The sequence below is a fragment of the Symphalangus syndactylus genome, chromosome 16, assembly GCF_028878055.3.
Source record: "Symphalangus syndactylus isolate Jambi chromosome 16, NHGRI_mSymSyn1-v2.1_pri, whole genome shotgun sequence".
NCBI classification, from domain to species: domain Eukaryota; kingdom Metazoa; phylum Chordata; class Mammalia; order Primates; family Hylobatidae; genus Symphalangus; species Symphalangus syndactylus.
This window is the reverse complement of record NC_072438.2, coordinates 39,318,238-39,606,595: the sequence shown is the minus strand read 5'-3', so window position 1 is coordinate 39,606,595 and position 288,358 is coordinate 39,318,238. Positions and strand designations below refer to the sequence as shown.

Genomic DNA, 288,358 nt, shown 5'->3' with positions numbered 1-288,358 from the left:
TATGTCATGATTGTACAATCCACTCTCTTCTATGTAATCTTCTTTACTGTTTTAAGTATCTATTCTTCTTTCACCTCTTGAATTTCTGCTTTATTTTCCTGCATCATTTATTACACATATTGAACAATTTACTCTATTTTAATATCCTTTTAAGAGATAGTGAACTACCCTTTATTGATTGTGCACTATATGGAACCATGTGCAGGGGTCATGGATGGAAGATACCAGGACAAATTATTTGTTTTGATGACCATGGGAAGTAGTTGGCCATAAAGACTGCGGGCTCTCCAGCTTTCGCCACATGCTCACAAAGCAGAATACAAACAAATGCAAATATACAAGGTGAAAACCACACTCATGGTTGCCTGAAGCACCCAGAAGGAGTGTGTGAAGAGTTAGAAACATTTGATTTAAAAAAAAAATTTGGGAGAAATTCGAAGAGAAACTGGATTTTAAAACAGACAGAAGAATATCAAGTGGGCAAAATTCACATGCACAATGGTGTCTAGCGCTGTCTCACAAATGCCATCTGTTTGTTGAATTAGTTGCAGGTGGGAATGAGCAAGTGATACATAGTCAAAATCAGTCAAGTGAGTCTGCTGGGAGCAGGGAGTCTATAAGGGGAAGGACAAAAATTGAGAGATGAGGTTAAAATAATTTTGGAAAAATTCCAAAATGTTAGAAAGAGCTGCCTGCATTCTGTCTTATAAAGAGTCGAATTTAGAATATGATTAAAAGAGTGTGTGAAGTAGATGATTCAAAAGCAATAAACATTCCTGTGGTATATTGAAAATGTTGTCATTATGATGGAAAAATGCTATGAAACTAGACAGTTGAAACTTGATTTTATAGTTGCATTAAAATATTTGCATAAGAAGTAGGTTGGCTTGAAGGAAAAAAGGGTTGTATTAAAAATAATTCCAATTATAAGCTATTATTATTAAGAATAAGCACGAAGTTATTTTAAAACAAAGCATGACTACCAATAGTAATACGAATCCAACAATAGTAATATGTGTGCAATCACAATGTATATGTTAATACTAAAAAGATTCTAATATTACAGGAGGATAAGATTTATGTAGCTTTACTAACGCTTCTGTATTGTATTTAAGTGCTAAAATAATTATACCAGGACTTCATGAACTGTAGTGATTAAACTCAGGCCCATACACAGGTTGTCCATTCACAGCTTGCTACACCTGTGAAAGATGAAGGTTTGGAATAAAATGGTAGTTGTGGAAACAAATAGACAAAGTTCAGAGAACATAAATAGTTTTATTGGACAAAAACTAACAAATGATAGGGTGATGGTGTAGGGTGGAGTATGTAATGAAACAATGAAGGGTGGGCGGCCAGTTTATGATTGGGATTCTGGACGGATTCTGGTGCAGTCGCTGAGGTAGAATGTATGTGCAGTCATGTTCGTAGAGGAAGTGTTGAAATGAATATTGAGTTTTGACTTTCCTTTGGGCTACTTTCTTTTTTTTTTTTTTTTTATTATACTTTAGGGTTTTAGGGTACATGTGCACAATGTGCAGGTTTGTTACATATGTATCCATGTGCCATGTTGATTTCCTGCACCCATTAACTCGTCATTTAGCATTAGGTGTATCTCCTAATGCTGTCCCTCCCCCCTCCCCCCACCCCACAACAGTCCCCGGAGCATGATGTTCCCCTTCCTGTGTCCATGAGTTCTCATTGTTCAATTCCCACCTATGAGTGAGAACATGCGGTGTTTGGTTTTTTGTCCTTGCGATAGTTTACTGAGAATGATGTTTTCCAGTTTCATCCATGTCCCTACAAAGGACACGAACTCATCATTTTTTATGGCTGCATAGTATTCCATGGTGTATATGTGCCACATTTTCTTAATCCAGTCTATCGTTGTTGGACATTTGGGTTGGTTCCAACTCTTTGCTATTGTGAATAGTGCCGCAATAAACACTGGATCCCTTCCTTACACCTTATACAAAAATTAATTCAAGATGGATTAAAGACTTATATGTTAGACCTAAAACCATTAAAATCCTACAAGAAAACCTAGGCAATACCATTCAGGACATAGGCGTGGGCAAGGACTTCATGTCTAAAACACCAAAAGCAATGGCAACAAAAGCCAAAATCGACAAATGGGATCTCATTAAACTAAAGAGCTTCTGCACAGCAAAAGAAACTATCATCAGAGTGAACAGGCAACCTACACAATGGGAGAAAATTTTTGCAACCTACTCATCTGACAAAGGGCTAATATCCAGAATCTACAATGAACTCAAACAAATTTACAAGAAAAAAACAAACAACCCCTTTGGGCTACTTTCTATCCTAAAGTAAGAAGCAATGTTGTTTTTATGGTACAGTTAACAATGATGAGATGTTGTGTACAAAGATCTAAATCAGGAAAAGAAATGTGGTTTTGGGAAGCCACTACAAATGGGTTATACATGAGATCATTCAAAGAGAGAACACAGTGAGAGTAGATAAAATGACTCAAAGACAAAAAATATAAATCTGGAGGCTTACAGATAAATCGAAGATTTAACAAGAGATATCTGACAGAAGACATATCTAATGGTTCTGCTGTTGCTTTCCAGCTTGCAGGATAATATCATACTATCTAGTCAATATTTCACCATATTGACTCTTTGGAATTTAAGGTGAATGTGATACAGAATGCTTCATCCAGATCATAGTTTCATAAGCCAGCCTTGATTTATTACATATTTATTGAACACCACTATATTTTAGGACTTTTTCTGGGATTTGTGGATAGAATTTCTGCTCTTATGGAGTTCAGTAAGTAAATAATAAACAAATACACATATAAAATAATGTTAGGGAGTGATAAGCACTCTAAAGGAAAATAAAGCAGGATGAGTAGCAGTAGAATAATGGGGAAAAGGTGTTATTTCCTGGCAATGATGTGAAAGGCACCTTTGAATGTGTGCTGTTTGAACAGAATCCTGGATATTTGGAGAGAGAAAATATGCCAGTGTTGAGACAGAACTGTGTAGAAAAGAGGAAAAGCATGTGAAAATTTCTTGAGATGGAAATGTGCTCAGCATGCTTGAGAAGCAGGAAAACTGGTATTGTGTTTGGATTACCTTGTTCATGGGTGGAAAATGTAAGGCTTTATAGATGAAGAGAATTTTGGATTCATGTAAGAACTATCATGAAAAGCCAGTGGAGAGGCTGGGACAGGAGAATGACAGCATTGGATTCATATTTTTAAGGAAATATCCAGCCTACCAGATGGAAAAGTGCTTTCACTCCATGGCAGTACAAGAGCAGGGTGAACAGTGACTATTACACAGGGAATGATGGGGTCAAACTTTAGTCTCAGAATATATTATGAAGTTTAATGTATTAGTTTTCTGTTAATGTCCTACAAATAGCCACAAGTTTAGGGACTTAACACAAATCTATAATCTCACAGTTTTTTTGTTTTTTTAATTTAAGTCAGAAGTTTGATATGAGTCTCACTGGACTACAATCATAATGTCAGAAGAAGTGAGTTCTTGATTGGAATCTCTAGGAAAGAATTCCCTTCCAGGCTCAAGCAGGTTGTTGGCAGAATTCAGTTCCATATGGTTGCAGAACTGAGGTCCTGGTTTTCTTGCTATCTGTCTGCCAGGGGTTGTTCTCAGCTTCTCAAGCCCACCTGCATTCCTTGGCTCATAGCCCTTTTGTTTTCAAAGCCAGCGAAGATGAATCAAATCCTTCCCGTGCTTTCTGGCTTATACCTCTCTTTTGCCACCTCTTTCTCTGATGGTTTTGTCTTCTTCCTCTGAATTTAAGGGCCCACGTGATTACATTGCACCCACATGGATAATCTGGGATAATCTCCCTATTTTAAGGTCAGCTGACTACCAACTTTAATCCTGTCTACCACACCTATTTTGCTATATAAACATTACATTTACAGTGGTAAAAAGAAAGGGCAAAGTTCATAGGAATCAAAATATCCTGTCTGCTACATTTGATCAACTTGACAAGTGATTGCTGATATTTCAATATTTTTACATATGTAAAACATTTGTTTATATTAATAAGAAATAAATAGAAAAGAATCATAGCCCATATATGTAGAATTCCTTCATAAACATTTAAGAGCCATATGAAATTTGTTTTCCCTTGCAAAAATACTTTTTGTCTGTATGGAAGAAATACAAAGTTTTCTCATTCAAAGTGTATCTATTTTTTCCAAATATCCTATGTAATATTCTCTCAATTCTTCCCTGACCAACATAAAATAAACTTCCCTCACACTTGCTGCACCACTTATCTCCTAAGAAGAATTACATATTTACTAACATTTTGCTTCTCTATCCACAGGTAAGCATCTTACTGCAAAGTAATTGACGAGTAACTTTCTGTATTACTCAGCCCCTTGCATATGGATGGGTCATGTGATGAGTCATTACCAATGAGATGTGAGATGTGTGAAATGGGACACACTAATGTTAAGGCATTTAAGATGTGAGTGTGCTTTCATCTTATTCTCTTTTCTCCTTCTCTGACATTGGCAAAAGTGCTGGCAAATGTAAGCATTCTGATTCCCCAAATCATCTTATGGAGGAAAAGTAACCACTGGCTAGCAATATTAGAAATAAATAAAATTCCACCAATATTTTCTTTATTGTAGTTGCTAGTGCTACACTAACCAATATATAAATTTTTAATTTGAAAAAAATTTCTATGAATAAAGTAATATCTAAATCAATTGGCAGTGGCAAGGTAGTTAGCTGGGAGGTAGGCAACAGGGAAATAACTGGCACAGTCTGGGAAGATGTAAACCTTTTGACTCCATTACTTTGGAAGGCAAAACCCATCCTTACTGAGCCTATATCTCGGAGGGAAGTGATTGGAAAGAGCCAGAATGTTACTGTGCATTGTTTGCTCTTCACTACTTCTAGCAAGTTATTACATGGAATAGATTGACTCAGACAACAATGATCCACTTTGCTAGATAAAACTAAAAGGAAATAGAGTGCAGAATTTGAGGTCTCAGGTGGGCCTCTTTGTATAAAATTGCAGGAAATAATACTGGAATTGTTTTAAGTCATAAGATCCAATAAAATGTACCACTTAAGGAAAGAAATCCAGTAGTGAGGCAAAGATCACATTAAGGTGTAATCTTTCTATGTGAAGCCCTGCTGTTTAATACACCTGACATTTGAAAAAGAGAGGAGCGGGAAGAAAAGAAGGTAAATAAGTAAGTACATAAATGAATAAGATGTGAATATTTTGCCTGGGAAAGAATTACAGGTGGTTGCTGACACATGAAATAGACTTTCTCATTTGCCACTCTTTTGTTACCATTTTTGAATATAGTATTTTGTAAGATTTATGCAAATTGTAAAAGCATCTTTTATATTAAATTCCTCTATAATTAAAGTATAGTTTCATACTTAAAAATCACATGCTGTTTGGCGTGGTGGCTCACGCCTATAATCCCAGCACTTTGAGAGGCCACAGTGGGCCGACCACCTGAAGTCAGGAGTTCGAGACCAGCCTGACCAACATGGAGAAACTCCGTCTCTACTAAAAATACAAAATTAGCCAGGCGTGGTGGCACATGCCTGTAATCCCAGCCTGGACAACATGGCAAAACCCCGTCTCTACTTAAAAAAATACAAAAATTAGCCAGATGTGGTGGTGGGTGCCTGTAATCCCAGCTACTCAGGAGGTTGAGGCAGGAGAATTGCTTGAACCTGGGAGGCGGAGGTTGCAGTGAGCCAAGATGGCACCATTGCACTCCAGCCTGGGCAACAAGAGTGAAACTCCATTTCAAAAAAAAAAAAAAGAAAAAATCACATGCTATGACAAAAACATAAAATTATTTCCATTTTATTCACAGTCACTTCCCAATCAACTAAAACTTATTTGCCTTTTAGGAGCTCTTAACTGAAAGGCCCTGACATCTTCCCACTAAGTTTTGATGAAGTTCTAAGAACTACAGTATTTTGAGTGTTTAATATTATTATCAGTAGGACGGAATGCCAAATTCAGTAATCTGTCCTCTTATAGCCAACCCAATTTTATTTTACTCTATAACAATACTTAAAACAAATCGACCACAAGGTAACTTGCATAATACAAAAATGAATTGAAGAAACATGTTTATAAAACCTAACAATAACTTACTGAAAATAGCATGCATAAATTTGTAACACCTCAAATACACACATTATACAACTTTGTGTCATTTTGAACTATGTGATAGAACTTCTAATCATAAGAAAATTGTGTACCAAAAAGGGCAGTATTCTTTTCTATTTTTTTTACCTGCCCCCAAACTCAGATTCATGGTTAAAATTAATGTCAAACTGTCGCTGGGAAAATCACTCTCAGTAATATAATCAGCAGAAAATGATGAAAACACAATCACAAAATATATAGTCAGAGGAAAAAGATGTGACAACGCTGACAAGCAAATGGAATCCAACATAACTCTTCTCTGTGAGCTGCTTATTTCCAGACAGATAAAAACCAAGGAGCAACAATGTTACCACCTCCCTTGAGCAATATCATTGTCTTGTGAGTAACAAGAATGACAGACATTAACTGTGTTTCTAGATATGTGAGGCTGTAAGGTCCTTTATGTATTTTGAAAGACACAGAGGTATAACTGACAGTATAAGAGACCTATAAATTTCAAGTGTAGGCCAAAGGTAGACAAGCTTGAGAATATATTTGCCCAGACACTTTCAAGGATAAAAGGGAGTAAAATCAAATCAGACAAATAACATGATAAATTACTGGAGAATAAATTATTTAAAAATCTCTTTTTCCTTGGCTTTGTGCTCAAGCTTCCAGGATCATAAACATGATCTAAAACATAGACAACGCTAGATGATTAAAGAATAATCATCTAGCATTAAAGAAAAATAAAGAATAATTTGCCTGTGGTGACATGAGGATATATAATTAATTGTACTTATGAAGAATTAGTAGACAAGATTCCATACATTCACTATTTTCTCCAGTAAAATTGCTGTTTTAATGTGCTGATACAGGGCAACTACAAAAATAGAGGTACCAAGAATCAGAATATAAATTTTAAAAACTAGAAAACCATAAATATTTCTTGAATTGTATACTTATGCTTCACTAGAAATAAAGTTTGAAAACATATTTGAATGTTTTGTAAAAGCTTTTAAAATTAGATTTAATTGCAACTACTTATTGATGAATTTATATCACTGTTTTAAAAACAATAAAATTTATTTTATAAAATAAAAGCTTACAGTAACAATATCAGGTGGTTTTGTGTGTGTGTGTGTGTGTGTGTGTGTGTTATTTTAATCTGGATGGACCTACATATGACATTATGAAGTCTACTGACATACTCAAACATTAATTAAACTATTGATTTTATAGTTGAATTAATTAAAGGTGTTTTCATTATATATAAAAGTGATTAAGATGCATCTGCCAAGGAAGGTAGGATTTTATCTCCTTGGCCTTCGCCTCATATTACATGTGTGAATATGTTACGTGCCATGCAAAAGAGACTTTGAAGATGGAATTAAGGAGGCTACTGTACTTCCTGCCTATAAAACTGTAAAATTATAAAGGTACATTTTTGGAAACCTTTAAATTTGTGGTGGTTTTTTATAGCAGCAATATAAAACTAAAACGTTCATACTATGTGCATGCATATGTGTATACATATATATGATCCTATAAGTATGTTTTTAAGTCAGGAATAGAATAAATGGTGTCTTGGAGGACTAAAAGAGCTAATTCCTCTTCAGTTATTTCTCTCAGGGAGTACATTGCATATTAGTACGTGATTTAATTTAAATATTTTAGCCTACCTGCAGTTTCACTGTTCCTTAGGGGTAACTGACTTCACATCTTTTGATGCTCATTTTGCTCTGGAGATGGTATCTTTGAATTATTCATGTTTGACTGCATCTATCTGCCCTATGAGAATTTCAAGAGCGCTAATTTTATGTGTGTGTTTGTGTGTCTGTATTTTATTTCTTTTTTGTTTAACTCTGGAGATTATTTTCATAACAAAATGAATGAAACCATTTTATAGGCCTTTCCACGTACAGTGACTACCTACTAAATTTATGAAGTATGAATTCAAGTTGAATTGTAAGTATGTTCTTAGTAACATTGAGAATCTTCACTGATATATTACACACATAAAAGTAGTGCAGCAATGGTCAGAATAAGAAAATGACAATTTTAAAATAAGGGATCATGGCTGAACTACCAAAGTACTTGGCAGCTATAGCAAATGGGGACTGCTTAGCAGAGGATTCACATAGGTAGAGTTTCAGAAAGTTTGCCAAAATATAATTATTAATAAAATTTTAAAAATATTTTATTCTAAAATATTAGGTTGGTGCAAAAGTAATTATGATTTAGCCATTACTTTTAATGGCAAAAGTTAATAAGTGGCTTTATTAACCACATAATACATTTCATAGCATTATTATAGTTTTTCTTTCTTTGTTTTTGAGTGCATATATGAAGAGAATAATGTAAGCATATTGATGAATTTTATTGAGAAGTTATACGATTTAATGATTTGAATGAATTATATTATTTAATTTTACAATATTTTATGAGGTGTTTCCCCCATCCCCTATTTTCCACATAAGACTTGAGCAACAGGGATGTTAAGAATTCACTCGATCCTAGCTAAAAGGCTGAGAAGTAATGATGTTAAAAATTCAAAATGAAATAGTTAATAATTGACAGATTCAAGTTCTGAATTCAGAGCTTATAATTGTCAAACAAGTTGTTAAAAACAGCATACAATGTAAGACCTTTTGAAAAAAGAGGGTCAAGTTTGCGGAGTATGATTTTTTAACGTAATTATGCAACATTTACTTAAGTGAAAAATATACCACATCTCAAGATGAATATGACAGAAATATGAAACTACAAGTAGTCTCCAAACAACCTTCCATAAACTATAAATATGATAAAATCACAATTTAGAAAAAGTATGAAGACAATGAAAAATTATAAAATTATATGAGCAATGATAATACAAAAATGTATATTCAATATATTTAAATATGTTTTGTGAATGATTACTATGTGCCAGATATTTTACTAAGAATTTACACAAACTCATTGAGTTTTCATGTGTTTATTCCAGGGGCATCAAACAGCTTCTTTTCTTTCTCCAGAGAACTAAGGAATGGTGAAAATGAAACAGACAGGTGGATATAGAGAGAATATTCAATAAAGGTAATGCTGCCATGACAATGGAAGTCACATAATAATCAATAAATTCATATGAAGCCAGTTATAATCACTATATATATATAAAAATAGTGTAATTCTTACTTAAAATAATTTTCTTACTCATACAGTTTTGGTTTCTTTTGGTAGCTGTGATTTCCAGCATCATTAAAAAATGTTTGGTTTCCCAGAGAAGTTCTCTGATTTTAAATTTGTGCTAACGTATGATCCAAAGCTTGAGTCTTTACCCTCTCTTAATTTAATACTTTACATTCTCCTATGTAGACAGTCAGGTGTAGTGGTAGTTCACTCTCCCTTTTTTTCCTTTTTATTCGTATATGTGTGCTGGGGATGGGTTGAGATAAGAGCAATACAGTGAAATATTTGGATACAATATGAAATACTTATAAAATTGGTTACATCTTGAAGAAAATTTAAGTTACGCTCCTGTAGGTTGCTGAGCCCAGCTCAGTCAGGGAGACACTAACCCAGTGGTGCTAGAGGAATTAAAGACACACGCACAGAAATATAGAGGTGTGGGGTGGGAAATCAGGGGACTCACAGCCTTCAGAGCTGAGAGCCCCAAATGGAGATTTACCTACATATTTATTGACAGCAAGCCAGTGATAAGCATGGTTTCCATATATTATAGATTAACTAAAAGTATTCTTTACGGGGAAACAAAGGGATGGGCTCTGGCTAGTTATCTGCAGCAGGGACACGTCCTTAAGGCACAGATCTCTCATGCTATTGTTTGTGGTTCAGAAACGCCTTTAAGCGGTTTTCTGCCCTGGGTGGGCCAGGTGTTCCTTGTCCTCATTCCAGTAAACCCACAACCTTCCAGTGTGGGCGTCACGGCCATTACAAACATATCACACTGCTGCAGTGATTTTGTTTATGGCCAGTTTGGGGGCCAGTTTATGGCAAGATTTGGGGGCCTGTTCCCAACAGTGGGTGGTGCCTTATAAATACTTCATTGGTATATGGACGTTCTGTTTTTAGATCACATATGTATGTGGGGTTGAGCACCATGTCAGCATTTTTTTTTTTTATGCTCAAGAACTATTGTCTCATGGACCTAGGGGGATATCACCTACCCTTAACCCTCCCAACTGCCTCTGATTTTCAATTATCTGAATGTACAGCAATCATCTGGATGATGAATGCTGGTTCCGTGAAACTACCACAGTGTCTACCTCTTGATGTGGAAAAGTTGCATTTTTGCTTACTGTGATGAGAGACTACCCTGACAGAGTCTAAACAGCATCCTAGAAGACAAAGGTCAGATTCGATATTTATATTTGGTTTTCTGGCTAAATTGTGTCTTTCAATCCAAGCACTTGATTGATATTAGAAAAGGATTACAATAGTTTATGATAGGTGGAAATAGTTAATGTGGGGGCAAGACGTTTGAAAAATTTTGGAATGTAAACAATCATTTGAAGCTATCTCTTGGAAAATTGAACAGTTTTAAATGGGTTTTCAAGAGTTCTTTAACAGTAATGTTATTTTCAAACATTATCTTTCTGGTCAAGAGTTCTCTAAAATAGTAAAGTTACATAAAAAAAGATCATGGAATAGAAAACTCATGATAGTGGAGATTGCTAATGATCAAATGATCAATAATGTAAATAGTAAGGGGTGTGTGTGTGTGTGTGTGTGTGTATGTGTAGTTTTGGTGCCCAATGTGAATAGCTAATTCCAAATTTTAAATTAACTTGTCACTGCAATTCAGTTTAAGCCAAATAAAATTAAAATAAAATAATTTAGGATAATATTTTTAAAAGTTGATTTGGGAGCTAAAAATCTTGTGAATCATTCATGCTAATGTATATCTATAAGCTCAGAAAAGTCAGCATTTATTGTACTTTAAACTGATATCTTACACTTTTGTGACTAATTCTGGGAAATTTATTTACAGTGTTTCCCACTAAAGTTAGGAAAGATAAGAACTGCTTAAAACGCTGAAAGGATTATTTTTCCAAGAATATACTGATCTTTTAATAGTAGACTAGTGAATGTTGAAAAGATATCCTTCACAGATTCCAGGACACACATGTATATGGTGGAATACACACACAAACACACACACACACACGTATACATAAAAATATCACAGACACATATTTCTTCCAAAAAGAGTAGGAAACAAGAAGAAATACGCTTACAATTAACTGTTGCCTAGAAAATTATAACTCTGAATACAAAATGTCATGTCTCTTATCTTGTCTCTGTTATTTTGTTTTTTCTTAACTCGTCTCCTTTGCTGCTACTCTGATAGAGTATGTTCATACTCAGAACTAGAGCTTTTCACATTTTGCTGTTCAGAGGCTATTTAATTTTAATTGCTCCCTGAGCATAGGCCAATTCAGGATGGCAAGAGCTGAGCAAGAATCCTTCACAGATTCTTTGAAGTTTGGAGAGCTGCTATTCACATTGCCTCAGGCTTCCATTCCCACATTTGTGTGAAAATGTAAGCAGCTGAGCACCTCTGTCTACATGCCCATGTTACTATAGCTGAAAATATCTTGTGCAGATTGAAGATTTTTGTGGCTCTCTGCATAAAGTTTCAAATAAGGATATTAAACAGATGCTGTTTTGCTATATGCATTTAAAATTGCCTTGAAATACGTGATCGTGAATGAATGTCAGTGCTTGAATTAAGCTAAAACGAAGACACACATCGAAACTTTTATACTAGTGTTTGAGGTTGAGAGGTGGGACTTTGAAGAACAATAAGTCATTACCATACTGGAGAATAAAATCATTAATTGTACTTTGTAACTTAACACATTTAGTATATGCAAAATATACTGAATAGCACTGATCTTTATAAAAGGCCTAATATTTTTGTAAAGCATTTAATTTCCTGTTTTCTTGTCTAAATCAACAAGAAAATCATGAGTACATTTTCCAGTTGCTTAAATGTGTATATGTATACTGTTCTTATCATGTGCTTGTGGAAGATGGAAGCTGAAAATAATTAAATCCCACCTAGCTTAAATTAGCATTATAAATAATAACAAAAAATTATTATTTTCAAAATTAATTTTTAAATAATTCAAAAGGCCAGGAGACATGTAAAAGGCAAATTATTTGAGAGACACTGTTCATTGAGTATTTAATTTTAAGTGATCATTATTAGATGAGAGAATCACATTTGAAATTTGAAAACAAATATTTTTAGAGGATGACAAGAAGCTTACCAGAGTTTCACTGGAGACTTGCTTTTCTAACATAAAAATGGATTCTGTTCATTCATTTCCATCTAAAAGAAAAACTAGTAAAAAATAAACCACTAATATGTATACAAATTAATCAATAAGTATGGTCCATTGAAGTTGGAAGTTCATTTTATTTCTAAATTTATAAATTTGGAAAATTTTGTTTGAACCTTGTGTTAGCATCTTCCAAGAGCCCTATTTATTACATTTCAGCAGAAGCGCATCAGTGCATTATTTTTTGTTTATCATTTTTCCTAAGTAGCATTTTTCCAGGTTATTGTTGAAATATTTTATTTAGGTCCATCTAGGACATGTTATTCCTCTTCCAGATTGTATTTTAATTGGGTATTCCATTCAGCTGCTATTTTTAATAAGAAATCAACAGAGAATCTACTTGTACTATGTACCTTGTACTGTGTATCTTGTGTTTATCTTCCTGGTTCCTCACCTGTGTTCCTAGGGACATCATTGAAATCAACCACCTCAGTTCACACATCCTTGCATCATGGTGTTTTTGGGCACATGTGAACTAAGAAAGAAGAATCTTCCTCTCCAAAGTCAGCAATTCAATTTTAAAAATGCTATGTTTTGATTTTGTTTTGATTTTGAAGATGTTTGGGGTTTTGATTTTTGTAATGTTTTGTTGTACGTTGCAGCATAACTACAAATGAAATCACCATTTGTCTGATTCTACCAGGTAGTTTTCTGATAATATGGGAAAGATTTATTCTTTCCATATTCTGTTCTTATCTGCTGATGGTCTTCGTATTCAATTCTTGATTATGTGACCAATCTCTTACAAAACTAAATTGAAGAAAGAGTATTGTCACTCTTCCCTTATTATTCATTCTCTACTTTGGTTGTTTATTAAAAGCAGCAATGGATTCAACATGGATATAAGAGAAACAATAAAATTACTAGGTAACATACAGAAGAATAAAAAGACCCTACAGAAACTACCAGGCTCTATCTCTGCATACAAAAATGGGAGAATCTTGTCTTATTTCTGAGAGGTGGACAGGCATGTAAGATAAGGTAAAATAAAGAATTGTATATTCAAACAACATTATGGTATAACAGAATGAATTTGGCTTAGATGCATGATTGTGCTCCCTTTTCTTTCCTTCCAATCAATCTTCTGTCTTTGACTCCTGGTAGTCGTGTGTGAGAAGAAGAGGTAGGCCATGATTGCATTAATAAGAGGGAGTCTTTTTTTTTTAAGAAAGCAAAGGAGGTGGAAGACAATGATGATCAGAGAATAAAAAGATAATAGACACACCAAAAAGACAATAGAAGCACACCTTTTCTATATAAGAGGTAACTATCAGAATGGACATAGCCTGGTATCCAAGCCAAGAAGTTACAAATGAAATTATGGAAAGGAAGTAGAATAATATCCATGATGTAGTTTTAGCAAGACCTTATTTGACAGTGATACTCAGCTGATATCTAGGTTAAAATGGGTAACTTTGTCCAAGATTATTTATATTCTAGTACTGTCCCAAATTGCATTTCAGATTAAATCCATACCTTGTACCAAGACAGATTTGGATGTTCACCTGGGTCCAGACAAATATCTTATTTACCAATCAAATAAGGTACAATTCAAGGGACTAGACTGTTTCTACCATGAGCAGGTCTGTCTTCGGGATGTTACCACAAAGGTGCATTGATGTGAAAAGTACTCAGAGATCAAGCTTTAGCTTTTTTTTTTTCATTGCCAGAATGTATGTATTTTATTTTTTCATTTAAAAAATTCAAGACTTTTTGACTTCTGTTAACCGACATTGAATTCAGCACCTGGGTTAAAGTCATTCTTTTCATTTTATTTTATTTTGTTTTATTATTTCATTTTATTTTATTCTTATTTTAAGTTCTGGGATACGTGTGCAGAACGTGCAGGTTTGTTACATAGGTATACATGTACCATGGTGGTTTGCTGCACCTATTAACCCATCATTTAGGTTTTAAGCCTTGCATGCATTAGGTACTTGTCCTAATGCTCTCCCTCCCCTTTCCCCCCACCCACCGACAGGCCCTGGGGTGTGATGTTCCCCTCCCTGTGTCTATATGTTCTCATTGTTAAACTCCCACTTATGAGTGAGAACATGCATTGTTTGTTTTTTTGTTCCTGTGTTAGTTTGCTGAAATTATGGCTTTCAGCTTTATTCATATTCCTGCAAAGCACATGAACTCATTCTTTTTTATGGCTGCATAGTATTCCATGGTATATATGTGCCACATTTTCTGTATCCAGTCTATCATTGATGGTCATAAAGGACTATTTGGATACATTATGAGACATCACATATAATATATGGAAATATTAATTTCAAAGTTTAATGGAATTCTATTCAAAATCACAATAAATTGTCAAGGAATATTAAAATTCAAATGGAAGAATGAATGCAAAAACTAGTTATGACATTTTTGAAAAATAAATGAAAAAGAGTAATTTTTTTACTGGTATCAAAATGTACAGGATTATGGAGTTACAATAATTCAAGCACTGGATGTGAGCTAGTGTAACACTTTTGGAAAATATTAGCATTATCTTGTGAAACTGAAGATACATAGATTCTGGAAATTTCACTCCTGGGTATATTATCTACAAAACTGTTGTGAATTTACATGAAGAGACATGCATGTCATTGATTGAATAATTTTTTAATAAATAGTTTTAAAAACAGTTTTAAAATAGTTTTGAATAGTTTTAAAATAGTTTTGAATAGTTTTTAAAAAAGAGACACAACTTGTTAAGTGGAGAGGGAGTAAATAAATCGTGAACTGTTTACACAGTGAAGTTTTACTGAGTCTCATAAAAAGGTGAATACAAAGACATACATGAATCTGGGAAACAAAAAGCTGAATGAAAAATAATTTTAGCAGACTACATATGTTTGACACTATTTTTTAAAAGTCTTAGACAATATGTTTAAAATCATACACATAGAAGGAAATCCAGTTAAAAAAATTCAAAGGGATAAATAACTTAAAACTCAAGTATATAGAGAGGGATATAAAGTTTTGGAAAAGGATCCAGGTAAATTTCACAGTTTTGATTATGTTTTTGTTCATTTTATTATTGTGATTCATGGCTTATTTCCGTGTAAAATATATTATTTTGTATGTATCAAATGTTATGATGAAAAAATGCAAATGTAAATAAGGCTGCATTGCAAAAGAAGCAAACCTGAGTATGTGCAAATTAAAAATATCAAAGTCTCCTCACAGGAGGAAACGATGATGAACGAAGCCGATGAGCACATTGTGTGCTAAAAGTCTGCTCTATACTAAAAGAGGGGTACAAAAGTCCAAATAGATGCGGAGGGTCAGAAAAAGGTTATGACAAAGAGAATAGATGAGATTTCTTGTAATCATCTAAAGAAAAATTCAGAAGAAGAGGAAGAGAAAATGGTGAAAAGAAATCCATTGCAATAAAAGTAACAACAATGATTATTTGAGTATTATGATATTTTAAACATTATTGTATTTTATAATAATATCTCTCAGACTCATAAAATTTTAGAAACAAAATTCTAAAACACAAGTCAAAAATCTGTGAATATCTTAAAAAGAAAAATAAGGTTGTCTAAAGTGTATGGATAATTAGATTAGCACCGGATTTGTGTGTGTGCCTTAATCACTAGTGGTAAGAGATAAGTCAAATTCTTGGAAACACTCTTTTTTAAAGTGAATTATCACTAAAGTGTCAAATAAGTCATGCATTCAATTCAAAAGGCAACATACATTTTCTTCCAGGCAAAAATTCAGAAGTTTACAGTGCCCTCTGAAAGAATTCATAGCTCTTTGTAACAAATTAAAAAAATTAATTCAAGAAAAGGAAAGGTGTGGAATATTTTGTAATAATGTTTTTACACCAGAACATGCTTTTGTTTATATATAATACTGAATTTTGATTATTATACAACGTGCATTATAACTATGTTTTCAAGCTGACCTCAAAATATTATATTAGATATAAAATTCATTTGTTACATTAATTCTTTTTTTTTTTTTTTGAGACGGAGTTTCACTCTTGTTGCCCTGGCTGGAGTGCAATGGCACAATCTCGGCTCACTGCAACCTCCACCTCCTGAGTTCAAGCAGTTCTCTTGTCTCAGCCTCCCAAGTAGCTGAGATAACAGGCACATGGCACCACATCCGGCTAATTTTTGTGTTTTTAGTAGAGACAGGGTTTCATCATATTGGTCAGGCTTATTAAGTAAAGTATCAAAATAAATTTCTCTTTTCTGATGAATGGTATCTACTAGAAACCTGGATAAAATATTTAGTTAAGGAAAAAGAGTAGAAATATCTCCGCTAAATTCAATAAAAAGTCAAAGTCTTAACCAAGAAGAAAGGAAAAAAAATCATACAATTTTTTTCAGTGTTTTCATCATTTGCATGATGTCATTTTTGAAGACGATATAATTATTTACCTTAAATATCTTAGCAATAATATGTCAAAGATGAATTTTAGGAGAAAATAGAAGAGGATTGATACAGCTTGGATATGTTTCCTCCCCAATCTCATGTTGGAATATAATCTCCAGTGAGGGAAACGAGGCCTGGTTAAAGGAGATTAATTTATTTGGGTGAATTTCTCATGGATGGCTTAGTCCTATCCCCTTGGTGCTATCCTCACAATAGTGAGTGAGTTGTCAAGAGCGCTGATTGTTTAAAAGTGTGCGACTCCCGTTTTCCCTCTCTCTCTTGCTCCCACTCCCACCACGTGAGACGCCTGCTCCCCCTTCACCTTCTGCCGTGGTTGTAAGCTTCCTTAGGCCCTCACAAGAAGCACTGTTTTCTGTACAGCCTGCAGAACGGTGAGCCATTTAAATTGCCTCTTTTTCTATAAATTACCCAGCCTTACAGATTTATAGCAACACAACAATGGCCCAACACAAAGATATTTCTATAATGTTAAGATGATAACCTTTACCTAGATCAGTGCGGCATAAGAAAACTCTCTATGATCATGGAAACATATTCCATAAAAATCCTTTGGCAAATTTCTCACCATCCTCATATCAAATCTATGCACTAATTTCTATCTAAATACATAGCCTCTGTTTTCAGCCCTGTTAATACAGATTCATGCCTTGCTCCTATAAGAGGGATTTATTTTGCCTGATCTCTGGGTCTCTTCTATTTTCGTCATTGCAATTTATGCCATCCAATTATTCTCTCATGCATGTGTGATTTCTCCCCATCCCTTCCAAATTTCCTTCAGCATATAAATACACCAGCACTTCAAATTAAGATAAAAATATATCCTTTGGTTTCATGTTCCTCTTTGGCTGTGACCCTGTTTTTTTCACTCCTTTTTTCCAACAAAAATTGTTTGAATAGCTGTTCATATTCAGCACCTTCACTTTCCCACATTGTATTTTGTTTTTGCTTTATTCTAAATGTTTCACCCACAGCCCTCCATTCAAACTGCGAAGAGAGTAGACTCCACCTTCACCTTTAAATGTTTTCTTCTTTTGTCTTCTTAATTCCATACTCTTCCATTTTTCTTCCTCTTTCACCAGACACCACTACTATCTACTCATCTTCATCTACTCACCTTCTAAATCTTACCACCAATACTCGTGCATCTCTTATAAACTCCCATCTATACAAATAGGCTGCTTAATGTCCATTTCTCCCTTTCTACCAGTGATTGATCTATTATTCAACATTCAACCCCTTGAAAAACAGTTTAATCTGACAGTTTTTGTGAGTCAGAAATTAAGTGTAGCTTAACTGGGTGTCTCTTGCTCAAAGTTTCTAGAGATATTGAAACCCAATTGCAAGAGGGGCTTAGTTATCCCAAAACTGGACTTAGTAAGGGTCAACTTCCTATTTCACTCTGCCTTCTGGGCTCTTGGTTCTGCTCACAAAGCCATTTACTCTTTATTGTAAAAGTCAGCATGCATTAGCAGCTAAGTAGTTTTCACAGCCTGTTTACTAACCATAGAAGTTTTGAGATCCAAATGCCTCTTTTTCAGTTCAATCTGGTGATGTTTTTGTGTATGTAAGTGTTTAAAAGGCTTTGTGGGTCTTTTATAAATCCTTTTGGGGTTCATTCCACTAGAAAAAAGACATGCCACAAATCTCCTATCTATACCTTTGTCTCCTATTGAGAAGGATGAGAGGAACCCCTCACAATTCTCAGAGATCCTTTGGTTGGATTGAAAGGATTTGTGTAAAACACTCTTAATCTCCTTCAAGGGTCTTTTATTGGACTGAAGAGCACTCTATGACATCACCTGTATTAGTTGGGATTCTCCAAAGAAACAGAACCAGCAGGATATGTTTAAATACAGAAAGAGATTTCTTATAAGGAATTTGCTTGTGTGATTATGGAAGATGGGAAGTCTAAAAACTACATGTGGGCTGGCAGGCCGGAGATCCAAGAGAACTGATGGTACAGATGAAGTCTGAAGGCAGCCTCCTGGAGAATTGCCTCTTGCTTTGGGAGGATATTTTTTGTTCTACTTAGACTTTCAACTGATTGGATGAAGTCCACTCATATTATGAGGGCAATCTACGTACTCAAAGTTCACTGACTTAAATGTTAATTTTATCCAAAAACACCCTCCAAGTTGACCCATAAAATGAACCATCACACCAATTTTGATCTTTCTGAAGTATTAAGAAGAGCTTTTACAATCACACCTTCAGTTTTAGCCTCATACCATATTTTTCTGGTAGTTCCCTGGATTCAATATTTTCAAGCTGTTTCTTAATTTAGCACCTAATTTTAGCATTTTTTTTAAAAAAAAAAAACAGCATCAAGTTCTAGCTTCTTTTTTTTTTTTACTAGTAAGTAGATCACACAGATCATTAAGTACACTTTCCACTTTCCTCTTTCCACATAAATGCAGATGACAATGTTTATTAAAGTTCTTCAACTACATAACAACAATGGCCTTTCTTTCAGTTTTAATGTTTTCTCCACTCATCTACAAGCTCCTCAAACCCATAAAGTCTATGAATAGTGCGTTCGATGCACTTTAAGCTTTCATAATCACTCTTCTCAATGGCTACTATCTGGTTCCAACACCACTTCTGCAATTAAGTTAGGGAAACACTCCAACTCTAGGCACCAAAATCTTTCTTCGTTATCTATTACTAAATAAAAGATACCCTAATCTTACTGGTTTAAAACACACACACACACACACACACACACACACACACACACACACACACACACACACAGTAACTCACAATTTCTACATTTGATCTTAGCCAAAAGGCTAAGAAGTGATGCCTCCTCAGTTTCTATGGGCAGGAATCTAGGTGCATCTTAGCTGGATGGTTCTGTCGCGGGTCTCTCAATCATCACAATTTAGCGAATCATCTCAAATTTCCACTGGGGTAGATTCTACTTCCAAGCTCCACCAATGAACTGTTGGCAGACCTCAGGTCATTGCTGGATGTTTTTTGTCTTTTTGGCTTCTGAGTGGGGCAGCTTATAAAATGGCAGGTGGATTGCTGGAAAGTGAATGAGCAAGAGAATGCTAAAAATCAAAACCACAGTTTCTTTGTGATCTATCCTCAAAATTGACATCCCATCTTTGCTGCCAAATTGTCTTCAGGAAAAGCCAGTCAATAAGGCCAGCCTACACACACAGGGAGGGTGCAATACAAGGGTGGGGACCTTTGGGAAGCATTTTACAGCCTGCCTGGTACACATAACCACACGCTTACTGCTCACTTTTAAGCCATAAACAGGGTTTTCAAAAAGTCAATCTGTATTTTCTATCTCCTCTTCCACGCCTGCCAGTCATTGAACCTGGTTTGTCTTCTGATTTTGTTATTTCACTGAAAATGCTTGCAGTGTGATCGCAATAGCCCTCTCATTGCCAAATACAGTGGGCCTTTCTTCAGACTGCCTTTTAGTGAAAAGATTAATCTTATCCATATTCTTCCAACCACATGAATTGCATGATATGACTCTAATTTCAGTTGCCTTTTAGATGCTGTTTCTTCTAGCTTCCTTTATTGTCCCTTCTTCTAACTTCTGTTTGCATGTTGATGTCCCCAGGATCCATTGCCTTTCTCTATGTGTTTTCTTCAAGAAAAAATTATTTTCTTCCATGGCTATCTCTTCTGAAATTTCTTAAATTTGTATTTCCCTTCTGTGATCTTCATTGACATTCATATTTATATTTCTAATTTCTACACCAATTGTGTGATGTGTCTACTCAATTGTGATATAAACATCAAATTTAATTTGTTCAAAATCATACACATGCACTCAGGCTTCTTAGTGATTGTGTTAAAATACAGATTTTAATCTAATAGAACATAGGGGAGTCTGAAACTACACAATTCTAAAAATCCACGAGGTGATGCCAAGGCTTCTGGTCATCAGAATGCTCTCTGAGAAGCAAGATTCTAAATTACACTTCTCAATACGTGGTTCACCTTTTGTACTGGATCATTTAGAGAGATGACCATTTGCCCATATAAGCAGGTTAATATATGGGATATCACACCAGAGTTGTTTTTTTTTTTTCTCTTATTCCTTCTCTAACTTGTTGCAAAATTATGCACATCTAACTTCTACATAGTAGTCTAAAGTGGTCTCTGATTTTCATCCATAGCTATCAAAACTTTATCTGGATTATTACTGAAGAGTTGTAATCAATCTACTTGCCTTCCTCAAATACATTCTCCATATCACTGCAAGAGTAATTTCCCTATATTAATATAAAGCTTGCTATGTGACTCTTTTTTGCTTTCAAGATACATTTTAAAGTCAGGCTTTGTGTATAAGATATTTCATGACCTAACTTTGCCTACCTCTGAAGTCCCTGTTTTCAGAAATTTATTTCCTATAATTATTCTTAATTTTTAGGCTTTTTTTTCCCTCAAGGGTTCACTTACTAGAGATAAATCTCCTGAAAAGTAACTGTCAGTTCTACAAGGTCAAGTGTTTTAATAGTATTAGTCTTTTAATCATATGTTCATCTTTCCCATGCACACACAAAAATATTTATTTAATGAATACCTGTGAAATTAAACAGGATAAGGCATAATGCTTTTACTATTTATAATCAAATATTGTCTTCAGCATGTATTGATTATGGAAATATATATTTTTATTCTCTTTCTAATGCTTTTGCTTTAGTTGTATCATGAGTGTCATTTTTTTTTTTTTACTTTAGGGATATATTATGTTATGGTGTCTAATTGTTTGCCACCTGCTGCAATGGTGGCTTATATTATAAAGATATTTGGTCATTAGTCCATACAGTTAATTCAAGCATGAGAATTATCATTTTTAATTTGGCACCAGTGAACTAACGCCCAGCATGTGTTCAAAACTACCACCTCCAAAGAGCAATAAAGAGAGTTGAGTAAGTTGATTAAGACAATAAAACTATTAAAATGGCTTCAGGACTAACGAAAATGCTTACATCAACTCATACTGTTTCTAATTGCTAGTATCTTTTTTCTAATTTTTGTTAATGACAATAATACAAGCTACTAATTCAGGATGTAAATTTAAATGTACATAAAATAATAATGTAGTTCATAAATTAAAAAAATCACCCATTGAAACTTTAATTATCAAAATATTTCAATGTAAAATGCACCATGATAAGATATTGAGCTAAATATATTCAAGTAACAGGCATTCAGTCTTCATATAAGAATACCAAGAATATTAGGAAGGAAAATGTAAATGAAATGAAAATGTAATTGGAGAAAAAAAAAAAAAGATGTGTTATAAAGGGACAATTTTGTCTCTTTGCTTCAATTCCAGTTATCTAAAACTACTCTGTCTTTTGATAGCACTCAAGTATAAAGCAGAATAGGAGTTTTGAGGTAAATGAAATACTTCAAGCTATATAAAAGTTAAACTATTCATTGCAAGAAGAAAATGACATTTCTTATTAACATTGTGCATAAAAGTTAATAAAGTTTTCATTGACTATTGTTTATTAGTTACATTTGCAAATTTCACTTCTTAGCTGTTATTTTTATATTTGATAAAGGAAATGTTAATATAGCATAGTTTTTAAACTTAAAAAATTAACTATAAAAATTACATGAAATGTTTGCTCCATATTTAATGCAAATATATTAGGAGTTCATCAATATTTATTTTTCACCAGGTAAACTGGAATAATTTTATAATCTATAAAACAGTAACAAGACAGAAATTAAAAGAAGCAACTAATATATGTTTTATGGAAATTTTTCAGTCAAAAAACAAAGCATGGTAATTTTATTAAATAAATAAATGACAGTTTGGAAAGGAATGAGCACTAGAATAATTTGCTTTGCTTTATTTGGTGTTCATTCTAGAGCATGGTTCACAGCAGTGACTATAGATTAGAATTACCTTGGAAGTACTTTATTTCGATGAATACCAATCAAATAAGAATTGGTGATGGTGAGAACCAGACATCCATAGTCTTAAAGAATACTCAGATGTTTATCTGAGCAGCCACCAAGGATAATTTCCTACATTAGCCCTTTACCTTGCCATGATCCTACAATGCTTATATAAACAAATTATATACAAGCTTATATTCATGCAAAAATAAGGTGAAATAAATAATTTTAAATGACTCTTTAATTTTTTTTAATTTTTTGTTTTCTAATTTGTCAAAATTTATTTTGGCATTTATTTTTTTAAAAGAATGGTAAATCATATATATTCCATGTTTCAGCCCCACTTTATATAATTTGAACATTTTGTTGTTTTCAGCAGTAGAATAGTCCCAGGATGATTACATAAATCATATGACCTATTCTTAATAAAACCAGACATCCTGACTTTCACATTAAAAATTTTCAGACGTTCCTCAAGTTCTAAGAAGTCTTTCAAGTGTCTGAGGGCTCTGAGTGATAGGCCTGTCAACTCACAGAAATGTCAGCTTAACGGGAGAAAAATGGCTTCCGTGCACACAGGCGAGTTGGAGTGAAGATTTTGTTTCTTTTAGTTATTTAAAGTTCTAGTTTCTCCTGGGTTACTGAGAGTGAATCTAGCTGAGCCTTGGTGAATTCAAAGGCCACACTCAGAAGAGGCCACAGTTTCTGCTGGAATTACAACTGAAAAGATAAAATATAGCAATGTAAAGCTTTCCTTTTGAGAACAGGATGGTGGGAAATATTTCTACTTTATAAATGTAGCATAGTTTGGAAGCAAGTGCACAATATTTAGGATATTTCTCATTCAGATTTTTTTATTGTTTTTAGTTATGTACAATGCTCAATTTCTGCAAATAGGGATTACTTCAAATAGGGATTTAGATTTATTGTGAATATTTCATTTCCACAAATATAATAGTTTCTGTTTGACTAAGCATGTTTCATAATTGAGATGAAAAACTTTTTTAAATCTCATAACTAGAATGAACAAGCAAACATAACTGAAATATAAAACATATGATTTAAAAAGAGAATAAGAAAATGAATTCATCTTTTAAAAGATGGAAAGCGTGCCCTATGTTGTAGTAAGTTATGGTTCCCTAATGGAATAAATAAAAAGCAGTCATTGTCCTAAACATTTTTATAGTTTACTTGGAAAAGAAAGATGAATAAGTAGATGTAGGACATAACATACTAACAGATGGTAGAGAATTAGAATATGTATTGCTGTTCAGAGTATTTTTTGATAAGTTTTAAATATATGTGTAGTCATTTTATGTGATTAGTTTCAATAAGTTTTTGTGTACATATTTGCAATTATTTGTCTATCAAATGACTGGCAACAAAGAAAAGAATGACACAGCCATGCTGATATGTTTTTAAAATTTGTGGTAGTTAATAATATGTATGTTCTCATCACTGAAAATAGAGCAGATTTTATTAGGCTCTACTCTTTAACAGAGCACATTGTAGTAGGCTACAAAAATAAGTGCAAGTACTATACAGCAATCTTAGAAAATGACTAAAATAAGTCAAGTAGTTCATAGCATGATTGTTGATGCTATGATAGAAATATAAATTTTATTCAGGTAAAGTATCTCACATTTCATTAGTAATCTAAAATATTTGAACAGATTTGTTTTTAGAGTTTTAACTTACCAACCCGACATTGTTACCTATCCCATCTCCTAGACAAAAACAAAAAGCCAAAAATATGAAGTTGGCTTATTTTTGAATAAATAAATACCAAATGTGTTAATTTGGCTCCATAATTCTCTTTTCTAACAAGTTAGTATGATCCACGAAATTACTGTAATGAAGTCGAAAGGTCAGGTTTTCTTGTTCTGTTTTGTTTTGTTTTTTACCATATGATGAAAGTCCTTTGGGTTGAAGATGGTATGTTTAGATTTGCATGAAGGCCACAATAATTTCTTCATTTAGTGGGTCTTCATATTTGACAATTCAAACAGGGTCATTCTCAAGTTTTGGTTGCACACATGTGGCTGAAGAAATCCAATTATATCCAGCCACTGGAGTGAGAAAAGCATTAGATGCATGAACCTGAAGAGCAGAGCAAGTTTTTCCCCAACACTCGTATTTATGTTTCTTGCTATAAAAATTAAATCTCTCAAAGACAAAAAATATTATTCCTAATTATGGACACATTGCTAAAAGCTTCCAGGCAGATGGTGGGGAAAAATGAAGGTGAGGAATCACACATTCGGAGGATAACAAATATTACAATTTGTAGTCTAGATTGTCTCATTAAACATTCAAATGTCTATTTGACCTTTGAAAATCTCTGGCTGCAAACATATTGACATAAATATGCTCAATTTATGTAAATACTGGCTTACTAATTTTGCACAGCTTTATTACTGGTCTTGCCTTTATTCTTGAGATTGGTACAGCACAATCTTTCTTAACTACCACCACCCCTCAATCATTTGAAGCCTTTGTATGTGTTATCAAGCTCTGTGAAGTTATAAGCAAACCCAAGTTTAATGTTATAAAAAAATCACAAAACTTTTATTTTTAAGAGTACATTATTTGCAATTTTGAGACCAACCAAAAGGTTTTTATGAAACTGTTAGTGTTTACATCTTTTAATTTGGAAATAAACAATATATTTTAAATAATTGTATGTAGATTTGTTTACTCAATCAAAAATATTTATTGAGAAAGTATTATATGACACTGTCTTTACGATTAAAGATAGAAATCACTAGTGTAATAGATGTCTCAAGAAACATATTATTATTCTAGAGAAATACATCATCAAACACTCTCCATGGACCATCTGCTTTAGAATCTTCTGATAGGATAATTTTAAAATAATGTTTTCTGACTCCTAGCTGAGATCAAACAAATGCGATTATCTGTCTATGAATCCTGATAATATGCATTTTAGCAAATTCCTGAGGTACTTTATTGAAAAAAGAAGAAAAGTTTTGTTTTGCTTCTAAATCTGTGTGGTTTTGGACATTAGAATCTTATTAGCCTAGTTCTATAGTAAAATTTGAGGTGCTGAACCAATAGAAGAAATAGAGTAATGGTCTAATGGTCAGTCCCCGGCTGTGTTTAAAGGTTCATTTATATACTTCTATCTCAGTCTCCACAGACAAAACACCAACCCTAACACCCTAGCATTTGATCATATTTTCTTCCTTGAGAATTATTTCCAATAGAAGAAATCTAGACTTTACTCAGATTTCTTTTGCGATTATTAATGGATATACATTTTGCAGATGAGTGAATTTACTCCTAACAATCAAGCCCAGATTGATCCATTTATAGTTAATTACAAAACCTTAGGTAGAATAATGGTTAATTATTTCATTGTGTTTTGTTTGTATAACTCTAACAATTAAAAAATTGGCAGCTATTAGATAGTTGCTAAAAGTTAATATTAATCCAAACAAGTTAATTGATTAAAATTAATATTAATCCAAACAAGTTATTTTTCTATAGTTGTAAGAGAAATTGAAAGTTATATGGGTTTTTATGTTCCTCAGTGAGGTCAAATGACATTTTAAAGGACAGGGACAAAAGTATCCCAACATAATGTTCTTAACATAGAGTTAGATAAAATGAACGATGTGTGCTCTAAATATTCACCAGACAATTAACATTTTCTAAGCAATTTTCCAGCTTGAAGAAAACTATTTTTAATTAAAATTGTGGCTCATGAGACAAGTGCAGTCAGGGAATAAAGTGTGTGTGCATGTGTGTAGATGTGCATGTGTGTGTGTGTGCATGTGTGTGTGTGTGTGTGTGTGCGTGTGTGTGTGTGTGTAGAGAGAGAGAGAAAGAATATGCTTTTTGAAAACTGTAAACAATTTAACACAGCAATGTATTGTGTTAGACATTAAAGGCCAATAATTGCTATTAGAATATGGTGTTTAGAGGCATATTTGTTTAGAGGTAAGGGGTTCAAAATCAAGACAAATACACATTTATTTTTACTGAAAATTAAGTTTGTTTTCAAGTTGTTGAGTAATGTAATTAAAGTCATCCAATTCAATGACTTAGAGTTTTCACTGATACACCATGAAAGATGAGAAGAGGAAAGCAACTCATAAAGATCATCTAAATACCATTTACAGATTGATTGTAATCAATTACCAATGTCTTCAGGGACTTCAGGCTCATATACTTGTGGACTCTGCTGGAGTATGGCTGCTAAATGGTACACTAACACAAATAGAGCATTTATGTGCTTTGTAACATAACCCATCAACTGCCAATATCCATAACTAACCTGACAAATATCTAGGTATTTATTAATTTCAGGTTCTTCTTTATTTTTCTGTTTTATTATTCTATCTCTACACCTATGGATATATTCAGACAAGTGATTGTATAGCAAGCGAAACTGTTAAAGCAATTTCTTTCCTAATTAATTGTCTTTTGCAACAATGAATTCAGTCCAAAAAAGAATTTCTTGACAAAGCATTTTCTTCTTCATCTGGAGAAGAGTTAAAGAAAATAAAGAACAGTATCAAAAGAAAATTATATTAATACCATTTGAATATTTATTGACCTTTATTATTGGTTTGATAGTTGTATATAATTATTTCCTACTTTACAATTTCTATACTTCGAAGCCACACCAATTAAACATTTTGCATGTCCGTGCCTTAAAAACATTATTGTGTAGAAAAGTTAATTTCCCAATGAATGCAAAGAAAAGCAAACTTTCTCAGACAGTTTTGCAAAGCTAAGAGCCTTATTAGCCCAACATATACAAATAATTATAATAATAATTGCAATGGTAATAAAGGTAGCTAAGACTTATTCAGCTGTTTTAGATATATAAATTTTATATTTAAAAACTAAATTCCAAGATGGATACTATTATCATACCTTTTACATAACATAAACTAAGGCACAGAGAAGTGAAGGTACTTACACAAAGTCACACAACTAGTAATTTAAACATTTAACACACAGCCAGTAATCTGTTAGATTATAATTCAAAACCAAGCTGTCTGGCTCCTGCATAAGGTTTCAAATGTTGGATCAATTGCAAGTTGTCAGAAAGGAGCTCTGGGAAAAAATGAAATAAAATACAGTAAAATTAAACTTGAAAGTTCTAAGGCTTATTTAGTTCTTCGTAAATAGCAAAAACTTGGAATTTCTTTGAGGTTTAGGGCAAAAATGACACAGTGATTTATCATGAACAATCATAGGATTTATCAGCTGGCAAATTGATTAGGTTCTCTTTTAATTAAAAAAAAATGTAAACATCTGAGTTACTAAAGGGTTTATTACCTGGTAGTTAGGCTCTTTGACTTCCTGAGATCAATACCAATATTTAGAACCCTCCATTTGATCGGTACCATGAAGTGCTTTTCTGCTTAGAAACAATGACGCTAGGAATGGTGGCAGAAAAGCAGTCACAAAAGAAGAAGTGGGAAAGAAGCAGCCAGTGTCATGAGTTTGTTTGGGAAGATAAAATGAAAGAGAGTATTTGAGGAAGTTAAGGATCTGGAAATTTACTTTATTAAAGCTATTCTTGCTTCCATATTTACCCTTTGGAAAGTCTTCATAAAACCCTTTCAGGTAGAGAGAGTATAAACAAGTAGTCCAATATGAAAAGTATTCAGTGAAAGTTCCATTTTCATGTGACTTCTCTGTGTATGCTAAAAGAAGTCTGTAATCCTGGTAGCCAGAAAAGATCCATGTGTAATTGCATCTTTGTTGTGATTTTCCTCACATTGACCATGCAAATGTATTTTTGGTTTACAGCTTTCCTAATGTTATGATATAAAAATATTCTACAGCCTCTGCTACCCTTTCTTGCTAACCAGGCCAAAGTCATCACAGCAGTTAATTTTTTGCAAGTATTTATGTTCATAAGATCACCTTTTCCCATTTTATAAGGCTTTGTAACAAGTTCAATATACAGTAAAAGGAAGTATGTACTCTTACATGGGCTTATCAGCTCTGGAGTTAGTCGGCCTCAATTTTTGCCCAGTCTTCACCACTTACTAAGATGTGATACCTTGTCATCCCTCTGTGCCAAGGTTTACTCATTTGAATAATGGAAGCCAAGATTTACTCATTTGAATAATGGAAACAACCAGAAGTATTCGTCTTTTAGGGTTGCTGTGATTATAAAGTAAATTACCATGTGTAGAGCAATTGGCTTGGTGCCAGGCACATAGTAAGTGGTCAGTAAAAAGTTAAGAAGCATTGTTATAATTTAGCTACATGTTACAGCTGTGCAGTTAATTTTCTTCTTCAAGTTATAATATCTTATTAAGGATACCACTTACAGAGTACAAATTAACTTCTAGCCACTTGGCCGACTTTTACATACACCATGTTATTTTAACATCTTAGAAATATTCTAAGGGATATATTATAATGATTTATTTTTACAAAAGAGGCTAAGAAAAATTAAATCATTTGGCTAAATGTACATGTCTAGAAATATGATTAAAATTCAACCCTGTCTGATTGTCCCCATTTTAAATACTTAAATAGTTCTTATTTCTTTTAACAGATCCTCTACAGAAGAATGGCATTAAAAGCAAAACCAATAAAAAGCCATCTATCTCTGCATGGAGCAACTCTAGTGCTTTCACCTAGCAGATTTACGGGCCAGATTCCTCCGCAGGACTGAGGCTCTCATTTCTCCGCTGACTACAAAATGTGACTGCTGATAACTCACAGCTGAATCCCACTTCGATAATTTACCTCAGCACAGAGGAAAATGCTTTAGTCCTGGTTAAGTTCTTCAGTCCTCATTCAAATACCTGGTCAATGGAGAGATACAAAATCTGGCTCTCCTTATTCCAATTTGGGATATCACTGAAGGACCAGCCCAGGTCCAGTATTATCATGTGATCTGCTGGGTGCTTGTTGTAACCAAGTTGCAGCTTAATTTCTTGTTCTTTCCATTTCTGCTTCCCTGAATCTTTACAGTTTTGATATCTCCAGCTCTCCCTCACAAATTACCTGCCCTCGAATATTTGTCTCAGAATCTGTTTTTTGAAGAGCCCAAGTTCTGATAGATCTCCTGCTGTTTCTTAGCATTATATGTTAAAACCTATGAAAGAAAATATATGTTGCAGAAATTTCCAATACACTAATTCTGTGATGATTTATTGGAAATAAGCTAGTTGTTTTAAAGATATTTCTACTTCAAGTAAGTTTTAATAATTCTGAATTCAATAATAATTAGACATTATATGATAGAATTTAAAAAAAATTTCCCTCTGTAAAATCAGTTAATTAATATCTGTTAACAGCTTTGGAAAAATGAAAAAAAAAGTGCATCTCTTCCTAAAGTTTTTACTATATTTCCATGCTCATTTTACAAGTATGAAAAAATTAGAGCCAAAATACCCTGTTTACAAAATGTACTCTGGCATAACTTTAGTAGACATAGCATTGGTTGCTGTTGAAATGAAAAAGACCATATAAAAATTGCAATTTCTCTAATATTTTAGAAAACAGTATTTTATCATCACGATTTAGCCTTTTGAAATAATTTGATACAAACTCTGCGTTTTATAGATTTAGAAAGTGAAGCTTAGTTCAAACAACAATTTCATGACAGAAAATGTATAAACACATTTCTATGAATTTTTAAAAATCAGTGATAAATTCTGCTCTCTTATAAATACTATTTATCACCTGTAGAGAGAAAAATCTAATAGTTTAGGTGATGTAAAAGGGAAACTCTGCCCAAAATATATAAGAAATTTTTATAAATCAAGAAAAGGTCTCCAAAAATAGAATATGAACAGAAGAAAGAATCTAAATGTCCATTAAATAAATTAAAATACTTTAATTCCAGGCCATTTGCGGTGGTTCACACCTGTAGTCCCAGCACTTTGGGAGGCCAAGGTAGGCGGATCACTTGAGGTCAAGAGTTCGCTACCAGCCTGGCCAAAATGGTGAAACCTCGTCTCTACTAAAAATACAAAAATTAGTTGGGCATCATGTCACTTACCTGTGACCCCAGCTACTCAGGAGGCTGAGATGAGAGGGTCGCTTGAACCCAGGAGGTGGAAGTTGCAGTATGCCAAGATCATACCACTACCCTCCAGCCTGGATGACAGAGTGAAAAAAAAAATTAATTCCTTTTGATAATCAGAGAAAATATATTAAAATAATTATATGGTGCTATCACATTAGCATTTATTAAAATTAAATTCAATTGAAGTAAAAAATATCAGAACATGCTACCTTAAAATATGTCACCTTAATATATAAATTATTTTGAGCTGAAGGTAACTGAGAATCAAAAGATACAGAAAAAAACCTCTGGGACCTTCCTTGTCTTACTAAAAGCAGAAACTTCTGGGAAATGAGGACTGCCATAAATCCTGTCTCCAAGGAGGTGCATGACTATGAGAAGACAGGAAGCTAGTACCGGAATTAGTCTGCACAAAGAAAGTTTATTAAAATAATCCTTATCTTTAATTGGTTTCCACATATATTGACCTTCCCACAATTTACTAACCCCAGAAGTTCAAACTTCCCTTTCTTTTGTCTAGTCAGTTCTCCACAGTTTATCACTTTTTGTTATATGTTTCTGAGTCAAATACTTTGTAGATTTTTTCTTCTTTTGGTGATACTCTCATATACATAAAAATATTAATAAAATACATAAGACTTTTTTTTTTTTTGAGATGGAGTCTTGCTCTGTCACCTGGCTGGAGTGTAGTGGCATGATCTCGGCTCACTGCGACATCCACCCGCTGGGTTCAAGCGATTCTTCTGCCTCAGTCTCCAAAGTAGCTGGGACTACAGGCAAGCGCCACCACAGCCAGCTGATTTTTGTATTTTTAGTTGAGACCAGGTTTCACCATGTTGGCCAGAATGGCCTTGATCTCTTGATCTCATGATCCACCCACCTCAGCCTCCCAAAGTGCTGGGATGACAGGCGTGGGCCACATAAGACTTTTATGCTATTAATTTACCTTTTATTAATTTACCTTACAAGCCCAGCAGCTGAACTTCAGAGTGTAGTAAAAAAGACATTTTTTTTCTCCTCTACACTCCTGTTGTGTCTGACAAGTTTCTAAGAGCTTTATCCTCATTGTTTCTTTTTCTGAAAATGTACAGCAAACTAAGGAATGAGTATCTTCTTCATAAACGTGAGCAATCTAAAACTCAGGGCAGTTAAGAAATGTAAAAGAAAAACAAAGGTAAAATTTAAAACAAGATTCAATATTACTGAACTTCAAAGTCTATAAATCTTCATGAGGACATATACACAGCTGACCTTTGAAAATAACAAATTTGGATTGTGTAGGTCCATTTATATGTTTTTTTAAAATAAATATTTTGAAAATTGTTTCAGAGTTTTGCAACAATTAAAAAAACTCACAAACCATGTAGTCTAAAATACTGAAAAAAATCAGAAAAAAGGTATGACAGGAATGTATAAAATATACGTAGATACTACTGTTTTTGTATCATTACCATAAAATATACACACACATTTTAAAAAGTTAAAATTTATCAAAACTTACACACACAAATACTTACAAACTGTCTATCAGGCCATTCACATTTGACAGAAATGTAAGCAAATATAAAGATGCAGTATTACATCATAACTGCATCAAATTAACTGTAGTACATACTGTACTGCTCTAATAACTTTGTAGCCACCTCCTGTTACTATTACAATGAGTTCAAATGTTGAGAGTATCTGATTAAAACATCCTGTGATACTCATCATCTCTGCATGACCATTTTGTCTCTCCCGTAATTTGCCTGCCATAGTAAAAAGCGATTTCTCACGGTTATTGTGTATTTTTAGCCATGTTTAGAGTAATATTATCAACCTTGAATAACATCATGAGACCCATACAAAGTGTTGCTAATAATGTGGAAGCAAAGTCATGACACAACAAGCAAAAGTTGGATTGCTTGAGATGTATTGCAGATTGATATCTGCAGCTGAGATAGCACACCATTTCAAGATAAATGAATCCAGCCTAAGGAGTATTGTAAAAAAAAAAAAGAAAAGAAAAGAAAATTTCTGAAGCCATCACTGCAGTTATATACCCCAGGCATAAAAACCTTGCACTTTTAATAAAATACCTTGTTATCTCATACTGGAAATGCAGCTTTTACATGGGGGCAATATTGCTACAAGAAAGACTTTAGACTATAGACTTTAATATGAGTTTTTAAAAATTTGAAGTCATTATATTATAACATAAAACAAAAGGAAAATAAGAATCTAAAGGTTAAGAATTTAAAGTCAGCAAAGGATAGTTTAATGCTTTTACAAAGGTGTTTAGTTTTTAAAAAATGTCAAGATAACAGAAGAAGCAGCTTCTGCTGACCAAAAAGCAACAGATGGATTTCCAGATGCCATTAAGAAAATCATTGAAGAGAAAATATCTGCTTGAACAGGTTTTTAATGAAGTAAGTGCTTTATTCTAGAAAAAAAAATGCCACAAAGATAATTTATTTGTAAGGAAGAGAAGTGAGCACCAGGATTTAAAGCAGAAAGGAATAGGCTAAGTCTACTGCTTTGTGCAAATGTTGGTGAGTTTATGATTAGGGCAGTTCTTATTTGTGGAGCTGCTAACCCCCAGGCCTTGAAGGGAAATGATGAATGCCAATTGCCGATCTTTTGTTTGTACATGTTTCTTGGACAATGAGAATACATTTTACAGATTGGCTCCACTGATGCTTTCTTACTGAATTCAGAACGTACCTTGTCAGCAAAGAACTGCCTTTTAAAATTGCTTCTAATATTGGACAATGACCCTGGTCACGCACAACTTCATGAGTTCAAAACTGAAGGCATCAAAGTGATCTTGCCATGAAACACAATGTCTATAATTCAGTCTCTAAGTCGGGGTGTCATAAAGACCTTTAAGAATTACTCGATGAAAAGGATTGTCAATGATACAAAAGAGAACTCCAATAGAGAGAACATGGTGAAAGTCTGGAGGGTTACACCATTGAAGATGTCATTGTTGTTACAGAAAAAGCCAAGTTTTTCAAGGGCCTACTGTGTTTGTATGTGTTGGCTGAATTAAAAGATACGACTTTGGGAAAAAGAAAACTTTGAGCCTATTTCTTGTTAATTCACAAAGACAGAGACTATGCTATAATTATCTTTGTATCCCTAGTACCTACCATAGCAAAAACAACAAAGCTAAAAATTTGATTACATCCAGCACTAAAAGGCTTGTGTCATATTTTTATATCTACAATTTGTAATATTTTGAGAACATGTTCTAAATTGTGGAATATTTTTATGTCTAAATTTTGTAATATTTTGAGAAGATATTCTAAATTACTACCTGGTTCACTGTGAATGGATGGTTTAACCTGTTAAAATGTTTGGCTTGCAGAACACATACATGGAAAACTGGAATCATGCTCTCCATGATAGTAATTACGAAAATGTATATGACAACTATTAATATATCAATGTATAATGTACATTTCTTCACAGTATATTTTGACATATCACTATTTTTACCCCAAATAGTTATAAAGCAGAACAAATCAATGTTCTATGGTAGTTCTGATGCAAGACGGACACAGATCTGTCTTTCAATGAAGCCTCCATCTTAGCCTTGGTGAAAACTGCTACATAAAAACCAGAGGCATAGAAAGGAGCATTCAGATGAGAAGAAACCAAATCAGCAAAATACCAGGAAGCTCCCGGTAAACATTCTTTGTGCCAGAAACTAATTATATATGGTGAAGGAAACAAATTTCTGTAATATCTATCCCCAAATTTGAAAAAAAAAATTAAATAAATTGAATCTTGGCAGTCAAAAAAAATACTGAATAAGAGGTAAATATTCGAAGCAACACCTAGGTCAAAAGATATAATCAATTTTCAACAATCCCAAAGATTTCTATATATATTAATAATTATAATAAAAATGAGGAGGCCGGGTGCATTGGCTCACACCTGTAATCCCAGCACTCTGGGAGGCCAAGGCAGGTGGATCATGAGGTCAGGCATTAGAGACTAGCCTGGCCTACATGGCGAAACCTCGTCTCTACTAAAAATACAAAAATTAGTCAAGTGTGGGGTGGTGGGCACCTATAGTTAGTCCCAGCTGCTCGGAAGGCTGAGGCAGGAGAATCGCTTGAACCCAGGAGGTGGAGGTTGCAGTGAGCTGATATCATGCCACTGCGCTCCAGCCTGGGCAACTGAGCGAGACTCCATCTCAAAAAAAATAATAAGGGTTAACCCAATTTACTGTCACATTCTTGTTCAGTAAGAATGCCTTCTCACTTATTTGTGTGCCTAACACTTGCTGATAATTATAGGTTTATTATGATAAGTTCATTTAGTCAAGATTCCTTAAGGAAGCTGATTTCATAATCAGAGTAATTAGTTTAAGGAGATTTTAGTAAAATAATTTTTTTAATGTGGGGAAGATTTAAGAAAACCAACAGGGAATAGTTCAGTATAGCAGGGTTAGCAAAAGAGAAGCTGTTACCAAACATGGGAAAGGCAAAAGCAAAGGAGCTATTGGAGAGAGACATAGCCCACAGCAACCCAGGAGAGGTGAAGTACACATTTCTGAAAATTACTTTGGGCAAAGAACCAAAATAATACAAACCACTGCTGGTATGGATACTACTTTCATCCTGGTAAACAGCAGCAGGCCACTTTTGGGAAAGCTTGAGGGAAGATTCACAATGTACATCAGCTGCCAGGTTGTAAGATCTTTTCTCAAAAAGACCCGGTTTGCCCAAGGTCAGGTCAATCCAAAGCTGTGAATTGGTTAATGCTCAGAAACTTAGTATGAGGCCATTTATCTTCATAATAGTGAGTTGAGTTAGGTGTCTACCTACTTAATGTGGATATAGTTTTGCTGTTATATGTCAAGCAGCATATTAGTAGCTGATGGTCTATTTTGTTTCTAGCAATATTGTGATAAATTACCCAACACCACAGATACTTGTGTGCACAAAATCTGACCACCATTTTCTGTGTATGGCTTATTGTAATAATTCCTTCTACCTTATCTCTGGTAGTTAAGTTCTGTCACTCACCTCCACTACTTTATTATCCTCATGCCCAGTGAGATCAGAAAATTCAACTTTATTAAAGCATCCCACAGTAATCTCTGGCTCACAGAAGTCAGGTACCAATGAGCATTTCAAGGATGTTTACAAACCCTCTCATCAAAGCATTTCTTAGTATAATATCTTCCAGTTGTTATCATCTGACTCCTTCAGTTGGTATGAAAAGGCAATGCCTTAACAGATTTTACATGACAAATTTCTGGCATTTTTGACTCATAGACTATAGGCTATTACATTTTCCAGGCTTTAGTTAGTCAACTGAACAGATCACTGATGCCACACCCAGGTTCACAAGATAGTACATTCAATCTTGAATTTGAGGATTATGAAGCTATGTCAATAGACTTTACCCAATACAGAATTACAGTTTATCCTCCTTGACTTTATACCCTGGAACACACTCACATAGATGCTTCTGCAGCCTGAGTGATAGAAATTGGGAATCTTTTATAATTTGTTGGCCTATGTCCTCCAAGAGTAGGCCACATAATTGTAAAATGCATGCCATGAATTATCAGTATTTTCTGGCAAGGAAGCTATATACACATTCCTCAAACATATGAGCAATCCAATCCCAGAATTCTATTTTGAAGGTCTGTTTCCTAGGGTCACTCCTGGGTACCAATTGTTGTATCACTTGTTATCTTAGCAGGAAGCAGTTAGACTGGGTAATTCTAGACAAGTTTAATAAAAGAAATATTGTGAAGTAATAATCAGAGTTTATGAAAATCAAAAGGAAAAGTACAGTATTCCAGTACTAATATGGTGGTTTTCAGATTAAAAAGATAGTCATCCTTAATCCCTGCAGTTCTAGGTGTACCTGTTGCTCCTTTCATTGAGAGGACATACATTTTTCCTCCTCTTCATTTCCAGCTGCCTTATGACTTGTTTTGACCAGGAAGAAAATGTCGTTAAAGTGAAGCTGAGTCATTTTTGAGACCAGCTCTAAAGAGGCCTGACTGCTTCTGCTTTCACTCTCTTGGATCCCCGGGCCAATATGTAAGAAACCTGGCTACCCTACTAGAGGCAGAGAGCCATTCGGGTCTCAGTATTTTCTGACACCCAGGCTAAAACTTCCAGCTGGATCCTGCTGCATGTGCTATCCTAGCCAACACAACGTGAAACAAAGATAAATGGCCCCCAAGTCCCTGATACAATTAAAGAATCACAAAAAAAGTGAATATTTGTTGTTAAGTTATACAATTTGGGAGCTATTTGCTATGTAGATAACTGAAATAGCTAGTAACAGTGAGTCATTGTATCACTCTCAGATCTGAAGGATATGTGTTGTATATACCTTTCCAGAATGAGCACAAATTCCAGCTTCTCTCTGAAATTTCATGCAGAAGTAGCCTATGAAACCTCTGGATTTCAGCCAGGCACAGTGATTCATGCCTACAATGCCAGCACTTTGGGAGGCTGAGGGGGGTGGATGACTTGAGGTCGGGAGTTTGAGACCAACCTGGCCAATATGGCAAAACACCGTCTCTACTAAAAATACAAACATTAGCTGGGAGTGGTGGCACACGCCTGTAATCCCAGCTACTTGGGTGGCTGAGGCAGAAAAATCACTTGAACCCAGGAGGTAGAGGTTGCAGTGAATTGAGATTAAAAAAAAAAAAAAAAGAAACCTCTGGTTTTCTAAATCACTTATTGACATAATAAGGACTGTACCCTTTATAGCCAACATCTTAATTATAATTATTTCCATTATTTTTTCTCCCCAATTATGTTGTTGATCTGTGGTATGGGAAATCATTTTTATTTGACTCTTGATATAACCTTGAAAACATTTCCATGAATTAGAGTAGGAATTAACATAGAAAAGACTTTGTGTAAAAATACATGACAAAGATGTTCATCAACAGCGGTCAAAATATTGAATTAGACATCAGATTAAATTTTCTTAACAGAATAGTAATTTTAAAAATTCAGTACATGTATATGTTCACTGGCCATTAACAAAGAGTAACTACTACATTCATAAAAATAAATAATTTTTATTTCTACTATTTAATAATTGCTGTCTTTTATCCCTAAAGACTAATATGTTTGTGATATATATATATGCATATATATATATATTCAGTATCAGAATTTGCATCAAAACACACAGAATTTATAGGTTTTTCCAAATCATTATTGGCCATTCAGTATATGTGTCAAATTGTAATGAATACAGTTTTCAGACATAGTGATTTTCATCATTAGTATTATAGTACCTTTAATCTATGATGAATGAATATCCTGTTAGGAAGCATAAAAGTAGTAATTGCTAAAATTTGAAAAGTACTTCCTATATACCCTGTGCTTTCCTAAGAGATTTTCACATTAACTCATTTAACCCTCACAGCAGTCCTATGAGTAATATTATTATGATCCCCATTTTACTAGTGAGGACACTAAGGCACAGAGAGATTATGTGAAACTTCTCCATATGTTAATTGGCTGCAAAACCAATAGGGTGGAGTATTATTTTTCATAAGGTCCCAGCAGCTATGTGGACACACCTTGATATGTGAGGTTTATCATTCCATTTTCTTTTAACTATTATCTTTTGGAGTTACTGTAAAGGTAAGCTATCAAAGAAGCTCAGTGGTTTTTCTCCCTTCTTTTATTTTTGGGTTTTCTGTATCATTTCTTCTGTTCCATCTGAGAACATGCTATCTACTTACATGGTGTGTAGAAACACATAGCTCAGGCCTCTTAAAATTTTTCACAGATAGCTTAGTCAACTTGCATTTGATATGCACTATTTGTAACACTGCCAAGAATTTTTTATTATTATTATTATTATTATTATTATTATTATTATTATTACTATTATTTAAGACGGAGTCTCGCTCTATCGCCCAGGCTGGAGTGCAGTGGCACCGTCTCGGCTCACTGCAAGCTCTGCCTCCCAGGTTCACGCCATTCTCCTGCCTCAGCCTCCCGAATAGGTGGGACTACAGGCGTCCGCCACCACGCCCGGCTAATTTCTTTTTGTATTTTTAGTAGAGACGGGGTTTCACCGTGTTAGCCAGGATGGCTACGATTTCCTGACCTCGTGATCTGCCTGCCTCATCCTCCCAAAGTGCTGGGATTACAGGCGTGAGCCACCGGGCCCGGCCTGGCAAGAATATTAAACCAGTTCAGACCTCTTTGTTATGATTGAGATAGTAATGATGGGAGTGATGGCCCATCTGGAGTGGCCACTGCCACCACACCAGCTGCAGTGGGGGAGGCATGGCAAGGGCCACACACTACACAGAGCTCGTGGGAACTGGGAACTGGCAGAAGCCCCACCCCCTTCCAAGTTGGAGGAGGGGGAGTCCCATCCTCCTAGGCACAGCTGTAGCTGCCCAGCAGTGGCAGTGGACCAGGGCATCTCTGTACTCTTGGGGGCCCAGGAAGCACCTCTGCCCCCTCAGGCTCAAAAGTGCCTGCTCCCGTTGCCTGGCCTCTCTCTGCTTCTGACGACCCCACTGATTTTGGAGCAAAGTTGTGGCTGAGCCCATGCGCTGTCACAATCTGGCTTGGTGTGCACACATTCGAGGCAGTGCTGACAAGCCAGCTCCTGCCACCTCAGCCCCCTCTGGACATTGAACCCTGACAAGCACAGGAGGGAGGCTGAAGGGGGCTATGAATGGCTTGGTGTGAGCCTGCAGACACCCCTCGGCACAAACAGCCTGGATGCCGTGGGCACCATGGATGGCAGGTTAATGTTGGCAGGAAGCAGACAGGCTCCTGGGAAGAAAGGAGTATGTCCTCAGTGAAACCCCACCTTCAGGCCAGGGACGGCCTGAGGCCTGGAGGCTGGGCTACCTGTTCCGTGGACCGGAGTTAGAAATTATGGTGCTCTTTCTAGGCCCACCCTTGGCCGCCCATGGACCAATCAGCATGTACTTCCTCCCCTCTGAAGCCCTTGAAAACATCACAGTCAGCCAGACTCAGGCAAATGAAGGGATGAACTGCTTACAGAGAGGAAATATGTACTGTGGGTCTCTGCTCCACTGAGAGCTGGACACTTGGGGATGACCTACCTGTGGAGAGGAGTGATCCACTTTGGGTCTCCTCTGAGCTGTTCTTTTGCTCGATATGAAGCACCTCTTTGCCTTGCTCACTCTCCTCTTGTTCAGGTACCTCATTTCTATTGGATGCAGGACAATAACTCTAGGCCCGCTGAATGGTAGGACTGAAAGGGCAGTAACACAAACACGGCTGAGACATACCCCTTTCTTGCCACATTATGCCCATGAGAAGGAGAGAAGAGCTGCAGCTCTTCTGAGAGCCCAGGTCTAGGAGCTCCCCAGGCCAAGGCTGTGACACACTCTTCGGGGCTCTGTGGTTCCTGGCATCTCCAAGCTTTCGGGTGCCACTGCATTTCCCAATGCCAGCTGTGGAAGCTGCTTGCAGTATGCCTGGTCCAGCCACAGCCTCTCAGAGAGCCAGCACCTGTGCCGGCACCTGGAGCCGCCAGCCCCACCACAACTGGCGTGCTTTGCCGTATGACCTGGCTGTACCGCACGCTCACTCGCTCACACACCCCTTGCCGCTCCGCACCTGGTTGCCGCTCCGCACCTGGTTGCCGCTCCGCACCTGGCTTATCCTTGGCAGGCATGGGATCTAGGCTGGTAGGGCAAGCCAAGTGCAGCCTGTCCCGCCACGTGAGCAGAACGAGCCCAGCAAGCCTGAGCAAAACTCAGGCAAAGGTGCCACTGGCCACAGAGGTTTCCAGCCAGAAAAGCAACACCCCGAGATCCTGTGAGAGTAAGTTAGGCTAAAGAGAATTATGATTCGTAAATATCATAGTCTTCAAGCAGAGTTACAAACTAAAGAGCTATGTATTTACCTGGGGAAGAAATTGTGGAGGTCAGCCATGCTTCTACTTAAAATCTGTAGACCATATATGGCTGTCCCAACTCTCATTAAAGAGCAATACATTGAGCTATTTATAAATTAATTTTTCTATGCATTGTGAATTAAAATAATATTCCACGTAAAATATTCCAGTAATGTTAAATAAATTTAAAATGTTCTATTTATCTTTCGGAAATAAATGTTACTTTTCTGCTGTGAATGCGTTCATGGAATCACGGAGCAGGTATTGCTTTGTATTATCTGTAATTCTGGTAGGTGGCATTTGTTACTTCCTCACAAAGATACAAAGAGAAAACTGATTTTAGTGCATTAAAAATACTGTGCTCCGTGTAAATCAACTTTGTACACATTAAATAAATATAATGATGTTTTTGCCAGGTGGGTAATGGTCACCCAGTAGAGTTAACACACTTCGTTCAAATGAATGAAGACAAATCAGTCTAACTGTGATAGACTGAAATATTTCCATTTAGAGGCAAGGTTGTCAATGAATAGTAACACATATTTTTTGTCCTTGAAAATATTGAAAAACCTTTTAAAACTGTGTCCAAATTTGTTATATATTTTATATATACATGGAATGCTTTTCATGAACTCTTGATTGGCTCTTGTTCCCAAATCACTCTGACACTCCCAGTGTGGGCTCACGGAATGGTGCCTATTGGATTCATTTGAAGGAGCAATTTCAGGCATATTTTGTCCTTAGGGAGGTAGGCAATCCAATCCCACATCAAATTAATTGTTCTTCAAATTCAGTTCCATTGAACAAACCACACATCTGCCTGGCCTCCCAATTTCCTTATGACTAAAATCCTCACTGTGTATTTGAATAAAGCAACAGACTTTATTCAAATATCCATTAAATGAATTCCCACCCATGGCTGGGTGATATGCTAGAGAAAACATACTACTGTTACGACTGCAAAAATCAGCATAAAAAGCCTACATTAATTCTTATGTAATGGGTCTTATTTTTCACACAAATAAATGTATAAAAAATTCTCTATACTCGTAACAGCACTTTGGCCAGAAAAGACTTAAACAATGAAATTAGGCAACAGAACCAACTGCTGAGAAACTGATTAGGACTTAAATACAGCAAATATAAAATATATAAAGAAAATGAATCTGCATGCATTAGTGTTACAAGTGAAAATAGCGTAGAAATGTAACAAGGTGGAATAAAGTATAAACCATAGATAACCTTCTTATTGGTTGTGTGTCCTTGTACTAGTCAACTATTGCTCTCTAAAAATTGTTTTTTCTTTTTCCAAAATGTGAGAAATAATGCTTACGGGATTTTATATAATTGTAGACATAATAGCTATCTTTAAGCAAATGTATATCAAATCCTATATAGGGTAAGCATTCAATAAATTATTAATAGTCATTACTATTTTAAAAGTAAATATTAATAATACTGTTTGCTATGTCAGATAACTTTAGCAATATTTAGTTTAAAAAACCCTATCTTCTAGTTAATTCATTTTATAGATATTTATTAAATACCTAAAATATGATAGGCACCATTTTAAGTCTTGAGTTATCCAGTAGACTTGGTCTCAATATCATGAAGCTTTATGTATTTGTAAAGATAACCATAATTAATTAGTAATAAAATAAATAAATAAATAGAAAATATTAAAAACCAATAAGAGGGACAGCAGGTACTTAACTTGTGTGGTTAGGAAAAGCCTTCACCGGAAGTGGAAATGTGAGTTAAGGTTTGCATGATGAAAAATATCAGCTTAAGTAAATCTCCTGACACTTGCTATATAATTCACCCAAAACATTATCTAACATTTCTCATCTTGTATAGATTTAAATATTTTAAATACATAATGGACTTAGAGTTATTGATTATTAGCAGTGATATGTAGTGCATGGACCCTCATTAATGATATGGCTTACTTATAATATGCAATTCATTACTTCATTCCTACTTCATGCTTCAATATATATGAAGCAGTTATTGAACATGTAATTTACATGTTGAATGTGTTGCCTGTCGTCAAGGCAAGCAGCATAGTGGCTAGGAATTTCAGGGCTATATCTGACTTCCTAGGTTCTCTTTCACAAACAGCCGTATAACTTGTACAAATTATTTTATATGTTTAAACATTTATACTGTCATTAAAATTCTAATAATAGGATACATGTTGTAGAATTTTTAATACTATATGAAATGATGTTCATAACCTAACCTCAGCATCTGGCATATGCCAACGATTTGGTTTTAAGTAATATGATTTAACAAGATAAGAGAAAGGAGCTAGACCACTCTTTTTTTTGTTTTTATTTTTTTCAGTGTGAGAGACACTACGATAAAGGCACATGCCCAAGGTGGATTGAAAACACATAGAAAAACCCTTACCTCTTGTTGAAAGGGGGTCAAAGGACACTTACCAGAGAAGATTTTACATGTCAATGAATGAGTGTTCTCTAAATGACTTACATTCATGGTTTTCAGAAGTCTATTGCAGATCTGACGCCACTTGTGAGAGTAAACTGTGAGGCTTGTCCAAGGACCTTTTCTGCTCAGATTAGTCATGTATGTGCTGTTTGAATCTATTTGACATTACAAGTTGGGAATGAATAGTAAAATATAAACATTATGTGTGGTTATCTCTAATGTTTCCTTCTGGGTTTTTTTTTTTTTTTTTTTTTTTTTTTTTGAGATAGTGTTTCACTCTTGAGGGCAGTGGTGTGATCTTGGCTTACTGTAACCTCTGCCTCCCAGGTTCAAGTGATTCTCCTGCCTCAGCCTTCCGAGTAGCTGGGATTACAGGTGAGTGCCACCACGCCCAGCTAATTTTTGTATTTTTTTTTTCATAGTAGAGACAGGGTTTAACCATGTTGGCCAGGCTGGTCTCGAACTCCTGACCTCAGGTGATCTGCCTGCCTCGGCCTCCCAAATGCTGGGATTACAGGCATCAGCCACTGTGCCTGGCCTCCTGGTTTTAGAAAAATAAAAATAAAAAAATCTTAATTCCTATCATTTCTAAATAAAAGTTCAGGCCACACATTGAAAGACTAAATCTTTAAGAAGAGGGAATTTAAAAATACATCTGTATTTAGTACTTTGAACAAAACTGTTAAGATGTGCCTTGGAATGAATAATCAAAATCCAGATGAAAGCCTACTGAGTATCTTCTTGAATCAAATGAGGCATCTAGCGAATGGACACAGTGTGCCCATCTTGTAGAGACAAAATTAGAGGAATGAGATCTTATTTAGATAAGACATGATATGCCATTTTTAGATTTAGTTAAAATAGTCTATGTCAAGTAAATCATCATTCTGCTTCTAGAACTAATCCTCAATGGGAATATCTCTAATTATTAAATGTGTGCATCCTTACAGCTTTAAATTTTGAAACCAGTTCTCAGCCTAAGCAATGGCATTCCAGTGTACGTGTTAAGATAGCCTCCAAGTTCAACCTCCTCCCCGATTCTTCTAATTTTGTACCCCAGATGCTGTATGTCTGCCTTATAGGATAGTCCAAACGCATTGGGCTCTTATTAGGTAACCTACCTCTTTTGTTGCATGAATAACTTATCTGAGAGCCTCAATGTGAACAAATCCGTGCTGTCAAACTAAATACCAGTAATGGCTGCTTCACAAATCACTTCCTGAATGAAACTCTGGATCTTACACTTAACTTGGACCATTGTCTAATGGTTCTATGCACTGGAACACCATGTCTTTCCTATCTTTTTTTCAGACTGGGCTGACAGTTCATTCTTCAAACTACATTGAATCTCAAAGTATTGATCTCATCATTAGAATAACTGTCCCAGAGTTTATTTTTAGAGAACTCAATAATCTCTTTGGGTTGGGGATACATACACAAACCACCCACAATGAAGTCTTATAATTACAAAGCATATTATTTGATTTATACCACAATAATCGTATTTCAACTCACATTTTCATATGAAGGGAAAGTTTAAATCTATGTTTCACATTCTCCAAGTGCCGTTCTGGTTCATTTTAATTTCAGCCACTGAGTTGATAGGGCTCAAAGGAAAACAAAATGGATTTATCCATCACTGAACACAAGTAATTGTATATTGGCCTCTTTAGGAATGAAGTTAGATAAAATGACTTAATCACAATTTTTCAGAGGGAAATTGTAAATAATTAAGCACTCTGACTATGACTCCTATAAAAGAAAGTGAAATTCAGCACATCTAAGCAAATGACAATCAGATAAGGAAATTACTTATGAAGAATATTCCATTATTGTAACTGCTTCTGCCCCATATAGGAATACCTACTGGCTAAGGCTACTACTTTTTAAAAATAAAACTAGCTATATTAAGAGTGGAAGTCAAATGTATCCATATAGCTGCACAAATAACTAAATAGTTTACAAATATCTCCATGTTTTACCAATAATTCTGCTTTTCATTAATTCATATCTAAGAAAAATTTAAAATGAATGTGAAGCTGTGCATTTTATCAAATACCTAAAACTGAATCCACTACAGAATATGTTTTGGGCATAACCATGTAGAATTAATCCATGGGGAATTAAGGATTTGTCAAATATAGCTATTTATTTTATACAGTTTTCTCAATCTGCAGGTTTAGAGACATGCCCTGAAAAGAAGCATATTTGTTGATGATACATAAGAAAGATATAAATAATTTATTGTCATACGAATAGCTTCTTGTCAGATGAAGCAAATATCAAGTCCTTTTGTTTTTGGCATGTGCAAAACTTTGATGGTGTCATATGCAGTAAAACATCCAACCAGAACAAACCAGCAAACCATATTAGTTTGCTAGGCCTTCCATAGTAAAATACCACAGGCTGAGTGTCTTAAGAAGCACATGTCTATTTCTTCTAGTTATGGGGGCTGGGAGTCCAGGAGGCTTGGCTTGCTCTGAGGCTTGATTTCTCTCCTTGGCTTACAGATGGCTACCCTCCTGAAGTCTTTTTCTCTTCTTATAAGGACATAAATAAAAGTGAATTAGGGCCCCACCCTAGTGGCCTCATTTTAATTTAATCACCTCTTTAAAGACCTTACCTCCGAATATGTCTATATTCTGAGGTACTGAAGATCAAGATGTCAACATATTAATTTGGGGAAATAAAATTCAGCCCATAACACCAACAAAATACAGCAAAAGCTTGCTCCTTAAATCCTTCAATTTGCTCTGCAATTTCTTTAATCTCATCTATAAAATACTTTCCAAAATCCTTTGTAGCTGGGTTTCAAAATATTAAAAACATGCTGCAGCTGAGATGCAGCAGGTTTTGCCTCAATGTTGATGGTTGATGAATGATCAGGATAATGGTTGCTGAGAGTTAGGATGGCTGTGACAATTTCTTGAAATAAGAAAATGATGAAGTTTGCCACATCAATGGACTCTTCTTTTCATAAAAGATTCAAAAGAACTTTTGCACAACAAAGGAAACTATGAGCAGAGTAAACAGACAGCCTACAGAAGTAGAGAACATTTTTGCAAGCTATGCATCTGACAAAAGTATAATATCCAGCATCTATAAGAAACTTAAACAAATTTACAAGAAAAACACCAACAACCCCACTAAAAAGTGGGCAAAAGACATGAAAAGACATTTTCAAAGAAAACATACGTGCGGCCAACAATCATATAAAATAAAGCTCAATGTCACTGATCATTAGAGGAATGCAAATCAAAACCACAATAAGATACTATCTCATACCATTCAGAATGGCTATTATTAAAATGTCAAAAAGTAACAGATGCTGTTGAGATTGTGGAGCAAAGGGCACACTTATACACTGTTAGTGGGAGTGTAAAGTAGTTCAACCATTGTGGAAGACGGTGTGGCAATTCCTCAAAGAACTAAAAACAGAAATTCCATTTTACTAAGCAATCCCATTACTGGGTATATACCCAAAGGAATATAAATCATTCTGTCACAAAGATACATGCATGTGTATGTTCATTGCAGCATTATTCACAATGGCAAAAACAGGGAATCTACCTAAATGCTCATCAGTGATAGACTGGATGAAGAAAATGTGGTACATATACACGATGGAATACCATACGGCCATAAAAAAGGACATAATATCCTTTGTGGGGACAGGGATAAAATTTGAGGCCATTATTCTTAGCAAACTAATGCAGGAATAGAAAACCAAATACCGCATGTTCTCACTTATAAATGGGAGCTAAATGATGAGACATACACACAGACACACAGAGGGGAACAATACACACTGGCATCTGTTGGCAGGCAGAGGGTTGGAAGAAGGAGAGGATTGGGAAAAATAACTAATATGTACTAGGCTTAATACCTGGGTGATGAAATAATCTGTACAACAAACCCCCATGACACACGTTTACCTATATAAAAAACCTGCATATACCTCTAAACTTAAAAGTTAAAAAATTAATAAACTTTCAATAAATAAATAAAATTAAAATAATTTTAAAAAGAAAAGTATAAACCACTGCAAGTTCTTCAATGGAGCATATATTTATATGATTTATTAGAAACATTGGAAGGAGAGGAGTGAAAGAAAGAAGGGGGTCTCTAGGGGAGCAAAATGAAAAAGAGTTGTTACCCAAAGATTCGGAAGCTGCCTAACAACCCTAGGATGAAGCCTACAGTCCACAATCAATGGAGCCACTGAAGTCTTTTGCTACAGTTGATACTGGAGTTGAGCAAGATAACAAGAGCCCACCTCTTGCTGATGGATGTGTCACAACTGGCAATTGCTTTCAGTTCCCTGCCATTGCATAGATGTCACTGTTATAGAACATGTGAAAGAGAAAAGAAGATTCTGTCTGCTTTCTTCTTTCTAATCTCCATCTAGTGATTCTCACTGGCAGAGCTTCATAAAAAGCTAATGGACAAAGGAGTCGTTTTTGCTTAATAATTGTGACTTTATAATAAACCTTGATATTTGCTTAACCAATAAAAAATATTTGTAGCATGTGGTGCTGTTTGATAACATTTTACCCACAGAATTTTTTCATAATTACAATCAGTTCTCTCAAACCCTGCCACTACTTTGTCAACTAAGTTTATTTGCTGCTCTAAATCCTTTGTTGTCATTTCAACAATGTTACCAGTATCTTCACCAGGAATAGTTTCCACCTTAAGGAACTATGTTTTTTGTTCACCCATAAAAAAAGACCCCTCATCCATTAAAGTTTTATCACGAGGTTATAGCAATTCAGCCTCATCTTCTGGCTCAATTTCTAATTCTAGTTCTCCTGCTGTTCTCACCACATCTGCAGTTACTTACTGTATTGAAGTCTTGAATCCTTTAAAGTCATTCATAAGAGTTGGAATCAACTTCTTCCAAACTCGTGCTGATGTTGACATTTTGACCTCCGCTCATGAATCATGCATGCTCTTAGTGGCATTTAGAGTAGTGAATCATTCCCAGAAGTTTTCAATTTAATTTACTCATATCCATCAGGGAAATCACTATCAATAGCCTTACAAAATGTATTCCTTAAATGATAAGACTTGAAAGTCAAAATTATTCATTGATCCTTGAGATGCAGAATGGATGTTTTATTCACAGTCATGAAAACAACATTAATCTCCCTGTGCATCCACATCAGAGCTCTTGGGTAATTACATGCACTTTTAATGAATAGTAATATTTAGAAATAAATCTTTTTTTTTTCCAAGCAGTAGGTCTCAACATTGGGCTTAAAATGTTCAATAAACCATGCTGTAAATAGATGTACTCTCATCCAAAATTTGTTGTTATATTTATGAAGCATAAGCAGCAGAGTAGATATGACATGATTATTAAGGGCCCTAGGATTTTTAGAATGCCAAATGATCATCAGCTTCAGCTTATGGAACTAATTGAATTATTTCCTAATAAGAGAGTAATATAGTGTGGTGCATGTCCCCACCCAAATCTCATCTTTGTATTATAGCTCACATAATCCCCACATGTCATGGGAGGGACCCAGTGGGAGGTAACTGAATCATGGGTACGGGTTTATCCCATGCTGTTCTCATGATAGTGAATAAGTCTCATAAGATCTGATGGTTTTACAAAGGGCAGTTTCCCCGCACACACTCTCTTGCCTGTTGCCATGTGAGATGTGCCTTTGCCCCTCCTTCAACTTACATCATGATTGTGGCCTCCCAAACTATGTGGAATTGTGAATCCATTCAACCACTTTTTCTTTATAAATTACCCAGTCTCAGGTATGTCTTTATTAGCAGTATGCAAATGGACTAATACAGAGTCAGCTTTTCCTTTGAAGCTTTGAAGCCAGGCATTGAGTTCTTTTCTCTAGCTATGAAAGTCTTACATGGCATCTCCTTTCAACATAAGGTTGTCTCATCTACATTGGACATCTGTTGTTTGGTGTAGTTATCTTCATCAATTATCTTAGCTAGATCTTCCGGGTAACTTGCTACAGCCTTTACATCAGTTCTTGCTGCTTCACTTTGTATTTTTATGGTATAATGATGACTTCTTTCCTTAAACCTCTTGAAACAATTTCTATTGCTTCAAGTTTTCCTTCTGCAATTTTTTCACCACTCTCAGACATTATAGAATTTAAAAGAGTTAAGACCTTACTCTGGATTAGGCTTTGGTTTAAGGAAATGTGCCTGGCTTGGTTTCATCTTCTATCCAGATCACTAAAATTTCCTCTATATCTAAAATAATGTTACTTTACTTTATTGTTTGTGTGTTCCCTCGAGTAATACTTTTAATTTTCTTCAAGAACTGTTTAGCTGAACGTGGTGGTTGTCACCTATAATCCTAGCACTTTGGGAAGCTGAGGTGAGAGGATCTCTTGAGACCAGGATTTTGAGACCAGCCTAGGCAACATAGCAAGACCCCATCTCTACAAAATAAAGAAAATTAGCTGGGCATGGTGACATGTACATGTAGACCCAGTTACTAAAGAGGCTGAGGCAGGAGGATTACTTGAGCCCAGGAGCCCTAGGTTTATAGTGAGCTAAGATGCTGCTACTGCATTCAAGCCTGAGTGACACAGCATGATCTTGTTTCTAAAAAAAATTAAATAAATGAATAACTTTTTATTTGCATTCATAAGTTGGCTAGATGTTTGATACAAGAGAGGACCAGCTAATGGACTATTTTAGCTTTCGACATGCCTTTTTACTAAACTTAATCATTCCTCACTTTAGATTTAAAGTGAGAGTTGTTACTCTTTGTTTCATTTGAATACTTAGAGGCCATTGCAGGATTATTAATTAGTCTAATGTCAATATTGTTGTGTCTCAAGGAATACGGAGGAGCAAGGAGAGGAAGAAAGATGGAGAAAAGCCAGTGAGTAGAGTGAGTACTTACAACACACACACTTATCAATTAAGCTTGTTGTATTAATTGGGTGTGGTTTGTGGCACTTCAAAACAATTACAATAGTATCATCAAAAATCACTTATCACAGATCACCATAACAGGAATAATTATAATGGAAAAGTCTGAAACATTGCAAGAATTACCAAAATGTGACTCAGTGACATGAAGTCAGCACATACTGCTGAAAAAGTGATGCCAACAGGCTTGGTCAACATTGGATTGCCACAAACTTTCAATTATGAAAAGTGGCAGTATCTGTGAAACATGAATGAGATGAGGTATACTTATGTTATGGACATACTTCTTTACATAGTCAGCTCATTCATTCAACAACTATTGACAGAAATCCATTCTTCTCCACTAAATACTTTTTAGTTATCTTCATGTCAGAGGCCACTCCTTAACCATCTCCTTTATTCAAACATTAAAAGTTGTCCTTTCCATAGAGAAACGTCTAAGGCTCTAGTCATGTTTCTTTTCCCGTTGTTTGTTTCTTTGTTTTTGCTTTTTCTAGAACGTATCTCTGTGTTGGTATGTACTACACATTTATTAATAAATTCCATCTTTCCTTTAAGCTCCACAGCCACCTATTTATCTCCATAAAATGTTTATGTCCATAAGAGTTTTATCTGACAAGCACCTCTGTGTAGTATATTCTAGAAAGAATTCTTGCTTTAAATTACTGAAAACTATTTGTCTGCTTTTTCATGCTATTAAATCACATAACCATCTATTAAAGCCATAATCATGCACACCTACCTAAATTCAACCCATCTAGGGACACTAGATGTAGAAATTTAATCCTACAGCAAATTCTATCAAATTTGCCCTTAATGTATGTATGGATTTTACCCAGTTTTCTTCAACTCAACTTTTAACACAAATATCTCTCACTGGGACAGTGGCACTCTTTTCCTAGCAGGAATCCCTTCTTTTCACTTTTGTTTCCTTTAATTTATTCTCCAGGAGTCATGCCTAGAACTTTTGAAAATATGTCAGAACTATTATTCCCCAATTAAAATTTGGGGGCAGGACTTCCAGAATGCTGGTATAAGATGCTTGGAGAAACATTCATTATGCTGGTGAAATTTAAGCAAAACCAATCATTCAGATTACCTGGAGATTGATGAAAGGACTTACAGCAGATTGAGAAACACTTATTTAAGAAAATCTATGAAATCTTGGTAAGAACATTGAGAAGCTACGGCTTTCTAATAGGTATTCCTCCCATCTCCCCATGGATTTGCTTTGTAGAAGATATGTTTTAGCAGGCTCAGGGCCATGTGGAAGTCTGCTTTGCTATCACTTCACTAGGATGAAAGAGCTATTCTGGATGATTTCAGAAGACAGAAGCTATCAGAACATCCTATTTTCCACAGTTTCATTCTGTAGAAGGACTACATCAAATCAGTAGCAGCAGACAGACAACATCCTACCCCTACCACAACTCCCACGATGTAGGCAGGAGCCAGGCAAGACAGCTGGTAAACAGCACAGTACCTTTATTCTGCACAGCACTGTGTAGCAGAAAAGCTGAAAGAGTGGGCTTGGCAGCTGCATGGTAGTTCGTATCTTCCCTTACTTCCTTGAACAGAAAATCTATTTCAGGTAGATGCAGCAGCCAGTGAACACCAGCAGATCCCACCATCTGGCTGGAAAATATTCATACTGGTATTTTACCCCATGGTCTGCTGCTACGACAGAATGCCCAGAATGGGTAATTTATAATGAAGATAAATTTATTTCTCACAGTTCTGGAGGCTGGGAAGTGCAAGGGTATGGTGCCGACATCTGGTGAGAGTTATCTCATGATGGAAGTAAGAGACAAAAGCCAGCATGCAAAAGGAAGAGAAATGGAGCCAAGCTTATCCTTTTATCAGAAATCCAGTCAAGCAATAACTAACCCACTACCACAATAATGCATTCATGAGCAAGAGCCCTCATGATGTCATCACCTCTGAAAGGTCCAAACTCTTAATGTCATTACAATGGCAGTTAAATTTCAACATGAGTTTTGATGGGGACATTCAAACCACAGCACAAACCATGTTTATAGCATCCAGGTGTGGAGCTAGTTTTAAGCTCGCCTTCGCCCCTTCCCTCACATGCGCATATGCACAGCTCCTGCTCACAGTGAGGTAGCACATAGAGAATGAGCTGCTCATCTCCTTTCCTCCCTCCCAATTGCCACTGTTCCATGAACAGAAGTTCTCCCCATGGAGGGCCTGGCCAAATTTCAAATACTGGTCTTTGCCAAAGGGCCTAACTACAATCAATTAGAACCAGGAGCAACACATTTCTCAAGGATTGTAAAAAAATAATATACAGTGGAGGCATCATTTAGAAATTAGTAAAGACTAGGCCATCAAGAAGCTTAATGGGGAACTCAAGGAAAATGATATTCAAAGACAGCATGGCTTAACCCAGTCAAACCTTGAAGGGCAGAAGACTGTGTACATACTCATGTCCTTGGGCTCTGAAGAATATCAGAAGCTTTACACTGTTTACTGAAATAGTCTAGCTAAGTAACTAAACAAATAAACAAGAAAACAACAACAAACTCTAAAGAAGGGGATATCAGTCTCCAGAGTTGCTACATAGTGTTTTGTAAAGTGCATAGTTTTCAGTGAAAAAATAAGAGACAAGCAAAGAAATTGGAAAGTGTGACCCATCAAACATAAGAAAAATGCAGACGACTGAAATTGCCTTTGAGGTGGGTCAGATAAGACGTCAAAGCAGCTGTTATAACATCCTTTGGACATTAAAGACCTAAACTAGTTTAGTTTTAAACAATTAGTATTACAGTAATTAGCATATTTAGTAGACATAAACTATGTTTAGAATTTAAAAATAATATAATGACAATGTTTTATTGAATAAAGGATGTCAATAAAGGGAAAATTATAAAATATAAGGTATAAATGAAAATTCTAGAGTTGAAAAGTAGAATGCACAAATAGGAAAAACTTCATTAAAGGAGCTATAGTTTTGAGCTGGAAGAAGAAAGTATCAGCAATATTGAAGACATATCAATGACTATTATGCAATATGAAGAACACAGAGACAACAGAATGAGGAAAAATGGATACTCCCTATCGAAATTCCAGCTGCTTTTTGGAAAATAATTGACAAGCTGTTTCTAAAATTCATCTGGAAATCAAGAGACCCAGAATAAACATTATAACCTTGCAAAGGAAGAAAGAAGAAGAAAAACATACATTTCATCATGTCAAGACTTTCAAAAGCTACAGTAATCAAAACAAACAGTCATTGACATTTGGAGGGTTGTGTATGTGTGTGTGTGTGTGTGTGTGTATAAAATTGAATTTACTGCTCAAAAATAAATCCTTAAGTATATGATCAGTTAATTTTCATCAAGGGTGCCAAGAGAATTAAGTGGGAAAAAAACAGTCTTTAAATAAATGATGCTGAGACAACTGAATACACACATGCTTTTTAATAAAGTTGAAGCTCATAGCACACACAAAATCAACTCAAGATGACTCATAGACCTCAATGTAAAAGCTAAAACTATAAAATCTTAGAAGAAAACATAGAATAAGTCTTTATGACCTTATGCTAGGCAGTGATTTCTTAGATAGGATACCAAAAGCACAAGTGACAGAAGAAAGAATTGATAAGTAGCTTCAAAGAACACCATCAAGAAAGTAAAAAGAATCTACAAATGAGAGAAAACATGTGAAATTATCTATTTATAAAAAATGTGACTGGGCACCATGGCTCACGCCTGTAATCCCAGCACTTTGGAAGGCCAAGGCGGGCAGATCACCTGAGGTCAGGAGTTTGAGCCCAGCCTGGCCAACATGGTGAAACCCCGTCTCTACTAAAAATACAAAAATTAGCTGGACATGGTGGCAGGCACCTGTAATCTCAGCTACTCGGGAGGCTGAGGCAGGAGAATAGTTTGAACATGGGAGGCGGAGGTTGCAGTGAGCCAAGATAGTGCCACTCCAGCCTGGTGACAAAGACTCCGTCTCAAAAAAAAAAAAGTGTATCAGGAATATATACAGAAAGAATTCTTGAAACAAAATAATACAAGATAAATAAAAAAATTTAAAAATAGACAAAGGATTTTAATAGATATTTCTCCACTGAAGTTATGTGAATGACCAATAAACATAAGAAAAGATGCTCAATGTTATTAGTCATTAGGAAAATAAAAACCAAACCACAGCGAGACAATATAATATGATATATATTTATTAAGATGGCTATACTCAAAAGCACAGAAAAGTGCTTACAATGAGGCAACTTAACTCACAACAGTGCAGAAGTAGAAAACTACAAAGTCCATCAACTGATGAATAAAAAAAGTGGCATAGTCATGCAATGACATGTTATTCAACAATAAAAAGGAATAAAGTACATGATACAAGCTACACCAAAGAAACCTTGGAAAGCATTATGCTAAGTGAAAGGAGCCAGTCACAACAGACCACATATTATATGATTCAATTTAAACAAATGTCTAAGAAAAATCTATAGGCACAAAAAGTAGATTAGTATATTCGTGATGGTCTAGACCTGGTGAGGAGAGAAGCGATTGAGGGGAATGAAGAGTGCTTGCTAGTAGGTACAGGGTTTTTTGGGGAGTAATGAAAATATTTTTAAATTAGATCATTTTGATACTCTATAAACATGATATAAAACCATTGAGTTGTACCCTTCAAATGAGTGTATTGCATGTTATGTCAATTCTCTCTCAATAAAGCTGTTTTTAGAAATAAGAATAAATATGTAAAGAAGAAAAATTTTAATTTATTATCGATACATTAAAATAAATAAAAATTATTTCCTCCTACATCCATATAAAATCCTTTAGCATCCATCTCTGCTTACTTCTTCTTTCTCATTGCTAGCTACCTATCTATCACTCATTTTCTCTAGCCACACTGGGCTCTGTTCATTTCTGAAAATCTGCCAACATTTGTGTGTTTTTCCATATTAATACAATTGCAAAGTTTGTGTAATCTGCTCTCAACTACCCCAACTCTATACTAATGTTTCTTCAGCATTGTTAAAGTCCCAGAAGTAATTTCGCAACTCAAACAGGTTTTCTCTGACCATGCTTTTATAATCAGTATATTCTGACCTTCTCTACCATAACACTGTCTTCATGATAATTCAGAGGACTGTTTACATTTTTAACCTTTTTACTGGCAGTTTCCTTTCACTAGGATTTAATCTTAATGAAACTAATCATACATATCCAGTGGCTAGTATAACACTTGACACGAAATAGGCTTAATTGTCTTAATTGGTTGTTAATTGTTATTAGTTGTTAAATTAATTAAAAAAACAAAAAGCAACATCTGCATTAGCTGTGCCTACCTAGCACCTACTATCTAATCGTGAACAAAATATTAGACTAAATATCAGAATGAACAGTAATTCCTCTGTCAGCAGTGAGTGGATGAATAACTTTGGAAAAGTTTGTTAAAATGCAAAATTCTCATTTTTCTCCACTCCAAAATGATGTCTCTGATACCTGTTCTTACAAGTCTTACAAAGACCAGGCGTGGTGGCACATGCCTATAATCCCAGCTACTTGGGAGACTGAGGCAGGAGAATTGCTTGAGCCCAGGAGGCGACAGAGTGAGACTCTGTCTCAAACAAACAGTTCTCAAAAATAAAACTGTTCTGACAGTTGTCAAAATAAAATCATACCAAAGATCTCAAAAAAGACACGTGAAAAACAATCTTGCAATTGTACCAACCACAAGTTTTGCAGAAGTTAAAGAAAATAGTAACCTGAGAAAACCCCAAATCACATAGCCTTCTTTTCTCTAACCCCGTATGTCGCTTAGTCCTAAGAGTTACCTAGATTTCTAATGTTCTCTGCTGGGAATCAGCTGATTTAAGCCTTCAGTGTCTATTAGAGTCATTTTTTACTATTTGTTTTTCTACTTCGACACTTCTTAAGGGCAGAAAAAAACATTTTTTGTATATTGCTCACACTCCCTCAGACCTAATCAAACTCCCTTGCTCATAGTGGGCTTGCAATAAGGTCAGATGGTTTCACAATAATTTCACAATGCAACAAAGCCAAGTTTTAGGTTTCTAGACCTCGTGAATTTTCCACGTGTATTTCCAATCTAGATAAAATGAGTTTTTACTCTACATGCTCAATATACTGCCCATATTTTTTCTAGCTAATTAATATGTTTTTAGTATCTGTGTGGTCTTCTCTGCCCTTATTTATTTTTATGTTTTTTTTTTATTTTTTGAGACAGTCTTCCTCTGTCGCCAGGCTGGAGTGCAGTAGCACAGTCTCGGCTCACTGCAACCTCCATCTCCCAGGTTCAAACGATTCTCCTGCCTCAGCCTCCCAAGTAGCTGGGACTACAGGCGTGCACCACCATGCCTGGCTGATTTTTGTATTATTTAGTAGATATGGGGTTTCACCATGTTGGCCAGGATGGTCTCCATTTCTTGACCTCGTGATCTGCCTGCCTCGGCTTCCCAAAGTGCTGGGATTACAGGTGTGAGCCACTACCCCCAGTCTGTGCCCTTCTTTTACAATTACCTCTCTCCGCTCAAGAATTTAAGACGTTGACCTAATTCACATCTCATAATCATTTACTAATGTAAGAGTTTCCTTGAATACTTCTGAGGTTAGTATATTAAAGACTCAGCTTCTTCATATAAAACATTACTATTACGGTCAAATTACACAATTTATGTAAAAATCCCTAGTTACCTTTTTAAAACTGCAGGTTGTATAGATCACACAGAATGCAATTTGGAATTATTTTAAAAACTTTATAAAATAAGTATGGGAACTTGAGGTCAATAGATTATGAAAATTAAATATGCAAAGAGAGAAAAGGACCTGAACCAAATTAATATTCATGCTGTTAATCCTGGTTTTATGTAGTAAAATTTAGGAATATTTGCCAAGAATGAAAACTGAAGCCTGCAAATACTCTAGTATTTATGATTCATAGACCAGCACAAAATACAGTCATTTGAAGAATACAGTTGATACAATAGCGTCCATAACCATATCGGAAGTATTTTTATATTTAAATGTAAGTATTTCTCAAGAATATAGAAAGGATCTATATCAGAAGGCTAACCATGTTTGCAAGAGAAAATAATCCTCCAAAGACACCAGATTCCTGATTGTAAAATATACTAGAAAATTAAATATATATAGTTTTATAATAATGACTGATGTTTGAAACTCACTCTGCACTCATTAAAATTGAGCAAGCTATCTGATATCTATAGATAAATCTTTCTATTCAATTGAATCTAAGTAACATTCTTCTGTACTATGAATATATAGAAAATACTTATTTGGTGGAAAAGATTATCTTCAATACAAAAATGTTTTCTAAAGGAAAATCTTTACAAAAACATTATAAAAGTGTATACACACACTTGTAAGACTGACATGTTTAGATATATTTTTGAAATTCAGCTCAATAACAAAAAAGTTTAAACATACAACTTACTATATTTATAAGCATAGTTGATAAAGTAAACATTATTTGAAACACACCAGCAGTTTTAATGCCCACATAAAACCAACATCAGTATGAACAAGCTATGATGTTGATGTTGATGTGATGGAAACACATGTTATATATTATGTTGCATCCGGTAGCTATGTGAGCTTGGGCAACTCACTTTGGCTGTGGAAGTTTCAGCTTCTTCATTGCTGAAAATAATACTTCTATTAATGATAATAAAAGGATTTGTTTTTTAATATACAATGTCTGGGGTTCCCTGTGTAGGGCTGTGCTCTGTGTACTTTACAAATACTATTTCACACAATGCTCCATAACTTAGTGACATGAGAATATTAATACCTCCATGTTTTCAGATAAGAAAATAACTTAGAATGGCTAAATACGCTATCCAGATCAAACAGATAGAAAGGTTTGAACGTAATTACAATATTATTATCTAACTTACAAAAATGCTGTGAAAATTAAATGAGACAAGAGTCATGGATTTATTTTGTAAAATAAAATCAACACATACAAAAAGTGTAATAATGGTAATAGACTCAATTTTTAAAGTAATGTTTTTATTTAGAGTAAAGCCAAATGAGACATATATATTCAAGTGTATACATTGAAATATATATTGCAGGCTCTCAAACATTTGAAGATACATGAGTCAGTGCTCAAAGAATTTCCCAAGATAAACAGCACAGAAAAAAAATACTGTGCATAGAATTTTATTTCTTCAATTAAAAAACCAAAACTTTATTTATCCTAGCTTTTTTATACATATTCACCTGGTTCTTTTATCCACCTATTTTATGGATACAAATCAGTGATTTTTGGTAAATTCACAATGTGCAACCATCACCACAGTTCAGTTTTTAAAATATTTGCGTTACCCCCAAATATTCGTTTTTGCCCTTTTGCAGTCATCTCTGTTTCCATCCAACATTCCAGGAAACCTAATCTACATTGTGGTTTTTGTTTTATGTTTTTTAAGCGACAGTCTGGCCCTGTCACCCAGGCTGCAGTGAACCGGCACGATCATGGTTCATTGCAAACCTTGATCTTCTGGGCACAAATGATCCTCCCCTACCTCTGCTTCCTAAGTAGCTGAGGCTACAGGTGACACTGCTATCTATGCCTGGCTAGTTTTCATGGGAGTTTTTTTGTTTGTTTGTTTGTTTTGGGGATTTTGTTGTTGTTGTTAGAAATTGGTCTCGCTATGTTGCCCAGACTGGCCTTAAACTCCTGGACTCAAGTGATCCCTGTGTCTCTGCATCCCAAGGTGCTGGGATTAAAGACATGAGCCACTGGCACCTGGCCTTCTAATATTCTTGTCTCTATATTTGCTTTTCTTGACATTTCATATAAATAGAATTAAACAGGTATGCTCTTTTGGAAGGCACAGCCATATTGTAGCATGTGTTGATAATTTAAAAATAAAAAAATTGCTGAACAGGCTGGGCGCGGTGGCTCAGGCCTGTAATCCCAGCACTTTGGGAGGCCAAGGCGGGCAGATCATGAGGTCAGGAGATGGAGACAATCCTGGCTAACACGGTGAAACCCCGTCTCTACTAAAAATACAAAAAAAATTAGCCTGGCGTGGTAGCTGGTGCCTGTAGTCCCAGCTACTCGGGAGGCTTAGGCAGGAGAATGGCATGAACCCGGGAGGCGGAGCTTGCAGTGAGCCGAGATGGCGCCATTGCACTCCAGCCTGGGCGAAAGTGCGAGACTCTGTCTCAAAAAAAAAAAAAAATTGCTGAACAGTATTGCACTGCATGGATATACCACATCTCATTTATTCATTCATCAGGTAAGAAACATTTGGATTATTTATAATTTTTAGCATTTTTAATAATGCTGCTATGGAAATTTGCTTATAAATTTTGGTGTGGATATATAGTTTCATGACTCTGGTGGGTAGATATCGAGGAGTAGAGTTACTGGGTCCCATGGTAGATTTAAATTTAACTTTTAAAGAAACTATCAAACTCATTTCCAACGTGATGTTGGACATCTTTCCATATTTTTCTATGGGGAAATATCTATTCAAAGATTTTGCTGATTTTTCATCGAGTTGTATGTTTTCTGATTATTGAATGGTAAAGGTTCTTTAGACATTGTAGATATAGTAGTCTTTTTATAGACATAATTTTCAAGTATTTTCTCTGAGTTTATTGCTTGTCTTTTAAATTTTCTTAGATGTGTCTTTTAAATAGCAAACACTTAATTTTGATAAAATAAAATTCATGTTTTTTAAAAAAATTATGCTTTTATGCCATATTTAATACATTTTTCTTTTCTTTTCTTTTTTTTTTTGAAATGGAGTCTCGCTCTGTCACCCAGGCTGGAGTGCAGTGGCGCGATCTCAGCTCACTGCAAACTCTGCCTCCCGGGTTCACGGCATTCTCTTACCTCAGCCTCTCGAGTAGCTGGGACTACAAGCGCCTGCCACCGCACCTGGCTAATTTTTGTATTTTAAGTAGAAATGGGGTTTCAGCTTGTTAGCCAGGATGGTCTCAACCTCCTGACCTCGTGATCCACCCGCCTCGGCCTCTCAAAGTGCTGGGATTACAGGCGTGAGCCACTGCACCAGGCTAAACACATTTTTCTTAACCCATATTCACATAGCTTTCTTCTATGCATATGACTTTGATTTGGAACTAAGTTAAATCACAAGAGAGAGTTTGAGTATCCATTTGCTAGTGTGATTTGTGGCAGACATGGCATGATCTGCAACAGAGATAGTTACTTACTGATCTATCAGACAGTTTCTTAACACAGTGGCTTAATGAAAGTGCCAGCATTAGTGTGGTTCTGGAGTGTCAAATAGTAAATCATTTTCAGATTCCTCACATTACTTGAGACAACAACTTTCTTAATGGCCCAGTTCTGTCACATAGTTCTGTTTGTTATGTCTTCCAGTGACTACCAAATCACTTTTGGGTTAAACTAGTTAGAGTAGACTCTGCTGACTGCTACTAAGAACCCTAGTAATATATATGCCTGCAGAAATTAACCACAAAACTTTAGTAGTCTACCTTGGGGAAAAAGGAACCAATAAAGTGTATTTTATAAACAACAGAAAGTACCTACTGTAGTAATATCACTTAATAATGCCACATTTATGAACTTCAGTATTTTTTATAGTTCTGAATATGTACACTTAAATCTATAGAGCACATAACTATAAAATATCTAAAATTTGAGACATTTAATTTTTTCTCTTTTCTATGTTTTTACATAAATTTGAGATCAAATATCTGCTTATATATTTCAGATTATTTTGATGTGTAATGATCATTAAAATTAATGCTGTGAAATTATTGTGAATGATTCTGCAATGAAGATGAAGAAATTAGTCACTATGAAGGCAGTTCAAAGGTTCACTTTTAGCCTATGATTTGATTGATAAGAAAGTCAATTAAATCATAAAAATAGAGGGTGGAGCCAAGATGGCCCAATAGGAACAGCTCCGGTCTCCAGCTCCCAGCCCCAGCGACACAGAAGACTGGTGATTTCTGCATTTCTGCTTGAGGTACCGGTTTCATCTCACTAGGGAGTGCCTAACAGTGGGTGCAGGACAGTCGGTGAAGCGCACTGTGCGCGAGCCGAAGCAGGGCGAGGCATTGCCTCACTCGGGAAGCGCAAGGGGTCAGGGAGTTCCCTTTCCTAGTCAAAGAAAGGGGAAACAGACGGCACCTGGAATATCGGGTCAGTCCCGTCCTAATACTGCGCTTTTCCAACGGGCCTGGAAAACGGCACACTAGGAGATTGTGTCCCGCACCTGGCTCGGAGGGTCCTATGCCCACAGAGTCTTGCTGATTGCTAGCACAGCAGTCTGAGATCAAGCCGCAAGGCGGCAGCGAGGCTGGGGGAGGGGCGCCCGCCATTGCCCAGGCTTGCTTAGGTAAACAAAGCAGCCAGGAAGCTCGAACTGGGTGGAGCCCACCACAGCTCAAGGAGGCCTGCCTGCCTCTGTAGGCTCCACCTCTGGGGGCAGGGCACAGACAAACAAAAACTCAGCAAGAACCTCCACAGACTTAAATGTCCCTGTCTGACTGACAGCTTTGAAGAGAGTAGTGGTCCTCCCAGCACGCAGCTGGAGATCTGAGAACGGACAGACTGCCTCCTAAAGTGGGTCCCTCACCCCTGAGCAGCCTAACTGGGAGGCACCCCCCCAGTAGGGACAGACTGACACCTCATTCAACCGGGTACGCCTCTGAGACAAAACTTTCAGAGGAACTATCAGACAGCTGAATTTGTGGTCTCACGAAAATCCGCTGTTCTGCAGCCACCGCTGCTGACACCCAGCCAAACAGGGTCTGGAGTGGACCTCTAGTAAACTCCAACAGACCTGCAGCTGAGGGTCCTGTCTGGTAGAAGGAAAACTAACAAACAGAAAGGACATCCACACCAAAAACCCATCTGTACATCACCATCATCAAAGACAAAAAGTAGATAAAACCACAAAGATGGGGAAAAAACAGAGCACAAAAACTGGAAACTCTAAAAAACAGAGCACCTCTCCTCCTCCAAAGGAACGCAGTTCCTCACCAGCAACGGAACAAAGCTGGATGGAGGATGACTTTGATGAGTTGAGAGAAGAAGCCTTCAGACGATCAAACTACTCTGAGCTACGAGAGGAAATTCAAAACAATAGCAAAGAAGTTAAAAACTTTGAAAAAAAATTAGAAGAATGGATAACTAGAATAACCAATGGAGAGAAGGGCTTAAAGGAGCTGATGGAGCTGAAAGCCAAGTTTCGAGAACTACGCGAAGATTGCAGAAGCCTCAGTAGCAGATGCGATCAACTGGAAGAAAGGGTATCGCTGATGGAAGATGAAATGAATGAAATGAAGAGAGAAGGGAAGTTTAGAGAAAAAAGAATAAAAAGAAATGAACAAAGCCTCCAAGAAATTTGGGACTATGTGAAAAGACCAAACCTACGTCTGATTGGTGTACCTGAAAATGATGGGGAGAATGGAACCAAGTTGGAAAACACTCTGCAAGACGTTATCCAGGAGAACTTCCCCAATCTAGCAAGGCAGGCCAGCATTCAGATTCAGGAAATACAGAGAACGCCACAAAGATACTCCTCGAGAAGGGCAACTCCAAGACACATAATTGTCAGATTCACCAAGGTTGAAATGAAGGAAAAAATGTTAAGGGCAGCCAGAGAGAAAGGTCGGGTTACCCACAAAGGGAAGCCCATCAGACTAACAGCTGATCTCTCAGCAGAAACTCTACAAGCCAGAAGACAGTGCGGGCCGATATTCACCATTCTTAAAGAAAAGAATTTTCAACCCAGAATTTCCTATCCCGCCAAACTAAGCTTCATAAGTGAAGGAGAAATAAAATACTTCACAGATAAGCAAACGCTGAGTGATTTTGTCACCACCAGGCCTGCCCTACAAGAGCTCCTGAAGGAAGCACTAAACATGGAAAGGAACAACCGGTATCAGCCACTGCAAAAACATGCCAAACGGTAAAGACCATCGAGGCTAGGAAGAAACTATAGCAACTAACGAGCAAAATAACCAACTAACATCATAATGACAGGATCAGATTCACACATAACAATATTAACGTTAAATGTAAATGGGCTAAATGCTCCAACCAAAAGACACAGACTGGCAAACTGGATAAGGAGTCAGGACCCATCAGTGTGCTGTATTCAGGAAACCCATCTCACGTGCAGAGACACACATAGACTCAAAATAAAGGGATGGAGGAAGATCTATCAAGCAACTGGAAATCAAAAAAAGGCAGGGGTTGCAATCCTAGTCTCTCATAAAATAGACTTTAAACCAACAAAGATCAAAAGAGACAAAGAAGGCCATTACATAATGGTAAAGGGATCAATTCAACAAGAAGAGCTAACTATCCTAAATATATATGCACCCAACACAGGAGCACCCAGATTCATAAAGCAAGTCCTCAGTGACCTACAAAGGGACGTAAACTCCCACACAAAAATAATGGGAGATTTTAACACCCCACTGTCAGCATTAGACAGATCAATGAGACAGAAAGTTAACAAGGATATTCAGGAATTGAACTCAGCTCTACATAAAGTGGACCTAATAGACATCTACAGAACTCTCCACCCCAAGTCAACAGAATATACATTTTTTTCAGCACCACACCACACCTATTCCAAAATTGACCACATAGTTGGAAGTAAAGCTCTCCTCAGCAAATGTAAAAGAACAGAAATTATAACAAACTGTCTCTCAGACCACAGTGCAATCAAACTAGAACTCAGGATTAAGAAACTGACTCAAAACCGCTTAACTACATGGAAACTGAACAACCTGCTCCTGAATGACTATTGGGTTCATAATGAAATGAAGGCAGAAATAAAGATGTTCTTTGAAACCAACGAGAACAAAGACACAACATACCCGAATCTCTGGGACACGTTCAAAGCAGTGTGTAGAGGGAAATTTATAGCACTAAATGCCCACAAGAGAAAGCAGGAAAGATCCAAAATAGACACCTTAACATCACAATTAAAAGAACTAGAAAAGCAAGAGCAAACACATTCAAAAGCTAGCAGAAGGCTAGAAATAACTAAAATCAGAGCAGAACTGAAGGAAATAGAGACACAAAAAACCCTTCAAAAAATTAATGAATCCAGGAGCTGGTTTTTTGAAAAGATCAACAAAATTGATGGACCGCTAGCAAGACTAATAAAGAAGAAAAGAGAGAAGAATCAAATAGATGCAATAAAAAACGAAAAAGGGGATATCACCACCGATCCCACAGAAATACAATCTACCATCAGAGAATACTACAAACACCTCTATGCAAATAAACTAGAAAATCTAGAAGAAATGGATAAATTCCTTGAAAAATACACCCTCCCAAGACTAAACCAGGAAGAAGTTGAATCTCTGAATAGACCAATAACAGGTTCTGAAATTGTGGCAACAATCAATAGCTTACCAACCAAAAAGAGTCCAGGACCTGATGGATTCACAGCTGAATTCTACCAGAGGTACAAGGAGGAACTGGTACCATTCCTTCTGAAACTATTCCAATCGATAGAAAAAGAGGGAATCCTCCCTAACACATTTTACGAAGCCAGCATCGTCCTGATACCAAAACCTGGCAGAGACTTAACCAAAAAAGAGAATTTCAGACCAATATCCTTGATGAACATTGATGCAAAAATCCTCAATAAAATACTGGCAAACCGAATCCAGCAGCACATCAAAAAGCTTATCCACCATGATCAAGTGGGCTTCATCCCTGGGATGCAAGGCTGGTTCAACATACGCAAATCAATAAATGTAATCCAGCATATAAACAGAACCAAAGACAAAAACCACATGATTATCTCAATAGATGCAGAAAAGGCCTTTGACAAAATTCAACAACCCTTCATGCTAAAAACTCTCAATAAATTAGGTATTGATGGGACATATCTCAAAATAATAAGAGCTATCTATGACAAACCCACAGCCAATATCATACTGAATGGGCAAAAACTGGAAGCATTCCCTCTGAAAACTGGCACAAGACAGGGATGCCCTCTCTCACCGCTCCTATTCAACATAGTGCTGGAAGTTCTGGCCAGAGCAATCAGGCAGGAGAAGGAAATAAAGGGTATTCAATTAGGAAAAGAGGAAGTCAAATTGTCCCTGTTTGCAGATGACATGATTGTATATCTAGAAAACCCCACTGTCTCAGCCCAAAATCTCCTTAAGCTGATTAGCAACTTCAGCAAAGTCTCAGGATGCAAAATTAATGTACAAAAATCACAAGCATTCTTGTACACCAATCACAGACAGACAGAGAGCCAAATCATGAGTGAACTCTCATTCACAATTGCTTCAAAGAGAATAAAATACCTAGGAATCCAACTTACCAGGGATGTGAAAGACCTCTTCAAGGAGAACTACAAACCACTGCTCAATGAAATAAAAGAGGATACAAACAAATGGAAGAACATTCCATGCTCATGGGTTGGAAGAATCAATATCGTGAAAATGGCCATACTGCCCGAGGTAATTTATAGATTCAATGCCATCCCTATCAAGCTTCCACTGACTTTCTTCACAGAATTGGAAAAAACTACTTTAAAGTTCATATGGAACCAAAAAAGAGCCCGCATCGCCAAGTCAATCCTAAGCCAAAAGAACAAAGCTGGAGGCATCACGCTACCTGACTTTAAACTATACTACAAGGCTACAGTAACCAAAACAGCATGGTACTGGTACCACAACAGAGACATAGATCAATGGAACAGAACAGAGCCCTCAGAAATGATGCCGCATAGCTACAACTATCTGATCTTTGACAAACCTGACAAAAACAAGAAATGGGGAAAGGATTCCCTATTTAATAAATGGTGCTGGGAAAACTGGCTAGCCATATGTAGAAAGCTGAAACTGGATCCCTTCCTTACACCTTATACAAAAATTAATTCAAGATGGATTAAAGACTTATATGTTAGACCTAAAACCATTAAAATCCTACAAGAAAACCTAGGCAATACCATTCAGGACATAGGCGTGGGCAAGGACTTCATGTCTAAAACACCAAAAGCAATGGCAACAAAAGCCAAAATCAACAAATGGGATCTCATTAAAATAAAGAGCTTCTGCACAGCAAAAGAAACTATCATCAGAGTGAACAGGCAACCTACAGAATGGGAGAAAATTTTTGCAACCTACTCATCTGACAAAGGGCTAATATCCAGAATCTACAATGAACTCAAACAAATTTACAAGAAAAAAACAAACAACCCCATCAGAAAGTGGGCAAAGGACATGAACAGACACTTCTCAAAAGAAGACATTTATGCAGCCAAAAAACACATGAGAAAATGCTCATCATCACTGGCCATCAGAGAAATGCAAATCAAAACCACAGTGAGATACCATCTCACACCAGTTAGAATGGCCATCATTAAAAAATCAGGAAACAACAGGTGCTGGAGAGGATGTGGAGAAATAGGAACACTTTTACACTGTTGGTGGGACTGTAAACTAGTTCAACCATTGTGGAAGTCAGTGTGGCGATTCCTCAGGGATCTCGAACTAGAAATACCATTTGACCCAGCCATCCCATTACTGGCTATATACCCAAAGGACTATAAATCATGCTGCTATAAAGACACATGCACACGTATGTTTATTGCGGCACTATTCACAATAGCAAAGACTTGGAACCAACCCAAATGTCCAACAACGATAGACTGGATTAAGAAAATGTGGCACATATACACCATGGAATACTATGCAGCCATAAAAAATGATGAGTTCGTGTCCTTTGTAGGGACATGGATGAAACTGGAAAACATCATTCTCAGTAAACTATCGCAAGGACAAAAAACCAAACACCGCATGTTCTCACTCATAGGTGGGAATTGAACAATGAGAACTCATAGACACAGGAAGGGGACCATCACACTCCGGGGACTGTTGTGGGGTGGGGGGAGGGGGGAGGGGGGAGGGACAGCACTAGGAGATACACCTAATGCTAAATGACGAGTTAATGGGTGCAGGAAATCAACATGGCACATGGATACATATGTAACAAACCTGCACATTGTGCACATGTACCCTAAAACCCTAAAGTATAATAAAACATAAAAAAAAATCATAAAAATACAAATTCTGATTGAAGAGAAGGGAAATTCATCCAACAAAAAGAAGAATGAAATCACCCAAAGATTAAATTTCTAGTTAAGGGAAGAATAAGAAACAAATATAGTTTTTAAAAATATAAACATAAAGATTGTGTTTCTCTTAGTACAGACAGAAAATAATATACATAAATTAAAATATGTGTGTATATATAAACACATATGTATGTGTAAAACTTTGTATATATATTACTTAACATATGTTACTTAAGTTTGCTGTGTCTCGACAGGGGTTTGAAAAGGAAGAACAAGTTATTATGACTGTTTAGAACAGAAGTATTTATGCTTCTGTCTAGATGAGTTGAAAAATACCTTTTAATGACAGGTACCAATCCCTGGCAATTCTCCTTGAGGATTCACCGAAAGACAGATCTATATCAGCTTCATCTATATTAAGTATGTAGGTTAGAGTGAGAATGCTGGGCTTCTATCACAAAATTGAAAAGAATGCAGAAATTAAAATTTTCCAAAATGAATTACAAAGCTGATGCAATTATTTTCTTCCTCTTCTAATCATCTATTATTTCTATACAATTGATAAATTATTGTAACATACATTTGCCATTCCTTCATTTATTCAAAAAACACGTATTGTAAACATGTAAACTGTCTGGAGCATTTCTCTTTATCTGGTTAAATAGCAGATAAAAGAAACCATATGGAACGTTATTCATCCTGTTTCTTTGTTTTGATTTTTAGAGACAGGTTCTTGCTAGGTTGCCCATGTGGGCCTCAAACTCCTGGGCTCTAGTGATCCTCCCATGTCAGCCTTTTGAGTCGGTGGGAATACAGGCACACATCATCATGCCTGTCCTCGCATCCTATATTATGAATTAAATAATATGTTATTTAAAATGTAAAATTTTCACAAACTACCTGTCAAGATAGTCTTTTTTGAGGGGGATGGGATTCATATTTCTATTTTCCACATAAGGAGACATATAGTATACAGGCTTATTATTTAAAACTAAGAAACAGAAAATATGGTCCACACTGTCTTACAAAAGTAATTCATTTTTTCTAGTTGTCAGTTGCCTCATATAGAAAATGAAGAGAATAAGATCTCTAAGATGAGTTTATTATAATTTTCTATAACATTATGAATTCTAGCATTGGAATTTTTAAGCTTCAGAACCAACTAATTTGACTTTTAAGTTTAATATCTGTAGATAATGAGTTTGATTTTTAAAAATAATGTAAGGAATATGGGGTCAAACATGGCCCATAATCAATTTTAAAGTGATTACTATGCCTGTCTCTTTACATTCTTCCCCATAATTTTTCAGTTCGGATATTAAATTAAAACTCTTAATGTTGCACACTAATTTTCTAATATTCTTGCTCATATAATTTGGCTTACACACTTTCCAGTGTTGATTTTGCACCTTCAGCATTATTTTACATGTGAGAAAATGTTAACTTGCAAAACTGAAATGAGATTTTTATACTTTTGGAATTTTTCCATTCACTACCACATAAGGTTGCCACATTAAATTTTTAAATGCATATGACAATCAAAAATTATGAACAAGAGTTATAAAGATTATATAGACAATCCAAAGTTTTTCTTTTCTCAATTGGTGTTAATAATAACACCTCTTATGAATTCAGATAAATTAACTAAATTGTTTAAACCACAAAACTAGTAAATATAATATCAGAGTGAGGAACCCAGCACCAATTTTTAGCTTCCAGGGTCTCAGTGCTGGTATAAAGAAGGATTTAGGTTTCCATTTGAAAAGGAGAAAATAATTAAACATGAGGTTTTGTAAAAAATATTATATTTGGTCTCATTTGTTTCAATGATTTGAAAATAAGCTCCAATATACTCAGGCTACAACAACAAAACACCATAAACAGTGTGGCTTAAACAACAGAAATTTATTTCTCACAGTTAGGAAGGCTGGAAGTGAAAGATAAAGGTGCTGATGGAGTCATGTTCTGGTGAAGTTTCTCTTCCTGATTTTCAGACAGCCACCTTCTTGCTGTGTGCTCATATGGTCCTTCCTTGGTGTCTGAGCACACAGAGAGGGAGAGAGGCAGATAGGGAGAGATAAGAGAGAGAAAAAGACAGAAAGAGAGAGAGAGGGAGAGAGAGGGCTTCCTCCTCTTATAAGGCCACCAATCCTAGTGGATTAGGACCCCCACACCATGACCTCATTTAACCTTAATCACCTTCTAAAATGTTTCCACATATTGTCACATGAGGGGTTACAGCTTCAATATAGGAATGGGCGTGGGGAGTGGTGCAATTCAGTTCACAGCAAAGCACATAGTGACTTTCATGACTGCCATATAATCTCCAAAATGATTCTGTCTGGGAGCCAGAGAAATTCCTGGAAGACATATGTATTATCTCATATGTCTTCATGTGATAATTTTAGATCTTCATTCTTCTTACCAGAAAATGAAACAAGACAAAGTTTGTTATTTTTAGACAAAATTGACCTTTCTGTGCAAAATGAATTGGTACTCAATGGTCTCTTATGTAAAGCAACAGCTAATAAGAGGAAAAATGAAATGATTAAGGAACACTTAAGAATTAGGACGCAGACCAAAATTATCCACAAGTCAAGACCAAAACTATGAATAACAAATATCAGATAAGAGAGGGTAGAGCTAATGCTAGAGGAAAATGTTGTCTGAGTTAATTAAGAGTACCAAGATAAGGAGTTTTCAATAAAAGAAATATGTAAATTTTTTATTAGCCATCTAAATTTCCTAAATTTATTAAATACCAGCTTCTCGGCCAGTATGTAAATTTAGCAGTTTCATAAACTGATTCTTACAAGTTAGATATGGCTTTTGATTCAAGATAATATGTCCCATTGAACTTTCACCATTAATTAACAGCACTATGGAAATTTTAGCTTTGTCATTTTAAAATAAACCTGTGAAGCTTTACACTTTAATTTACAATGTATGTGGCATTTATGTTCTCTCAAATTTCCTTTTGTTTTTTAAAAGTGCAGTTTTCCTTTTGCTTGCATTCTTTTTTGGGGTGATGGCACATTTATTTATTTATTTACTTATTTACTTATTTATTTATTTATCATACTTTAAGTTTTAGGGTACATGTGCACAACGTGTAGGTTTGTTACATATGTATACATGTGCCATGTTGGTGTGTTGCACCCATTAACTCGTCATTTAACATTAGGTATATCTCCTAATGCTATCCCTCCCCACTCCCCTCACCTCACAATAGGCCCCGATGTGTGATGTTCCCCTTCGTGTGTCCATGTGTTCTCATTGTTCAATTCCCACCTATGAGTGAGAACATGCGGTGTTTTGATTTTTGTCCTTGCAATAGTTTGCTGAGAATGATGGTTTCCAGCTTCATCCATGCCCTACAAAGGATTTTGCTTGCATTCTAAGGGTATTTGAGTGAGTTAGCAAATTTTTTTTTTCCCCTCTGGCTTTTTTTTTTTTTTTCAGATGGAGTCTCGCCGTGTCACCCAGGCTGTAGTGCAATGGCATGATCTCGGCTCACTGCAACCTCTGCCTCCCAGGTTCAAATGATTTTCTTGCCTCAGCTTCCTGAGTAGCTGGGATTACGGGCACCCGCCACCATGCCCAGCCAATTTTTGTATTTTTAGTAGAGACAGGGTTTCTCCATGTTGGCTCGCCTGGTCTCAAATTCCTGACCTCATGATCCACCCTCCTCAGCCTCCCAAAGTGCTAGGATAACAGGCGTGAGCCACCGCGCCCTGCCTTCTCCCATATTTTCACGCCATTCTCAGTTTCTCTATGTGATAAAATAGTGATCAGTTCATCGATTTCTAAAATGGTTTACAAAATAGAAATTCTCTCTAAAAGCTGAAGGTAGCATGAGCCACAAAAGATGTTTTCCTCTCCATTTTCTGTTCATGAATCAAATAAGACTCTAGAGAAAGAATTTCTGAATGGTAACATCTGAAATTATATTGTTGCTCTCTCTCCTATCAGGTTCAGTTCTCCATTTTGAGATATAATTGTAGATATTCTCACCTAAATTCCATCAGGACCACTAACCCAGTTAGTAAACTTTCAGCTAAATATTTTTCTTTTTTTTTTTTCTTTTTTTGAGATGGAGTCTCGCTCTATTGCCCAGGCTGGAGTGCAGTGGTGCAGTCTCAGCTCACTGCAAGCTCTGCCTCCTGGGTTCATGCCATTCTCCTGCCTCAGCCTCCTGAGTAGCTGGGACTACAGGCACCCACTACCACGCCCAGCTAATTTTATTTTATTTTTTTTGTATTTTTAGTAGAGACTGGGTTTCACCGTGTTAGCCAAGATGGTCTCGATCTCCTGACCTCACGATCTGCCTGCCTCGGCCTCCCAAAGTGCTGGGATTACAGGCATGAGCCACCACACCTGGCCTTAGCTAAATATTTTTTGGTGAAAAAATTTACAAAGAGAAACGTGTGCCTGTCATTTTATTTATGGAATTTCAATCTCATTTGGGACATTGATGACAAATTGATGAAACTACTCAAACAAAAATTAGCACTGAGGAAATGGATAATCACATTTCTGAAATAGTTTCAGTATGTTTTAAATAAAATGCTCACAACAGGTTTTTATCTAACAATAATTCAACCTCAAATAAATATGTTTTTATATTAATGTCATGGGATTTTAGGTTGTTGCTTTTCGACCCAGAAACCTCTGTGGCTGGTGGCACATTTGCCCGAGTTTTGCTTGGGCTTCTGGGTTGTTCTGCCCACTCAGCCTGGCAGGCTGTGCTCAGCTTGTGCTACTAGGTTGGATCCATGCCTGCCAAGGGCAAGCCAGGCATTGGCTGGTGAGGGGTGGGTGAGTGAGTTAAGGGTCTAGCCACTATGCACAGCTAGGCATGTCAGCAGCTGCAGGGTGGGTAGCTCCAGGTGCCAGCACAGGCACCAGCTCTGTGCCAGGCTGCGGATAGACCAGGCATACCATAAGCGGCTTCCACAGTGGCACTGGGAAACGTAGTGGCACCCAGAAGCTTGGAGATACCAGGAACTGCAGAGCCAAAGGGGTGTCATAGCACTGGCTTTGGGAGCCCCTAGGTCTGGGCTCCCTAAAGGGGTGCAGCTCTTCTCTCCTTCTTGTCATGTGCAAAGTGGCAAGCAAGGAGCATATTTTAGCCCTGTTTGTGTTACAGCACTCTGTCTCGCCATTCAGCAGGTCCCGAGTTCTTGTCTGACATCCAGGAAGAGTGAGGTACACGGACAACTGGAGGGTTAGCAAGATGGAGAGGAGCTTCATTGAGCAACAGAACAGCTCGCAGGAGAGCCAAAATGGGTCACTCCTTTCTGCAGGCAGGTCATCCCAAGAATGTCCAGTTCTCAGCAGAAAGTAGACCTGTGATGGATAGCTTCTTTCCACAGGCAGGTCATCCTGATGATTCAAGGAGACCTGAGATGGCTAGCTCCTTCCTGCAGCTGGTAGTCCCGATGTCTGTGTGAGTCTGGCTGAGTCCAGGGTTTTTATGGGCTCAGAAGAGAGGACGTGTGTGCTGATTGGTCCAATGGTGGGCAATGAGCAGGCCCGGAAAAATCACCATAGGTTTTCCAGGCCACAGACTCCACTCTGAACTGGCATGGCAGCCTGGCTCCCAGGCTTCAGGCTGGCCCTGGTTGGAAGGTGGGGTTTCACCAGGGACTTGCCCCTTTCCACCCAGGAGCCTGTCTGCCTCCCACCATCAACATGCCCTCCATGGCACCCAGGCTGTTCCTGCGGAGGGGTGCCTGCAGGCCCACTCTGAGCTGCTGGCAGCATCCCCTGCCTCCCTCTCATGCTCATGAGCACCTGATGTAGTTTGGCTGTATCCTTAACACAAATCTCATCTTGAATTGTAGTTCCCATAATCCACACTTGTCATGGGAGATACCTGTGGGAAGTAATTGAATCATGGGGATGATGGTTTCATAATGGCTTTTCTCCCTTTGCTCGGCTCTCATTCTCTCTCCTGCTGCCCTGTATAGAGGTGTCTTCTGCCATGACTGCAAGTTTCCTGAGGCTCCCACAGCCATGTGGAACTGGGAATCAATTAAACCTTTTTTCTTTATAAATTACTCAGTTTTGGGTATTTCTATCTAGGAGCATGAAAATGGACTAATACAGCACCCAAAATCTGGAGGGAGCTGAAGTGGCAAGGGGTTGGTGTGTTAGCATCGCCCTGGGTGCACACACACCCGGCCAGGTCGTGACAGTGTCCAGTCTCGGCCTCAACTTTGCTCCACACTACAGTAGGCACTGGGAGTGGGCAGGGGCCAGGGATAAGGAGCAGGAACTTCTTAACTTGAGGGAGCAGTGGCTTCTCGGGCCCCCTAGGGTGGAGGGATGCCTAGGTCCAGAGCCATGGCTGAACAGCTACAGCTGTGCCCAGGAGCACCGGACTCTCACCCAGCCAACTCTGTAGGGGGCAGGGCTCCCGCCTGTTCCTGGCTCCCGCTGGCCCTGTGGAGCCAGCAACCCTGGCCACACCTCTTCTGCTGCAGCCGGCATCTTCACAGGGGCTGCTTTAGATGGGCTGTGACTGCCATTATTTATAGACCCTCAATTTTGTTATATTGAATTTTCCAAAGCACTCATCTCTACTAAAACAAATAGGAAACCACTTACTAATGAGGCAAGTTTCTGTTTATTCCAAGTGGGAAAACAAACATTTTTAAAGCCAATTATTTGGCTTTAAAACAGGTAAAAGTGTGATTGAGTCTGTTTGCTAAGATACTGCTATCCTAGTTTCTTTTTTTTAAACAATCAACATAGGCCTTTTGGTCATGAGAGTATAAAAATAATATAATTTTTGGAAAAGTAATTTATTTTTCTACTAAAACTTTATTAACAACTATACCACACTAAAGTGTAGCTACAGACAAAGTTTAGAATTTTGAAATTCACCCACATTAGAATTTTTGTGAACCCTCGAAAAAAATGAAAACATGTACTTCCTCCCATTTCCTAATTGGAAAGTTATGAGTGGCACTAATTTATGGCTTTGGAAATTAATCACTTCTGGCCTAGAGCAAGGAATAGAAAATACAAACTGTAATTTACATTCTAAGGAAAAATTCAAGAAAATTAAAATAAGGCTGAGAAAATTTTTTTCTCTTAAAAATTCCCACACTATTATTTATAACCAATTTAATACAAATAATTCATTCAAAAGTTAGTTGTAGTTACTAACTCCAACTGCAGAAATATGCAAATAATATCCAACTTTCAGTAATAACTTGATTATTTTTAGTAATAATTCATTCTTTTTGAAAGATAATCAGTACAGAGCTAATAAGTAAAATACAGTAATTTGTCTATTATTATGTATCATAAGCCTTAAAGTTATTGCTCTAAATGAGTATTTCCTGGGAAAGCTATAACTATTTAATTCAAATATCTTTAAAAACGCAGAAATATACTGTGAAACACAGTATTTAGATACATAAGAAAATCTAGAAAGAAAGACTAAAATAGTTTTCTGATTACTCCATTTGCTTTGTACTTGAATTTCTAATTACAGTGGTTTTTAATCACAAATGTGTCCTGAGTGAGCTAAAGTTTAGATAAGGCCCTATTTTCTGCGGTAAAATAATCAGTTAAAAACATCCAACCTTTATACTAAATTCCATTTGCTTAGATAGTAATAACATTATGCACTTTAAATAAAAGTAGGGGGTATTTGGTAGGTTGAGCATTTTAGCACAGAGAAAAATCTAGCATGCACAAATAAAGCAGAAAATTGTCAATTAACAAAATCAGAGGCTAACAGTGCTCCCCCTCTTTGCAAAAAGGCCATTTAAGATCACGTAGTCAAGTTAGAGATTTTTCTGTTTCATATTATTGGGTTTTCTAAAGTAATGGAATTGATTATAGAATGCTCAAATTTCTGTATTACTGAAGAAACAAATTGAATTACTATAAATATGTAGTCAACAAGAATACATTGTTTACCAGTGCTTTTTTTTTTTAAGCATTATCTTTGGCTTTGTAATTGACACATAGTTTTAGTACATGGTGGCTTATATGATCATTAAATTAAAATTTAGTAAGTCTTTAAAAATGAAGACAGATAATTGGAATTACCAATAATACAAAAAATAGAGTAATTTGACCCTATTAAGTTAGAATGTGTGAAGTTGGAAGGATGTCTAAAGTTTGTCACAGTGGTCATTGCAATCTCTTCATTTATTTCTGTTGGGGTATAAAAACATCGCTTTAACTTCCTATATGAGTTTCAACTATCTGATGAATACTTCTATGTAATAAAATCCAATATAAATACACTATATATGAAAGGCTTATTTTATTTTATTCCACTGGAAAAATAATGATTAAGAAATATTTTCAAAAACTTGAAACAACAGCTGATGTATAGTATTATCTATTAATTGTACAAATAAAAATAAAATAGAAAATATTAGCAGTATCAGAAAAATATTTAACATAAATTTTCACCGACCATCTAGTCTAGGATGCAGATTCTAGACTAGATCTGTAGAGTCTACAGATGTAGCATACATCAGTCTGGAAATTCCATATTTAATTTCCATTCAAAATGATTTGAAATACTATTTCATAGTAACATGTGATAACACATTTGCCAAAATGCCTCTCAATCTGTTTCAACAGATGTTGAAAGATAGCTACTTCCAATTTTATAACCGCTAAAATAAGTGGGAAAAAAACTTAGTGGAAATAATCTTATTACCGGGGGTGGAAAAAAAAGAAAGAAAAACAGATACTATACAGATTTGGCACTATATTACTCTCAAATATTCACTGAACGTACAAAAGGTGCCGGTGCTGTGATTAATACAAAGCAATAGATATTCTGACAAATCATCACCATCTGGCTGTGAATTATATTTCTGTTGAGCATCTCTATATTTTGTTACACTTTCAACCAAACTATATGATGATATTTGGGAAACTCCTCTTTCCTATGTTTTAAAATGTTTTTAAATTATGTCTGCTTATCACTGGAGCAGAGGACATTTCTAAGAAGAGCATCAAAGCTTTTGCATGCCAAACAGAATCTTTCAAGAAAGCCTCTTAAACGGCACTGTAATAAATAAAATAATAATAATAACAATAACAATAATAAAATCTTAGAATACAAAATCAATGTTGAAAAATGCTCATGCATAACCAGCAACATGGTTCTAAAAGTCACATTGCTCAGCCTGTACTAATAAGAAAAATCCTTCTGATGAACTATTTAATTGAGTTTAACAAGGCGGTTTATAGCTAATCTTAAATGTACTAATAGGAAATTAAAGGCCGATACTCAATGTTAGTTTTTCTCCCTTTAGATCTTGGTCATAATTACAGTTTGCTCTTTAATTATTCTGCCTCTCATTTTCAATTTATGATTAAGACCAACAGCATGCCCCAGAGATCAAAAGTGCTGAGGTGGACAGAAACACAACAGAGGACAGCAATTCCTTTAGCCTCTGGCATATGTGGCCCAAACAGATTCTTTTTTACTTTTTTTTAACTAATTGTTCCAAAATAAATATGAAGATTGTTCTAGAAAATCAGTGTCTAGCTCCTCAAATGCAGGCCAAAGCAATATTTTATAGCATTTTAAATATATTTTATTGTGTGACTGGCAGTGAATAAACCCATGGATCTTGGGCTATAACTCAGTTTATCTAATGCCAATTCTGCAATTTACTGGCGTCATGCCATTGTAAAAGTTTCTTGAGCTATGTTTCCGTCACCACAAGTTTAGGAATGACAACATAGCACCAATTACAAGAGTTGTTTTGTTGACTACCTCAATTAATATGTACAAATTATTTTGAACAATGTATAGTACATTGTAAGCCCTCAAATTTATGTAAGATATTACCATTATTTTTTATCAAAATACTTTTTGTGATCATTGGAAGATCCTGCTAATTCCAAATTGGAGGTATTTTCAGTTAACTTGAACACCTTCCTTCAAATGGGATTGCATAGAATTATGTAATCAAATATTTTCAGCATAAAACCAAGAAGTTAATGGATACAACAAAATAACAACATTTTAAATAATTTTATGCATATAACACATATTGTGTCCACTGAAAGAATCCATAGGCTGCATTGTGAGCTGCTTTCACATTATAAACTACAAATATCTTTCTAAACTGCCTCAAACATCAGTTCATTGTAACAAAAGGGGAATGGAAAAATCCCAAAAAAGAATTAAAATGTAATTAGACTCTAGGAGTAGCACATATGCTTGACCCTTTAGTGATATGAATAATGAAATAGGTTTAAGAGATTAACAGGACCAGTATAAAGCAGTCAGGATAAAGACAGAATCCGTTGAGCAGATGATATTTTAATGTCAATCAGGGCAAACAGAACTATGCAGGATATGACATGAAGACATTTATTGATTCATTTGTCTTTTCATGTGGTCTAAAGGAATAAAATGTTAAAAATTAGTTACTCCATGTGAAATAGTTTATTCCTGTAGGACTGTTTGGTGTCCTAAATTGTATTCCTCGTGAGATTTTCAAGCTTTCTCTTGTCTCCTTTAAATGTTCAGGTCAGTTTGATGTGTGAATTATGTATCCTTCTAAACCCTGATTATATAATCTGGTCATTCTATCTTTCCGATATCCTAATGCCCAGATGAAAGTAATCTTTCCCTTATCTAAATTCTTATAGTATTATGTCCATGAATCTCTTAGTTCCTTTCACTATCATGCTCTAAAAATTATGTAAAAATGTTTGCAACCAGAATTCCACAGATCCTCACAACCTTTGTTAGGAATGAGGCCATATGAAATCCATTGACTCAGGCTTAATTGGCATGTTGCCCCAATCTGAATGTTGTTGGGCCTCAACTTTCTCCCTGAAAGCCCCCAAAATACTTTTGGAATCCTCATTCCTGAGTCCTTGTGGTGCCAAAGAGGCACAGCTATCCATAGTAAACAAGGCATGGTGACTTTTTTCTTTTTATCACAAATTATAGGAAGGGCAGTCATAATATAACAATATATTTCCCTGACGTATTACAAAATTTAGTAAAACTGTTGCTTCAATTTTTTTTTCTGATAGCCACCTAACTCTCACAGCCTCATATGATAATACTAATTGCTAATACTTATGGAGAACTTACTATCTCACCATGTGCCAAACACTGTTTTAAATTATTTCCTTGAATTGTCCTGTTTACTCCAAATCCAAATTCTTTGAGGCAGGCACTATTATTTTCACTCCCTGACCCTTTTTATAAATGGAGAAAATGAATCTCAGGAAGGGGAAACAGCTTACTTCAGGTCACATTCTTTTCCAGTGGCAATGCCAAGATTGGAACCCAGGTGGTCTGATTCCTGAGCCTGCAGGAATAGAAACGGGGATGTACAGGGAGCAGATTAGAGTTCTAGTCATTGCACTCTACTCAGAATTGCTCTACTAAGCTTGTGTACTGGTTTCATCTTCATGCCTATTTTCTTCCATTGGGTATCACCCTACATTCTGAGAAACTCCAAATAAAGGTATCACTAATGATAGTCCCTCTTTTGTTCAGAGGTTTCAAATTTATGACTCTTTTAGACTGTAAATCAGGGTGAGCAAAAGGTTTACATAAATGATCATAGAGTAAATATTTTAGGATTTGCAGGCCATACAGTCTCTGTGACAATTACTAAACTCTAAGGTTGTAGAATGAAAGTAGCCACAGAGAATATGCAAGCAAAGGGCCTGGGCTAGATTGTGATGTGAGTGCCTGGGAAGCAAAACTTAAAAGAGGCACTCATTTTCAGGATCATTTCAATGCAGGCTATTGAAGGTGAACGTCTCCTTAAATTTTGTGCCTTGGGGCTTTATGTATTTCATCCTATTCCCTCGCCTGAGTATACAAATGGGTGTGGCTGTGTTCCAATAAAATGTTATTTAAAATGTTATTTACAAAAAGAAATGGCTGAGCCCTAAAGTGGCCCTTGGGTTGTGGTTGGCAGATTTTGTACTATGTGCACACGATTTCTCCTAGTCTCTGAGTGTCTAATTATTACAAAATATATAATTCATACCTGAGTCATTGTAATAGTTCATTCTCACATTGCTATAAGGAACTACCTGAGACTGGGCAATTTATAAAAAAAAAAAAAGAGGTTTAATTGACACAGTTCCACAGGCTGTCCAGGAAACATTGCTGTGCAGGCCTCAGGAAACTTACAATCATGGTGGGAGGTGAAGGGGAAGCAGACGCATCTTCACTGGTGAGGCAGGAGAGAGAGAGCAAAGGGACAGATGCTACACACTTTTAAACAACCAGTTCTCATGAAAACTCACTATCACCAGAACAGCAAGGGAGAAGTCTGCCCTGATGATCCAATCACCTCACACCAGGACCCTCCTCCAACATTAAGGATTCCAATTAGGCATGAGATCTGGATGGGGACACAGATCCAAACCATATCAGTCATCTTTATATCCCTTAAGCTACTTAGAAGGAGAGGATCCTGAGCATGACAGAAAGTGAATCAGTAAAAATAAAAGAATTTATCTGTACAAAGACGTAATTCTTTATAGCCTTTGAAATTTATCAGCTCTTAATAACTGTACCAAAATATAAGTGACTCTGAGTTGAAAAATCTCAGATGGAGAAATAAATTTTGAGTGAGAAACAGGCTATGTTGCTTCCTTATGTCTTATAGAGTTGTGGGTTGATTTTTGGCTTGGAGGATATTGAAGGAAAGGAGATAATTTAGTGCTTTGACTTCAGAAGAATATGGAAAGAAGAAGAGGGAATATGGGTTTCAAAGAGAAGTGGAATGAAAGAGAACATGGCAACAGTTTGGGGAAAAATAAGTAAATACAAAGTCAGGAATTATAATAAGAACTTCAGCCAGTCATAGTTGGTTTGTTCTTTCCAATATCACTACTTCACACTTAGACAAGTTGTTCAAACTTGAACCTGCATTTGGTCTACCGCAGGACTGAGATATTGCCCCATGCATTTCGCAGGATTAGGAGCAGTCTTACCAAGAATTCATAAAACATTTTCTCCCACAAGAGTGAGTTCACAAAATAAAATAAAATGAGGTATTTGGCATCTAAAAGGTGATCACACCTATTGTTGGTGCCATCACTGGTAGTTATAGGAGAGTGGTAATGAGGAAATTTCAACAAAGTTTCTCAAAGTGATACCACATGCAAAGTGATACCACATGAAGGTGCTGGTAAGTGCTGTAAACTATCTGACATGTTAATGTTATCAGATACGTGAAACACACTAAGAGAGTCACAGAAATAAGTAGGCAGAAAGATCAGCAGGAGATTTACATCTTACATGAGGATTTGAGAGCAAGGAGTTATGAGTTTCATATTTAATATCAATATAGTCAGTCAACATTTGAATATATATCTACTATAAGTATCAAATGATAAAAAAAGCAAAAGACATCTCCTTCTCTGAAACTTCATGCAACAAAATATGTAAAATGGCAGAGAAGTATATTAAACATGATTTTCAATACACTTTATTTTTTTCTATTTTCCGCTGAGAAGTGACATCAATGTATACTCAAATGTTTTTCTTTCTTTTAGTGACTTGATTTTTAATCTCATCAGAGAAATATTCAGAAATAAGATGGTTATAAAAAAAAGTTGGTATCCTATACAGGAGGTCCTGCATACCCTGTGATACCTCAAGACAAAGGGTAAAACTAGGAAAGTTGCCAGAAAAAGGTCTTCAAAAGTCTTCATGGTTTGAATAAGCATACAAATGAAATCTCATTTCCTATTGTTAATAAATCAGTTTTAAAAATTATGACATTAGGCATTGTCCATTTTATATTCTGAACGTACAGCACATTTTGAGGAGAAATAATCAGAAGAAAACATTTATAGTATAACTGGGATGAATCTTATTTTACTAATCAGCTTTAAAAATAAAACACATTAATTCTTCCTTTCACTACAGCTATTCAATGATGCTCAAAGCCATGATAAACTTGGACGTTGGAATCACTAGATTCCCTCCATCTTGGATTCTTAAAAGAGAGTAAGATAGACTTTGCCAATGTCACTGGACAATTTTTAATATTTTAATATATTTGAAATTAAATGTGTAAGACATGAAAATAGTCTTATTTATTGTGTGTATGTTTTAATTTTTCCTAATAACTCCAAGTTAGAGTCCAGATTTCTTTAGGTTATTTCGTCTAGAACTTTAACTACACCCAGTAGGTAATTTCAACTGAAGCAAGTGAGAAATTCACTTAATTCCCAAAGCTAAGACCAATTGATAAATGCTGACTTTGAAGAACATCTTCCACTGTACTCTGTCAGAAATAGAAAAAAAAAAAAAAGGAATCAAGAAGTTACAAAAATGCAAAAGCAGGCACAACTTAAGAGGAAGAAAGGTAAGGTGGATATTGGTGTCTCCTAAACTTTTGTTTTCATTTTCATTCTCCTTTAGGGCTGATTTCTGCTCCCTCAGAAAGCACATTCCTTTTCATTTAAATTACATTTATCCTTGTCTATCATTTCAGCAGTTGATTATGTTTCATGTCACTACTGGACTAAGAAAGGGCCAAAAAGTTTTTCATCCCCTGCCCAGCATACATTGTACTTTTTCTTTTTTATTTAGAATTGTTTGTACATTACAGGGAGACTCAAGTGGCCCTGTGCAGCACAAGATGACCATTTCTCTTACTAAATCAAAGAGAACATCTCAGTTGCATAGCTAAGAGATTTTGGAAAGTTTATTGCAAGTTATATCTCTGTGCTTTCTAACAGGCTTAAAATAACTGGTCCTTTTTACAGTTCTCCTTTTTGCCCTTACTTCTCTACTCACTTAACTGTTATAAATGTATACTGCCGGCAAACTCAAATTGAGTCAAATCCCATAGGAACTCAAATTCAGAATCTTTTTTTATTCTTTTATATCACTTATGTTGTGTGATGAGCATAAGAGAACTGATAAATTCTCTTTCATGGGATGGGAGTTTAGCACAATACAATACATTTTTTTTCTTTTATCACCTTACATATCAGAAATTGCAGCATAAAGTAGGATACGTACCATATTAACCTGAAAGATCTGACCAGTTTTAAAATCTAGTAATACAGTTGAAACACAGCTGTGAGAATTTTACAAGTGCATAATAAAACAAATTCTAGATAATTCTGAAAAGATGGTAGTGTAGGAATCCATCTCCCCATTTAGACATCAATGGCACTGACAGAATCTGCCTGATGTAACTATTTTGAAATGTTGGAGCCCGTTGAAGGCTTTTAAATTTCAGGAGAAATCTTAGAGGTTAAATTACAGTTAATTTCAGTCAATTTTAGCTCTTAGCACAGTAGCAGCTACCCATCCTTTACCCCAGCCATGTAACAGATGGCTGAGCATGCATTCCAGGAACAGCTGGCACATAGTTTGAGAGATCCAGAATGGGTAAAAATCACCCTGTCCTCCAAATATCAGAGATCTGTGCTCTTATATCTGGTTGCTGCTTGGTGATCACAGAGGAGTAGAGAGACAAGTGACCATTGTTGTTGCACCTTCTCCCAATGTTGCAAGCCCTGCCTCCCTCTGTTTGGATTGACTTTTAAGGATTTAGAGAGCTAGTGCCCTTACTCTTCCCCCTTTATTTTTCTCTTTTTCTTCTTTGGGCAGACAGACATTAAAGACTAGGACTTTCAAAAGTAACTGCATATATGGGGAGAATTAGGAAGTGGTTGTGCATGCCCAGGGAAAGATATAGGCCCAGAAAAGATTTCAAAAGGCTTAAGTTTATACCTCAGGGTGATTATTGATAATCAACTACCCTATAATAATGAAAAAGACAACAAAGAAAATCAATAACCATAAGCTGTAGCAATAGGAAAGAGAAATAATTTAATTTCTAGAGTTACCACATTATTAGATTCAATGCCCAGTTTTCAACAGAAAATCACAAGACATACAAAGAAAGATAAAGGTATGGCCTATTCAAAGAAAAATAAATAAATAACCATAAACGGTCTCTGAAAACATATCATGGCAAGTCGACTAGACAAAGAGTTTAAAACAACTATCTTAAAGATACTCAAAGAACTGAAGATGTGGAGAAGTTAAAAAAAAAAAGAAAAGAAAAAGAAATTCTGGAAAGTTCTATTGATAAAAGATACAATAACTGAAAGAAAAACTTACTAGATGGATTTAAAGACAGATTTCAGCTGACAGAAAAAAAAATCAGAGAAATTAAAGATATGACAAATAAAATTATTGAGCCTGAGGAACAGAAAGAAAAAAGATTAAAGACTGGAGTGAATAGAACCTAGAGGACCTCTGAGACACCATCATTCAGAACAATGTACACATGTAGAAGTTCTAGAAAAATAGAGAAAGTAAATAGTAGAGAAAATATTTGAAGAATTAATAGCTGAAGAAAATTCCAAAAGTTGATGACAGACATGAATATAAACATCCAAAAAGCTCACTGAACTCCAAGTAAGATGAACTCAAGAGACTCATACTGAGATATATAATCAGACTTCCAACAGACCAAAAAGAGGAATTCTGAAAAGCAGTAAGAGAGAAGCCACCAATCACAAAGAAGAGATCCTCAATAAGATTATTAGAAGATTTCTTATCAGAAATATTGAAGACCAGATGTCAGTGGGCCCATATAGTCAAAGTACTAAACAAACAAACAAACAGTTAACTAAGAATTCCATATGTATAACCAATTATTCTTTAAAACTGATAAATAAATTAAGACATTCTCAGATAGATAAAAGCTAAGAGAGTTTGTTAACACTAGATCTGCTCCACAAAAAATGCTCAGGTCCTCTTGGGGAAATTAAAGAGTACTAGACAGTAACTCAAAGTTGTATATATAAAAAAGAACATCTCAGTAAAGCTCCAGTTAAAACTGGTAGAGGAAGACTGGTTCCAGTTTATTTGAGCTTTGTCATTCTGAGCTCTCAGTCAAATTATGCACAGAAAGATGGCACGCTAGTCTCAAATTAATGAAAGGTAGGCCAAACACTTTATACCCTCATCTTTACATATCTTTCACAGACTATTTCAACCAGATGTGAACTGATAAGAGACAAATGGAGATAAAAATGCTCTGTATCTGTCTTTTGAAGAGTAAAGCAGCAGATCTCTCTGACAGCACAATATTCCATTGTTTCTTAAACCCAGGGACTAAGCTGACAAATCTCCAGAAACTGTGACTTTTCCATCCTTCCAAATTCCCAGAAAGTTCCCCTGGAAAGAATGAGGCCACCTGTAATTAATGTAACATAAGAAATTACGATAGACAGTCCTAATGAAGAGCAGATAGATGAAGCTTGGTTCTCCCTAAGCCAGATGCTGGGACAAGGGTTTGAATGCAGATAGTTTTCATAGGATGTGATTTCACTTAAAAGAGCAGGGAGTAACATAAGAAAAGGAAGGGATAAAATGGAGATTTTCAATATGGGCAACTGGGACTCACAGTGAACCTCTAGGAGATTGTGTAGAACATGCCTCCAACTTGTCACACCTGAGGGCAAAGAAGCTTGGTATTTATCTATTACTCTTTTCCAGTAGTCACTGAAGACTGTTCCTGGGGGTGTTATCTCCCTGTCATGAATGCCTTCTTGCCAAGCATGCTCCAAGCAAAGAATGACTTTAAGTATAGAGACCAGGTATTTGCAGTAGAAGACTGTTAAAAGGTAAGGGAATGGTAAATGCAGAGAGGATAAACTTGACACATCAACTGTGTCTGCCACTACCAGGTGGTTCCATTTCAGCATCATTAGTCACAAGTCTGGAGAAGTGAGGAGAATAGAAAAATACAGAGAGACAGACTCTAAGGAACATGATGGAACCATCTATCCATCTGTAGTCACTTTGGGCAGGAAATTATTTTCTTTGCCATCTCATTATTTTCTTTACTCATCTGTTAAATTAGGATATTAATATTTTGTACCCCATAAGGTATATGTGATGTTAAATGAGTTAATATGTGTGAAGCACTTAGAACACTCTTTGGCTCATAATAACTGCTCAATAAATTGCTCAGCTCTGCCTAGTCTGTAGGATTGAGAATACATTGGAAGTCTCATTCCCATCCATGATACAGAGATTGGACTCTCTCTTAATTATATTAATGTCTTAATACTAGTTGTACAAGTGTTTAGGAGACTCTTGCCTCACTAAGTTGGATAGAGAAAGCCCTTGGATGGACCTAACCTCCTGGACACTTCCTTTCTTATTACAGTTTCTCCTGCTGAGCAATCTATAGGGCTAGCTTCTGCCTTAGTGTCCTGCCCAATGTTCACACCCTCACCAAGGCTGGATCCTTGCCCCTTCCTTGCCCGTGGACCTTATTGGCAGTACCCTGAGCTCTACCAGCCTCTCCACTGGGGGATAGACATTGAATCCCCAACCCCAAGATATTCTGGAGTTTCAATCCAAGGAGATAGACCCCACCTGCCTTCTAGTATCATGTACTACTAGATATCGCATCTGTTTGTGTCACCCTACCATAAGCCCTTTACATGAAACCCTGAAAGTACAGAACAACAGACTAACTGGATTTAGTAATAGGATCCACAAAAGCCCCTACTCTTAAGCCCCAAACCAAATACACACAAGCAGGATGGGAGAGGGATGAGCAATGACCTAAGGCTTGGCAAAGGCAGGGTTAGATGGCATGGCAAGCCCATAAGAAAATTGGCCAACATAGTCCAGTCTCTATTCCACGTAACCATACTCTACCAACTCACACAGAGCTAGGAGAAGCAGCCTAGCAAGCTGAGGCTGTCCAGACCTATCTGGAAACCAAAACTGGGCTTTGAAAAGCTACAGTCAACTATCCTTTGCAGGGGAGACCTCGAGGCATCAGAGATCCTGAGGCCCTGGTGACAAACCAGGCTACATCTTCCTGAGCCACTCCAAAGAGGCTGAAAGAGGGAGGCCCAGCATAAGCATCTGAGCATCTTCTGCCTTGTCCTGTGATGTCACTGCTAAAGCACCCATCTAAATGAAGGCCACCAAATTTTGTCTACATCTGATGCCCCTGGTTCTGCAAGCTCTTTTGTAGCACTGGACTCTGCCTCTAGCCTCTCTTGAGTCACCCCTGACAAGGCTTAGCTTTCTGTCTATATTCTGGTCACCTCTGCTTTTCCTTCCATGCAGTTCCCAGCCCTGAGCCTGTCTGGAGTTGAACTTCTCTGGGATTGGTCCTCTCCTTAGGGATTGGTGGCCACTGATAACGGCTCTGCCAGAACAGCGTTTGCAAAAAGGTAGGGAAGCAAGCCTGAGGACGAAGGGAAAACACTGCTTTCACCTTAGTGGCCCTTTTTCTACTCAGATTTAGAATAAATGTGTGCTAATTGTAGTCTTTTTCTGAAAATGCATTTGCATGTGCTGGGACATACTAGTGGACTGAAACTAGCTGCAAAGTTGACTGGTAAATGTAAAGAGTGATGGATTCTCTTAGGTGCACATGACTAACAAGAGGTAGTGTCCGTCTTAATTAAAGATCTGGTTGAATGAAGAGAGTACTTTATTATCTTTTTTTGAACTTTAAAAAATTTCACAAGTAATAAATGTTTATTATAGAAAAAGGAGATAGGTCAAAGCAAAATTAAGACAAAGATCTCTCTTCTTCCCACTTCTCTGAAATAATCAGTTCTGTAAACATTTTTGTGCAAATTTTCCATATCTAAATGCACATATCTAAATAAATGTCTAGCTGAAAAACAGCCAAACAAACAAAGCAAAAAAATTCTAGCAATGTCCTCATTAAATATCATTGCTTCAAGGCATCAGTTTTCTTTAACTCAACTCAACTGCCATTTTGTTAGGAAGTGAGTTGACAGATACACAACATGAGCAATGGAACCTCTTGCTTAGCCCTGGGGTCTGTAAGCCAGTTCAGACAAGCATCATGAATCTGAAAGGGACTTTGCAGTCCAGTGAAAAGTAGGAGGTAGAGTGATTGCAGATCTGTAATTGGCTCTGTATCCATCAGGATCTGAGGTCTCAATAGGCTTGTGCTATTCCAGTTTGTTTCAAGGTAAACTTGAAACAAAAAGTAACCCGAGGATTCAGGGACTGAAAATCTTTTGTGGGAATTCAGTGTATGAGGGAATGTATATAGGAATACACAGGACCAGAACTATGAAGAAAATAATCTTACTGCTTTTTCAGAGGTTGGCTTTTATCTGATAATGGAAGTCAATGACTTAGCTTTTTTGCAATGGAAAATTTCATGCCAGTTTTACCTGGGGATGATTTATTCATTAAGTGTGTATTTATTGAGTGCCTATTTTCAAAGAGCTAGATATTCAACCATGAACAAAAACAATAATTACTGCTGGTCTGTCAGGACCTTATACCTTTAGGCAAATAAAATAGTAACCAAACAAGCAAAAGAAAAGAAATGTGGTAAGTGCTGTGAGCAATATAATAGATATACTGTGTTGTGAGAGGACCTAACAAAGATTTTCACCTTAACTGAGGAATTCTTGATAGAGAAAGTGACCTTTAAGTTAATACATAAAGGACAAATGTATTGGGTATGGAGGAAAAGAGAATACTAGGTAGAGGGACCAGCATGGAGCAAGAGATAACAATGCACATTCAAGAAAGTGAAAACAGGCTTGTGTAGATGTCAAACAAGTAGTGGGCATGGGGCGCAAGACGAGGACTGAGAAGTCAGTGGGGAGCACACCTCCAAGTTCCTTTGGGCCATGTTTACGTCTCCCTCCTTATAACAAAAGGGACAAAAGACTTGAGTGTTATAAATATGGATGAGTGTATAACAGGAGGTGCTATAGATGAGGATTGTGTTTAGAAATTATCATTGTGGCCACATAAATAATGGTTTAATTTTGTGGAGGTGGGTGTTAGATTATTACTATAATCCACAGAAAAGATCATTTTATAGTAAAGATGGGCAAAATCTAGGCAATTAGATAGTTCTGAAAACTCATTAAGATATAAAATAGAGCTTGACAGACTACAAATGGTTGGCACATGAAAATACTATTTCTAAGCTTCTGGTTTGTGAAAATGGTTTTACATCAGTACTATTCAATCAACATGGAAGACTCTGGGATAGGACAATATTGGGATGCTTGGCTGTGGCAAGAGATAAAAGCAACAAGAAGACAAAAGGATACCTAGGAAAAACATGATGCTAACAAATTAATATCATATAGCACTTCCCAAAGTTCATTAACATATATCCCATATGAAATGCTTTATTACAGGTATCTTTTATTAAAACACAAAGCTAAGAAAAGTTACCAAGTCAGTTTAAAAACTAGAAGGTTTTTAGAATTTCGTTTTAATTGACAAATAATAATCATGTTTATTTATGGGGTAAAATAGGATGTTTTGATATACAGTTGTGATGTTGAATGATTAAATCAGCCTAATGAAATATATCAGCTCCCATGCTTTTTTATGATAAAAACATTTAAAATCTACTACTTTAGCAATTTTGAAATCTATACTGCTTTATTGTTTATTATAGTCACCATTCTGTGCAGTGGCTCGCTAAAGCTTATTTTTTCTGTCTGACTGAAACTTTGTATCCTTTGATCAACATCTTTTCTTTCCCCATGACACAGAAAGACAAATACAGCATTATCTCACTTATATGTGGAATCTGGATTTTAGTTTCAATAATCTGTAGCTGCCTCCAGATTTCAAAGGTAATCTGCTAAAAATGTGTAAGTAAAATAGGTCACACTGATGTTCTTATATATTAGTATAGAATTATCTGATTCTTGGTTTCACTTATCATATATGTTTACCAAGTGTGGAAACCTGAAAATAATTTTCCATATATTCTGAGAATAAACCAATGTAACACCTTAGAACATTTAAATTCTTAAATACTCTATTTAACATTCCATTTCTTTCTTTTCATTTATCATCTGATAAGATTTGGCTGTGTCCCCACCCAAATCTCATCTTGAATTGTCACTCCCATAATTCCCAAGTGTTTTGGGAAGGACCCAGTGGGAGACAATTGAATCGTGGGGATGGTTTCCTCCATACTCTTCTCATTGTGGAGAATAAGTCTCATGAGATCTGATGGTTTTATAAGGGGTTTCCTCTTTCGCTTGGCTTTCGGCCACCATGCAAGACATGCCTTTGCTCCTTCTTCACCTTCCCCCAAGATTGTGAGGCCTCTCCAGCCACATGGAACTGTGTCAATTAAGCCTTTTTCCTTTATAAGCTACCCAGTCTTGGCTATGTCTTTATTAGCAGCGTGAGAACAGTCTAATACAGCATTCCAAGTCAAGGCATCATAATCTCTCATTTAGAATGCTGAAATTGTTTTCTAGCCAGTTCTCTCCCATTCACTCATACCTCTCCCAAACTCTTTCTCTTCTATACTACAAGTTTTATCCTTTGAAAATCCAAATCTCTCACCTAATTAAAATGCTTCAAGGACTCCACCATTCTTTAGATGATGGCCAAAATCCATTACTGGACAGCTTCTCCTGTGGCCCTGAAATAATTATTTATTGTTTTTTCTTTAATTTAAAAATGCAATTATAAATATATATTTCCAACCTATTTTTAAGTACTTGCAAGTTTTAATCTCTGCAGACATCAGCATTCTTACCTCTTTTCACCTCTTACTCTTACTGCATCAACACATTGAATTTCTCATGTGTTCCTTCTCACATGATCCTTCTTTCTTCAGAATGCTTGGACATGCTTTATTTTCTGAGTCCTCTGTTCCCTTGTACCTGCCTCTGATGTCTCATACTTGTGGAATTAACAGCATTTGAATAGTAAGTCAATAAAAAATGTTTAAAGAAATCAAAACAAAATGCACTTTCTTGACCAGTCATGTCCTCTCCATATACGGTAAAAATCTGTCCCTAGACTAAATCAGATACACCTGACATGAATTCCCATCGTTCTCAGTCTGAAACTTCTATTTAAATAATAAATTAAATAATCATATTTAAATAAAAAATTACATAAATCATCATATTTAAATAATAAATTACCCAAATCATCATATCTAAATAATAAATTACACAAATCACCTTCTAATGAGTTTTTTTCTGGCAAATACAAACTCTTTGAGATCAGAGCTAGATTTATCTTTTTAAATATTCATCTTGTTTATTGTAATATAAACTTCTTGAGAAAAGAGATTATCAAAGCTTTCTTCTTCACTACAGTCTCTTAAAGAGCCTTATACTGTTCTTCACATATGGAAGTCTCTCAGTGATTATTTGCTGAGTGAAAAAATAAAACTAGATTCTTAGATTCTCTATATTTTGGTGTCTCAAATTAGGAAATGTGAGTTTCATTTTGAGTCGGGAAAAGTTGGTGATCTTATTTTCCACTTAGGAGAAAATGATGGGATCATTTAAGAGCCAGCTTCCAGAGGATGACACATTGTGATCATGCTCTAGCTTCTCTGATGTGACTTGCAAGAGAAAGCTCAATAGAGCCTATGTTGTGGTCCAATAAAATGGTGCTGAGTTGCTCTTCAGGTCAACAGCACTTGAAAAATGCAATAATCATCACATAAGGGAAACCAATGCTCCCAGTAGACATCATTATAATGCATTATTAAATGAATAATACAGAAGGCATCATTAAATGAAGATCTAGAAGGCTCCTCTAAAGGGCACTACCTTGAAGAGCAATAAGAATTAGCAACAAGTTACTATCTATGTCCACCACCATCTTCCTGTTCTTGGACAGAGTTTGTATTTAATTCATTTTCGGTTTGCATAAATTGATAACTTACTTTCTGTAAACGTGTTTGTATGTGTTTGAGTCCATAAAGTAAATTTTCAACTAGTGTTGGGTTCAACTGAGAAAGTAACATCTCTTGATGGGGGCTCCAGGCAGGTTATAACACATGAAAATAGGACTTATATCTCTTTAGGATAAATTATTAAATACTTAACAAGGTTTACATTTAGGAACTAGAAAACCTAATTTTAAAACAATTTTAACTGTATTTAACCAACCATTCTGATCAGCTATTTCAACATTATAGTATCTAATACTTCCCATACCGAATTCTAGTTACTTTTTTTTCTAACTACAACTACATTTTCAAAATCCTCTACAATTCAGACTTGTATTTACCTAAGTAGCCTAGGAGAATAAGTTCAGACATAAGGTAGCCAAACTAAATATTGGTGGTTAAAAGAAAAGAGTTTATAAAGTTACATGCACACACACATACACATACACTGTGACAAAGATGAAATCGTTCTTTTTTAGTTTCTCCAAATTATATTCTTTTAAAAAATACGTACTTCTAAAAGATAAAAAATATTTTATTTGAAATGTAAGAATTTCCTCCAGCTTTGACAAAAGTTGTATTTTATAAAAGATGTGATCATTGAAAGATGTGAATATGTTTTAACCTTCCAGGGATGAAATGAACAGTAAAAAATAAAATATGTGCAATAAAACAGCATTGTAATTCTTACCTTTGATAAAACTAAAAGCTTTCAGAATTTTTTTTTAAAGCATGAATGTTTATATTCACTTCAGCCAGTTTTTCCTTCTGTAAGTAATTTAGAAAACATTCATTTTGATGGCTTCAAATTTACTTCTGTATGTACATGGCATTAGAATATATATTTCTGCTCTGAAGTATTTTCTGGTCATTATCTCCAAATGCCAGGTAATGATTATCACTTGGATGTCCTTTCTGCCATCTCAAATGCAGCATATCTTAATCATCATTATCTTCCTAATTTGAGTTTATTATTTCTGTTGAACACAATAGTTGCTTAAGTCACAATCCTACTTTTTCTAAGTTCTCTCTTTCACTAACTTTACCCCCATGCCTAAAATGCCTGAAGCCTTAGATGTTCTCTATGTTAAACACACTTTGAAGCAAAGCAAGTTACAAATAATTAAACAAGCAAACAGATTTATTAAGTAAAAATAAAACCCGCCAGGCGTAGTGGCTCACACTTGTTATCACAGCACTTTAGGAGGCCAATGCGGGTGGATCACCTGAGGTCAGGGGTTCGAGACCAGCCTGGTCAACATGGTGAAACCCCGTCTTTACTAAAAACACAAAATTAGCCGGGCTTGGTGGCGCATGTCTGTAATCCCAGCTACTCAGGAGTCTGAGGCAGGAGAATCACTTGAACCTGGGAGGCAGAGGTTGCAGTGAGCCAAGATCACACCATTGCACTCCAGCCAGGGCAAAATGAGGGAAATTCCATCTCAAAAATAAATAAATAAATAAATAAATAAATAAATAAATAAAATTCATAATTATATTTTAGTTAACAAGAAGATGAACTTTAAAATACATATTCTCCTGATCAATCCTTCATAGTGACCTAGATTTATGTTTTATTCTTACCACACTTGATTCATTCTAACTGAGAGCATCACACCCGAACCACTCAAATACAATTTTCATCTTCTTTCCCAAATACCACTGATATGTTTATCTTAGCACAACACAAAGCGATTAGAAAAACAAACAAAACAAAGCAAACATACAAACAAACAAACAAGAAAATAAAGCAACTAAAACTAAAAAGGGAACAGCGGCAACCCTTTATTCACAGTTTTACTTTTGGTGGTTTCAGTTACCCACAATCAAGTTATAAATTGTGCTCTGTTCTGAGAAGGCTGATGAAATCTCATGCCATCTTGCTCTATCCTGCCCGAGACATGAACCCTCCCTTTCTCCAGCATCTCCATGCTGCCTACACTATCTGTAGGATGGTCACATAGTACCTATCTTGGTTATCAGATCAGTTGTTGCGGTATCACAGTGCTAGAGTTCAAGCAACCCTTAGTTTACTTAATATGGCCCCAAAGCACAAGAGTACTGATGCTGGATATTGTTATAATTGTTCTATGTTATTATCAGTTACTGTTGTTAATCTCTTACTGTGCCTAATTTGTACATTAAACTTTATCATAGAAATGCATATATTGGAAAAAAGCATAGTATATATAGGGCTTAGTACTATCTGGAGTTTTAGGCATCTACTGGGGGTGTCTTGGAGCATAACCTCCAGGAACGAGAAGGGACTACTGTGTGCTAAATTCATGCCACAAAACATATTCAATGACAGAGAATATCCAGCTTGGTGTCCTACGATCTCATTTTCTGCTGAAGCTTTTCACTGATTCAAACTTTTCTATCTGTCCTTCATGCTTGCGTTCTCCATATTTACTATAAAATATTTCTCATTTAAGCCCTCATTTAAATGATAGTTCAGAAATTGTATCTAGCCTTGGACTCAGAACCATGTTATCTCCTGCCTGAATTTTTCCATTAATCATGATAATAGGGTCATCTACACTGTTATTGAGTTAGGATATTTCAGATATTAAAGTATATGTTATATTTTCTGGTGAGTGTATATTATGTATTTATATAAACTGTAACCCCTTTGAGGTAAAAAACTGGGACATAAAAGTTAAAGTATATTTATGTTGTATTTTCAGGTGAATGTATATTATGTATTTATATAAATTGTAACCACTTTGAGGTCAAAAACTGGGACATAAAAAGGTGTATGTTTTTGGTGTCTTTTTGGTATCACAAACAAGTCTTGTGTAAATGCATTTCATTTAGTATACTATCAAAAGAGATTACTTAATTTTCAAAAATTTAAATTTAATTTTTTTAAAAAATAATATAAACTACATACTTGCATTTGTAATAAATTAATCATATCTAATGAAGCCTATCACTATTAACAACTAGATACCCGGAACAAATACACAAAACTATATGAATTAGGTGAGTGTTAGGATTACCGTGACTTATATAAACAAATTTTCAGGACTGTCATGTAGGCAGAGAAAAACAAAGCAAAGAAAACAATCTTGCTGAATCACGAAGAAAGAAATAAAGATTCAGGGAGGCTGAAGTAGTTCGAATTTTCAGGGTAAATTACAACAGAGAAAAGGATTATACAAGGACAGAGGTTTAGAAATATGGATAGTCACTAACTTATAATGGTTTGACTTAGGGTTTTTTATCTTTATAATGGTGAAAAAGCAACATTCATTCCGTAGAAACTGTACTTTGAGTACTCATACAACTACTCTGTCATTTAGTTTCAATATTCAATAAATTGCACGAACTGTTTAACATTTTATTACAAAAGAGTCTTTGTGTTTGATGATTTTACCCAACTTGTAGGCTAATGTCAATATTCTGGGCACATTTAAGGTAGGATAGGCTAAGTCATGAGGTTCAGCAGGTTAGGGATATTAAACGCATTTTTGATTTACCATATTTTCTATTTATGATGGGTTTATAAGGACAAAACAACATTGTAAGTCGAGGAATGTTTCATTCATAAGTCAATATTTCATACTGGATAGAGGAAACCCTCAACCTGATAAGGGAGTATACTGTTCACTGGATAAGTGATTCCTACTTTGCTAGGGAGACAATGACACAAGCTGGACCACAAAATGAAAGTCTTACATATCCATCTAGGCTAATTTTAATGTGACTATATTAACATTTTCATAAAAAACAAAAATTCCAGAACAAAGTCTGGATTTGGACCACAAGTATTAGCCAGGACTGTCTATGCAAGACAGGTACATGCTTGCCTAGAGGAGTGTAAGCCTCAAAGGAATCAACAATGAGAACAGGCTTAATGAAGAAGAAAGAGGAGGAGAAAGAAGAAGGGAAAGAAAAAGAGGAAGAGGAGGAAGAGAAAGAGGGTGAGGAGGAGGAAAATTAGTGAAGAAAAGAAAAATAGAAGAGGAGAGAAAAGAAACCTAATATTAGGATGCCATAATGAAGACAGACCTCTAGAATAAGTGAGATATCACTGCTTTTTCCAAGTCAATCTGCTATTTCATGGGAATCTTCTATTCACAATTAGATTGAAAAATAGCTAATGATCATTAAATAGTTTTTTGATTATGTTGAATCAAATCAAATTTTAATAAAGAAGAATGGCAAAGATCATACAATAAATGTATTGCATATGAATAGCTACAAAAGGAAATGGGGAGATTTGCTCTGTAATAAGAGTTGCTTTTAAACATGAGAAGGGAAAGGAATTAAACGTATATTAAGGCCACCAAGGAATTTAACTAGGAGGAAAGTGGAACGTTAGGAGGAGCTTAATTTTAATTTCACATAAGTATCAGGTTTTCAATAGAAAAGCTGTTTAAAATAATAAGTACTGCCATGGAATACAGTAAAATTTTAGTCATGAATGTTTCCATTCATTTCTTTATCAGTTAATATTTATGGAATGTCAGCTGATAACAAGAAATTACGAGAATAAAATACAGTAGTTTTGCTTCTCCAGAGTCTTATAGCTTGGTAGTGGTGATAATCACATACAACAGATATCCAGAAATTGAAATAATGTATTAAATATATATATAGAAGAATATGCACAGTCACTTTGTAGCCAGATAGCATGGTGTCAATTCCCAGCTTAACCATCTGTTAACCTTTAGAGAAGTTAAAGATTCTTTTGAGCTTCTATGTCTCATTTGTATAACTGGGATGACAAAATTCATTATAAAGTAAAATGCTGAAAGTTAATGTGCTTTGCACAGAGACTCGGATATAGAAAGCAAAAATCAGTACCTATTTTATGGAAGAGAGAATCACTGATATGAATCTTGAAAGATGAGGAAAACTTTAACAAAGAAAAAAGAGCATTGTAGGCAGAGGAAGTACCATGGGCAAAGGCAAGCAGGAGTGAGAGCTCAGGATGCATTGAGAAATAGAACATATAAAATTATCAGAAAACTGTGAAGACAGCAGTCGTCTAAAATAGATGTACCATTTTGTGACAGCATGTATATAAAATAAAGTTCTCACAATCATAGTCTGCAACTCAGGCAAGTAATCGGAGAACATAAAAGTCTTCTTTTACGTTAGCCTAATATGTTGTTTAACTTAAAATATTGATGGTATGTTCAATTTGAAAAGCAAAATTTGTAAAGAAATATTAGCCAAGTCATGCATTAGATGCTTTGATATATTTCAAGAAATCTTAAACATATTCATGACATCATGCTTGGCAGAAATACTGTTTGTATTATTATATGTTCATCAAATAATTACATATTAGGATTAGAACAATCTGTATAACTTCAATGATGCACATTTAAAAGAACTCGATGCAACAGTTTACCCATGAAATGAGTATTTATGGCATTTACTACTCTAAGGTAACCAGTATTATAACAATAACCACCATTTCATGAGATTACTATATAACTATTTAATGATATATAATTATATATATGTATATACATATACATGTATTTATGTGTGTGTGTGTAAGACTGATAGTTATAAGTCACTATGAAAATATATATGAAAATAACCTCATATATATTTTAATTTCAGTATCTTTACTGAGTTTATGGTGGATAATTCAGGCATTCTCAATTTCATTCACTGCTATTTCTTCATTGCTCAAAACAGATCCTGGACTTTTGCAAGTGCCAAGAAATAGATGCTGAATGAACAACTCAATTATATAAAGAGGACTCATCCCTTAATTTACCATAAGTCTGATCCAGCATGACAATCCACAGGTTCCAACCAATGCAGAATTAATGTATAAATGATGACCGATGTTCAGTTTAACTTCCTGCTGCATTTGGGAAATCAGCAGAATATAGGCATTTCTATAATAATTTCATATGCATTCCATAAAATGCTATCACTTTTACGTACTAATGTGGAAATTATTTCTGGACCCACAGGATCCCCTCAATATATTTTTAAAAATATTTGAATAGGATGATATCCATCTCTGGTTTGACATGTTCTCATGTGAGTTAAAATAAATTGGGGAAAGAAGGTCAAAGGAGGGAATGTGACAGAATTACAAAATAATAAATATATGTGAGTTCTGTGTTGTACAATACCCTAGTCCCGTTTAAGAAATGAACTGTTGATTCAGTGATGATTTTCTAAATATTAATAAATGGTTATCCTTTGGTGAGTATCTAAGCTATGTGGATTTTATTTTGCATTGTTATCTACTTTTGATTACAATCATTATACCACAAAATTGCAGATTCAGTGAACATGAATTTCCAGCATATGGCCTGAATGTTTTTTTTTTTTTTTTACTCCTTGTGTTTATTAACATACAAAATTGCTGATAAAAAAGAATATAGTCAGGAAATTCCCATGAGTTGGTTAGCAAGAAGTATTTAGAAACAGATGGAAAAATGGAAGAAAAATATGGACATTTGGCAATATTTTCATATTCCATTTTAGACATGCATACACACAAAAACTGATGGAAACATATGTTCACAGATATTAAATAATTTCTCTGACTTATACACTTCTACTTCCATATATAAGGAATAAAATAGGGAAGTATCACCCATAATAGAAATCAGTTTGACTAGTATCATATCATAAAGTATTCTTTCAGAGAGAGAACCCAGGCTTTTCGTAGAAGCTGAGACTGTAGAGTTTATGGGTGGTTCCTGAAAGGTGCCTGGGTGGGCTCTTGATGCATGATGGTGAACAGCATCCAGAGCAAAGGTATAATTAAGAATACAGACACTATATTTCAAAAAGTCAAAAGTGATGGCTTGTGAGTGGGGACAGTCAAAAATATGGACATATTCTGAATTAAAATCTCTAAGGACACTAAAAAAATAGCAGATTCAGAAGGGCCAACAAGAGAGGAAACTAAGAAAGAATTGTTTCGCTGGGCTTCATGGCTCACGCCTGTAATCCCAGCACTTTGGGAGGTCGAAGTGGGTGGATCCCTTGACGTCAGGAGTTTGAGACCAGCCTGACCAACATGGTGAAACCCTGTCTTTACTAAAAATACAAAAAATAGCCGGGGTCATGGCAGACACCTGTAACCCAGCTGCTTGGGAGGCTGAGGCCTGAGAATCACTTGAACCCAGGAAGCAGAGGTTGCAGTGAGCCAAGATTGCACCACTGCACTCCAACCTGGGTGACAGAGTGAGACACTGTCTCAAAAATAAAATAAAATAAAGAGTTGTTTGAAATAATGTATGCAGTGGGAGAACACGTTATCCACAGAGTACTCATGTTCTTTCAAATGATATTCCAATTTCATGACATTCTTCAGAAAAAAATAAAATGTTGTCAATAAACGAAAGAAAATTTTGTCTTCTCCAAACAAAGTGAGGCAAAAAGGAAGAGGAATTTTTTCATCTGTAAGAAAAAGTAGAAACAGAAAGTACTTAATATGCAAGAACGCATAGTCAGTGGCACACCAAATTAAGTCATTGTTTGACTTTCATTCAGACAACACAATCATTAGCTTTTGTGGTCTCTGTTAGGTTGACTGTCTTGCATATTAACTCAGAAGGATGCATTGGTTTGAGATGTGAAATTGAGATTATCTCCCTTTTGCTAATGATTAAGACATTAAGTAATATGAATACAGAAATAGCTAAGGAGGACTTTTTTATTGTTCAGATAGGAATATGGATATTTTAAGATCTCATATCTATAGTAATAATTTTTTTCAACTGAAATGTTGATTTGCCATGTTGTAGGATATACAGCTGTCCCTCAGTATTTGCCAGGGATTAGTTTCAGGACGTCCTGCTTATACCAAATTCTGGATATTCAAATCCTGCAGTTGACTGGGTAAAATCCCCCTATATGAAAATCCACCTATATGAAAAATATATTCGGCCTTTGTATATATGGCATTTACATCCCACAAATACTATAGTTTTGATCTGCATTTGCAGATGTGAAATCCTTAGATACAGAGGACTGGCTGTATTTATTGAAAGAAGTTCTGCGTGTAAGTGGACTCATGCAGTGTAACCCCATGTTGTTGAAGGGTCAACTGTATTTTTATTCATAGCAGCCAGCCCACATTGTGAGAATATACTGGTACAGAATAAATAAAAATTAATCAATGGAAAATGACCAAAATAATCAATCTCTTTTAATTTTGTGGGAGAAGTAAAACCAATCAGCCAGCCAAACAAACAAAAATACCTTTGTCTTTTTGGGAGAGCAATAGCTGCCAAACAAACCTGATTATCACTCTAACCTCCAATAGAATAAACTCGAATAGATTAGTAGATTCTGAGCTTTCCTGGGTTTAACAGCCACTGTTTTGACTCCTTATAAAGGACTAGTAAGGACTTTTTGCTTTCAAATTTATTTATAAAATGCCTACACCATTGAGTTCAGGAACAGATCACTTGGTAAAGACCCTGGGCCTCACAAAGCAATGATGTCCCAGCGACATTATCTCTCTGTCTTGTCTTGTAATTAGTTACTCTAATGGGCGATGAAAGCTTGATTTTGTGGCCTAGGATAATAAGAATAAACAAAAAGTAAAGGATATCTAAAATATACAATCTTTTGCCAGACAATACAAATTAGATATAAACTAGAAAGTGAAATGATCATACGCTGTATACGGGAACAACGTAAATGTAGATCATGAAGTCATTTGATGATAGTTCAAGCCAGGGCATACCTTGTTTAATATCTTTGTAGTTTACTCCTGTTGTATTTAATTTTTAGTGTCGGCTTTATATAATCATTAAGACTCTGAGTAAGTTACTTATTCAGTTATACTCTGTCACAACTCTCTAGATGTTGCCTAATTTCCCTACTTCTCTTTATTGAAAAATTATTGAAACACTTCTTGAAAAAGATGTCTATCCTCACTGCTTGCATATTCTTGCGTTCCATTCTTTCTTGAATCCATACTAGTGAGTTGTTTGTGCCTATTCCTCCACAGGAACTATTCTGATTGATATCAGTTCTGAGTCTTCCTGCATTTTAGCAGTTATCATTGTCAATGGCTTTTCAGATTCCCCTCTTGAAAAACTCTGCTCTTGGTTTCTAAGAATCCACACTTGCAGAGTCTTCCAGAGTATTTTTCAGTATTCTTTTATTATTCCTCTTTCTTACCTCTGAATATTAAGATGCCAAATGGCTCAGACTATGGACTAAACTTCTCTTGCTTATTTACACTCAGTTCTCAAATTTCATTTGACTGCTGATGATTTTCCAAAATGCATTAATAGCCCAGACCTCTCCACTTAAATCAAGATACATATATTTAATTCCATTGAATGAAAAATAATCTCAAAACGGAAATATTAATTTTACTAACCAAATCAGTTTTTTCCAAGTGTTTGCCATCTCAATTTATTTATTTTTGCTCAGTTAAGTTTTTCCATTAATTTTTTCAATACATGCTATGTTATCCAGTCAAAAGTATTTCTTTTGTCACTCTCTTCACCATCTTTATCCTGATATTTATACTTCAAGGCATTTATTGCTACTGTCACAATTTTATATTTATTAGTTTGTTTACTCTCCTATCCTTCATAGCACATAAACTCTGAAGTCAAAAGTGTTTGCTTTCTATTTGACTATTTCGCCATGCCTTAAACATTGGTAGTTGAGTGTTTTTCTAATAGAATGAATATACTCTACAGTTATATGCAGTTTTTACTCCTGCATATATAAGAATATCTCATATTCTGAGAGAATCTGCCATTATATGATGTTGGTAGAATCAGGATCTGTAATGCAACTAGGGAAACTTTACTTTGTACACTCTCCTTAGATGACCAGTTTTTTATTCAAGGATACTGAAATAAAAGGAAATAATGAACAATTACAGGCTATTCAAGAAATCATTAACTCTGCAGAGAAAGTGTTAATTATGCCCAATTGTGTTAGTGGCCCTGTGAGTCTGGCTGCCTTATTAGTGGTAAAGAGCATCAGCTGTGTCTGCCTACAAAGCCAAACCTACTACCTACCTCATCAAAAGAGACTGCCCTATTTTTCTACCCCTGATTCTTAGTACACCTAAATCCTGCTGCTTATTTAAGTTCATCTGTCACTTAGAACATAGAACCCTGGTTATTATACATGTTCTTCAGGAATGTTGATATTGCAATTATTAGAAAGACCCCAACTCATACCTATGAAGTCAGAATTTCCATTTGAGTTCATATAACTCTCTCTAAGATTGGATTAAATAAATCTCAAAATAAGTATCTGGTCTACAATTCTGCTTTCAAACAAATATACTATTATTGTTCCTGTTTATTAAAGTTTAAGTGATTTCCTTAGAATTGCACAGATAATGGAAGGCACAGATGTTTATCTAGGACATAAATGTGCAAAGTGCTTTTTTACCCACAAATTTGTGAAGAATTTATCATTAATTCAATTTTAGTTAAAATTGTAGAGTCTGAGCCTCAAAGAACTATGGGGAAGTTGCCTTGAGCTTACAGAATGTGTAAGTTGTCTTAATTTGATCTCAGGTCTTTTGCAAGCCCACTCACTCTTAATTCACCTGGAGTGAGTCAAGGCTGCTTATCTCCATCTCTTCCCAGCAATCACCAGCACAACTTAGGAAGAAAAATCTGAATTAAATCTTCAAATCTTGACACATACAATATTTTTTAATATCATTGGCAGTTTTTCCCCTAATTTAGAAAACTGAAACAGGCTCAGACTTGTTGAGTGAGAATTCAACAGCTTATTATTTCTTTGAGGCTATTTTCTTCCTAAAATTTCTGTCACTGTGGGAACTGAGCAGCCTCACAAAATGCTGACATTAAACAAAGAGAGCCAATTTTCAAAGAGAGCTGTTGAAGTATTCTGAGGTAGGAGTTTCCTATCAGTTAAAGTCTAGAAGTTATTTCCAATTCACAGAGTTTAGTTCAAAGGAAAGAAATGTGCACTACTTAATACTAAGGGTAAGGGCAAATAAAAACATAATCTCATCAAAATTCTGAATAAGATAAACCTTCCACTATATTTTCTTTTATTAACTTCAAAATTATTTTTTCTGCTTTCATTTTTTTCTCTTCCTTTTAAACTCCTCGGTTTCAGTGGTTAAAGTGATATAACATTTAACATGCTTGATACAGTGTCTAGCATAAATTATCAATAAATATTACCTATTATTATTTTATTAGCCCTCATTGAAGAATATATTATCTCTGCTAAAAGCCAACTCTCTCAGAATTTTGATTAATAGTATATTAGTTCAATCATAGTGGTGTCATAATAAATAAAAAGAAGAGAACATAACAGGAGAGAATAAAACTTGATTTAAGCCAAAACTATTCTGAAGTTATTTATGTAACCAATATTTTATACCATTATAAAATATTGGTATAATATTGGTTTATACCATTATAAAATATTGGTTATATAAAGAGTCACTTTCACTTATGGGTCAGGCTGATTGGATATTAATAAGCAATTAATTTCCTGTAATTTGGTTCATTAATCCACAAACTGACAGTGATATTTTTAGAATGACATTGTCTTAAAAATAGATCCATCACGTTCATTTGAAAGGGAGAAAGGAAGGAAGGAAGACAGGGAAGGAAGGAAGGAGAGAAGGAGGAAGGGAGGGATGTAGGGAAGGAAAAAGCAAGGGAAGGAGAGAAAGAAGGAGGGAGAAATAGAAGTTCATACTCCAGAATGTATCTTAGGGGACTCCTCTTGCTTTCCTAGGCTAATTCTGTTTGCTATAGTTTTGTCTTAAATTTGTATGTTTATAGTCTTCTGAAGAAGATTTGGATGATTAGCTATAGATTTAAATTCTACATGTCCTTTTCTCTAACCTCAATTAACCCAGAGCTCCACCACAGAAAATCAACAATTTGAATATTTATAATTGTTATAATATAAAATAGTATGTGTCATAATCTTGTATCCATCAGGTAAAGTCAACATATTAAAGTGGTAATCTATATATTTCAAAAGTGACTGGAAGCAGTTAAGATAACTATTTGAAACCCAGCTAGCACCAGACTTTTTAAAAAGGAAAGGGTTAGTCAAGTTTTACTCCCATAGAGCCTTAGTCTCATTTCATGATTTAATTTTGTAGAGGGAAACTTAGCTATTGTTTACCTATGTCAACCTCAAAAGTTTGGGGAAATTTGAATGCAGACAAAGATCATTGATTAGACAATAGAAACAATTGAAATTGCAACTAAGCTGGCATGGTGGCTTATGCCTGTAATCCCAGCACTTTGGGAGGCCAAGTTTGAATGGATCACCTGAGGTCAGGAGTTTGAGACCAGCCTGGACAACATGGTGAAACCCTGTCTCTACTAAAAATATGGTGGCAGGCACCTGTAATCCCAGCTACTTGGGAGGCTGAGGTAGGAGAATCGCTTGAACCCAGGAAGCAGAGGTTGCAGTGAGCTAAGATCGCACCACTGCACTTCAGCCTGAGCGACAGAGCAAGACTCCAACACACACACACACAATTAAATTGTAACTAAAAGTAAATATATGTAGTTCTGCAGATACACAATGGCTACAAACATGAAATAATTACTCTCTTAAATATCTTCCAAGATATATAACAAAAGATAAAAACAAGACTGTATTGCTTAAACATTTTCCAAAAACTGAATACAGGAAAAAATACATTATTTGAAAATATGCGCTAATGTTTACAAAACTGAGAAACTGGGACTGCTTAGGATTTTTGTACCTTTCATCACTGGCAGCATGATTCTTTATCCCATAAATCGTCCTACCTCCAAATGATATGTGCCTCATGGTCTTTCTTTTGCTATCACTTCCCTCCTACCTAGGTAGTTAGCACAACTTCAAATACCAATTCACTCTGACCTTGAAGAATTTCTCCTACTTGTCTTGCTTATAAAAAGTCATTATGGAACACTTTGGAGTAATCCCAAGTTTTAGACATAATGAGAGAGAACAGGTGCACAGAGAATGAGAAGAATTTATTATGCACATTATTGGATTTTTTTTTGATAGAGTGAGTCTAATTGGTTAGATCCATCAAAATAAAGCCCAGTATCATATTAGAGGAATTATCTCCACATATTTTAAAAGGTGAAAAAAAGAGTATGGATGAGTGAGTTGTGCAAAAGTCTAGCAGTATAATGTCTGTGAAGTGTTACTTCTGTATTTACTAATTGGTCTTGTGACTTTGGAATGTGACAATATTTCTGCTTCTATTTTTCTTAATGTGCTTGGTAAAAAGAAGGGATATGTGGTGAATTAAAATGGGTAACAACACAAATTCAAAATATGAGTTTTAATAAAGTAATATGATTAAATAAACAATGATTAAGCACAGTTTTTCCTATGTAGAAATATGCTTCTCTAAATTATGCATATATGGGAAACCTGAGGAATTTCTATGTTTCTTTTATAATCTCAAATATTATGTTGTTACATAAATATGTATACCATAGAAATACATAATTTCAAATGCAATATACGAGAAATAATATAAAGGTATTTTTTGGCCATCTGCAACTCAGTTATGTATTTATCTTATGAAATAACCTAAAAGTATAAAACTATTTCATGAATAAAAACTTAGATATGCACAGCTATTAAAATTACTAAAATATTCAGAATTCATTTTGATCTCCCTTGAAGGTACACATACAATTTTATAATAAAATTGCTTTTGACTACCTAAAGATGATGTTTTCATGTAGAAAATTTCTTGTTAGAAAAATTAATGTTAATGAGTTTACTTTGAAAATGCTTAAATATTTAGTTATTAAGTAGACTTTTGGATATAATTTTCAGAAAAAAGAATAGTGCATAGTGACCTCCTTGAATACATAAACTTTTTTGCATTAGTTGTTTTGATTATTTATTGTAATAATTTTGTTCTCTCATCCATAAAGCCTAAGCAAAAATACAAAAGTTTTAACTTTTAAATAGTATTTTATATATACATACACAATAACAACAAAACCACAGAAACAAACATTGAATGTAAAAGTTAGATATACCTGAAGGAGCCCAGTGGCAAAAGCCAGGCATTGGTAGCTATCAACTGGTTCAGGTCCTGGCTCTGCACATATTTGTTGTATGATCTTGGGCCTCTTGCAAAAACTATCTACGCTTCGATGTTTTTTCTAATGTAAAAACGTTGGAGGAAAAGTGTAATATTGATAATGCTTTCCTCATAGGGTTATTGTAAGTCTTAAATAATATAATCCATTAAGTGTGAAACACAGTGCCTGGGACATAGTAATCATTTAAAAAGTATTATTATTATTAGTCATTACATTTTACATACTCTCTTCATATTATTTGTCCAATAACTTTTTTACAAACAAGCAGCATTTCTTATTTTTATATATACAATCGTTGGACACCATGAAAATTAAAATACTTGCTCAATTAAAATAATATAAAGTTCCATAGCTGAAGCCAGAATTTCAGATTGAAATATTTAAGAAATTTTCTAATTATCATTACTTTATTTATTCATCCATCCATTTATCTGGTCATTCATTTAAATGAATATTTTTGAGCAAATAATACTTCATTCTGTGTACTCTGATATGCTCTAGGAATAAAATGGATATAATGTCTGCTTAGAAGCAACGGAGGGTAAGAAGGAAGGAAAGAAGGCAATAAACCCATAATGTAAATGGGAAGTAAATGACAGGGGAAAAATGAAAAAGGGTCTTAGTAGGGTTAGCAAAACAAATCTAAGGAATTAGAAAAAGCAATCCCAGGAATAAAATTTAAGCTGAGATTTGATGAAGTTTACCATTAGAAGTAGCAGTATTAGGCCGGGGCAGTGGTTCACGCCTGTAATCCAAGCATTTTGGGAGGCTGAGATGGGTGCATTACCCGAGGCCAAGCATTCGAGACCAGCCTGGCCAACATGGCAAAATCCCATCTCTACTAAAAAAAATACAAAAAAATTACCCGGGCATGGTGGCATGTGCCTGTAGTCCCAGCTACTCGGGAGGCTGAGACAGGAGAATTGCTTGAATCCAGGAAGTGGAGGTTGCAGTGAGCTGAGATCGTGCCATTGCAGTCCAGCCTGGGCAACAAGAGCAAAACTCTGTCTCTCTCACACACACACACACACAAAACAAAAACATAAACAAAAACAAAAACAAAAAACAAAGTGGTAGTATTAGTAATAATACTACTATAAAATGAAGTTTGTGAAGACTTCCCACACTCCAGTATCTACGCTAGTAAGAAGCTGAATGGAGATTTAAACCAACACATTTTCAATAATATTCCTCCATCAATCGGAGACAGAAGTAGAACAAAGAATCCCATGAGTTCCAGGCAGAGGAAAAGATATGTAAGAGATAAGGAAGGGGCTAGTTTGCTTAGTACACACTGAACCAGGTTAAGAAGTTTGAGTCTAATCTGTGAGTGAGAACATGTGGTGTTTGGTTTTTTGTCCTTGCAATAGTTTGCTGAGAATGATGGTTTCCAGCTTCATCGATGTCCCTACAGAGGACATGAACTCATCATATTTTATGGCTGCAGAGTATTCCATGGTATATATGTGCCACATTTTCTTAATCCAGTCTATCATTGTTGGACATTTGGGTTGGTTCCAAGTCTTTGCTATTGTGAGTAGTGCCACAATAAACATACGTGTGTATGTCTTTATAGCAGCATGATTTATATTCCTTTGGGTATATACCCACTAATGAACAATGAGAACACCTGGACACAGGAAAGGGAACATCACACACTGGGGCCTGTTGTGCAGTGGGGGGAGGGGGGAGGGGGGAGGGATAGCATTAGGAGATATACCTAATGTAAATGATGAGTTAATGGGTGCAGCACACCAACATGGCACATGTATACAGATGTAACAAACCTGCACGTTGTGCACATGTACCCTTGAACTTAAAGTATAATTAAAAAAAAAAAATATATATATATATATATATATAAAGAAGTTTGAGTCTAACCTAAGGAGTATGGAAAGACAAAGTAGAATTTAAAGTGTAGGAATAATGATCTGGTTTGGAGTTTTGGAATGTTACACAGATTCCAAGGAAAAGAGACAAGTGGTGGACTATACAGAATTTGAGGTGAGGTATGATTGGATAGCACTTACTGATACTGAGATGAGATAGATTCTGGCAATGGTGGTAGAATGGGTAAATATTAATATTCAACAAAGAAACATAGAATCAATGTGATTCTGGAGTCAGGGATGGCTCCTGGTTTAGATTTGAATAAGAACAGCATGATGCTTGAGCAAAATGCAGAGATAAAGGATTTAATTTTAAATACATTGAATTAAACATATATTTAAGCTCAGTAGGGTATTTGCTATTATTATGTTTACATTTATGATGATGGTGCTGGTGATGATGACAACATTTATTTGGAGGAAACTCTGTGCCAGGAACTGTTCTTCACATGCAAGTCATCTAGATTTCCCATTGAGTGAAATAAACATGTTAAAAACATTATAATGGATATAACTCATAATACAGTGATTAGTCAGCCAATCAGCAAATGTTAAAGATAGATTTCTTAACACCAAGATAGTTCTGTGTTGAAGATGAAAGACGGTAGGAGCTTAAACTAGGCGATTAAACTTTTATGGTGAGGAGAAAACACAAAACAAAACAAAAAACAGCTGGGTGCAGTAGCTTGTACCTGTAATCCCAGCTACTCAGGAGGCTGAGATGGATGAATTGCTTGAAGCCAGGAGTTCAATACCAGCCAGGGTGACAGAGCAAGACCTTGTCTCTAAAAAGAATAAATAAATAAATAAATAAATAAATAAATAAATAAATAAATAATAACATGGACTATAGCAGCAGTTAGCAACACCAATATTTATGGGAAGAATCCAGAAAGAAGCTTATGAGCATGAGAATGAGAAGCTGTGTATCCAAAGAGCATTTTAAAGTTAGTGAGTAAGGAACACTGTCAAATGTGTTTAAACACAAAGTTTTCAATGCTTTCCATTGGGGAGAACAACGGGTTACTTTCTAAACACTTATTGTAGTTGAGAGAGAAACATAATAAAAGTAAGTTTAAACACTGATTCAAAAATTTAACGTCGAAGAGAAAATAATAAATCAGTATCTAGAAACCAAAATAGGGGTTCAAAAAGTTTATTTTTAGATGAGAAAAATATTGAGCATATTTATTAGGTTGGTGCAAAAGCAATTGCAATATTTGCCATTAAAAGTAATGGCATGCTGGCCGGGCGCGGTGGCTCACGCTTGTAATCCCAGCACTTTGGGAGGCTGAGGCGGGCAGATCACGAGGTCAGGAGATCGAGACCATCCTGGCTAACACAGTGAAACCCCATGTCTACTAAAAATACAAAAAAAAATTACAAAAAATTAGCCGGGCGTGGTGGCAGGCACCTGTAGTCCCAGCTACTGGGGTGGCATGAACTCAGAAGGCGGAGCTTGCAGTGAGCCGAGATCACGCCACTGCACTCTAGCCTGGGTGACAGAGCTAGACTCCATCTCAAAAAAAAAGTAACGGCATGCTACTGAGAAAAAGCAGATACCAAACAGTTGCTGTTTTACTGTGTATTGCATTGTTATAGAGGAATGCCTCAGGCTGAGGCATCATCGTTCTGCAGACTGTAAAAGAAAGATAGCATCAGCATCTACTTCTGGTGAGAACCTCAGGAAGCTTAAAATCATGGCGGACAGTAGAATGCGGAACAGCCATGTCACGTGGCAGGAGAAGGAGCAAGAGAGAGAAGAAGGAGGTCCCAAACTTTTTTTAACAACCAGCTCTCATATGAACTTATCACTGGAGAGCACCAAACCATTCATAAGGGATCTGTCCCCATGACACAAACATCTCCCACTAGGCCCCACCTTCAACATTGGGAATCACATATCAACATGCAATTTGGAGTGGGCAAACATCCAAACTATATAACTTGTTACTTTCTAAGACCAGTTCTCTGAATTGCATGTGTAGGGAGTGGTGTTCACTAAGGCAATGGTTCTCAATTGAAGATGATTTGGCCTCATGTCTGAAAACGTATGTCACAACTAGGGGTGGATGTTTGCCACTGGCATTTCATGGCCAAAGGGTTGCTGCTAAACAATGTAAAGTGAACCCGTTAAAAAAATGCCAATAGCATCAAGGTAGAGAACCTGTACAGTAAAGGCACAGGTAGAGCCTTATAAAAGAGGAGGAGCTATTGTCCCAGGACAGAGAAGATGAGATGCTGCATCATTTGAAGAGGAAAGAATTGTTGAGGCCATCTAATGACATTAATTGTAAAAATAGAGACAACAGCAAATAGCTTTTAAAGAGAGTGTAGAAGTAGAAGGTTAAGGAAGCATGTGAAAATTAGCAGGTGGTCCTGAATGGCACTTAGGGTTGTTAATCTGATGTTTACTGGCAGTAGTCTTAAAGTTATATATATATATATATATACACATATATATACACACACACACACATATATATATACACATAAATTCAAAACTATTTAGCAATCCTGATACGTGATTTGGAAGGCTGGTAGGTGGGGTTAAAATTGAATATTTTATGAAGAAATGAAACAGAAGCCTAAAGGAATGAGAGTAGGATAATCATATTGTAAAAGTTAAGCCATGAAAAATTAAGAAGAGGGAATAGCTGAAAGTTGGGAAGTCAATACTCTGGACATTATTGAACTGGTATATTGGGATTAATTGGTATTGCTATTATTTAAATGTTATTAGCTTATTGATAACCATTCATCAGATTATTACATAAATCCACATGAAGTTTTTAAATTAAATGATTTATCAATTATTTGACTCATTTTGTACATTCAAATATCATTTTCTCACCCATGAAAAGTGCAGAATTATGTAATTTAATAATACTGAAATAAATGAAGTTTGGAAAACATATTATAGTTTTTAGCATACATATCACAAAAATCATCTAAATACATTTTGAGTACTCATATTACATAATTTAGGCTTATCAAAAAAAGTTAAACAATGGAAAGAGAAGAACAAGATGAAATTCAGAGAACAGGGGAGTTTTGTCTTCTTTTGGGTTGCTTTAATTACAATTTAATATCTTTACAAAGGTAATTTGAAAAAACTGGGATTGTCAGATAGAGGGAGAGTATTGAAGTATGATAAACACTTACCATGTTCAAGTGTTCTGTTAGAATGTCCTTCAAAGTCTTTTTTTTTTCTTTTGAAGCTTGAGTATCACATATTTTCATTCCAGAAATACATATTTACTTGCTAGGTCTTTGATGTACATCATTGAGGTGGGGAAAATAATCCCCCTTACCCCAAAGGATGTTACATTCTTGCCAAGGCAACATATAATAAACAGATATGCAATTGTGTACATAATATGATATCAAATATGATTCAATAATATTAAGGAATATAAAGCACACTAAGGAGACAGATAATAGAGTGGGACCTGCTGTTTTACAACAGATGGTCAGAGAAGGACTTTGATGAGGAACTTGATTCCTCTGTTTTGATGATGGGAAATAAGAAACTGCCTATAGGTTCATGATAGTCCCTTTTAACTTTCTTCTATAAAGCTACAAAGTTTTTCTGTTTATCTAGGGCCACAACTTGATAGTGTCTTTTTTTTTTTTAGATATTAAAATACTTGTCCGGGTGTGGTGACTCATGCCTGTAATCCCAGCATTTTGGGAGACTGAGATGGGTGGATCACTTGAGCTCAGGAGTTTGAAACTAGCCTGGTCAACATGGCAAAACCCCATCTTTACCAAAAATACAAAAATTAGCTGGGCATGGTGGTGTGCACCTGTGGTCCCAGCTACTTGGGAGGCTGAAGTGGGAGGCTGGCTTGAGCCTGGGAGGTTGAGGTTGCAGTGAGCTGAGATGGCACCACTGTACTCCAACCTGGCTGACCGAGTGAGATCCCATCTCAGAAAAAATGCCTCTAACTTCATTAATATTAAATAAGACACATGCAATTATTTAATTGCCACCATTTGATTTTAAAATTTAGATTACTCTAAGCCAGTAGAAGATATTGAAAAATAAATGTATTTAAATGAATATTGTAAAATATGAGATTTGGCAGATAATCTGATGGTGGTCCTAGCAGGTGGTGACATAAATGAATTCTCCTTGCAGAAAAGTGCATTCTTAACTATCATTTGTCCTTAGAATTCTATTATACTATGAAAAGTGAGAATAACCCTCTTTGGACAAAGAAAATGGTTCTTAAATAATTCTTCATCTTCGGAAATGGCATCTGTATTTGGAGTTATTATGTAACCACTATGAATACATAAATAAACTTTAAAAATTATGATATACATTTTCAAAAATAATGTACAACATATAATAAAAACATTTTTCCCTTCTCAGTTAACTAAGTTTGTCAGCCAAAGTGAATACACATTTTTTCCTATAACAGAATAAAGTGAAAAGACTAAGAGAATGACAGAATACAATACAATGGACCAGTATAAGAGTTCTCTCTGGCTAAGTACGGTTAACTGTGTATGGGAGGTATAACAGCAAAACCATTGTGTTGCTCATTTATGAATTAAAAATATATAGAATGCCTTCTATGTGCAAAGCATGGTAAGAGTTACTACTTATACATTGGCATATGTATAGTCCTTATTTTCAATAATTTTATATATTTCTTTTTTTTTTTTTTGAGACAAAGTTTCGCTCTTGTTCCCCAGGCTGGAGTGCAATGTCATGATCTAAGCTCACCACAACCTCCACCTCCTGGGTTGAAGCGATTCTCCTGCCTCAGCCTCATGAGTAGCTGGGATTACAGGCATGCGCCACCACGCCCAGCTAATTTTGTATTTTTACTAGAGGCGGGGCTTCTCCATGTTGTTCAGGCTGGTCTTGAACTCAGGATGTCAGGTGATCTGCCCACCATGGCCTCCCAAAGTGCTGGGATTACAGGCATGAGCCACCGCACCCGGCCGATTTTATGTATTTCTAAGTGCAAAAGAAAAATAAGAAGATAATTTAAACTGGTATGTGAACAGCTTTAGTATATACTTTAAAATATATGTTACCTCTAATATGGTTAAATTGATGTGTGTGTGTGTGTGTGTGTGTGTTTCTAGAAGTTAGATATAAGATGGTTTATACAAGCTAGAAATGATACTGTCCTGGATGTTCGTAGTAGTAGTAGAAATGAAGGAAGTACAAGGATTGCAAAGATATTTTTGAAGACTTGTTCACAGAAGTAATGAGACTCAGAGATAATGAGGAATCACGGATGAGTTCTAGGTTTCAGGTTTGAGCACATGATATATGGTTATGCATTTAATTAAATAGGGAATAAAAAGGAAATGGAAAAATTTCGGAGATGAGGACAAGCGTCGTTTTAGTTTTGAAATACTGTATGTTCATTCATAATGACAGCAAGGAATGGGCTGAAGGACTTGGAGTAGTGGAATCTTATGGGCAAGGAACTCCAGAGTTGCAAAGGCTGGACACACAGAAGCTCACTGGTACATGACTGAATTTTAGCCATTTTGCTTCCAGGGTCGTCTGTGTAATCCTTCAAGGGCAAAATGCTCATTTCTAAGGACCAACCAACCAAATTAATCAAGCCTCCCAAGGTTATCCAATAAAATTTTGTTAGTTAGGGATAGGAACAGCTAGCTGCCCTTAAGCACTTAATCGCCTTGGAACTAACTGTGAGTTGTGCTGTGAAAAAAGTTTTTCAAGAGTCCGTTGCTAAAAAACGTTTTTTTCCCAAAACATTGAAATCTGAATTTACGGTAATGTAAATATTAAAACTTTGATGTCAGACTTGCCATTTTCGCTACTCTCCAACAAGTTCAGGCTTCCGTAGTTAGCTCAGTATGCACTTTTACAAGAATTACCTTCCAAAGTCAAAAGAATACAAATAGTTTAAAGGGGTTTATTCCTCGAGAATATTTTTGCTCTTATCCGCATTTGTTTCAAGTTTTAACTTGTATGAACCTCTCATAAAACAACTGGTTTTTATGAATACACTGATAAGTATAGCTCATTCCTGTTCTTGCCACAGCAAAAATTCAGCTGCTCAAGGCTCCTGCTGGCTGCATCAGAGATTGAACATCCACTTTAAATGCCCTTACATTTTTATCCATTAATTTATATTTTCTTATCTCAAAGATTTTTCCGAGGGAGCTTTTCTTGTCTGTGTGGGCAAAAGTGAACAATCATATAGCTTTCAAAGACCACCATTCTTCATCTTTCTGAATTGTCTATTTTACCAGAATAAAAATTTATTTGATAATAGAATCTGCTTCCGCAAAGCATGATTTCACAACGCTGTTAAGTGTACCTTTAAAAGTAAGGAAACTCCTCAAATTACAACTAAATGATCAAACAGAAAGACAATAGGATAATAACAAAATAGGATAATAATCTTTTTTCTTCAATACAATTTTACACAGCCAAACAATTGGTAGAACATGGTTTGAATCTCTATGAGGATTCATGGCCAGGTTCCACTATTAATATGAAGTAGAAAAAAACAAAATGAAATTATTCCTATTATCTTCTTTCATAAAACAGTAATTCATTTAAAAAGCCTCGTGTATATGATGTGTTCTCCAAATATGTTCTTCATTTTAGCTATGAGATTGTCCATTTCCCAGCTGAAAAATACAGATTCTGATGTTAAACCTTGCCATGTCCCTAAAAACTCTATTGGCTTTGTAGTTTAGAGTAACTCCAGGCGAACTAGATTGCTGGACGTGTTACAAATAATATTGCTTTTATACGTTTGATTTAATATTGAGTATGCCTACTAAGTGGGGAGACATAAAGGAAATCCTAAGAAAAATTTATGTGAATGAGTGTATTTTTATTTCTACTTTGCAAAATTGCCTTAGATTATAAGCTTCTTACACATTTTATTTCTATGATTTATTTGTGGCAGTCAGCATACATAGGGATTTGACCCAGTATTAGGGAGAATAAAGATGAAGACTTACTTTCAGTTAAATACTTGAGTAGTTAAATGCGTGAGGTGGAGTAACACCAATTTGATAAATGTGATATTTTAGTAAAGGCAGAAAAGAAAATCTACTATAAATTATATATTACGTATCTATTTTTGTTTTGAAATTAAATCTCATTTTAAACAAAGTATAATCACTTTAATTTGGCAAGGTTATATTGAATTATTAAAAAATCTGTACTTATGAGTATATATTAAATTATTTTACTATATATAAATATATATTCTATTATACATTAACATTATATATAAATATGTATTAATATATTATATATATTAAAAAATATATACTTATGAGTGAGATAGCTTTTCAGATGTCTATGTGATTTTTTGTAGATAACAAATTATTCGGAGAAGATGACTTAAATTATTCAGGCAACACATCTTGGTTATGTACATTATTTGATTTATCAAATAATTGTCAATAGTTAATTTGTGCTATATAGAACTGACGTTAGACCTGCAGGTTAAAGTAATATTCATGCCCAATAAAATACTCCTGAGCTAAGTATGCTATAATGATATGAAAGACGACTTGGCAGATTTTGAGACACAGTAGGTTTCATTTGGCAAAGGAATATTCTAAGAATGTTTTTTCCCACTCCCAACAGCTCTACCAAGTCCGCTCATTTCCATTCTGAGAGTTTCAAAGTTGAGTTTAAAAAAAAAGACCTACTTGGCAGCTGTTGCTGTTACTCTGTCAAATAACTCACCCATTGTCTAGCTCTCAGTGGGGGTTATGTGGGAGGTCCCATAGTTTCTTTCCAGCTGTTACTTAGTCTTGGATAATGTTTTTGGTTCTGTACAACTCCCAGCATGCAGTCTGCTCCTGACAGCCTCAATAAAATTCCATTTAAGCAAAATGAATTAAAAGTTGGTATAAACAAAGTTTAGAAAAAAATAATTAAGAACTCTCTCTGAACTGGCTCATGACTTGGAAGTTTCATCTTAAATAAACCTGTCACCTTGCAGGATAAAATACTACAGGCAGATTTGCAGTAGCCTGATCCCACCTTTTGCTTTTCTGAGCAAACTCTTAAAAGAGTTAGAAGAGCTTCTACAGAAATATCTGGAGCTTAAGAGTTGGCAGCATCTGTTCAGTATGATAACAGTAGCAGCCTTCTTGGCGGCAGCCTAAACCCTAAAATCCCCAAATATACCCAAGACTGAGAATCAGAGAAAAAAGATTGCATTAAACCCTCGTTTTCAAACCTTCCGAAAGTAATCACATCTGAAAAAGAGCTGTACCCAACTCTCCCTCCTCTGTCTCTTTCTCTCTCTCTCTCCGACCCCCCCCCACACACCATAAAACTTACACACACACAGTAGAGGGAAGATGAGCTGGTATAGGACAGTCAAATGTAAAGTGAAAATAAAAAGAATAGAGTGTGGTTTTGGAAACTGACTAAAGGGGACCCAATGGTTATTTACTGAATTAATCAATGAAATGACTTTTGTATATTCAAACCAACATTGGATGACTTATATGCTTATAAATATATATTGCCTTGAAACCTTAACTTTCAGCGACTTTCCCTATTCCTATATTAACATAGCTAATTTTTGTTTTCCCTTACCTGTGCTGCTAATTATAGCGCCAGATAGCCTGGGCTTTAATCTCAGCTGTGTTCCTTATTTGCTGCCTCATTCTCTCACATGTAAAATGAAGATAAGCTAAATAGCCATCTCCTTGGTTAAAATAGTGCTAAGCACATCATAAGGACATGTAAGTGCTTTTTATTATTATTCTGCAATCATTTTTACTAGAAATTTCTGTTGTTCACTGATATCCTATGCTTAAACGAAAACATCAGCAAATGAGCTACAACTGGTCAAGTACAGACACATCCTATTGTTTCCCTCTAAAATGATGGCTTTTGTTCAAATAAATTGATTGACCTATTAAAATGGAAACATTTAAATCTTTCCCAAAAGACTAACGTTTTCTGGATGTTACATCTACATAAGCACTGACAAAAAGCAAGGTTTTATTTCCTCTTTTTTTCTTACAGCATTCATGAGTGACATACTAATGATTGTAGATTTTTTAAAATGTAAAATAGGGGAACATCTTAAAATTTATCAAGCTCTAAGTACCAAGGTCATTGATTTCAAAGAGAAAAAAAAATGTCTTCTGAGAATAAGAGATTAAAAATTACTCTAGGGCCAACATATATAGAATTTAAAAAATAATTTACGATTCATGGCTTTGGGCTATTTTTAAAGTGTTTTTTTTTATTTTTTTCACTGTTCTGTCTATTAGACTATTTAGAAACTGTTGGATGGCTCAGAAAAGGCCAGTTTCCTAAAAATGAGGCTGATTGTATTTAATCAATATTTTAGTTATTCTCAGTCAACTATATTTTTCAATTGCCTTGGTTATACCAAAAATTGACATAGAAAGACTATACAATATCTAGGAATAAGGAAATAGACATAGCAAAATTATATTTCAAGAAGTATTTTCTAAAACAGAGGATATAAAGAACATAAATACATTGAAAAAAAATCCCCACATTAAAGTGGACTCTATTGGTTATCTTTGTCTAATTTGTTTCATAGGATGTGATTTAGGGTTTGAAATATGAGGAGAGGATAATGACCATAATTGATATCATTGTTGCTAGTATTAAAATAGTAATATTTATTATTGATATGACTGGGACTAAAGCCAGCCGTCTGATCCTAAGAACCCAGGGAGAAGTGTTCCTTCTCTGTGCTTTCTGGCCGGCATGGGGGAACATATACCTGCAGGAGCAGTTAGTTTCTGGTCTCCAGGGTCCACACAAAATTCTGCAGAGGGTTAGGTGGGTAGCCTGCCCTCTCCTGGCCTTCTAGGCTGCTGTTTCCTTGTCCGCAAGGTGACCATTTCCTGACACTTCCATTTAGGCTTCATATTCTTTGTTTCTTCCCTCAAGTTCACAAAAGCTTGATTTGATATGTTCCATTTGTAAGCAAAATATCTGCATGTTGGGAAAGAACACAGAGTAGCTTCAGCACTTTGAACCAGTGAGGCTTGTGATAAAGCCTTCTTGATAGCGTGACTAAATATCTGTTTGCCTGCTTGAAAATGTTGTAGAACAAAAAATGCCTATTGGTTATATTTTGAGGCACCTTCATTCCTCAAGTGTGAATGAAAAATTGCATGGTTATGCTACCTTCTGGTTCTCATACCTTAACCATTGTAATATGTTAGCTTTCTCATAAAAATATCCTTTCTTCCAAGCAATATTACATCAAGGAGTGTATATCCTCCCTGAGTTTCAAGGTATCTTTGTTTCTCTGTGTTGGAAACTGGATAGTGCTAAACTTAACCTTTTTTTCCTATTCTATAATCTTCATTGACCTTATAGACCAAATTCTCTATTCATAAAGATGCCCTGTCATCAACTACATTTTACGGCTAGGAAACTTGGTTTTGTGCCTTCTATCTATATAGCTGTCTCAAATTCTCCACGGAAATAGAATTCTCAGGTAATTTCCTAGCCTAGAAACTGAGCATTCATGCTAAAGTTTACTGAAGTCTTTCGGTGTGGCAAAAACAGTGGTGAGTTAACAGAAAGTACAAGATAATGTTTACATATACAAACATTTAGTAGTTCCGCCTTATCAGTCATTTTGCTTGTTATACTTTCAGTTACCCCAGGTCAACCTTGATTCAAAAGTAGGTGAGTAAGGTATTATACAATAGGGTATTTTTAAAGGGAGAGAGAGAAGGAAAGACAATATCCATGTAAATTTTATTATAGTATTTTGTTATAATTGTTCTATTATTAACTACTGTTGTTAATCTCTTACTGTGCCTAATTTATAAATTAAACTTTACCATAGGTATGTATGTATAGGAAAAACGTAGTATATGTAAGGTCTAGCCATCTACCAGGAGTCCTTTTTTAAAAATTTTATTTTATTTTAAGTCCGGGATACATGTGAAGGATGTACAGGTTTGTTACATAGGTAAACAAACCTGTTTTGTTTGCTGCACCTATCAACACATCACCTATGTATTAAGTACCAAATGCATTATCTATTTATCCCCCTGCCCCTGAGAGGCCCTGGTGTGTGTTGTTCCCCACCCTGTGTCTATGTGTTCTCACTGTTCAACTCTCACTTATGAGTGAGAACATGTGGTGTTTGGTTTTCTGTTCCTGTGTTAGTTTGCTGAGGATAATGGTTTCCAACCTCATCCATGCCCCTGGGAAGGACACGATCTTGGTCCTTTCTATGGCTACATAGTGTTCATCTTGTATATGTACCACATTGTCTTTATCCAGTCTATCATTGATGGGCATTTGGATTGATTCCATGTCTTTGCTATCATGAATAGTGCTGCAATAAACATACAGGTGCATGTATCTTTATAATAGAATGATTTATATTCCTTTAGGTATATACCCAGTAATGGGATATCTGGGTCTAATGGTATTTCTGGTTCTAGATCCTTGAGGAATTGCCACACTGTCTTCCACAGTGGTTCAATTAATTTAGATTCCCACCAACAGTGTAAAAGCATTCCTATTTCTACACAGTGTTGCCAGCATCTATTGTTTCCTGACTTCTTAATAATCGCCATTCTGACTGCTATGAGATGATATCTCATTGTGGTTTTAATTTGCACTTCTCTAATGATCAGTGATGTTGAGCTTTTCTTCATAGGTTTGTTGGCCTCATGAATGTCTTCTTTTGAGAAGTGTCTGTTCGTGTTCTTTGCCCACTTTTTGATGGGGATTTTTTATGTAAATTTGTATGAGTTCCTTGTAGATTGTGAATATTAGACCTTTGTCAGATGGATAGCTTGCAAAAATTTTCTCCCATTCTGTAGGTTGTCTGTTTGTCCTGATGATAGTTTCTTTTGCTGCGTGGAAGCTCTTAGTTAGATCTCATTTGTCAATTTTTGCTTTTGTTACAATTGCTTTTGGTGATTTAGTCATAAAACCTCTGCCCATGCCTATGTCTGGAATGGTATTGCCTAGATTTCTTTCTAGGGTTTTTACAGTTTTGTGTTTACATTTAAGCCTTTAATACATTTGAGCTAATTTTTATACAAGCTGTAAGGAAGGGGTCCAGTTTCAAATTAGAACTCAGGATTAAGAAACTCACAAAAAACTGCACAACTACACGGAAACTGAATAACCTGGTCCTTAATGACTACTAGGTAAATAACAGTAACCAAATCAGCATGGTACAGGTACCAAAACAGATATATAGACCAATGGAACAGAACAGACGCCTCAGAAATAACACCACGCATCTATAACCATCTGATCTTTGACAAACCTGAAAAAACAAGCAATGAGGAAAGGATTCCCTATTTAATAAATGGTGTTGGGAAAATTGGCTAGCCCTATGCAGAAAGCTGTAACTGGATCTCTTCCTTACACCTTATACAAAAATTACCTCAAGATGGATTAAAGACTTAAACATAAGACCTAAAACCAGAAAAACCCTAGAAGAAAACCTAGGCAGTACAATTCAGGACACAAGCATGGAAAAAGACTTCATAACTAAAACACCAAAAGCAATGGTAACAAAAGCCAAAATTGACAAATGGGATCTCATTAAACTAAAGAGCTTCTGCACAGCAAAGAAACTATCATCAGCGTGAACAGGCAACCTACAGAATGGGAGAAAATTTTTGCAATCTATTCATCTGAAAAAGGGCTAATATCCAGAATCTACAAAGAACTTAAATTTACAAGAAAAAAAAGAAACAACGCCTTCAAAATGTGGGTGATGGATATGAACAGATACTTCTCAAAAGAAGACGTTTATGCATCCAACAAACATATGAGAAAAAGCTCAACATCAGTGGGCATTAGAGAAATGCAAATCAAATCCACAATGACATACCATCTCATGCCAGTTAGAATAGTGATGATTATAATGTCAGGAAACAACAGATGCTGGAGAGGATGTGGAGAAATAGGAACGCTTTTACACTGTTGGTGGGAGTGTAAATTAGTTTAACCATTGTGGAAGAAAGTGTGGGGATTCCTCAGTGACCTAGAATGAGAAATACCATTTGACTCAATAATCCCATTACTGGGTATATACCCAAAGGATTATAAATCCCATGCACTTATGTTTATTATGGCACTGTTCACAACAACAAAGATTTGGAACCAACCCATATACACCATGGAATACTATTCAGCCATAAAAACGGATGAGTTGTCCGGGCGCGGTGGCTCACGCTTGTAATCCCAGCACTTTGGGAGGCCGAGGTGGGTGGATCACAAGGTCAGGAGATCGAGACCACAGTGAAACCCGTCTCTACTAAAAATACAAAAAAAATTAGCCGGGCGTAGTGGTGGGCACCTGTAGTCCCAGCTACTCGGAGAGGCTGAGGCAGGAGAATGGCATGAACCCGGGAGAGATTGCGCCACTGCACTCCAGCCTGGGTGACAGAGCGAGACTCCATCTCAAAAAAAAAAAAAAAAAAAAAAAAAAAAAAAGGATGAGTTCGTGTCCTTTGCAGGGATATGGATGACGCTGGAAACCACCATTCTCAGCAAACTAACACAAGAACAGAAAACCAAACACCACATGTTCTTACTTACAGTGGAAGTCGAACAATGAGAATACATGGACACAGGGCGGGGAACATCACACACCGGGGCCTGTCAGGGAGTGTTGGGCTGAGGGAGGGATAGCATTAGGAGAAATACCTAATGTGGATGACAGGTTGATGGGTTCACAAATCCACCATGGCACATATACCTATGTAACGAACCTGCACATTCTGCACATGTATCCCACAACTTAAAGTACAATAATAAAAAAAAATCCTATAATGCTTACATTAAAAAAAAGTTGAATTGTGTAGTTTTCAGAATGAGTTTTTAAATGTATTTCAGATAATGCATCATAAATGTCTTTAAAACATTATTGGTTCAGGAAAGTTATGTAGCACCAAATTTATCCTGGCACCTATAATAAATTTTTAATGTACCAAATGTTGTTTTGAAGACTTATCTCTTGCATAAAGCATTTCCATTTTTCTCTGAGAGTTTGAAGAAGAGGAAGTGAAGTCACTAAACAGTTCTCCTGAGGTGGAATTTACTTCCTTACAAAAATAAGCCTAATTACTCCTTGAATACAAAATTTACTGAAGTAACAAGAAGATTCATATGAGTACTCTAATATGTGAAATAGAAAATATTCAAAGTCTTATTGTCAAGATTCCATAATTAGGATTCTCTAAAATGAATAGTCATCCTTACTAGACATAAGGATAATTTACTCATACAAGAATTCATCCATCATTTAAATATTTCGATAGCCATAGAGCACAAAATTATGTTCAGGCTAGCAACTGAAGTTTTGCATTATCTCTTGTGAGGGATTGGTCAGTGTGATGGAAGAAGCTATAGGGAAAGAAGCAGACCTTTTGAAATGTCAGAAGGCTCTGCAAAGCTTGGGGGGAGAATAAGCTGAAGGCAGCTCTTCTCTTACCCTGAGGCAGAGGGCGAGGAGTAGGTACAAGGAAATATGAGAGAGTTTATCTAAATAGGCTTGTTTACTTACGTTGTCCAGAAACCAACCTTTGATCATCCCATTTGAGACTGCTGCCACAAGGGGGAACAACAATGTTAATTACCCACAGGTTGTGTTGGTTCCAGGCTTTTGGCATTACCTCTGTACTGAATAAAAGCAAAGAGCTCCAGCTTATTGAGACTGCTGACTCTTCAGCCACCTACTGCCGGGCAGTCCCTTAACTGCTCTTTCACTGGATACCTGTGTTTGAGTACTCCTTTCATCCGTCGCTCGGCCAGGGTGCGGACAGACCCAGCAATCTCTGGCAAAGGCTGAAAAAAAAAAAGACTGAAGATGGCAATCTTAAGGTTGATTTTTAAAAAGCATCCACCTACTCGTTTTAGGAAAATTTTCGGATAAATGTGGGTAACAAAAATTAATATCATACATATTATCTGTACATATATGTAAGCATGTATCATGGAGACAATATTATGAAGTATTAAGGTGATATTTTTCCATTCTTACAGCAAACCAGATCCATCTAAAGCCATTCAATAGCATAGCTACAATAAGTCAAGGGCAAAAACTACTTCATGAAGTCGATAGAAATAATATAAGGAATACTCCCACCCAATTAGAAGGAAAATTAAAAAAAAAAATTTCTGTCTAAGAGACTGGAACACAGAAAGGAAAAGTGAAAGAATAAAGTAGTCAAACATGAGCGCTCTGGTTGCCTATCAAAACACACACACACATACACACACAGGACTGGGAGATTATACAAGAGATTGAAGGTAAAATTAGTAAAAGGCATTTACTAATTGCCCTTTTAGAAGAGTCCATTGTCATGCATAGCTTCTCCAAAATAAACAGGAAGTGATTAGTTACAGAAGGAGCCTCAGATATTGCTCACAAGCCTCCTGCAGTGACTATGTGGTGTAGTTAAAGTCTAGAAATTACAAACGTTTTGTGGCCAACACAAAACTCATCTGTGAGTCATTGCCTGGGGGACTTACTTGACAAGGGCTGAGAGAATTACCAGTAGCTTGAACAGCTTAAGGGTGGGACCAAGTACAGAATGAAGCTCTGACTCTGAAGAATTTGCACTACTAAGGTAGGACTGAGGCAACACATCTGTGCTCTAACTCAGCAGTCTCAAACCTTTTTGGCACCAGGGACAAGCTTTGTGGAAGACAATTTTTCCATGGATGGGGTGAAGGGGATGGTTTCGGGATGATTGAGCTGCATTATATTTTGTGCACTTTATTTCTATTATTATTACATTGTAATATATAATGAAATAATTATTCAACTCAGCATGATGTAGAACCAGTGGGAGCCCTGAGCTTGTTTTCCTGCAAATAGACAGTCCAATCTGGGGGTGATGGGAGAAAATTATACCCAAAATGTGTTGCTTATGTTCAGTCTACTCTGTATCTCACTTCGATTGTGGTCACTGCAGAAAATCCTGCTTCACAAAGACAGAGTGCTGGAAATGGAAGCAGGTTCCTCAGTGCTTTTGTGGCAATCTCAGGATATTCTACCTTGATTTTAATCCAGAATATATGGAGATCTGAAGTTGTATCAAATATATTTTTAAGGCCACTGTCATTTGCGATATCAAGCAGTTGGTCCTCTTCTAGCATGGCCAAAGTTGATTCACCTGGCTTATTCACATGTGAGTCACAGATCCATTCTTTCCCAGTTTGGGGGTCTTTTGGCAAAGTTGATAGGTGACTATGAACCAGCTGGGAGAAAGAAGGCCCTGGCTCAGTCTCTTTGAAAATCTCTGCTAATGTTTGATACATGTCAAAAATCCCAATATTCACTCATCACCCTGATAATTCCAGCTTGGCTTTGAATGGAGCCACATTATCTGCCAACTTGAACACAGTTGTCATTCTCTCCTGAAGTGACAGATTGAGTTCCTTGAATAGGGTGAATATGTCAAACAGGTAAGCAAGTTTTGCAGCCCACTCTGTGTCACTGAAATGTGCTGCAGTGGTGAGTGTTTTTCTAAAAGAAATCTTTGGAGTGGCTCTCATAACTCAAAAATTCTGGCCAGTGGTCTACCTTTAGAAGGCCCGCCTGTAATCTCAGCACTTTGGGAGGCCAAAGCCAGTGGATCACCTGAGGTCAGTAGTTCGAGACCAGCCTGGCCAATATGGTGAAACCCATCTCTACTAAAAATAAAAAATTAGCTGGGTGTGGTGGCACATGCCTGTAATCCCAGCTACTGGGAGGTTGAGGCGGGAGAATCACTTGAAACCGGGAGGCAGAGGTTGCAATGAGCAGAGATTGTGCTACTGCACTCCAGCCTGGGTGATGGAGCAAAACTCCATCTCAACAAAAAAAAAAAAAAGAAAGAAAAGAAAGTCATCTCAATTCTGTTTATAAGAGAAGACGTGTGCTCTGCATCTATCTCCTCACAGAGCTGTGTGAACAGATGTGAGTAAGGGCATGTACTTTAATGTGGTTGATCATTTGAATCACATCCCGCAACACGTTATTAAGTTCAGGTGAAATTTTTTGGCTAGCCAGCATTTCTCTATGTATGACACACTGTGTAGACTCACATTCAGAAGCAACCTCTTTGATGCAAGTAATGAAACCAGAAAGCCATCCATAGCAGCCGCTTCATCCACGCATATGCCAACACAAAATGGCCAATTCAGATTTCCTGATAATGTAATCATTCAAATAATTGAATAGTTCCGCAGCTGTGGTGTGATTGGCAGCAAAAGTGTGCATAACATATCCTCATCCTCCTGAGAAATATATCACACAAAAACAAGCATTGTTGCCTTGTTGTCAACATCAGTAAACTCATCAACCTGGATTGCGTACCACAGTGACTCATTAATCCTAACAATTGTGCCTCATTCTCCTCTGCTATTTCATCAATTTGTCTAGTTATGGTGCTAGCTGAAAGAGGAACATGTGCCACCTTTTGAACTTCAGCCACTCCTAAAAGTTCACGGCAAACGTCCTTAGGAGCAGGCGGGGTCAACTCTTCACTAATAGTAAAGGGCTTCTTAGCTTCAGCAATGTGGTTAGCCACTAAGAGTGATGCTCTTTCTGCAGATGCATTTGATGAAGTGGTGGTCTTCAATAACTGCAGTTTTTCTTTGTGTTCACATTTTTTTTTTCTTTTGAAAAACTCCAAGGGCCTGTCTTTTAATACAGGCTGCTTAGACTCCATGTGGCAAAGCAATTTTGAAGGTTTCATGGCTTCCTTGGATAGCCAGTTACAACACAGAATACGAAGCAGAGAATGTGAATCACCTTTTGCAAATAACCCATATTTTAAGTAGGACTCTTGGAATTTTCTTTTAAATGTGAGTATCTTTTTGCTGGCACTCTTAAAGTCCTCTGCTGTCTCATCATTGGATTTTTCTCTCTTTTCAAAGAAGCTCTCCGGTAACATTTGTTTTTTACTTATTCTGGCTAGGGTTAGCTTGAGGGCTTACCAATTCTGTGACTGAGACAAGTGCACAGTGCAGGAATGAGGCACAGGTGAAAGTGGTAAATAAAATAATGGGTGGACCATGTGCAGACTAAAATAAGTGTCGAATTCTGACTTAAAGCCTGCCACCAGAGGCAGCTTGTCACTTGCAACTCAATGATAGAATTTTGATATGAGTCCGCAAGCAATTGATTTATTATGGTCTCTGTACAGTCAAACCTCTCTGCCAATGTTAATCTGTATTTGCAGCCACCACCCAACATGAGCATCACCGCCTCAGCTCCACCTCAGATCATCAAGCAGCAGATTCTCATAAGGAGTGGACAACCTAGATCCCTCACATGAGCAGTATACAGTAGGGCTCGTACTCTTATGAGAATCTAATGCCACTGCTGATCTGAAAGGAGACAGAACTCAGGTGGTAATGCAGCCAATGGGAATTGGCCGTAAATACAGATGAAGCTTCCCTTAATGGCCCATTGCTTACCTCCTGGTGTGTGGCCTGGTTTCTAACATGCCGTGGATTGGTACAACTTTATGGCCCAAGGGTTGGAGACCCCTGCTATAACTAAGAATTATTCATCCATACTTCAGCTTTCATTTTCCCCAGGACATGAAGTCCCATTTACCCCTACATGAAATATAGGCCTATATTTTGTTCATTAACCTGTGTTCTTGTAACACTGCAGAAGTGAGTTATCTCGACTAGTGGGGAAGATGTGTTCTATAGGGTCATTCAGGCCCCTGGTTCTTCCATCTTTAGGCTCCTCAATTCCCTAAACTGTCAGGATATCATCTTTATCTACATATTTGAAACAAGGTTTCAAAGCATTATGCTTTTTAGCTCAAAAGAAGGGGAAAGACGGATTTGAAGTCCAACAATTTCCCTTAAAAAAAAAGTGATATGTAAGTTGCACGCATCATTTTATGCATGCCACATGAGGAAATATGAGATGCAAGCAGGCTGTGGAATCTAGCTTCTAAGGTACGTTGCCATATTACCACATAATTCTATTACAATGGAAGAAAAAGAAAAAAGCAACCAATCTGAGTAAAAGTTGCTAGTCTACCATACTTAATTCTTGTCAAGAAGACTGAGTTTGTAAAGGATGAAGTTTCTACCACTACCACAGCAATTCTATAACCCTGACTTTCTTCACTATCTAGCAAGATGATGGATTTACAGAACATTGCACTGGCTATATCAACTAAGAAAAAGCTACATTTCAGTTTCTGATTTTATTGAAATAATGAAAATTTGTGTCTATTACATATATATTCTATTAGACTACATGTTTAGATTAATTGTGTTTCTTGGTGTATTATATTTCTTGAGACTCTAATACCATTTCCATATCATGGTCTGAGATTCCTGCATGATTATTGGTGTGAACTGAATCTTTGTGCCCCCTTCCAAATTCATATGTTGATGTCCTAATTTTCAGTGAGTTGGTATTTGGAGGTTGTGTTTTGGGGAGGTAATTAGGTTTAGATGGAATCATGAAGGAGGAGCCCTCATTATGAGATTAGTGCCTTTATAATAAAAGAAAGAGAACATGCTCCCTTCTGTTTCCACCAGGTGTGTACACAACATGAAGGTGGCCATCTGCAAGCCAAAAAGAGAGCCTTTACCAGAACCTGACCATTGCTGGCACCCCGATCCTGCATGATCCAGCCTCTAGAACTATGAGAAATAAATTTCTGCTGTTTAAGCAACCCAGTCGAAGCTATTTTTGTTGTAGCAGCCTGAACTGCCTAAAGAAACTGTGGTCTTGTAAATTTCTCCAACATCATCTCAAATCACTCTCCGAATTGCTCACTCTTGTCCAGGCACGTAGGTCTCCCTGTGTTCCCAGAGCATGAGAATTCACTTCCTTCACCAGAGGCTCTGAACTCTCTATCTCCTCTGTTTTAATCATACTCTAGTTCTTCACCTACCTGGCTCCTTCTCATCCTTCAGGTATCTTACATAGCACCTCTAAAATGCGCAACACATTTCATGACCATTCTATCTAAAACCATACTTTCCCTGTTTACTCAGTTACCATAATTAATTATTTTACTTCCTTCACTGAACTTTTCACAATCTGTAACTGTTTTTTTTTATTTATTTAATAGGGCATTGCTTGTCTCCAACGTATAAATGTAAGTTTCATAAGTGTGTAAGAATCTTCGGTGCCTTTGTCACCCTGCCATTCTTTCTGCCAATTACAGTGCATGATACAAAGTGTTATTCAAAAATATTTGTTGAATGAATGAATTGTATGGATAAGCTCTTCGAAAAACAAATATACAGGTATATGCATGTGTGTACTGTGAGCTAAGTCATACTATTTCTCAATAAGTAGACCAAAAGGATCTTACTTACAGAACTCTAAGGCATTTTTTCATAAGTATTGATAATTTATGACTATAAAGCACCATGTTGTTGCCCTTGAGTCATTATGTAATCCAGCTAAAAGTGGATTGCTGGTGACTAAACCAACATTGTTTTACATTCTGTTCCACGATGAATTTGTCTAAGTTCTCAAAGAGAACATATGCCATAGTAACCCTGTCTTTAAGCAAATTTGTATTGTTTTATATTAGTTCTTGGATTTTATTTTTATGTTTCTTTGAAGGATTTCGAAGGAGCAAATTTCCATAAAGATGGGGCTTAAATTACTATAGCATCAGTAACTACTCTTCAGACTACATGATAAGCAGCATGATTGGGAAGAAATGTTATTATGCTGTCCTATAGAACAGTGTAATATAGTTTTTCTAATGAGTAGTCAGATTTCCTGCATGTTAAATGACCTCAGGCAAGTGATGAAAACTCTCAAAGACTTCAGTTTCTTCATCTACAATAGTGAGAATAATGCAGCCCCAATATCTTAGAATTGGTGTGAAGAACTTCAACTGACACCGTAAATGTTGCCTTGCTTAAACCTACTAAAAACTACGTGAGCTAGAAATGATAATATCCGTTCTACAGATGAGAGAATTGCAGCTCATAAAGGTGAAATGCCCTACTGTCACATAGGTTGTGGAAAGCAAAACCATTTTATTTTCAACATACTCACATTTTTGTGTCCCTAATTAGAATCTTCATTTAATAATTCTTTCATTTTAGATAATCTGGCAATGAGCACCATAGAAGAAGTCTCTGAATTATTTTTTTCTCTTATTTGAAATTATTGGTGTGTTGGTAGTTAAGCCAGTGAGGATGAGGATAGGAGAAAATGAGAAAAGAAAGAGAGAAACGTGGGAGAAAGTCAGATAAGAAAGTCTGAAGTGCTAATGATGCTGTATCTTTTAGCAAAATTAGACAAGTAAGTCATCTCTGTTTCTTTTATTTCACTAAAATGCCCAAGTAATAGAACCTTAGTACTTTTTCATGTATTTTTAAGATACATGAAGAAGTCAGTGGAGTGTGTGAGAGAATATCTGCTGTATTTATATTTACTTTTTGTTACAAATGAAAGATAGTATTTCAACTCCAATTATGCGGGGTGGGAAAAAGCTTTGTCTATTTCACTCTCTTGCTTTCAAAAAAAAATATTCTGGAGCAAAATTTGAGACTCCCATTCCTCTATAGTTTTCTATATCCACTTTTCTTTCATTCTTGCTGTCTCACTAGAAGCCAAAAGTTACTAATTGAAAAGAATATAAAGTTTTGAGAGCGTTAGAGGTGAAAGCTATTTCAATTACTATTTTTGCTGCTTTAACATACTTCCAGTTATGAATGAGTCTGTACATTAATGTTGTTAAATAAAGTGTCTATTTCAGAAACATAATCAGCATATTTTACAAATAACAGACCCAGAGTACAATAGACATTTAAAGTAAATGTTACGTTGATCTATAAAAAAAATAAATTTTAGATTTTTCTCTTTATTAATATTCTCTCCCTTTGGCACTACTAGGGTGTTCTGTTCAATTTGAACATCATCATTTGTGACTTAATAATATCCACGCTTTATTGGTTTCTCCTCTCACACATGCGTATAAAAATAACTTACTCCTCTCTTGTCCTGCAACCTCTCTGGCTTAACTCCCGAACATCACTGTGCACAAGGATGCAAGATAGGTTCTTACAAGGTAACTGCTTCACCTTTTTCTGCCTCTCACCTCCTAAAAGGGCACCAGAGGCAAATTGAACATTGAATTATCAAAGATAAGTAATTTATTTTCCGAATAGTTCTCTATGGGAAGAGAGGAGCCTATCTCTTACATTCATTTGAAGGGCTTATGGTTGTGTGATTCTCTTTCAGCACTCCCCACAGAGAAGCCCTGGGTAGCAGCTTATCTTCCCTGTCCTTGAGAGCAGCATCCAGTCAAGTTGGTTACATGCCTATTGTGCTGTTGAATTGCATAGAATTGGATCTTTAAACAATGTTAGTTGATTGCCTTTTGATGAATTTGGCTAAGTTCCTCACATTTTTTTGTCTCCTCATATAACTGGAAATATACATATATTTTATTGCATATATATATATTATACATATATGTAAAACCAAGGATCTTAAGGAATTTTTTTTTTTTAAATCTTAAAAATTAGTAAGGTAGCAAAAAGAAAACCGAAGATTCTGAAACACACAAACAAACAAACAACAATGCAGCTCATCCATTGTTCTATTCCCCATGTCTGAAAGTGATCTATCTACGGGAAAATAACTCTGGGCATCATTTCAGTAAATGAGAAAGGAGCCATGGGAAAGAGGATTTACTCCACTGTGTTGCCATAGAATACAGCATAACCACCTGCAATGAAACCTCAGCGGCTAAGACTGCTCGCACAACAATAACTTACAATGTGATTGCACAACTCACCAAAAATGTCCAAAACAACAGCACTAATAGCTGCTCCGGGCAATAAGCTCTAGAGAGGAATAACCAGTTGTGTTTTTGTTTTTGCAGAGATGGCTTTGTTGCTTCCTTGAGGCTACATTTGTAAAAAATATTCTGACCACACTCCACCTATCTGAAATATGCCAGAACACCTGTCAATAAGAGGCAGAGTTTAAACTATGGTGATGTATGTTGATTGAATATACAGCTTTGTTTCCTATTAGCTTGCTTCATTGGTGTAATTACTTTATCTTTCTAAGTCTGAATGTTATGTTCGTCACTTAAAAATAGATTTACCTTATAAAATTGGCATATTCTGGGGATTTCAAAAATGTCTTTACATAGAAAATGCTGAATAATTTATAACCATTACTATGAGCTTCAATTTTTGAATCTTTTCTTCTTGTTTTATTGATTCTTATTTGTTGGAAATTTAATAACCATTCTTAAATTTACATTAGCCAAATTAAGCAATTAACTTTACTTTGAGAATGACCAACAATGAAAACATAACAAAACCAAACAAAAAACTAAACTAATAGTAGCTAGTAATAATAGGTTACACAAAATAGAAGTGTTTGTTTTTTCTTCTCATTCATAGAAATTTAATATAGAAAAAGAAAATTTAGGGCTAAAATTGCAGCTCCTAGAAGGCCAGGCCCTTTCTATACTGTTTGCTCTATTACCTTTCAAAAACATAATTTTAATAATAGTAATAGCAAATATGTTTTTACTATTTCCTATGGGCCATGAACATAGTAAACAGCTTTACTTATAGCTCGCTTAACACTCAAAATAATCAGAATACTATTCCAATGTTACATATGGAGTTACTGAGACACAGATAACACATATACAGTTGACCCTTGAACATCATGGGTTTGAAATGTGTCAGTCTACCCACAAATACATTATTAAAAATAAGTATATTGGAAAATGTGGGGGAGCATTTGTGACAATTTGAAAAGAAAACTTACCAAAAGTTATGTATGTCATGAATGCATAAAGTATGTCCAGATAATAATTGATTTTATCATTTGCTACCATGAAATTTACACAAATTTGCTACCATGAAATATACACAAATCTATTATAAAAAGTTACAATTATCAAAATTATGCACACACTTACAGACCATACATGGCGTCATTTGCAGTAAAGAGAAATGTAAACTAACGTAAAGATGCGTAAAACATACATACATAAAATTAACTTTAGTGTGTACTGTTGTACTATAATAAATTCGTAGCCACCTCCTATTGCTACTGTGGTAAGTTCAAGTGTTAAATGTGCTTAAAACGCCTGCCATGTGATGTTCATCATCTCTGTGTGAGCCGTTCATCTCTTCAGTAAATTGTTCGTAGCAATGAAAAGTGATATCCCATGGTTCTTGTGTATTTTTCATTGTATTTAGTACAATACTTTAAACCTTGAGTAATACCATGGGGCCCATATGAAGTGCCACTAGTAATGCTGAAAGTGCTCCCAAGAATTAAAGTCATGACAGAACAAGAAAAATTTGAACTGCTTTATATGTACCACAGATTGAGATCCTCAGCTGAGGTTGCCCACAATTTCAAGATCAATGAATCCAGCATGAAGACCATTGTAAAATGGAAAAGTAAATTTATGAAGACTGTTCTACAGCTACACTAGCATGTGTGAAAACCTTGCACATTTTGTGAAATACCTTTACATTTTGTATTGAAAATGCAGCTTTCATGTGGGTGAAGGATTGCTATAAGAAAGATGTAACTATTTTACTCTAATATGATTTGAGAAAAAGTAAAGTCATTATATGACAACTTAAAGCAAAAAGGAAGGTGGAGAATTTAATGTCAGCAAAGGATGGTTTGATAAGTTTAGAAAAAGATTAGGCTAAATAATGTCAAGATAAGTGCAGCAGCTTCTGCTGACCAAGAGTCAGCAAATAAGAAAATCACCGAAGAGAAGGATATCTGCCTGAACAGGTTTTTAATGCAGAAGAAAGTGACCTGTTCTGGGTGTGGAGTGGGGGGAAGGCACAAAAAACATTCATTAGTAAGGAAGATAAGTGAGCACCAGAATTTAAGGCAGAAAGGGATAGGCTAACTCTGCTGTTTTGTGCACGTATAGTCAGGTTTATAATTAGGACTGCCCTCATCTATAAAGCTACTAAATCCCAAGCCCTAAAGGAAAAAAATATACACACCAGCTTCCAGTCATTTGTTTGTACTACAAGCAGACCTGGACAACAATAACACTTTTTCTGGATAGGCTCCCATTGATGTTTTGTCCCTGAAATCAGGAAGTACCCTGCCAGTAAGGAAATGCCTTTTAAAGTTTTTTTGACATTATACCATGATTTTGGCCACTGAGAACCCCATTGAGTTCAATATCAAAAGTGTTAAAGTAGTCTATTTGCCATGAAACACAATGGCTTTAATTCAGCCTCTAATTAAAAGTCATAAGGACCTTTACGGTTCATTATACATGGTACTCTATGGAAACAGTTGTCATCACTATGGAAGAGAACCTTGAAAGAGAGAACATCATAAAAGTCTGGAAGGATTACACTATTGAAGATGTTGTCCTTCTTATAGAAAAAGCTGTGAAAGCCATAAAGCCTAAAACAATAAATTCTTGCTGGAGAAAACTGTCCAGGTGTTGTGCATGACTCACAGGATTGTCAACAGAGACAATTAAGAAAATCATGAAAGAGATGCTGGATATGGGAAAACAAAGTAGGGGATAAAACGTTTCAAGATATGAATCTTGGGGAAATTCAAGAGCTAGAAGACAGCATACAAAATAAATACATAAATTAATTTAATTTAATTTAATTCTGGTGCTCACTTCTCTTCCTTACTGATAGAGATGAGTGCTTTCAGACTAGTGTCAGATGGTGAGGAAAAAGATATAGAATTAGCAGTACCAAAACACAAACTGACAATTACATAATCTATCAGAGGGTTCTGATTATTCAAGACTGCTTTTGCCTTTTTTTAGGATATGGACTTTTGTATTATATGGGCACTGAAACTGAAGGAAATTGTGGAGGAAGGACTGGTATCATATAGAAATATTGTTAGAGAAATAAAAAAGAAAAAAATGTCAGGCAGAAATTGCAATGTATTTCCATAAATCTACACTGAGTATGCACACGTGTCCTGCTTTCTCTTTCACTTCCTTCACCTCCTTCTCCTCTGCCACTGCTGTGACAAGACCAAGCCCTCTTCCTCCTCTTTCTCAGCCATCTGACGGCCATCCCAGCCACCTCCATCAACATGAAGATGATGAGGAGGAAGACCTTTATGATAATCAACTTCCACTTAATGAATAGTAAGTATATTTTCTTTTCCTTATGATTGTCTTAATAATATTTTGTTTTCTCTAGCTCACTTTATTATAAGAATACAGTATTTAATAAATACAACACACAAAACGTGTTAATTGACTTTTTCTTATCGAAAAGCCTTCTAGTCAACAGTAGGCTATGAGTAGTTAAGATTTTCAGGGTCAAATATGATATGTAGATTTTCAAATGCATAGGAGGTAGGCACCCCTTACCCCTATGTTGTTCAAGGGCCAACTTTATTGTCCAAGATCACACAATCCAAATATTTGTTTTGGCTAAAACTGCAACATCGGCATTCAAGCAAACAAGAAGAAGGAAGGACACAAGGAAAGGCATGACTTTAGGACACTAATTAGAATCCAATGCAATATTATCACACTGACCTCAACTTAGTAACAAGTAATACTTTGTTGCAAGGTGTACTGGGTAATGTAGTCTTTATTCTGAGAGACTATGTGCCTAGTTAAATGCTGGAAGTTGCCTATTAAGGAAGAATGGATGTTGGAGAACCACAGGCTGTTTCTGTTACATGGATGCCTGCACTTCTATTAGATTTTGTCTACATGGATACAAGATATTCTTTATTCAAGCCTACTTTTAAAAATTCTCCTCCTGGAATAGTCCTCCTGCTTATAGCAGATCTTAGTCAACCATTTCCAGAAGGTGAAGGCATTCTGTATTCCACACAAAATATTTTCTTCAAATAATCAAATCAGGTCTCCCTCAAAATCCTTTCTACCAGTAATTTTACTTTTTAATTTGTTAGGCTAGAAAAGCTAGTCTTTTTTCAGGCAAGTTCAGAAAGTTGGAATGTCTGATCTGTCATTTATTATATACGTTGAAAGTATATAGCATTTCCCAGACACTTTTTACAGGTACTAGTCTTGAACAGCTAAATAAGACAAGTCCCTGTTTTCACAGATATTACACTCTAGTGGGGGCAGGGGGTGGAAGAACCAAACAAAACTATAAGAAAGAAATAATTTGAATTCCTATATTGTTTGCTGAGTGGTTAATATATGCTATATCTCCTACTTTTAAGAAAGTTAAAATTTATGCGAGAAATAAATATATAGAATTACAAAATAAGTGTAGGTTTCAATTAATAACATATGTGACCATCATTGTAGGTAGTGCCAAGAACTGTGAAGGGCCTGAGATTTTACTCCCCTTGCAAACCGAGAAGTTTCCTGCCACAGTTTCACAGATCGTGGTACAAGACACGAGACTCTTGTGTCAGAGACAAATGTCATTGCTATTTATAGAATAAGAGGCAGCATGAGATGGACCTTCACATCAATTAACCCTTGCTTTCAAATCCTATATGGGTGATCTGGAGTGACCCAGGTCATTACAGTATACACAGTGGATTTGTGTCACAAATGAGTAATCCCAAGTTTAGGAAGGTCCAGTTCTTTAAAAGGCCTGCTACCAGACTGCTCACCATTTGCCTTGAAATGGAACAGGTTAGGGAACAAATATCTCTGCTCTGGAAAGAGACACTTTTTCTATCTTATAAGACAGTTTGCTGTACAAACATCTTTGAAGAGAGAGCCTAGAATAGCAGCTGATTCAAAATATGCATAAACCTTGTCTCCCATAGAGAATTGTCTCCCCAAAGATATATGAGACCACAGAATGAGACATTGAGCTGTGTTTGCGTAATCAAAGTGGTGCAGGCATTGAAACAACCAAAACACAAGATCAGTATTTTATTCCAGATACATAAAATGAGCATGTTTATGGTATATTATAAGAGATGATGGGAATGAATAGTAAAGAGAGCTTTAAGTGCGTTACAGAAACCATATTTCATTCTGAAGAATTCATGAAGCCAATTAAATAGGAAACATGTATAGTGAAAGCAAAATTTGGGGAAATTTTATAATGAACTTGCTAGAGTGAAATCATCACCATGGATCATGGTCAGAGATGTGTTGCACAGGGAGAATCCATTGATTACATAAGAGCAAAGAAGATAAATACATCCAGTGTATTTCCAGTGTCCTGAGCTTAAATAACCATGGAGATTATGGCCCTGTAAGGAGAAACAACTAACTCAGAAGGACTTGTTATACAGCTGGAAGAATTAGGCTGATTTGAATTGTGTTTAATTTAATCTAGTCTGAAAATATCCAAGTAGAAAATACCCAATAGGAAGTAAAAAATGTGTGATTAGAAAAATGTGTTGAAATTGAACTTTTGGGGGATATGAAACCGTGGTAGGCTTAGTGGTGAGTTTGGCACCAAAGGAAAATCTCAGACCCTTCACTGGTCTTGAAAAAGTTGTCAATGTTGAATTGGAAGGGGTACTGAGAGCCTAAGTAATTTCAAGAATGAGAGTATTCTGTACAAATTGAAAACACTTTCTGCCAAAGAAAGCATTTATTTTCTTGTAATTGTTAATAAGTTGCTATATTTCACAGACCTGAGCTCTAGTTTCAATCTGAAAAAAAATAAAATAAAATTACACTTTATCTAGTCTGGCAAATAACAGCCTTCAGTTTTTTATTGCCCAAGAGCATGTAAATACACTGGATTCAGTTAATTAGTAAACTAAATCTTCCCTGTCTAAAAAGCCCCTGAATATTTCTTCATTGCTTTATATACTGTGTGGAGTTATATGAAAATTTAAGGAAGATTTAACTATAATTTGAGTTAGTTAAGTGGCACAGAATACACTTTTGCTTTTCTCTCTGGCAGTTCATATGTTCATTCCTTCACCCAAACACTTACTTATACAAAAAATGTCTTTCTATCAACAAATGTGCTGGGATGCATTTTGCTAGGTATATATGATACACTAATGAATCAACAAAGTTCGTATCTTGTTTCTTGTGAAGAGTCCTTACATTGCACCTCAGGTCTAGTAAATGAAACAGTTTGGTTCTGCCTAAACACTTGTCATCATAACTACCTCAGGCAAGGTTCTTAGCTTCAAGCAGCATATACCAAATCTAGCTGACTTAAATAGAGAACGCATTTATTTAAGGGATTGACAGGAACTGCCATCATTCTAGGAAGGCTGAAAACCAGGGCGAGAACACAGGCAGAAACAAGGAGCCCAAGTGGCTGGAGCCACAGCCAAATGTGAACATGTAATCTGAGGAGAGTGTATTTTTCAGATCTGTTTCCTGAGTCTGGAGTAGCCCCTGTTGAGAGCCAAGTACATAATGATGTCAATCGCCAGGCCCTATGGATACGTTTGCACATCTTGCTACAAGGCATCTCGTGTGCTCTCGTGCTTGACCCAGGCCCATGGCACCCTCATCCTTCTGTTACAATTTCCTGATATGTTCCCATTTTACTCTTTGCCTGATCCTGCTCCGACACTGTACAATTGGGACCACTCACAAAATTAGTAAAAGTAGAAAATAGCCACTCATTGACAAATCCAATGTTTAGATGTTTTGTCTTACACTCCTAAATTAAAATTAAAGCAGCAGTTAACCTTTTTAAAGATATTTTGGAGTGTCTAATAAATTCTTGAGGAATTAGATATGTTTGGGGAATAAAATAATGAAGACAAATCCTTGCAGTTTGTCACTGTCTTGGGGAAGAAGCTACATAAAAGCTATCAATATTATAATGTACATTCTCATGGGGTTTTGTGTAAAGTATTATAAGAACACGGATGAGAGAATAATTCTGCTTGCAGTAGGCAAGAGAAACTCCAGAAAAAGAGATGCTTCTAGTTATCAAAATATAATTTATACACAAACATAATTCCTCTTCTTGTTCAGAGTATGGGTGCTTCACTGGGTTTCCAGTAAAACATGTATATTTAATTTTTGGTACTTCACAGGGTTAAAGTAATAAACTATATCCCAATGAACATAATTTGGCAGCTGCAAACAGCATCCCCGAATCTGTAGTCATATGGCATATTGGTCCTATGTTTCTGAGGCCCTAGGCTACACAATAAATTTTCGTAATATTACAGTTGTTGGATGATAAGGGAAAATAACATGTAACCAGAAAATAGAATCTTAAAAGCTGTTTTTAATGTACCAAGGAAACATATTCTGGAAATGAATTCTTTATCTTTGAGATTTAATCTGCCTGGGGTACATTCTTGGGGAGAGTGGAAGACAAGACAAAGGTAGACATAAATGAAACAGCATTCAAAAGTTTATATTTTAAGCTTTCCATTTGATATTTAAAGGTGTCGTAGATATTTTTGTGAGCTCTCCCTGTGTGAGCAGAATACATCAGCCTGGTTGCCTGTGGAATGGAGCAAACAGCTCAGCAGTGCTGTCAGCAAGGATCATGCATTTTCACATCATTTAGAGTGTGGGGCCACAAACCCAAAAATGTCACCCACCCTTGGCATCTCCATTAACAGGAGGCATTTTATTTTTTTTTTTTCAATTTCATGAAGCAGAATTCCTGAAATAATGGCTTTATCAGCATGTAGACAGATTCCTACAGGGACTGGGACACGTGTTTCAAACTATCTCATTTGCCGAACTCATCTTCTCACTCTGAGCGTGTATTGACCTCTTTTTCTTTCAGGAATATGAAATATCTGTCTGTTGTGAAATATTTTCTCGTCACTCTTTGCTTTCCCTGAAAGAGAAATCTTGATTTTTCTGCTGTTGAAAATAATTGCTTTGGATTATAGAACTACCACTAAGAAGGTCTCTATAAAAATATGGATATACAAGAAAATCCAATATTCCAGGAGAAATGCTTTTCTAGAAATACTTCACTCACCAATAAATTACAGGATATATGCCTCAAGAATAAATGTAAGAATAGTTGTATGGATAAATAGATGAATGAAAATTAGTTGGCTATAACTTTAGATAGCAAAGGCTAGGATGGGTGGAGAATGAGATTCAGGACACATCTGATTTCTACATTGTAAATATTGGTGAAACTCTATGGTAGGGAGAGTTTTCCAGAAATAGTAGGCTCAGATGATGTATCAAAATTGGAAGCAAGCCAAGACGTAGACAATTTGTTAAAAAAAAATGAGATACATAAAAAAAGATAAGTCCCCTGATTTGACAGTATGTACCAAAGATTTACAGTGTGTTGTGTGTGTGCATGTGCTCAGGCACATACATTCATGTGTGTTTAAAAATAGAGCCAACGTGTTTTGCTTACAGGTGTAAGTCCCAAAAGGCTGTGAGCAGATCCCTGCAACTGCCTGCTGATATCCTATTAATATCTTCAACAAATACTTTACTCCCCTGATTTTAAAAAAATGAGTTATACAAAAACACCATCCTGATATTAAGGATTATCTTGCAATTCAGATGAGTGCGTACACTGATGATTAGTTATTTCATTAGATTTTTGAGCCTGATTTCCCTTGCCATAGACAGCAGGTTCTGAAAAAGCCCAGGAATGAAAATTAATTGTACAAATTAAGATTCATAAGGAGATCTAGGGCAAGTACCTTATCTACATTATATGGACCATCTCTGTTGAGCCTTGCTTTAGTTACCTATTGCAATAGAACAAATTACCCCTCAGAACTTAGCAGATGGAAACAGAAAACAACGATCACCTCACAACTGAGGAGCAGCATAGCTGGGTGGTTCTGAATTAGGGTCTGTCATGAAGTTATAGTCTAGAGGCATCATCAGAAGGTTCAACTTGGGGAGAATCCACTTCCAAATTTATTCAGCATAGTAATAGAAGGGCTCAGTTTTTCAATAGAAACTATTGGCAGGAGACCTTAGTTCCGCACCACATGGGCCTCTCCTGAGTCTGCTTGTGTGCCTTTATGACATGGTAGACAGCTGTCATTCCCCAGAGTGGGAATGATAAGTGAGGATATAGCATAAATATCATATATCCATATAAAATAAGGGAGGATATTACAAAAGGGTACACCTTAGAAGACATGTACAATTGGAGAGCTATAAAAATAATCTATAGTAGTTAAGATTGAACATTAACAGAAAAAAGGAAAAGTTATAGAAAGCATAATGCAGCTTGACTTGTCAAGTACAATAAAATTTAAATAGTCATATTTTCAAAAGAGTAAGTAGAGTCCCAGAGTCTTACTTGATGTGAAAAAAAAAAGCGATAGTAAGCAATATGTAGTCACTCTGTATTAGTGAAATTTTGCTGCATAACTAACTACCCTGGCTGGGTGTGGAGCCTCCCAGTTTGGGAGGTTGAGATGGGAGGGTTGCTTGAGGACAGGAGTTCAGGACCAGCCTGGGCAACACAGTGAGAACCTATGTCAACAAAAAATAAAAATAAAAAGAAATACAAACTGCTTCTAAAATGAGGGTCTTAAGCAATGCTTATTTCCTTCAAAATTCTCTGGCTAGACTACAAAGGTTTTTTCGGTCTAAACCAACTGTGCTGATTTCTGTGCCCAGCCGATGGCTCGGCCAGGCCAGGCTGGTATAGAATAGTGTTTTTCCCATGTCTGGTTGTTGATTGATGTTATCTAGGTTGACAAGGATGGCTTGGCTAAGTGCCTCTCATCATCCAGATAGCTAGCCTAGACTCATTCATCTTATAATAGCTATATGCTTCCCATGAGTAGCAAGAGAAAGGAAACCTCAGTTTCAAGGTTCTTTTCCAATGTATGCTGGCATCAACATTGCATTTGTCACTGTCCTTTTCTCAAAGTGAGCTCTGTGAACTTTATCTCTTAAAGTGAGGTGCTGTAAAGTCACATTGTGAAGGGCCTGCAACCAGAGACGTAGAAGACTGTTTACTAATTTTGCAATTAATATACTATTCAATTATTATTAGCCCCAATTCATTGTTTCTTGAAATAATTTAAGAGCATTGATAATCTTGTCTTGGTGAAGAGTATACCCCAATCCAATAGAGACTGAAATAAAAGCATGAATGCCGTAATTGAATTGAAAAAATCATTCCAGGGAGCAGGAGATAAATGGGAGAAAGCCAGACAGGAAGCAGAAAAAGACATTACAGTGGCTTTATTACAGAATTATTTAGTTGATGCACTGAGGGCAACTGAGGCTTGATCCCACCAGGAACGTCCACCAAGGAAACGTGCAGAATGGGGAAGGAAAAAGGAAGGAAGGAAAAAAAGAAGGGAGGTTTTTCACCAACCATCACATTCTCATAATTCAATAGTTACTCCATAGCATGTTAACTACCTCATACTCCCAGGTCATTCTGTCATTCATAAGTGGGTTTCCTTATGTGTAAACCTCAATAGAGTTAGAGAACCTCCAAGACAGAAAGTGAAAAACACATGGCACAGCTGAGGGGCTGGTTACTGCACAAATGCCTGGAGGAAAATATGGACCAAGAATTCCGTGGGCTACCAAAAATTTCCAATCAGTACTTGAGGAAAGTTATCATTTTGCATAGAGAAACTACAAAACTCGTTATATATGCTGTCTCACTTAACCACTACTAAAAAGATGTGATATACAGAAAAATTAAGTAACTTGCTCAAAGCTATTAATACAAAATTAGTTAGTGAAGAAGTGGGATTTGAAGACAGCTTTCTAACACCAAAGTCTGTGGGCTTTTTTTTTTTTTTTTTTTTACAGGATCTTACTCTGTTACCCAGGTTGGAGTGCAGTGGCATGAGCATAGCTTACTGCAGCCTCAAACTCCAGGGCTCAAGTGATCATCCCATATCGGCTTCCTGAGTAGCTGGGACTGCAGGCATGTGTCACCATGCTTGGCTAATTTTTTACTTCTTCTAGAGATAGTGTGTTGCTATGCTGACCAGGCCGGTCTCGAACTCCTGTCCTCAAGCTTTTCTCCTGCCTTGACCTCCTGAAGTGCTGAAATTACAGGTGTGGGCCACCATGACTGACCAAAAGTCTGTGATTTTTCAAAGTGCTTTACTTCCTATAATTCTTGGCTCATGTGTTTGTGTGTGTGTGTATGTGTGGTTTCTTTTTTGGTAGAGATGAGTTGGGGATGACCAGGCACTGATGGAGATTGTACATTCTTTGACATCACTCTCTGATGGGATGTAGTGTATCTTTTATAATCTACTCATTCTAAAAAAAAAAAAAAAAAACCTACTTAGGGACTTTCCATAATGCAACACGGGAGGATATGCAGCCATACAAGAGCAAGTTGACATTAACTGGATGGAAGTTTCCTCATCAGACTGAAGTTGGCTGATGATGTTTTCTTTCAGGTAATAAAATGCCTGTTCCCTTCTTCATTACATTCTCAGGTAAGCAGGCAGGAAAAAAAATAAGGGAATGGGTAATATTTTAAGAGGTGCTGGGAATATTCCATTTAAATAAAAATTGTATTCTTATGGTTGTACCCTGGCTTACTCACAAATTCATCAATCAGAACTCTCTATTAATTATCATTTCATCAAATCTTTCAGTAAAAATGATGACAACTGATGAGCATACTGATGTCTCTAATATATTGTGAGTCCATAAAAATGCTTCAAGATTATCATCGCAATGAAATCACACTCTTTATAGTTTTATCATGGGTTTTATTAAGTTTGGAAAATTACTGGTTCATATACAATATATATGATAATTTCATTAACACTAAGATTTGATTAAAAAGAAAATTTTATTCCTCTACTTTGCAATAAAACTGAGACTTACTCTAGAAGCAGTTAAGAGTATATGTGTTGCTTCCTGGGATGAACAAAGTTGGTCAAATAAAGAAACCTACTGAATTTTACTGCTGTCTCTTAAAGAGTGTATATAGCACCCATAAAGAATATGGTGGGAAAGTAAATTATTTACTGTGAGAAACTTGGCTGTGAAATCATTTATATACCACTAAGGGATTTGCATACAGTGGAGGAAGGAGAGCCTGAGAATTACATTTCTATGCATTTCTCCACTTTTTCCATCTGAGTATAAGGCATTAAGCTTCTTAGGTTTTAGATACAGAATAAAAATGTCTATCACAAAATTTCTAGGGGATAATTGCTGAAGGGATTTCTGACATTTTAAAATTTAATTGTGGCATTCTTTGTTCTTTAAACAATATAATGGGCTTTCTATAACTCTCAGTGTGTTTAAAAGCACTTTATTACCAGGCACTTTAAGTGTATTCTGTGTAATTTGAAATATTTATTAAATATCTGCCACTGTGGTTCTTAGAGTGTCCACTGAACCCTACCTACATGAGAAACATATAGAAAGGTCATGCCACTGGGAAATCTACTACGGCCTAAGACTTCCTTACACCATTTAATAATATTCTATAAACAGTCTCACGTTCGTAGAGAGTAAGAAATTCTTAGGAAAGAAAACAAAATCATTTTGATAACTAGATTACCTCTTCACTGAAAAGTAGAATGTCAATCATTTTTGCTTTTTTAAGCCACTAAATGGTAATGTCTTGGCACAGTTGAGATACAGCAGCAAGGAAACACCTTTATAAGTTTTTGAAGCCCGTCTTTTTATACAGCACACTAGAGTTCAAAAATGTGTTCACTTGCATTATACCACTTCAACAACAAAGTAAACACAGGCATTAGAAATACACATTATCACCATTCTCATTTCACAATTGGAAGAGCAGACACTCATAGAGGAAAAATGACTTTTCCCAAAGTCACAGAGAGAGGTAGGAGAAAAACTGGAACTGGAATGCTAAAATTTCATTCTGTGCATTATTTACTTAATATTCCCCAGTTCTGCCCTGAATGTACAGAGAAGACAGGGAGCTTTCTATTTCTTGCTCTCTCTGTTACTGTAAAATCTCTCTGTTGGTCCGAAGTGCCATTGCTCTTAGGCTAACCAAACCTAGGTGAGAGATTTTTGAAATAGATTTATTTTCTCAAAGCTTTGTGTTATTTTTTACATATAACTTTATGTCATTTCATGCACATTGCACTGTGGCAATAAGCAAGAGTAAGATATCAATAACTTTTGATTATTACATGTGCTAGTATCAGAATAGCAAAAAACAAAATTGTGGCTTTTGTTGTCATGACAGTAAATGACCCATTTTAGATATCCAGATGACTGATTCAGGGCACTACAGACAGAAAAATTAATTTTATGTAAATTTCCAAACTAGCTTCCATTATTACAGCTGGAGTGCAGAGCTGTGATATTTAGGTATCCTAAGAATAGCCATACTAATGTATTTGAGGGAATCTCTACTGCCCCCTCTCTTTACTTCTCCCTCCCCACTCCACCCTTCTCAAGCCAGACCTTTTTTAAAAATAACTTACTGTAATAAGTCTTTTGCTTTTTTTTATTTCTTACAATAAATTTCATTTTGCTTTTTTAAAGTTACCTGCCATTTTCTCAGGAGACTATAGAGTATAAAGTAAGATTGGTAGTACACATTTTAAAGCTGCACTGAAAATTGTCAGGCTAATAAGGAAGCATACTCATCAGTGATGTATTCTAGGCAATTCTTTTTTTTCACATATTATAAATAAAAGAGTCCAGGGGTCTTCTCAAGGTCATGGGTCAAGTTAATAATACACTTTGGACTTGATACCAAATTATCTAACCTCTAGGAACACTTCTTTTCTTTCTATACTATGAAGGCATTTATAATCATCAAACACAAATTGTGCATCAGGAAGCGTTATTAGTTTTAAAGTAATTTTTAAGCCAAGAAAGGAATAGCTATGAAAATGATCAGTAAGTCTGGTGAATTACACTCAGAAAATTGCTAGCAATCATGATGGCTAACAACCAGAATGAAAACAAACTATGTATCAGGCTTTCTATGGAGTCATATTGTCATTGCTGCCTTTGGACACTGGATGTAGCTAATGCCTCTCCTTCCCTAGAATGAGCATTCTAGTGCTGGGAACCCAAATCCAAAATACGTTGGCTTTTTCAGCTTTAATCGTGTAAGACTGCTGGTCTTTCATCAAAACTTCCTAAATGTAAAAAATATTACTTTCATGAAAGAAAATACTAAGCACCAATAAAAAGAAATGAGAATTATCTATACATTGGAGATATATTAGCAATTGAAAGAAATAGTAATTCCTGAAACACTGAAGTATTTGAGTACTTACCTCGAAACTATGTGATGTTTTTTCATAACAAATTTAGCTTTTTATTATAATTTTTTCTTTAAATCATGTAAGAAAATCCTATCAGATATAGCTAATAGTTTTTATTCTCTTTAAACAAGTTAAGAACACTGATATTCATTGAGTTCCCCAAATTTGAGCAGGTTTAAACTGAAATTGCTAATGGAGAAATTTTGATATTATGAAAGATGAATGTAACACCAGGCGATGTAATGGCATTTTATCTTTGTTTCTCAAAATCAAATATGCAAATATACGTATGAAAATAATAGCATGCTTTTTGAGTTTTGAAGTCATCAAAATTCAAGTATTATGAAAAAATGATATGATAAAAATAACTTTTGCTTCATATGTGTTTTTTTCTTTATTAGGTTGTTACATACTTTCAGGCAATATTTGCTTCTCTGTAATTGGACCAATACAAATATAAAATGTATTTACAAGTGTTTTTTTTTTTTTTGCAATTTCTTTAGGAAATATCAAAATGTGCACAATAAATAAATACAATTTTATTTGTCAATTAAAAATAAAAATTTTAAAAGTATATATGAAAGGAGTTCTCAGTGTATCTTGCTATTTCCCAAAATCTATTGCTTTATGAATAAGGATAAACATAAAAATAATAGAATGTATAAACTTATCTCCATATACATGCTATGGTGTTTCATCTTACTATAAAATATTATATGCTCAGTAGATGGATATCAGTTCAACCACATTTAATATTTGGCATTCTGTAGCAACTTCTTCAAGACTGGCAGTGGACAAAAAAAGTTTTGGTCTTTATGAGAAATTTTCACAGTAAACATTTATTTTTTTCATTAAAGTTACATCACATTTACTTGTGTAGCCCAAGTCAAATGTACACTCATACTTTCTCAGACATAAATTGGAAAAAAAAACCTAGAGAGACAGAGAGAAAGAAGGTGTATGAACTAGCTTTTACTTAACCAACTAATGCTCAAGGTCTTCATTCTCCCTGGAAATGCTTACAGCAGAGAAAAGTCTTTGCTAGAAGACCAGTCCCATGCTCGCAGAGTAAGATTTTTATTCTCAAACCTCTTTATGCCAGTTATGCTTGTTATTGTGATAAAGTAACCCAATTATGGCTCACGCCAGTAACGCCAGCACTCTGGGAGGCCGAGGCGGGTTGATCACGAGGTCAGGAGTTTGAGACCAGCCTGGCCAACGTGGTGAAACCTTGTCTCTACAAAAAATACAAAAATTAGCCAGCTATGGTGGTGGGCGCCTGTAATCCAAGCTGCTTCAGAGGCTGAGACAGGAGAATCACTTGAACCCGGGAGGTGGAGTTTGCATGAGCTGAGATCATGCCATTGCACTCCAGCCTGGTTGACAAGAGCAAGACTCCGTCTCAAAAAAATAAAATAAAATAACCCAATTAAATATTATGTAAACCTGTAAAATATGAGTTTGCAATAAAGGTGATTTTCATGTCCATGAAATTAAAGGTTTCTGGAGGACTTAAGGTTAAGGCTATAAAAGATCAAAGATGAATTTTTGGATGGGATGAATGTAAAAGGTTGGAATATATAATAATCAAGAAGTTTCTACTCTCAAATTGCTTTGTAATGTCTAAGTGTGAACTCCACCATAAATAAACTCATGCTAGAAATGGTAGAGGGGCATTTTGGACTGAATTTTTTGCAAAACTTTGAATATGAAATTATATACCAGCAGACTAAAATAGGGAAGAAAGGGAAGCTTTGTTCCATATCCAAAGTTTGAAGAATAAATGCATAATATGATTTATGTTAATGTATTTAAGAGATGGTTAAAAGTAATGACAATGTTTGATTTTTACTTAAATCTTGGTAAGCTTGTACAAACTTAAGCGTAGTTCTCGTTTGAATTCTAATAAGTGGGACACCTTCATGTACTACTGAAGTGCCATTTCTATGATCTTTATGCATTCTTACACATATTTTGGATACAGCAAATAATTTGTGTATATTTATATGATGTATATATTTTTCTTAATCCCGTTTACTTTAAACTTAAAATGGTATTTAATAAAATATGTATAAATTATTTATCTAGTAATATAAACAACCTTTGGCATATTTATTAGTTTTCTTCAAATTTGGAAAATAATTTAGAAAAAATAGCATGGCCTATTGAAAAGAAGAACTCATAAATTAATCTTTAGTTCCCCAAAAGTTAAAAATGAGCATATTGGACACAAATGAGCATATTGGACACAAACCATGTGTTTGTTATGTACAATTACTATTAATTTTAGATTTTTAAATATTTGATTTATCTGTATCTGATATTTACATATACATATATAATCTATACTTTCCCCAACACGTATTTGTTTGTATAATTCTATTAACTTAGTAACTTTACTGCTTTCTGTCCTCTTTTTCCACACCTTTACAATAGAGAATAAATAGGTTTTTGTGAGAACTGAGACAGTCAATTAATAGATGAAAAACACTAACAAGCAGAATGCTGTTTTCACATATTTTATCAATACTCTAAATACTATTAACTAAGAGATATTGAAAACTGTATTTAAATTCTACTACATGATTAAATGATTCTTGTGAAGCTACCCTTGAATACAGAAAAGGAAAAAATATATATTACTATTTTGATAAATACTGTGATTATAAAATGGCTGCTTTTCCTTATATGTGTAAAATCTCATTCTGTTTTCATAATTCTTTAAATTGACTCTTTTAACAATCTAGGAATACAGTAAGTCACTAGAATATTTTATATTATAGATTTATTGCATGGTAGTTTATTTTTTTACCTGATACGCTAACAACAAATTATAATAGATGAATAAAGCACAAAGTTATATTTTCCCAAAATATATACATATTACTTGGCAAAAAATTCGTTTTTTTGCAGAATGAGAACCTGCCTTAGATGAAATTTCTTTTATGAGGTGATTGCATTAAATTTCTTCAATTTTTTTTCCTTATCAAGAAAACATCTATATGAACTAATGCAATTCACACTAAATTATCAAGATGGCAGTTTTGATTCTGTTTATGATGAATGTGATGATAATTGTAATTTTTACACTTAACAGTAGACATATTTTAGCAATTTATATTTTTTTGTCATGCCTGCAGATAAAACTAGTTGAAAGTAGATGTCTTATATATCTCTTGATTTTCAAATACTACCCATTAGCAGAAGCTAAACAGTGATATTTCCCGCACCTTTCCTACATGTACACATGTGCATACTATTATAGATACAGTATGTTTTACACTAATATATGCATTGCTTCTGGAATATGACTTAAGATGGCTTCAAGATTTTGCAGAGGCCAGAAACATAAAACATACTTATATTTATTTATTTATATGTATTCTGCATTTTTTCTCTTTTTAATTTCATAATGTAGATATACTAAAAATGTGTTTACTTAGGCCAGGTGCAGTGGCTCACGCCTGTAATCCCAGCACTTTGGGAGGCTGAGGCGGGTGGATCACCTGAGGTCGGGAGTTCGAGACCAGCCTGACCAACATGGAGAAACCCCGTCTCTACTAAAAATACAAAATTAGCCAGGCATAGTGGTGCACACCTGTAATCCCAGCTACTCGGGAGGCTGAGGCAAGAGAATTGCTTGAACCCAGGAGGCAGAGGTTGCAGTGAGCAGAGGTCACGCCATTGCACTCCAGCCTGGGCAACAAGAGAAAAACTCCATCTCAAAAAAAAAAAAAAAAAAATATGTGCTTACTTAAATCGATAGATATTTGAGTTGTCTTTAAGTTTTGTTTTAAATATTCATACAATATACACTCGTATATGACTCTTTAGATATACCTGCTAACAAATGGACAACTGGAAAGGATATACTAATTAAATGTTTTGTGCATTTAACATTTTGATAATTCTGTCAAATAATTTTCAAACCTCGTCATGCAAAAATACATTTATCTAACAGTTTTTGATTGTACAAGTCTCCCAACAACATCATTAGCACTGAATTTTAATTTTTACAAAATGACATTCTAGGGTAGAGGAGGAAAAGAAACCTCATTGTTCTTAATTTCCCTGACTACTGATGAAATTGAAACTTTTGTCAAAAGTTAATTGGACACATATATTTTTGTTTTCTATGTAACTATCATGGACCAACCTTAATTTATTACCTAAAATTGTATATACAAAAAGTATTATTCATTATAGGAACTATTATTGTAATGGATATTATTTGTTAACCTATTTTACATGTTTCAAAGATGTTTCCTAAACAGTCATGAGCATTTTATCTTTATGTAGTGTAACATGAAACAGTAGAATCTGACAATCTCTGTTCTTTATAATATCTGTAATTTGTGACTTGCATTGGAAGGACCTCCTTTCGCCAATGTACTTTATAATATTCCCCAATATATGTATATATAAAAAAATTCATTTGAATTTATTCCTGTGTGTGGTATAATGGAGTATTTTAAACTTAATAATTAATTTTTTTCCCCAAAGGGATAATAGTTTTTATTTAAAGTTTTAAGTTAGAAAATTTGGCTTTTTAAAATTCTAATATTTTAAAGGTGAATTTTGATAAGTCATAGCTTTTGTAAATAATAACAGATTTGACATTTTGTTTCTAATAATGATAGATCCCCACCCCCTTACTTGTTTTTTTTCTTGTCTTATTGCAATGACTGGAACATTAGCTACATTCTTGAAGAGTAAAAATAACAGGCGTTTTGGCTTTCCAGGGTTTATTTTACAAGATGATATTGACTGTCAGCCAATGATGAATGACTTTTATCAACTGATGAAAGATTCTTTCTTTCTCCATTGTACTAAAATTTACTTTCATAAAAATTGTTAATTTTCCTAAAATACTGTACAATGTCTATTTAAAGGCATTTACCTCTTTTATCTGTTAAGTAAATTGATTGTATAAATGTGTTTCCAGTTAAGTTAGTAAATTTTAGTTATAGCCTTTATATATATATATATATAAATAATCATTATTTCAACATAAAATGATCAAACAAAATTAATCATAAGAAAGGATATATATATATATCCTTTTATGTTGTCTAAGTTTTTAAGTTTTATTTAAGATTTTTATATTTATTGTTGTGAGATGGGTCTACAATGTATGTGAGTCTATGTGAATGCCTTTCCTTAATGCTTTCACGGTTTCAGTGTAATGATTTTACTTGACTCACTGAGTTTCACAAGATGTTCATTTTTTTTTATGTTCTCAGTTTATATAATATCAGATTATTTCTTTCTTAAATGACTTAGAGAACTTAATAGATAATTATACATATGGCATCCTTTTAAGGAGATATCTTATTATGTTTAAAATGAGCTATGTATTGACATGTCCAAATATTCTTCCTCTATTTGAGTCAATTTAGATAATTAATCATCTCTCCAAAAACTAACCAATTCATTTACATTATAAAATCTGTTTCTTGCAAATCGCATACAACTTGGATGACTTTGGTTTTGGTGTTGTTGAAAAGATTGCTTGTTTTGCCCCTGTCTGGGATTCTCTGCTACTGTTCAGAGAAATTTATTGTGTTAACTGGATATAATGATTAATTTGAGTTCTTTTGATTTTTGTGTTTCCCCAAACTTATCAAATCAATAACAGAAAGATTATATTTTGTTTTTCATCACTATATTATAATAAAAGAAGCAATACAACATCTAATGGAAATATAATTAAAATTCTTATATTCACTAAAACAAAATTAAGATTTACACATATACAATACCATTTCTAAATGAATATGTACATTATTGCAAACATAAAGAAAGAGTCCATAAACTGCTGGTGGGTATATATATATATATATAACATATATATACACACAAATGTATATGCATATATATTTAAATCCTCTTTTAAGAATGATCCTCAAGAAGTGTTTAGAAAATTCTAAAAATATATGAATAAACTTGATAATTGAAGCATTAGTTAAAATGGTGATAAATTTAAAATTACCAAATCTTTCAAAACTTTGAAATTAATTACAAATTATGGTGCATTTAAATACTGGTGTACTATGCATTCATTAAAATTATGTTTCTGCAAAGTAAGCATAGGAATATTATCCCCTCTATAATAGTCCATTATAAATTTGATAAAGCCTCAAATTAATTATATATATGAATAGATACACTTTTATAAAACTATATTATATATATCAGATATATAAACATATATTTTATGTATCCGAATAAACTCTATGGATTTTAGAGAATTACACGCAATCAATAAAATGTTGAATATTATTCTTATATTAACTACATACAAGTTTCTGGAGAAATGAGCTTTAGCTAGGAAAGTAAAAGAAGCCAAGATAAATAATGCAAACTATTGACTTAGTCCACATATCTTACCAATGGATTTTTGTCATGAATGTCATCTGGCTGTTGATATTTTGTACAGAAGACTTGAATTGCAATTTTTAGTGATGAAAGCTATTTTTATTCCTCTTAATTATACTTTTATGATTACAATTGACATCATTTTGTGTGAAACAAAGTGGAGTGATATAGCCAATTTCACAAATGTAGTTATGTCCTGCCTGGTAGAAACAAATACTTTGTTAAGTGAATAGTAGGGACACGTCAAAACTCAGGATAATTGATCATGATAATTTATATCTGTTGAAATTTAGTTCTGATTTATTTATCTTTTTATAACCACATAAGAAAAAAATAACTATAACTTCAAATATAGAAAGTAGTCCCTCTACACTTAACTTACTCAGTTTTAACATTTTACAAAAACGAAAGGTTAAAATATTCTATTTCAAAGAACAGAATGAGTACACAGAATTTTAATAATTAAATAAATTAATTTTTGCTTTATGTCTTTGACTTCAAGAATTATTGCTTTATAGAATCCATTCACTTATTAATTTTTAAAAGATTGACCCAGAATTTGGTGTTAAATATGCAATAATTGCAAGTTAGTGAAAAGCTTTGTACAGTGAGTCATTCTGCTAGCATGAATCTCTAGAGAAGATCCAACTGGCTACACCTGCAGAGCCTGAGTGACTTGCACCATAGTCTAGGGATTGAGTCTCAGCATGTCAGAATGAGAGGAGTCTATTTGACATGAATAGAACCACCATAACAAAATTTATCTGACTGGGGAACAAAAATAAAAGGAAAACGGATTTATTTATAATAAGAAATATAGCTGCGAAGGAAGCACTCCGGAGATGGCAAATTCATTTAATATCTGTGGATGAGTTTCCACATTTCTCCTATGGATCATTATGTATTGACATGCAACTATTAGTTCTAGAGGCCAGTTTCCTCATTTCCAAAATCTGGGAAATCTTCAGTGTAGTCTTTTCCTCATTCCCTATAATGTGATATTCCCTTCCTTCTCCTCCTCCAAAGAGAGAAAAAACAAAATATTGTTGACAAGTGTATTCGATTGCATTATACCTGACAGTCCATTTTGCCTGGCTTGTGTTTCCTTCAGTTTTTAGATGGATTATCCCTGTGGAAGCCTTTATTCCAGAGTGAAGAATCGCTATTCCACCTTCGCAGTGTCGTTTCAGAATCTATGGCAATCAACTAGCTTATTTTCATGTCCTGGGATTAACATTTCTCACATAGGGCAGTCCTGTAAGCTCCCAGTACAGAAGTACACACAATTCCCCTTGACACTCACTTTTTAAAACCTTTTGGAAAATTCTTCATCTTTATTAATAAAGCTTGAGATTTTGGACCAGTTCACATTTAAAGTATCCTTTTTCTATTTAATTTTAAAATAATAAATATTCTGAAAGCAGAATCAACTGTACATTATTTCTATTCTTTTAAAAAAATGTCAGTGGGGCCGGGTGCAGTGGCTCATGTCTGTAATCCCAGCACTTTAGGGGATCCGAGGCGGGTGGATTACCTGAGGTCAGGAGTTTGAAACAGCCTAACCAACATGGTGAAACCCCGTCTCTACTAAAAATACTAAATTAGCCGGGCATGGTGGCACATGCCTGTAATCTCAGCTACTTGGGAGGCTGAGGCAGGAGAATCACTTGAATCAGGAGGCAGAGGTTGCAGTGAGCAGAGATCGTGCCATTGCACTCCAGCCTGGCCAACAAGAGTGAAACTCTGTCTCAAAAATGAAAGAAAGAAAAAAAAGTCAATGGCATTGATATTCTAATTTAGTGAATTCTTTGTCTTCAATAAAATTTTTTGGTTTTAGAGGCAACAAAATGTACAGCATATTATCAAAGTTTGTCAAATCATGCGCACTACAAAATGTTCAAGTATTTATTGTTTTTTAAGGCTTTTCTCAAATAAATCTTGGTTAAAAATCTTTTCATGTTTCTCTATTAGTGGTCAAGGTCTAAGAAAAATGTTAAAGTTATCAATAACTTCTCTTTGTTAGTAGGGCATGCTTACTAGTCGTTTGAAAACAGCACTAACAAGCCCACTGCAATCTCTCATACCAATATTTTTTTATTTGTATTAAGATGTGGATAAAACGTCAACACCACGCACAGTAAAGCATTTAGAATATGTAAAGAATTTCAATTTGTAACTCATTTTTTCAAAATGAAATGTTCAAAGTCTAAAGTGAACATTTAGTCTTTCTTTTGTAATATGTTAAATATGTTCAAAATGAAATAAACAGTATCAATGTGCAAGGTAATACTAACCTCATAATCAATCTTACTATGGCTAATATGGAGATAGTACATATGATCTCAATGGATGTTTTCTCAACTGGAAAAAAAAAAGGAATGGAAATTGCAATTGCACATCTTATGAGTCGTCTAACAGAAAACTTCTTTTGCAATTAGGATGGAATTATGCCATGAATCTAGGAAACTCTAACTGCATAGTTTTCAATAAAACAACTTTTTCCTGTGAGTTCATCCAAAGGGATTTACATCATAGAGTAAAGTAAAAATAAAAGAAACCATACTTTATTGTTAGGTGATGCTACGGCCCCAATAATGTCACAGAATCCTATTAAGTTACACGAGATCATGTGGAAGATTCTTTTGGCCTGATCTAAGTAATCTAATCAGCCCAATATCAGAGCACACCATTCTCTCAGGCAAATTCTGTAAAAGATTTTCCTAAGAATGTTCTAAAATTGTTCTCTAGAAAACTGTCAAAAGCCACAACAATTCTTTTGTGCTTCCTCAATTAATTACATGCATGTTCCTTTCTCAGGGTCTTTGCTCTTGCCCTGAAATATCTATCCCTTACATTTCTTTATGTCTTAGTTTTTTTGCTCTCTTCAGGCCCTGACTCAAATTTTACCAACTCAGATGTATTTTCCTAACTCTTCTGTCTAAATTCACCAATGTTCTCTACCTCTTTAAAGTCATTATTCCCCTTCTCTTAATCTTCTCTTAGTTATATTTACAACCACCTAAGACTTTATATATTTCATTTATTTATTTACTAACTTTGCTCCTTATAGAATGATAGCTCCTAGACAAGGACGGAGATTCTAGGTTATATCTCCAGATAACACAATATACTGGACAGTAGAATTTATATATGAGACTTACCTGAGAGTCACCAGCTTGCAGCCAACACTGTGAACTTGGGTAGGTCAATTTTCACAGTATATGGCACATAACAGTTATTCAATAAATGCTTTGTAAAGGGTGAATTAATTGCTCCCTTTTATTTTTAAAGAATGTTTTATTGGAAAAGCAATGCATGCATCTTTATAGAAAACTTCCCTCTTCAAAAGAAAGTATGTGTTTTTTTCAGAACTAGCTTGTATCTTTAGGCATGTATATGCATAAGTATGTAGATGTATATGTATATTTTAACATTTTAATAAACAAAAAGGAATATACTAAAACAAATTAGCAATACATCTTAGAAATTAACATACAGATATCTATTACACTTTTTAATAGGAACACTATAACTTATTATTTCTGTGGATGCTTCATAAATTGATCTATCTAGGACTCCTTTATGAAAATATAATACACTTTTATTAATGCATAATACTTAACTCGTATAATTTTAGATGCAATAGCCCTTTTTGCAGAGGTAGAGAACAGTGACAATTTTAAATTGAATGGAGAAGACTCTCTGAGTTGGTAATATTTGAGTCAATATCTGAATTAAACAAGAGACCAAGACAAGAAGCAAGTTAAGAGATGGATATTCCAGAAATGGGAACAGCAAGTGAAGAGGTACTGAGACAGGAAAACACCTCTAACATGTTCAACAATAGCAGGGTAGCTGTTGCCAGTTTTTATGAGAAAAAAGTTGGAACAATCCTACGAAATTACAAGGTATGTGTCTGGAAGAATTACATCTTAATTTTTAAAAAATGACTTCCAGCTCCATCCATGTCCCTAAAAGCCATTATCCTCAGCAAACTAACACAGGAACAAAACCAAACATCGCATGTTCTCACTTGTAAGTGGGAGCTGAACAATGAGAACACATGGACACAGGGAGAGGAACATCACACATTGGGGCCTTCTGGGGCAGGGACAAGTGGGGAGGGAGAGCATCAGGATAAAAAGCTAATGCATGCTGGGCTTAATACCTAGATGATGGGTCGATAGGTGCAGTAAACCACCACGGCATACATTTACCTATGTAACATACCTGCATGTCCTGCACATGTATGTCAGAACAAGATACAATTAAATTACATTTAACAAAGGAAGAACGAAATAGCACACTAAAATGTATTTGATAATATTATGTAAATAAAACACTGATTCATTTAAAAAATTACTTGGTTTAGGAAAATTATTTCAAAAATGCACAAACAGTACAATGTACTGCTTTTCAGCTATCTTCCCATTTTCTTAAAAATATAGTATTTTGGGCAAAATGATTTCTGCAATCTCCTCCTTGGCTGATAGTGCATAAATGAATAACCATATTAAGTAAAGGAATATGAAGTTCTAACTTTTCATGAAAATAAGATGAAGAAATGAACAGCCCAAGTTCATTGTGGGAGTTAGTGGCAGAGATGGGAGTTTCTAAGAAAAGAGTCTGTGAACTCTATCACGGGCTAAATTATCAGAGCATTTAGGTATTTGATTATACTTAGATGCATCAATTTCTGCAGGAATGACCTCAGTCAGCCTTGCCTCTTGATGGACACTGCCAGATTTGCCTTTGAGAATCTCTAGTTTCCAGGTACCTCAAGCTAACACATTCTCTTGTAATAAGCAAGTCTTCTCTACACTTTTTTTTGTTTGTTTTTGGAGATGGAGTCTTGCTCTGTCACGAGCCTGGAGTGCAGTGGCAGGATCTTGGCTCGCTGCAACCACCGCCTCCCGGGTTCAAGCGATTCTCCTACCTCAGCCTCCCAAGTAGCTGGGATTACAGCCGCCCGCCACCACGCCAGGCTAATTTTTTTGTATTTTTAGTAGAGACGGGATTTCACCGCGTTACCCAGGATGGTCTCCATCTCCTGATCTTGTGAACCGCCCGCCTCGGCCTCCCAAAGTGCTGGGATTACAGGCATGAGCCACCACGCCCGGCACTCTACACTTTCAAGTGAACAGCTTGCCTGTTAACTCTGATAGACTGAAAAATGTGGATGGAGAAAAAGTTGACTAAACCATTATCTGCCTAGGACTTTCTATCAAGTTTCTTGGGGCAGGTACACTCAGGAGATGCAAGTATTGACTTGCTCCTTCCTTCCTTCCTTCCTTCCTTCCTTCCTTCCTTCCTTCCTTCCTTCCTTCCTTCCTCCTTCCTTCTTCCTTCCTTCCTTCCTTCCTTCCTTCCTTCCTTCCTTCCTTCCTTCCTTCCTTCCCTTCCTCCCTCCCTCCCTTCCTTCTTCTCTACCTCTCTCTCTCTTTTTCTTTCTTTTGGCTTAAGTTATTTTTAATTGAATCTTTGTCAATTTATAACACTTACAACCAAAGTGTCCTATACAAATTGTTTAATCTAATATTTAATTTAGTCTAATACTTATTTTATATCTTGTACTAAGAATAATTTCCAGAAAATAAATACTGCCAGATAATAAAATAAATTCACTCAGGATGCAATCTAGTCTTAGTCATCTAGATATATTTTTTCTGTCGTTTTAATGTGATTTTTTAATATCTCATTGACATTAATCCTAGAAGCCTACTTTACCTCTCTTATTACCAAATTGTTGAGGAAAGATTCACAGTAAGTAACTTGATAGCATTTGCTAAATAATTTATACATATCTAAATTTAATATTTATTAGAAACTTTGTAAGTGCAATGCCCTGTGCTTGGCACTGAGGATAAAAACTTGTAGTCGTTCACCTCAATGGTTTGCTGGTGTTCAACGAAGAGACTTTTATTATTATAGTGTTAGAAGGTAGAGCAATGTGGAAAAATGGATTGCTAGAATAAAAAATGAAAGGATGAAAGTTTCTTGAATAATTGTTGGGTATATTCAAAGATCCACTCTAAGAAAGTTAAAATACTAATGCTCTATTAGTTGATATTCCAACCCAAAGATGTGGGATAAAGTTTCTGACAGAGAAATGAAAGCAAGACACATGTTTTTAAACAGAGTACTTTGTGGAAAGTACTTCACTGTATCCAGTAAAGACTGTGTTGCATTCCCACTGCTCCCAATTCATAATTCAGGATATAATTTCTCACCAGTAGGAGGCTATATGTGGTCTTCTTTCCTTGATTTATCTTGACATTCTTCCATATTGATATGATAATATTTCTAAGATGCAAATCTTAACCTATCACTCCCATGTTTAAAGGCTTCCAGTAGCCTCAGAGTGACCTCACGACAAATGCTACATTCCTCTTCCCTGTCTGTTCAGACCAGCTATGACCATCCATTGCCCAGCATTATGCCATCTCAACACAGTTGCTTCTTTCTTCTTAGGGCATTAATACATCCTTCTTTGATGTGTCATATGTTTCTTGCTCTTCTTCTGGTCAAAGACCTTGCATCATTCCAGTATTTGTTTACTGTATTTTGTTCCCATCTCACAGCTTGGCCTTACCCCCTACTGATTTCTTGAAGGCGAGGATTTAGAAAAATGATGCAAGGTACCTGCATCTCCAGGACCTGGCACTTGGAAACTACTCAATTAGCATTTGTTGAGTGGGTGAATCAGTGAATGAGTCAAAGAATGATTACTAAAAAATACTAACTTGACTTTCACCTCAGACCTTGATTCATCTCTTTGTCATTTTTAGGTTTAGCCCAGGTAGGAGAAAGAAGACAAGATTTAATCATTTTTTGAGGCTTCATTTAGCTTTTACATTAAAAGGTAAATTATGTATTTTTCTATTTTTTTCTTTTTACCTTACTTGATGTCAAAATATCTCTAATCACCCCTGAAAAAAACCAAATGATTATCTACACACTTCAAAATAAAATTATTAAAAATCCTGCCTGTTTCTAAATCTGTGTTTTCAGCTCAGCAGCAGAAATGCAAGCCTTTTGTCATCAGCCATTTCTGCCACTGAAGATAATAGCAATGCTTGGTTAATGGATCAAGGAAAATGAAATGAACCCACCGAGTTCTCTGTTTTATTTATTCTATTATGATATTTTATAGCATGCAATTTCATTTATGATACTATTTATCATTAAGTCATATGCCGTAAGTGATATGACAGGGCTTGAAATAATGAGAAAATATAATATTTTTGCTGTTTTAACTTTGAATTTAGTGATGGAAATGCTAAGGCAGCTGAAGGCAGAATTTTGGGGGGATACTGGCTCAAACAAACTGGAAGGCTTTAGAGAAAAAAACTTACTCTCAGGTCCCTTTAATAACCACATTGTTCATTTTGATTCGTATTAGAGAATTTAAATCTATTTGCTAAAATGATACCAAATATCAGTGCTACTTTATGCCAAAACCAATTTTCAAAATAGTCCTCTGTCATTATCATTTTAAGATTACTAGAATCTCAATATATTTAAAGTAGTTTATGACTGTGTTTATTGTTTTCACTTTGTTGTTCACATGAGCAAATAGAAAAATTATGATTTCCTTACAATTAGCACTCTATGTCTCCATTCATGTTAATTCTCAAATTGCCTAGTTTGTTTTTACATGTAATTCACATTTGTAAAAATAATAAATTTGGCACAGAGGTACAAAGTTCTAAAATTTATACAAGTGAAAAAAACCATTAACAGTACAAACATTTGTTTTAGTCTTCTTAGTTGATATTTTAAACTCCCTTCTCTCAATATTTCAATGCTGTTAAAAAAAATAAGGAAGAAAGGAAGGAAAAAAAATAAATAAATTTTGTAGTTGAAAAGGTTATAAGCAGAATAGGAACGTTCTGCTTCTCATCTGACTTGCTCCAACTAACCTAGTAATTTTTTATTTTTGTAAAATCGGAAGAAGATTGGGGGATAGCTACAAGATGCTTAATTTTGATAACAAATATGAAAGGGATTATTTCCCTTTCTGGCTCTCTCATTACACTTTCAGAGGCAACAATCCACACAAGATACCATAAAATCCAACCCAGAGGGTCATCTGCTAAGTTTATTTTAGGGCTGCTGTGTTCACTTTTAATGCTATTTTCATAGAACTGTTATAAGAAGAAATATCAAAGACTATTTCTACTGATCCACCAAATGCAATGATTTTTACATTCCTAATTTGAATATGGGAAACATATTACTACTTTTAAAGGCTATGTGGAAAACTAACCGATACAACAAACCAATGATAATTGATACCTATACTAATCACCCTGTGGCTTGCGTTCTGGACATAATTCTTCTCACAATAAAAATTAAACTATACATTTCATCCAGTGTCTCTAGAATAGTATTTCACGTGATGGAAGAGGAACAGTTATAGACGAAAAGAACATGTATAAATGAGTGCATCCCAACTTCAACAGCCCTGTACTTCTGTCCTCATTTTTTTTCTTTAATTTTTGCTACTAGATGCTGCCTTAGCTATTTAGACTTAGAAGCAATATAACAGGGTTTCGATGCATTCTCTTCATCCCTCCTAATAGATGAAATTTTTGACTGCATGTGAAAAGAAAATGTTAGAACTTTAGTCAGATGTTTATGAAAGTGGAGGTTGTCCAGGTTCTTGGTGTCCTGAACAAGGAATTGGACCTAACACAAAAACAAAGCAAGGAAAGAATGAAGCAACAAAAACAGAGATTTATTGAAAATTAAAGTACACTCCACAGGGTGGGAGTGGGCTTGAGCATAGGGACTCAGGAGTCAGGTTACAGAATTTTCTGGGGTTTAAATACCCTCTAGAGATTTCCATTGATTACTTGGTGTACGCGCTATGTAAATGAAGAGGATAAAGTAAAGATAAAAAGTCATTTACTTGGTGTACGCCATATGTAAATGGAGAGGATATTTCCTGTCATAGGTGACGTGTTTCCATTTGATTTAGTTCTAAGAAGTCAGCGTGAATTGGCCTTATGTTCTCCGCCTCCAGACCCAAATCCTGCCTCAGCTGGAGATACCTAGTAGACAATTAGACATGTGACTGTGCCCTAGAAGACAAGAGTAGATCAGACTCTATGAAAAGTGATACCTCAAACCCAAATTAGGAGTTTCTAGTCGAGAAAGTTGCCATGAATCAATACTAGAGATAACCCTGAGCTGGCGGCACATTCATTGTGCCTCCCCAAGCAAACCGCCATCATGTAAATGAGTCTTTGGGTCTTCTGGGCAAATAGATCATAATTCTCATATGTCTTATATTCCCGTAAGATCTGTTTGTTAATAAGTATGAGGCAGACTGAAGAGGAAAAAAAAGGAAAACATTTGGCACTAAATTGACCTAAAGGAAACGAAGCTCCTGCAGTCTGAGTTTTTACTTGTTTTGTTAACTGATTAGCCTACATTGGGGCTGAATAAATACTTTTGAAAGAGTAAATATATATTTAAACTTTGTCATTTATTTAGAAAATTATCTTCATTTAGAGAAATATATTGATAGCCACTAACCCACACTTCATAACTGTAGTTTGTCATGTTTTTTAGTTTTGTTTGTTTTCTTTTATGGCTAAGTTTAGAGCATCAGTTAAGTGGCTCTCACTTGCAAATCAGTTCAAAGAGATAAAGTGAAAAGAAATATACTGCCTCATAATTACAGGCTTCAGTTAGTATAACTGGGTTCAGTAACTTAAAAAAAATCATCATTTTGGCTGAGCGCGGTGACTCATGCCTGTAATCCCAGCACTTTGGAAGGTGGAGGCGGACAGATCACGAGGTCAGGAGATCGAGACCATCCTGGCTAACACAGTGAAACCCCGTCTCTACTAAAAATACAAAAAATTAGCCGGGCGTGGTGGCGGGCGCCTGTAGTCCCAGCTACTCGGGAGGCTGAGGCAGGAGAATGGCATGAACCCTGGAGGCGGAGCTTGCAGTGAGACGAGATTGTGCACTGCACTCCAGCCTGGGTGACAGAGCAAGACTCTGTTTCAAGAAAAAAAAAAAAACAAAATCATAATTTTACTGTCTTCTCTTAGCTCTTCTACCTTCTGTGTGGCTTTCAGATGGCAGCTTCTTACAAGTTTAGGCTCCATATTTAGACCCAACATGAATAGCTTGCCTCTATTCCAACAACCCCAACAAAACTCTTACTGTATCTTCCGGATGTTTGTCAGATCACATGTCTATCCCTAATGCAAAGATGTTAGCCAGGAAAATGAAATGACTAATGGTCACACTTGCATTATTAAAAGGAGCATGACCAAATGAAAGGAGTTGAGAAAAAGAATGTTCATGACAGATAAAGTGTAGTAATGCAACACAGTTTTATGCCTAGGATTTAAATATATATGTGAAACAATACACTACATTCCTGGAAATATGAATAATGTGTGTCTCCCTCACTAAAGCTGACAAAAATATAACCACACTCACACAATCTATTTTAAATATGCATGTTTTAAAATCATATAGATTTTTTTTCCATTGGATACCACAGAGAAGAGAATACAAATCTCAAATAAATTATAGACAAAATAAACAAAACTAAACCAAACCTGAGAAACACTGATACATATGATCAGTTCTTTTAGTGACTTACTATAAGGTAAATTTATGTTTGATCATGGGGTTTTATTCAAAAATACTGTAATAAAATCTAAATTAAATGAAATAATATTGATATGCATGTAATTTTCACATTTATTCTGTTTAAAATGTGTTTAATAAGCAATACTATGTTAGCCTTTGAGTTTATAAAGCCTACTTCACTGGGAAGATGAATATGTTCTTGCTATATCTGACTAATGATGGAAAGGTAGCAACTAAATAATCTGCTGTATAATATACATATATAAAACATACTGAAAGGATTTTTTAGAAAATAATTCAGTATATTAAGTAAGAATATATATGTCACACCCAACAAATTGCAAGATGTTTGTTCATTCCAATTTTGTTCAAGTAAACTTTATTTCTTATGAACCTATATTTGGAAGGAAAAATTAAAATTTCCCCTATATTTTTGTAATAAGTTTAAAAGGATAAAGTATTAGTTTGTCATAAGGTCAAAAGTTTTGATGTAGAATGCACAGAATTGTTAATATAATGAGAAAATATTTTTCATATACTAGAAAAAAACACAATGAAATTGTTGCAAAATTTAAGTGGTTCTATGATTAAAGCATTATTATTTGCTGAAAAGATAATAAAACATTGTAATAACAAAACAAGTAGAGATGACCCCATAAGAAGATAATATCGTTTTTACAAATATTCAATTTCATATATTTTCGAAGTTCTAATAAGGAACTCTATTTTTTATCTGAATAGCTCAATAAAGATTTGATCAAGATTTTGTAGTAATCGAAAACAAAACAAAACAAAAAACAAACAAAAAAGAGACAATAGCAACAGACACACTGGTTCTGGAACAGTTCAGTGCTTTAGCCTTTGAAAGTGTTCAGCTGATAATGAATAATAAACTTCAGGTTTAAAATACAATGCAGATTTTTTTATGACAGTTACATAATAAAAATGTTTATTTAATAGAACTTGTGGTGTGTGGGCAAGTTATTCATTCATTTCCCCCTCCAATAAAATAATGATATTAATTAGGTAATAATAATTACAATCAATGCTGATGCATTTTTTATTTAAATATGAAATAAATTGTAAAAAAGGGAGTAATATACCTTTCTTATTGCCACAATTCTCAGAATGCTTAAAACATATGTATACATTTTTTCCCAAGCCAATATAGGTTCAAAAGAAGAGACTTTTTTAAAAGTTTTATTTTTTAATTTATTGGTATATGCATAATAATGGCAGATTTTAAAATCAAAAGAACGCTTTATTTATCAACCTAAATACAGGACAGCTGAAGCAATCAGCAGCTGTTGGTTGATCATCTGGAAGAATAAAAGAATGTATTTATAGGAGAAAAAATAGCATGCTATTTTCCCCAACCCATCACATAGCCTCATGTACTTGGAATTAATGCCTATAACCTGCTAAGCAATTTTGAAAATGGTTGATTGTAAATAAAATGGCATTGAAAAATAGATTGTATAAAGTTAAATGTATTATTTTCCATGCATACTGTTGTATTATAATGTTTTAATATGGATATCAGTTAAAAATAGTTAATTTATTTTAAAATACATTCTACATTGAATGTTATGGCAGTTATCCAAATACAGGCTTTAATTAATAGGTGTTGGTACTATGGTCTATTCATTTATACACTTCTACAGCCACTAAATCTGCCTTCAGTACTTCAATATCCAAAAAATTAAACATAAAGCTAATTGTAACCATGAAGAAAAACAAAAATAATCATATTATATATTTTAAAAAGCATATTTTTATAAAATTTTTTATTTTAATAAAAATAAAAAAGGTGATTTCAAGATGATCATGACAGTTTAAAATCTGACTTCCTTTTATATGTATTGATTCAGGTTAAAGTCCAGTTTCTGCATTCAAATAATTGAATTTCTGTTATGAATCAACCGGGGTGGGAAGACTGAATATATGTAGTTATATTTTCCACAAAATTAAAGTTGCACAATTACTGATATATTATTTCAGTGTTTAGGAAAACTCTTATCAATATCTTGAGACTAGCAGATATTGGTTGGTTATTGTAAAAAAAAAACATGAAGTAAAGGATTCTAATAAATAATACAAAATATACCTTATGATGATTTTTATCTTAACTTCATATATGGAAATATACTTCCATTCACCAACATTTTAATATAAAAGTCAGGGCTTATCTTTGAGGATAGGCAAATGGCTTGAATTCAAAAGCACACTGCAGAATTCTTTGTGACTTTTACCATTTTGTTTCATTTGCTTTCAGTGTGTGTCCCAAACTTAACTCTAGAGTATTTTAATCCCTCCTTGTAATCAAGTGTTTACAAGCAGCTACTCCCTGCATGATGGACCTTACCTGTAGTCAGATGATATTACCTGTTTTTCCATGCCTCAGTAGAATCTTTTTAACATCTTTTTTTTTTTTAATTATTGTACTTTAAGTTTTAGGGTACATGTGCACAATGTGCAGGTTTGTTACATATGTATCCATGTGCCATGTTGGTGTGCTGCACCCATTAACTCGTCATTTAGCATTAGGTGTAACGCCTAATGCTATCCTTCCCCCTCCCCCTCCCCCCACCCCACAACAGTCCCCGGAGTGTGATGTTCCCCTTCCTGTGTCCATGTATTCTCATTGTTCAATTCCCACCTATGAGTGAGAACATGCAGTGTTTGGATTTTTGTCCTTGCAATAGTTTACTGAGAATGATGATTTCCAGTTTCATCCATGTCCCTACAAAGGACATGAACTCATCATTTTTTATGGCTGCATAGTATTCCATGGTGTATATGTGCCACATTTTCTTAATCCAGTCTATCGTTGCTGGACATTTGGGTTGGTTCCAAGTCTTTGCTGTTGTGAATAATGCCGCAATAAACATACGTGTGCATGTGTCTTTACAGCAGCATGATTTATAGTCCTTCGGGTATATACCCAGTAATGGGATGGCTGGGTCAAATGGTATTTCTAGTTCTAGATCCCTGATGAATCGCCACACTGACTTCCACAATGGTTGAACTAGTTTACAGTCCCACCAACAGTGTAAAAGTGTTCCTATTTCTCCACATCCTCTCCAGCACCTGTTGTTTCCTGACATTTTAATGATGGCCATTCTAACTGGTGTGAGATGGTATCTCACTGTGGTTTTGATTTGCATTTCTCTGATGGCCAGTGATGATGAGCATTTTTGCATGTGTTTTTTGGCTGTGTAAATGTCTTTTTTTTTTTTTTTTTTTTTTTTTTTGAGACGGAGTCTCGCTCTGTCGCCCAGGCTGGAGTGCAGTGGCGCCATCTTGGCTCACTGCAAGCTCCGCCTGCCGGGTTCCCGCCATTCTCCTGCCTCAGCCTCTCCGAGTAGCTGGAACTACAGGCGCCCGCCACCACGCCCGGCTAATTTTTTTGTATTTTTAGTAGAGACGGGGTTTCACCGTGGTCTCGATCTCCTGACCTCGTGATCCGCCCGCCTAGGCCTCCCAAAGTGCTGGGATTACAAGCGTGAGCCACCGCGCCCGGCCAAATGTCTTCTTTTGAGAAGTGTCTGTTCATGTCCTTTGCCCACTTTTTGATGGGGTTGTTTGTTTTTTTCTTATAAATTTGAGTTCATTGTAGATTCTGGATATTAGCTCTTTGTCAGATGAGTAGGTTGCGAAAATTTTCTCCTATTTTGTAGGTTGCCTGTTCACTCTGATGGTAGTTTCTTTTGCTGTGCAGAAGCTCTTTAGTTTAATTAGATCCCATTCATCAATTTTGGCTTTTGTTGCCATTGCTTTTTGTGTTTTAGACATGAAGTCCTTGCCCATGCCTATGTCCTGAATGGTAATGCCTAGGTTTTCTTCTAGGGTTTTTATGGTTTTAGGTCTAACATGTAAGTCTTTAATCCATCTTGAATTAATTTTTGTATAAGGTGTAAGGCTTCCATTGGTTTTAAAACTTGACCTGTGTTTCCCGTGGTCACTTCTTCTAGCACTTCTGACCTGCCACCCTCATAACTCAGTGGTTTGCATTCTTTCCACACCTCTTTCACTACCTATTCTGCCTAATATAAGCCCAGTTTTATAGAGGGGAGGGAGGGAAAGCAAAATATTTTGTTTGTTTTCTTCACTAACATAGCACCAGTGTCTGGAAAAGTACCTGACACAAATTAGATATTCAATAAATATTTATGTAATGAATGAAATAATTATCTAATTTCATCATAATTCCTATGGATTAACAATGAAGTTGCTTATGCATATAAAGTTGCTAAATATTCTTCAGAGTAAAATGATTTTTACTTCTAAGACATTAACACTTTGTAATACCTATTCTTTTGCTTCTTTTCTTCTAAATTTTTTAGCACTAAGAATTACATTAGACATTTAAGTTGATGATAATAATGAAAGCATCTTTAATATATTCAGTAGAAACAAAAGGTTTATACCAACAAGAGGATTATTCTGGTATTAAGCTTATGATAAGTAATACTCAATAAATTCATCCAGTCTTTCTTCAGGTTTATTGACAATAAACTATTCAAATATTTACTTAAATATTTGAATATTTAAATTCACAGCATTTTTGTTTTTGTTAATTAGTTATAGCACAAAGTTTGCTGTGAACTTCATAAATGTATAATAAAATCACGATAAATAAACACTTTCACTCTTTTAATTTATTTCTCCAGGGATGCAAATGGAAGTTACACATTTAATAAAGTCCTAACTTCTTGGAAGTGTAATAAAATAGAATAAGAGCTTATAATTACATTCTCTCCAGAATTTACATTCAGTGCATGTTTACATGCACTGAAAATAAAGCCACCCTTATTCACAAGTGTTTATCTGTAAATATGAAAGAAAATAATGTGATAAAGTTTAGGCTTTGAAGTAAATGGAAATCGATGCCTTAATAAAAGTCTCAATGACACAGCCAGTGAGGTAAATACAACCTATTAGGATGTGATTCTTTTTTAAGGAAAGCAGAGAAAATAGAATGACAGAATATTAGAAGCAATACAATTAGACAACTAAAATGTACAGAAGAGTCAAGGGGAAAAATATACTATTTAAGCACATAATACATTTTATAATATTTCTACCAGATCAGGATGATCTATAAAGATGATACACATTGGAACACAAACTAGGTGATGTCTATTTTTTAGTTTGAATAGTAAATATAGATATTTTATTAAATCTAGTAACCAGACTAATTCTGTAGGTGGTTATAAGAAAGAAAAAGAATTGAAAATAAGTAAATTAATTAGCCATGTAAAAATTTTTACATCTTTTCTACACACTTCTAATATTGTGACACATATTTATTTATATTCAAAGATATATTAATAGACACATATTATCTGTTAAAATATACCTCTATTTTAATATGAAATAACTCTATTTTGTTGTAAAACATGTGTCTAAAAACACTGTTGTATAATACTATGAGGGTTTAATTAAATGAACTGACCTATATTCCTCAGAGCCACAGACAAACCATTGAAGTTGTTCATCTGAGATCCATATTCAAGGTGAATTGAAAGGCATATTTTAGTTAATGCTGAGAATAATACTAAAAAATGTTCCAACTCAAAATCAAATAGCTTATTTGATATTTACATAAGCCTCATATTGAGGATCTGATAAGAAATCCAGTGATTTTAACACAGAGCATTAATTTTGTTTAAGAAAAGTCTAAGAAGGTAAAAAATATCTTTGAGTTTATCACATGTATGTTTCTGCAGCATACATATTAGCAAAGAACCTGCAGTCTTACTATGTTTGTAACTTATGTTTTTATTTTTTGTGTTATTATTATTTTAAAAATCAACAAAATGTTCTGAAGACATCATATTCAAACCTAAACAAAGAAACCTAAGGTGCTCAAAAAAAAAAAAAAAACCCTCAGGAATTCTGTAATAAATCTTATTTCTCTTTCTTTATGTGTGGTAAGTCAAATGGCACTGGATTCATTACCTGTATTAGTCAAAGCAAAATTAGAACAGGTAAGAGGACTACTGATAAGTAATTGCACTTGACACTATTTTTGCCTATAATGATTGATAGCATGTCATAATGTTCATTGTTCTAGAGTTCATCATACAACTGAGCACTAGAAAACTAGAGAAAATTAAACAGAAAAAAAAATCTTTTGCATCTGGACACAGTGAAGAACTCTATGTTTTTAGGAAATTAGAGAAATAATCAACATATCACAAGTTTCCATAATATTGCTTTAAATGTTTTATAAGAAGAAGCAACTTTTAATATTAATATTTCAAAATTTTCAGGAAGACCTAAGCATTTACTGGAAAATGTTATTTTTCTGTACTTTTGATTAATTGAAATTTAAAAATGTCTTTTATCACATGATAATCTAAATAAAGTGAAAAGACTAGCAACACTAGAAGTATATATTTGGTGGTTGTAAAACCAACAGAGATTCATATTCAGAATACATAAATATCCCCCACATATCAATTTCAAAATATGTGTAAACAAAAGAAAATAGACAAAACTTATGGAGGGTGCTTCCAGAGAAGTTTACACAATGTGTAGTAAATATCTTCTTAAATGTTCATGTGTAATCAGGGCAATTCAAATATAAACTCAGTAAGATTTGACTTTAGAAATAAAAATGAAAGTCAAATAATTCTAAGAGTTGGGGCAAGTGGTAATCAACAAGAACCCTTTACAGTGCAGGTTGGAGTATAATATTTTGCAACCACTGTGGAAACGTGTTGGAACATACTCTAACCCTTTTTTTTTTTTTGAGACAGTGTCATTCTTTTTGCCAAGGCTGGAGGAGTTCAATGGTGCACTCTCGGCTCAATGCAACCTCCGCCTCCAGGGTTCAAGTGAATCTCCTGCCTCAGCCTCCCAGAGTAGCTGGGATTACAGGCATGCACCACCACGACTGGCTAATTTTGTATTTTTAGTAGAGATGGGTCTTCGCCATGTTGGCCAGGCTGGTCTGGAACTCCTGACTTCAGGTTATCCTCCCACCTCGGTCTCCCAAAGTGCTGGGATTACAGGCGTGAGCTTCCATGCCCGGCCCAGTTTGTATTGAATTACCTAGAAAAACTCCTGAATCTGTATAGAGACAAATTTCCTAGAAGAATATTTTAGAACAATAAATACCTGAAAATAATGAAACTTTTCATTGACAGAAAATCCAATGTAATCTAATGTAGCAATGAAAGGAATATACCAATGCCTCAAAAATAATGTACAAATTTCAAAATCAGAGGTGGTACTGAGAAGTGGAGTGCTGTTGCAACAAATATCTAAAAATGTGGTAGCAGTTTGAAAGTGAGTAATGGGTAGAAGCTGAAAGAGTTTTGAGGTGCATGCTAGAAAAAGCCTACGTATAGCTTTGAAGGAATTTAAAGGTGATTCTGGTGAGGGCTCAGAAATTAAAGAGGAAAGCTGTAGAGAAAGCTTTCATATTCTTAGAGAACACACAAATAACTGTGTACAGAATGTTGATAGAAATATGGATTTGAAGAGCTATTTTGGTGATATCTAAGATGGAAATTAGTAACATGTGATTGGGCAATATATTGTCCTTGTTATAAAATGACAAATAGCTTGGCGGAATTGTGTTTGTGTCCTAGTGGTTTTTGGAAGGTAGAACTGTGAGTGATGAAATTGAATATTTATTTGAAGAGAGTTCTAAGTACAATGTTGAAAAAGCATCTTGATTCCTCCTGACTACTTATAGTAAAATGAGAGAAGAGAGAAATAAATTGAATATGGAGACATTAAGCAATAAGCAGCTATAACTTAAAGATTTGGAAAAGTCTCAGTCTGTTCATGTCACAAAAAAAAAAAAAAAAAGAGAGAGATTTTGGAATTCCCAGCTCCAAAACTGTGATAAATACATTCTGGCATTTAAGCCACCCAGATTATAGTACTCTGTTTTGTAGCAGCCTAAATTGATCAATCCAGATACATAATTACAAAGTCAAATATTCAATAGAAGAGTTGAAATAAAAGTAAAAAGATATCCTCTATATCATAGAATATAAAGAAAATAAAAGTATGAGAGGGAAGGAAAGAAACACAAACAGTAAATTTGAAGAGTTCCAGAAAGAACTATGAAAAAAGAATAAGAATTTAAAATTTAAATAATTTTAAAAAGAACAAAAGAAATTTTTTAGAAAAATTATTTTCAAATTAAAATAATCAAAGTGTTGAAAAACAAAGCAATAATATCAGAGAAGGACGAAAAACAGGAAGAGAACAAGAAGGCCCCATAACGAAATATTGTGATATTGAGGATATCTTAACACATTGAGAATAACTTTAAAATTCTTAGAAAACTTGTAGAAAAAAGAAGTAAAAAGAAAATTAAAACTAGTTCTAACAGTAGAACAAATTTTAGATTCCCATGAGTCTTATCAGCAACACTGGCATGTAGAAGAATATAAAATTATGCCTGTATATGTCTGAGCACAAATTGTTTTTAATTTAGAATTCAATACTCATCCAAACTATCAAAAATGAGAGATGCAGACATGCAAAAATCCAGAATTTATCTACCTCCTTTTGTCTCTTTTGGGCATAGTTACTCAAGGATATGAAATAAAGAAGTTAATAAAGAAAGAAGATGCAAGACTGAGGAAAAAATGGATCTAATCTAGAAATAGAGTAAAACAAACACCTGAAGGACAGCATTATAGTGAGACTACAGAATAACCAAAGCAATTGGAGAGAAAATTTGAATAATTTTTGAGTAAAATCTAGAAAGAGGAAATCCATGGTTAGCGAGATAAGTTTAAGTTACATTTAAGGCATATTATGCTTGGTAAAAAAATTTAAAAAGCAATTATAAACTCGAGGAAACAATATAAATTCTAATTTTTCATGGTGGTGAGCAACAGTTTTCAAAAGAATATGAGAAAAAAAACAAAAGCTCAGTCAAAATATTTATAGTGATATTGGTAATTATTGAAGATATTTAAAGACATAGTTAAAAGATGTTACTCTGAGTAATAAGATAGTAGAAGTTTTTTTATATATATTTTGCAATTTTATACTGAAAATTGATTACCTTGCTAAAAAAATACATTTTAAATTATGAAGCTGAGCTTCACTCTCAGCACTGAAAACTAACTAAATAAAAATAGTCAAATTCCCAATTTATTTTACTTATTCAGTATAATCTTGATTAAAATTACAGCAACTTACTTCACGGATATCAACAAACTGATTCTAAAGTTTATATGGAAAGGACAACAACTTAGAAGAGCTAACAACATATTAGATAGAACAAAGTCAAAAGAATATCAGTATACAACTTCAAGGCTTACTATAAAGCTATAGTGATAAAGACAGTGGTATTCGTTAACAATTAGACAAATAGATTAATAAAATAAAATAGAGAACCTAGAAAGAAACCAACACAAAAATAAGCAATTTTTGACAAAGGAGCAAAGGTCATTAAATGGAAGAAGGATAATTTTGGCAACAACTGGTGCTTGAACAATCGCACACTCAAGTGCTATATATATATATATATGTACACACGCACTTATATATACACATATAGACTTTACATATGTTATAAAAATTAACTTAAAATGAATAATAGATAAAAGTGCAAATCTCAAATTTATAAAATTTCTAGAAGATATCAAAGAAAAATATCTGTGTGATCTTAGGTTTGTTGATGTGTTTTAAGATACAATACCAAAAGCATGATTAATGAAAAATAATAATTAGTAAGTTGCACTCCATTGAGGTTAAAAACTTCTACTCTGTAAAGCATACTTGTTACATCAAAATGTTAATTGAATATAGGCCCTAGGGAGAAGCAACTTCATGGGCAGATTAAGAGACAAAAATAGCGAAGTATGATCTTCTGGGCACACTCCACCGGAAAAAGAAAGTCTCAGATGGGCATGCGTATAACTCCCTATATACACTGTCCAATCCCAAGGGTAAGGAGAACACTGTGCATGCAGAAAATCCATCCTCAGGGAAGAATCATGAGAAACAGGTGAGCCTATAAAGTCCCAGGATCAAGGTTAAAGACCCCTTCTTTTTCTCTCTTTGACCTTTAGGAGCCCACTTGGAACTCTTCCACGAGTTACTTCCTTTTTTTCCTGTTCTAAGGCCTTCTAAATAAACTTCCATTCCTGCTTTGGAACTTCCTTCAATCTCTTTTTCTGCCTTATGCCCCTCAGTCAAATTATTTCTTCTGAGGAGACAAGGGCTGAAGTTGCTACAGATGGGTATGAATTTGCCACCAGTAACTTGGGGTAACTTGGATGTCTTCCACCACTAACAATATGAGTTGTTAGGAAACAGTTCAACTCATAACAGATCTGAACAGACACCTAATCAAAATTGATACAGATAACTAGTAAGCACATGAAAAAATATTCAATATGTGAAGGGTCTTCAAAGTATTCACGGAATATGTGTGGTTTGAGAAAACTCTGCATAGACCTTAATTTTTTGTGTTAAAATAAACTCATGTTAACTTGTAACATGTCTAAACAGGATATATTTTTAGGTGCTAAGAAGGATAAGAAACCAGTTTGAAAAGAGCTCCTATCAGAGCAACATGAATTCTGCTAAAATTGAAGCCAAAACAAACATAAAATATATGCTGAAGCTTGGGTGGAAGAATAGTGAAATCACTGATTCTTTATGAAAAGTTTATAATACATTTTGATAATGCCCCAAATAAATCAGCAGTTTACAAATGGATAACTTATTCTAAGAAGGGATGAGATGTTGTTGAAAACAAAGCACACAGCAGCAGACATTCCATATCAATTTGCAGGAAAAAACTTAATTTTGTCTGTGCCCTAGTTGAAGAGAACCATCAATTAACCACAGAAACAATACCCGTCATCATGGACATTTCAATTGGTTCAGCTTAAATAATTTTGATTGAAAAATTAAAGTTGAGCAAACTGTCCAGTAGATGGGTTACCAAAACCATTGTGCTCAGATTGGCTCCAGACAACAGCAGAGAATTAATGGAAATTTTAAATGAGTATGGTCAAGAACCAGAAGCAATTCTTTAAAGAATTGTAACAGAAAATAACATAGAGCTTTATCAGTACAATCCTGAAGACAAAATACAATCAAAGTGATGGCTATCAAGAGGTGGAACTGGCCCAGTCAAAGCAAAAGTGAACTGATCATGAACAAAGATGATAGTTTATTGGGATAATCATGGCAATTTGCTTGTTGACTGCTGCAAAGTCAAAGAACATTATCTGCCTATTATGAAAGTTTTGAAAATATTAGCCATAGCTTTAGCAGAAAAATGCTCAGGAAAACCTCACTAGAGAGTCTTTATTTACCATGATAATGCTCCTGCTCATTGTCTCATCAAACAATAGTAATTTTGTGAGATTTTTCAATGAGAAATCATTAGACATCCACCTAATAGTGACGATTTAGCTCCTTCTGGCTTCTTCTTATTTTATAATCTAAAAAATACTAAGTAAAGGACACCCATTTTTTTCAGTTAATAATGTAAAACAGGCTGGGTGCAGTGGGTTATGCCTGTAATCACAACACTTTGGGAGGCAGAGATGGAAGGATCACTTGGGCTCAGGAATTTGAAACCAGCCTGGGCAACACAGTGATGCCCTGTCTCTATAAACAACCAAAAAATAGCCTGGCATGGTGGCATGTGCCTGCAACTCCATTTACTTAAGAGGCTGAGGTGGAAGGATAGTTTGAGCCCAGGAGTTTGAGGCTGCAGTAAGCTAGGATTGCACCACTACACACCAGCCTGAATGACAGGGTGAAACCTCTTCTCTAAAAAATTAAAAGTTAAAAGACTGCATTGATGTGGTTAAATTCTCAGGAACTTCAGTTCTTTAGGGATGTACTAAAGACTTCGTATCATTGCTTACGAAATTGTCTTAAAATTGATGAAGCCTAGGTTGAGAAAGAAAGTTATATTTTTTGTTTTTCTGTTTTAATTCTATAGTTTAATACAAACATTTTGAAGTACACTTGTATGTGATTAGAAAAATACATATTAAAATAACAAAGAGATATTACTACATGCAAACCAGAATGGGTAAATACCAAAATACTAACAACATGAAATAATGGTGAGGATGCATAGCAATAGAAACTCTCATTATTTGCTGATGGAAATGCAAAATAATGCAGCAACTTTGGAAGACACTTTATCAATTTCTTACAAAGCTAAACATAGTTTTGCCACATAATTCAACTATTTTTTTGCCTAGGTATTTACACAAATGAGTTGAAAACTTATATCCTCACACACACAAACTCCATATAAAAATATTTATAGCAATTTCATTAGGTGCCAAAAATTGGAAGATGTATGTCAGTTGTTGAATGGATAAATAAGCTATGTCACATGTATATTATAGAATACTATTCAGCAATAGAAAAATGGATTATCAAGCCACAAAGAGTCCTGGAGGAATCATTAATGCATATTGCTAAGTGAAATAAGCCAGTCTGAAAAAACTATGCACAGCATAATTTCACTATATAATAATTTAGAAAAGGTAAAACTATAAAAACAGTAAAAAAAATAAGTGTTTTCTAGTGTTTGGAGAAAAAGGAGAGAAGGACAAAATGGTTTTATAAGGTAATTTTTAGAGCAGTTATGCTTCTCCGTATGATACTGTAATGGTGGATACATAACCTGATATATTTGACAAAACCCATAAAATTCTACATAACAGTAAACTTAATGTAAACTATGGACATTACTTAATAATAATGTATCCTTATTGATTAAATTATAACAATGTATGACACTGCTGCAAGATGTTAATACAGAAAACTGAGGGTGGGAGGAGACCCACCCTCAGTATATGGGATCTTTCTGTACTTTCTTTCTGGTCGAGTTTTCTGTATACCAAAGGTTGCTCTAAAAATGGTCTATTAATAAAATATGTATATATACACATAAAATAAAATATATATAGTAAATAAAATATACATGATAGCGGCAGGAGGCAGACAGGAATGGGTACCCAATGAAATCTGACCTTCAAGCCAAAGACAGTGTAAAGCCTGAAAACCAAACCACAAGTCTCAGATGAATCCCTAGACCAGATTAAGCACCTCTCTTCCTGACTGGTGCACTTTCCTCTGAATGATCCCCACCCTTCACTTGTTTTACATATACCTACCATTCTCTAATTGTTTTTTACAGTGTCATGTCCATCTTTGAACGATACCTTTCTTCAGCCTTTTCTGCATACTCAAAGACCAATCAGCATGTGCTTCCTCATTCTGAACCCATAAAAGCCCTGGACTCAGCCACACTTGGGGAGACTACTTGACTTCGGGTAGAGGGCTGCCCTTTTTGAGTCCCCTTTCCACTGAGAGCTGTCACTAAATAAAATTCTCCTTCATACTCATCCTTTTTGGATGTGGGACAAGAATTCAGGACCCACTGAATGTGGGTATGAAAAAGGCAATAATACCCTTTAGCCTTCCACTAGAAGTGGGTGGTTGTCCCATGCAACGGGGCCAGCAGTGGAGCCAGGCCAGCTCAGGAGCTGCAGGCTGGAGAAGGGCAATGGTACTGAAGGAGCTGTTAACACGCCCCAACCGCCAAGCTGTGGACGGCAGAATAACATCCCCTTTGCGGCTCTGGGATTTCTAGCTTTTTCAAGTTTTCCAGGTTCCCCTCATTCAGATACCAGCACCCAAGACGAAAGCAGGTTGCAGCATGCTGGCCCAGTGGTGGGCTGAGCACAGATCCCTCAACAAGTGCCGCCAGGACTTGGGGAAGTAAAGGACAGAAAACAAAAGGAGATGCCTTTTCTCCTCTCCCTCACACACCCTGAATTTTTGCAGAAAGAAAGGAATTAAAGGACACATTTTCCTTCTCTTTCAGATGGGTAACCAATTGTCTTCATCCTACACTCCTCTGGCGTGTATCCTGAATCACTGGGACTCAGACTCTGGAGAAAAAAACACCTCATATTCTTTTGCACAAGTGTGTGGCCAGGTTATGTTTTGCATGTAGGACAGGCTTGGTCTCAGGAAGGAGAATTAATCTCAATACCATCCTGCAGCTGGACCTTTTCTGTAAACGTGAGGGCAAATGGTCTGAGTCCTATATGTTCAGCCTTTCTGTGCCTTAAAGAGTAATACAAACCTTTGCTGACACTGTAGGATTGATTCAGCCCTCTTAGTGGTCATATCAAGAGAGGCTACAAAAGTCAACCCCAAGGAACTAGAGAAACAAACCCCAGAGGTACCTCCAGCAGGGATGCCAGCTCCCTCTGGCCCTGCTCCTCTTGGTCCATCCTGTCCTCCCTATTTATGTTCTCTTTCTAGCTTGCCGCATTCTAGAAATCCTCATTTTAGCCAGGCCTCAGTCTCATTCCTGCCCATACAACAGATACCTGGAGAATATGGCCCCAGTAAGGTCTAGGTCCCTGTCTCTTTACAGGATTTAAGGCAAATTAAGGGGGATCTTGGCAAGTTTTTAGACAACCAGGACAAATAAATAGAGGCTTTCCAGAACTTAACCCAAGTATTTGAACTCTCCTGGAAGATGCTATGTTACTTTTGAATCAAACCCTGATACCACTGAGAAGCAGGCTACCCTACAAACAGCATAGAATTTGGGGGATGAGCTTTGTATCTCATATAGTACCAAGGAAGAGGATGAGCTTCACCGAATTGGAAGAATGGCAGTACCACTGGAGGACCCTAGATGGGACCCCAATGATGAAATGAGAGAATGGAGAGGAAACACTTTCAGTTGTGCATGATGTATGGCTTACAAAGGACTAGAACTAAGCATCTCAGTTGCTCCAAACTATCCATAATAGACCAGGGATTAGATGAGAACCACTCTGTCCTCTTGGAGAGGCTAAGAGAGGCATTGTTAAAGCACATCTCTCTATTTTCTGATTAAGTCAATCCTAAAAATTAAGTTTATTACTCAGGCAGCCCCTGATATCAGGAGAAAGCTACAGAAACAGGCCATGGGACCAGATAGTATTTTAGACAACCTCCTGAAAGTGGCCACCTCAGTCCTTTACAATAGGAATAGGGAGGAGGCCTGAGAGAGAGAGCAGACACAAGAAAAGGGCAGAGACTTTAATGACCGTCTTGCAGGCTCACAAACCCCAGAATCCTTGAGATGCTCCTGGTAACTGCTACAAATTTGGCAAGCCAGGCAGGGCACTTTACAAAGGACTGGCTGCCCAGGCAGCATGAGGAAACCCCCTTAACCCTGTCCAATCTGTGATGGGAAGCACTGGAGTTCAGACTGTCACCAGAGATGCAGGTCACTGGATCCAGAGCCAGTCTCCTAAATGGTCCAGCAAGACTGACGAGTCCCGGGGCTCCTCTCTCCAGCTCCGGTGGTCCAGACCACTCTTATAATCCACGAACCCTGCGTAATTCTGGAAAATGAAGGGAGGAAGGTGGACCTCCTCCTGGACACTGGAGCAGGCCTTTCAGTTCTTCTCTCCATCCAGGCCCCCACTCCTCTCTTAGCATGACCCTGAGGAGCAACTCAGGAAAGGCTTTAACATGATATTTTTCTCAACCTTTTAGTTGTAGTTGGGGAGACCTCTTATTTGTCCATGGCTTTTTAATCATGCCTGAAAGCCCAACTTCTCTGTTGGATATTCTGGCTCATATGGGAACCACCATTGTTATGGCTTCAGGAAAGACTCTTTGTCTTCCCCTAGTGTATACTAATATTAACACAGAAGTTTGGGCAACTCAAGGAAAATTGATCACAATGGCCATATTGGTCAGGATCTACCTTAAGGATCCCACCTCCTTTCCTATCCAGAGACAATACCCCTGAAGCCAGAAGTTAGGAAAGGGCTAGAAGCCGTCATTGATAACATGAGGATGTAGGGCCTTCTCAAACCCTGCAACAGCCCTTGTAATATCCTGATATTGGTGGTGCAAATCCCAATGAGAACAGAAGCTGCTCCAAGACCTACACCTCACTAATGAGGCTGTGGTTTCAATTCACCTGATGGTTCCTAATCCCTAGACCCTGCTAACTCAAATACCTGAAGCAACTAAATGGTTCACAGTTCTTGGCCTAAAGGATGACTTTCTGCATATCATTAGACCCTGACTCCAGTGTTTGTTTGCATTAAAAGATCCCTCGAGACCACCAAGTTAACCTGGATGGTGTTACCTCAGAAATTCCAAGGCAGCCCCCTCCACCCCAGTTTGAACAGGCATTGTCAAAAAATCTCTCTGAGTTCCTTTATCTTCAGATTAAAGTTTCACAATATGTAGGTGACATTCCCCTCTTTGCCCCAATGGAGGAAGTCTCTCAGGAGGACGGTAAGGCTCTTCTTAATTTTCTGGCTAACAGAGGATGTAAAGTCTCAAAATGTAAGGCTTACCTCTGTCAGACTTCAGTGAAGTATCTAGGACTAGAATTGTCAGGGGGAACAGGGCACTAGGCAAAGAAAGGATTAAGCCCATATCCTCCATTCTGCTCCCAAAAACCCACAGGCAATTGAGGGGATTCTTGGGCATTACAGGATTCTGCAGACTATGGCTACCTGGATACCATAAAATAGCATATCCCTTATATCACCTAATAATGGAGACTTAGGCAGCTAAAACTCATGCCCTGATTTGGGAACCAGAGGCTAAAAAGGCTTTGACAAACTAAAACAAGCCTTGCTTGAGGCACCAGCCCTTAGTCTTCCCATAGAGAAGACATGCAATCTTTATGAATCAGAAGGGAAGAAAATGGCCGTGGGAGTTCTAACCCAGGCCCAAAGTCCAGCCTAGCACCCTGTAGGTTACCTAAGCAAGGAGCTTGGTTGCTACCTAAGCAAGGAGCCTCCAGGCAGTTGCAGTGGTGGCCTTGCTGGTATCAGAGGCTACTAAGTTAACCATGGGGAATAACTTAACCATTTATACCCCACATAATGTGGCAGGATTTCTGTCTTCTCTGTCTAATGGACAACTGCCTTCTCAAATATCAAGCTGGGCTATTAGCCTCTACAGTCCAATTAAGAACCTGCCCCACCCTAAACCTAGCCATCTTCCTTCCAGAGGAAGCTGGGAAACTTGAACATGACTGTAAACAGATAGTAGTGCAAACCTGTGAGGCCAGAGAGAACCAAAATAAAAAGCAAACAAACAAGAAAACAAAAAAACAGACTGGAAATTTCTTCTGTAGAACAAGCATATTAATTTTCATACTGTCATGAAGAAATACCTGAGACTGAGTAATTTATAAAGAGAAAGAGATTTAATGGATTCACAGTTTGACCTGGCTGGGGAGGCCTCACAATCATGATGAAAGACAAAGGAGGAGCAAAGCAAAGGCATGTCTTAATGGTGGCAGACAAGAGAGTGTGTGCCGGGGAACTGTCCTTTTATAAAACCATCAGATTTCATGAGACTTATTTACTATAATGAGAACAGCATGGGAAAGACCTGCTTCCATGATTCAATTACCTCCCACCGGGTCTGTCCCACAACAAGTGGGGATTATGGAAGCTACAATTCGAGATAAGATTTGGGTGGTGACACAACCAAACCATATAAACAATAGTTCCATAAAGCAGGGTGTATTTGTTTGTTTTTATGCTGCTAAGACATACCTGAGACTGGGCAATTTACAAAAGAAAAAGCGTTAACGGACTTACAGTTCCACATGACTGGGGAGGCCTCATGATCATAGTGGAAGGCAAGGAGGAGCAAGTCATGTCTTACATGGATGGTAGCAGGCAAAGAGAGAACTTCTGCAATGAAATTCCACCTTATAAAGCCATCAGATCTCATGAGACGTATTCACTATCACAAGAACAGCATGGGAAAGATCTGTCCCATTATTCAACTACCTTTCACTGGATCCCTCCCACAACATGTGGACATTCTGGGTTGAAAATTATTTTCTTTAAGAATGCTGAATATTGGCCCCTACTCTCTTCTAGCTTGTAGGGTTTCTGCAGAGAGATCCACTGTTAGTTTCATGGGCTTCCCTTTGTAGGTAACCTGACCTTTCTCCCTGGTTGCCCTTAACATTTTTTTCCTTCATTTCAATCTTAGAGAATCTGATGATTATGTGTCTCAGGGTTGCTTTTCTCAAGGAGTATCTTAGTGGTGTTCTCTGTATTTCCTGAATTTGAATGTTGGCCTGTCTTGCTAAGTTGGGAAAGCTGTCCTGGATAATACCCTGGATATTATCCTGAATTGTGTTTTCCAACTTGGTTCCATTCTCCCTATCACTTTCAGGTACTCCAATCAATCATAGGTTTGGTCTATTACACATAGTTCCATATTTCTTGGAGGCTTTGTTCATTATTTTTCATTCTTTTGTCTCTAATGTTGTCTTCATACATTATTTCAGTGAGTGGATATTCAATCTCTGATATCCTTTCTTCCGTTTGATCAATTCAGTTATTGATACTTGTGTATGCTTCATGAAGTTCTCCTGCTGTGGTTTTCAGCTCCATCAGTCATTTGTATTATTCTCTAAACTGGTTATTCCACTTAGCAGTTCCTGTAACCTTTTATCAAGGTTCTTAGCTTCCTTGCATTGGGTTAGAACATGCTCCTTTGGCTCAGAGGAGTTTGTTATTACCCACCTTCTGAAACCTACTTCTGTCAACTTGTCAAATTCATCCTCCATCCAGTTTTGTGCCCTTGCTGGAGAGGAATTGTGATCATTTGGAGGAGAAGAGGCATTCTGGTTTTTGGAATTTTCAGGATTTTTGCACTGTTTTTTCCTCATCTCCATGGATTTATCTGCCTTTGATCTTTGAGGCTGATGGCCTTGGATGTTGCTTTTGTGTGGGGGTCCTTTTTGTTGATGTTGTTGTTAATGCTTTCTGTTTCTTTTAACAGTCAGGCCCCTCTTCTGAAGGTCTGCTGCTGTTTGCTGGAGGTCCACTCCAGACCCTGTTTACCTGGATATCACCATCAGAGGCTGCAGAACAGGAAAGATTGTTCCCTGCTCATTCCTCTGGAAGCTTCATCCCAGAAGGGCACTGTCCTCGTGCCAGCAAGAGCTCTCCTGTATGAATTGTCTGTCAATGCCTGATGAGAGGTCTCTCCCAGTGAGGAGGCACAGGGATCAGGGGCCCACTTGGGGAGGCAGTCTGCCCCTCAGCAGAGCTCAATCGCTGTGCTGGGAGAATCCTCCTTGTCAGAATTCGCTGCTCTTTTCAAAGCCAGCAGGCAGGAACGTTTAAGTCTGCTGAAGCTGCACCCACAGCCGCTCCTTCCCCAAAGTTCTCTGTCCCAGGGAGATTGGATTTTTATCTGTAAGCCCCTGATTGGTGCTGCTGCCTTTCTTTCAGAGATGCCTTGCCTAGTGAGGAGGAATCTACAGAGGCAGTCTAGCCATAGCCACTTGTGCTGTGTTGAATTCTAACCAGTCTGAACTTCCCAGCCTCGTTAGCACTGCCAAGGGAAAACCACCTACTCAAGCCTCAGTAATAGTGGACACCCCTCCCCTTACCAAGCTGTATCGTCCCAGGTTGACTTCAGACTGCTGTGCTGGCAGGGAGAATTTCAAGTTAGTGGTTCTTAGCTTGCTGTGCTCTGTGGGGGTGGGACCCACTGAGTGAGACTACTGGGCTCCTTGGCTTCAGCCCACTTTCCAGGGGAGTGAATGGTTCTGTCCCACTGTGGTTCCAGGTACCACTGGATTACAAAAAGAAAATAACATCTCTTGCAGCTAGCTCAGTGTCTGCCCAAACAGCTGCCCAGGTTTGTGCTTGAAACCCAGGGCCCTGGTGGTGTAGGCACATGAGGGAATCTCCTGGTCTGTGGATTGCAAAAACCATGAGAAAAGCATAGTATCTGGGCTGGATAGCACAGGCCCTCAAAACTTCCTTTGGCTGGGGGAGGGAAGCCTTCCCACTCCTTGCACTTCCTGGGTGAGGTGATGCCCAACCGTGCTTCTGCTCACCCTCCGTGGGCTGCAGCCACTGTCTAACCAGTTCCAATGAGATGAACAGGGCACTTTAGTTGGAAATGCAGAAATCACTCACATTTCTGTGGTGATCTTGTTAGGAGCTGCAGATGAGAGCTGTTCCTATTTGGCCATCTTGCCAGATCCTTCTGCTTTGGACTTTCTAAGTGCCACCAGAATGATAATGGCCCCTCTTTCAAAGTGGGTGTCACACCCAGGGGGTCTCAAAGGCACTAGGCATACAATACCATCTTCATTGTGCTAGGAGACCACAATCCTCAGGAAAGGTGGAAAAAACAAATGATATTATCAATAGGCACCTCAGAAAACTGTCTCAAGAGACTCATCTCCCCTGGACTATTCTTCTTTTCATGTAACATGTTTGTAACTGTATGTTACAAAGATCCCTTCAATGCTGGGTTTAAGTCCCTGTGAAATGATGTATGAATGGCCATTTCTCACCAATGATTACTTGGTAAACCAAAAGAATCTCTGATTTAATTACACATATAACTTCTTTGGCCCATTCCCAACAAGAACTGAAACAACTGTCAGAGGCCCAATCCTGTGAACTAGGGCCACCTCCCTTCAATCCAGGGGACCCAGTACTGTTAAAGGCACTTCCTTCTCTTTCTCTGTCTCTAGGCCCAGAGTGGGAGAGAACGTACACTGTACTTTTTTCTACTCCTTCAGCAGTAAAGGTCACTAGAAGAAATTCTTGGATTCATTATACTCAAGTAAAGGCCTGGGAAACTGATAGAATTACCTCTGTTGACCTGGAAGGGCTCCTAAAGTACCATTTTAAAGAAATTGGGCACCTCAAGCTAAAAATCACAAAAGATAAGTGCCAATAATTAACCTTCTATGAATGTCCTCTGTATAGTCTTGCTTACGCTTCCTGTTCTTACCTTCATTCTGTCCCTCACCATGAGGCATCTTGGCCAACGACTCCTTAATCCTGAACACCCATGGGATTATCTAATCCCCTAAACAGTTATCCTTCTTCTAAAGTTTAACTGCCCTTCTAAAGTTTAACTGCCCTTCTAAAGTTTAACTGCCCCTAAACAAGATTTAATCTCTTTCACCAGAATGAAACAGCTCTGGTGACAACACTGTTTTCAGAATGATTCGTGTATTTTACTTTTTATTTTTGTTATCTTGGGCACTAGATATTTTCCTTTTAGCTCCTCTTTGTGTAATACAAATATTTGTTCTGTGAATATTTAACTTCTTTGAAAAAATTTGTTTCTTCTCACTTTCAGGCCATCAAACTCCAAAAGGTCATGCAACTGGAGCCTCAAGCAATGCTTCCCATTCACTGGGGACCCTTAGGCCTCTGAGAGAGATTTGACTGCTGTCTTCCCAAATAATGCCCTGCATCAGCATAAAGCAGTTAAGAGCAGTCATTGTCCCTATCCTAATGGCAGTTAGTATTACCTCTTCAGAGGGGGGATTGATAGTAGCAGGAGGCAGATGGGGCGGATCCCCACTGAAACTGGCCTTCAAGCTGAAGACAGTTTAAAGCCTGAAAACTAAGCTATGATTCTCAGATAAATCCATGGACCAGACTGAGAATCTCTCTTCCAGTTTGGCATGCTTTCCTCTGATTGATCCCTACCTTTCACCCATTTTATATATACCCACCCTTCCCTAATTGGTTTTTCACACTGTCATGTCCATCTTTGAGTGATGCCTTTCTTTAGCCTTTTTTGGATACTCACAAACCAATCAGCACATACTTCCCCATTCTCAGTCCATAAAAACCTCAGACTCAGCCAGACTTAAGGGAACTACCTTACTTCAGGTAGCGGGCTGCCCTTTTAGGATCCTCTTTCCACTGAGAGCTGTCACTCAATAAAACACTTTGCCATGCTCATCCTTTGGTTGTCAGCATAACTTAATTCTTTATGGATGTGGGACAAGAACTTGAGACCTGCTGAACATGGGTATCAAAAAGGCAATACCATTGTAGTCTCCATCCTCCACTGGCACCAGTTGGCCACCCCACATGACAAGAAGCAGCAGCAGGTTCGGGCCAGCCCAGGAGCTATGGGCTGGAGCAGAGCAATGGGACTGAAAGAGCTGTTAACATGCCCTCATTCACCCAGCTGCAGACAACTGGAATAACACCCCCTTTGTGGCTGCAGTGTCACTGGCATCTCTGAGTTTTTCAGGCACCATGGTGCTCTAATCCAGATGCTGTTGCCCAAGACAGAAACAAATAATGGCATGATTGGCTCAGTGGCAGGCTGAGCATAGATCCTGAGGCAAGCACGGGATCCAAGATGTAGTGCAAGCCAAGAGCAGCCTGCAACATTAAGTGGGTAGGATACATCCTGCAGCAAGCCCAGAGCCAAGCAAGGCCCTGGGCAGGGGCGTTGCCAGCTGTGGAAGTCTCCAGCAGGTGAAATAGCACTGAAAAAATCCTGCATCATATATACATAAAAGCAAATGGACATTTTAAAATAAAGTCATAAAATTAGAATAATACTACTTTTTATACAATAAAGTTTACACTAGCAAAACCTTTTCATTGATTGGCATACACCAACATTACATGCAGAGGTAATATAACATTTCTTAATACTATAAACGATGTGCTTATTTAATCATTTCATTATAAGTTGCTTCCACTTCTTTCATAAACATTGTGTTCTTAGTCAAACTGGCTAACACCTTAACTCATTGACTTTTTTTTCTACTTGTCAAATTTTAATAAAAAATAGCTATGCTTTACCAGTTTTATTGTTATGCTAAACTTGATGAATTGAATTCAAATTCTTATCTAATCTATTATTGTTGTTGTTGTTAACATGTGGATAATTCCAATCTGAAACTTCCACTACTTTTTTTTACTAACCCTTTCTGGAGCTCCTGTAAAAAACTTATTTATTTGTGTTGGCTGCTTATTAACAAAATCTAAGAAATATCAGTCATTTTTTATGCTGTCTTTTCTTCTCTCATTTGCATATTATAACATTTTTACTTATCTCCAAAGATGAAAAAAATGCCAGTACAGAATATTTATATTGGCTTTTAATAAACTTTGCAACTCATGTTTATATTTTCACTTATAAGACTTAATGCTTTCAATAAAATGTAAGATAGAAATAGTTATATGATGCATAACAACCTTTTGGAAAAAGACCACATATACTATGGTGATCCATAAATTCAAATGGAGCTGACTGCATAAAAGATACAGTTTGGCAGAATGTATTTAATAAGTCACAAACTAAATATCTGCTATTTTCAAAACACATCTAAGACATATGGATTCTTATATACTCAAGGTAAAGGAATGGAAAAAGAAATTCCATGCAAATGAATACCAAATATGAGCAGCAGTTTCCATTTTTATATCAGATAAAATAGATTTTAAAGCAGCAACAGTTAAATTTAAAAAAAAAACAGCAAAGAGGGTCATTATATAATGATAAAAGGGTCAGTTGAACAAGAATACATAACAATCCTAAATATATGTGTATCTAACTCTGGAGCTCCCAGATTTATTAAATAATTGCTACTAAACCAAAAAAAAAAAAAAAGTATAGGAAGCAACACAATGACTAAACATGTCATCAAGGGAGAAAGTTAACATAGAAACACTGGATTTAAACTGCACTCTAGAGCAAACAGACCTAACAGATATTTACAGAACATTCTACCCAAAAATCACGTAATATACATCCTTCTCTTCAGAGCATGAAACATTCTACAACATAGACCATATGATAGGACACAAAACAAGTCTCAATACATATTGAAAAATTAGAATCATATCAAGTATCTTCTTAGACCACAGTGCAATAAAACTAGAAATTATACCAAAAGGAAATCTCAAAACTATAGAAATACATGCAAATTTCAAAAAACCTGTTCTTGAATGATGTTTGGGTTAATGATAAAATCAAAATAGAAATTTAGGCTGGGCAAGGTGGCTCATGCCTATAATTCCAGCAGTTTTGGAGGCTGAGGTGGTGGATCACCTGAAGTCAGGAACACAAGACCAGGTTGATCAACATGTAAAAACCCTGTCTCTACTAAAAACAGAAAACTTAGCCAGGCATAGTATCACGTGCCTGTAATCCCAGCTACTCAGGAGGCTAAGCCAGGATAACTGATTGAACCTAGGAGGCAGAGGTTGCAGTGGGCTGAGATCTCACCACTTGCACTCCAGCCTGGATGACAGAATGAGACTCTGTGTCAAAAAAAAAAAGGAAATTAAAAAATTCCATGAAGTGAATGGTAACAGTAATACAACTTATAAAAATCTCTGGGATACAACAAAGGCAGTGCTAAGAGGAAAGGTTATAGTGCTGAATTGCTCCATCAAAGAGTCTGGAAGATCACAAATTGACAACCTAATGTCACACCTCAAGAAACTAGAAAGATAAGAACAAACCAAACCTAAAGCTAACAGAAGAAAAGAAATACAAAAATCAGAACAGAACTAAATGAAATTGAAACCAAAAACAAAATATAAAAGATCAATAAAATAAAATTATTTTCGTTGAAAACATAAACAAAATTGATATGCCATTAGCCAAATTAATCAAAAAAAGGAGAGAGAAAATTCCAATAAGCTCAATTAAAAATGGAAAATGGAGACATTGCAATTGACACCACAGAAATACAGAAGGTCACATGAGACTACTGTGAACACATCTATGCACACAAACTAGAAAATCTGGAGAAAATGGATAAGTTCCTGGAAATATACAACAATACTAGCTTGAATAAGGAAGAAATAAATATCATGAACAGAACTATAACAAGCAGTTAAATTTAATAAGTAATAAAAAATTTGTCAAAAGATGCCCAATTCCAGATGGATTCATGGCCATATTCTGTAAGACATTCAGAAAAGAATTGGTATCAGTCCTACTGAAACTATTCCAAAAGATTAAGGAAGAAGAAATTCTCCATAACACATTCTATGAAGCCAGCATCATTTTGATGCCAAAGCCAGGAAAGGACATAACAAAAAATAGAAAACTACAGACAATATTCCTAATGAAAATAATTGAAAAATCCTCAGTAAATCACTAGCAAACTGAATCTAGCAGTACATCAAAAAGATAATTTACTATGGTCAAGTGTGTTTCATTCCAGCGATGCAGGGATGGTTCAGCTTATGCAAGTCAATAAATGTGCTTTATCACAAAAGCAGAATGAAAAACATAACCCGTATGATCATTTCAATAGACACAGAATATTTTATAAAATGCAGCATCCCTTTATGATAACAACCTTCAACAATCTAGGCATAGGAAGAATATATCTCAAAATAATAAAAGCTATGTATGACAAAGCTACAGCCAAAACAAGGATGCCCACTTTCACCACTTTTATTCAACATATTACTGAATGTCTTAGGCAGAGCAATCAGGCAAGAGAAAAATAAAGGGAATCTAAATTGCAAAAGAGGAAATTAAACTATCTCTGTTTGCCAATATTATGATCATAAACCTAGAAAACTTAAAGACTATTCAAAAAAATCCTAGATTTGATAAATGAATTTAGTAATGACTGAGGTTACACAGTTAATGTACACAAATTAGTAGCACTGCTATGCACCATGACCAAGCTGATAATCAAATCACGAAGTCAATACCTTTTACAGAAATTGTAAAAACTAAAAAATAAAATAAAATACCTTAGAATATACTTAACCACAGAGGTAAAAGATTTCTACAAGGAAAACTACAAAAGATTTCCTACACTTTTTACAAAAAAAAAGCTACACTTTTTACAGAATTAGAAAAAAAATCCTAAAATTTATATGAACCAAAAGAGAGTCTGAATAGTCAAAGCAATCCTAAGGAAAAAAAAAATCCGAAGGAATTACATTACCTGACTTCAAAATATACTTCAAGGCTATAGTAATCAAAACAGCATGGTACTGGTATAAAAGTAGATGCATAGACCAGTGGAAAAAAATTCGGAACCCTCCCTCAATTAAGGCAAATACTTACAACCACCTGATCTTCAACAAAGCATACATAAACATGAACTGGAAAAGAACACTCTATTTAATAAATTATGTTTGGAGAAATGGATAACCACATGTAGAAAAATGAAAGTGGATCTCTATCTCTCATCATACAGAAAAATCAACTCAGGATGAATTAAAGACTTAAATCTAAGAATTGAAAATCATAAAAATTCTAGAAGAAAACCTAACAAAATCTCTTCTAGACATTCACCCAGTCAAATAATTTAGGACTAAGATCCTAAAAGCAATTGCAACAAAAACAAAAATTAATAAATGAGGCCAAATTAAACTAAAAAGCTTCTGCACAGCAAAAGAAACAATCACTAGAGTAATCAGACAACAAACAGAATGGAAGAAAATATTTGCAAACTATGCATCTGACAAAGGACTAGTATCCTGAATCTAAAGGGAGCTCAAACCATCAAGAAAAAAAAACAAATAATATCATTAAAAATATGGGCAAATGACATGAATAGATATTTCTCAAAATAAGATATACAAAGGGCCACAAAAATGAAAAAAAATGCTTAGCATCCCAATCACCTGGGAAATATGAATTAAAACCATACTACTCCAGACAGAATGGCCATTATTAAAAAGTCAAAGAACAATAATGTTGTTTGTGGATGTGGTGAAAATGGAATGCTATATGCCGCTGGTAGAAATGTAAATTAATATAACCTCTATGGAAAATAGTATGGAGATTTTTCAAATAGCAAATAGTAGATGCACCATTTGACTCAGCAATCCCATTACCGGGTATCTACCCAAAGGAAAAGAAATCATTATATCAATAAGACACGAGCATGTTTATAACTATTACAGTACAACTACAATTGCAATGATATGGAACCAAACCAAGTGCCCATCAACCAATGAGTAGATATAGAAAATGTGGTATATATACACTATGGCATATGATATGGTTTGGCTCTGTGTCCCCACCCAAATCTCATCATGTATTATAGTGTCCACTTGTCCAGGAAAAAACCTGGTGGGAGATAATTGGATCATGGGGCAGTTCCCCCATACAGTTCTCATGATACTGAGTGGTTTCTCATGAGATCTTGTTGTTTGACAAGTGTCTGGCACTTCCTCCTCCTCCTCTCTCTCTCCTGACACCATGTAAGACCTGCTTGCTTTCCCTTCACCTTTGCCATAATTTTAAGTTTCCTGAGGCCTTCTAGCCATGCTTCCTGTTAAGCCTGTATAACCGTGAGTGAATTAAACCTCTTTCCTTTATAAATTACCCAGTTTCAGGTAATATCTATATAGCAGTGTGAGAATGAACTAATACAGACAATTGGTACCAGGATAGTGAGGTACTGTTATAATGATAACCTGAAAATGTGGAAGCAACTTTGAAACTGGGTAACAGGCAGAGGTTGGAACAGTTTCAAGGGCTCAGAAGAAGACAGGGAAATGTGAGAAAGTTTGGAACCTCCTGAAGACTTGTTGAATGGCTTTGACAAAAATGCTTATAGTGATATGGACAATGAAGTCCTGGCAGAGGTGGTGATCTGAAAGAGAAACTCATGTTTAAAAGAGAAATGGAGCATAAAGGTTTGGAAAATTTGCAGCCTGACCATGAGGTAGAAAAGAAAAATCGTATTTTCTGTGAGAAATTTAAGCTGGCTGCAGAAATTTGCGTAAGTAACGAGGAGCCAATGTTAATAGCCAAGAAAATGGGAGAAATGCCTCCAAGCCCTGTCAGAGATCTTCAGAACAGCCCCTCCCATGACAGGCCCAGATGCCTAGGAGGGAAAAATGATTTAATAGGCTGGGTCCAGAGCCCCACTTCTCTGTGCAGCCCTGGGAATTGGTGTCCTGTGTCCCACCTGCTCCAGCTCCATCCACAGCTAAAAGAGGCCACGGTACAGCTCAGTCTGTTGCTTCAGAGAATGCAAGCCACAAGCCTTGGTGGCTTCAATGTTGTATTGAGGGTATACAGAAGACAAGAGTTGAGCTTTGGGGACATCTACCTAAATTTCAAAGGACGTATGGCAATGCCTGGATGTCCAGGTAGAAGTCTGCTGCAGGACTAAAGCCCTCATGGAGAACTTCTGCTAGGGCAGTGTGGAAGGAAAATGCAGTGTTGGCGCCACCATACAGAGTCCCCACTAGGGCACTGCCTAGCAGGGCTTTGAGAAGACAGCCACCAACCTCCAGACCCTAGAATGGTAGATCCACAAATAGCTGGCATCCTGCACCTGGAAAAGCCACAGGCACTCAACCCCAGCCCATGAAAGCAGTGGCAGGGGCTGTACCCTGCCAAGCCACAGGGGCAAAGCTTCCCAAGACTGTGGGAGCTCACCCCTTGAATCAGCATGCTGTGTATCTGAGACATGGAGTCAAAGAAGATTTTGAGCCTTAAGATTTAATAACTTGGAATGAGAGGGCACAAAATAATATAAAAATATTTAAAAATATTTAATGACTGCCTAGCCAAGTTTTGGACTTGCCTGGGGTTTGAGACCCCTTTGTTTTGACAAATTTCTTCCATTGGGAATGGCAGCATTTACCCAATGCCTATACCCCCATTGTATTTGGAAATCATTAACTTGCTTTTGATTTTACAGGCTCATAAGTGGAAGGGAGTTGCCTTGTCTCAGATGAGACTTTGGATGTGGACTTTTGAGTTAACACTGGAATGAGTTAAGACTTTGGGGGATTGTTGGGAAGGGAAGATTAGTTTTGGAATGTAAAAAGAACATAAGATTTGGAGAGGGCCATGGCAGAATGATATGGTTTGGCTCTGTGTTCCCACCCAAATCTCATCTTGAATTGTAATCCCCTCTTGTCCAGGGAGGAAACTGTTGGGAGGAAGCTGGTTCATGAGGGCAGTTTCTCCACATGCTGTTCTCATGATTGCAGTGAGTAGTGAGTTTTAATGAGATCTGGCTGCTTGATAAGTGTCTGGCACTTTCCTCTTCTCTCTCTCTCTCTTCTGCCATCATGTAAGACATGCTTGCTTCCCCTTTACCTTCTTCCATAAATATGTTTCCTGAAGCCTCCTAGTCATGCTTTCTGTTAAGCCTGCATAACTGTGAGTCAATTAAACCTTTTTCCTTTATAAATTACCCAGTTTCAGGTAGTATCTATATAGCAGTGTGAGAATGGACTAATACAGCAATTACTCAGCTGTAAAAAACGAACAAAATAATATATTTTGAAGCAACTTGGATGGAACTGGAGGCCATTATTCTAAGTGAAGTTACTCAGAAACAGAAAACTAAATATCATGTCATCACTCCTAAATTGGCACTAAGCTATGGGTATGCAAAAGTATAGACAATGGCATAACGAACCGTGGAGACTCAAAAGATGGGAAGGTGAGAGGGAGGTGAGGGATAAAAAAAACCACATACTGGAAACAATATACACTACTTGGGTGATGAGCGCATTAAAATTTCAGACTTTACTGCTATACAATGTATCCATGTAACCAAAAACCACTTATATTCCTAAAGCTATTAAAATATAAAAAATTCAAAATAGGAAAAGAATTCTAATGAAACTACAAAATTCCTAACACCTAGTGACATCATAGCTGTTTTAATGTCCTAGTACAATGTATTACTCAAATATTTGTGGTAATGCTTGTATAAAGAAACCTACTGTGCTACTGTTATAAAAGTATAACATGTAAAATTATATACAGTACCCAATATTGATGATAATAAATGATTGTTAATGATTTATGTATTTACTATACTTTTATTGTTATTCTAGAGTGTATCCCTTTTTCTTATTAGAAAAAAAAAGTTAACTGCAGAACAGCCTCAGGCCAGTCCTTCAGGCAGTATTCCAGAAGAAGGCATTGTTTTCATAGGAGATGACAGCTCCATATGTGTTATTGCTCTGGAAGACCTTCCAGTGGGACAAGATGTCAAAGTGGAAGACAGAGATATTCATGATGCTGACACTGTGTAGGCCTAGGCTAATTTGTACAATTATGTCTTAGTTTTTAACAAAAAAACTAAAAAAAAATTTTTTAACTGGAAAAAAAGCTTACAGAATAAGAATATAAAGAAAAAATATCTTTTGTACAGTTGTACAATGTATTTGAGCTTTAGGTTTTATTACAAGAGTCTAAAAATTTTAAAAAGTTAAAAAATTATATGGTTAAAAAGTTACTACAAGCTATAATTTAATTTATTGTTAAATTAAATATATTTATTACAATTAATTTATTATTAACAAAAATATTACAATACATTAATTTATTATTGAGAAAAAAGTTGTGAATTTAGTGTAGACTGATTGTACAATGGTTATAAAGTCTACAGAAGTGAAGAGTAATTTTTTAATTTTTTTTGAGATGGCATCTCACTCTATTGTCAGACTGGAGTGAAGTGGTGCAATCTCAGCTCACTGCAACCTGTGCCTCCCAGGATCAAGCAGTTCTCCTGTCTCAGCCTCCCGAATACCTGGGAATACAGGCACGTGCCATCACACCCAGCTAATTTTTGTATTTTTAGTAGAGACGGGGTTTCACCATCTTGGCCAGGATGGTCCGCATCTCTTGACCTTGTGATCTGCCCGCTTCGGCCTCCCCAAGTGCTGGGATTACAGTCATGAGCCACCATGCCCGGGCCACATACAGTAATTTTCTAACCTTTCTCATTCATTCACTTACTGTCTCACCCAGAGAAATTTCCATACTGCAAGCCCCTTTCATAATAAATGTTCTATACACGTGTCCTATTTTTAACTTTTATAGCATTTTTTTTTTACCATATCTTTTCTACGTTTAGATACACAAATAGTTGCCAATGTTTTACAATTGCCTACGGTATTGAATACAGTTACATGTTAACAATAGACTATATCATACAGCCTAGGTGCGTAGTGGGTTACACAGTCTAGGTTTGTGTAAGTACACTCTATGTTGTTCACAAAATGACGAGATCACCTAATGACAAAATTCTCAGAAGGTATCCCTGTCATTAAGCAATGCATGACTATAAGTTCTTGTCATTGCTCTTCAGAAAATTGATGCTTAGATATTTTTATATTCATCTCAATTTCACCCCATTAAGTAAGAAGCTGGCTCTTGAATCCTGCTTTAAAATTAATACTCTAAATTTCATTGTCATTATGTTTAGTTACTTAATTTTATGCTTTTCCTTTCTCCAATATTGTACACTTACAATATGATCAATAAATGAAAATGATGGGACATGACTCATATGATTTGGAGGTTTATAGTATATTATCTGTTACCTTAAATATGTATGGGTAAAAATAAATAAAATACAGAATAAATTTTCAAATTACAAAGAACTTTTATCAAATACACAATAAATATCTTATAAATGTGAATGATTGGAAGTGGGGGCTGGAATCTTTTCCATTAAATAGTCTACCAGTTTACACCCTGGAGATTTTCTCCAAGATTCCTTCACATTGCCCTATGGCTCTATATTTGTGTGTAAATTATAAGTATAAGCATAAAAGAAAGAGACAGAGAGAGAAAGAGAGAGAAAGAAAGCTGTATTTATTTAAAAGTCAGTCATTACTGGATACTCAAAGTTAGAGATGGGACATCAAAAACAAATAGTACCGCATAAACAGAGAAGAGGGAATAATTACAAGAACAAGAGACAGCACGAAAAAAGCCCCAGAAACAATAAAGCTATAACACCATTAGAAAATAATTATACCAGTAAAAATACAAACATAAATAAAAAATGATTAACAGCAACAGACAAGGAAATTAGATAGACCTTGTAATATTCTGGCAGGACTCTAGGCAGCCTAGGATTTCCCTCTGCCCTCTCACACTTCCTCCCAGAAACAGAATAAGAAAGGAGCTGACTACACCATACAAGATAGAATAGTTACTTAATTTGTATTTTACAGAAAAGAATTTCCAGTTTTCAATCATTTCTAAAGGTCTATGGTAAATAAGCGAGTAAATTTTAACTTAATATAATCATGTTTTCTAGATCTTTGTTTTGTTAAAGTGTTCTTCAAATTCTGGTATAATTCGGAGGATAAAAATAAAAGTAGCTATCAAGAATAAAGGTGGGATCTTTTATGTATATTTTTAACCTGTACTTTTCACTTTCAACCTAACGTTTGCTAACATATTGCCATTTTATTTTAGTTAAAAACTGTTCAATTATCTGCCTGCATTAATTTCCTTACACATTTTGGAATTTTTTAGTTTATTTTTATACCAATTATGTTCTAGTGATGGGAACTTTCTGTCACATCCCAATCCATCTGTCCTTAAATAAGCCATTTTTTCAAATAAATGAACATTTTAAAGCCATAAATATTAACTTGTTTAAAAATAAATTTAATATGGGTTTATTTAATAAAATCCAATTTAGCTAAACTTGGGTTATGATTGTCTTGGATGTATTATGGAGAATAATCCTGGGATAAATTATTAAAGATGCCTTTATTTAACACACACAAAGGGAGGCCATTATTTTAAATAATAATTTTAACAATAGTCTGCAATATATCAAGCTTTATAGATACACAGTAAGGACATAGCAAAGTGGATTGAGATTGATGCTTGCACTTCACTATATTTCCTGCAAATCCTTTATTCACACTATGGGCAAATTTGGGCATGTGCAGCATGTAATATTTGTCTTCCAGATGCTCCATTAAAAAAGAAAAAAAAGATCCACAACAGTGTGTTGTTCAATTTCAGGTTAAAATGAGGCGCAGGGCATATTATAATCACTTTTTTTTTTATTTTTTAGAAGCAAGGTCTCGCCATATTGTCCATGTAGGGGTGCAGTGGCTATTCACAGGTATGATCATCGAGCACTATAGCCTTGAACTTCAGAGCTCAAGCAGTCCTCCTATCTCAGCCTCTTGAGTAACTGGGTCTACAGAAGCATGCCATTGTACCCAGTATATTCACATTTTTATACAAATAAATCATAGATAAGTTTATTATAGAAATCATTTGATAAGTTGCATGTGGACTATAGAATACTTTAAAATATTTCACTAAAGAATTATATTGTCTTGCTTTGTTAAATACATCTCTATAAATGTTTATTCAAGGATTTAAAGAATACTATAATTTTGGAAAGTTATAAAAAATTCAAATAAATTTTCTGAAAATTCATATGAAAATTGTGCTACTACATTAAGTGAAAATGACAGAGAAAGATGTTTATGTACAACAGTCCACTTTGATGTGGTTTTATATGCTTTATATATTATTTTACTTTTTATTTTTAAGGTAGACTTGCTGAATTTAATAGAAATCTTTACATAGAACTTGATGTTATCCTATAACTAACATGATTTCCCCATTTTTACTATTTGCTTAAAGGTTTTATGAGAAATTTCTCCCCGTTCTTCCACCAGCTAAACATTTACTATGCTATAATGTTGTAATTCTGTCTCCTGACATAACATGGTACTTCAAATGCTTATTTTTTTAACACAAATATATCCACTTTTATATGTCATCATGAATGCATATGTTCATATATCTTTTCTAACAAGCTCTATTGAAGATGGAGTTTATTGTTTTTATCTTTGGAGGCACAAACTGGTTTGTAAAATATTATGTACACAGTAGTGACATTAATCTACCTGTCAAATTAGTATTACCCACATGTGTGAATACTTGTTCAGTTACATACCATACTATGAAGCAAACACAATATAGAATAAGAATGTTCTCTTAGTCCTATAAAATGTTGTTTAAAAGAATTCCTTGGCCAGACAACCTGACTTATGCCTGCAGTCTCAGCACTTTGGGATCCCAAGGTGGATGGATCACCTAAGGTCAGGAGTTCAAGACCAGCATGACCAACATGGCGAAATTCCATCTCTACTAAAAATATAAAATTAGCTGGGTGTGATGGTGGGCGCCTGTAGTCCCAGCTACTTGGGAGGCCGAGGCAGGAGAATCACTTGAACCCAGGAGGCGGAGGTTGCAGTGAGGCAAGATCACACCACTGCACTCCAGCCTGGGCAACAGAGCAAGACTCTCTCTAAAAGACAACAACAACAACAACAACAACGAAAATTCTTTTATATAAACTGAACATATTTTTTGGAAATAAATAAATTTTACTTAGAAATTACTAATAAATATCTATAATAAAACACAATTAATTAACATTTTTGATATTGATTTTACCTAAAATTTTCCTGAATTCATTGAAACCCATGATGATAATCAATGAAATTATGAATTTTACAAATTATAAAAATTATGAAATTTGAAATTATGAATAAAGATTAATCTGATTTAGATATTACAACTTTAAATGCAAATAAGTGTAAAAAGACATTATGTAATCAGGGTAATGTGTATACATGTTCTATTTTTCATTACACAGGTAAATAGAGGATAGTTTGGAAGTCGTAAGAAAGACAAATTTTGAAGTTAAAATCCTGTCCTTCATAACAGCTGTATAACATTGAGCAAGTTACTAAAGATTTCTGATTTTTTGGATCCTTCTTAAACAACCGACAAATATTTCATGAAGTTCTTTGAAAACTGAGTTAAAAATGTATAGCTAATATAGTCACAGCCACACAGTAAACATTCAATAAATATTAGGATATCCCTACTCATTATTTTCCCTTCGTTTCTCATATATGAAATGCCTGTATGCCTGCCTAATAGTATTATGCCTAAAGAGCACACTGTGGTTAATTTTCATTGAAAGAGAAGAAAAAAAATCTAAGTTTATGTAGTGTGCTCTATAAATAAAAACTTCTGGCTTAATTAAATTTCAATAGATAAAAATGCATTTGCTTTGCTGAGTTTTCTGGTTAAAAAAAAGATTTGTACAATTCAAGGGCATTCTTGTACAGCTAGCAAAATTCTTTAGCCTTAGAGAAGTCCAGTAGCAACTGAATAGTTTGTTATTTTTTTCTCTTTATAAGCATTAGCTAAACAGAATTCTTTTTTTGAAATATATATGGAGATTGGAACAAGATAGCTGCCCAGACACAACCAGAAAGTGCCAATTCCATTGAGATAGTGAGTTTTCAAGTAAACCAATATAATTTGGACATATCTTTGGAGACGAAACACCAAGAATGGACAGAGATGTGACGTAGATGCTGAGGCTGACGAGGGACAAGGCTGGGACCCTGCACAGGCTACTCAAAAGCTTAGGCTAGTTTCTGGCCCAAATGGCTCCTGGGTAACAAGTGAGTGAAGGGACCAGGGAATTGCCAAAACTCACCATGAACCTCTTGGATCCTGACTCTAGGAACCTCCACAAATTCCCCAAGGAAATTTGAGCTGACATGGGGATCTGCCTGGAGAATAGACAGAGATAGGACTTCAGCTGGTATGAAACCAGAAGCCTTTGTGCACAGGGCAGCTCCAGTGTGGCATGGCTGTAGGTGCCCATCCTCCAGGGCTCCTCATCACCGTCCTAGAAGATGTAGTCCTAGCTGACTGCTGGGCCAGGAGAAAGCAGGGCCAACTTTCTGGTGAGTTTGGGGCACATCTGTTCTGCAGGCCGTCCTGCCCACCAGCCCCTCTCAGGGCCCCTGCCTGGCTGCCTAGCAGAAGCATGTGCACAGCACAGCCTTTGTTGCCTAGCCTGGGTGCTTTGCTCCAACTGATTACATTCCAGGTGGCCCTGGAGCACCTTGGATCCCCCAGGGCACCCAAAACCTGATGTCAAGGGTTCATAGGACAAAGCTGTGTGCTCACCCAGGGCAACCCAGGGCTGCTACATGCAGCTTAAGAATGCCAAACCAAGATCTGCGGCCATGGAGCAAGAGAGAAGCCTCCACCTCAGAGAACTGAGAAGGATGAGACGTGTGTGTTCATGAAAAGGAGGGGGAGTGGGGTATGCCTCCCTCCATAGGGCCAACCCAGAAAAGATGTGAGATACCTCTACTCAGGCCTCTGCACAGGGAGCCCTGTTCGCCTGGAATGCCTAACAGAAAAAAAACGTGGGCATAGTGCCAATGAGCCAAGGTGATTCCCCCAAGACCTAAGAACATACCAGGTGAGAGGATCACCTCTCTTCTCCATGCACTACAGAGCATAACTGCAAATCCAAGAAAATACAGAGCAACAGCTGTGTAAGAGCCTATCTGCTGTCCATATAAATCCAAACTCCAAAGATAAATGGGCTAAACATCCTACTTAAATAACAGAGTGGCAAGCTGGATAAAAAGACAAGACCCAACTATTTGCTGTCTTCGAGAGTCCCATCTCACATGTAATGATACCCACAGGCTCAAAGTAAAGGCATGGAGAAAGATCTACCATGCAAATGGAAAACAAAAAAGAGCAGGAATCACTACTCTCATATCAGATAAAACAGACTTTATACCAATAAAAATTAAGAAGGACAAAGAAAGACATTACAGAATGATAAAGGGTACAATCTAATAAGAAGATTTAACTATGCTAAATATATATTCATCTAACATTGAAGCACCCAGATTCATAAAACAAGTTTTTCTTTGCCTCTGAAAAGACGTAGACAACTACATGTATAGTGGAAGACTTCAAAACACCACTGACAACTTTAGACAGATTATTAAGGCAGAAAACTGACAGAAAAACACCTCTGAAATTAAACTCGACACTTGACCAATTAGACCTAATAGTCATCTACAGAACACTTCACCCAACAACCACAGAATACACATTCTTCTCATCTGCATAAGGAACATATTTTGACTGAACACATGCTCAGTCATAAAGCAAGTCTGCATAAATTCAATATAATTGAAATCATACCGAGCATACTCTCAGACCATAGTGTGATAAAAATAGATATTAACAGCAAGAAAGCCCCTCAAAATTACACAAATACATGAAAACTAAACAACTTGCTTTGGAATAACTCTTGTGTGAACAAACCTAGCAGGAGAAAATAAATAACTAAAGTTGGATAAAAACTGAATGAAAAAGAGTTGCAAAAATCAATAGAAAATATTAGTAAAACCAAGAGAAGCCTCTTAAAAAAATAAGCAAAATTTATATACCATTAGCTAGATTAACGAAGAAAAAAAGTGTAAAAATCCATATAAGTATAAGCAGAAATGGCAAAGATGATGTTATAACTGATTTCACAGAAATATAAACTATTCTCAGAAAAATACAATGAAGAATTGTATGCACAAAATTAGAAAATATAGAAGATATGGACAAATCCCTAAAAACACACAATCTCCCATGATTGAATCAGGAAGATATCAAAACCCTAAATAGACCAATATTGAGCTCTGAAATTGAATCAGTTAAAAAAAAAAACTAACAACCAAAAAAAGCCCCATACCAGGTGGATTCACAGCTGAATTCTACCACATGTACAAGGAAGTACTGGTACCAGTTTTACTAAAACTAGTTCAAAAAATCAAGGAAGAGGGGATTCTTCCTAACTCATTCTATGAGGCCAGCATCAGCCTGATACCAAAATCTGGCAGAAACACAACAACAACGAAAAACTTTTAGGCCAATATTTGTGATGATTATAAACACAAAAATCCTCAAAAAAACACTAGATAAACAAATCCAGCAGCACCTGAAAAAGTTAACACACCACGATCAAGTAGGCTTTAGTCCTTGGATGCAAGGCTGGTTCAACAGATGTAAATCAATAAAAGTGATTCATCATATAAACAGAGTTAAAGCAAAAACCAAATTATTATCTAAATAGATATGGGAAAAGCTTTCGAAAAAATTCAACAGGACTTCATAATTAAAACCATTGACAAACTAGTCATAGAAGAAACATACCTCAAAATAATAAGAGCCACTAATGAAAAACCCACACCCAAAGCCATACTCAATGGTCAAAAGCTGGAAGCATTCCCCTTGAGAACTAGAATAAGACATGGATGCCCATTTTCATCACTCCTATTCAACACACTACTATATATTCTAGCCAGAGCAACCAGACAAGGTATTTTTTTTTTTTTTTTTACAAAAAGCCATCCAAATAGAATAGAAAATGAAGAAGTCAAGCTATTTCTCTTAGCTGATGACATGATTCTATACCTAGAAAACCCAAAAACTCTGCCAAGAGGCTCTTAGAACTGATAAACGACTTTAGTAAACTTTCAGGATACAAAATCAATGAACAAAAATCAGTAGCATTTCTATACACAAATAACATCCAGGCTGAGAGTCAAATCAAGAGCATAACACAATTTACAATAACCACAAAGAAAATGAAATACCTAGAAATACAGCTAACTAAGGAGGTCAAAGATCTCTATAAGGAGAACTATGAAACACTTCTGAAATAAAAAAAAAAATGATGGCCGGGCATGGTGGCTCACTCCTGAAATCCCAGCACTTTGGGAGGCTGAGGCAGGCGATCACGAGGTCACGAGTTCAAGATCAGCTGGACCAACATGGTGAAACTCCATCTCTACTAAAAATACAAAAATTAGCCTGGTGTGGTGACGCATGCCTGTAATCACAGCTACTCAGGAGGCTGAGGCAGGAGAATAGCTTGAACCCAGGAGACGGAGGTTGCAGTGAGCTGAGATCACACCACTACCACTACACTCCAGCCTGGGTGATAGGGTGAGATTCCATCTAAAAATAAATAAATAAAAACAAACAAATAAATAAATAAATAAAAGATGACACAAATAAATAGAAAAATATTTCATGTTCATAGACTGGAAGAATGAAGATTGTTAAAATGGCCATACTACCCAAACAATTTACAGATTCAATGCTATTTGCATCAGACTACTAATGGCATTCTTCACAGAATTAGGAGAAAACTATTCTAAAACTTACATGGAGTCGAAAAAGAACCCAAAGAGACAAGGCAATCGTAAGCAACAAGAAAAAAGCCAGAAGAAACACACTATCCAACTTCAAACGACACCATAAGGCCAAAATAGCCCAAATAGCCTGATACTGGTACAGAAACAGACACAGAACAATGAAACAGAATAGAAAACTCAGGAATACAGCTGAACACCTACAATCATCTGATCATAGACAAGGCCGGAAAAAAACAAGCAATGGGAAACAACTCCCTGTTCAATAAACGATGCTGGGATAGCTGGGTAGTATTTGCAGAAGAATGAAACTGGAACCTTACCTTTCATGATATACAAAGATTAACTCAAGGTGGATTAAAAATTTTAGTGTAAGTCCTCAAAAAAAAAAAATCCTAGAAGAAAATCTAGGAAATATCCTTTTTAACATTGGCCTTGGCAAAGAATTTTTGGCTAAATCTCCAAAAGCAATGACAACAAAACAAATATTGACAAGACAAGCGGGATCTAATGAAACTAAAGAGCAACGCACTTGTATTTTCATCGCCACGCTATTCACAGTAGCAAAGACATGGAATCAATCTAGGTGCTCATCAATGATAAATTGAATAAAGAAAATGTGGTACATATATACCATAGAATACTTCACGGCCACAAAAACGAACAAAATCATGTCCTTTGCAGCAACATGGATGCAGCTGGAGGCCATTATCCTAATCTAATTAATGCAGGAACAGAAAATCCTAGAAACTTATTACAAGTAAGTATTTGATTACATATAAGTGGGAACTAAACATTGAGCACACATGTACATAAACATGGGAACAATAGACATTATGAAGTACTAGAAGGGGAAGAGAGAGAGGAGTTGTGGGTGAAAAATATACCAATTGGATACCATGCTCACTACCTGGATGACAATATCCATATTCGAAACGTCAGCATCATGCAATAAATCTGCATATGTACCCCGTGTATCTAAGATAAAAGTTGACATTTAAAAAATATGTATATATGTATTCAATATAGCTTATACTACTCATGAGTCATTGAATATTTTTATTGACTATATATTTTAAGTATTAAATAGAAAATATAAGGACAACTGTTTATATTTAATTCAAACCATTTTATAAAAATAATCTTGTTACTACGTTAAAAATACACTAAAATAAATGAAATATAATTTTTTAAACAATTCAAATAAAATTAGTTTATGCTGTGAGGTCTGCCATTCAATGCTGAGGGGTTATAAAAGCTTTTTAAAATGTCATTTTAAATACAAATACCCACTTATTGTCACTTAAGTTCACTCCAAATATACTACCAATTATCCTCGTTTCCATCTTTTGCATCCATGAATGGCTCACTCATGGTTTATCCCAAATGAAGCATGCATAGCTACATGTTTGAGTAAGAGAAAACTGAATACAGAAGAACAGACAAAGTCATTTAGGAACCCTGGCAGAAGAACTAGCATTTTCACTGCTGCTACAGTAGATCAATATTGAGACGCTTCAAAGGGAAAAATCAGTATCCATCGGCAATGGGTAATTTTTAGAGCTAATAAAAATGAAAAATGAATATCTTTGTTCCAAAAGAAGCTGTATACACCATGACAAATTATCTTAACAACCATCAACTATATAAGTAATGATCCTGTGGAATATCACCAAGAAAAAAAAAAAAACCTGTAGTCACACAAAATAATCATATTACCAACACAAAAATCCTTTACACACATAGGAAAACATTTCTTACCTTTAGCTGATAATTGATAGCTGTTTATACTGGCCATTGTGCTGCTTTGCTATGTGCTTATTAAGTCCTTTGCACATTTTTCTTTGGAGTTGGCTGTCTTTTTAACAATTTATTTGTAGTTCTTGTTTTTTGTTATATGTAATGCAAATATCTTGTCTTCTCATGTGGTTTACCTTTTCACTATCTTAATTGTGTCTTCTGATAAACAGAAGTTTCTAATCTTAATGGAGGACAGTTAATTTATCTTTTAATTTATAATATTTTATGAGACCTAGGAAATACTTTCTATTTACAAACTCCTGAAGCTATTCTCCCACATACTCTCCTGAAGAATTTATTGTTTCATATCTTGTACTTAAATCTACAATCTACATATAATTGTTATTTTTCATTATAGTATTAAGCAGGAAATAAGATTAAAAATGTGTCTTTCTATATGTTAGAACATTGGACATATTTTTGAAGAAGAAAGTAATAAAATAACTTTTTCATACATTGACAATTCTGAGAAAAAATGTTCCATATGGTGTCATTAAATATGACTACTGTCATTTGTAAATACTCTTTTTTACATTATGGAAGATCTCTTTCACCTCTTGTTTGCTAGGAATTATTATGAATAAATGTTAGATTAATACAGATATAAAAGTGTTATGTTTTCCTGATGGAAAGGCTATTTCCAAAAAATTTTTCTGAAAGATCATTATTTCAGTGACATTTTGACTTTAAAAATCTACATTGTATGATAAACACATAGCTACGCCAGCCTTACTTTGATTACAGCTTATACGTATAATTTTTCCCTTCTTTATATTTATACTTTCTGTATTTTTAATTTAGCTGTATCTCTCATGGGAGCACAGATTTTTTTCTAACACCGCCCTCCACCACCTACTTGAAATCTGATAATCTGATTTAATTGGAGAACCTGATTCAGTTGAAGAATCTGGTTCTATTTATTTTTAGTGTAATTATTATATTTATGTTTTAATCTACTACCGTCTATACACTTACTATTTTTTAACCCTGGTTAAGTTCTTTGTTTTTCTAATTTTTTTTGGATTAAATTATTTATAATACTGAGGTATTTTTGTTCTACTATTTTTATTCTATAAGTTTCATACTATTAATTTGTTAAATGCCCATTTTTTAAATGCACTGTTCTACTAGTGGCTACCCTAAAACTTAAAAAATGCATTTGTAATGAATTCAAATATAATTGGAATTACTTTTCAGAACAAAGCAAGGACCATGAAACATTAAAACTCTACTTTCCCTCTTACCTTCTGTGTGACTGTTCACATGTGCTTAAATTCTGGATGTGTTTAAACTCTACAAGTTATTATTATTATTACACCAATATTCATTTAAATTTATCCATATCCTTGCACTCTGCAATGTTCTTTGTTCCTTCCTGCTTTTCCATAATTTCACCTTGGGTGGTTATAATCCTACTACTTAAAAAATTCATTTTATTATTATTTTAAATCTTCGTTAATACTGATTTTTTTCAAAGTTTGTATAAAAATGTCGATTTTGGCCTTCAAGTTTTTATGATTTTTTTTTCTGGCTACAGAATTACTGTTTGGCAGGGTTTTTTTGTTTTTGTTTTTTAGAACTGTAAAAAGTTCATTCTATTTGTCTTTTCTTTTCCAGTAAATCTGTTTGATAAGTGAGCTGTCAGACTTATGGCTCATTTGTTGAAGAAGATGTGTCTATATTGTCCTCTGGCTTCTTTTAAAATTTCTCCTTGTCTTTCATTATCAGTACTTTTACTGTTATTTTCCTGTTTCCAGGCACAGTAGCTCACACCTGCAATCCCAGTACTTTAGAAGGCCGAGGCAGAAGGATTACTTGAGGCCAGGAGTTTGAGACCAGCCTGGGCAAAAAAGCAAGACCTTGCCTCTACAAAAAATTAAAATTAAAAACAAAAGATAAATAAATAAAAATTTTTTTCTGGATGCATTTATATTTGCATTATCATGCTTGAGATTTGTAGCATTTCTTTTTTCTGTGGCTTGATGCATGTGATCAATTTCAACATTTTCATTAATTAGCTTGTAAAATATTGCTTCTATCTAGTTCTCCTTCTGTTTTATTTTGCTCTCTCTCTCTCCCCACCTCACTCACTCTCATTCTCATGCTCGCTCTCTCACTCTGTATTTCTTCATTGATTATTGTACATATTAAGGAGTTAAATTTCCTTATTATGCCCCATAAACCGCCTGTACTCATTTTGAGAGTTCTAAAATTATTTTCTCAACATACTTCAGTCTTCATATTTTTTCTATTATCCAGTTTACTAATCATCTATTCACTGATGATTAGTTTATTATGAAGACTATTTATTACATTTGACATTTCTTTTTCTTTTTTTTTTTTTTTCTTTTTGAGACCGTCTCACTCTGTTGTCTAGGCTGTAGTGCTGTGGCATGATCTCAGCTCACTGCAGCCTCAACCTCTCAGGCTCAAGTGATCCTCCCACCTCTCAGCCTATCTAGAAGCTGGAGCTACAGGCACATATCACTGCTCCAGGCTATGTTTTTATTTTGTTGTTGAGACAATGTTTTGCCATGCTGCCCAGGCTGTTCTCAAACTCCTAGGCTCAACAATCTACCCACCTTGGCCTCCCAAAGTGCTGGGATTAGAGGTATGAGTCATCATGCCTGGTCATTACATACATAATGTTAGGTATTTTTCATTATAATAATTATTATCTGATTCTTTATGTAGAGTTTTATTTACCTTGTAGTCTAGTCCATGTACATATTTAATTATGACATGAAATTTTCAATCACTTATAGGTTTCTGTCAATTGCCTGCTTTTCCCTTCTGTTTTCTAGTTATGGGTTTATTTTGCCTGGTATATTTTTAATAGATTCCATATTAAGTATAAAAATTTTGTTGCCAAAATTTTTGGTGTTTTAGACATGAAGTCCTTGCCCATGCCTATGTCCTGAATGGTATTGCCTACGTTTTCTTCTAGGGTTTTTATGGTCTTAGGTCTAACATTTAAGTCTTTAATCCATCTTGAATTAATTTTTGTATAAGGTGTAAGGAAGGGATCCAGTTTCAGCTTTCTACATATGGCTAGCCAGTTTTCCCAGCATCATTTATTATATAGAGAATTGTTTCCCCATTTCTTGTTTTTTGTCAGATTTGTCAAAGATCAGATGGTTGTAGATATGCAGCATTATTTCTGAGGACTCTGTTCTGTTCCATTGGTCTATATCTCTGTTTTGGTACCAGTACCATGCTGTTTTGGTTACTGTAGCCTTGTAGTATAGTTTGAAGTCAGGTAGTGTGATGCCTCCAGCTCTGTTCTTTTGGCTTAGGATTGACTTGGCAATGCGGGCTCTTTTTTGGTTCCATATGAACTTTAAAGTAGTTTTTTCCAATTCTGTGAAGAAAGTCATTGGTAGCTTGATGGGGATGGCATTGAATCTATAAATTACCTTGGGCAGTATGGCCATTTTCACAATATTGATTCTTCCAACCCATGAGCATGGAATGTTCTTCCATTTGTTTGTATCCTCTTTTATTTCATTGAGCAGTGGTTTGTAGTTCTCCTTGAAGAGGTCCTTCACATCTCTTGTAAGTTGGATTCCTAGGTATTTTCTTCTCTTTGAAGCAATTGTGAATGGGAGTTCACTCATGATTTGGCTCTCTGTCTGTTATTGGTGTACAAGAATGCTTGTGATTTTTGCACATTGATTTGTATCCTGAGACTTGGCTGAAGTTGCCTATCAGCTTAAGGAGATTTGGGGCTGAGATGATGGGGTTTTCTAGATATACAATCATGTCATCTGCAGACAGGGACAATTTGACTTCCTGTTTTCCTAATTGAATACCCTTTATTTCCTTCTCCTGCCTGATTGCCTTGGCCAGAACTTCCAACACTATGTTGAAGAAGAGTGGTGAGAGAGGGCATCCCTGTCTTGTGCCAGTTTTCAAAGGGAATGCTTCCAGTTTTTGCCCATTCAGTATGATATTGGCTGTGGGTTTGTCATAGATAGCTCTTATTATTTTGAGATATGTCCCATCAATACCTGATTTATTGAGAGTTTTTAGCATGAAGGGTTGTTGAATTTTGTCAAAGGCCTTTTCTGCATCTATTGAGATAATCATGTGGTTTTTGTCATTGGTTCTGTTTATATGCTGGATTACGTTTATTGATTTGCATATGTTGAACGAGCCTTGCATCCCAGGGATGAAGCCCACTTGATCATGATGGATAAGCTTTTTGAGGTGCTGCTGGATTCAGTTTGCCAGTATTTTATTGAGGATTTTTGCGTTGATGTTCATCAGGGATATTGGTCTAAAATTCTCTTTTTTTGTTGTTTCTCTACCAGGCTTTGGTATCAGGATGATGCTGGCCTCATAAAATGAGTTAGGGAGGATTCCCTCTTTTTCTATTGATTGGAATAGTTTCAGAAGGAATGGTACCAGCTCCTCCTTGTACCTCTGGTAGAATTCGGCTGTGAGTCCATCTGATCCTGGACTTTTGTTGGTTGGTAAGCTATTAATTATTACCTCAATTTCAGAGCTTGTTATTGGTCTATTCAGAGATTCAAGTTCTTCCTGGTTTAGTATTTTGACAGTGTATGTGTCAAGGAATTTATCCATTTCTTCTAGATTTTCTAGTTTATTTGCATAGAGGTGTTTATAGTATTCTCTGAAGGTAGTTTGTATTTCTATGGGATCGGTGGTGATATCCCCTTTATCATTTTTTATTGCTTCTATTTGATTCTTCTGTCTTTTCTTCCTTATTAGTCTTGCTAGTGGTCTATCAATTTTGTTGATCTTTTCAAAAAACCAGCTCTTGGATTCATTGATTTTTTGAAGGTTTTTTTGTGTCTCTATTTCCTTCAGTTCTACTCTGATCTTAGTTATTTCTTGCCTTCTGCTAGCTTTTGAATGTTTGCTTTTGCTTCTCTAGTTCTTTTAATTGTAATGTTAGGGTGTCAATTTTAGATCTTTCCTGCTTTCTCTTGTGGGCATTTAGTGCTATAAATTTCCCTCTACACACTGCTTTGAACGTGTCCCAGAGATTCTATTAAACTAAAGAGCTTCTACACAGCAAAAGAAACTATCATCAGAGTGAACAGGCAACCTACACAATGGGAGAAAATTTTTGCAATCTACTCATCTGACAAAGGGCTAATATCCAGAATCTACAATGAACTCAAACAAATTTACAAGAAAAAAACAAACAACCCCATCAAAAAGTGGGCAAAGGATATGAACAGACACTTCTTGAAAGAAGACATTTATGCAGCCAAAAGACACATGAAAAGGTCTTCATCATCACTGGCCATCAGAGAAATGCAAATCAAAACCACAATTAGATACCATCTCACACCAATTAGAATGGCCATCATTAATAAGTCAGGAAACAACAGGTGCTGGAGAGGATGTGGAGAAATAGGAACACTTTTACACTGTTGGTGGGACTGTAAACTAGTTTAACCATTGTGGAAGTCAGTGTGACGATTCCTCAGGGATGTAGAACTAGAAATACCATTTGACCCAGCCATCCCATTACTGGGTATATACCCAAAGGACTATAAATCATGCTGCTATAAAGACACATGCACACATATGTTTATTGCGGCACTATTCACAATAGCAAAGACTTGAAACCAAGCCAAATGTCCAACAATGATAGACTGGATTAAGAAAATGTGGCACACGTACACCATGGAATACTATGCAGCCATAAAAAATGATGAGTTCATGTCCTTTGTAGGCACATGAATGAAGCTGGAAACCATCATTCTCAGCAAACCATTGTAAGAACAAAAAACCAAACACCGCATGTTCTCACTCATAGGTGGGAATTGAACAATGAGAACACACGGACACAGGAAGGGGAATATCACACACCGGGGGGCCTGTTGTGGGGTGGGGGAGGGGGGAGGGATAGCATTAGGAGATATACCTAATGTTAAATGACGAGTTAATGGGTGCAGCACACCAACATGGCACATGTATACATATGTAACTAACCTGCACATTGTGCACATGTACCCTAAAACTTAAAGTATAATAAAAAAATTTTTAAAAAAATTTTAAAGAAAATTTGAGGATCCAGATGGCATTGTTCCTCTAAAGATAATTTAATGTTGCTAGAGACTAGCAAATGCAGTAGGAGGCTGATGATCTTAAACCAATCAGAAATTGATCTGATTCAAAGTTGGGCTTCAATCTTTGTAAGTCACTCTCCCTCAGCCCTGTGCTACAACTAGAAACTATTCATTTTCTCCGTCTCTCGCTTACTAAAATTGAACAAATGACTTGAGAAAAAAGAATTGTGAATATTAGCCTCATCTCTATATACTTGTATTTAGAATTTTGACCTGTTAAGCCTTTGATGCCTTAACAATTTTGTTAGGCTGGCATATTTGTTGAGCGACCTGAGACACTGCCAGTTCTGCGTGAGGTTCAGAACAGAAAAGGGTTCTGCAACAGGTCCAGGCTGCTGGGCAAGCTGCTCTGCCACTTGGGCCATGTGACCCAAGCAGATTCAATGTGCTTAAGGTTTCAGAGGCAGATAGGGATTGTATTAGGGTTCTCTAGCGGGACAGAATTCATAGAATATATTTATATATAAAAGAGAATTTATTAAGGAGAATTGACTCACACAATCACAAGACGAAGTCCCATGATAGGCTGTCTGTAAGCTAAGAAGCAAGGAAGCCAGTAGTGGCTCAGTCTGAGTCCTAAATCCTTAAAAGCAGGTAAGCTGACAATGCAGCCTTTAGTCTGTGGCCTAAGGTCCGGAAGCCACTGTTAAACCTTCGGTGTAAGTCCAAGAGTCCGAAAGCTGACGAACATGGAGTCTGATGTTCTAGAGAAGGAAGAATCCAGCAAAGGAGAAAGATGAAGGCTGAAAGACTGCAAGTCTGTCTCTCCCACTTTCTTCTGTCTGCTTTATTCTAGCCACACTGGCACTTGATTGGATGGTGCCCACCCAGATTGAGAGTGGGTCTGCCTCTCCCAGTCCACTGACTCAAATATTAATCTCTGGCAACACCCACACAGACACACCCAGGAATAACAGTTTGCATCTTTCAATCCAATCAAGTTACATATAACATTGACCATCACAGAGATGCTGTTTAGAGCCTTTGGCAGGTCTCCATAGGTGAATCACAGTGGCGCCCTCTAGGATTTTGGAGCAAGGCCCTGTCATCTTCTGCAGATAACTACTCTGCTTTTAAGACAAAGCTCTTTACCTGTTACTGAGCTTTGGTAGAAACTGAATGTTTGACTATGTGTCACAAAGTTACCATGAGACCTGAACTGCCTATCAGGAACCGGGTGCTTTCTGACCCATCTGGCCATAAAGTTGGGGGTGCACAGCAGCATTCCATCATCAGACGGAAGTGGTATATACGTAATCAAGCTCGAGCAAGTCCTGAAGGCACAAGCAAGTTACATGAGAAAGTGGCTCAAATGCCCATGGTCCCCACTTCTGCCACCCTGCCTTTCCTCTCCCATCCTGCATGGATGGCTTCATAGAGAGTTCCCTATGATCAATTGACAGAGGAACAGAAGACTAGGGCCTGGTTTACAGATGGTTCTGCATGATATGCAGGCACCACCCAAAAGTGGACAGCTGTGGCACTACAGCCCCTTTCTAGGACATCCCTGAAGGACAGTGGTGAGGAGAAATCTTCCCAGTGGGCAGAATTGGGCAGTGCACCTGGTTGTGCACTTTGCTTGGAAGGAGAAATGGCCAAATGTGCAATTATATACTGATTCATGGGCTGTAGCAAATGGTTTGGCTGGTTGGTCAAAGACTTGGAAGAAGCATGATTGGGAAATTGGTGACAAAGAAATTTGGGAAAGAAGTATGTAGATGGACCTCTCTGAGTGGTCAAAAACTGAAGATATTTGTGTTCCATGTGAATACTCAACAAAGGGTGACCTCAACAGAGGAGAATTGTAATAATCAAGTGTATAGAATGACTCATTCTGTGGACACCACTCAGCCTCTTTCCCCAGACACCCCTGTCATCACCCAGTGAGCTCATGAACAAAGTGGCCATGGTGGCAGGGATGGAGGTTATATATGGGCTCAATAACATAGAATTCCACTCACCAAGGCTCACCTGGCTATGGCTACTGCTGAGTGCCCAATTTGCCAGCAGCAGAGTCCAACATTGAGCCCTCAATATAACACCATTCCTTGAGGTGATCAGCCAGCTACTTGGGGACAAGTTGATTATATTGGGCCTCTTCCATCATGGTAAGGGCAGTGCTTTTTCCTCACTGGAATAGACACCTATTGCAGAAATGGGTTTGCCTATCCTGTATGCAATGCTTCTGCCAAGACTATGATCTGTGCACTCACGGAAAGCTAAATCCACCATCACAGTATTTCACACAGCATTGCCTCTGACAAAGGCACTCACTTTATAACTAAAGAAATGTGGCAGTGGGCTCATGTTTATTAAATTTGCTGGTCTTACCATGTTCCCTATCATCCTGAGGCAGCTTGATAGGATTGATGGAATGATAGAATAGCCTCTTGAAGTCAAAATTTCAATGCCAATTAGATCACAATACTTTGCAGGGCTGGGGCAAAGTTTTCCAGAAGGCTGTGTATACTCTGAATCAGTGTCCAATATATGGTACTGTTTCTTCCATAGCCAGGATTTACTGGTCCAGGAATCAAGGGCTGGAAGTGGAAGTGGCACCACCCCACTATTATCTGTAGTGACCCACTAGCAAAATTTTGGCTTTTTGTTCCTCTGACATCATGTTCTGCTGGCCTAGAGGTCTTAGTTCCAGGGGGAAGAATGCTGCCAGCAGGAGACACAACAATGATTCCATTAAACTGGAAGTTAAGATTGCCACCTGGACACTTTGGGCTCCTCCTACCTCTAAGTCAACAGGCTAAGAAGGGAGTTACATTGTTGGCTGGGGTGATAGCCCTGAACTATCAAGATGAAACCAGTCTACTACTCACACAACAGGAGTGAGAAAGAGTATCTGTAAAATACATGAGATCCCTTAGGGCATCTCTTAGTGTTACCATGCCCTGTAATTAAGGTCAATGAAAAACTACAAAGACCCAATCAGGCAGGGCTACAAGTGACTTAGACTTTTCAGGAATGAAGATTTGGGTCACTCCAACAGGTAAAAAACCATGACCTGTTGAGGTGCTTGCTAAAGGCAAAGGGAATACAGAATGGGTAGTAGAAAAAGGTAGTTATCAATACCAGCTGTGACCATGTGACCAGTTGCAGAAATGGGAAGTGTAATTTTTATGAGTATTTCCTCTTTATATTGTTAAAAATATGTTTGTGCGTGTATACACTTATACTAAAAAAAAATCATTTTCTTTTCTTCTTTACCATGCGACAGAAAATTTATTAACTTTATATCCTAATTTTAGTGTTGTTAACATTATGTAACAGCATTTAGGTTAAGGATTAATGTGCTTTTGATTATACGAAGGATAGCTATATGATGTTAGTTGTAATTACAAACTTATTATTGTCTTATTTGAAGGTTAAGTATGATTTCAGATGTATAGGAGTTCAGGTTGACAAGAGGTGGACTTGTGATGTTTAATATTAAGTGTCAACTTGATTGAAGGATGCCTAGAGAGCTAGTAAAGTGCTCTTTCTGGATGTGTCTGTGGGGGTGTTGCCAGAGGAGATTAACATTTGAATTAGTGGACTGGGAGAGGCAGACTCACTCTCATTGTGGGTGGGCCCCCTCAAATTGGCTGCCAGCAAGCTAGAACAAGGCAGGTGGAAGAAGGAATAAGCTGGCTTGCTGAGTCTTCTGGCTTTCATCATTCTCCCATGCTGTATGCTTCCTGCCCCTAAACATCAGACTCCAGATTCTTTGGCCTTTAAACCCTAGACTTACACCACTGATTTGGGAATTCAGATGCAGACTGAAGGCTGCACTGTGAGCTTCCATACTTCTGAGGCTTTTCGATTTAGACTGAGCCATTATGGCTGTCTACCATCTCAGCTTGCAGGCAGCCTATCCTAGGACTTCACCTTATGATTGTGTGAGTCAATTCTCCTTAATAAATTCCCTTTCATATATACACATACCCTATTAGTTCTGTCCCTCTGGAGAATCCTGACTAATGCAGCTTTCAGCTTTGAAATAAGCATTTTTAACCTTTATTATCATCCAAAGGATTGGTTTACCACTGATGGTTCAAAACTCTAATGGTGTGTGTGTATATATATATATATATATATATATATATATATATATATATAAAATATACCACATATATATTATATACCATATATATACCATATATATACTATATATATATACACCATATATACGTGTGTGTGTATATATATGTGTATATATATATAGTGTGTATATATATTATATGGGGGGTTTGGCTGTGTCCCTATGCAGATCTCATCTTGAACTGTAGTTCCCATAATCCTCACGTGTCCTGGGATGGACTGCTGAGAGGTAATTGAATCACGGGGGCCGTTACCTCCATGCTGTTCTCATGATATTGAGTTCTCACAAGACCTTACGGTTTTATAAGGGCCTTTTCCCCACTTCACTCTGAAATTCTCTCTCCTGCTGCCATCTGAAGAAGGATGTGTTTGCTTCCCCTTCTGCCATGATTGAAAGTTTCCTGAGGCCTCCCCAACTGAGTCAGGAAAATAGGGTTTGGAGGCAGGGAACATAAGGCCGATTCACACTTAAGCTATAACAGGAAATATCCTCGCCATAGGGCATATGCCATAAATGTCTTTGTAACTTCACTTCATTCTCTCCATTTACACAGGGCATACCCAAAGTAACCAATGGAAACCTCTAGGGGATATTTAAACTCCCTAAAATTCTGTAATGGGGCCTTTGAGCTACTATGCTCAGGCCTGCTCCCACACTGTGGAGTGTACCTTCATTTTCACTAAAACCCTTCATTCCTTCCTTCTTGTGCATTTTGTCCAATTCTTTGTTCAAGACGCCAAGAACCTGGAAGCCCTCCATCGTTAACATAGCCATGATAAACTGTGAGTCAATTAAATCTTTTTCCTTTATAAATTACCAAGTCTCGGGTACGTCTTCATTGGCAGTGTGAGAACAGACTAATACAATAAATTGATACCAGTAGAGTGGGATGTTGCTGTAAAGTTACCCCAAAAAGTGGCGGCGACTTTGGAACTGGGTAACAGGGACAGGTTGGAAAAGTTTGGAGAGCTCAGAAGAAGATAGAAAAACATTAGAAACCTTGAAACTTTCTAGAGCCTTAGAGGGCTCAGAAGACAGGAAAAAAAAATGGGAAAGTTTGGAAATTTTTAGAGACCTGTTGAATGGCTCTGACCAAAATGTTGATAGTGATATGGACAATAAGGTCCAGGATGAGGGTCTCATTGGAGGTGAGGAACTTGTTCTGAACTGGAGTAAAAGTCACTCTTGCTGTGCAAAGAAACTAGTGGCATTTTGCACCTGTTCTAGGGGTCTGTGGAGCTTTGAATTTGAGAGAGACGATTTAGAGTATCTGGCAGAAGAAATTTCTAAGTGGCAAAGCATGCAAGAGGAGGCAGAGCATAAAAATTTGGAAAACTTGCAGCCTGATAATGCCATAAAAAAGAAAATCTCATTTTCTGGGGAGAAATTCAAGCCCGCTGCATACTAATGAGAAGATGAATGTTAATTGCCAAGAAAATAGGGAAAATGCCTCCAGGACATGTCAGAGACCTCCATGGCAGCCCCTCCCATCACAGACCTGGAGGCGTAGGAGAAAAAAAATGGTTTGGTGGGCAAGGCCCAGGGACTCCCTGCTGTGTGCAGCCTAGGGACTTGTTGCCCTGCATCCCAGCTGCTCCAGATGTTGCTAAAAGGGGCCAAGGTATAGCTTGGGTCATGGCTTCAGAGGATGCAAGCCCCAAACCTTGGGAGCTTCCATGTCATATTGAGCCTGTGAATGCACAGATGTCAAGAATTGAAGTTTGGGAACTTCCACCTAGATTTCAGAGAATGGATAAAAACACGATGTCAGGGCAAAAGTTTGCTGCAGGGATGGAACCCTCATGGAGAACCTTTGCTAGGGCAATGTAGAAGGTAATGTGAGTTGGAGCCCCCACAGAGAGTCCTCACTTGGGCACTGCCTAGTGGAGCTGTGAGAAGCAGGCCACCATCTTCCAGACCCCAAATGGTAGATCCACCAACAGCTTGCACCATGACCCTGAAAAAGCTGCAGGCACTCAATGCCAGCTCGTGAAAGCAGCAAGAAGGGAAGCTGTACCCTGTAAAGCCACAAGGGCAGAGCTGCTCACTGTGGGATCTTATGTCTTGCATCAGCGTGTCCTGGATGTGAGACATGGAGGAAAAGGAAATTATTTCATAGCCTAAAGACTTAATTACTGCCTCATTGGATTTTGGAGTTGCATGGGACTGGTAGCTCCTCTGTTTTGGTCAATTTCTTCCATATATAATGGGTGTATGTATCCAATGACTGTCCTCCCATTGTATCTAGGAGGTAACTAACTTGCTTTTGATTTTACAGGCTTATAGGCAGAAGAGATTCACCTTGTCTCACATGAGACTTTGGAATTGGAATTTTGAGTTAATGCTGGAATGAGTTACTGTTGAAGGCCATGATTGTGTTTTGAATTGTGAGGACATAAGGTTTGGGAGGGGTCGGGGGCAGAATAATATGATTTAGTTGTGTCCCCGCCCAAATCTCATCTTGAATCGTAGTCCTCATAATCCCCACGTGTCTTGGAAGGGACCTAGTTGGAGGTCATTGAATCATAGGGGCAGTTACTTCCATGCTGTTCTCATGGTAGTGAATGAGTTCTCATGAGATCTGATGGTTTTATAAAATAATTTTCCCCACCTATGCTCTGCACTTCGCTCTTTCCAACACGTGAAGAACAAATTGTTTTCTTCTCATTCTGCCATGATTTCTTCAATCCATTCTGCCATGTTTCCTGAGGCCTCCCAAGCCATGCCCAACTGTGAGTCAATTAACCCTCTTTCCTTTATAAGTTACCTAGTCTCCAGTATGTCTTTATTAGTAGCATGAGAACAGACTAACACTATAAATATATATGCATACACACACACACACACACACACACACACACACACGGAGAGAGACTGTTTTATGCTCTAAATTATATTGCTTATCATTCTATGTGAGAGTGTGTTAGATTTTTAAAACTTTTAAACTAGGAATTATTATGAACTTTCAATTTGCAAAAATAGTACAGAAAGTTTTAGTGTACTCTTCATTCAGCTTTTCCTGATGACAGCATCTAACACAAATGTTATCTGCGCAAGTACATTAGCAAAATTAGAAAATTGTCTTTGTACAACACTATTAACTAGACAATATAACTTACACCATATGTGCATAAAACTAGTTTTTTAAATGGTTGGTACATTTAATATAATTATGTGACCTACTTATATTTTTTTCTATTTTTTATATTGTGTTATTAATCTTAAAAGTACTTTGTGTTTTAAGAAATTAGCACTTTGTCATATGAACTGAAAATACATAACCAGTTTGCAACATCTTAGCAACTTATCTATGAAGAAGGACGCATTTTATATAATTAAATTTATTAATCTTTTTCCTTATGACTTCTACATTCATTTTTTTCTTTCAATGGAGTTGTAAATTAATTTTCACTTACACCCCATGCATATTCCTGAACCTTTTACCTTCATTATAAGAAAAGTAAAACTTTTTTCTTCTCTTTCAGTTTTTAGATGACTTTAAAAATAGTTATTGACAATGAATTGATTTTATGTAGTAATGTAATCACTGAATTCTCATATTTTAAAAGAACTTTCTAATTTTTTTATTTTTCAGTTATTCAAATTTTTTCTTCTGCCAATGACAATTTTGCTTTTTTCTCTGAAATATTTATATATGATATTTACTCTTCTCCTCAAAGTGTCTTGACTAGTATCTTTGAATAATGTTAAATGATAAAGATCAGAGTAGATATCCTTGTACTGTCCTACACTATGAAAATTACTAGAGTTAGTGGTTTCTCATTTAGAATGCAGCTGCCTTTTAAATATTTATAGCTCTATATCCATAAAATAATTCTATGTATATTTATCATGTTAAATACATATCCATCTGTTTCTGATTTGTTAAATAAAATTCAGCATTAATTCCTAATTAAAATATCAAAAAATTATATTGTTTTTAGGATGTATTGATTTTTCTTTTATTATTTATTGATAGAGTCAATAATATTTATACATTCATAACCATGAATAACTTTTGGGTTATGTGGTATATATTTACATTTATATATTTATATATGTATGGAATTTCTGAATGAAAATTGGCAAAATTTTAATAAGACTTTTGTGTTATATTCATTAGTAATCTGAGTTTATAATGTCAATTGTTGTGTGTTAATTGTGCTACTTTTTATGAATTTTGGTATCTATATAAAGTTTGAATCCAAAAACTGTCTTGAATCTTTTGTGATTTTTTTTGTGCTTTTAAATATTTTGAATAACATCAGAATTATTTCTTTATTAAATTTGAAAACATTTAGCAGGAAAATCATCTAGATTTGATACGGTTTGTCTCTGTATCTCCACCAAAATCTCCTGGTTAATTGTAATTCTCAGGGTTGGAGGTGGGGCCTGATGGGAAGTGACTGGCTCATTGTTGGGGGTGGTTTCTAATGGTTTATCACCATCTCCCTAGTGCTGTCTTTTGGTAGAGTTCTCACAAGATCTGGTTGTTTAAATGTGTGTAGCACCTCCCCCTTCACTCTCTATCTCTCATGATGGCCATGTGAAGATGTACTTGTTTCCCTTTCACCTTCAACCATGATTGTAAGTTTACTGAGGCTTACCCAGAAGCAGAAGCTTGTACAGCCCCAGTACCATGAGCCAATTAAGCCTTTTTTTAATAAATTACCCAGTTTCAGGTAGTTCCTAGCAATGTGAGAACAGACTAATACAGAAAATTGGTATAGGGAGTGGGCCTTTGCTATAAAGATTCCTGAAAATGTGAAAGTAACTTTGGAACTGGGTAACAGGCAGAGGTTGGAACAGTTTGGAGGGCTCACAAGAAGACAGAAAGATGAGGGAAAGTTTGAAACTTTTTAAAGACTTTAAATTGTTGTAACCAAAGTGCTGATAGTGATATATACAATGAAGTCCAGGCTGAAGTGGTCTGAGATAGAGATGAGGAACTTATTTGGAACCATAGTAAAGGTCTGTCTTGTTATCCTTTACCAAAAAGACTTGCAGCATTGTGCCCCTGCTCTAGAGATCTGTGGAACTTTGAACTTGTGAGTGATAATTTGGGTTATCTGGTGAAAGAAATTTCTAAGCAATAAAACATTTGAGATGAGGCCTGGCTGCTTCTAACAGTATATCCTCATATGTGTGAACGAAGATATTATTTGGAACTGGAACATACACACACACACACACACACACACACACATATAAAATATATATAACATATATATATATATAAATATAAATTTTTTTTGAGATAGAGTCTTGCTCTGTTCCCCAGGCTGGAGCGCAATGGTGCAATCTTGGCTCAGTGGAACCTCTGCCTCCTGGGTTCAAGTGATTCTTCTGCCTCAGCCTCCTGAGTAGCTGGGATTACAGGCATGCACCACCATGCCCAGCTAATTTTTGTATTTTTAGTAGAGAAGGGCTTTCACCATGTTGGTCAGACTGGTTTAAAACTCCTGACTCCATGATCTACCAGCCTTGGCCTCCCAAAGTGCTGGGATTACAGGTGTGAGCCACCATGCCTGGCCTGGAATGTATATTTAAAAGGGAAGCAGAGTATAAAAGTTTGGAAAATTTGCAGCCTAACCATATGGTAAAAAAGGAAAAAACATGTTCTAGGGAAAAATATAAGCAGGCTACAGAAAATTGCATAAGTAAAGAGGCACCAAATGTTAATAGCCAAGACAATGAGGAAAATTTCTCCAAAGTATTTCAGAGACTTCTATAACAGCCCCTCTCATCATAGGCTCAGAGGCCTAGAAGGAAAATGTGGCTTTGTGGTACAGGCTCAGGGCTCTGTTGCTCTGTATAGCCTTGGAACATGGTGCCCAGAATACCGGCCACTCCAGCTCCCACCATGGCTAAAATGTCCCCAAATACAATGTCTCAGGTTGCTGCTCCAGAGGGTGCAAAGCATAAAATGGCTTGGCAACTTCCACGTGGTGATAAGCCTGAAGTTGTGAAGAGGGTAAGAATTGAGGCTTTGGAGCCTCTGTCTAGATTTCAGAGGATATATGAAAACACATAGAGGTTCAAGCAGAAGTTTGCTGCAGGAGTGGAGCCCTCAGGAGAAGCTCTAGTAGGGCAGTGTGAAAGGAAATGTGGAATTGGAGCCCCCTACACGAGTCCCCACTGAGGCACTTCCTAGTGGAGTTACGAGAAGAGAGCCACCATACTCCAGACCCCAGAATGGTAGATTCACCTACAGTCTATACTGTGTGCCTGGAAAAGCCACAGACATTCAATGCCAGCCGATGAAAGCAGCTGCTGGGGCTGTACTCTTCAGAGCCACAGGAATAGAGCTGACTAAGGCTGTGGAAGCTCACCCCTTGCGTCAGCATGTCTTGGATGTGAGACATGGACTCAAAGGAGATTATTTTGGAGCTTTAAGATCTAATGACTGCCCTGCTGGTTTTCAGACTTGCATTGGGCCTGTAGCCCCTTTGCTTTGCCAATTTCTCCCTTTTTGGAACAGGAGCATTAACCCAACACCTGTGCCCCCATTGTACCTTGAAAGTAACTACTTTGTTTTTGATTTCACATGCTCATAGGTAAAAGGGACTTCCCTTGTCTCAGATAAGTCTTTGGACTTGGGCTTTTAAGTTAATCCTGGAATGTGTTAAGACTTTGGGGAACTGTTGGGAAGGCATGATTGTGTTTTGAAATGGGAGAAGAACATGAGATTTAGGAGAGACTGGAGTTAGAATAATATGGTTTGTCTCTGTGTCCCCACCAAAATATCATGTTGAATTATAATTCCCAATTTTGGATATGGGGCCTGGTAGGAGGTAATCGGATTATGGGGTTGGTTTCTAATGGCTTAGCACCATCTCCCTAGTTCTGTCTCATAATAGAGTTGTCACAATGTCTGGTTGTTTGAATGTGTGCAGCACCTCTTATTTTGCTTTCTTTCTCTTTCCTGCTGGCCATATGAAGATATGCTTTCCTTTTTCCTTCTGCCATGATTGTAATTTTCCTGAGGCCTCCCCAGAAGCCTATAGAGACTACAGAACCATTAACTGATTAAACCTCTCTTTGTAAAATACCCTTTCTCAGGTAGTTCTTTACAGCACTGTGAGAACAGACAAATACAGCACTTAAACATATTTCTAGCAGTTTTTATATTTTTTCTTCTCATAATATTCCAGATACTATTTTATCTGCCTTCTGTATTTTCTTTAGTCATTTTTTATATTACATGAACAAACCCATTGTTTCAAGTGAAGTTGAATAGAGGTAATTTTATTTTTAATTCATAATTTAAGCTCTGGGCTATTTCTAATCTTCAGTCTTACATATTCCTCTATACAATTGACAGCTCTTCTGAAATACAAAACACGCTTGAAAGATTTAATGTGTTCAAAACCAGGTTCTTGAAATTTCCCTCAAAACTAATTTTCCTTTGATGGTTGCCATGTCAGTAAATAGCAGTTGTAAACATCCAGGTTTTTAAGACACCAAAAATATTTTCTTTCTTCTCTCTTTCTTTCAAACTCCATCAGCTAATACTATTGTATTTTCCTTCAAAAGATGTTCAGAAACCATAACCTACTCACATCTTCATATTAACACACTATCCATGGCATCATCATGTCTCTTTTAGAGGGCTGCATTAGACTTCTGAACTGTGACCTCACTTCAGTCTCTTGGATTCACCACGCTAAGTGTCATCTTTTAAAATATGAGAAAATGTCTCGTCCCAATATTACTCAAAACCAGACCATAGCTATTTCTCTTCCCCTGCTATTTCTACCTTATTTTTCCCCTTTCTTCTAAAAATATTATTATGCCATTATGTAGGACTAATGGTCTAGCAAGTTAGTGTCCCATCAAATAGCTGGAAGGGGTCCTGTCATGGCCCTGATCATGGTGTTGAGGGCTAAATAAGAGTAGTCTATAAAGTGGCTGAGGGACACATTGGTTAGAAATATTATATCATGAGTAGGGTAACAAGGTGCAGGATGGGGAAGCTAGGTAGCCTGTTTATGGATTAGATGGAAAGTGTTGGATGAAAAGTGAGAAGTGCAGAGTATTTAAACTCTGGCTGAGTGAGAATGGTTTCCAAAGTGAAAAGAGTGAAAAAAAAAACAGTGGCCTAAGACAGTGTGTCAAAAGAGCCTGAGTGAGGGGGGCATCTGAGTGAGGGATAGGAAGTAGCTATGACAAGAGCGAGGGCCACCACAAAACTACATTTAAAGCATCTGCTAGTGTCACATTTGCCAGCATTCAATGATTAAAATAAGCATCATGTTAAACCCAAAGTCAAAGTGATGAGGATATATACTCTGTCTACTCTGTTGGAAGTCACATAGCAAAAAGTATGTAGAATTTTATTACCCAGACTAATAAATTTGAAAAAACAATCATTCTTCTTCATCCATCCATACTATTAACCTCATTTTTTAATAGTTTAATTTATGAATATTTACAGACTATATTATATACTTTTTTTTTTTGAGACAGAGCCTTGCTCTGTCACCCAGGATGGGGTGCAATGGCACGATCTCAGCTCACTACAACTTCCGCCTCCCAGGTTCAAGCAATTTTCCTCCTTCAGCCTCCCGAGTAGCTGGGATTACAAGTGTGCACCACCACGCCCAGCTAATTTTTGTAATTTTAGTAGAGACGGGGTTTCACCATGTTGGTCAGGCTGGTCTTAAACTCCAGGCCTCATGATCCACCCGCCTCAGCCTCCCAAAGTGCTGGGATTACAGGTGTGAGCCACTGGGCCCGGCCAATATATTATATACTTTCATGGATACATATGTGATGTGTAAAATCTTAAGTTGTAAGTACAGGATCTCAGTATCCCCCATTGTATATAGCCACTGTACAGATAATTTACAGTTCATAATCTGAGGTTTTGGTTAGTTTCATATCCAGTTTCATGGGAAATACATTTCTTGCCCTTATTATTCAACGTTTTTATAATTTCTTATGAATTATAAAAATGGAATAAAAGTTTCTTTACTCTGCCATATTTTACCTAAATTTTGTTTATTTTTAAACCATATTACCCATATAAAGTACATTAAACCCTTGATTGTGTTATCAGAGCAAAATATTTCACTGTTTAAGGCTCTGCCACAACAAACGAGGCCTCTTTATTTATCTTTTCGGCCTTTTTAAAAAAAAAGCATTTTCTAATTACCTGCTGTATTTATTTCACTGGCTTCCTCCTTACGGATTTCTTATACTTACTATACTTCATTTAATTAGTATACTGATATTACTACTTACACTGAGATTTGATTCACATACTCAATGACAGAAAAGAAAAAAAAAAGTTTACAGCTACTACCAAGGGGATTAACAATATCTTTTAGTGTGTCTGTGGCTGTATCTACAGAGTTTCAAACAAGACTGCATCATAGTAAATGTGGATTTTGTGAGTGTGTTAACTAGTTCTTATTGGTTTCCATGATTTATTTAATTGCACTAGTGCCATTGAAACATAATGAACTTGTAATCAAGAAACTTAAATTAGCCTGTAGATACTGACAAATAATTAACCTATGACTTTGGCAACTCACTTTAACCTCTGCTTTACTGTTTTTTTTTTTTTCACATGTCAAACGAGTATTCTGGATTCTATGTAAGATCTGTCTATAATAATCTGATGGACATTTTTATGCCAACTTAAAATAATTTAAAATAATAAAATAATATCTAGAGGCATGGTCTCTATTCATGAGTTTATATTCTACATGCTAAAAAAACGTAAAGTTTGGGAATAATTTTCAGTGAAATGAAATAATGTAATTAATCAGGAATGTTAAGGGTCTTACAATTGAATCAATGATACCAGCGGTTTTAATACAATGTTTGAGAATTGTTTTTGAATATCTTATAATAGTCATATTAGAAGAACTAATAATGTTTTGCAAACATTATTATGGCAAAATAAACAGATATTATGTATAGCAAAACTAGAACTAATTATCTAGAAACTTCTATCAAAAGATCAACACAAGAATTTTGGAATAAAAGGGCCATATACATTCCTTCTAAACTAGAGCATTATTTTTCAAAACTGAAGCTATGGTTTACCTTAATTGTTTGATTCTGTCAAATTGGTAAAAGTCACCTGATAAGATGAAAAATTATATGCCTGGAGATACACTATAGAGACAGACAGTTGAACGGGCAAATGCATTTTATAAATCTTTTTAGAAGCATTGAGTAAAAAAATACATCTTTCGAATTCCTATGTTCCTAAAGATTTGTCATACAGGAGACATATAGACATGCTGATGTGTTCAGTGGTTCTATTGAAAGGTAGGGCCCTAAATATTCAGCACTTTCCATTTCCTAACATTCTGCACAGAATACTGATATAGCTATGCATGAATCAGGAGATGATTCTAAGTGCGTTCTTACATTAATAAAATAAAATCTGAAGGACTACCGCAAGAGTAAATTATTAATCACACTCCAGCCAAAATAATTTATGGTCATAGCAGCATATCGGCAATGTCTGCCACCAAGAAGCTGTTGGGCCACAAACATTTTAGGAGTTCTTAAAAGAGGGCAAAAACAAAAAAAAAAAAAAGAAAAGGTGAAACATTAAACTTTTTATGATTTTTGAAAAAGAAACGGTTTGGAGTATTCCAGAGTTAACACACCAGTTAATAAGGAACTAAAATTTATAATAATGCTATATTAAAATGCTGATGTTACTAAGAAGAAAAGACAATTTAAGGAAGAGTGACATCAGCAACATTATGGTACAGAAATTTTCTACCATTGTCTTTCCATAGGAGCACTAATTTTGACCACCGTCTACTAATGAAAGTACCTTTCTGGGAGTCCAGGAGTACAGAAGAGAAGGTCTAGCACACCTTTGGAGCAAAAAATCTGAGAATAATTACATTGTAAAGGTTAAGAACAACAGTTTCACTTAAGCCATATCATCCCTCCACGAGGTAGCACAGCTCAGTACCAAAAGAGATTGAGGTCCCTTTAGCCCACAATTTCTTCCATGGAAGAAAATGAGAGTATAATGGGTGAGTGCCTGGATTCTTACTCTGTTCAGGTTACTGCCCAAGAGACCCACTTATTTTTCACACCACCCAGATTACTGAGGTAATCAATATGGATGAGTGGTTGGGAGAAGCTGGAAGCAGGGAAGAGAGGTAGGATTCATAGCAAGCAAAACTCAGAACTCAACAAATAGCCACATTTCGTATAACCTCTAGTCAGACTCCATCAGGGTGCCTGTCTATGAGTCACTTGGGATACAACTGTGAACTTCTCCAAGTGACCCACCGGTACCCCCCAATACTAGGAAAAAAAAAATGGGAAGTTCTCAGCCCCTGACCTGCCTTTGCAGGATAAAAAAAAAGACATATGATCCTAAGAATTTTCTCCCTCAAGAGGGAACAGAGGTATGGAGCAGGTGTATTTATATAAAAGGTTCAAGAGAGCCTCAGAATCCCTAGCCGGCCTTACTGGTGAAGGCGTTTCTTTCCCAAATTCAGTCAAAAAGGACAGGAGATAGTAATCGCTTCTTAAAAGGTGAAGATTGAAATGAAATGCTTCAAGGAACATTGAAACTCAAGGAAACATGATACCACCAAAATAACACCATAATTTTCCAGTAATTGGCCCCATAAATGGGGATTTATGAAGTACCAGACAAATAATTCAAAATAAAAAAACTCAGAGTGCTAAGAAAAACATAGATGGAAAACTCAATGAAATCAGAAAAACATCATGGAGAAAGATATTCAACAAAGACAAAAATTATATAAAAAAGAAGCAAACAGAAATTCCAGAACTGAAGACTATAATGAATTAAATGAAAAAAAAAAAAAAAAATCAGTGGAGGTAATCAACAAATGATTTCGTCAAGCAGAAAAAATAATCCAGGAACTTTAAGACAGATCACTTGAAATCATCCAATCAAATGAGAAAAAAGAAAACAAACAGAAATGAAGAAAGTCTACCAAATTTATGTGAAAATATCAACAGAATTAATATAAAAAATATGAGATTTCCAGATAAAGAAGAGATAAAGGGTGAAAAAGTTTATTTAAAGAAATATGATTGAAAAATTCTCAAATAGGAAAAGAGATAAAGATATTCAGGTATATGATGCCGAAATATTCCCAAACAGGCACAACACAGAGTACTTCACTGAGACACATTATAATCAAACTGTCAAAAATCAAAGATGAAGAGAATTTTGAAAGCAGCATGAGAAAAGAGACTGGTCACATACAAATGAATTCTTACAAGACTGCTAGTGGATGTCTCACCATAAACCTGGCAAGCCAGGATAGATTTGGATGATACGTTCAAAATACTAAATGAAAAAAACAAAAACAACAACAACAACAAAATTGTCAACCAATAATAATTCACCTGGTAAAGCTGTACATCAGAAATAAAGGAGAAAAATTATCCCAAATGAAAAAAGCTGAGATAATTCATTACTACTAGACCTGCCTTATAAGAAATGCTAAAGAGAGTTATTTAATTTGAAATATAATCATGATAATTAGTAACACAAATTTAAATGAAAGTATAAAACTCACTGGTAAATGCAAGTATATAGACAAATTTAGAATTCTTTAACACTGTAACTATGGTGTGTAAATCACTTTTAACTCTAGTAAAAGGTTAAAATTGAAAAGTACTTAAAATAATAATAGCTATAATAACTTGCTCATAGATATATATTTAAAAAGATGTAAATTGTGATATCAAAAACATAAAGTGGCGGAAATGAAAGTGTAAGATGTTTTAATGTGATAGAAATTAAGTTGTTATCAGTTTAAAGTAGACTATTAGAACTATATTCTATTTTATATGAGCCTCATGGTAATCACAAAGCAAAAAATCATAGCAGATACACAAAATATAAAGAGATAAGAATTAAAGCATACTACTACCAAAAAAATCAATGAATCATTGAATCTAAAAGAAACAGTGATAGAAGGACTAAGGAACTCAGAAAATACAAAGATACATAAAAACTGGAAAACAATTTTTAAGATGGAAATATTAAGTCCTTATCTATCAATAATTACTTTAAATGTAAATGGATTTTAATTTCAATCAAAAGATACAGAGTGACTGAATAGATTTAAAAACAAAAACAAGACCCAAGTATATATTGCCCATAAAAGACTCACTTCAGCTTAAAGGACACACATAGGCTAAATGTAAAGAGATAGAAAAAAACCGGTATTCCATGCAAATGGAAATAAACAATGATCAGGGGTAGCTATAATTATTTTAGACAATATAGACTTTATGTCAAAAACTATCACAAGAGGGAAAGAAGGTCATTTTATATATACAGAAATTTGAAATCAGGAGGCTATAACAGTTTTAAATATATCAATATGTTGGAATACACACAGCATTGGAGCACCAAAATATAAAGAAAATACCAACAAATTGAAGGCAGAAATAGAAATACAATAATAGTATGATAATTTAATGCCCCATTTTCAATACTGGATAAAATATCCAGACAGAAAATCAATAAGAAAACTTTTTGAATTTAAACTACACTTTAAGCCAAAAGGATCTAACAGATATATGCAGAACATGTCATCTCACAACAGCAGAATAACAAATAACAAAAAAAAAAAAGCTAAACATCACTGATCATTAGAGAAATGCAAATTAAAATCACAACAAACTGCCATTTCACACCATTCAGAAAGGCTATTACTAAAGTCAAAAATAGCAGATGCTGGTGAGGTTGTGGAGAAAAAGGAATGCTTATACACTGTTGATGGGAGTGTAAATTAGTTCAACTGTTGTGTGAGACAGTATGACAATTCCTCAAAGAATTAAAGATAGAAATACTATTTGATCCAGCAATCTCCTTATGGGGTATATACCCAAAGAAATATAAATCATTCTATCATAAAGACATATGCACATGAATGTTCATTACAGCACTCTTCACAATAGCAAAGACATGAAATCAACCTAAATTTTCATCAATGACAGACTGAATAAAGAAAACGTGATACATATACACCATGAAATCTATGCAGCCATAAAAAAGAATAAGATCATAAGTTTGTTGGCCCTTAAACTTCTTCTTTCCAGAAGTGTCTGTTCACGTTCTTTGCCCACTTTTAATGGGGCTGTTTTTTTTGTTTTTTTTTTTTCTTGAAATTTGTTGAAGTATCTTGTAGATTCTGGATATTAAACCTTCTTCAGATAGATAGATTGCAAAAATTTTCTCCCATTCTGTAAGTTGTCGGTTCACTCTAATGATAAAAACCTCACTATCACTGATCATCAGGGAAATGCAAATGGAAACCACAATGAGATACCACCTCACACTAGTTGGAATGATGATTACTAAAAAGTCAAGAAACAACTGATGCTGGCAAGGCTGTGGAGAAATAGGAACACTTTCACACTGTTGGTGGGCATGTAGATTAGTTTAACCATTGTGAAAGACAGTGTGGCAATTCCTCAATGGCCTAGAACCAGAAATACCATTTGACCCAGCAATTCCATAACTGGGTATATACCCAAATGAATATAAATCATTCTATTATAAAGATTCATGAATGCATATGTTCACTGCAGCACTATTCACAATAGCAAATAAATAGAATCGACCTAAATATCCATTAATGATAGACTGGATAAAGAAAATGTGGTACATATACACCATGGAATATTATGCAGCCATGAAAAAGAACAAGATCATGTTCTTTGCAGGAACACGGATGGAGCTGGAAGCCATAATCCTCAGCAAACCAATGCAGGAACAGAACACCAAACACTACATATTCTCACTTATAAGTGGGAGCTGAACAATGTGAACACATAGATACAAGGAGGGGAACAACACATACTGGGGCTTCTTGGGGGGTGGGGTGAGAGAGCATCAGGAAAAAATAGCTAATGCATGCTGGGCTTAATACCTAGGTGATGGGTTGAGGGGTACAGCAAATCACCATGGCACACGTTTACTTATGTAACAAACCTGCACACCCTGGAACTTAAAATTAAATTAAATTAAAATTCAAAAAGAATGAGGTCATGCCCTTTTCAGGGACATGGATGGAGCTGGAGGCCATTAGCCTTAGAAAATTAACACAGGAACAGAAAACCAAATATCGCATGTTCTCACAAGTGGGAGATGAATGATGAAAACACACGGACATGAAGAGGGGCACAACACACACTGGGGCCATTTTGCACAGATGGAGCTGGCATGGAGAAAGGGATCAGGAAAAATAACTAATGGGTGCCACTAGGGTTAATACCTGGGTTATGAAATAATCTGTACAACAAATCCCCATGACACAAGTTTACCTATGTAAAAAACCTGTACTTGTACCCCTGAACTTAAATGTTAAAAAGAACCACATTTTCTTTTTAAAAAGAGGCTATTTAGGAAAACATGGTAACTGTAGTCATATATTTGAGGAGCTAAAGCCCACTGCAAATAGGAAAAATATTTGAAAAATAAGACAATTCTGTTTCTTATGTGTCCAAAATCATCACATATTTTTATATAAGGAGAACTCAAGTGATACAACCAGGAATAATGAGTAAAAGAAAATGAAGAAATAGTTTAAGTATTAGCTAAATATTACAAATGCCTTATATGTTTTACATTAATGAAAAACTTTGTAACTTCATTGAAATATTCATCAAACAATCCTGTAAGATAATTCTTTTTATCTATAGTTTTGGGGAGACTTCATTTCAGACTGAAGAAAACAAATTGCCCAAGGCCAAAGAGCAAAAATGGAACACAGGGACTTATTCTCAGGTCTCACGACTCCCAGACATTCCTTCCTAATATTTTTCTAATATTCTAAGCTCATGTTCAGAATCTGGGTGAGGAAGTTTTTTTTTTTTTTTTTTTTCTGGAGACAGTCTTGCTCTGTCACCCAGGCTGAAGTGCAGTGGCGGATCTCAGCTCACTGCAAGCTCCACCTCCCCGCTTCACGCCATTCTCCTGCCTTAGCCTCCTCAGCAGCTGGGACTATAGGCTCCCACCACCACGCCTGGCTAATTTTTTGTATTTTTAGTAGAGGCGAGGTTTCGCTGTGTTAGCCAGGATGGTCTCGATCTCCTGACCTCATGATCCGTCCGCCTCGGCCTCGCAAAGTGCTGGGATTACAGGTGTGAGCCACGGCGCCCGGCCAAGGCAGTTTTTTTCTGCTGTACTAGCACTTATTAGAAGGATTACCTTGAATGAGCTCCAACATCTCTGACCTCAGTATAATCATCTCATAATATGGGAAATTCTACTACCTAATCTATGTGATTATTTTTGGTACTAATTGGCTTAAGGTATAAAAATGTTTACAATATCAGTCCAAATAAACTTCAAATGTTAGCGAATAGTGTCATCATTGTTAATATTTCCTAACAACAAATGGCTTTAGTGCTGCACTGAGAAATGTTAAAACAATTGACTCTCCAGGGAAGAGAAGAAGCCCCAATTTACTCATTTCAATTATCTAAATGTTCCCTCCACCCCTCCTTCTCTCTATACAGGCACCGCTTTAAAGCTGCCAAAGTGGCATCACTGAATGTAGAGTTGGGAAGGCAGCCACAAAATCTGTGTGAGCTGGTTTCAGCATACCACTCCCTACTATCATAAGTAAGGAAATTTCTTTGTTGTAAAATATTTCGTGATAATTTACTTAATATGAGATTTGGATGTAGGCAGGAAACAAAATAATGAAAGCGATCATGCAAAGGCTTCACAAGAGAAAAATCAGCAAATTTGCTTTTGTTTCTCAACAGGAATGTGAGATGAGAAGAAAGTAATACAGAGGAGGGAGGGAGAATCAGGAGAAGAGCCATTGATGTGCCAGTGGCTGGATGACAAGGACATACCCTGAGAGTAAATATTTGGTTAGGAAAGAACTTTTATAGGCAGGATTGTCTAATGTAATCTGAACTTGTTTTTGTAAATGATTTTGTGTAAAATATTTAAACTCTTTGTAGCTCACTCCAGTTAACATGATGATTTACAAGTCTCTGAATTGTTTGCTCTGTACCTTGGGACACATAGAATAAAGCTTTCCTGAGACTCCCAAATGTAGGCTGCAATTTGCTGTAGATGTTGGTGATTGTAAATTTTTTATAGTTATAATTTTAAAACCATATTTTTATAACTATTCAAAAATTTACAATTGTTTGCATTATATTTAACATTATTTGTATGACTTCTATTGCAGACTTGGTGTTTTTTTAGTGGCTTACCAATTCACTGGTAGAATTCCACCAGCAGAGAGCAGTCAGTGCTCTGGCAGCTTCCTTTCGATCTTCCAATTTGGTCTTATTATTATTTAGGCTGGATGCATTGGTTACCAGTGAAACCCTTTGCTTGAATTTTTTACAACTTTTTGCTTTCTGTTCCATTTAATTTGCATCTCTATTTTATTACAATTTGTCTTAAAAAGGAAGATATATCTCTGTATACTAAAAAGAAACCTGTACCCCATCTATTACAGCACTATTTACAATAGCAAAGATACAGAATCTATTTAAGTGCCCAGTAGACTAATGAATAAAGAAAATGGGGCGTATATACACAGTGGAATACTATTTGGCTCTAAAAAGAATGAAATCATGACATTTTCAGCAACATGTATAAAAGTGGGGGTATTTATGTTAAGCCAAGCACAGAAAGACAAATATTGCATCTTCTGACTCATATGTGGGAGCTAAAAATTTGATCTCATAGAGGTAGAGAGTAGAATGATAGATACAAGATGCTGGAAAGGCTGTGTATTGGGAGAAGACGGATGAAGAAGAGTTGGTTAGTGGGTACAAACACACAGTTATATAAAAGGAATCAGTTCTAATGTTCTATAGTGGAAAGGATGACTATAGTTAACAACAATATATTGTATATTCCAAAATAGCTAGAAGTGAGGACTTGAAATGCTCCCAATATGTAAAGATTTTAAATAATTAAAGTGATGGATAGCATAAATGCAGTTATTACACATTCTATGAATGTAGCAATATAGCAATATATCACATGTGCCCCATATATGTGTAGAAATAGATATCATAAAATAAAATAGAAAGCAATATTATTTTCAAAAATAAAAATACATATCTAATTGTTATTCTTTGAATTAACAATATTTGAATATGAGGTATCCCTACATAAAACATAAGCTTATAAATGTTCATGTTTTTATGTTTTATTTTTTTCTGCATTATTTTATTTTCTAGCTTTTTATGTCAATCAATTTAATTTATTTGGATAAAACAAAATGTAATATGTATTTTTAAAATTAAATTATTGTTGAATGTAATTTTTGAAGAGACTTCTGCTTTCAACAGAAGTACAGCTAACGTAACCTCAAAAAATCAATTTTATGGAATAATTTTGACATGACTTTACTAAATATTGAACTATTTTTTATATTATCATGATTTTTATCCATCCTAAAAAATTGTGTCTCATGCCCAAGGAACTGCTCCTCAGAATTCATATGAGTAAGACCTCCATCTTTGAAGTTTAGATTTCACCTCCATGGGGCCTATATCCGTCAGCTCAGTTGACCATTACAAAATATCAGACTCAGCGGCTTAACTGAAATGTATTTGCTCACAGTTATGGAAGCTGGAATCCAAGATCAAGGTTATGGCAGGGTTGGTTTCTGGTGGGTCCTCTCTTCCTGGCTTGCAGGTGGCCACCTTCTACTGTGTCCTCACATGGTCTTTTATCTGTGTGCATACACTTTTTATGTCTCTTTTTTTCCTTATAAGGACACAGCCCTGTTGAATTTAAGCCTCACCCTTATGACCTCATTTCATCTTAATTACCTCCTTAAAGGTTCTATCTCCAAACACAGTTACATTAGAGTGCTGGGATTCAACCCATAAATTTTGGAAGGTCACAATTTAGTCCATAATTAAGCCACATCTACATTTATAAATTTTGATTATTTGAAACTCCTCTCTTTGTTCCTTTAGGCAGAAGGGTGGTAACTTTCTATTACCTAGTTAACATCTTTATATCTCATTCTCAAGCTTTTAATTAAATTATTTTTGAATAACTGTCATGTATTCTGTCTCCCGACTGAATTTGACACATACACCACTCTACTAATACTGACCTTGGCCATTTGAAGTGCCTTAGTCAATACAATGGCAGCTTACCTGTCAGGAAGGTATAATTACCCCTATCTTTTGAGCCTCTGACAATCGCTATGAAAACTTAGAGCTTACCCCAAGTAGCTGCTGTCCTTTCAGACTTTCCCCTAAAATAAAGTCCTGTGGCGCTCCAGCCACTGCAGTCCAACAGAGCTGGCCAGATGAGACCAATCTATATGTAGGAGAACAAACCACTGCTGTTATAAATCACTGAGATTAGGGGTGGCTGCTATTTCATATTACTCTAACAACAGTCTACTGGTACAATACCTTTCCACAAGTTCTGCCTGGTATCTCTTGCTGGTGGTTCTTTTCCCCATAGCTAATGTACTTGCCCAATGAATATGAGAGCTTAAATCTGGGTCTATGAAATGGTGGTAAGTAGATTAACCAGTTCACCGTTCTTTCTTAATAAGTATTCAACATTGTTACTTATTATTATTATTATTATTCTCTATATTACTCGTTAAACATGCTGATTAAGGGAATCCACCTATCACCCTTTTCCAGGCCCCAAAAGCTGCATATTAACAAACTTCATACTTGATTCCAAATAATCCTTATAACTGACAATCTTTCTGTGAATAATTTCTGATTCTTACACATCATTTTAACAAATCTAATTATTTATTTTTCTATTGCCCAAAAGCATTTTATGCTTAAAATTGATAAGATATTATTCTTGTTGAATATATACATTATTAGTTTTAGTTTTCTAAGGCAGGTATTATCTTTTATTTGTTACTTTTACATATAGAAACTACCTGCAGTGAGTTTAAAATAAATGGTTCCAGAAAGTCACAAGTGGAAGGAGGGGAGGAAATGACACAAAGAAATAGATGATTTGGGGCTGGCCTTGGGGACAAAGGAGAGAGGATGTCCTTTTTTGAGAGAATCTTAACAGCTGGTAGTTTTGCATAATAAAACTTGATAACTTTGTAAATTTGTCTGAGGCCACAACCACTTTTGTTATCATTAACAACCAGATCTCTGACAAATATGCCATTCATTTCCACTGCCTATACTTAGGAAATCTGAACTGAACTACCCAAGAGAACGAATGGAAATTCACTCAAGGACCTGAGAGATAACATATAATTTAACAGTATTTAATAATTTTTAAAATATATTTAGGTTAGACAGTATCTTACATCTAAGAGTTCTGAGTTATGGGCCAGGCACAGTTGCTCATGTCTGTAATCCCAGGACTTTGGGAGGCCAAGGCAGGCAGATCACCTGAGGTCAGGTGTTTGAGACCAGCCTGACCAACATGGAGAAACCCCGTCTCTATTGAAAATACAAAATTAGCTGCACGTGGTGGCACATGCCTGTAATCCCAGCTACTCAGGAGGCTGAGGCAGGAGAATCGCTGGAACCTGGGAGGCGGAAGTTGCGATGAGTTGTGATGGCACCACTGTACTCCACCCTGGGCAACAAGAGCCAAACTCCATCTCAAAAAAATAAAAATAAAAAAGAGTTCTGAATTATAGCTCTACCTAAAAATCTGAATTTATATTTATTTTCAATACATATATTCGTTATATACATATATACAACATAGATGTGTGTATCTTTATTATAAAAACTGAACAAATTATATATCTTATTTTTCAGCAAATTCCCTGTGTACTTCTATCTTTCTACTCTCTTGCTGCTGGATTTATACCCGGATTAATGATATTATATCTTTCAACATTTACACAATGTCTTGCTGTGTTCTGCCATCATAAGGCAGAGCAAAGCATTATTCAATGTGTAAAGATGTTATTAAGTCACATCTCAGTTGTATGAAGGTAGAAGATAGTGGTGAAAGCAGGGGGCTTGACCTAAGACTTTAGCATACAACCTTCTTCCTTTTTGATAAATAAGCTCAAGCCTAAAGAGATTAATTCAATCTATTCCACTGTGGCCTGCAGCCTTAAAAGTGTACCAAAGACACCAAAGCCTTCACAATCAGATAAAACATGCTCTTGTTATTTTCTATAGTGAAGCAATAGAGTGGTGATACTATTTGTAAGGAAATCCCTGACCTACTTCAATGCTCACCTTTTTATCCCACTGACAGCATTATTCAGCCTAGAGAAACAGATACTGCAGAGGCCTGCAGTAAGTTATTTGGTTTTACAGCTTTATATCATGTCAAATACTTTGAAGGCTTAAGAAATCAGGGAAGCATCATTAGAATAGTATAATTAATCCCAAAATAAAACTAGTAAGAGGACAGAAAGGATATAGAATGATTTACAACTCAAAGAGAAAAATATGCCAATTATGTGAGAGAATGAGGGAAATCTCTTGGCAGAGAAATGGGGTTAGAAATTTAATTGACTGAAGGGACTTCACAGAGTGAGTATTAGGAGAAATAAATCTAAACATACAAAGGGGACAATCAATACAGGATGCTTATGAGGAATAAAAAATTAATAAAGTTAACACAAATGACAACTTGGGTATTTTAAATTGAAAGAATCATTTTATCTTGTAAATACATAGCAAATGATGTGATCTGAATGTAACCAAATTACAATTTAAAGTTAACTCTGTGTTATAATTTAAGTATCAAGATTTAGCTGCAGATAGTTTTGTCTCCAAATTTCATTAAAGAGTAGTTCACTCATTGGTTCTTATCAACTTTAGAAGCTTGCTTTCTTTCTCTTTCTTTTTGCTTTTCTCTTTCTCTTGTTTTTCAATTTGAAATTTGTTTTGACTGATAGTAAAACTTACAGTGTAATTTTCTTATCACATAACAATAAAAGCTGCAATTTCTTTCAACACTAATAAGCTAAAATGACAATTTTTTCATATATATTTAATTCTATACTACAATTATCCTGTAGAAGCCAATGTACTTTCAAAACAAATTTTAAAACTTATAAAACCGCAAGCCTTTTCTAATTTCTGTTAAAAATACATACTTATAACTATGCTTTTCTGAATTCAGGGAAATCCCTTTATTTAACATCGTGTATTATTGTGGCAATTTGTAATTTTTCACCAGGTAAGACTTTATAAAACTCCTTTAAGCTCAGGCTGCTTCTACCTATGAATGTGTTAATTGTTAATTTGATCTCTTCTAAGGGAAATGAAGCATCCACACCCAATCAATCTCCTGAAGTAAGCATAGGATGAATGCCTTTTTTTAGAAATCAAGAGAGCATATCCTCCTCCAGTACTTCTGATGAAGGATGTAGGACTCTATAATAGAATTAGAATGCTTGGTTAATTGCCATTGCTTGCATAAGTGAGTGTCCTCATATTTCTGCTTAGTAGGACAAAGCTATTTCAGTGAGTTTTCAGATAATATTCAAGAGTTTATGAATGTTTCCTAATAGGATTTGCATAAATTATAATGATCAGCATCTAGGTCATTGATATAATAATAATCATGGCAAATATTTATTAAAGATATATTCTATGCTAGATTCTTTATATACCATAACCCTTTTATCTTTTCATGGCCTAATTAATAGTTCTTTTTCAATCACAAAGAAAAGTCAAGTCTTAGAGAGGTGATATACGATAAAGACATACTTTAAGAAGAAGTCACACAGGGCAGAACAAAAATAAAAGACACCATGCTGTCTATCTGAATCCAAAACTTGTCTGTAAGTACTTCAAATTATTTATTACAAGATCTGCCTCCTACTCTTAAACTACAGCAATTATAAACTAGTTCAAATATTTGAAGATGTGATACTAAGACTTTTTTCTTAAATAAAAACACATAGTTTAAGGAAAGATTTTGTAGTTGCCTGGTGAGTTCTTCCTACCCACTGCACAGTCAAAACCAATTCACTGAGACCACGGCATTGCAATGAAGAATCTAATTGATATGAGCCCAGCCATGCCACATGGGAGACAGTTATTACTCAAATCAATCTCCCTGAAAATTCAGAGGCTGGGGTTTTTCAAAAATAGTTTGGTGGGCAGGGGGTTAGGGGAATGGGTGTTGCTGTTTGGCTAGGGATGCAATTATAGGGGTGTGGAAAATGGTCTTCATGCACTGAGTTGGATTTGGAGTAGGGTCACAGGACCTGTTGAGCCAAGAGTTAAGGGTCCAAGTAGAGCCAGTTGGTCATTAGAAATGCAAACTCTGGAAAAGACATCTCACAACAACAATTTTAGTTTCTACAATAGTGAATTGGGTAAGTTGCAAATCTTGTGATCTCTGGAATAATGGCTGGCAATTTGTTAACTCCATCTATGTCTTAGCAGAATTCAGGCACCTCTCATTCTCCTAACCTACTGAATTCCATCTGAATTCAGAAGTGACAATAGGAGTTTAAACTTCTATTATAGATGGAGTGTTAAAAAAATTATTCATGGCACATGTAAAATTTTGTAAAATGTTGATGTAATTGTAGTAAATACTATCACATTTGCTAGCCTAGTAGGGCAAACCAAATGCAAACAAAAGCACATATTTGAACAAGGAGGGGCTACTAGCATGAGGTTTTTAGTAGGATAGAGAGATTGGGGTAAACTCTGAATTGAAGAAAAAGTGGGAATTCATAGCTAAGGTTCAAGTTGGGAGTCAGTGGATAAAAAATTACCAAGAAAAGAAATCAAAGGTAATGGGGCTTTTGTCTAAACTGACTTAACAGGATTCTTGCTAAACGTAGACTAGAGTGATTAGACATCATCTGGAGAATAGTGGAGGATAAAGAGCCCAATCAGATATTTAGTGTATCAAATATGAAAGATGGGGCCTTCTGGATAAACTGGCTTAGCAGGATTTTTGCTGAAATTAGACAGTGCAGAGGTGGATACAGCAGCCTAAAATTCAAGGCTTGAGAAAAGTGTCAGAGGAGCCTGACTAGAATTTGAACAAGAAGAAAATTTTTGTCAAGAGTGATCATATAATTTATCGCTCAGTCTGGAACCCATTAGAGTGAAAGGAAATTTTTTTAAAAATTGTTAACCCAAAGCAATAGGTATAAAATGGAAATGTCCTGAGAAAACCAATACTTATTGTCACTCTATATGTGGGCTTATAGAAGATATCCTAGTAATAAAGATAATAGAGCCAGAGAATATTGAAAAAGCCTATATATCTATACTATAAAACCTTAATATAAGATTTGGGCTACCTTCTAGGTATCACTTATCTATCTTTTTAGAGTTATTATTTCTATCTTTCTAGACTTTCTATCTTTTTAGATTTATTATTGTCTGGTGGTTTTTTTCACATGAGCTAGAACCTAATCATAAGTAGCACAGTAATTGAAATAAGTACCTTGTTTTACATCTGATCAAATCTAAATAGGATAAGTTATGTTACAGGAACAAAAATCCCAAAATCTCAGTGGATCAATACAATAAAAGGTGTTATTTATTTATTTATCTATTTTTTTTTTTTTTTTTTTTTTGTCAGTTAAAGTTTACATGTGAGCCTAAGCAGTTTGCTGTCCACATTTCACACTAAATACATCTTGGGTAATCCTATATTAATTCAGTGCAGAAAAGGAGAAATTGAAACTACTCCAAGATTTCCTACCCATAGGTTGCTTAAATCAAATATATAACTTTTATTAAAAACAGAAAACTACATGATTATGCTTAACTGCTACAGGTTGTCGGGAGGCAATGGGAGAGATATGCAACCCTTGTATACATATACTGGTAAGGGAAGAAACCACAAATATTGATGTAATTGTAGTAAATCCTATCATATCTGCTAGCCTAGTAGGGCAAACCAAATGCAAACAAAACTAGAACACTAATGCAAATGCTAGAAAAAAAGAAAAATGTTGAAATTTGCTATTTTCTTTTTTTTATTATAATTTAGGTTTTAGGGTACATGTGCACAATGTGCAGGTTTGTTACATATGTATCCATGTGCCATGTTGATTTCCTGTACCCATTAACTTGTCATTTAGCATTAGGTATATCTCCTAATGTTATCCCTCCCCCCTCCCCCCACCCCACAACAGTCCCCAGAGTGTGATGTTCCCCTTCCTGTGTCCATGAGTTCTCATTGTTCAATTCCCACCTGTGAGTGAGAACATGCGGTGTTTGGTTTTTTGTCTTTGCGATAGTTTACTGAGAATGATGTTTTCCAGTTTCATCCATGTCCCTACAAAGGACACGAACTCATCATTTTTTATGGCTGCATAGTATTCCATGGTGTATATGTGCCACATTTTCTTAATCCAGTCTATCGTTGTTGGACATTTGGGTTGGTTCCAACTCTTTGCTATTTTCTTCTTGCTTTTTTTTTTAAAGCAAATTCCCATAAGAGAAAGATAAAATTAGGCAAGGATATATCAATATGCAGAAATAGACGAAAATGAATTTAGATTTTCTAAAGAAGGTAGTCTTTACCTGCATCTTGCAGTGCAGTTTTTTTGTTTTTGTTGTTTTGTTTTTTATAATTTGAAAACTTACAGGACTGTCAAAGAAAAAGGAAAGGAAGAAAAGCCAAAACCTGATGTCAGAAATTGGATCATTAAGTGGTACTGCCTTCCCATTCAAATTTTCATTGAGATGGTAGAAACAGGTGTTCTAAGATAGAGAACAGTAAGTAATAGAGACTTGAATTTTCCTGCTTGTGACATTACAATGGTGGGGTTCAAAACACATCACCTCTAAATATGGTATCTCGGCATTTGAGAAAACAGCAGAAGCAGAAATATCACTTTCACCTTCCCCTTGATCCTTTTCTGCTGAAGTAGGCCTTAAAACACAGCTGACTTTCCTCTAAAGTAGGTCATAAGACCTTCATTTTAGAAGTGTTTTTTTTCCTATTTTTGGAGAAAAGTAATATACTTTTTCTCTTCTGGAGAAAAGACACAAAGATGCCAAGAAGAATCTAATCCAACAGGCATTGTTAAGTTCCCTGTTTATTACCAGAGGATTAATAAATATTTCCACTTTATTGTCATTTAATCAAACAATTTTTGTCTTTCAGTCATATTTTTCCACTATTCATTCATTAAACTTAGCATAAAAATATACATTTTTTCTGTTTCTTTGAGTCTTTTTTTTGAAGGCTGTTACGTATTAAAAATATTATATTGGCCAGGCACGGTGGCTCACGCCTGTAATCCCAGCACTTTGGGAGGCCGAGGCAGGCAGATCACGAGGTCAGGAGATCGAGACCATCCTGGCTAACATGGTGAAGCCCCGTCTCTACTAAAAATACAAAAAATTAGCCAGGTGCGGTGGCGGGCGCCTATAGTCCCAGCTACTTGGGAGGCTGAGGCAGGAGAATGGTGTGAACCCAGGAGGAGGAGCTTGCAGTGAGCCAAGATAGTGCCACTGCACTCCGGCCTGGGCGAAGGAGCGAGACTCCTTCTCAAAAAAAAAAAAAAATGTTATATTCAATAAAATTATATACTTTACTCTTGTTACTCTTTTACTATAGGGGCCTCATCTATAAACCCAGTAATGGATGAAAATGTATGTTATGTTCCCTCTTCTGTCCCCCAGCAAGATAAGTCTATTGGCTTTGGTTATGTTTATGCATGGAATTGACCAAAAGCTAACTGGACAAGGAGATACAGACAATAAACTATAAATATAAGTAAGTTACATAATATTGTGGTAGGTGATGAGTGCTTTGGAAAAATGTAGAAAGTATAATTATTGATGAGAGATATTAGAAGCATTGGGAGATAATGCTCCTAATATTGAATTTTTTAAAAAAGATTGCAAATATTATATATTTCTAAAACGTTGACATTTGAAGAAAGACTTTAAGCAGACAAATGGAATTAGTTTTCTGAACATCAAAGAGAAGACTGTCCCTGTCAATGCAAAGCAGCAAAGGTGAAATAGATCTATCCTGTTCATTGAGCCTTACAACAAGGAAGACAGCATGACTGCGGCAGTATGAGTAGCTGATGAGATTTGAAAGCAAATAATAAGGCATATTATGTAGGCGCTTGTTGGTCTTTGCAAGGACTTTGATTTTCCCTATGTGAAATGACAGACCACCAGTGGGTTTTGAGTAGAGAAAGGGCAGAATCTAATTTGTCTTTCAAAAGAATCCTCCTGGCTGCGATCTAGAGATTAGGTTACACGAAGTCAAGAAAAGCAGCAGTGGCACCAGTTAAAGTTCTACAGTAATCCAGGAAAGAGAGGATAAGTTGGTAGAACTGGAAGTAGTGCAAAACATCAGGTTCTAAATATACTTTGATGGTAGAGGTCATAGTTTTCACATTTTAAAAAACGAGAAAATATGAGTGTAACCTCAAGACTCGTTGCCTGAGTAACTTAAGATTGACTTGTGTTTCACTTAGATGAAGAAGATCATGAATAACAGTTTGGGCACTGGGATAAGTAGGAGTGGAAAGGGGTTATACTTTTTGCTCATCCATCATAAAACTCATGGCCAAAATTACTGTAATAAAAAGACAGGTTAATAAGAGAAAATAATAAGTTTATTTAACTAAAGTTTTATGTGACATAGAAGACTTCAGAAGTGAAAAGCCTGAGAAAACTATTTTATGCTTAAATTCCATGAATAATAAACAGTCATTGATATGATTTTGCTCTGTATCCCCACCCAAATCTCATCCCAAATTGTAATCCCCATGTGTGGAGGGAGGTTCCTGGTGGGAGCTGATTGCATCATGGGGACAGGTTTTCCCTTTGCTATGGGTTCTCACAAGATCTGGTTGTTTGATAAGTGTCTAGTGCTTGCCTTTTCTTGCTTTCTCTCTCCTTCCATCACGTAAGAGGTGCCTTGCTTCCCCTTTGCCTTCCGCCATGATTGTTTCTTGAGGCCTCCCCAGGCATGGGGAACAGTGAGTCAATTAAACCTCTTTCTTTATAAATTACCCAGTCTCAGGCAGATTCTTTATAGCAGCATGAAAACAAACTAATGCAGTCATGTAGAAATGTGACTGACAAAATGCATAATCTACTAGTAATACGCTGAGTGGGGAAGCCCAGGAAGGCCTTTATATTCAGATACTTTTTGGTCTCTCTGTGTAATATTTTTTTTGCCCCAAGTGTAGGGCATGACCTCTCTGTAATGAGGGTCTTATTACCTACTTTTAGACAAGATAGGTCACAGACTTTCCTTATGGCCAGCTCTCATTCAGAAAGGTGGGGAAAAGTGAGCGTAAACCTTCTTGCTTCTGAGGCCCTCCTCATCTTCCTTGGCTTAAAATACTTTAGGGTAGCATTTTCTGAGTCCCAACTGGTATAAATGGGAAAGAAGAGATAATGTTCATATGGATATGCTAGGTTTTAGAAATCTGTTAGATGTCCAGGTGGATGTGTTAGTTAAACTATTGGATATGCTTATTTGAATTTGAGGAGAGAGGACAGACTATATATATATATATATATATATATATGATGTCATTGGCAAATAGATGATATGTAAGTCCTTAAGACTGGATGAGATCATGCAGGAGTTACTATAGATAGGAAAAAGAAAAGGGGAATAAAGGAATTAGCCCTAGAATACTACAATATTAAAATATAAAGGAGAGGAGAAGAAAACCAGAAAGGAGGCTATGATGGAGTGATCAATGAAGTAGGAGGAAAACTGTTAGTGTGGTGTTCTGAATATGAAATGAAAAGAGGTTTATTAAAGAGGAGTGCCTCGATGTAGCCAAACTGCAAAATCTGGAGGCACAATCCTTCAAAACTGTCCTCACTTAGGAAACCAACTGTAAGTGCGGGGGGGGGGGTTCCCCAAATCCCCTTAAGTATGACAGTTCTCTAGGAGTACTCACAGTACTCTCTGAAAGCTGTTATATTCATTGTCATGGTTTGTTACAGGGACAATATACATTAAAACCAGCCAAAGGAAGACGCATAGGGCAGAATCTGGAAAGGTTCTAAGCATAGTTTTTATTGTCATTAGGGCACATTACTTTCTGGAATTGATGCATGATGATATGCACAGCATATTTACAAGCAGGGAAGCTCACCAAACCTCAGTCATTCCTTCATTTTGTAGAAATGACTGCTTATATGATTGTCTACTTGGGGAACCTCTTTTCTAGCCCCAAATCCCTAGAAATTGAGCTGATAACAAGGCCCACTATAAATCACTTTTTTATCATAAATTATTAGGTACAGTTCTAGATGCCCATGATGAATAATAAAGACACCCCCATCACTCAGGAAATTTCAGGCTTTCAGAGGTTATCTCCCAGGAGCAAGGGTAAAAGGCTAGACTTCTCTTGGGGCAAGTCCAAATTCATTACTACACATGGAATGAGTGGTTGAATAGGTCAAACACTGCTGAAATGTCACATTAACTATTGAAGAAACATAGCATTTTTATATGCTGGTAGTAATGATCTTTTAGGAAGTAAGTGTTGACAATGTAAAATAGAAGAGAAAGAATTTCTGAAGGAAAAGTTTTGAGTAGATAAGATCAGATAAGACCTAACCCCAAGGAAGATCAGATAAGACTTGACTCCAAGGTAGAAAGACTGACTATAGACAGGGTCATGACATTTCACCCAAGCTAAGGTGAAAAGCACAGTAGGTGGTTGCAGATACTGAAAGATAGATTGATGTGGTGGAACTCTGTAGACATTCTTTTCTGATTACTATGATCTTTTTCACTAAAGTATGAAGCAAAGTCATCAGAAAAGAGTTAAGATGGAAGAAGAGGTGTTAAACATTTAAAGAGAAGGGTCTGGAAAAAGATTCATGGAAGTAAAAGAGAGCTAATGGATTAAAAATAGTATATTGTGTTTCCCATCATCCATAAGGGCTTACTTGGAGTTAGTCATTATAAATTTATATGCTCTAATCATTGTGATTTTCAGATTTTCCTTCAGCAAAATTTAGATGCATTATGCAGGTGTGGAGTGGGAGGAGCATTGGATTTACTAGGGTTGTGGTTTTGCCAAGCATACAAGTTTTCATCATTTGGCTTAGCCTTCCTCCTCCATTCTAGATTCACAATCTGCATGTTTAACCTTTAATTTGCATCCAGAGAGGTTGATCCCTATGGATGGTATCACTAGGGATCCTTTGTAGCTGACATCAGATTGAGGTTCAATCAATGGAAACTTCTAATGGGAGACTGGGGGTGGGAGGAAAAAAAATATCAGAATATTTTTATCTGCACTTCCTCTGCTCTGGAAGATCTTTCCTGGAAGCAGCAATGTCTTTGTCACATTTCTAGTTCTTACTGCATCAATCTAAAAAAGGACACTAGATAAAATTATCTCTAAATATGTTGGGCTTACTCAGAAATAAGAAATAAGGATTATAAAGTGTTCTCGTTCACAGCTTAATCCCTATGACTTCAGAGGCCAAGGTAAGAGAATCACTTCAGCCCAGGAGTCCAAGACCCTGTCTCTAACAAAGTAAGTAAAAAACACACACAGAAAAAACAATTATCCAGGTGTAGTAGGACATGCCTGTAGTTCTAGCTACACAGGAGGCTAAGCTGAGGCAGAGGCATCACTTGAGCCCAGGAGTTTGAGGCTGTGGTGAGCTATGGTAGAGTCACTGCATTCCATCCTGGGCAACAGGTCAAGAACCATCTTTAGAAAAAAAAAAAAAAAAAAGATTATGGACTAGAATGCAGAGAATGGCAGATGCCACCAGTACACTCAGTGAGGGAAGGATAAGGGGAGCTTTTATTTGCAAAACGAGATTTTCATAAGCTGCTTAGAAAGAGTTCATTGGTTCCAGAGGCTCAAAGTCAGAGTTGTCAATTCTTTTGTGGAGACACTGTTACCAAGCAAGGGTTCTTTCAAGAACATCTTATCTGAATTACTACAGTCCTAATGAATGTCTAGTGATAAACCTTATCAAAATAGGATATGTGTGAAGGATGTTAAAACATTTTAAAAAGTCCTTGGAAACCATTCTTATCTCAGACATGTCCATGAGACTCCTCTCTTGCAGGCCTTCCCCTTCTGGATCTATTTTGTCTGGGTGTGACAAAAAGTGATTTTATCATGGTATCTGCAACTTTCGCATTTCCCCCTTTTGATCAAGATCTTTTCCCAAAAGCATCATTGATCAATTAACATTAGTCAGGTTTTAAGTGTTCCTCAGTGCTGGGCTGGACTTTTTCAAGTAAGTTGGTCTTGTTCCACATTGAAGAAAGGTGATTAACAGCTTGAAGTCAGCATCAAAACTCTTGTAGCTACATTAGAGCAACAAAAAGGCCAGAAAGAGAAGCTCTTAGAATTAGTTTGTCTGAATTTTATATTAAAATTTGATTTTGTCTATTTCATAGGCATTGGCTATCATTTCAAGCACTGGGCTAACGTTATTTTGTAAGGAGTTATATTTCTAAATAGATTTTACAGACAACAGGTACACAGTCTAAAAGAAAAATACAAAGCATGAACAACAGCAATATGACAAGTCCAGTTTTCATGATGGTTTTGAGCCATGATCCTTGACTTAAAGGTAACTAACTGAACAGATCAAATGACCATAGGGAACTGAGCGAGACTTGTAGCCAGGTATGTTGTTTTCTTATTTTACATAACTGAGTCTTAACTTCCCCAGAGGAGTTTACTTAGGTAAAGCATGCACTAGTAGCAATAGCACAGACAATGCTTTGATTAGCTAATAAATAATCAAGAGTGACCCTTATCTAACACTACTCTGTCTAGAAAAGCTAATGAGTGCTGCTGTGCAACAATAGCCTTTGCAGTGGGGTCTGCAAAAACTCCTAGGGTAGCAGATAAATTTTGTATCATTTCTTCCTTAGCAGAAACATCATACCATGCCACAAAAGATCTGCAAAAGGAAGAACATCCAGAGTCCTGTAACCCACTTAATGACTCATGGTTAACTCTTTGATGTAGTAGGAGGGTCTGGGGGGGATTATCCAGATGATAATTTTTAGAACTATTATGTATTGACAAAAGAGCAATCAGATATTCCAACCCACATTAGCCTCCTGCTATCCAAGTGTCTAAACATCTGGAGCCCCATACTGAGGTATCTCACCCATAAAAGTAAATGTACATGATAGTAGTACAGAAAATTCTTCTATCTATGAATTTTCTATACATGGTAGAATTAAACCAGGAGTCAGTTATATTACTAAATATTGCTATTAGCCCTTTCTTTTGTAGTTGGTCCATATATTTTTTTTTCTTTTTACATATGTTAGGAGGACCCAAGGAGGTTTCCCCCTGGGACTACAGACTGAGAAATGCAGATGAGGACATCCTCCTTCCAGGAAGAAAATAAAGCTAAGAATTAGAAGGGAGAAAAGGGCATACAGGCCTGGCCCAGGTATCTTGGGGGAAAAAAACCATCTACTCAGATGTTGTCTACTTCAAGTCCCAGATATTTTAAGACAATTTCTAGTTTTAATTTGTTGATAAGAGTGCAGGCTCACTTAAGAGATAATAGATTTTTAGATGAGGTACATGTATCCAGGAATCAGTTTCTTTAAGCTTGGCAGTGCAGATTTTTTTTTTAACAAATGTGACATGGGCCTTTGCAGTGAAGTTGGAGGTAGTCTTTTCCAGTAGACAAAATACCATGATTGTAGGTTATAATGTTCTAGTTCTTTGTCCCCTGGGAGCACACTTTGGAAAGATTGTTCTACCAGAGTATAATTTTTATCTGTAGCCTTAATTATAATTTGATAATATTAAAGCATTTCACCTTCTATTAATTTGGAGTCAAAAGAAGTTGGGGCCAAATGCATAGGGAGTGCAGTAATTATCTGAAATAGTGAGAGCTTATGTAATCAAACAGGGTAGTTCTAAGTTCAAATTCACTATACATAGGTCTTTTGGCCATGGCAGGTGTAACATTCCCAAAAGCTTTTCAAATTGATTCTTAAGAGTGCTATTGTTATGTTCAACTAGTATAGAGGACTGAGGATAACTAACACAATGAAAGTTCTGTAAGATTGGTCAGAAACCACACTCTTGTTTGATAACTTGCCCGGTAAAATTAGTTTCTCAGTGACTGTGGAGCTTAAGGGGTAAAACTCCAGGTAGATTTTTTTTTTTTTTTTTTTTTTTTTTTTTTTTTTTTAATAATAGGACATTAGCCATTCCAGAAGTGCTTGCTCATCTGCAGGAAAAGGTTTCAACCCAATGGGAAAACATATAGATAAAAACTAAAATATAATTGTATTAACGTGAAGGAGATCGATGAATAAAATCCATCTGCTAATTCTCAAATGGCCCATTAAGGTGGTTAAAATGGCCTGGGGCTGTACATACTTGCTTTCTACGATGAGCGGGGGCAGGATAAATAAACATTTTTCAACTACGGTGTTGACGTTGCCCTATCAGTATTTTTTCATAAAAGTAATAATCTTTTCTGTAGTCCAATGACTTAATTAAGTACAGTATTTAATAACAAAAATTTCATGGGGTCTGGAAGAAAGGTTTTTTGTTGTGTTTGTTTTGTTTGTTTTGGCTAAAACCAGAGTTCCTCTTTATCATTAAACTAGCAGCTGTTATTTTTCCAATTTGGGTTTTTTGTTTTATTTTCTGTTTTTGGCCTCTGTTGCCCAATTCTGTGCATCTTTAGTAATTATTTTCAATTCATTTCTTAGGAATCTTTCTAGTTGGGTCATGACAAAGATTTGGTCAGAAGGATCTTTAAGGACACCATTCTTTGTTGTGTTATTAGCCAGGTAATTTCCTCTAGTTCCCATAGCGTCTGGTTTTGAATGGCCTAAAAATTTGATAATGGCTAGAGGGCAGATAGCTGTATTACATCTAATAATTCTATTACATACAATCCAATTCTTTATTTTGTCTTCATTGGGAGTAAGGAAACCTCTTTGTTTTCATAACATTCCAAAGCAATTTGTAAGTCCTACCAGCTGTCTGTGTAATCATTAACAGTCTTTCTCAGCAAGGAGACAGGCTTGAGTGAGGCAATTAGCTTTCCCTGCTGGGCTGAAGAGGCTAAAGGCAAAAGAGCAGCTTTCACCACCTCAAAGGCATTAGTGGTTATAGAGCCTACACAATACTTGCCAGAGTCATTTTGTAAATATGAGCCATCCGTAAACCAGGACAACTAAGCATTGCCTAGGAGACTCTCTTGGAGATTCTCCGAGGTCTATCAGAGTTAAGCAGTCATGTGGTGTCTCACTTGAAGGATATGGCACAAGAGTTACAGAGTTAAGGTTATTGCAACGTGAGTGATATAAGAAGAAGGAAGTAGGAGAAGTTCATAAGAAGCAAATCAGCTAGCAAAGGATGCTATATTAGTCTGTTCTCACGCTACTAATAAAGGCATACCCACAACTGAGTATTTTATAAAGGAAAGAGGTTTAATGGACTCACAGTTTCACATGGCTGTGGAGGCCTCATAATCATGGCGGAAAGCAAAGGAGAAGCAAAGCTTTATCTTACACGGTGGCAGGCAAGAGAGCTTGTACAGGGGAACTCTCATTTATAAAACCATCAGATCTCGTGAGACTTATTCACTACCACAAGAATAGTATGAGGGAAATTGCCTCCAAGATTCAATTATCTCCACCTGGCCCCACCCTTGACATGTGGGGATTATTGCAATTCAAGGTGAGATTTGGGTGGGGACACAGCCAAAGCATATCAGATACTGAGTGAGATGTGAGTTTAAGACAGCTTACTACAGAGTGATGTTGGTCCCTATACTTTGGGTTAAGATTCCGAATGTGTTTCCTTTCTTTACACATATGAAGAGGAAAAAAAGAGATTTTATAATTAAGATGCCCTGGAGCTGAAAATGTACCAATTTTTCCTTTGGTTTAAAAACTTACTTTTCAGATTTTGCCCCTAAAGAGACAGATTTGATTCAGCAGTGATGGGTGGCATTATTTTTGGTTTTTGAACAGAGAATCATATAACAAATGAGTAAACTTGGTAAGTCAGAAGACTCCAAGGTTGAGTCAGCACAGTTTGCTTTGTTAAATTGTAAAATTATTTCCCTGTTCTGAGGGAAAAAAAGTTCTAACATAGTATTTTTCTTGAAAATCAAGTCCAAGGAGGAGGTAGATAGGGAAGAATTAACAAGCAAAAAAGGGACAAGTGCCTTGGAGAGGGACAAGTTAGAAAGGGATGGGCTGTGAAACAAAAACAGCTAAAAGCTTGTTTGAAACTCCCATGTGTATCTTTTTATTAGCCCAAGGCATGGGCTGATTGTGGCTGGTGGGGTTAAGAGTTGATACTCTTGCTCCAGTATCTGTAAGCACAAAGACCTCATTCCCAACTTGAAGAGTGGTTTCACCTAGATGATTGAGGGAACTGGGAAGAGCCCCTGTAGTCCTTGGTGCCTGAACAGGCAGACTGAAGAGTTGTCTCCAGGTGGGGAAGAAGGGTTGGGTAGCTGGGAAATGTAAACAATACTTTTTGAGTAGTAGTAAATTACTAGGAAGAAGAAATGTGAGGTAGGGAGTGGCAGAACTTGTTTTCTGGTCACAATCTTGCTGATCAAAACAGGATCTGTTCCAGACAGGATAAACAGAAGAAACTGGCAGGAACGAGTGATGGAGACAAAAGTGATCCTTAGCTGCTCTCATTGCTCATTGACATAAGACACTCCCACCAGCACCACGACAATTTAAAAATGCCATGGAAATGTATCCAGGCATTGCCATCCCTCTCTAAGGCAACAACCCAGAAGTTATTGCCCCTTTCTGAAAATGTTCTAAATAGCCAGCCCCTCAGTTTGCATTGACATACCGTTAATTTACATGTAATTGAAAGTGTGCTTTCCTGAGTATAAATACAGTTGCCAAGAGCCCATACATTGTTCACTCTGGCCACACGGCCTAAGAGGTAAGCTTGCTCCGCAAGGAGCAGTACCATTTAATAAAAATTGCTGTCTAATATCATCAACTCACTCTTGAATTCTTTCCTGGGCAAAGTGAAGAAACCTCCCAGGCTAAGCCCCAATTTGAGGGCTTGCCTCTCCTGCATCAGATGAACCTGGGACATGGGAGGCAGACATTAAGAGAAGGTGAAAGCTGAAGTTGCACAAGAAAAAAAGGCTATTTTATTATGTAGATAAAGTACCCCAGGTAATCTCTTGGAGCTGCCCTTAGAAAAATAGATTAAAAAGTCTGTTTGGGTGTGGTCACAAATTCCAGTCTTTTCTCTTCTAGTGGTTGATCTTTCCTTGTTATTTGATGAGATCTCTAGGAAGAGGACTTAAAGCAATTGCATTTCTTTTGGAAAGAATCTTTCTTGAACAAAGAAAAAAAATTCCAAAGGGAAACCCTTTCTGAGTTTGGTGTGATCCAGGTGAGATTAGAAGGACTTTGGTTCTAAGGCCGCTGCTAAGGCCTTTTAGCATCTTAAAGCACCAGTCTTTAGGGTTATCACTTTGTGAAATCCAACAGAATCATATAGTATGTAATCTTTTGAGACTGGATTTTTTTTCACTTAGCATAATTTCCTGGAGATTTATTAAAGTTGATGAGAAAGAGATTTTCTGGCTTTTTTGGCACTCTCTTTTCCAGTGGCCTGGCTTCTTATGGTAGTAGCCTGGCCCAGGATGTTTCTTCCCAGTGTTATCTCTGGGAAGCTCCATCTGCTGTAATAGGAGATTTAAAACTTGAGTGGTTTTCTCTGTATTAGTGTCCTCACAGGTGCCAGCAAGCTGATTTGCCAAATTATCTAGATCAGAAGTAGGTATAGTTTTCCATTCTATCCAGGCTCTTTGGACAAGCTGAGAGAGTTCTCCAGAAAGGAGAACTGTAATTCTGCTCACAAACAGAATTAAAGCCTACTTGAATAGATTCAACATCTATAGGTAATTCATAATTTTCTCTAAGTACAACCTGGATTTGATATATATTTTTTAAAACATGGCCTGGAGTACAACTGTAATGGCTGGAAAGTGGCTCATCAGGTTCTTAAATATGGGACTGGATTTTATCGCAGTCTAAATATAACGCCTAAGGTTCTTGCCTAGCCACGCCAAAGAATTGGTGTGGCGGCTGACCCCGTCAAGTGATAGAGACATGGACCAAGAGAGAGAAAAAGCTGTAGGCTTTACGGGGCAGAGTGAAAGTACAAAGCTTCCACAGTGTGGAAGGGGTCCCGAACGGGTAGCCAGAGTTAGATTATATGATTGCCTTTTAAACTCCTTAAGGTGGGAAATACCTGAGGCAGGAAGATGTTACTAGAGCAAGAAACAAAGACAGTAAATTATTTTGTGACGTGTCTTAGATTTGGAAGAAGAACGGAATTGCAACTTAGGTTTCATCTACTTTATGACCTTGCAGAGGCACGGCAAAGGAGACAGGATCTTACAGGACTTTACAAAGTATGTTTACAAGGAATCGAAGTTGGGAGTATAGATAAGGTCCACTGGTCACAGACAAACGGGCAGTTAACGTTCCTTTTAGTTTCGGGGGAGGGGGAAGAGAGAGGGAGAGAGGACACACGGAAACTTACAGCAAAATTTTTGCTGTTTACAGCTTTCTTGGGGAAGAAAACACAGGCACAAATCCTGGTATTAGAAATGTTTTAAGCATATATCTTCAATATTATTCATCCAAGACCGAAGTAAGTCCTGATGCAGGAAATGAGTGAGTTTCACAGCTTTCTGAGCCCGTACTTGACTTAGTAAGCCCAGCTGGCACCTCCTCTCATAAAGTTTTAAGGAAAGCCTCAAGAATGGCCTCATGGAAGTTTTTGCTACGCCTTCAGTTCTGTCACAGTCTTTAGAGATGTTTTTGTCTAACTCTCCCTCAGGATCACACCAAAAAGCCTTGGTCATTCAGCATGGTGCCTGATCTTCAGCAAATATGTGAGTCAACTGGTATAGGTCAGAAAACCTGGGGTTGATAGGCCTGACTTACTATGTTGAGTTAATCAGCAAACTGGGGAGGGCTCTCAGTGATCCGTGGAAATTCCTTGGCAATGGCTTGAAGTTAAGCTTGCATAAAAGAAAAATGGGAATTTGAGGTTTAGAAGAATTATCAGTGAGTTTAACTTTAAAATGACAGGTTTTAGCAGACCAAAGAAGGATAGAGAGGAAGAACAGAGGAAAGGGAAGGAGAGGCCTCTTCTAGAGAGGACAGAGTCTGGACCTAAGGCTTTCCTTAACTGTTTCTTTGTCTCAGTTAATTTTGAGATAACATATTACTACTCTAATAATTTACACATGAGATAACAAAGGCGCAGATTGTTTTTTGTTTTTGTCATTGTTGTTTTTTTGACAAATATCTCAGACTAGTTAAATGACAGAAAATAGAACTAGAACTAATGACTTTCTAAGTTCAAAGTGTGTGTGTGTGTGTGTTTGTGTGTGTGTGTTGAATGATACCCTGCTTCCTTATCAAAGGACAGAGACACATTGTCTTTGTCATAACTGTAGGGTAGTCCAATATTCATGACAAACAACCAACAGGTAATAAAGAGGAGCTCAGATTAATTCAGTTTATTTTGGGCCCTTTTTGAATAGTAGAATTCTTTTCAATGTTTCTACAGTGTCTCTGTGTGTTTTGTTTTCAATTGTGCTCAAATGGGTCAACCTCTATTTTCATAGTTATTAAATTCATACCTTAATCACAGAGATTAAAATAATTAAAAGCACCTATAAGTCTTAAGTTCATAAATCACTTCTGACACCATAATTATGTACATAAGAGACTACTGCCAAAATTAAATCCCTATGTCTCCATGTTTTTGTCTGAAATTCCTTTGTCTAGTATTAAGGAGTTAAGAAAAAAGAACAACTTCTGCCATACTTCCTACAAAAAACCCCACAAAAAACATCTACTTTAAACAGGGTTACTATCATTACAGATGCAAATTTTTTTAAAATTTAAAAACTAGGAACTGAGCTACCTATACAGCTTATTTTAATTGAATGCTTATTTCTCTTTCTATTCAGTTTCCTGGTGACCAATTGAATTGTCAGAAGAAGGCATTTTATGTACAGAGTGTTTATTTATCTCAGATAAAAGGGACTATTCAAGCAGACAACAGAAATAAATAATGCCTGATGAATTCTATCTACTGAACTAATTCTCATTTAAGTGGTAACTCTATGGTCTACAAAAATGAAAATGATTGTATAAGTTAGTTGATGTATTACTGTATTGCTTCTATTCATTGTTTCTGAACTATGGAAAGTACTGTAATGAAGGCACATTTGTGGAATACAAAATGCAAATGAACCTAATTTGGAAGTAGGATAAACAAATTGGAGAGAGTTAATTGCTTTTTTTAATGTAGCATGGTTTGTTTAGGACTTCTTACTCAAAGACATACTATAGCCTGGAACTTTTATGTGTTTTTTAAAAATCTATACTCTAGAGTTTTGGCGGAAAAAGTAATTTGGGTACTAGTATGGGCATTCTGTTTTGATAACTAAACTCCCAAAGCTCACAATGTGGGTATCACCACAGTCCATGGTTTGGACTTCAACCTTTTAGGCATCAGGTTGCACCTTTACATTTATTCAGAGTTAATAAGACTTAAGAAATTGAATAAATAATTATCTCTAGAAGAGTTGAAGTTAAAAGAAAAGATTACATATTTCTATGGGCTGACTTGTGTTCTCTGAAAATTCATATGTTGAAACTCTGATCACCAATACCTCAAAATGTGGTAGTATTTGGACACAGATCTTTAAAGACGTGATTAATTTAGAATTAGGCCCTTTGGGTGAAGCCCTGATCCAATATATTTGATGCCCTCATAAAAAGAGAAGACACTAGCGGCACTGGAGCACAGAGAGAGTACTTGTAAGGATACACAATGAGAAGGTGGCCATCTGCAAGCCAAAGAGAGGGGCCCAATAAGAAATCAACACTATTGACACCTTGATCTTGGTCTTGTCACCTCTGGAACTGTGAACAAATATGCTTCCGTTTTTTTTTTTTTTGTAGACATGGAGTCTTGCTTTGTCACCCAGGCTGGAGTGCAATGGCATGATCTCAGCTCACTGCAACCTCCACCTCCCGGGTTCAAGCAATTATCCAGCCTCAGCCTCCAGAGTAGCTGAGATTACAGGCACATGCCACCATGCCTGGCTAATTTCTTTTGTATTTTAGTAGAGATGGGGTTTTACCATGTTGCCCAGGTTCAAACTCCTGAGCTTAGGCAATCCGCCCACCTCAGCTTCCTAAAGTGCATGTTTCTGTTTTTTAAGCCACCCAGCCTGTGGCATTTTATTATGGCAGCCCTAGAAAACTAATACATGCACTAATTGTTATAAAATGAGATTACAAATATAAAATGGAACAGATCATATATCTTCTGACCAGCACATTTTTCTGTAAAAGAAATTTACACAGGCACCAAGAAAGTAATCAAACAATAGATTCTTAGTTATGTAAATTATTAAGGTTTTTTAATTTTTAATTATTTGAACCAGGAGAGCCCAGTTTGAGGCTCACAAATTGAAGTCCAATAGCAGATGCAAGTCGGTGACGATCTTTGGAGAAAAGACAATATTAGAAATCTAAAAACACATTGTCTTGCTAAATTTCCTCAAGGAACTGTACTATCATCTCAATGTTATCATCTGTCTTTCATTTAGTGTATATGTTTTTGTGGGCATGAGTTTGGATGTGGGTGAGAATGGGCTGTAGTAAATTTCCAAATACTTTTTAACAGGGCAAATAGAAGAATCCTCTGTTGGCCTCCCCCTGGTCTAGTTTGTTCTTGTGTATCAGGAGTTCCTTTGGATTCAAGCAAAAAATTTCCAATTAACAGTAATTAAACTTATAGCAGTTTAGTTTCCTCGTGTAACAAATGCTCATCCTAAACTTAGGATGCTTTTTTATCCTAAACTGATAAGTTTGCCTTCAAATGATTCTAATATGATTCATTTACTTTTTCTAGGCACAAAAATCAGGGAAAGACTAACAATAAAAGGCTTTTTAATAACATATCTTATAAGACACTCTCTTACTAAGCAATTCCACATATATCCCATTGTTCTTAATTGTGTCACATGGTGAACCTTGTTTGAAAGATTTTCAGCCTCAGTAAAAGAAGAAGATAAGAGAAAAATGGTTGTTGAGGGCTTAAAATAGTCAGTGGACAGACTGTGTCAGCCAACCCATGAAAGGAAATAGCCTGTAAAACTCTATCTAACACATTTAATCTTCCCAGGGGAGACATTTTTGCTAATGGGACCAGTTGAGTTCTATGCTTAAACTCTTACTGAAATTATCTCTGTGGTTGCAGTTTGCTTTACATCTAAAAAGTAGCTTTCTTCGATTTTTTTGATAAGCTCTTTCTTGTATCTTTTCAGATCCATGTTTTCTATCTTTAAATATATAAATGTATTTAATTAGGTTGAAGTAAAATATTACTAGGGTAAGAAGTCATTCTGCTTTGTTAAATTTGAGTTCCATTATTGCTACTGAGACTCATTCTGTGCATAAGCCTCTCTAAGTGAGAAGATCACTTATACACTGCCAAGTGGGTAAGACTTCACCTACTTGCAATCTAACAAGTTGGCCTGGCACAGTTTTAAGGATGCTGCAGAATAAACAAAACCATTGGGTTAGAGACTTTGGACAGTCGATTTCTGACAATAAAAGCAGCAGCCAGCGTACCAGCACTTTTTTACACTGGATACTCAAGTACCAATTTCCATGGAGTGACACAAAGAGGGACAGGGGATACTTACGCAGGAGGTGGGTTTGTTATAGGTAAGAAACTCTGAGGTTTGGAAACTGGACTCTCTCATAATAGTCAGGAAGCATGCCTGTGCTTTGCTCTGGATGGAGTCACTATATCTTTCAAGGTGATTTGCAATATAAACATCTGTGAAAAGATAATCCAACACAAAGGGTACTTAGAACCATGCTCCAAAGACTTGCAGATATGTGGATAAATGTAGCTTTATTTAATGAGCCCATCTCCTCTGAACTAAACTGTTTAAAGGTGACACGGGGAAGAGAGAATAAATGGAGAGAAGAAACTCCTAAATACCAGAAGACGAATAAAATTAATTACATATTTCTTAATGCTCATCAGTATATTTTTAATTGCTTAAGAACAGAAGAAAAATATCTCTTCAGAAAAAATAAAATTTACAAAACGTCTAAAGATAATTTTTTCCATAACTCATATCCTTGATTTAATGTACAAATACCTAATTTTGTAATAGAATAATTATATTTGTTGTTTTACAATTCAATGAGAGGATAAGCTAAATAGAACTCTACAAATAGCTGGATGTAATAAACACTATATAACAGAATCTAACATGTAATTACTCTATACCTGAAAATAAAAATACTTAAATACAAGACTGTACCCTTACTAGAATGACAAAGGCAAAATATCATGATATTTTTATAGATATATTTGAATTAAATACCTTATTTGAAGAAAAAAATATTTAATTTACTTAAATTTTTGAACACTAGTTTAGTGTATGAAGTAAAACTACTTATATAGAAAAGACAATTCTTTCTGATTTGGTTGCAGTATACACAATAGGCATATGCTATATTCGGTGTTATCCATTATATGTTATGTGCTATATGATACATAATATATTATGTATATTACTCCATATTTACAGCAGGCACCAGTCTTTCTTACTGGTCTTGAAGCAAATTGCTATGACTGCCTATGGAGAAGGCCATGTGGCAAGTAACTACTGATGTCCTCTATGTTATAAGAGGAATTTCCAACCTACAGCCAGTAAGAAGCTGGAGCTTTCATTTATACAGCTACAGGAAACCAAAGCAAATCCTCCCTATATGAAACTCCAGCCGAGAGGCCAACACCTTAATTGGAGCCTTGAGAAACCCTCAGCAGAAGACAGCATAGCAAGAGATAACTAATGTAATCTCTATGCTCAGAAAAGATGCAAAACCCACAGAGGCCCATAGAGAATCTTCTCCCAACATTGCACTGAGGAGCTCTCAACTACACATATTATAAAAGTTAGTAACTTTCCCAATTAAATAACGAGCTGTCAAATGCACTAAGACAACTGAAAAGAGGCCTCACAGAGTATAATTAGCTGTCTTTTTCCTTTTTCCACACAAATGTTGTAACACTTCTTATTTGCAAGGTGTTATCATAGTATGTAACAGAAAAATAAGTGAGACATGGATAATGTATTAAAGAATTTTCCATCTAGTAACAGATGTGAAATACTGTGCTACTCAATTGTTACATCCTTTGCTCAGAAACAATCTTAGCCTCATATGTAGCTAAATGTGTCCATCTGTACACAATTGTCTAATGTTTCCAGTTCATACTTTTTTTTTCACAGAAAATCTACTGTATTGAGTACACATTAGGAAAAAATCTTGTTTTTCTTAGCATCAAAATTTCCAGTTACTCTTCCACTCTATTAGCTCAGTAAAAAGATGCATTGGAGATGATTCTATCCTTGAAGCACTTGGAATACAAGGGATAATCAATTGATTGGTGAGCTTTCCTAGATTCCTAGGTTATGCCAGTACATATGCAGCTTTTGTTTTGCTCTGAAGCATATGCAAGCTGAAACATAGCATTGAATTATTTAGATATGAAGAACAACTCTAGATGCTATTTGTGGACAGGGAAAGGAAAATGTAAAAGGTGATGTAGTGATAGAGCTGGTGACCAGAGAATATCTCTTGAGAAGAGAAAACAGATTATCCATCTGTCCGTATATCTATCTAAACAACTATCATCTATAATGTGTTGTCATATGGTGTACAAGGGAAATAAATTTTCCATGTATTCCTTGACATTTCAATAAAATCTATAACTCTGGGAGTGATATTTTTAGGGAATAGACTACTTGCTAAGGTGTTACATTATCCAGGTCAGTGCAGAGTGAAAAAAAAAAACAAAAAAAACACCATTGGGATCCCAGCTACATTTGAACTAAAATTTTAATGCACATTAAAATTTATGTGCCTGTCTCTAATCAGATAAATCAGAAATTCTTTGGAATTCTTTAGTATAATATGTGTGTGTATTATTCATGTTTGTATGTGCTGCACCTGACACAGCACACTGCATGGTAACATGCATGTAATGTAACGAGCAATCTGTTGGGTTTTTTTAATTTTAAATAAATAGGTAGATGAAGACTTTATAGCCAACTTCCAGTAGAAGTATGGTATTGTGGCCATAGATTAAATGAGAGACAAGCCTAGTTGTTGTCCTTTACATACATTGACTTCTACAGGTTTTCTTTTGTTTTTGTAAATCTTGATTATAAATATTTAACACATTGAATGTTTTAGCTATCATATTTTCTTAAGAATAACTAACATGGCTGGGCCCGGTGGCTCATGCCTGTAATCCCAGCACTTTGGGAGGCTGAGGCAGGTGGATCATGAGGTCAGGAGTTCGAGACCAGCCTGGCCAACATAGTGAAACCCCATCTCGACTAAAAATACAAAAAATTAGCTGGGTGTGGTGATGGGCCCCTGTAATCCCAGCTACTCAGGAGGCTGAGGCAGGAGAATCGCTTGAACCTGGGAGGTGGAGGTTGCAGTGAGCTGAGATCATGCCATTGCACTTCAGCCCAGGCGACAGTGAGAGACTCTGTCTAAAAAAAAAAGAATAATTTCTCAAAGAACAAGTACAAATCAAATACCTAATATCTTGTTATATGATGTAATATTGTTTTAATTCATGCAAAACAAGTATAGTCTAATGTTGCAGAAAGTAAACTAAGATCATACCGTAATCTGATTGGTGTCAGTACTAAAGTATGTGACAGAATATAAAAATGTATTTGAGAAATCAAATCACCTGTCAGTGATTTTATTGAATTAATTTTTAAATTTTGCCAATTATATAATCATGTTCTGAAATACAATTTTCAGAACATGATCAAAAGTTTAATATTTTACATGGTTTCCATTTGCAACCAAAACAGAACTGCTCTTGACTACTTAGTGTTTGTCTGCAAAGAAATTCCACTGTGCTGTGTTCACTCACAGGGATACAAAATCTAGATTATTCGCTATGGTCGCGCTACAAAACAACAAAATATTTATTTTAATTGAAAAAATCTTTTTAAAAATTTATTTCTTCTAAAAAGAAAAAAACAGGATACATGTGCAGAACGTGCAGGTTTGTTACACAGGTATACGTGTGCCATGGTGGTTTGCTGCACCTACCGACCAGTCCTCTAAGTTCCCTCTCCTTAGCCTCCACAGCCCAACAGACTCTGATGTGTATTGTTCCCCTCTCTGTGTTCATGTGTTCTTAATGTTCATCTCCCACTTATGAATGAGAACATGTGGTGTTTGGTTTTCTGTTCCTGTTTTAGTCTGCTGAGAATGATGGCTTCCAACTTCATCTATGTCCCTGCAAAGGACATGATCTCATTCGTTTTTATGGATGCATTACATTTTCTTTAGCCAGTCTATCACTGATGGGCATTTGGGTTGGTTCCATGTCTTTGCTATTGTAAATAGTGCTGCAATAAACATACATGTGCATGTGTCTTTATAGTAGAATGATTTACAATCCTTTGGGTATATACTCAGTAATGGGATTGCTGGGTCCAGTGGTATTTCTGGTTCTAGATCCTGGAGGAATCACCATATGGTCTTCTAAAATGGTGGAACTAATTTACATTCCTATCAACAGTGTAAAAGCGTTCCTATTTCTCCATAGCCTTACCAGCATCTATTGTTTCCTGACGTTTTAACAGTCGCCATACTGAGTGGTGTAAGATGGAATCTCATTGTGGTTTTGATTTGCATTTCTCTGATAATCAGTGATGTTGAGCTTTTTTTCATATGTTTATTGACCACATACATGTCTTCTTTTGAGAAATGTCTGTTTATATCCTTTGCTCACTTTTTGATGGAGTTTTTTTTTTCTTGTAAATTTGTTTAAGTTCCTTGTAAATTCTGGATATTAGACCTTTGTCAGATGGATAAATTGCAAAAATTTTCTCCCATTCTGTAGGCTTCCTGTTCACTCTGATGACAGTTTCTTTTGCTGTGCAGAAGCTCTTTAGTTTAATTAGATTCCATTTGTCAATTTTGACGTTGTTTCAATTGCTTTTGGAGCTTTCGTCATGAAGTCTTTCCCTTGCCTGTTGTCCTGAATGGCATTGCCTAGGTTTTCTTCTAGCTTTTTTATGGTTTTCAGTTTTACATTTAAGTCTTTAATCCATCTTGAGTTAAATTTTGTATAAGGTGTAAGAAAGGGGTCCAATTTCAGTTGCTGCTCATGGCTAGCCAGTTTTCCCAGCACCATTTACTGAATAGGGAATCCTTTCCCCATTGTTGTTTTTGTCAGGTTTGTCGAAGATCAGATGGTTGTAGATGTGTGGTGTTATTTCTGTGGTCTCTGTTCTGCTCCAATGGTCTAGATGTCTGTTTTGGTACCAGTACCATGCTGTTTTGGTTACTGTAGACTTGTAGTATAGTTTGAAGTCAAGTAGCATGATACATCCAGCTTTGTTGTTTTTGCTTAGGATTGTCTTGGCCTCATGGGGTCTTCTTTGATTCTATATGAAATTTAAAATGTTTTTTTTCTAATTCTGTGAAGAATGTTAATGGTAGTTTGATGGGAACAGCATTGAATTTTTAAATTACTTTGGGCTGAATGGCCATTTTCATGATATTGATTCTTCCAATTCATGAAGATGGAATGTTGGAATGTTTTTCCATTTGTTTGTGTCTTCCCTTCTTTCCTTGAGCAGAGTGGTTTGTAGTTTTCCTTGAAAAGGTCCTTCACATCTCGTGTTAGCTGTATTCCTAGGTATTTTATTCTGTTTGTAGTAATTGTGAGTGGGAGTTCATTCATGATTTGGCTCTCTGCTTTCCTATTGTTGAAGTAAAGGAATGCTTGTCATTTTTGCACATTGATTTTGTATCCTGAGATTGCCGAAATTGCTTATCGGTTCAAGAAATTTTGGGGTTGAGATGTTGGGGTTTTCTAAATATCAATTCATGTTGTCTGCAAAGACAACTTGACTTCCTCTCTTCCTATTTGAATAACTTTTTTTTTTTTAAATTTTGCCTGATTGACCTGGCCAGAACTTCCAGTACTATATTGAATAGGAGTGGTGAGAGAGAGCACCCTTGTCTTGTTCCAGTTTTCAAAGGCAATGCTTCAAGCTTTTGACCATTCAATATGATATTGGCTGTGGGTTTGTCATAAATAGCTTTTTTTTTTTTTTTTTTTTTTTTTGAGACAGAGTCTTGCTCTGTCACCCAGGCTGGAGTGCAGTAGCGCGATCTCGGCTTACTGCAAGCTCTGCCTCCCAGGTTCACGCCATTCTCCTGCCTCAGCCTCCCGAGTAGCTGGGACTACAGGCGCCTGCCACCATGCCCAGCTAATTTTTTGTATTTTTAGTAGAGACAAGGTTTCACTGTGTTAGCCAAGATGGTCTCGATCTCCTGACTTCGTGATCTGCCCGCCTCGGCCTCCCAAAGTGCTGGGATTACAGGTGTGAGCCACTGTGCCAGCCAGCTCTTATTATTTTAATATATGTCCCATCAATATCTAGTTTATTGGGAGTTTTTAACATGAAAGGATGTTAAATTTTATCGAAGGCCTTTTTTGCATCTATTGAGATAATCATGTGGCTTTCGTCTTTGGTTCTGTTTATGTGATGGATTAAGTTGATTGATTTGTGTATGCTGAATCAGCCTTCCATCCCAGGGATGAAGCCAACTTGATCATGGTGGCTAAGTTTATTGATGTGCTGCTAGATTGGTTTGCCAGTATTTTTTTGAGGATTTTTGCATTGACGTTCATCAGGGATATTGGCCTGAATTTTTCTTTTTCTGTTGTGTCTCTTCCACATTTTGGTATCAACATGATGCTGGCTTCATAAAATGAGATAGGGAGGATTCCCTCATTTTCAATTGTTTGGAATAATTTCAGAAGGAATGGTACCAGCTCTTCTTTGTATTTCTGGTAGAATTCAGCTGTAAAGCTCTCTGCTCCTGGGCTTTTTTTGTTTGGTAGGCTATTAATTACTGCCTCAATTTCAGAGCTTGTTATTGGTCTATTCAGGGACCCAAATTATTCCTTGTTTAGTCTTGGTAGGGTTTATGTGTCCAGAAATTTATCTATTTCTTCTAGATTTTCTAGTTTATTTGCATAGAAGTGTTTACAGTATTCTCTGTTGGTAGTTTGTATTTCTGTAGGGTCAGTGGTGATATCCCCTTTATCATTATTTATTGTGTCTATTTGATTCTTCTCTCTCTTCTGTTAGTCTAGCTAGAAGTCTATCTATTTCATTAATTATCATTATTATTTTTTAAACAGCTCCTGGTTTCTTTGATTTTTTGGAGGGCTTTTCGTGTCTCCATCTCCTTCAATTCTGCTCTGATCTTAGTTATTTCTTGTCTTCTGCTAGCTTTTGGATTAGTTTGCTCTTGCCTCCCTAGCTCTTTTAATTGTGATGTTAGGGTGCCAATTTGAGTTCTTTCTAGCTTTCTGACGTGAGCATTTAGTGCTATAAATTTCTCTCTTAATGCTGCTTTACCTGTGTCCCAGAGATTCTGGTATATTGTCTCTTTGTTATTATTGGTTTCAAAGAACTTCTTGATTTCTGCCTTAATTTTATTATTTACCCTCCTAAGGAGTCACTCAGGAGCAGATTGTTCAATTTCCATGAAATTGTGTGGTTTCGAGTGAGTTTATTAGTCCTGAGTTCTAATTTGATTGCACTGTGGTTGAGAGACTGTTATAATTTCCATTATTTTGTATTTACTGAGGAGTGTTTTACTTCTAATTATGTGGCCGATTTTAGAATCAGTGCCATGTGGCACCAGGAAGAATGTATATTCTGTTGATTTGGAGTAGAGTTCTGTAGACATCTACCAGGTCCACTTGATCCAGAGCTGTGTTCAAGTCCTGAATATCCTTGTTAATTTTCTGTCTCATTGATCTGTCTAATATTGACAGTGGGGTGTTAAATTTTCCCACTATTATTGTGTGGGAGTCTAAGTCTCTTTGTAGGTCTCTAAGAACTAGTTTTATGAATCTGGGTGCTCCCATATTGAGTGCACATATATTTAAAACAGTTAGCTCTTCTTGTTGAATTGTTCCCTTTACCATTATGTAATGCCCTTCTTTGTCTTTTTTGATCTTTGTTGGTTAAACGTCTGTTTTCTCAGAGACTAGGATTGCAACACCTTTTTATTTATTTATTTATTTTTTTTTTGGCTTTCCACTTGCTTGTTGAATTTTCTTCCATCCCTTTATTTTGAGCCTGTGTGTGTTTTTGCATGTAGGAGGGGTCTCCTGAATACAACACACAAATAGGTTCACTTCAGGCCTTATTCATCCGATTCACTCCTGTGCCTGGAGATACCACTCAGGGAGGCTGGAGAGCAGCAAAGATGGGTGCTTGCTCCTTCTTCTGGGACCTCTGACCTCGAGAGGGCACCAACCTGATGCCAGCAGGATCGCTCTTGTATAGGGTGTCTAACAATCCCCGTTGGAGGGTCTCACCCAGTTGGGTGGCATGGGGATCAGGACTAGTTTAATGAAGCACTTTGTCGTCTTGGTGGAGAGGGTATGTTTTACTAGGGGAAAATCTGCTTGTCTGGGCTGCCTGGATTCAAGGAGAAGAGGCTAAGTCCACTGGTCCACAGAGACTGCGGCCACCCCTCCCACTAGGGGCTTAGGCCCAGGGAGATCTGAATTCTATCCCTGAGCCTCTGGCTGGAGTTACTGGAGATCCTGCAGGGAAGCCCCGCCCACTGAGGAAGGATGAGTCAGGGTTAGGCCTGAAGAGGCCCTCTGGCCACAGACTGCCACAGCTGGTGTGTTGGGCTGTGGGGACAAGTCATGGGACCAAGCTATCCAGCCTCCCTGGCTCCAGCAGGGGAAAAGAGCAGCCTGGAGCTATAGAGATGGGTGGTGCCCTTCTTCCACAGGATGGGTGCTTCTGCTCCTTTCACAGAGGGAGCTTAGTGTGTTAGGCAGTTACAAGTCCCAGTGCTGGCTGCTGCCCCTCCCACAAGGAGCTTGAAAGGCTTAGACCGCAGGCAGCCACAGAGAGTGTTGGTCGCCCCACCGCCAGGGAGTTTGGTATTCTTCAGCAGATTCCAGCTGAGATGCTCTAAGAATCTACACCTTCCAGGTTTGGGACACTAGGCTCCGGTGGCCTGGGTTCGCAAGTGGGATATTCCGATTTTTGGGTTGCACAGTTCCATGGAAAAAGAGCAGTTTCCCCAGCTGGGTAGCACACTGCCTCACTGCCTCCCTTGGGAGGGTTGAGAGGTTCCCCTTCCCCATGTGGCTCTCAGGTGGGCTGCTGCACCACACTGCTCTGCCTTCTTTCTGTGCCTTCTAGCCAATTTTGATGAGAGAACCTGGATACCTTGATTGCTGGTGAAGGATTCACATGCTTATTATGTTTTGTTTTTTTTTTTTTTTTTACAGTGGGAGCCTCTGATTCCTGCTGCTTCTAGTCTGCCATCTTTGCCACACCCCCAGAAAATTCTGAGTAATGTCCTTTTAAAATCTAAGTGTAGTAGCATTATGATTTTATAGCAGTTTACACAAAATGAGTGAGCAATATGTAACCACTGCTTGTATGAATTATATGCTATACAATAAATTATGGAAAAATATATGTTATGTAATGTTACATTAGATTTTACACCGTATTATAAATTATACATAATTTTATAGCAATATGAATTACATAAGTATTTCTGTTTGCTGGTACTGAATACTGATCACAGAAGAATATAACTTCTGTTCTACATAAATCCATATAATATATCTACAACAAGATTTCAAGGAATAAAACATTAATTTTTTTTAGAAATTAAAGATTTTAACCCAAAGAGTTTATATTGTGTAAACAATTTACAATAGAAGAGCTACAGACTCTAGAAAGATAAAATTTGTAAAAGAAAAGTACAAGATGTTTCTTAATCTTTGTGTTAGTTGTAATACTTTAGTGCAAGCCACCAAAATCCACTAAAACCATCTTAAATGAGCTTTCATGAAAATAAAAAGGGATTTAAGTCTAATGAAAGCATCAGAACAGCTTCAGGAATCTTGGAAAAAGATGTTTGGACTGGAAAGTCCACAAAAGAAGTTATAGTACCAGGTTACTGTTGCTATGCCTCAACTCTAGCTCTTCCAAGAATTTCAAGTCTCATTAAGTAAAAAAATCCTGAATAATAGTAATAATAAAAAGCTGCAGCAATGGGTATGGTTATTTAATAAAACAGTCACTGGAATTTTGTACCACTGGGTGTATCAAAGTTTTGTTTGTGTTTTTGTTTGTTGTGTCTATTAAATGTTTTGGCATATAGACAATGAAAACAATCCAGGGTTTACCTTTTCCGACATGGATACATGGACATAACAAATAATTTCTCTTTTGAAGAAAAGGAAAATGAAAGTGAAGAGTGTTCACAGACAGCTTAGGTAAGATGCTTTGTTAAATGCCAACAAGAACTAAAATTTATTAGTGAGGATATTTGATTACAACGATGATTAAAATCTCTTTAGGTTTAGCTAATTATCTTTTAAATGGCATCCTATACAAAACTTATAATTTCAAGCTCATGAAAAAGTTTACTAGGTAAATTCCCTAACTATATAGTTAAATAAACAGAACATAATGGAATTAAATGATATGACTATGGTCATCCAGCTACTTAATAAAAGAGACATTAACATGAGATGTATCAGTTTGCCTTGAAATATATAATGTATGTGCATAGGCACACGTATCTTTATCTCTAGTGGTTTTTTCTCAACATTTACACACATAAGCATCTACACAGGATAACATTTTGCCTAGAGTGTTCAATTTGACATGTACTTCTGTATGAGTTCATTCTCATGCTGCTGTAAAGAACTGCCCAAGGCTGAGTAATTTATAAAGGAATGAGGTTTACTTGACTCACAGTTACACATGACTGAGAAGGCCTTAATAAACTTACAATATGACAGAAAGTGAAGGGGACAAAAGGCACCTTCTTCACTGGGCAGCAGGAAGGAGAAATGTCAAGCAAAGGGGGGAAAGCCCCTTATAAAACAATCAGATCTCATGAGAACTCACTATCATGAGAACAGCATGGGGGTAATTGCCCCCATGATTCAATTACCTCCCACCTTGTCCCTTTCTCAATATGTGGTATTATGGGAACTATAATTTAAGATGAGATTTGGGTGGGGACACAGCCAAACCATATCAACTTCTATAGGTTTATCGATTTCTATCATTTCCTAGTTTATTGTTATTATTGTCTATCAGTCTGCATCTATTTATTATCTTTCAACTTAATGTATTCTTCCATCTTATTAGACAAAATATAAGACATGGAATGCAATAATATAGATGATCAAATAGAAAATATATAAATATTATTATTTAGAAGAATATGGGAATTGAGATAGCCATTTTTTTAACTTTTGAAAAATCTTAAAATTGAGTTTAATTTTTTTGTATGTATTCATATTGACATACGAATGTCATGCATGACTTTAAAAATATCATCTTTTTTTCTTTTTTCAGCTATTCAATTTCTACTATACCAAAATTAGACTCCTCCTCCCCGTCAGATAACTTATTTTAACAATATTGTATGTATCCTAATAACCAACTTTGTATTCTACATTTTTCAGTGCTCAAATTATCCTATGCAAATAAGAATGCGTGGTATGCATATACACATATATATTTATCTATAAACATGTGTATATATGTATACATAGATGTGTGTATATATATATGTAAATACACCCACCCAGACACATATACAATAGATTCTTGTTATATGTGATAGCCATATTTTTATAAAGACACCACAAACACTAAACCATTGTTTTTAGCTGAAATACAGGGTTAGGTTCCTGCAAGCATCTGTTAACAACATTTTTATCAACCACTCAATACATAACCTTGTTTTATGTGTTTGTTTAAAGAAATCTTATTTAACATATATTATTGCTTCATTAACATCGAACTCATAGCCAGTAGCACTATACCTCATGCCCAAGAAAATCTTATCTAACACACTCCATAAGGCACATCACAACCATCTCACATTTTGGCACTCTTGAAGGGACTTTAGCTGTACATTTGGGTGCCATTTTAAATGGTAAAATCACCAAAAAAGCACACGTGGCACTAAATAAACCATAATAAGGATACTTGTTTACATTATGAGAACTAAAACAAGAAAGCAGATTATTGTGTAGTTCAACTTCAAGTGTATCAGACAAGTCAAAAATTTCATCACTCTGTTCATGTCTATGAAGGACTGTGAAAGTGCCTTGAGTATCAGTTTTGGGGTTAAAAACAAATTTTATGGACATGTATCTGCAGATATGGACTCTTCAAAAAATGAGGATTAAGTGTATATGAACCACAGATGTACAGATGTTTTCTGTTGCATAGGCTTCTATGTGTAACTCTGTACAGAGTTTATTGTCTTTTTATTCTATAAAAATGGATGTCACTAGCCACATTAATTAGGAAGATTGCTGGTTGAACATATATACATATATATGACTAACAGATTTTATATTTCTTTTAAACAATAAATGATATAGTTTTTAAAAATTTAAGATTTGCTATTCAAACAATATATTAAACTTAATTTTTAATTTCATAACATAAAATTTGAGAATTTTTTCATATATTCATTTGACTTTTGAATTAGATATTTTCTATAATATTTATTCATGTTCTTAGAGCATATTTTTCAACCTGACCATTTATTTTTTTCTGACAATTTGTAAGTAGTCTCATATGACACTGACAGTATTCCTTTGTCTATAATTTGTGTGACCAATTTTTTTGATATATATTATGTTTATTGATTTTGGTTTTGATATATTGCCCCACACAACTTTTATATTTTCTCGATTTATCGGTACCAATGGGTTAAGAGGAAAAAAAAATCTGCACTCTTTAATCAAAAGATAGGAAAGGGGATGAGAGAAAGTCAGAAAACATTTATAAAATAATTCTGGTACAACTAAACTGCACAGGGAACTGTCTGGCTCCTCCCATACCTACAATACCAAAGAGGAAGCAGAGAGCCTAGATTTCCACCCTTAGCAGACTATAATGAAGCACTCTCACCCTTCAACTGGGGTAGTGTGAGAAAAAGCTAAATAGAGAGCCAGGACTTTTATTCCTGCCAGACTATAACTTCTCTTCTCTCCCAAATCGCTCCCTCTGCTAGTAAAAGTGGGGACAACATGGGCATATGGACATTCATTCCCACCTTCAGCAGAGAGAGGATATGTGTTTCGAGAAATGGTACTAGAGCAATTCAACATAGAAGAAAAGAAGAGAAGATGAAGGAGAAGAAGAGGAGGAAGAGGAAGAAGAAGGAGGAGGAAGAAGAAGAAAAAGAAGAAGGAGGAGGAGGATGAAGAGGAAGAAGAAGAAGGAGGAGAAGGAGAAGGAGAAGCAGCAGCCAAGTGCAGTGGCCCAGCATGTAATCCCAGCACTTTGGGAGGTTGAGGTGGGCATAGCAGGAGGTCAGGAGTTCGAGACCAGCCTGGCCAACATGGTGAAACCCCGTCTCTACTAAAAATACAAAAATAAGCTGGGTGTAGTGGCATGCACCTGTAATCTCAGCTACTCGGGAGGCTAAGCAGGATAATTGCTTGAGTCTGGGAGGCAGAGGTTGCAGTGAGCCAAGATCATACCACTGCACTCCAGCCTGGGTGGCAAAGCAAGACTCTGTCTCAAAAAATAAAAAAATAAAAATAAAAATGATGAGTTCATGTCCTTTGTAGGGACATGGACGAAACTGGAAACCATCATTCTCAGCAAACTATCGCAAGGACAAAAAAACCAAACACCGCATGTTCTCACTCATAGGTGGGAATTGAACAATGAGAACACATGGACACAGGAAGGGGATCATCACACACTGGGGCCTGTTGTGGGGTGGGGGGAGGGGGAGGGATAGCATTAGGAGATATACCTAATGTAAATGACGAGTTAATGGGTGCAGCACACCAACATGGCACATGTATACATATGTAACAAACCTGCACATTGTGCACATGTACCCTAAAACTTAAAGTATAATAATAAAATTAAAAACAACAATAATAATAAATAAATAAGAAGGAGTGGGAGGAAAGAAAAATAATAATAATAATATAATAATAATAAGGGGAGCACCTTGACCTAAGTCTCATTTTCACACCTACAAAATTTAACTCAAAATGAATCACAGACTTAAATACTATAGAAAAAAACATAGGGCACCTATGTGTTCTAGTACCAGTTAGAGAGTTCTTTGACCGGATTCTGAAAGCACTATCCATAAAAAGAAATTTTGGTAAATTGAACTTCATTAAAATTGGAAACTTTTGCTCTGTGAAAGACCCTGCTAAAAAGATGAGAAAACAAGCTACAACATACTGAGAGAAAATATTTGCAAAGCACCTATTTGACACAGGGTTAGTATCTAGAGTATATAACAAACTCAAAAAGCTCAAAAATAAAGGAAAAAATCCATTAGAAAGTAAGCAAAAGACAGAGAGAGGCAATTCATTGAAGGGAATATAGAAATGCAAATTAACATCATAATAAGATATCACTACACATTTATCAGAATGACTAAAATAAAAAGAAAAATAGTGACAACATTAAATGCCAGAAAGAGTGAGAAGAAACTGGAACACTGACTTTGCTGCTAGAATGTTAAATGGTAAAAATATTTTTGAAAATTGCTAGGCAGTTTTGCTGTTGTTACTGTTGTTGTTGTTGTTGCTTAAGCAACAAAAATACACAAAAATATGTAACTACAATACAATCCAGAAATTTCACTCTTAACCATTTAACACAGATAAGTGAAAATGTATGCTCCTGTAAAACTCTGTACATCAAAGTTCATGGTAGCTTTATTTGTGATAGGCTCAAATTGGAAACAACTTAGTTGTCATTCAAAGGGTGAGTGTTTAAGCAAATTGTGGTACATCCATATCATGGAATAGTACAGAGCAATAAAAGAAATGGACAATTGATACCTACAAGAAACTGAAGGGATCGCCGAAAAATGATGCTAAATGAAGCAAGCCAAATGATTGCAATTATATAACTCTTGAAATGACCAAATTGTACAAATAGAGAACAGATCAGTGGCTTCCAGATGTTAAGGAGATCTTTATTCGTTTGCATTTTTTAAAAGAGAGATGAAGCAAAATATCCCTCCTGATATCTAATCCCCAGTGATATGTTTATGTGAGTCTCTCCTCTCAAGTTGGAGTGGGATCTGTGGCTTGTTTGTAACTAATGCAATATTCTGTAAATGATGGAATGCTATTCTCCTAATAATGTCCTATTATATAGCAAAGGTGAAAAAAACTTTCTATATGCAATTAAGACCCCTAACCAGTTGAATTTAAATTAATCAAAAAAGAGCAGATGCTGTTAATTCCATGGCTGCAAGGAAATAAATTCTGCCAACAGCTTTGTGAGCTTGAAAGCAGACCCAAGTCTCAGATGAAATTGTAGATGAGATTCAGCCTCATGATACCTGGATTTGAGGACCCAGTCAAGCTGTGCCCAGACTCCTGACTCTCAGAAACTGAGAGAGTAAATTTATGTTGTTAAAGATGTTAAATTTGTGGTAAATTGTAGTGCAGCAACATAAAAGTAATACAACAGGGTCTTAGTCTATTTGAGCAGCTTTAGTAAAATATCATAAATTGTGTGGCTGATAAACAACAGAAATGAATGTCTTACAGTTCTGAAAGGTGGGAAATTCAAGATCAAGGGACACGCAGATTGAGTGTCTGATGAGCACTTGTTTCCTGGGCTACAGATGGCACCTTCTCGCTTTGTTCTCACAGAGTGAAAGAGACTAACTCCTTCAGGGCTGTTTTGCAAGGACATTAATTTCACTCATGAGGGCTCCTTCTTCATGATCTAATCACCTTCCAGAGATCCCACCTTTTAATAATATTATACTATGGATTAGTGGTCAGTATATGAATTTTGGAAAATATAAACATTCACTCCATAGCAAATAGTAAATAAAGATTTATTGATGGCAGTTGCTTTCTTTACTTTTTTTTTAAACCTGAGTTATCTTTCTCTGAGTTTAGCTTTATTATATATTTGTTAAATGTATTTTTAAAATGTTTTCCTAAGATAGTTCGAATTGAAGATACACTCTGGATTTCTTGCATATCCTTAAATATTTTTCACTCTGATAGGTAATAAATTTCTAGACTACATAATGGATTCTTTAGTTGAAGTTCACTCATTTAAGAAGTCTGACTGTGCTCATCTAATATTTTCCCATTTTTCAAATGCTTTCCCATTTTTCAGGAGCATTCAATCAACCTGTCATTTAGCAAATATTTATTGACCTTATAATTTCAAAATAAATGTGTATTTTAATTATTTATTTAGTGCCTCTTCTCCCTTATTTTGTTTCCTCTTCCTAAAGCTTCTGTATTTTGCCTCAATAATTCAAATAAGGATATTGTCTTCCTATATAAGCCTACTGTTTCAGATACATTCAAGGTAAACAGTATTAAATTCAGAAAGTGAACCGGGAAGCCAAGAAAGTGAAGAAATAAAGCAGAGTTAGAAACAATATCAAGACACATGGAACAGACAGAAAGAAAACAGTTTAATATACTTCTGACATTTATTGGAAACAGCATTGCCAAGGAAACCATGGATCTGAGCTTAAAAAGTTTTTGATTGTGACAGTTTAACTTCCAGAAAAATTATCAGACAACCAAACTTGTACCATCAAGAAGTGGGCTATAAAAGTTCTTCAAATCCCAGAGGAGTTGTGCAATACTTCCCACATATTGCTTCGGATTTAGCCATGGAACATCATAGTCAAGAAAGAATCTCCCAAAACTGGGGCCATGAAATACACGGACAAGTTAGTTCTTTCTGTCAGGTAGAACCAGGCTCTAGTAAAGACATTCCCTCTGCTGCCAAGGAGGGAGGTCACCACAATGACTATATAAGCAGGATTTGATTATTCCTAAAAACCAGGCAATGCTGAGTGTTTCCCATTTTAATTAAAAACAATATTTTGAATGGGAATTATGACTGTGGATATTATGTCCCTACTCTAACAACATTGCGTATTGTATATGTGTTTATGTGTGTTTATATGTCAATGGACAAGGGGGAAAAGAAAAGAATTTCGTTTAGAGTATAGATACGTTTGTTTTAGAACAGATAAAGGAGGACAATTATGGATACAAAAATACCACAGGACAACAATACATCTTGTTCTTCTTCTATGGCCGACGAAGAATCATAGGTTTTTGCAGAACTATGATATGATCAGATCTGACCTTTGGGGAGATGTATTTAGAAGCTGTGTGCACTAGATATGAGTGGGAGGAGCCTGGAGACAGACTGTGAGCTACCTGATCTTTAAGGCAAAGTGTTAGTTATGTATCTTAATTTCTAGTCTTTCCCAATAAATAGTTAAAGATGACCTAATATTCTGTATTCCGTGAGAGAAATCTAGATAGTAATATGTATCTAAAATCTGTGGTCTCTTAGAATAGTACAATTGTTTACCTTTATGTTGCTTCAAAATTATTTAACTTGTACTTGAACGTCTATAGCTTTAGCTCATCACTCACAAAGTACATAGAATATATGCATTTTCATTTTCTGGCTGTATGTATGTTTAATAGTACTTTTTAAGAAACATATATTTTCTTTTTTATTATTATTTTATATATTTTTTATTCAATGGGTTCTTGGGGAACAGGTGGTTTTTGGTTACCAGGATAAATTCTTTAGTGGTGATTTCTGAGATTTTAGTCCACCCATCACCCAAAGAGTGTACACTTAGGCTGAAATAGCCCCCTCTAATTTTATTTTACATTTTTGCATTTTGTGGAAATTATAACTCATTATTTCCACATTGTTCTCATTTTATAAATGCCAACAATTTCTTTCAATTTTTGAATTATTATTATCAGAAAAAATGATAATACCTCTGTTCTTCCACAGGTAGCAGAATTTTATCTTTGGAATGAATATGGATGTTGGTGTTTGTCTTTGCTCTACTTATCTATTCTTGCTTAACAAACTTCTCAAAATGTGGCGATTTAAGGCAGCTATGTTTTGTAGCTCATAATTTGGGGAGCCAGGAATTCAGGCAGAGCTCAGCTGAGTGATTCTTCTGTGCATATGGTGTTGACTGTGTCACTGCGATATGTAGCTAAAGACTAGGCTACTCTGTAGGCTCCACAAACATGCCTGTAAACTTGAAGAGAGAGTAAGAAAGCAAGTATCAGATAGGTGCATCTTCCTTTAGGTCTCAGGGCCTCTCTCTAAATGTTTTCTCTGGCAGGAAACCTGGTTAAGTAGATGTTCAACTTTCCAAGAGTAAGTATTTCAAGAGCAGGGAATAGTCGTAGCTCTTGTAAGCAGGGCCTAAACACTGGCAAAGCATCACTTTCACTGGTTAAAAAAAATCATGGAAACCAGATTCATGGTGAAAGGAAATGGACTTCACCTCCCAATAAGAGGCATAGAAAAGAATTTGTGGCATCTTTAAAGTATCAGTGTCAGAACCGTTAGGTAATATCTTCAGCAGCTAACTAGCTTTTGACATTGGGTGACCAGATTATAGTTTCCTTAATCCATAAAAGAATATAATTTACCCATGAAATTGAATTTTGGTCAGAGTTAAATCACAGCAGCATACTACCCTCCCCAGAGAAAATGCTCAGCGCATCTCAAGTTTTCTTCCCAATGTCTTCACTCTATCTTATGCAGGCATTATCTTAACTTGATTGTTTTATTTTCCTTTTCTGAATTTCTACAACTATATAAAACATTTATGTTATTAATAAAAATATTTTGTTTTTATTCTTATGATGACATACTATTAGATTGTAAACAGACATTTGTCTAGAGATTATTGAAATAAGAAAATTTCCTATGAAGTACATGGCCAAAACAATTTTTAAATAAAATAAAATTCTCTATCCTGAGATTAAAAAGCAGTTATGGTGCTTCACATTTTTGTCTGCTGCAGTAAACCGAGTTATGGAACAAGGCAATTCCTTTAAGTAATGGAAAATTGAATTATCTAATATGGCCTCTGGAATGCAAATACTAATGGCAGTCAGACATTTTCTAAGCCCAACTTATTAAAAAACATTTAATAGAGATAATTCAAATAGGTCTATGGTGGATATAAACCACACAGAAGTATCTTGAATCAAAGAAAAATATATATCATATATCATCTAAAATAGGCAATGTGCTTTTAAGTATATTAATACTAGTTGACATGAAAATTGAACAGTTCATGTAATACAATGACTTGAGATGAGAGCTCTTATAGTCTCTGGTACATTCTTCCTAACAAGCTTAGAGGAAATTAAATTTACAAGACAAGCTTTCCGTCTGTGAGTTTATCATTCTGCTATACAATTAAGATTGCAGATATCGTCTCTCTTCTTATTAGATCCTGTAAATGTGCCCAGAGGCTACTGCAGAGAATATCCACAAAATGAGATCAAGAAATACATAAATTAAAAATGTGAGTTTAGTATTCATTACTCATGATTTCCAAAGTGTGCATGGAGAATGAGCAGAACATTTATATTCATTCTGCTTTACTAATATTGACCTAGTAGAATGCTTTCAACACAACATCGTGATGTTAGGGACCGTGGGCAGAAAAGAACTTAGAGGTCGCTGGCCCAAGACTTTCATTTTACAAATGAAAAAGAAATAAATAAACAAAAACAAGCAAACAAAATCCTTATACTCAGAAAAAGAAAACCACCTTTCTGAAATTTAAAAACTTAGTAAATTACAGAGCTGAAACTTTAATCTGAGTATATAAGTTTTAAGTATGTTTTAAGTTTACAATTATCTTTACTAATTCATTCTAATTGTTATTCTGAAATTTATTAACACGATGACATACATTCTAATATTATAAATTGCCTTTAATCTACCCTGATTGCTCAGTTGGTAATGTGATAACCTGTATTGTCATGAGAACTAGGGTCTCTCTCTATATTAAATATATATAAATCTATTTTTTCTGCCACAATTAATGATGAAATTGCATTACTCAAATAATAATTTATCATCTGATTTTTAAAAAAACTTAAAATTAAACACTTAAATACTTTAACTTTCAACTGAAACAAGATTAAAAATTAAACAATGATCTCAGAATGCCCAGAGCCACAAAATACACTCAGAAGCATGTTTTTTTTGAAAATTTTAGAAATGAAAGCTAATTATATTTTCATATATTGTGATTAAACACACAGGATAATATATGACAAACTTGAATTATAATCCCCTTTCCTCTTAATAATAAAATGATGCCTAACAGTTAGTCTAGTTAATTCTCTGTTTCATTATCTATATTGGTAATTATATATTCTGCATTTTGGGGTGTGTGTGTGTGTGTGTGTGTGTGTGTCAGAGAGAGAGAGAGAGAGACAGAGAGAGAGAGACAGAGGCAGAAATAGGGAAAGAGATAGGAACAAAGACAAAGACTGCTCAGTGATCAGTACCCACTAAATTTTGAGCAGGCAGCATGCCATAATGGTTTAGCTTTTGGTTAGAGTTTGGCAGTCTGCAGTTTGAATGTTGTCTTCATCACACCGGAGTAGGATACCATCTTAGGAAGAAAAAAATCAGTTTTTTGAGTCTGCTTCCTTGTGGGGATAATTATAGTGCATATCTCTTCGGGTTTTTACAAGGATTAAAAACAAGTTTCTCATTTAAGATGGACTCAAAAAAGTTAATATACTATTTTGTAACCAAGAAGTATATCAGAGCCAAAACTCTCAACATGCATTATATACATTCAAGTGCTTGCTTAATTATCATTTTTGCTCAAAAATACTGTTTATTCCATAAGGGACTAACCATTTATTTTATCAAAAAGTCTAATTTTTTAGAATCTGTGTTACTATTAATAATTATCTGGGTATGGAATTTGTAGCCATATTCCAAAAATAGTATTTGAATTTACACTAAATTCAAATTTAGCCCTGTCTGGTTCAAACACAATCTTTTTACTAATGCATTATAATTAGAGTTTGTTTATAGAGAACATTAAGATGTTCACATTGGTAAAACAAAATGTCCAGATTTTTTGCTTAAACTACAGAAGTTAGTCTAGATTTTAGAGAGAAAATATTGAAATATTATAGATATTAGAAAAATATATAAAATTATGGAATTTAGTATATGAGGATTCAGCTTAATTTGGCCCCCTGAAATTGTGATAAACACTGCTCTGATGGAGAGAACATATATTCACCACCCATTCAGCAAACATGAAGTAATGCCTATTATGTCCTAGGCAGTTTTCCAAACACCAAAAAATAACAATGAATAAGATACATCCCCTATTCCAACATTTCTTTCAGATTTATGAAGGAAATCGATATAGAAACAGGTGTGATAGGAACTTGAATAATGAGCACATACCACGTAAAACGTCTTTCTGAGGCAACTTTTCCAACTTTGCTTGAACAAACAGGACAAAGACTTGACTTTGAAACTGCAGCCATTTTGAGAAGCGGCACTTGGCAGTTAGATTGTCTCTGGCACATCAGGTGGATAGAGAGGAATTTATTCAAGAACAGTGGGGCCAGAAATACTCTCCACAGATTAACAGTAAAGACAGTATCTTGCCTTTGTCTAGGAGCTCCCCTCTGCCTTTGGTGGTGTGTCCGGAATTGGTGGGTTCTTGGTCTCACTGACTTCAAGAATGAAGCCGCGGACCCTCGCAGTGAGTGTTACAGCTCTTAAGCTGGCGCGTCTGGAGTTGTTCGTTCCTCGCGGTGGGTTGGTGGTCTCGTTGGCTTCAGGAGTGAAGCTGCAGACCTTCGCCGTGAGTGTTACAGCTCATAAAGGCAGCGCGGACCCAAAGAGTGAGCAGCAGCAAGATTTATTGCAAAGAGCAAAAGAACAAAGCTTCCACAGTGTGGAAAGAGGACCCCAGCGGGTTGCCACTGCTGGCTCAGGCAGCCTGCTTTTATTCTCTTATCCGGCCCCACGGACATCCTGCTGATTGGTCCATTTTACAGAGAGCCCAGTGGTCTGTTTTGACAGGGTGCTGATTGGTGCGTTTACAATCCCTGAGCTAGACACAGATGTTCTCCACGTCTCTACTAGATTAGCTAGATACAGAGTGTGGACACAAAAGTTCTCCAAGTCCCCACCAGAGTAGCTAGATACAGAGTGTCGATTGGTGCATTCACAAACCCTGAGCTAGACACAGGGTGCTGACTGGTGCATTTACAATCCCTTAGCCAGACATAAAGATTCTGCAAGTCCCCACCAGACTCAGGAGCCCTGCTGGCTTCACCCAGTGGATCCCCCACTGGGGCCGCAGGTGGAGCTGCCTGCCAGTCCCCGCCCTGAGCCTGCACTCCTCAGCCCTTGGGTGGTCCATGGGACTGAGCGCCATGGAGCAGGGGGTGGCGCTCCTTGGGGAGGCTCGGGCCGCACAGGAGCCCACGGAGGACGGGGAGGCTCAGGCATGGCGGGCTGCAGGTCCCGAGCCCTGCCAAGCAGGGAGGCAGCTAAGGCCCGGCGAGAAATTGAGCACAGCGCCGGTGGGCCGGCACTGCTGGGGGACCCAGCACACCCTCCTCCTTAGTCGCTGCCCCGGATGCTAAGCCCCTCATTGCCGGGGCCGGCAGGGCCGGCAGGGCCGGCCGGGCTCTCCGAGTGCCGGCCCACAGAGCCCGCACCCACCCGGAATTCGCTCTGGCCCACAAGCACTGCGCACAGCCCTGGTTCCTGCCCGCGCCTCTCCCTCCACACCTCCCTGCAAGCTGAGGGAGCCGGCTCCGGCCTCGGCCAGCCCAGGAAGGGGCTTCCACAGTGCAGCGGCGGGCTGAAGGGCTCCTCAAGTGCCACCAAAGTGGGAGCCCAGGCAGAGGAGGCACCGAGAGCAAGTGAGGGCTGTGAGGACTGCCAGCATGCTGTCACCTCTCAGTGGGACGAGGCTAAGTAGAATGGTAATCGGGTGGTTCTCACTGAAAGTATCTCGCCTTTGTCTAGGAGCTCCCCTCTGCCTTTGGTGAGACCAGGCTAAGTAGAATGGTAATCTGGTGGTTCTCACTGAAAATACCAGGGTTCTAGCCTCATTTATTTGGTCACTACTCAGTAATGGAAATGTTAGTGTAAAAGTTACATGTAAAGAGCCTTTTACATTGTCTTTCACATAAATATTCCGTATGTGGTGATGATAATAATTATCCATGTCTTGAATTATTATTATTTTTTTGCTTCAAATTAAAAAAACGCCTAAAGAATGAATGAGGTTGTCAAGAAGATTAAATAAGTAGCACTTGTACTTTGACATGCTTTCTAGTAATAAAATATGTTTCCATATATTATATTCAAATAAGGAATATTAGAATATTATTTTCTTCATCTTAAATATGAGGAAACTAAAGCTAAGAGGATTTCAGCTACCTCATTAAAGTATTATATCTAGTTATATCTTTGACATAGTAAAGTAATTTAAACCATAGTCTTTGTTTCAGCACATTTTGTCCACTAAAGAAGAGAAATGTTTGAGAAAGTTCACATGCCATTTTTCTATATAGTTATTATTCATTCTGTTAAAGTCTGCAACTAGCAAAAGAACAAAAATGACATCTTTATGACTGAGATCTCAGAGTTAAAACAAAACGCGGTGGCCATGCCTGGGTGACGGAGCAGCCAGGTATTCTGTGTTCTTAGAAAGATTTTGCAAAAGTATCACAGGATCTCCCTTTCTACAATCAAGGCAAACCAGTTCCCGTGGTCGGTGCTGACCTAGGATACTCTGCAGCTGAATATTCCCCAAATGATCACCAACAGAACACCTGGTGCCAACTGACCAACCACCTGGAACCGACCAATTAAGAGTGACTAGTGATTTGGAGGTTAAAGGCCATCCAGTCAAGACCCTGTTCCTTACCCCCTTACCTATCCTGCCCTGCCCTGCAGTTTCTGCCTTTATAATCTCTAACTCTCTACCCTCCACCTCCTTCAAAGCATGCTTTCATTTTACACTAGAGGCTACATCTCGCCAACCAGCAGATTGTTTTTAATAGGAATAAAACTCTCCATTTCTTTTTCCACAGATCTCATGATCTTTTGTTAACAATTCTTTCTTTCACTATAATTTGGGGTGTGGGGAGGGGGACCAGATGACCAACATGACAAATGAAATAGCTAGTAAGTTAGGTAGAGATACTTGCTAAGGAGAAAAATAAATAAAGGAGGAAAAAGAACAGGATATGGTGTGGGTGGGTTTCAGTTATACAAAGGATGGTCAGAAAAAGTTTCAGTCATCAAGGTGACTTTTGAGAACTACAGAAAGTGAGGAGTGGACCAGAAACACTCACAAAGACCCAGAAGTTAAGAGTGTGCCGGTTATGTTTAAGGAATAGCAAAGTAAACAGAAACAGAAAGTAGAAATTTGAGGGGGAGAAAAATCAGAGATGAAGTTAGAAAGTTAACAAATGAAAGGGAGAAGGTTGATATTGTTAGGCCTTGCTTTTTTTCTTCTGAGTAAAATTGGAAAACAGTGTAAGACTTAGAATTTATAGCATAATCCTGCAATGTTGTGTACAAGGCTAGTCATTAAAGAGCAAAAGAAGAAACAGAAAGTCAGTTGGGAATGTAAACCAAAAATAAAAGTCTAAATCCCTTAACCAACTGATGGACCCTTGTCTCGGTAAGATCATCTCAAAACAAACCTGAAAATCTAGTTCAGGCCATGATGGGAAGTGGGTAGTAGGACGTGCCTCACTATACCCTCCTCCTGTTGGAATTCAGGCACAACTGACCAGCATTAACATTAAAACAGAGATCTTAAGACAGACAAAACACTCTTGTGTAGATAAGACACCAAATTCCAACCTGACTCTAGTATAGATTGCAGGCCCTGAAAGACATTATTTTTCCTCAAAATATATTTCTTTGACAAATTTTGAAATGGCCCTGGAAAGCTGCCTGCTAGGGAAAATTGAAACATCTTTGCAAAAATTATAACTGAGAAAATTATTATAGTGAAAGAGATCTGATGTAACTGAGTCCATCTTGCTTCTAACCTGCAAGCTGTCCTTGTTTACTCCTGGAAATAGGACAAACTAACTTTAGGAGGAACTTGGTTTACAGTTTAACTTTAAAAGATAGATAATAACCCTTTCCCAAAACAAACCCCCTTCCTACCTGGGGACTAAATACCCTTTGCAGGACTAATAAATTAGCCACAAGATTAGAAATGGTTTAGGAGTCATGCAGCTGCAGGCTGCAGGATTCTGAATCTCCTCAAATTGCTCCTGGGGATAACCTCACTGTTGTAAAACCTAAGATCAGTGCTTGAGATATTTTGCAGACCCTATATGTGATGGAGCATCCAGCACCACCCAGATCCAAAAACTGGCTCACCTGGTGTGGCCTCTACCCAGTAATTGACTCAGCACAAGAGGACAGCTTCAACTCCCCATGATTTCCTCTCCAACCTGACCAATGAGTACCTCCCTACTTTCCGACCCCCTACTCACCAAATTGCCCTTAAAAACTCTAACCTCCAAGTTTTGGGGAGACAGATTTGAGTAATAATGAAACTTCACTCTCCCGTACAGCCAGCTCCATGTGAATTAAACTTCTGTATTGCAAAATCTCTTTCTTGATAAATCAGCTCTGTCTAGGCAGCGGGCAATGAGAACCCATTGAATGGTTACAAAATCTCAATTTTGTCTAGAATCTTCTTCCCTTTTCAGGTCTTTCTCTGACTGAAGAGAGAATTAACTAAGAGTCTGGCACCATCTTAGGTCTGATAAGAGCTCTGAAGCCTGCTACCTGGAGGCTTCATCTACATGATAAAAACTTGGTCTCCAGAACCTCTTGTCTTAACCCAAATATGCCTTTCTATTGATTTCAGGTCTTAAAATAATAACTCTTTCAACAAATTGCCAATCAGGCAATCTTTTTTTTTTTTTTTTGAGACGGAGTCTTGCCCTGTCTCCCAGGCTGGAGTGCAGTGGTGCGATCTTGGCTCACTGCAAGCTCTGACTCCCGGGTTCAGGCCATTCTCCTGCCTCAGCCTCCCCAGTAGCTGGGACTACAGGCACCCGCCACCCTGCCTGGCTAATTTTTTGTATTTTTTAGTAGAAACGGGGTTTCACCGTGTTAGCCAGGATGGTCTCAATCTCCTGACTTTGTGATCTGCCCACCTCGGCCTCCCAAAGTGCTGGGATTACAGGCGTGAGCCACCACGCCCGGCCTAATCAGGCAATCTTTAAATTCACCTATGACCTGGAAGCCTCCACTTCAAATTGTACCACATTTCCCACCTGAACCAGTATACATTATGCATGTATTGGTGGATGTCTTATGTCTCTCTATAACATGTAAACCAAGCTGTAACCTGACCAACTTGTGCACATGTTCTCAGGACCTCCTGGGGCTGTGTCATGGGCCACTGGTCATATATATTTGGCTCAGAATAAATGTTTTCAAGTATTAAAGACAAATAAAAGTCCTGGAATTCTCTAGAGAGGAAAAGAGGAGAATGGTTTTAGTAGGCTTAAAATAATTTATGCCATACATTTTTGCTATAAAAAACAGTTGGTATATTAATAAAGTTGTACCGTGAACATTATAAACAACACCTATGGCTTGCCTGACTAGACTAAACATACTTATGACCGTTTAAATCCACACTTGCTTGGAAATATAGGGTGTTTAACATAACGTGAAATACTCCATGACACAATCCTGCTACTTTATGTGAAATGACACTTTCTTGTCATCTTGACATTTTCTTAACATCTTGACATGAAGAGATGGATTCTCTGTTCAGCCTCCACACCTGTGTCAATAGATACTTTGAGAGTGGAGATCTCACAGGTCATAGTCTGCTTCTTTCGCCTGACAGGTTTTTCTCCAGCCAACTAGTTCAGAATCTTATTTTCTTCTCTCTTGATTATTGCAACAAATTGTAAGCTTGTCATTTGGCCTTCACCCCAACTTCCACTTAATTATTCAAACAACTGCTGGAATAATTCTCTTAAATAAAGATCTAATTAAATTAATTATCTACCAAAAGACATATTTTGATAATAATTCTTTCAACCTGTTGCCACCCTCCTTCGAGTTGTCCTGCCTTTCCAGGCTGAACCAATGTACATCTTACCTGTATTGATCAATGTCTTATGTTTCCCTAAAATGTATAAAACTAAACTGTAACCCAATCACCTGGGGCACATGTTCTCAGGCTCTCCTGGGACTGTGTCATGGGTCATGGTCCTCACATTTGGCTAAGAGTAAATCTCTTCAAATATTTTACAGAGTTTGACTCTTTTTGTCAACAGGAAGCTAACGCAAGAATCGAGGCAATGGATGATGGTGATTTGAATTAAGATGGTCAAATTTTGTATATTGTTGGAAGCTAAAGCAAAATAAAATTTTTTATTGATTAGCTTGGTGATGATAGAAAAGAAAGGAGACAAAAACTGACTTTAAGGTTTGTCACCTGGTCATCTACAAGAATGATATAACCATTTCATTGGTAATGATAAGGGAAGAAATGATTAAGGCAGAGATCAGGAACTCAGTTTGGGGATTATTAAATATGAGATGATATTTGGTCTTTAAGGGATGTGTTTGTGTGTGTAAATCAAAATAATGTACCACAAAATCTATTTCTTTGACATATTTTGAGATAGCTGTTCAGAAAGGCAGAAAACAGAAGTAAACCAGCAATGCTGTCTTTTGTGGGAGAGGTTTATCTCTGTGGAGAATCTGACTTGATGCAGTTAGGCTTTCCCTTTTCCTGATCTAGGAAGGATTAACTAAGAGTCAAACACTTTTAAAGGTCTGAAAGAAACATTTATCAGCCAGGTACAGTGGCTCACACCTGTATTCCCAGCACTTTGGGAGGCCGAGGTGGGTGGATCGCAAGGTCAGGAGTTCAAGACCAGCCTGGCTAAGATGGTGAAACCCCATCTCTATCAGAAATGCAAAAAAAAAAAAAAAAAAAAAAAAATTAGCTGGGCGTAGTGGGGAGGTGCCTGTAATCCCAGCTTTTCGGGAGGTTGAGGCAGAGAATTGCTTGAAACTGGGAGGCGCAGGTTGCAGTGAGCCAAGATCGTGCCACTGCACTCCAGCTGGGCCACAGAGCAAGACGCTGTCTCAAAAAAAAAAGAAAAAGAAACATTGATCATCTATGCTTTTTGAGGGCTGCTACCTATGAGGTTTTATTTACATAACAAGACCACTTTTGCTGCCAGTCCTCCTCTTTTTTTCCTCCCGTAACCTGTCTGCCACTGTAACCTGATTTGCCACCATAACCTGATTTTGACTATGCTGTGACTCCCCATTCTTTTCTGTTGCCCCAAGATGGTATCAAAGCTTCTGCACCCCATGGGAGAGGTAATTACTCTGTGGTTCTTCCCGGTGTGATATTAATAAATTTGTATGTCTTTTCCCCAAATTAATCTGCCTTTTGTGAGTTGATTTTTTTTTTTTCAGCAAAACTTCAGGGGCAAAAGGGAAGCCTTCCCTTGGCTCTGACAGTTTATGTATTTACTCTTCTGAAACAAAAATCAATGATATAGAGGAAAGAGAAAGAGAATTGCTGGTGCGGTATTTTTGAGAAGATGATGTGCTCTACTGTACAAATTGATAGTTTGACCTTAGTTTTTCATCCGTTCTGTTAGAACAGCAATTATGTAAGTATATGGTCACAAATGTACATAGGTAGAAGTTATTTTCTAGTTGTTTTAACTTAGTCGTTGAAATAGGAAGTACAGTTACCAGATGGGAGTGAAGAGGAGGGATTTGATATTGAGAAGAACAAAAAAATCAGGAAATAGATGCTTAAGAAATTTGGAGAGTGAATGTATTAAGGAACAATTGTATTCTTACCATGCAATGGTAAACACTTGTTTGAAATAAATAAACATGAGTGTTGCAATACTAGTTGCATACATATAGAAAGGAGATTAGTAGATAGAAAGATTTAAACAGGATTGGGATTTGACCATATGAACACAGCACTGTTTGAGAGAAGCCACAGAGTAGATTTCATATACAAAAGAGTATTTTTAAATATTTTGAAATTTAAATATTATTTTAATAAATTTTTCAATTTACATTCGCCAGGGGTAAGGATATGAACATATTGACAGATGAAGTATAAATTTTTTCATCCACTGCAACAAAGGAGGTAATGTTTTGTAGTGATGCTACCAGTGGTGAATCCATACAGGTCTGCAGCAACCTCAATTCTTGCCTCCTCAGAAGAAAGAATTCAACTGAGGGACACAAGGCAGAAGAAGAGACAGAGGTAAGTTTTAAAGCAGGAGTGAAAGTTTATTAGAAAGTTTTAGAGCAAAAAAGAAAGGAAGGAAAGTACACTTGGAAGAGGTCCAAGCAGGCGATTTGAAGGACGAGTGTGGGATTGAACTTTTGACTTGGGGTTTTATATGTTACCATTCTTCCAGGGTCTTGCACCCCTTCTCCCATGATTCTTCCCTTGGACTGGGCTGCCCACATGCATGGTGGCCTACTAGCCATTGGGATATAAACATGCATAGTGTGTTTACTGGAGTTGTATATGTGCTTACCTGAGGCATTCTTCTCTTTCTGGTGGAATGCCCCAGGAAGGTCATGTACCAGTTAAACTCCACCATTTTGCCTCTCAATGTGCATGCTTGAGCTCATTCACCCAACTCCTGAGATCTTATCAGGAAGCTACTGATCACCAGTGTCAGGTTTTTTCTACCTATTGGGAAACTCCCCTTCCCTGGAGCTGGTTGCAACCAATTATTACTTTAGAAAGGCAGTGTGATGACTGCCTTATCGTCACCTCATGGTCTCCTCACTTTCCTGGTGGGGTGTAGGGGCCCTCTCTTGCCCTGTTCATGTCTGCCTAGCTACCTACTGTAACAGTGATGGAGTTTACACTTGAGTGGGAGAGAATGCTTCTATGTAGTGTATGATTTCCATTAATTTATGTGTGGTCTAGTCATGTGCTATAGCATTTGTATATTATACTGTTCTGAAATTTAAAAATGTAGTGACAGTTGACTGAAGTGCTACATTAATGAGCAGATGTGATAACTCATCAAGTATTTGGAGAATATCATATAACACCAGAATGTGAACAACTGCTTAAGGTGACAAAATTATAATCAGTTTCGCCAGACATCTCTTTAAGGCATAACTAATGAAGGTTCTACCATTTCTTTTTCTTTTCTTTTTTGGAGAGAACTGAGAACACCTTAGTGAAAGGAAGTGGATAATTTTTAGAGCACTGTAAACAACACCCATCACACTGAGGAGTGAGATACTGAGGGAAGCCCCACGTAAAGACTAGCTGATTTTAGTAAGGGAAGGATGCACCACATCATGGTACAGGCTGCATTTCATCAGGGTGCCTTGTTTATGTAAATGGAAAATTCTTATGTGAGATCATGTAGCTGAGCCTATCTTATAAAAATCATAAGATGTTCATTTTCCTTATATTCCTTTCTCTTTGTCCTTTTCTTCCTCCATGCATGATTACTTGAACTTAGTTATTTAGGTAGAGGATGGTCACCAATTCACTAATAATTGATTCATTTGTATCCTTACCCAGGAGGCTGCCCACAAGACTAGTGAATTTGTTTTTTTTCAAAGAACAGTAACCCTTACATCATGCAGACCTCCTTGATCGTGTCCATACCTGATGGATCAGCCCTTGCCACACCCTGAACTAGACCTGTTCACAGATGGAAGCAGCTTCACAGATCATCCATGTTATTGTGCTGGATACACAGCCATTATACCTCAAGGTACTGTGGAAGAAAAAGCATTATTGCCAGGTACCTCAGCTCAACTGGCCAATCTCATTGCCCTTATGCATAACCTACAATTGGGCAAGGTAACATTTTTAATATTTATACAGACTCTAAATATGCTTTCTTAGTGGCACACACCCATGGGCCTATGTGGAAAGAAAGAGGGCTTCTGGCCAAACATAATAAATCAAATATGCCTCTGATATTATGGCCTTCTTAGAAACTGTTAATGCCCCTAAATGGTAGCTACCATCACTGTACTGGTCATAAAAAATGAGACTCCCAGGTAGTCAAGGGAAATCAACTTGCTGACGTGGCAGCCAAGCAGGCTGCAAGAACACTGGACTTTGAGGCTATCTTATCTCTGTCAATACCTCTGGTTGATCTAAGTTCCAACCTTGCTGTACTGAGGGAGATTTAAAGAAGTCAAGGAATGGAGATTCACATCCCAAGTCCCAGCCTATCCTGACTGGAAATGTAATTTGGAAGGTATCACACTGGTTTCTGGACCCCTCTTTAAAGATACAGTGAGCCAGTGTCATCAAAGCACCCATTAGGGAAAAGGTGCAACCCTTCAGTGACTATGTGAGTATTTGGCCCCAATATGCTATGGGTCATTTAAAATGTGATCCATCAAGGCAGACTTTGTGCTCAAAGCCACCCTAAAATTTGACCCCCACACCCTGTTCAGGGGTTACAACATTGAACAAACTCTCCATACAAAGATTGCCAAGTAGATTTCACCATAATGCTGCAAGTACCCGGAGGCTACACATTTTTTGTTTATGTAGACATGTTTTCAGGTTGGGTGGAGGTATAACCTAGCCAAACAGAGAGGGCCTCCAAGTGGCCTGCACTTGCCTCAAATAAATAATTCCCAGTCATGGACTCCCTTTGACAATTCAGTGTGAGACAATGGAGTAGCATTCATCTCTCAGGTAGTACAGTAAGTGTCTCAAATCTTAGATATTGAATGGAAACTCCAAGCAGTGTGGTAACCATAATCCACAAGGAAAGTCTGAAAAAATGAATTATACTATAAAAAGAAAAATTGCTAAAATTAGTCAGGAAACTAATCTACATTGAGAAAAAGTACTGCCCTCTGCCCTATCGAGAATTTCGCTCACTCCCTGAAGAAGGCTCCAACAGAGCCCTTTTGAAATTACATATGGGAGACCCTTCCTGGCCCCTACAATCAGGAGATTAAATCTTAGAAAGAGAAGGAGGTATTATTCTTTATTTAAAATTATTTAATGAAATACCAACCTCTGTTCATGAGTTTGCTTCTAACAGGTTAGCCTTTCCCACGGGCATCCACTTAATCCCTTCCAGGATGAAGACCAACTCCTATTTAAGACAAGGTAGAAACTGGACCAGATCATCAACTAACCCCTCAATGGTTAAGACTCTATGAGGTCCTTCTGACTACTCATTCATGTGTAAAGTTGGCCAGAGTTAAACCATGGATACATTCTACCTAGATAAAAATTGCCCCTCCTCAGACTGGTCTATCAGGTAATGGACCTAAATGAACCTGTGAAACAACTGAAAATCTGAAGCTGCTTTTTAAGAAAATCTACACAGATAAGTAAAACCTTTTGTCATTTAATCATGAGATTCTTGCTAATCCCCACAGTAATATATGGGGTTAGGGTGTTTGCTGAAACTAATCATTTCCTACCATGGGCGCATTATGCAGATAGCTGAAAACAGGAAGCTTATTGGGTTTGAGGCTGTTCCAGTCTCCAGCATTTCTGGATTACCTTAGTGGGCCTCACCCCTCCAAGGAAATAATGGGTTACAAACCTTTATGATAAACTATTCATAAGAAAATTAGACCTCTGGTAGCCTAACACAAGGAAATGGAAGGCGATGGCTTGGCATTAATGTAACCCTTCACCATGCATGTCACAGAAAACCTTATACTATACATCAGAGAATTCAACAAATTCTGAATGTGCTATTTCTCTCCTGATGGAGTTTCCGTAAGTAGCACTCATGATTTTGTCTATTAACAGCTGCTACACTGAGGAAGGCTTTTTATCAAATTTGGGTTGATTATCTTTGGATGACCCCCACTAATAGCCACTTACATCAAATTGCTCTCTTATGCTGGAAACAAAAAAGCTATTCTTGTGATTATTGGCCAAATATTACTAGGAGTGTGGGCTGGATGCCTCCACACTGGTGTGAAGATACTCTGGTGCTTCAATAAACCCACTGGTTCACTACTGATTAGACATAGAGGCCAGGGATTCAATTGATAGCCCCAAATGGAACTCATTGGCTATGTGGGACTAATCGTTGGCCCTGGCTACGCATTGGATGAATAGAATGGTGCATGTTGGGTTTCCCATTGGTCCAGAACCATTTGACCAAAACCACTGGACAAACTGCAAATTTCCCAAATGTGTTGTACCAATGGACCAGACCAGTTTTCCACTGATAAGACCATCTCCTATCCAATTTTAATCCCCAAGTTAGTTTTGAAAATGTTATCTGGCATGTCAAGACCCTCACAAACTATATCCAACAAGTGCTAAAGGATGAATTCAAAGACATCTTTTTAGTGACTCTGAAATGATCACAAGGAGAAAAGCAGTCTTGCAGAATTTCATGGCCCTTGAAGTTCTCACGCTGCACAAGGGGGAACTTGTGCCATAATCAAAACCAAATGCTGTGTGTACATTCCAGACAATTCAGGAAACATCATCCTGACCCTTCAAGATATGCACAAAAAATTAATGCTATGTCCAACCCCACAATGTCACTAAACCAATGGTTATCTTTGTGGTTTAGATTAGAACCCTCTTAGTGGAAAACAATATTAATAATTCTAGCTATGAGTATAGGAATAGAAATATTTTGTTGTTGTGGATTATATTGCTATTGTACCACATGTATGATATTGCAAGATTGCCTCTCTCAGAGGATCCCAACACCCTATTTAGTGATGTTACAACAAATTGCCTCTGTACGACCTGGGACTCTTGAGTATTTCCAACTGCTAGTAACTAAGTTCCTTTCCTTGGCCCCATAGCAACACTCCTTTCGGAGGAAGTAGTCAGAATGAGTCAACACCCCAACTCTTCAGTATCGAGGCATGAAACAGTGTCAGTGGGGATGTTGTAACTGAGCCTATATTATAAAAATCCTAAGATATTTGTTTCACTTATCTTCCTTTTTTTTCTTTTTCTTTCTCCATGTATGATAACTTGTACTTAAGTCATTTCAGTAGAGGTGGTCACCAACTCACTAATAACTGATTAACTTCATACCCTGACTCCTGGTGGCCGCCAGTAAGATTAATGAACTTTTTTTTCATTCAAAGAACAATAATCCTCATATCATGCAGACCTCCTTAGTGATGTCCAGAAGTTTGATCAGCCGAGGGAGGTAAGCAGCTTTGATCATTGAGGTCTCACCTCCTACATACCTTATGTATTCATAAGTGTTCAAAGGCAGTAATGTTCAAAGGCAGGTCAGATTAAATGTTTTGCCTGTCCTGCCTTAAGGATTTGGCCAAATTGTATAAACCTTCCTCTGCTCCTACGCACTGATGTGTCAGTATTTGGCTTAGGATGCATCCAGTACTTGAAACTTGCTTTTGGTGTTTTATGGCAACAGTGCTTCCTCAGGAAACTTCGGCATTTTATTCCTCAAAGTCTCTCTCCCTACAAGCATTGAAAGAGAAAGGGTCAGTTTATTATTATATTTTCTTATTCCATGCTCCTCTGAAGAGTCTTCCCAATGTCCTATCTCTTAGGCTTGAAGAGCTTGCAATCTTATTGGAGATAAATTACAGAAAATAAGCAATCAGAATAAATATTTTTAAATTACAGGCTATGATGACTTTAAATTTAAGGGACATTAAGAGAAGAAAAAGACATAGACCAGGAATAAATAACATTTAGATGCTCAAGTCTGTATTTGTTTGAACACTTTCCTCTGGGGTCTGCGAGAGTTAAGGAGAGGATATAGAGCTTCATCAGATAGAAGAGATTCATTCTCATTATTTTGAAGGGTTTTCTAGCTTGCCTAACCTTATGAAGGTTTTGTTTGTCTGCTCTGGAGCACCTCAGCACATTTGTAAAAGCACTTTGGCAAGCACACTTGTCTTCATCAACAAAGGCAGTGACAATCAAATGCTTTGTCTCCCAGTCTGTCGTCTCCCTTTCTGCTTTTCCTGCACCATATCATATGGAGTTGTTGCTCAGGAACTTCCAGGCAGCCCAGTGTATCAGGCTGACTCAAACTTGTTTTAACAACTCTTAATAATGGTGACTGCCAAAATGAGAGTTGGGCGTGACTCAGTCATAAAGGAAATAAAATATTTCACCCCAAAATTTACTTCTTAGGCATATTTTGAGATGACTGTTCAGAGAGACCATAAACAGTAATATCCCTGCAAAGCTGCCTTTTGTCGGGGAGATTTGTATCTACAGAAAATTTGCATTGATGCAAGCCGGCTTTCTCTGAGGTCTTTCCTTGTCCAGGTCTAGGGAAAGATTAACTGAGAATCTGACCCCTTTAAAGCTCTAAAGAAACATTTTCCATCTGTCTTCTCTGAGGGCTGCTACCTATGAGATTTCTTTTACATAACAAGATCACCTTTGCTAGCCAGGACTCCTCTTCTCTCTCTCCTATAACCTGCCTTACCACCGTAACCTGATTTACCACTATAATCTGTTTTTGCTCATACTCTGATCCCCTATTCTTTCTGTAGCCTCAAGATGGCATCTAAACTATTTGTTTTTTGCCTGTTCAACTGTGATTTTATATCTATATACAGATATATATTTATAAATGTATCTATATAGACATCCATCTTATGTATGCTTTTATATAGAAGCTTATATATAAATGTTAATATATTTAGAAGCTTACATATAAATATTTATATATAATCTTCTCTCTATATAATATGTATTTACACATTTATGTATTTTGTGTATGTGTATATGTGTGTATAAGCTTCTGTACCCCATTGGGAGGTTGGGCAATCACTCTGATTCTCCCTGTGTACACATTCATACGTTTGTATGCCATTTTTCTTGTTAATCTACCTTTTTTGAGTTGATTTTTTTCCCTATGAAATTACAGAGGGCAAAGGGGAAGTTTTCCCTTGGCCCTCATGGTTTCTCTCTCAAAAGTCATCACCAACTAACTTCT

General features: G+C 36.2%; 2 long non-coding RNA genes across 4 annotated transcripts; both read right to left on the bottom strand.

Annotated features, from left to right (window-relative positions):
• Positions 1 to 89,720: 89,720 nt before the first annotated feature.
• On the bottom strand, positions 89,721 to 121,462 carry LOC129464674 (uncharacterized). Its single transcript, XR_008651659.2, has 5 exons — positions 121,359 to 121,462; positions 116,563 to 116,777; positions 107,506 to 107,598; positions 104,859 to 104,984; positions 89,721 to 89,867 (listed from the first exon to the last, which is right to left on the bottom strand). It is a non-coding gene; the product is annotated as an uncharacterized lncRNA (long non-coding RNA).
• On the bottom strand, positions 121,461 to 253,233 carry LOC129464675 (uncharacterized). 3 transcript variants are annotated; one of them, XR_008651660.2, is made up of 4 exons: positions 253,095 to 253,233; positions 230,661 to 230,757; positions 159,149 to 159,320; positions 121,461 to 121,622 (listed from the first exon to the last, which is right to left on the bottom strand). It is a non-coding gene; the product is annotated as an uncharacterized lncRNA (long non-coding RNA). The 3 variants fall into 3 exon arrangements; XR_008651662.1 differs by lacking the exon at positions 121,461 to 121,622 and adding an exon at positions 157,930 to 158,041; XR_010116113.1 differs by lacking the exons at positions 121,461 to 121,622; positions 230,661 to 230,757; positions 253,095 to 253,233 and adding exons at positions 157,930 to 158,041; positions 230,042 to 230,184.
• Between the last annotated feature and the right edge of the window lie 35,125 nt (positions 253,234 to 288,358).